This window comes from Motacilla alba, chromosome 20, assembly GCF_015832195.1.
Source record: "Motacilla alba alba isolate MOTALB_02 chromosome 20, Motacilla_alba_V1.0_pri, whole genome shotgun sequence".
Taxonomy (NCBI): Eukaryota; Metazoa; Chordata; class Aves; order Passeriformes; family Motacillidae; genus Motacilla; species Motacilla alba.
This window is the reverse complement of record NC_052035.1, coordinates 7,574,975-7,848,320: the sequence shown is the minus strand read 5'-3', so window position 1 is coordinate 7,848,320 and position 273,346 is coordinate 7,574,975. Positions and strand designations below refer to the sequence as shown.

General features: G+C 53.3%; 16 protein-coding genes across 22 annotated transcripts; 8 read left to right on the top strand and 8 right to left on the bottom strand.

Annotated features, from left to right (window-relative positions):
• Positions 1–8,797: 8,797 nt before the first annotated feature.
• Positions 8,798–14,391, bottom strand: COMMD7 (COMM domain containing 7). The gene is made up of 9 exons (XM_038159383.1): positions 14,197–14,391; positions 12,918–12,971; positions 12,730–12,832; positions 11,134–11,190; positions 11,017–11,054; positions 10,365–10,455; positions 10,192–10,241; positions 9,651–9,699; positions 8,798–9,119 (listed from the first exon to the last, which is right to left on the bottom strand). The coding sequence occupies exons 1-9, from the start codon at positions 14,353–14,355 to the stop codon at positions 9,043–9,045; spliced, it is 678 nt and encodes a 225-aa protein (XP_038015311.1). The 5' UTR covers positions 14,356–14,391; the 3' UTR covers positions 8,798–9,042.
• A 7,029-nt stretch (positions 14,392–21,420) lies between these two features.
• On the top strand, positions 21,421–41,039 carry DNMT3B (DNA methyltransferase 3 beta). Its single transcript, XM_038159122.1, has 21 exons — positions 21,421–21,531; positions 22,218–22,294; positions 22,711–22,993; positions 26,509–26,635; positions 27,324–27,427; positions 28,530–28,613; positions 29,096–29,296; positions 30,415–30,573; positions 31,329–31,436; positions 31,969–32,110; positions 32,458–32,586; positions 32,997–33,041; positions 33,581–33,660; positions 33,907–34,019; positions 34,399–34,582; positions 34,824–34,908; positions 35,473–35,618; positions 35,772–35,862; positions 36,069–36,217; positions 36,858–36,943; positions 38,081–41,039. The coding sequence occupies exons 3-21, from the start codon at positions 22,889–22,891 to the stop codon at positions 38,220–38,222; spliced, it is 2,280 nt and encodes a 759-aa protein (XP_038015050.1). The 5' UTR covers positions 21,421–21,531; positions 22,218–22,294; positions 22,711–22,888; the 3' UTR covers positions 38,223–41,039.
• Positions 41,040–41,895: 856 nt separating this feature from the next.
• MAPRE1 (microtubule associated protein RP/EB family member 1) lies at positions 41,896–51,944 on the top strand. Of its 3 annotated transcripts, none has more exons than XM_038159125.1 (7): positions 41,896–42,033; positions 42,671–42,794; positions 45,387–45,532; positions 46,850–47,039; positions 47,414–47,523; positions 48,209–48,361; positions 48,740–51,944. In XM_038159125.1, exons 2-7 carry the CDS (start codon positions 42,674–42,676, stop codon positions 48,794–48,796), a joined length of 777 nt encoding a protein of 258 aa, XP_038015053.1. In that variant the 5' UTR covers positions 41,896–42,033; positions 42,671–42,673; the 3' UTR covers positions 48,797–51,944. The 3 variants fall into 3 exon arrangements, with proteins under 3 accessions (XP_038015053.1, XP_038015051.1, XP_038015052.1); XM_038159123.1 differs by having other exon boundaries at positions 46,850–47,054; XM_038159124.1 differs by lacking the exon at positions 41,896–42,033 and adding an exon at positions 42,154–42,177 and having other exon boundaries at positions 46,850–47,054.
• Positions 51,945–83,277: 31,333 nt separating this feature from the next.
• Positions 83,278–93,695, top strand: LOC119710248 (BPI fold-containing family B member 4-like). The gene is made up of 15 exons (XM_038159073.1): positions 83,278–83,389; positions 84,159–84,273; positions 84,726–84,830; positions 85,147–85,302; positions 86,860–86,923; positions 87,268–87,331; positions 87,766–87,857; positions 88,868–89,041; positions 89,638–89,691; positions 90,286–90,453; positions 90,564–90,631; positions 91,688–91,730; positions 92,207–92,270; positions 92,631–92,707; positions 93,283–93,695. The coding sequence occupies exons 1-15, from the start codon at positions 83,278–83,280 to the stop codon at positions 93,304–93,306; spliced, it is 1,380 nt and encodes a 459-aa protein (XP_038015001.1). The 3' UTR covers positions 93,307–93,695.
• Positions 93,696–97,553: 3,858 nt separating this feature from the next.
• On the bottom strand, positions 97,554–102,290 carry BPIFB2 (BPI fold containing family B member 2). Its single transcript, XM_038158863.1, has 15 exons — positions 102,179–102,290; positions 101,860–101,953; positions 101,487–101,591; positions 101,211–101,348; positions 100,741–100,786; positions 100,429–100,489; positions 100,093–100,184; positions 99,796–99,972; positions 99,402–99,443; positions 99,116–99,280; positions 98,780–98,847; positions 98,433–98,478; positions 98,120–98,183; positions 97,945–98,021; positions 97,554–97,661 (listed from the first exon to the last, which is right to left on the bottom strand). The coding sequence occupies exons 1-15, from the start codon at positions 102,285–102,287 to the stop codon at positions 97,593–97,595; spliced, it is 1,353 nt and encodes a 450-aa protein (XP_038014791.1). The 5' UTR covers positions 102,288–102,290; the 3' UTR covers positions 97,554–97,592.
• Positions 102,291–112,296: 10,006 nt separating this feature from the next.
• On the top strand, positions 112,297–119,702 carry LOC119710234 (BPI fold-containing family B member 3-like). Its single transcript, XM_038159014.1, has 16 exons — positions 112,297–112,336; positions 113,400–113,511; positions 113,796–114,444; positions 114,784–114,885; positions 114,994–115,116; positions 115,492–115,555; positions 115,989–116,049; positions 116,414–116,493; positions 117,102–117,311; positions 117,410–117,463; positions 117,543–117,713; positions 118,103–118,170; positions 118,463–118,505; positions 118,889–118,952; positions 119,074–119,150; positions 119,390–119,702. The coding sequence occupies exons 2-16, from the start codon at positions 113,415–113,417 to the stop codon at positions 119,462–119,464; spliced, it is 1,938 nt and encodes a 645-aa protein (XP_038014942.1). The 5' UTR covers positions 112,297–112,336; positions 113,400–113,414; the 3' UTR covers positions 119,465–119,702.
• Positions 119,703–126,449: 6,747 nt separating this feature from the next.
• On the top strand, positions 126,450–134,016 carry LOC119710181 (BPI fold-containing family B member 4-like). Of its 2 annotated transcripts, XM_038158903.1 has the most exons (13): positions 126,450–126,498; positions 128,175–128,283; positions 128,535–128,720; positions 128,809–128,957; positions 128,988–129,244; positions 129,665–129,769; positions 130,234–130,380; positions 130,655–130,718; positions 131,357–131,417; positions 131,998–132,089; positions 132,186–132,228; positions 132,930–132,984; positions 133,151–134,016. In XM_038158903.1, exons 2-12 carry the CDS (start codon positions 128,190–128,192, stop codon positions 132,959–132,961), a joined length of 1,230 nt encoding a protein of 409 aa, XP_038014831.1. In that variant the 5' UTR covers positions 126,450–126,498; positions 128,175–128,189; the 3' UTR covers positions 132,962–132,984; positions 133,151–134,016. The 2 variants fall into 2 exon arrangements, with proteins under 2 accessions (XP_038014831.1, XP_038014830.1); XM_038158902.1 differs by having other exon boundaries at positions 128,809–129,244.
• A 7,004-nt stretch (positions 134,017–141,020) lies between these two features.
• CDK5RAP1 (CDK5 regulatory subunit associated protein 1) lies at positions 141,021–147,656 on the bottom strand. The gene is made up of 13 exons (XM_038159355.1): positions 147,308–147,656; positions 146,603–146,706; positions 146,102–146,136; positions 145,325–145,425; positions 144,985–145,195; positions 144,157–144,277; positions 143,649–143,879; positions 143,326–143,423; positions 143,158–143,213; positions 142,912–143,042; positions 141,918–142,067; positions 141,377–141,517; positions 141,021–141,253 (listed from the first exon to the last, which is right to left on the bottom strand). The coding sequence occupies exons 1-13, from the start codon at positions 147,546–147,548 to the stop codon at positions 141,173–141,175; spliced, it is 1,701 nt and encodes a 566-aa protein (XP_038015283.1). The 5' UTR covers positions 147,549–147,656; the 3' UTR covers positions 141,021–141,172.
• Positions 147,657–148,701: 1,045 nt separating this feature from the next.
• Positions 148,702–155,367, bottom strand: LOC119710364 (bactericidal permeability-increasing protein-like). Its single transcript, XM_038159356.1, has 15 exons — positions 155,245–155,367; positions 154,317–154,416; positions 153,572–153,700; positions 152,983–153,138; positions 152,541–152,604; positions 152,041–152,104; positions 151,510–151,601; positions 151,169–151,345; positions 150,904–150,963; positions 150,613–150,780; positions 150,259–150,326; positions 149,994–150,036; positions 149,581–149,644; positions 149,019–149,095; positions 148,702–148,764 (listed from the first exon to the last, which is right to left on the bottom strand). The coding sequence occupies exons 1-15, from the start codon at positions 155,357–155,359 to the stop codon at positions 148,717–148,719; spliced, it is 1,425 nt and encodes a 474-aa protein (XP_038015284.1). The 5' UTR covers positions 155,360–155,367; the 3' UTR covers positions 148,702–148,716.
• Positions 155,368–159,009: 3,642 nt separating this feature from the next.
• On the bottom strand, positions 159,010–166,253 carry LOC119710209 (bactericidal permeability-increasing protein-like). Its single transcript, XM_038158968.1, has 15 exons — positions 166,102–166,253; positions 165,175–165,274; positions 164,427–164,555; positions 163,836–163,991; positions 163,434–163,497; positions 162,934–162,997; positions 162,398–162,489; positions 162,057–162,233; positions 161,792–161,851; positions 161,500–161,667; positions 161,146–161,213; positions 160,881–160,923; positions 160,468–160,531; positions 159,898–159,974; positions 159,010–159,303 (listed from the first exon to the last, which is right to left on the bottom strand). The coding sequence occupies exons 1-15, from the start codon at positions 166,214–166,216 to the stop codon at positions 159,256–159,258; spliced, it is 1,425 nt and encodes a 474-aa protein (XP_038014896.1). The 5' UTR covers positions 166,217–166,253; the 3' UTR covers positions 159,010–159,255.
• Positions 166,254–170,396: 4,143 nt separating this feature from the next.
• On the bottom strand, positions 170,397–177,398 carry LOC119710398 (bactericidal permeability-increasing protein-like). Its single transcript, XM_038159393.1, has 15 exons — positions 177,247–177,398; positions 176,320–176,419; positions 175,572–175,700; positions 174,981–175,136; positions 174,579–174,642; positions 174,079–174,142; positions 173,540–173,631; positions 173,199–173,375; positions 172,934–172,993; positions 172,642–172,809; positions 172,288–172,355; positions 172,023–172,065; positions 171,610–171,673; positions 171,041–171,117; positions 170,397–170,444 (listed from the first exon to the last, which is right to left on the bottom strand). The coding sequence occupies exons 1-15, from the start codon at positions 177,359–177,361 to the stop codon at positions 170,397–170,399; spliced, it is 1,425 nt and encodes a 474-aa protein (XP_038015321.1). The 5' UTR covers positions 177,362–177,398.
• Positions 177,399–181,310: 3,912 nt separating this feature from the next.
• Positions 181,311–190,566, bottom strand: LOC119710392 (bactericidal permeability-increasing protein-like). Of its 2 annotated transcripts, none has more exons than XM_038159386.1 (15): positions 190,434–190,566; positions 189,366–189,480; positions 188,622–188,750; positions 188,035–188,193; positions 187,575–187,638; positions 185,623–185,686; positions 185,087–185,178; positions 184,746–184,922; positions 184,481–184,540; positions 184,189–184,356; positions 183,835–183,902; positions 183,570–183,612; positions 183,157–183,220; positions 182,187–182,263; positions 181,311–181,592 (listed from the first exon to the last, which is right to left on the bottom strand). In XM_038159386.1, the coding sequence occupies exons 1-15, from the start codon at positions 190,546–190,548 to the stop codon at positions 181,545–181,547; spliced, it is 1,443 nt and encodes a 480-aa protein (XP_038015314.1). In that variant the 5' UTR covers positions 190,549–190,566; the 3' UTR covers positions 181,311–181,544. The 2 variants fall into 2 exon arrangements, with proteins under 2 accessions (XP_038015314.1, XP_038015315.1); XM_038159387.1 differs by having other exon boundaries at positions 188,035–188,190.
• Positions 190,567–196,171: 5,605 nt separating this feature from the next.
• On the top strand, positions 196,172–209,242 carry KIAA1755 (KIAA1755 ortholog). Of its 2 annotated transcripts, XM_038159358.1 has the most exons (15): positions 196,172–196,345; positions 199,018–199,215; positions 199,692–200,615; positions 200,859–200,979; positions 201,077–201,241; positions 201,781–201,904; positions 202,219–202,345; positions 202,956–203,042; positions 203,127–203,243; positions 203,567–203,665; positions 203,906–204,054; positions 204,967–205,105; positions 205,375–205,497; positions 206,072–206,263; positions 206,343–209,242. In XM_038159358.1, the coding sequence occupies exons 1-15, from the start codon at positions 196,343–196,345 to the stop codon at positions 207,327–207,329; spliced, it is 3,555 nt and encodes a 1,184-aa protein (XP_038015286.1). In that variant the 5' UTR covers positions 196,172–196,342; the 3' UTR covers positions 207,330–209,242. The 2 variants fall into 2 exon arrangements, with proteins under 2 accessions (XP_038015286.1, XP_038015285.1); XM_038159357.1 differs by having other exon boundaries at positions 199,692–200,979.
• A 3,652-nt stretch (positions 209,243–212,894) lies between these two features.
• Positions 212,895–228,220, top strand: TGM2 (transglutaminase 2). The gene is made up of 14 exons (XM_038159392.1): positions 212,895–213,001; positions 214,920–215,203; positions 217,661–217,840; positions 219,994–220,236; positions 221,349–221,467; positions 222,250–222,378; positions 222,824–223,004; positions 223,954–224,089; positions 224,206–224,309; positions 224,432–224,671; positions 224,821–225,093; positions 226,645–226,805; positions 227,006–227,142; positions 227,440–228,220. The coding sequence occupies exons 1-14, from the start codon at positions 212,895–212,897 to the stop codon at positions 227,594–227,596; spliced, it is 2,451 nt and encodes an 816-aa protein (XP_038015320.1). The 3' UTR covers positions 227,597–228,220.
• Positions 228,221–232,596: 4,376 nt separating this feature from the next.
• RPRD1B (regulation of nuclear pre-mRNA domain containing 1B) lies at positions 232,597–258,326 on the bottom strand. 2 transcript variants are annotated; one of them, XM_038158645.1, is made up of 8 exons: positions 257,975–258,326; positions 256,365–256,494; positions 254,514–254,647; positions 248,422–248,534; positions 246,517–246,643; positions 245,277–245,452; positions 236,389–236,444; positions 232,597–235,075 (listed from the first exon to the last, which is right to left on the bottom strand). In XM_038158645.1, exons 1-7 carry the CDS (start codon positions 258,309–258,311, stop codon positions 236,412–236,414), a joined length of 1,050 nt encoding a protein of 349 aa, XP_038014573.1. In that variant the 5' UTR covers positions 258,312–258,326; the 3' UTR covers positions 232,597–235,075; positions 236,389–236,411. The 2 variants fall into 2 exon arrangements, with proteins under 2 accessions (XP_038014573.1, XP_038014572.1); XM_038158644.1 differs by lacking the exon at positions 236,389–236,444 and having other exon boundaries at positions 257,975–258,320.
• An 88-nt stretch (positions 258,327–258,414) lies between these two features.
• Positions 258,415–273,145, top strand: TTI1 (TELO2 interacting protein 1). The gene is made up of 7 exons (XM_038158643.1): positions 258,415–260,894; positions 261,374–261,571; positions 262,355–262,497; positions 263,327–263,467; positions 264,880–265,084; positions 265,755–265,842; positions 271,731–273,145. The coding sequence occupies exons 1-7, from the start codon at positions 258,614–258,616 to the stop codon at positions 271,963–271,965; spliced, it is 3,291 nt and encodes a 1,096-aa protein (XP_038014571.1). The 5' UTR covers positions 258,415–258,613; the 3' UTR covers positions 271,966–273,145.
• Positions 273,146–273,346: the final 201 nt, after the last annotated feature.

Here is a 273,346-nt window from a genome sequence, read left to right as displayed (position 1 = left end):
GGTGTGCCCCACCGGGGCTGCACCGAAGCGCGGTGTGCTCCCTGCCGCGGGGACCCTGCGCACGCACTCGGGGACAAGCGAGCAGCGGTTCCGCCGGGGGCGGGCAGCTCCCGTTCGCCCGGGGCGCGCTGGGTCGCTGTGCTGTGTGGGGTCGGGGCGCAGCGAGCCCTGGCAGTCCTGCAGTGCAGGAGAGGGTGTCATGGCCTCTGCGGTGCCACCAGGCTCCCGGGGCTCCCCGCTGCGCAGGCAGGATGCAGGCAGGGTGCCTCCGTGCTACCGATTACCATCTTGTTTGGAGCCGAGGCAGCGGCTGTAATCTGATGCTCTCAAAGTTGGTGTTTACAAGGGACATGGCAGCCATCAGAGGCTCTTCTTGTTCTCCTGGTGAAAGCATATTCCCGTCTCTGCCGCGTGTGGCTGCTCCGTGTGCCGAGCACTGCCCGGGTCACACCGAGCATCCTGCAGAAACACCTCAGAGGGTCAGAGCCTCCAGAGCTGCTGTGCTGTCCAGCCCGTGGGGTCGGGGCCCCATACTGGGGGCTTTGGTGGGACGCTGGGTTCAGACCCTCTGGTGCAGTCGGCACTCGGGGCCAGCCTGCTCCGGGTGCCTGCAATGGCCGTGTGCCGTCAGGAGCCCACCTGCTGGACAGGGCGTGCTGCGAGGAGGGCGAGCTGGCTGCCGCGGGACTCATCAGCTCCCTGTTGACAAATCCTTTCACTCTCTAGCAAGCAGAGCGGGACAGAGCCCAGCCCGAGGCTTCCCAATACCACTCCAGCCCTGCAAATACTGCGTCCTTGCTGGGAGCCCACAGGGCACCCATCTCCCCAGCTGGGGGGTGGTCTGGCGAGATGCCCCCCCCACCTGAGCCCTGGCACTCCCCCAAGCTGCCCCCTCAACCCGAGCACCCGCAGCCCCACCCGACAGGGCTCATCTCCAGAGCCAGGAAACGCCGCTGGCATCTGTGCCCTCATCTTTTCACCGGGGCTGCAAATCGCATCGGTCGCGGCACTCGGAGCCCGGTTCCAGCGCGGGTGCTCCAGCAGGGTCCGGGAGCTTTGGCACGGCTCCCACAGCACAGCGTGACACGGGACTGTGCCTGACGAACAGATGGCACCAGTGCAGCCACAGCCAGGTTTGGTGGCAGAGGATAACCTGCTGCCCTGTATCCGGGCTGCCTCGGGAGCGGGGACTGGCGCCCCAGCCCTGGGGAGGGCCCCGGGGATGCTGTTTGCAGAATGCTGGATGCAAGGGCAGGCTCTGCTCCAGGCAGGTCCGGGGGAGCCGGGCAGGATCAGCAGCAATAAAAGCTCCACGAGCCCTTTGTGTTGCACCGTGTCTGGGCAGCACTGCCTGTCACAGGGCAGCAGAGTCCCTGTTTGGGGGTTTTGTGTCCCTAGTCCGTGGGGGTCCTGCTGGGAGGAGAACACAGGTCAAAGCCAAACCGGCTGCAGTGGGGGAAGTGCTGATGGGAGCTTGTGGGTGGGTGTGGGGACTGCGGATACCTGGGCCAAGGCAGGAGGTTATAAGGCAGGTTGGAAACCAGGGCACGTCATGGCAGGGAACAGCCTTGGGAGGGGATGAGGCTGGAGCTGGAGCACACTGAGCTTGGAGGCCACAGTGAGTGAGCCGTGGTTATTCACGGCGCCATTATTACAGCCACCCATTTCCAACACCCTCGGCAAGGCGGGAGCGCAATGTGCTCCAAGGAAATGTGATTGTGGGTCCTGCCCCTTGGCCCGGTGCTCGCTGCACTGTGCAGATGGAGCTGGCAGCGCCTCGGCTCCGCTGCCTGGAGGGAGAGCGAGCGAGATGGTGGAGGGGAGGCAGGACTCGTCCTCACGGGCACAGGCAGAGCTCTGCGGGAGGGGGACAGAGCTGGCGCCATGGGGGACAGAGACGGTGACAGGGAGAGGAGAGGCGAGGCAGCCTCGGGCTGGCTGCGGTGGCCACTCTCCCTAATGATCCCTGCCCCAGCCAGGAGCGCTTTCTCCTTCTTCCTGGAGTGGAAGGAGTGATGGGCGCGTCACCTGCAGGGGCTGGATGTGTCACCTGCCAGCTGCTGTGGTTGACAGTGCTGCGCTTGCATCTCTGTGTCCCACAACTGTCCACGGCTGGCCTGGCTTTCCCCTCCGATCTCTCTGCTCCTGGCTCAGAGGTTGGTTTCTAGGCAGAGCCTTAAAAACCACATGCATACAAGTACTAAAAAAAGCATAATTTTATTCAATAACTGCATTGTGTGCTCGGAATTCGCTATATGTGAGATGGAGCAAGTAGAAAAACTGGTGGAAAGGTGGGTGCTCCCCCTCTCCTTCACCTGCTCTGTCGAGCGGCTCCACGCCCGCAGCCCAGGGAGGTGGGCTCTGGCTCCCCCCCAAGTCCCACCCCATGCAGCCGGGCCAGCACGTTGGGCTCTGCCTCCGCCTGAGACCGGGTTTTTCTGCACCCAGGGGGGCTCCAGAGAGCCCAACATCCCCTGCTCCTGCTGCCTCCCTGGAACCTGGCCCTGCTGAGGCCACCTGCAGTGGGACGGGCACCCTCCGGCATCCTCCGGGATGTGTGTGGGGGGAGGGGGGTGGGCTAACGTCGGTAAATGCATAAATACAGCTGATTCCTCGGTAGTGGAAGCTGAAAGTCCCAGCCTGCCTGGCTGGGAGCAGGCGCCGTGAGGTGCCCCCCAGAGAGGTGACGGGTCTCCTCGTTATTGTTATTATTATTTTTAATCTGCTCTTATCGCAGCCAGCCCGGCTGAAGAACTGCCTGACCCAGTGCAGCACAGGGCGTGTGCGGTGGGACGGGAGCTCACTCCAGGATGAGCCGCGGGTGATAGAACGGAACAGGGACGCTTGGGTTCAATTTTATTGCTTTTGAATAAGTCCGGGGGCTCCTGCCCCCAACCCGGAGCTGAGCCAGCGCGGGGGGCTCTGCCGGAGGCGGTGGGAGCCGGTGCTCGGGGCTGGGGCTGCTGCAGGGGTAGTCCGGGGGGGGCTGGGGTGGGATGATGGGGGTGAATCCCGGCTTTGGGGGGGTCGAGGAAAAGTGTGGCTCCGGGGCTCCCGGCTGGGAAAGCGCTTGTGGGAACTGCGGGGGAGATGGTGCTGCTGGCAGCGAGGGGCGGGGGGGTCGAGGTCGGGGGGCTGCCTGCCGGGTGCGGGGAGGGAGGGTCCGTGGGGCCAGGAGGAGGATTGGGGCTGAGGAAAGGATGAGGGAGAGGAATGCGTCGAGGAAAGGGGACAGGGGAGGGAGGGATGCTCGGGGATTGAGGATGCAGGGAGATATCCTGGAGGAGGGCGGGCAGGACGCCCCGGGGAGAGAGGGCGGGGGACGGGAGCGGTGGATGCAGGAGCGCAGCCCGGAGAATGGAGGGCGCGGGGCGGGGTGTCCGGAGGGTGGAACCGGGCGGGTGCGGGGGGCGATGGGGGTGTCCGGAGGGTGGGTCCGGGGGGCGATGGGGGTGTCCGGAGGGTGGGCCCGGGGGGCGATGGGGGTGTCCGGAGGGTGGAACCGGGGGCCGATGGGGGTGTCCGGAGGGTGGAACCGGGGGCCGATGGGGGTGTCCGGAGGGTGGGCCCGGGTGGGTGCGGGGGGCGATGGGGGTGTCCGGAGGGTGGGCCCGGGGGGCGATGGGGGTGTCCGGAGGGTGGGCCCGGGGGGCGATGGGGGTGTCCGGAGGGTGGGCCCGGGCGGGTGCGGGGGGCGATGGGGGAGCGCGGGGCGCTGCGCGGTGCTCTGGCGCCCTCTGCTGCCCCGCACCGCGCACCGCAGCGGGGGCGGGCCGGGGGCTCCGCCCGGCCGTGCCGTGAGTTTGTCGGGTCTCAGCAGCGCGGGTGGAAACGGAGGGGCCCTGCCTGGGGATCCCACCCCAATCCCCGCCCCGCGGGGGTTGCTGAGCCGGACGAACAGGGCTGCTCGCGTTGGTGGTCCCTGGGGAGCGCTGCCAGCACCCACCCGTGTCACAGCCAGCCCTGCAGATGAGGGGCGGTGGGGTGAGGGTGCAGGGACAGTCCCCAGCCCCGCGGGACGGCGGGTCGGGCCACCCGGGTGCTGGCGTGACGCCGAGTTCCAGCAAGCGAAGGGCTCTTGACCTTGCACGCAGCCTTCACATTTTCCCGCAGGAATGCGAGCCGTGCTGTGTCCCTGTGGGCAGCAGTGGCCTCGGCCCCCCAACGTCTCCTGCCTGCACCCTGGCTGCGCCCTGCTCCTTATCCACATCCCAGCTGTCGATGTGAAACAAAGCTGAGAGATGGGGACATGATGGGGGTCATGCATCGTCCTTTCTATGCTGCTGCCATGGACACCGGCTGCAAGGTGTAGCCTCAGGGCTTGGTGCTGCTGGGGCTGCTCCGAGCATGGATATGGGCTGCGGTGCTGGGGCTGGCGTGGGAATGGCACGGGAATCCTCCCCTGGTGTTCCACAGCTCCCCATCCCCACTGGGGCTTGTTAAAATCTCGTTTCCAAGCAAAGCTGCTCCCCAGCGCTGTGGGATGTGTCAGTGGCACAAGGGTTAACCCTGCTTTCCCTTTCTGTCGGTGCCTGGTCTGGGATAACCTCGTTAGCGGTGGCAGTGATGCCCCTGGGACAGAGCAGCCCTATAAACTGGGGCTGAGTGCTGGGAAATGGGCTGAGCTGCCTCAGCGGGGGGCTGGTGGGTGCTCCCCCCGCCAAGCACCAGCCCGGGGCTGCTCTGGGCGTCATGGAGAGGAGAAGCTGTATCAGGCTCTTGGGGACACGATGGATTTGTCACCGCAGGGCCTGGCATCCTTTGTGAAGCTGTGCCTGCAAGGGAGGAAATGCCATCAGCCCTGCAGAGGACACCCTGAAGGCACTGGGTGCTGAGAGGTGCTGGCCAAGCCCTGATCCCACAGCTTAGGGGCTCCTCTCTGTCCCCCAGGACTCAGCTCTTCCTCCTCAGCCACTTGCAGTGCAGGATCACACAGGGACCTTGTCACCATGGCTGTGCCAACCATGCCACCCGCACCCCACACGGGGCCTGGGGATGCCCAGCCACTCCCTCCCGTGGGGTTGTTCCTTGGATGGGCTGGGGAAACACCCACCCCCTTCCCGAGGCTGGCACTGGCGTGGCTGCCCGGGCATTGTTTCTGTCTGTGCTGTTGTGCCACAGGCTGGTTTCTGGTGGCCACCTCCCCTTGCTGAGGGAGAAGATGGGTTCCATATGCTGGAGCATTCATTCCCTCTGCTGATCGACAGCCTGCGGTCTGGCTGAGCAACCCCAATTGTTCCCAGTGTGCTTGGACAAAGAACTGCCTAGAGAGATGGCAAGGCTTAGGAGCAGACGACATGCTAGGAATATTTCCACTGCCTTGGACACCACCAGTCTCTTCCCCCTCCTCCTGCAAGAACGGGAGGCAGCAGCTCCGTTTGCAGGGAGGGTGGGATGCCTTCCCCCTGTTCCGAGCAGAGTGGGGGCAGAATCCTGTCCCAAGGCAGGCTGCGGACTTGTCCCTGGGAGCGTGTCCTGAGCTGCATGGTGCTGTGCCTCGCCTGTCTGCTCTGATGAGGAGACAGCAAGCACCATGGGAACCCCAGGGAGCCCCACGCAGCCCCTGAGGGTCCCTGTCCCCAAGGATCCATGTGGCACAGCAGGGTGGTGGTGTGCCCTGGGGCCCTCCAGCGTGCTCAGGGCTGCTGTTCCCAGGCAGACAGAGCAATTTGGGGAGGTGCAGTTCACAGCTGGTGTTTTTACTGGGTGCTGCATCACCCCAAAACCTGGAGGAACTGTGGAGGAGGAGAGCATAGAGTGAGGAAGGGCAGGATTGCCTTCAGCACGGGCTGAGCTCCAGCTGCCTTGGGGCCCTCACCTGCCATTTCTGCTCTCCTTGTCTCACCTGCTATGGCTCCCTCCCGGCTGTTGGTCAACCCTGAGATTTGTCACTCTATTTTGCAAATGGGAAGGTTGGGACAGGGATAATACCAAGCTGAAAGTCCTCAGTATGGAGCAGCTCCTGGTGAGGTCTGTGGAAATCAGGATGTCCCAGGGAATCTCTGTCAGTTCCCACATGACCTGCTCAAGGTCAGGCAGAGCCAGCAGAGAGGAACCCCAGCTCCTTCCTTCCCTGCCTGCCTGTGGGCTCACAGGCACGAGTGGAGCCCACATCTGCTCTGCTCCCTCAGAGCAGAGGCTTTTGTTCTCAGGGTTTGGAGGATTCCTTCACATATGAAAGGAGCAGCAGCACTGGCATTTTCAGTAGGGAGAAGATGCTTCATTTGAAAACATCCCAATTCCCTTGGCCATTAGCATCTGACACGGCTGAGAATCACAACAGCATCGAATCCACGCTGGGAACTGACAGAGCCCAGAGCGCAGCCCCTGTTCTGTGCTGCGTGCTGGCGCTGGCGGGGATGAGCAGGAGGATGCCTGGGAGCACAGGATCCCCAGTGCAGCCTGGCTGCTGGGGCCCCTCTGCCATCTCCCCTGCACCCAGGAGACACTGCCTGGCAGCCCGGGGCGTGCTGCGGTGGCCCGAGGCAGCAGAGAGGCTGCAGAGCTGCGAGGGGGGGGCACTCGCAGGGAGGTGACCGCGTGTGGCTCCGGCACGGCCGCGAGGGCCCAGGCGTGCCCCGCAGCAGGGACAGGGACGGGGGGCTGCGCCACGGCCACCCCGGAGGAAATGGGCCGGGAAAGGCCTCGGGGAGGCAAACGGCCGCGGGAGTACGGTTAGCTGCACCCCAGGCTGGCGAGAGGCCCCTGTTTCCCCCGCGCCCGCTGTCCCGCCGAGATTAGCTCTCGCCTGGCTGCGCTTGACGGGCAGGCGGAAGGGGCCGCGCACACGGGCGCGGCGGGGCCGCCCGGAAACACGGGCAGGACGGGCACGGGGCCGCTCCTTCCCTGCGGCTCAGCCCTGCCGGCGGCCGTGCCGGCTGTGCCCGCCGCCTGCCAGCTCCCGGCGCAGGGCTCTGGACGCCGGCCGTCACCCCCGTGCGGGTGGCGAGGCCGGGCCGCGCTGCGCAGGAAGGCCGCGGCTGCCACGCTGTCTCCCAGAGCCGTGCTCGTTCCCGGCCGGCCCCCTCGGGAGGGTGACCCGATTCCCTCACGGTTGGCGTCCCCCCGTGCCGGTGCTGCCGGAGCCGGCTCCCCCTGCGGCCCTTACCCACGGGGCTGCCAGCTCGGCTCATGCACAGCCAAGCGCGTGGGATGAAAGGCCGCCCGGCGGGGCCCCGGCAGCGCTGGTGGCAGCAGCGAGGTCACGCCGCCCGGCCGAGCTGCCCGTGGGGACCGCGGAGCACATGGAGGTGACCCCTGCACTCGGGGTCAGCGGGCTCGGCGTGCGTCAGCCCCGAGCGGCTTAATCCCCACCGGGCAGGGGGAGGAGCGCGGGGGGACGGCGGGTTCCTGACCCACGGCCGAGCCCCGCATCTCCTCCGCAGCGCCGTGGCCACTTCCCCGCATAACCGGATAGGGCCGAGTGGTGCCGCCCTGGCACGGGGAGGGTGAGGAGAAATAATGGGAGCAGGCGGCAGAAGATGTAAAGCAGAAAAATTGCTTTTGTCTTGAGAAAGCAGCAGCCATTTGGACTGCTTCTTCCTCCTTGAAATAGCTTTCTTTTCCTGCCACCCAAAAGGAGACTGAGTATTCTGTCGAACAGTATTTCAGAGGTTTTTTGGTTTTGTTTTTTCATTTTTACAGTAAGCACGTGACAAAGATTGAAATGCTTGTGACTGACCTGATATGTGGGAAAATAAATAAATCTGTTCCTGGGTTTGCCAGCGGGATTCCCCAGTTCCCAAATATATGGCTCAGCCTGTGCCTGCTGTCGTTCCCAGTCACGCCTGCAGCGCTGCAGGAAATGCAGTGCAGGGACACTCAGTGCTGGGTTTGCTGCAGCTGGGAACCCATGGCTGAAGCTGTGTGTTGCAGGGAGCTTTGTGGTGCTTTTCTCACAGAAATGATCTGTTTGGGACAGGTGTAACTGGAAGCAGCTGCTGCTGCAGGGAGCCCCACAGCAGACTGGCAGGATACCCGGGACAGTGAATCCCTTCAGGTGGAGGCTGGAAACAGTATCTTACTGGGATATTCCCTGGTAATGGGGTTTGTTCCCTTCACTGGAACTGCTGAGTGTGCCAGGGACACAGCGATGCTTTGGGACATGCCCTGTAAGAGGAGCTTCCTTCACCCCTGTGCTGTGGGAGAGGCTTCAGCCAGCTCAGGCTGCTGGACTGCTGAACAGTCTGGACATGAGAGGAACCTCAGTGACTGTAACATTGCCCCAGGTGGGTTGGAGCACCCCTCTGCTTCCTGATGAAGAGCTCATCCCCTCCCTCAGTCAACTGAAGAGTTGAGCTAATGGCACTTCATGGGGTTTGGACATATGTCCACACGGGCTGGGTCTGACTGTGCCATGTCACACAGGCTGCAGATTAAAGAGCAGCACATCCAAATGAGATTTATCTCGTCACCCCCTGAGATGTCCCCCCACCCCCATGCACAGAGACAGCTGTTTGGTTGTTTAAGATTTAAAATCACCTACCACTGAGATACTTTTCCATAATGAGGCACAATTGGGAAGAAGCTAATCAACATGTTTTTTAATACAAGAGAAGGGAGAGGCTTGAAGGGAGCACTAAGTGATTCCTCACACTGGATGCTTTCCTTGCTTTCGTCATCCTGTCTGCTTAATCCCTCCAAGTTTCAAAATGATTCTTTGCTCTTGTTTCTCTTTTCTCTCACAAAATCAGATTCTGATACAAATGGAGCAAGATGGGAATGGGTTTATTTCTTTGCTATTTTAGTAAAGGTATCCACATTACTTCTGACCACAGTTTCTCATAATAGTGTAGTAAAAAAAAAAAAAAAAAAAAAAAAAAGATGAGTGGACTTGTAGGTGCTTTGAAAAAGCTGAAACTTAGCCCAGGTTTCAGGTTCTAAAGGATTGATGGGTCCTGCTGGGCCATGACACCACTGCTCATTGCACAGCTTGTCTTCTCTTATCAGGGTGTGAAGAGTCAGCTGGGAAAGAGCAGATCTGCAGGCCCACGAGGAGAAATTAAACATCCCGGACAGATGTCGGCTCAGGTCTGTGCAGTTTCAGCTGAAGCTTTCCAGGCTGGTTTTGACCCGTTCCATTTCATGCAGAAAACTGTAGAACTGGGGCAAAGTTAACTCTGCAGGAAAAAGAAAAAAAAAAAAAAAAAAAAAGGGGAGGGGGCATAAAATCTTAGATTTCAGGTTACATTTCCAACATTGGCAAAGTTGTTCTGGTGCTACCATGGAGCAACTCATGTTCACCTAAGCTGGGCAGGATTAGCCACTGTGATTCCCAGCAGCTGGTTCCTTATGCTAGCCAGGCTGCCAGGGGGCCAGGCTGGGATCTCCCCCTGGAATGGGATCTCCCAACAGCACTCCATGCTTGGGAAAAATTCTTTTTCCTCCTCTGCCCTGCTGCTCTGACTGCTCAGTGTTTACTGAGGCACAGATGTGAAGGTGCCCAAAAGTCAGTGTTCCTAAACAGTCCTGGAGTGCCTGTGGGGCAGGAACCACTGTGATGGAGAGGCTGAGGCAGGAGTAACCACAGGGATGCTTTTGCAGTGACCCCACCCTGGTTCTGCCCCCAGACTCCCCCACCCCCAGCAACACCCCGAGTCCCAAACTGCAGCTTTCCCGTTCTTCCCTCTTGTCCAGAACTATTAACTCACCAACATACACGTTTTCCAGTTGGCTCCCTTTTTTAATCACCAGCTTCAGCTTGGGGAAAGGAAAAGCAGAAGTATTTTAGTTCAGAGACCTGTATCTGAGCACCAGGAGAGGACAGCAGAGCAGGAGTCTGCTGTGAGTTTGACTGCTGCACAGCACACACATCTTTGACAGGCTTTGCAAAAGTGTCACTGTAGGAACAGATACCCCGGGCATTGGGAAGATCTCTGGAAGTCCTTGATCCCACTTTCCCTCCCTCCCCAAGATGGTTGACCTTTGCTAAACTGAGCTTTTTGAACAGCTTTTCAGAATGGGCCAGGTTCCTGTGATACCTCATGTCTTCAGAGGAGAAACAAACAGCAGCGTGTCTGCTCTCTGCTGGCAGCAGCGCTTGGAGACTGAAGATGCAGCCACAGAGCCCGTTCCTGTGAGACCCACTGAGCTTCCCTCTCCTTCCCTCACAGCCAGTGCTTCCCACATGCCTGGCTGGAGCTTGTTCCTCAACTGCCCTACAAGCTGAACTCTGTGATGTGGGAGATTTACCTGTAAGAAGATACTTCCCACTTTTTCCAGCTCACTGCTCCCAGCAGTCACTGTGAGTCAGAAAGAAGAGAAGGCAGATAATCTGTTAGTTAAGCAGTGAAATAAAACGTTATTTAGCCAAGAGCTGCCGCTGGGTTTCCCAACTCCTCCAGTTTATGTTGTAGCTCTTTTACCTCCAAACTTCCACTCCATGTCTATCAGCTGGTTAATCATCAGTGTCTGACCCACAGCCAGGCGTGTTAGGGTGGGGGAATTCACCTTCCACTACAAGAGCAAAAGACACACCAGCAATTAATTCAGAGAGGCCTCTGTTTGTACCTGAAACTTAAACAAGAGTCAGAACGAAGGCAGAGGATGGCAGAAGCCCAGAGTAAAGAGAGAACTAATGTGGTCAGGAGGGCTTTCAGAGGTGTTTGAGTCCTGCTAGGATTTCCATCTGCCCTGTCACTTCTGTAAAGGAAACTCACTGGTTTTGTTTTAGCACTGGTTCAGTGTAACAATATCTGTGCAAAAAGCCATGTGTTCATGTAACTGCATGACCTCAGGGCTCAAAGCATGGGAAGCACAAAAACATCACATGAAAGCCACACAGCAGTGCAGGAACTGTGACACTGATGGGGGAGAGGCCCTGGCAAACCAGAGGTATCATCAGACAAAGTGCTCCTTATTAGTTCTCTGAGAATCTTCAGTTCAAAATCCCAAGCTGGTTTTGAAGAAAACACCCAACGTGCCGAGGCGTCTCAGGAGCACAGTGGGGTTTTCTGAGTTCCCCCTCACAGAACTGACGTTTTGTTAGCTTAGAAACAAGCAAAAATATATCAATACCTGTTCTGCAAAATAACTGGCCTTCTCTTCACTGAGGCCTGTGGGGGAAACCATATGAGATTACTATATGTGATAAATATTAATTATCTTTTATTTAGTGGAAATCATGTGACCTACCTAGAGCAATAAAATCTGCTCTGACTTGTTCAGAAGACAAATTCCTCTTCAGGGCACCTGAATAAACACCACAAAGAAGAAAAGAAATCACTTTTTAATGAATCAAACCGATTTTTATTGAGTCAAATAGAGGCAGGGACAGGACCGACGCTAGAAAGCCTCTGTTTCTGAGCTGTGTTTTGAAGCAAACCACAGCTCCTCGGAGATTGGAAACCCAGTCGTGCCTGCCAGTATCTCTGCAGATGCCCGGTGCTTTAAAAGTCCGGGCTCTGGGAGTGCCTGGGAGAGGGCGAGATCCCATTGCAGGTATCCATGGGAACAGCGACAGCGGTTATGTTTTGAAGCTGCTGCTTTCTCTCCTGTAGCCGCTTTGCTTGTTAAAGGAGAACTGTTAAGGCTGGCGGGCTGCTAATTTGACCTACCTGCTGTGTTTGGGATGATGGGTGTGAACGTGTGCATATAACACTTTCCCCCGCTGCGCCTTCCCCCTTTGTTCTGGGGCCCAGGCAGCACGGGGACCTTTACAAGGATTCTGCTCTCTGAAGCCAAGAGCAGGAATCTCATAAATTCAAGGAGACTGCCAGCCCCACGTGGCTTTCCGGCTGTGTAGCACAGAGGCAAAGTTATCTGCTGTGATCTGTTCTGATCCCTGATATCGTGGCATCCCAGAGCTGGGCAAAAGTTACAACGGGATTGAAGCCAGTGCGCACACACAAGAACGACAAGATGGGGGCACCAAGGCCTGAATCAGGACAGGGAAAAATGCAAATTCTGCATTAAATCTCCACAAGACGGTAGCAGGAAAGAAAGTTATTGCTACTTCAGGATAGGCAAAGTTACTTGAAGCAGTAGGACAAATTTAAAACAAATTCAGAAAACAGTTGTGCTCAGCATCAGGGCTTTGAAGGAAGCTACAGAGAACCCTGGGCTGAAGGGTAATAGCAAGGGACTATTAATAACAGGAGGGATCAATGGGATGAACGTGCCGTGGAGTGTTTGATGCATTCTCGTGTCAAACGGCAGCCACAACATCACAGTAATCCTGTAAAGTGCTGGAGTCTGGGGTATTCCAGTGGAATCCCCCCGAACCTCTTCGTCACTGTTTATGAAGGAGAAAGAGCTGGACACGGTAAGTGTTTCTCCAGAACTGCAAGGTCAGCTGTCTCCTTCACATGGCCTAGAACTGCAGCAGTCCCAGCCCGCTCCAAACGCCCGTGCACTGTCTTATTTGTCTCCAACAGCGCTTGGCCTTGGAGGAATTACAGCACTGGGTCACTTGGGTGGGAGATCCTGCAGAGACTCGGTGCCAACACGACGCTGCCCTGATCTGGCAAAAGGGATTTACCGGTACTGCTTAAACCAAGATGTTGTGCTGCATGTAATGCACAGATATTTAAGGGAGTTTACTTAAGCCCGTGAAATGTGCATGCAGGCAGGGTATAAAGAATACAAAGAGTCACCAAACAGGGGAACTTTTGATTCTTAAGTGCTAAGCGCTGTATTAGCTACCATTAGCACTTATTGTGCAAACCAAGCCCTGCGGGAATGGCTGGGACAGATTGGCCTCAGGGCAGGATATGCAAATACATCACTTACCGTTGGGTACCAGAAGAATACTTTTGACAATGTTTTTCAGGGGGCCCAAGCTGATTTTATTCATGGTGGCAAAGTCTGAGAGTTGTGTCAGAAATCTTTCTACCTGCTCAAGAGAAAGAGCAGTGACAAAATCTTTTCTCTGTTTCGGACCGGAGCTGCACTCACACATCTCTCCAGTTCTGCCTTACCTCCTTGGGCTCTGTCAGATAGCGGAAAAGCACTTCAGTCAGCGCTGAGAATTGCTGTGAAGAAACAGGAGAGTGTTAGACTCGGACATCAGCACCTCACCACCACAGCGGCACCACGATGAGGTGGTGATGTACCCCCCTGACCCAGCCCCACCTGCCTCCAGCACACTGGTCCCAGAGCTGGACCTGTGCTGGTGCCCTGTCCTTGGCTATGTGATGCCTGGGGATTTGCTCAGGATGCTTTTCAGAGCCTCCCAAGGGTCTGTGCAGCTGGTAGCTGGCACTGCACAGGGCTTTTGTGACTTGTGGCTAATCGGAAGCTGCTGTTCTATCTTGTGCAATCCAAAAACTGCGAGTGGGACAAGTTGTGAACATCCAGCCTCATGTTTCACAAACCCCATGGGGTAACCAGACTGACTCGGGAAAGGAAGAGAACTGGTTAAGGGTCTAGTTGCTGCTTTCAGTGTTTTGGGCGTGCAGCTGGCAGGCAGGGATGGAGAGGCTGCTGGCACCAGCACCAGCGCTGGCTGTGATCTTCTGGGTACGGCCAAAAGTGGTATTGGCTGCTTTGTGGCTGCGGATCCTGCCCTGCCCTTGGCCTCGGCCATGTAACAGAGATGGCACTGGGCTGTCACCAGGCTGTCACCAGGCTGATATCCTCAGTCCTGGCAAGCTGAGCTGGAAAAGCGTCAGCGTTTCCAGTACCTTCAGTCTAAGCTGCCCACCCGGTGTCGGTGACCTGGAGGCAGACAGTACCAATGACCAGAACCATTCAGCGTGAGGCAGGAAGCGCAGGGTGAGAATCTGGGGTGGGATCACAACCCCAACACTCTGTGGTCCCACCACAAACCCCAGCGCTTGACAGGACCCCATCGCCCACCAGGCACGATCTGAGCCCTCCACCGGGAGCTCCACCAGTGTCCCTGCCCATGGCAGGCGGGTGGAACTAGATGGGATTTAAGATCCTTTCCAGACGAAACCGTTCTGGGATTCCACGATTCCATAAACATCCTCCAAACAGCTCCGGCGTGCGCGGGGCTCGCCCGGCTGCATCGGGGCTGTACCGCCGGGCACCGGATACGCCGCCCGCCCTGCCTCGGGCACCGGGCCCAGCAGGGACCCGCCCACGCGGGGCTGGAGACGCGGCGGCACCGGCACACCGGGACTGCTCCGGGGCTGCGCTGCCGGCCGCTCCCGCTCCCGGTGCCGGCCCGCCCCGCCGCTTCCGTGTCCGGGGCTGCCCCCGCCGTCAACCGCGCCCGTCCCCGTCCCGGCGCACCTGGGCGCTGAGCTGGTTGAGGTTGTGCATGTCGGCGCTCACGGCCTCCGGCACCGGCTCGCGGGTGAAGTTGAGCAGCCCCATGGCGGCGGCGGCGGCGGCTCCGCCCGCCGGGCCCAGCCCCGGCCCGGCCCGGCCCTGCCGCCTCAGCCTGAGCATTGGCGGCCGCACTTTCCGCACCGCCGCGGCCGCTCCGCGCTCCGGCCATCCGCGGGGCCCGGCCGGCCCCGGCAGCGCCCGGGCTGCCCCTTGGCCCGGGCTGGTCCTTGGCCCGGGCTGGTCCCCTTGGCCCGGGCTGGCCCCCTTGGCCCGGGCTGGTCCTTTGGCCCGGGCTGGTCCTTTGGCCCGGGCTGTCCCCTTGGCCCCCGCAGCGGGACCGGGGGTCGGTGGAGCCGGGGGCTGGAGAGCTGGCTGGCAGCTGAGTGCTGTAGGATTTTTTACTGTATAAAAACCTTAAAAAAAAAAAAAAAAGCTTAAAGCCGTGGTTTATAAGGTGAATAATGGGGTTATTACTTTTTTTTTTTTTGGGGGGGGGTGGTTTATTTGGGGTTATTTTAGGTTTTTTCCTCCAAAAATTCCACTTGGGAACTGAAACTTCGGCGTGCTTTCCCCTCTCTGGTGTTCCCAGCACTGCTCTCTGCCTAACTCGGGGTGATGAGTGGCCCAGGGACAAGCAGCCCACATCCCAGGACTGGGCTCTGTGGAATGAACAGATGTTGCTCAATGAAGCAGCAGCCATGGGATGAGCCAGCCCATGGGCAGAAAGTGCCCAGATATCCATGGGTCAGGGTTCCATAGGGAGATTTCAGCTCAATTCTCGACATAATCCGTATGCAGGAGGTCTCCTTGACTCACAGATGTGTTGTAGGAAGGCAGAGGAATTGCCTTCTCATGCCCTGTTACACAGTCTTGTTTCTGCTCAGTCTTGGGAGGAAGGCCTTGGTCCAAGAATATTGAAACTTGATTTATTCCCGCAGAGGACAATGGAACTGATTCCATCCTGAAGGACTCCTTTGCCTAAAATTGCTATTTCACAGCTTCCCTTGAGCAGGAGCAGGAGCTCAACAGGATCCCAGTATCAGTGTGAACGTGTCTGATTCATTTTATCAGGGAAGGTGTTCCCTGTCTGTCGGGCCAGAGGACAGTGTGTAAAAACCTTTGGGGAAGGTAAAACCTCGACAGCCCACAGGTCTTCTGGTTCATTACTGACACTTGCAATTGCAAATGAGAATATAGGAAATTTTATAGTGTTTTCATTGTGAGACTATCCCAGCAGTGGTTTATAAACAAGGAGATAAGCAGCTAAGTACCACTAATGATGGGGAGTTAAGAGATATTTCCTGGTTGTCTGGCTGGAAATAGCTTCCAACTTCCTTTTCTTCCCCCTCTACCTCTCAGACCAGCTGGCAAAGTTTCTGTTTCATAGATCCAAGGTGGGACTGTGCACCTCCTCGATTTTTGGGGTGAAAAAATTTGATCCTAATTATTTAGGACACCTTTAAACAAGGTAGATTTTTCATATTGGAACAATATATTCTGTATTAATTTCTGTGGTGAACCGTCCAAGTCAGCATGTTTAAACCATGGGAAATCTTTGCATCTAAAAATGAGTTAATCTGAACTAAAACTCCTCCACGGAATGGGATGCAGGGGGTAGCACTGGATACCAGTACGTGTGAACACAGAACTCCTCTCTGGCTTTAAAATGCTGCATACAGCCCCATGCAATTTTTCCCAAGTGTAAATTAGTAGTTGCAGTTAATTATCGCACATTTTCACAGCTACCTCATTTCCCCCTTTACCCTGTGTCCCAAAACTTGAAACCAGGCAAGAGTCAGTCAGCCTTCTGCCTGGTTTGCAGCCGAGGTCAGCCGTGCAGGAGCAGTGTGAGGTGGACCTTTCGGGGGTGATGCTTTAGGGGCTCATTGAGGCAGGAGCAGTGTGAGGTGGACCTTTCGGGGGTGATGCTTCAGGGGCTCGTTGAGGCAGGAGCAGTGTGTGGTGAACCTTTGGGGGGTGATGCTTTAGGGGCTTATTGAGGCAGGAGCAGTGTGTGGTGGACCTTTCCTTCCCCGTGCCTTTCGGGGGTGATGCTTTAGGGGCTTATTGAGGCAGGAGCAGTGTGTGGTGGACCTTTCCTTCCCCGTGCCTTTCGGGGGTGATGCTTTAGGGGCTTATTGAGGCAGGAGCAGTGTGTGGTGGACCTTTCCTTCCCCGTGCCTTTCGGGGGTGATGCTTTAGGGGCTCATTGAGGGCGGTCTGGGTGCGAGCGTGTGCGAGCACGCCGCAGGTTCGGCAGGACGGAGACGCCAGCGCTGCTAAACGATTTCGCAGGCAGCGAACCAAATTCTTGAGGAAAGTTGAGTGACGGGATCCAAGAAGAAGAGTCTCGGCTGACGTACGTGATCACAACATCCTGTTCAAACAATCACCAGGAAATTCGGTGGTCCTTCCTCCTGGGCTATGAGCTGACGGCAGTGTGGCATGCGAGCGCCATGAACCCAGCTATGGCACGGGCGGCTCCGCGCTGCCAGAACTGACTCAGTTCTCAAACCAAGAAGGATTTACTCGAATAAAAGAGCAGGTTGCAGGGTGATGACCGTAGTTATGGGGGTGTCTGGCGGGGGATGGTGCTCAGCGTGCCGGGCAGAGCCCCAGGGCTGCCGTAGGGGTGCAGGCAGCCATCAGCCCATGGGTGCTCCTGCCAGGCCATTCTCATGCAGAGCGCGTTGCTGATGGACTCATCAGAGCTGAGGACAGGCCAAGGGCAGCGGTTTGGAGTTGCAGGTATGTGTCCTTGTTCACCATGAATACCAAAGTAAAACCACAGCCAAAAAGCAATAGGGACACACACACACACACACACAGAGAGGAAAAGTCTGAAAATGGTGCTCTCCAAACGGAGCAGAAGATGCGTGCGCCCTACTTGAGATGCATTTTCCAGCTTCATTTCACACGTCAGACTTGAAAAGCTTCCTCAGCACTTGGAGAGTGTTACCCCGGGAAGGGTCCTAATTATGTGTGCCCTAGAGATCACATCCTGGGGTGTCTCCATCCTGTTCTCTGATGCCATTATCCATGCCAAGGTATCCCAGCCCTTTACAGTTGCTCCCATGTCAGCCTTGCAGCTGAAGTGGGGAACGTTGCCTGCATTTGCCAGCCTGAGAAAGGCCCGGAGAAGGCGAGAGTGTGAAGAAGCCAGGTGGGCTTTCATCCAGCTGGTCAGAGCCCACCTGCTCTCTGGGTGTTCTGACCACCTGCAGTGTCTGCCTTGGGCTGGAAGCCCAAGAGAACTAACAGAACATCTCTAGACACAGTCTGAGGGAGGCTGTGACTCCTCCCAGCTGCCCAGCTGAAACTTCCAAGGAGTAAGTTCTGTTCCCCAGGATAAATGAGATCTTTGAGCCCAGGATTTCAGGTTTTTTTCAGCAGTTTAATGCCCCATCACTCTCCTCAGCCTTTGGTCCCAGGCAGACACTGCTGCAGGAACAGCTAGCTGCCAGCCTTTCCTGCAGAGGTGGAGCAGGGCTGGGAGCTCCACTGCTGGGCTCTGGCACACTCCTGCCTTGCAGCCGCAGGCAAAACACTCCCTGTCTCCACCAGCTCCTCTGCTCCTGAGCAGGGACCATAATCCCTGACCCGGGCAGGCAAGAGCAGCTCTGGACCTGGCATGGAGGGAGGGGGCTCTGCCGGCAGCCACCCCCTGGGAGCAGCGTTCCTCTTGATAAAAGTATATGTGCTGAGGAGGGTGGTTTGGGGAGGCCTCGTCACTTCAGATTAGGCTGTAGCAGGCGTATCCTGTTTTCTAGGAAAAAGAGGATTTTGTGGCCAGCTTTGTTAGAGAGGCATTGAAGATTTTTCTTTGTGTGCCTTGGCGTTTGAAGTTTGCAGGCAGTAGCTGCAGACTTTCTAGATGTTCTGGTTATACGGATGACACTTATTTTTAACCTTATTTTTATTAGAGGTTTGTATCATGTGGGCCTGGCCAGCCCACAGGAAGGGCTAGAAACTTCTTGTAGGAGGGATAACATTTCCTATCTCTGTGAAAACAGCAATTCCCCCCAGATGTGAAAAGCTAGCCCAGCTGTAAGGCAGGCTGGGGCTGTATTCCCACATGTGGCAGCAGGATGAGGCTTTCCCACAACAGGAACAGACCTTGCTTCCAGCAGCCAGAGCCCTGCTGAGTGGCACAGCTCTCCCTGGACTCAGGAGAGGTGCCAGGAACAGATCTGCTCTGGGGAGCCGTGGTGAGGAGTGGCTGGCTGCTGAGAGCTGTGATGGAGCAGCACTGGTGGAGCTGGCGGGGAGGCAGGCGGCCAGCGCAGGGCTGGGGTGAGGGCTCAGACAATGAAGATACTCATGGAAGAGGAGGAGACATCCCGTGGGACGTGCTCTGATGGGGCCTTGCAGTGAAGAATGCTGTGCAGTGAGAATGATATTGCTGTGGGCTGGGAAGGAGCCTCTGAGCTGTGCGTTCAGCAACATGGGAACCCCAAAGCCTGAACGCAGCAGGAGCATCGCTGCCGACCTCGGTGGAAAGAGAAGTTCCTCCTGCTCTCAGCCCCAGCGTGCAACTGTCCAAGCTGATTTAGTGGTGCTGGTGCTCCTCCTTGCCTGCAAGAAGACTAAGCAAGTGCTCAGCCATTACTGGGACATGGGAATCTGGGACCCACAAGATCCAGGGGTGACGAGGTTACACTGCTGACACCTGTAGGTAATGACACGTATTTATTTATTTATTTATTTATTTGTGCAGGATCTCCTGCAGGAACACTGCTGTGATACATGGAGTAGGTCCCAACTCACCCTTGAGTGCAAAGCAAAAGATGGGAGGTGGTGGCAGCCAGAGCAGAGCTCTGGGCGGGGGGTGGCATTAGTTTGCCTGGCCAGGGTGACAAAGGAGAATTTTAGGAAGAAATTAGAAGTGGGAGAACTGGGTGGACAGAGAGGAGCTGGGCCTGGTGCTGTACCCCAGGTGTATTTTAGAGAAGGCACTGGCTGATCGGCCTTCAGTGAAGAGAAGAATTCAGGGTGTGAAGAGTGAAGAGTTATGTGTGGAAGAGCTGGCATGGTTGCTGGGAAGCATGTGAAAAATGAGGAGTCACTTCCAGTGTGAATGGATGTTGAAAGTCCTGACTGTGTGACAGTGACAGGGAATGGTTCCTTCAGCTGGTCAGTCACTGGCTCCATGAATTTGAGATGCCAGCCAGCCAAAGGAGCACAGCCAGATGGAGGAATGGTTCTTGCTGGAATGACATTTTGCAGAAGCTGGGCAGCCCAGCCTTGCTGCAGATGGGAGTTCCTCCGTCATGGGCGGGGATGTGTCTGTGGCACAGTGTGCAGAGGACATGCTGCTTGTGCCCAGGGGTGCTGAGGGACCCCACAGTTCTCCCTCCCTGCTCACATGAGCCCTGGCCATGCTGCTGCTGCTCCAGCTCTGGAGTGGAGGAGCTTTGCCCACACAGCCGTGTCCCATCACTGGTCTATGCTGGAAAGCCACGGGGCTGCTGGGAAGCAGTGAGGGAGCTGCTTTGGTACTCTCCTGACAGAGGCTGCTGATGCCAGCCCTGGGTCAACAGGAGAGCTTGGTGCAGGTACCTGGAATGTGTGGCAGGAGCCTGGGTATAAAATCCTCTGTAAAGGTACCTTGTTTCCCATTAAATGACATACACATTCTCTTGATTGTTATGAAATAAATTCTCAGCATCTCTCTGTGGTGTGTGTAGCAGAGACAGAAAAAGGATCAGGCTTTGGCTCACTGTCTGCCAGAGCTGCTTTGTCTGGTACCAGACCTTTCCCACAAGCAGTTTGCAGAGCCTTGCTCTCCTGAATTAAATGATAACTGAGGGGCAGAGAGGGAAAGAGGGCGTTTCGGCTGGCGGGAGATTGATGGCAGGTCAGTGAGGCCAACAGCAGCAGGAAGGTTTCCGTAGAAAGGGAGAGGAACCCGTGGATGCTGGAAGGGCTGATTCCACCCTCACAGTGCCCTGGAAACTCTCACGAGCACAGCTCTCAAAAGCATTTCCCTTTCCTTAATCTGGAGAAACAAATGGGAGTAAAATTATTTGTTTGTTTTAATCTACTCACCCGAGCTGCAAATTGGCTTTCGGTTTATGTGGTACATGTTTGTTTGAATGGTGATGTTTAGTATCCCCAGGGGCTTATTCAGAGTGGGTTTCTCAGCTCCTCCTGTTCACTTGCAGAGCATTTTTTACATTTGCTGCCAAATTTTTCATGCTTGTGTTCTGCAGGGGTGGAGGTGTGGTTTGGGGGAACGTGCTGTACAGGCCTGGGGCTGGTCCTGCAGATTTCAGACACTGTGGCTAACTAAGATTTCCTCCTGACCTTGAAAGCTCATTTCTATCACACCAGGATAATCATATTCCTTTTCTTACTGTTATACCCTTTTCTGCTGAATCTAGAAGTAGTAACAGGCAAGCAGGGAAGATTATACCCCACGTGGACTCCGGATGCTTTGTCTGGGGCAGGAGAGGCGCGGGCTGTGTCCCTGGCCCCGGGACAGCCCTGCAAGTGTCTTGCCTCTGGACGGGAAAGGGAAAGCACAAACAAAAACCGAATGTAAAACTTGTGAGGCTTTGTCTGCGGGGTTGTGCTGCGTGGGGCTGTGCAGGGCGCGGTGCTGCTGGAAACCGGTGGGCAGAGTGGTGGCTCGGTGGGCCAGGGCTCTGCCCGGCCCTGGGGTGCCGAGGGAGTCTCCTCTGCCTCGGGGATTGAGCTGCGTGGGGCTCCGAGGGCCGAGCCCCGGAGAAATGATGAACCCTGGGGGATGCTGGACAGTGGAGGTGATACCAGGACGCCGGCGGGTACCAGGGGGTGGGGAGCCCCGGTAGGGTGTGAGACTCCGGAGGAACGTGGAGCCTCCGGAGAGGGATGCTGAGCCCCGCGGGGGTGATGCAGAGCACCGGGGAGGGTATGCGGGGAGCCGAGGCAAGGGGAACGTGGGGCGCCAGGCGGTGGTCCCAGGCGATGCGGGGCAGTGGATGGGACACATTGGGGCACCGGGGGGTGTGGAGTCGCGGCGGGGGAGGATGTGGCGCCCCGGGGGATGCGGGCCCTGGGGGAATGCGGGACCCCGAGGGCTGCGCGCCCGATGGGCTTGGGGGGCCTGGCGGGTGCGTGGTGCTGCGGGCCCCGCGCTCCCCTCCCCCGCCATGGGGCGGCGAAGGAGGAGGAGGAGGAGGAGGGGCTGCCCAGCACGGGCAGGGTTAAAGCGCCATGTAACTGGAGCGCGGGGCTGTCGGGGGCCGGCCGGGGCGCGGGCAGCGGCGAGCGGCGGCGCGGCCCCGCTGGACGGCGCGTCCCGCCGCGGCGCAGGTGAGCGCTGGACCGGGGGCACCGGAGGGTCCGAGCCGGAGCCGTGGCACATCCTCGTGGGCGGCTTTGTTGTCCGCGGCGGTGGCGGGGGACAATGAGGCGGGAGGGGAAGGCGGCACCGGGCGCACCGGAGCGCCGCGGCGGGAGCGCCCCGGCCGGTCTGGCGGCCCCGGTGCCCGGTAACCGGGGACTCGCGGCTTCGCCCCGGGGGCTGGGACAGGGGACAGGGGGTGGGCCCGATCGCCACTTGTTGCCGGCATTCGTCTCTGGGTCGTGTTGTAGGGATCGTTGCTCCCAGAGCTTCGGGCACGGTCGCCTAACTCCCCCTGGTCCCGCCCACCCCTCCGGTCCCGTTGCAACTTTGGGAGTTTCCCGCGGAAGCCCCGGGGGCGCGTCCCGGGACTGTCACGGCGGGGCCGGTGCGGGACCCCCCGCGACCCGCGGGGCCGGGCCGGGGCTGAGCCAGAGACTGGCGAGTGGTGGCTGCGGGGCGGGGGTGGTTCGGGGGGGCCGGGGTCTCCCTGCCCGGCCCGGTCGTCCCGGGCAGCGCCGCCTCCAGGCCGGGGGCACCGTGGGGAGCTGCCGGGGGTACCGGGACACGGTGGCGCTGCTGCCCCGGGCCGAACACCTTTGTTTTCCGTTCTCGGTCGGGGATCTGACAGCGCATCTTCCCTCTCTGTTGGCAGGAAAAGAGGTTCCCGGCGGCGCCTCGAGCGCGAAGCCTCCCCGGGACCGATCCGGAGGGACGGGGTGGCCGGAGCAGGTATCGACCGGAGGGCTGTGCTGGCATCCGCCTCCTGCCGAGCCCGCGGGGAGCCTCCGGGGAGGGGAGATCATCGGAGAAGCAGGAATGAACTCTTCCGAGTGGCCCCAGCGTGGGGCACGAGTCCCGGGAAGCCTGGAGAGGGGAGCGGCGGGGGGACTCCTGGGCGATGGGGCAAGAGGTGGTCCTGCACCGACCTCCCTCGGACCGGGAGAGGGCAAGGAGAGGGTGGCTGGAGCGTGCTGCCCTGAGCAGTACTAGTATTCTCCTGCCTCAGTTTCCAGTTTCCAAATTTTTAATCAGCCGAGGAGGAGTGAAGCCGGGTATCCCAGTCCCGCCTCTGGGACTGCTCGGGGCTGGACGGGCGGCCATGGGGACAGCGAGGTGTCATTTTCATCTTTGCTTCTCTTGTTCAGGAGGAGAATGAAGCGGTGACGACTCCGGACAGAAGACTGGCCACCTCTGAGCGGGCCGGGCCTCACCTGTGCGCCAGAGCTCCCAGAGCCGCCGGAGCCCCCCGCCCTGCCCGCAGCACCGCCCGCCGGCAGCCCCTGCCCCACGCCGCGGGGCTCGGCCCGGCGGGATCCCAGCGGGATGAACATGGTAAAGAGCCCGGAGCCGCTGGAGCAGCGGTTGGCGGGGATGGTGGCTGTCCGGGAGACGTCTCCAGCCTGGTCTGCGCTGGGAGAGGAGGGGCCGGTTTGTGTTTTGTTTCTTTTCTTTAACCCAGCTTTGCCGAGAGGCAGCGGGGAGAGCCGGGGTGGGCGCCGAGGGCTGCGGGGGGAGCGGAGCGGGGCAGGAGGAAACCGGGGGAAATGGAGGGAAGTGCCGGAGCGGGAGAGCAGAGAGGCCAGGCACAGGAAGCGGGCAGGGGGAGCCTGCCCTTCGCCCCCTGCCCTTCCCAACGAGCACATCTGCGAAATCGGCGGCTTTCTTACGGAACTGCCAACCCAGCAACTCCTTTCTTCCCAGGATTAGAGGGAAATGTTCGGTTTGGGGAGACTTAAAGGCCATTAGTGTGCACCACAGCCCAGAGCCAGCCCGGCCATTAGGGTCCTTTATTTCTTTTTGTTATTCAAACAGGGCTTGGGCGATGGCTCCATCCCAGCCATGGGTAAAGCTTCCCTCCAGCCTTTTGATATGCATTCCCCTGTCTGGAGGCAAAGTCCGAAACCTCCCCACCTCCTGGGGACATGCACCTGATAACAGGGCGGCCTCTTTTCCCAGCAAGGAAAACTGAAGCCAGCCTGGGCCAGGCTGGAGGAGCAGCCCCGGGAGCAGGGGCAGGGGTCCAGTCCAGAGCATGGCCCGGCCAGGTGAGCCCTGCCCTCTCTGCCAGGTGAGCCCAGCCATCCTGCCCGCTCTGCCCGCTCTGCCCGCGCCACGGTGGCCAGCAGTCGTGGCCAGGCAGGGACCAGAATTCTCTCGAAGCAGTTAATACTGTGGCATGGTCTTTAACCAGTTTGGCAAATCTTAAAGAAACTGGTATTGCAAAATGAGGGCGGGCTGTGGAATCAGCGGGTTCATTGTCTTCTCGGGTGGGATTTGGCTGCAGGGCACGTCCTGGTCACCAGGCAGTGCCGGCGCTGCCGCTGGTGCCGGGCTCTTGGGGAGCTTTCGGCAATGGAGCTGGAATTGTGCATTATTTGCCTAAAAATTATCATGGATTCCCGTCTGGAGTGCATGACTGTGGAGCACCCGGTGTGTTTGCAGGGCGCTGGGCAATGCAAACACTGCAGGGTTGGTCTCCCATGAGCCAGCCCATGTGAGGGCAGTGCTCTGTTTCTTATTATTAATGCCCTGAGTGCACATGTTGGTGTGTTTTTGTGAGGGGAAGTGAGGACAAAGAACCAAGCCTTCCTCCCGAGCAGGAGGGGGTGAGCTCACAAGGATGTGGCTCCTGCAGGGGACCCTGGGTGGTCAGTAGGCAGCAGGATGGGCTCGTGTGGCTTCAGCACTTGGTGCAAACAGCAGGAGAAGGGGTGGGAATTGCAGTCGTGCTGCATAGGTTTAGGATTTTGGGAGAGGCACTTTTAATGAGCAGTTTATGCCGTGGTCTGCTGTTCCCTTTCCCGTCAGAGGATCGTGATGAGATGTCCTCAAGTGATCCTGGCAGTGCAGCTGGAGAAGGGCACGGACCGAGCAGGGAGCTGACGTGCCTGTGCTCACGGCAGGGCCTGTGGCCCGTGCCATGGACCCACAGAGCTGTGAGCTGCGGGGCTCTGCTCTGCCAGCGAGCAGTTCCTTCCAAAGGGATAACCCTTTTCCCCCCACTTTATAACTGGAATAAAGGCCATGTGGGAGCTCCCTAAGCACGTGGCAAAGCTGAGCTTGGGGCATCAGGTGTTCAGTCCTGGCTGTGTCCCTGGCGAGACCTGGCCACTGTGTCACCTTAGGCCTTCACCTCCCCGGTGCTGGGCTGACAGGACACCCTTGCCTGGTGTGCTGGACATGAGGCAGTCCTGGGGCTGAGGAAGGAAAAGCCTTTTTCAAGTGCAAGTTTGAACTTCCTGGACTCAGGTTCCTGACAAAGGAATGAATGCAGAGGTCGTCTGAGAGTCCCAGTGGAGTTTTGTGGGTGCAGATGTTTAGGAGGGCTGGGACATATCCATGCCTGCTTCTGTCCTCTCTGAATCTTACCTGCCTCGTGCAGCTCCATCTCCTTGTACCCTCTGGCTCAGATCACCCTCATGCTGGGAGAGCAGCCTCCCTGTGGGGATTCCCAAGGGAGATTCACTGGTTGGTGAGTTTTGCTGGTTTTGGTGGCAGCACTGCTGCCAGTCCTGGCTGCTGCTGCTCTGCAGCACTGTGGGCTGGGGAGGGGAAGCAGACCAGGAGGAGCTGACCCTGACCTGGCTGTGCTGTGCTGTGGTGGATTCTGCATCCTGGAGCATCTGGGGCCATGTGGGACCATCCGCCTGGGCCGGGGGCAGGCGGCGAGTCTGGGCAGCTCCCAGGAATTGTTTGCCGGGTCTGGGAGCAGATGTGCTGCAGCAGAGGGATTTCTGCACACACAGCTGTGGGGGGCTATGCAGCGTCTGATGCCATTCCTCTCCTCCTCCCTTTGTCCAGGGGGGAGGCAGTATGTGCACCGAGGTTTCTGCCTGTGGAGGTGGGCGCTGGACACCTGTTTTCCTTTGTGTTTCAGTGTTAACAGGTTTTTAACTCTGCCCTCTTCATCCAAAACATCAAACTCCAACTGGTCTTTGTTTGTCGGAGGTGCTGACAGATGATTTCAAAGCAGAAATCTCAATTGTTAGGGCAGTGGTTGGAGGCGACGCAGAACGAGAGTGACACAGAAAGAGTGGTGGGCTGGAGTTGGGGTCTCTCTGGGCCTGAGGGGGGTGTTGCTTTGGCTTCCTAACAGGGCTGTAGGTGGGCAAAGCCCTGCGAGCTTCTCAGCTCTTGAATTACGTGCTGCTGAAATGACTGTGCTGCTGACGAGGCAAGTTGCAGCACAGACCCGTAGCCCGGCAGTGAGGCAGCACAGTTCGTGGCATCCGGGTGCCTCTGGGAGAGCTGGGAGCTTCCACTCCAGAAAACAGGAGCCAGGGAGGGCACCCGAGGGAAGGCAGCAAGCAAGGCAGAGCCCCCTGCTCTGCCCCTTCACCCTGGGACAGGCCAGCTGAGGCCAAGAGCAGGGGGCAGGAGGAGTTTTCTCCCTCGGAGAGAGTTTAATGCAGGCTCCAGGACTTTGCCCCCCATGGCAGGCCGCCTGCCTGTCCTGCTGCTGCAGGAACAGCCCACCCACCTCTGGGCGTGCTGGGCAGCTGGAATACAGGGAGGCTGGTGGCCCAGGGGTGGGCTCTCCCCAGGGGTGGGCTGGCCCCAGGGGTGGGCTGGTCCCTGCTTTCTACAGGGTGGCCGGGAAGTGCAACTCCCCTCCAGACAGGGTCTGTCAGAGCGAGCTGGGGCTCGGCAGCTCCGAGCCAGCATGCAGATGTTGGGGGAAAACCTGCTGTTCCCTAGGGATAAGTGGGTTGCATCTGGGACCTTTTTCAGATGAAGCTGGTTGACCTTTAGGGCCACCACATTTGTGTGGAGGTTATGTGCAAGTGCTGTTTATTTCCCAGGACCTTTAGTTGCATCTCCAGTCAGACCCCTCTGCTAAGGGCACAAAGTTAAAGCTGGCTCAAGGACCTCACTCTGTCTGCTCTGCCCTTCCCGGGGCTTCCTTGCACGGCTGAATTTCCTTTCCATTCTGGCTTCTACAGGCGACCATGAAAAAGGACAAGAGCCACGGGCAGGATGAGGCAGACTGTAGGGCAAAGCTGATCCTCCTCAATGGGGACAATGCACCTGGCGTAGTCCTGGAGGCGAACGGGAAGCCCAGCACTCCAGGTGAGGGTCACCACGCTGAGCCCAGAGTGCTCCCAGGATGCAGAGGGCTGGGGATGTCACAGCCTCTGTCCCAGGCCTTGCTGGAGATGAAGTGCTGTGGCTGTGGCCAGAGTGCCCCCACTACCCCACTGGATTTCTGTGATCCAGGAGCACACCCAGGCCATGCTGTGGTTGTGGGAATGGGTGCCACACTGGGATGCTGGCTCTGCCCCCAATAGTTTAACCCCCGTGGAGTGAGGAAAGCAGGGGAGTCCCTCCAGCCTGAAGGGTGCCATTGACCTGAGGGGCTGCATTGCTGCTCCTTGGATTCTCCAGTCAGGGTTCCCAAATCCCACCTCTTGGATTTCACAAGGTCCTGCTTTAAATGACCTAGTGACAAGCCTAGAAGAGCTGGCATGTGGCCTCCTTGTGCCTCTGAGCTTTCAGGAACAAGGGAGTAGATAAGAATGTCCCCCTGCTTGCTGTTATTCCCTCCCAGTTTTAGGGACAGGTGGGTGATCTGGGGCTGTGGTGCCACAGTGGGGAGCCCTGGGGACACCACTTGTCGCTGCCTCCAGCCACGATTCTCCGAGATGAGGTTTTGGTGTCTCCAAATTGTGATGTGGGAGCAGTGGGAGGCTGGGGCATGCAAGGACGTGGCCAGGTGGGCTCGCAGAGCCTGAGGCTGCTCTGTCCTGTCCCTGCACAGATTCCAGGGGCCTGGGGCTGCTGCCCCTGAAGAAGGAGAAGGACAGCAATGGAGACCTCTCCAAGGAGGATCTGGCCTGGCCACTCGATCTGCCAGTGCAGAGGGTAAGTGAACACCTAGGGTGCTTTTTGGGGGCTGTCTGTGGGTGGCGTCTGGTGCCAGGATCCTCGTCTCTGTCCCTCTGGGCTTGTCTTGTGTTCAGTGCCAGAGGAACAGTCCAGTGATGAGTGCAATACTCACAGTAATGTTTTGATTTTTAAATTTCTGCTTCTCATGATACAGCAGTGGGAAGGGGTGGTGTTGGATGCAGCAATGCCCTTCACATGTTGCAGCAGCCTAATAAAATATGCTGTTATTTTCTTTAAAGTCTTGGCTGTATTGATACACTGAAGCATCTCATGCCTCCCACTGTTGGGGTGAGCTGCTTTTAGCTGCTCTGGGGCTGGACCCCAATTTCACCCACCCTCTTTTGTTGACTAGGTTGACAAACCTCCAGGGTCTGGAAGCGTTTTTGTCTTCTGGCTTTATTGTTTTGAATTAGAATTAATATCCAAGGTTGGAGATCTGCCTGAGATGAGGCAGCTTCCAAAAGAAAGAGCCAGAAATCCAGTGGGTGAAAATTGATCTTTCCCACTGTTTAGTTTGGGGGCTCTTCACTGCAAAATCTCATTTAATTTTGAACCTCTGTTATGCTGGGTGCAGGCAACAAGTCTGGGCTGGACTGTAGCTCTGACCACCAGGGAAAGGCTGCCCTGGGTGCAGCTGCAGGGCTGCTGTGGGAGAGAGCACCCATGGGGGTGTGAGAGCATGCAGGGTGTGTAAGTGGGTCCGTGCCTGGGATGGGTGCTCTGCCGTGGTGTGGTTCTCCTGACATCCCCATCCTCACAGCTGTGGCTCCTGCTCTCTCTCTCATTCTGGGCTGCAGCAATGGGGCTCCTGAGCCTTGCAGAGATGCTGTGGAGCAGAAAGTTGCCCAAAGGGGCTCAGCACAAGGCGCCTCCAGCATCCATCTGTCTCCTCTCACTTTCCCCAGGGCACTGCCTGTGGTGCTCAGCCCCATGAGGCACAGACTGTCCGTGTCCCCATGTGAGGAGGGCACCCATGCTGTGGCCCCCCTCTGTCCTGGTAGCAGGTGCAACCCTGGGGCAGGGCTGGCTGGGAGAGCAGCCTCAGGCAGAAGCCCCCACCCTCTGCCTCGTGTTTCAGGCAGGGCGGACGCGGCAGGAGATGCAGCTCAAGGACCCAGCACGCAGTGTGGAGCCTCTCAGGGACCTGCCAACTCCTGTGCGGGTGAGGGTCTGGCAGGGCCAGGGCTTCCCTGGGGCTTCCCTTGGGCTCCAGGGACTTGCACTGCTGCTGTGCCCTGGTCAAGTGTCTTCAGAGATGGTGCAGCCTCCCCGTGCCTCAGTTTCCCCTGTGAAGGGGTGTGTTTGTGATGTATTTTGCCCCTGCTATGAAATGGGTTTGTTGAGCACCCTGAGGTGGATTTGGGACAGGAAAATGGGAGGGGGCAGTGGTGCTCCATTTGCTCTGGGTCTGGCAGGTAGAAGCAGAGCAGTTCTCCTGCTGATGCCCCCATTAAGGGCTCTCCTCTATTCATGGCTGCAGTGGTGCCCTCACTCCCTGGCTGCCCCTCTCTGATCCCAGCTGCAGGGCTGGGGGATGACACGGGGCTGGGTGTGATGTGGGGAATGGGGGTGATGGGGGGCAGGTCTCTGCTCCCCCTGTCCCTGTCCCTGCTGCACTCACGCTCCTCTGCCTCTGCCATGCAGAGCTCCAGGCGTCGCTCTGCCGTGCCCACACCCGTGCCCACACCCGTGACCATCGACCTGACAGAGGAGGACTCGCAGGACTCATCCCAGAGCAGCAGCACACTCTCGGGTAGCAGCTCCCAGGAGGGGCAGAACGGCTCTGCTGACCTGGGGGCCGAGGAGGCAGAGAGCAGGGACATGGGCATGGCGCTGGAATACCAGGTACGGAGGGGCTGAGCTCTGCTCCTGCACCCAGGATGGTGCAAGGCAAGGATGAACCTCTGTGACTTGTCCCAAAGCAAACTTGCAAACCTCAGTGCTGTTTCTCCTGCCCACCCTTCCCTGCGTGCCTAAGGGTGCCAGGCTGTCTCCATCTATCAGGCTTGGATGCTTTGGGGACCAGCCCTGCCAAGCTGCCACTGGTGCCACACGTGGGCCCCCCGAGACACACATGAGTGTGCTGTGTGCCGTGCCCTGCTCAGACAGGCAGTTGCATGTGCAGAAAACATTTCTGTCGGGGATGCTGGAGAGAACCAAAGCTGCTGGGGCTGCAGAGCAGGATTTGGCGCCTGCGGGCTGCAGGGCAGGGCCCCAGACTTGCAGGAATTGGGCAATTGCATCTTGCTGCATAATTAAGTACGTAATTGCAGAACAAATCTGGGAAGGAGGGCTCTGCAGGCAGAGAGGTGACTTTTCTCCGTGTGAGGTTCCTTGCTGTGCACAGCACCCAGCGTGGCCTGTAACAGGTCACACCAAAATTCTTGGCTCTTTTTTCTTCTCTGTTTTCGCTCTGCCACATTTCCTGCTCTCCCCAGCAGGAACAAGAGGAGGGTGGGTGGATGTCCTCTCCCTGGGGTGCAGCCACACAACACTGAGCTGTGAGCCCTGTGAAGGGGCTGCTCTGTGCCAAGGAGGAGCCTCATCTGCTGAGGGCACCCAGGGAACAGCCTGGGTGCAAGGCTCCCCGTGTTTGCAGAGACCCTGGCAGGGCAGGCAGGAGTGGACACGCTCGGGGCCCGGTGCCAGGTGGGCTGTGCAGGACGGAGCATGCACCACGCTGTGTGCCAGGCACGGGCTCAGCATGGGGCTGGCACACACAGAGCTCCCCACCAAGCTTCAGCATGGATCAGGGCTGGGATACAGCCCTGCCAGGGGGCAATGGCCTGGCCCTGTGCTTGAGGGAGGGGTGTTGCAGTTTTTGGAGATCACTGCACTGAGGTTCTCCATGTGTGACACTCATGGCGACACAACAGGGCTGTCCCCTGTGCTCCAGGGCTCTCCTGCACAGCTGCCCAGACAAAATGGGGAGTTTTGGCTAATCTGTTGTGTTGTGCTTTCAGGATGGGAAGGAATTTGGAATTGGGGAGCTTGTCTGGGGAAAGATCAAAGGTTTTTCCTGGTGGCCTGCGATCGTCGTCTCCCACAGAGCCACGGCCAAGCGCCAGGCCGTCTCGGGCATGCGGTGGGTGCAGTGGTTTGGAGACGGGAAGTTCTCCGAGGTAAGAGAGAACTTAGACTCTGTTTTGGCCCAGCCCAAAACACCCTTCCCCTCACGTTCCTGCCCCACTCCTGAGGCTGGCTGTGGGGGGTGGATGTGCTCCTGCAGCCTCCCAGGCGTCCCCTCCCAGTGTTAAACATGGCCAGGCCCTGGCAGGTACTCATGGCTCTTGTGCCTGTAACTCATCACTGGTAGGTTGGTGACAGCATCCAGACATGGGGACATCTGCCTGGCCACTTCACAGGGTTTCATCCATGCTCCAGAGCGTCCCCTGTCACTGCCTGCCTGGGGAGGGGTGTCCCCTCAGAGCCCCTCACAGAATCAGTATCCTGAGTTGGAAGGGACCCACAAGGATCTTTAAATTGCACTCCTTCCCTGCACAGGACAGCCCTAAAATCCCACTATATGCCCGGGAGTGTCATCCAAGCACTCCTTGAGCTCTGTCAGGCCCCTGCCATGACCACTTCCCTGGGGAGTGTGTTCTAGTGCCCAACCCTGAACCTTTTCCTATCTCCAGTGGGGATACCAACCCCTCCCACGCTGCAGGCAGGGGGAAGTGCTGTGCTGGTGTCACGCCAGCAGTGCCGGCAGAGGGTGCAACCCACCCGTCCTTGTCACGCTGCTGCTCTTGGCAAAGCTGCCACTGGCCTTCCTCCTGTGGCCACAGTGCTGGAGCTGGGACTGCACGGTGCTGGGGGGATGTGGCCCATCAGGGCATTCCCATCTCACAGGTGAGACCTTGGTGCTCTCTCCCAGGTTTCTGCAGACAAGCTGGTGGGACTGATGGCCTTTAGGCAACACTTCAATTCCTCAACATTCAACAAGCTGGTGTCCTACCGCCGTGCCATTTACCACGCTCTGGAGGTAACCACGAGGGATGGGTGGGTGGGTGAGGAGGTGTCAGCTGAACCAGCTGGGCTGGGGGGCCAGTGAGACGGGATGCAGTAAAACCCTTCTTTCACTGCTGAGATTATTTCCAAGGGCAGCGGCATGCTGGCCAAAGGTGTCCCAGGTCAGTGCAGGAGGCTCTTTGAAATGCAGACCCTCTTCTGCCTTTTCTTCCTGCCACTTGCCATGGAGCAGAATCTGGGCAAGAGCTTTGGCTGGCCTGTCCCTGCTTCTGGCTCCATTGGGGCTGGTGGAGGACAGATGGGCTCATTGCAGGGATGGAGGCACTGGGCTGTGGCCAAGGGCACACCCAGAGTGGGAATCCATCAGCTGTCACCATCCTGGGGCCACCAAGCCCTGTGTGTGTGTGTGTGTGTGTGTGTGTGTGTGTGTGTGTGTGTGTGTGTGTGTGTGGAGGGGGCCTGGGGCTGTGGCCCTGGCAGGCTGTGGCTGCTCCCCTGACAGAGATCACCTTGTCACCCTGTCACCTGCTGCCCATCCTCATCAGGTGGCCCGGAGCCGGTCGGGGAAGACGTTTACAACTGGCCCCAGGGAGTCACTGGAGGAGCAGCTGAAGCCCATGATCGACTGGGCAATCACTGGCTTCAAACCCCTGGGGCTCAAGGGACTGCGGCCACCCAAAGGCTCAGGTGAGGTGGTGGCATCAGCTGGCTGGGGGCCGGTGAGGGGCTGGCAGGGGCAGTGGCCACTGGGGGCTGGCCCCACCTGAGCCTGCTCACCCTGTGCTGTGGCCATGCCAGTGCCAGTCCAGTCCCAAGGGGATCCTGGGGCTTCTCACTGGGACCTCGGTGGCATTGCAAAAAGCTGGAGCAAAGCACCCTCCAAGCCCCATGGAAATCACACCTGGCAGAGCCTTGTGCCATGTGTGAAGACCTGGGTGGCCAGGAAGGGTCCTGCTGTGAGACCTGGCAGGTGGTGCCCTGGGCCAGTCCTGAGGCTGGAGGTTTGTCCTTAAGGAGGTTCCTTTTCCTTGCAGAGAACGGGGTGCTGAGGAATGGGACAGAGGAGGTGGTGTCCCTTGAACAGTGTCCCCCCACCAAGAGGCTGAAGACCTACCCCTGCAACAGCAGCAAGGAGCAGCGTGTGGAAGAGGACCAGACCCGAGGTAACCAAGAGAGAGAGCTGGGGAGTGGCTTGGCCTGGGCTGTGCACCCCAAGAGCACTGGGAAACCATTCTGGCAAAGGGCCTGGCTCTTTCCAGGAGCCATGAGCCTGGTTTCTGAAGGCAAAAGCTTTTGTGGTCTGGTGGTGCTGACTTGTGCCTTACAAGGCACCAGCAAACCCAACTGCAAGCCATGGGCTGGGCCCCACCAGTGGCTCAGCTTCGAGCATGACTGTGAGCTCTAATATCTCCATCAGTGGAAGGATGTGGGCTTTGCACCAAAATCTCTCAGTAGAGCTGGAGTAGTTCTAATGCAAGAAATAAGGCACCTGTAAGCAGAGTGAATTTAGAGTTTGTAACATAAGGAATGATAATGTCTTTTTTTTTTTCTTTTCCTTTTCAAATTTATAAAGAGCAAATGGTTTCTGAAGTTACGAACAACAGCGGGAAGCTGGAAGGTAAATGCTGGCCCTGTCTCTCCTTGGAAGAGCTGTGAGGTGCTGGGGGTGCCCAGCAAGGGTCATGGGTCCCTTTTTAACTGCACCATGTAGGATGGGGGAAAGTGCTGTGAGTGCAGGGTGCTGAGTGGGACAAGACAGGGTGCTGAGGGGCACAGGGTGCTGAGGGGGACAGGGTGCTGAGTAGGACAGGGTGCTCAGGGGGACGGGGTGCTGAGGGGCACAGGGTGCTGAGGGGGACAGGGTGCTCAGGGGCACAGGGTGCTGAGAGGGAGAGGGTGCTGAGGGGCACAGGGTGCTGAGGGGGACGGGGTGCTCAGGGGGTACAGGGTGCTGAGCAGATCCTCCATGGGAGCCACAGACACATCTGGATGCGGTTCCAAGGGCAGGCCCCATTTGGGTGCAGTTCTGAGGGCAGGTTTTATCCAGACATGGCTCCAAGGCAAGGCTCCAGCCTCTGCAGCCTGTGGTGGGGCACAAGGGGGCCCTGCTCTGGGTGCTTCCTGCCCTGGGTGAGAGCAGCTCTGTCTGTCCCACAGAGAGCTGTTTGTCCTGCGGGAGGAGGAACCCGGCCACCTTCCACCCACTGTTCAAGGGGGGCCTCTGCCAGACATGCAGGGTAAGTGCTGCTGTGCTGGGGCTGAGCCTGGGCCCAGAGGATGGGGCTGAGGCTGTGCCAGGTCCTGGCCATGCTGTGTCCCCCACACTGAGGGGCTGTCCCTCAGCATGTCCTCACCATCTTGGAACACTTTTGGATGTGCATCTCCAAAATCTGTACTGGGAATGGAGCAAAGCTGTGTTCTCTACTGTCTGAGCACAGCTCCTGATCCTCTGTCCTTCTCTGCTCCTGATGTCCTTTTGCTAGGATAGATTCCTGGAGTACTTCTACATGTATGATGAAGATGGGTACCAATCCTACTGCACCGTGTGCTGCGCAGGCAAGGAGCTGCTGCTCTGCAGCAATGCCAGCTGCTGCAGGTGAGCCCCGTGTCTCTGCTCCTGGGGCTGAGGGCCTGGCATCATTCCCAGGGAGCTGCAGGAAGCAGGGTCCTCCATGAGCCTGGGCAGGGGCTTTGCTTCTCCCCAGTTGGCTGCCATGCAGCATATCCCAACACAGCCTACTTGCCCTTACTGAGCCAGGTATCACCTGAATAAGCCCTGTGGAGGTTGGCAGGAGACTTACCATGCCTTGGTCACCAGTTTGTGTTAGCAGCCCTAAAAACCAGGGTAATGCCTGGAAAAATATCCTGTAAAATGGTGGGGACTCTGGTCCGTGGCAGGGGAGACTCCAGGAGAAGTTGGGATGACCCAAAGGGGTTGATGGGGTGACAAGCACAAGCTGTTGTGGTTTGGGCAGGTGCTTCTGTGTGGAGTGTCTGGACGTGCTGGTGGGGCGAGGGACGTCGGCCAAAGTGAAAGAGCAGGAGCCCTGGAACTGCTACATGTGCCAGCCCCAGCAGAGCCGCGGCGTGCTGCAGCGCCGGCAGGACTGGAACACTCGCCTGCAGGACTTCTTCACCAGTGACAAGGGACAGGAATATGTAAGGGCTGGGGGCAGGGAGCCTCATGTGCTGGGATGTGGGGAAGAGGGTCACTAAGGGCAGGGCGAGCTACCTGGATTCCCTCTTCCCTCTGCCTTGGTGTTGTTCACCCACCCTTTCCAAGGGTGCCAGGCTCTTGGTCCCGCAGATGCTCTCCTGAAGGTGGGGGTGCTGCATTCGGAGCCTCATGGGACAATGCAGCACTGCCAGGGCTGGGGCTTCATGGCTGTCTCCATTGCAGGCTGCACCCAAAATCTACCCAACAGTTCCTCCAGCGAAGAGGAGACCAATTCGAGTGCTCTCGTTGTTTGATGGGGTGACAACAGGTGAGGCAGTAGGGAAGCACTGCTGGGCAGGTCTTAGCACTGGGCATTGGGCATGAATCAATCCGTGGGCTCAAACCTGTCTCTAAAAGCTTGGTGGGGAAGAGGGAGAAAGCGGGGAGATCCCCCTCAGAAGAGGGATGAGGGATGGGTCTCCCTTTCCTGCTGGACAGGGTTGTAGACGAGGGGAGGATGGAGGAAGGGCATGGAAAGGGAAGGGATGGAGGGAAGGGCATGTGTGGGCACCTCACAGGTGTTCCTGCTGTGCCAAGTGTGATCTGGGGTGGCTGGTTCCCTTGAGAAGTCAGAACTGTGGGGACACCAGTAACCTGTACTCTGAAGTGCCTGAGGGCAACTGTTTGACTCAGTTCCCTCAGCGCTGGCATTCTGCTTTCTGGGAGCAGGCCTGCCTGGAAGAATGGGTCAAATAAAAGTTTACTCACCCCAAAGTGCTGTTTGACTACACCCACCTAGGACATCCAGGAGCAGCCACATCGAGCGGTGCTGACGAAGGAGACTTGGAGGCTAAAGAAAGCAGTGCCACCTCAGACCTCTGTCCGTTGGCAGGGTACACGGTGCTGAAGGACTTGGGCATCCAGGTGGAGAAGTACATTGCCTCAGAGATCTGTGAGAACCCCATCGCCGCGGGCAAAGTGCGGCCCGAGGGCAACATCACCTACGTGCACGATGTCAGGAACATAACCAAGAGAAATGTGAGCTTCTGTGGGAGCCTGAGGGACGTGGCACCACGGGGGCATGGGTGTCACCCCATCAGCTCTGGCACAAGCTTGTGCCCTGCCCCATCAGGGAGGAGAGACCTGTTTCTGTGGCATCCCCTAACGGTCTGGATTGTCCTTTCTCTGCAGATTGAGGAGTGGGGTCCTTTTGACCTGGTGATCGGTGGAAGCCCCTGTGATGATGTCTCCCTTGTCAATCCAACCAGGAAGGCGCTGTTTGGTAAGGCTGCTTGGCCTCTAATGGGCTGCATGCCTTAGGATGTTTCTGGGCCGTGGAGCCACCTTATGGGGGGCGGTTCAGCCCCAGGCTGTACTGGTGATGGGTTGTCTCCATACCCATCTTGGTGGGGAGGGCAGCCAGGCCCCCCAGCCCCACAGCCCGTGCCCCAGCTGGTCCCAACCTACTGCTTGGCTTTTTCCTCACAGAAGGAACCGGGAGGCTGTTCTTCGAGTTCTACCACCTGCTCAACTACGCTCGTCCCAAGGCAGGCGAGGAGCGGCCCTTCTTCTGGATGTTTGAGAACGTGGTGGCCATGAGGATCAACGACAAGAGGGACATTTCCCGGTTTCTGGAGGTAGGGATTGCTGACAGCTGTGGGAAAGGCATTGGAGCAGGTGACATTTGCTGGTCTGTGCAGGGTGTGCCGGGTGTGAGGGTCTGGCTGTGGTTTCCTGTGGCCCTGATGCTGGAAAACCCCCTGGCTGGTGCACATGCCAAGGAATCAAGTTTAGTCTTGGCTGTGGATCCTCCCCTCTGGCTTTCATCAGGTCAAACCCAAGCGCAAGTCCTCTGGGGGAGGGGTTTTGCCAGCATTGCAGAAAGCATCTGTTCCCAGCAATGCCTGTTATTTCTAGGGAGAGCGGGGTCAGGGACTGGGAAGGAGTTTTAACTCTGTGGTAGCCAGGATGGGTTGTGCATCAGCAGGGACCACTGGTGTGAAATCACCATTGAAAGCTGACAGTCCTGGTCCTGGTCCATGGGAACCAGCACTGAGCACCCTGTGATCGTCAACAGCTGCTGGTCGTGGCCTGGGAGCTCATGTGGCCACCCAGGCCATTCTCTGGTGTGAAACAGAGTTTGTGGGAGCTACATAATTTTCAGGATTTGCTGATGACTTTTAAGTCCCTGCAGGGCAGTGGGTAGGGCTGTCCATGCAGGAGAGAATCAAGCCAACATTTCCTCTAACTTTTATTTCCCCTCTTTTTGCCCCACAGTGTAACCCAGTTATGATTGATGCAATCAAGATATCAGCTGCCCACCGAGCTCGTTACTTCTGGGGCAACCTCCCCGGGATGGACAGGTAATCAGTCAGTCTGCTGTCCTTGGATCTCTCACGGTAGTTTTGGTTTGTTTTGTAGTGCCCATTCGGGTCTCCCTGGCTCTAAGCCCAGTTCCTGGGAGCAAGAAGCCACAGTTCCTGCATGGGGCAGCTTCCCTGCAGTGATGTGCACATGATAATTAATGCTCTTACTAATAAGCAATGATGAGACTGCGGGGGGAGAAGTGTAGCAGCATCCCTGCCTTGGCCCTGAAGGTTTTGGAGGGAGAAGCAATGGGGCTTGCTCAGGTATTGTGTGGTGGATCTGGCTGGGGATGCACACGTGGACTGCTTACTTTGGGGTAAGACCCAGGTTGATGTGGGGGTGCTGTATGGCAGCCCTGTGCCCCAGTCAGTGCCATGGTTGTGGGTTTATGGAGGGGAACTGAGTGGCTGCTGTGGCTGTGGTGGGTGGTGTGAGGGAGCTCACACCACAGCCAGCAGCTGCTGTGGCAAAGCATGAGTGCACCCTGCTTTACACTCCACACCCTGAATTCATGGCAAAACACAACAGAAGGACTGGGAGCAGATAAATCCAGTTACAAGCAGTCCATTAAACCAAGTATGTGTGACAGAACCTGAAGGTTTTTGCACCCTGGGTGCTTCTGGCCAGTAAACACAAGACTGAGGTTAAATACTTTTGCTTGCTTATATTTAAATTGCCAGTATTTGTTGGAGTTAACACTGAGCTAAAGGCATTTGAAAGTAAAATAACAATTCCAAGCCTTTGTCATGTGTAATGGCTGTTGGACTTTCATCTGTCTGATTGTAAGGGAAGTGCCCAGCCCATGACTCAGAGCTACTCAGTCCTGTCTCTGTGGAGTAGCCCTGGGGCAATGCTTGCAGAGGTGCTACTGAGCAGAGGCAGGCTGGATGCCCAGGCACAGGAGCCTTGCCAGGAAATCCTACGAGGTGCAGGGCACTGGGGATGGTGGGAAGCCACGGCCCGGTCCCATCCAGAACTGCTCGGGTGGCGTGGGGCTGGAGAGCCGGACCTCCTCCCCACAGCAGACTCCCGATGCTCATTGCCTTTGGGTGGCCTGGGAGCAGTGCTGCCCAGGGAAAGGGATTCCTGCTCCTGCTCTGCCTCACCTGCCCTCTCCTGCCTCTGCTCCTCAGGATCTTTGGCTTCCCCCTCCCCTACACGGATGTCTCCAACATCAGCCGCGGGACTCGTCAGAAGCTGCTGGGGGGATCGTGGAGCGTCCCTGTCATCCGGCACCTCTTCTCCCCACTCAAGGATTACTTTGCCTGTGAATAGCAAACGGAGCGTCCCTCGTCTCTCTGGTAACGAGGCACAGCACCGCTGCTGTGGCGGGAGAGGGACGGGCACGGCCACCGGGCTGCCAGGACCCCATCCCTCCCCGGGGACGGCAGCCTGGCCCCGCGGGAGAGCCGAGGAATGTCTGTAACCAAAGAACCTGGCAGGGCAACTTCTTTAAAGGGACTAACAGTGATACGTAGTATGAAATGATGGACGAAGCTTTAATTACCCAGCACACGAAGCTCTATGCATCACTGATGAGATGGGAGTCTCATCCTCCAGAGCATTAACTATTCCTGTTTAGCCTGGAGCTGGGAAGTCACCACTTGCTGAGCAGCCAGTGTGCGGGCAGCTGCTGGGGAGCTGCAGGCAAACCTGAACTACAGTGAATTGGTGCTTTTCCTAAACAAACAAAACCTCTGGAAGTAACTGCCAAAAAACCCCAAACCGTAGCAGCAGGTGTAAGGGACCCTGCTCAGGTTACACACTGAACACAGGATCAAGAAACCAAATCTTTTTTGTTTTTGTTTTTTTTTTTTTGATAAAATTTAATTTTGTTCTTTTAATGTCTGTTGCTGCTTTAAGGCATTACATAAGAATGTGGAGATTCCTAGACCTGAATGTAGCTGAAACTGAACTGTGAGGTGATAGAATTACTTTTCTAGCTAGAACTAAAGAAATATTGTTTTATATGTTTGGTTGTAGTTTACAAATATTCACTACTTCCTTTTTAAAGCATCTAAAACCTCTCCTTACATTTTAAAATCCTGCTGAATGGTTTGAAAGCTTACACAGTAACTGGAGCAGGGAGGATTTGGGCTCCAGGGTCTGTAAAGAAAAATATTCTTGGAGCATCCATTTCCCAAATGAATGTGGTATGTCAGCAGGAAGGACAGTGTAATGGTCAATGGCACCCTCAAATCTCAGCACCCCCATCATGTAGGATGTCATGAACCCAAGCAGTGGTGGCAGGGCATTCCTTCCAGGGAAAATCCCACCCAACCCTTGTGGAGTGCAGGGACCAGGAGTGCAGCACTGCTCTTGCCTGTGCCCATCTCATGGTGTGCACAGGGAACGGGACAGTGAGGCAGGAAAGCACTGCCACTGCTGGGGGCTCCGGGGCTGTACCTCTCCTCCCTGTGCATCCCTGTGCACACAGGTGGGATTGTGTGCCCAGCCCCAGCCTGGCAGCGCCCTGGGGGCTCTTGGGGCTGTACCCCCAAACTGGGAGCTCCTGTGGCCACCACTGTGCTCACTTTTGATTGCCTTCCTCTACTCCCCAGCTTTGCCAGAGTGATTGTCCTGCTTTCCATGAAGTCCTGGGCACGCTGAACCTGTGGCCAGCCGGAAGGTGCCGGTGCCTGTGGCCATTTCTGCCAGGTTTTCTGTAGCCACCAGGCTACTGTTCCAGCAGGCATCTCTGGGGATTCTGAATTCCAATGCACATTTCAATGCACTGAAACGACCCCCACCTTGGTCCCTCTGTCCTCCCGTACCTTTGCTGTTTTCCTGTCACCTGGCTCTGGATGAGCCCTTGGGTGCCTTCTCAAAATCATTCGGGTTCAAACCGTGGGCCAGCCCTCCACCCAATCAATGCCAGGCTGCCTTGCTCTCTTGCAGGGTGCTGTACAGCATCACTGGGGAGAACTTCTCTCCCAGCTCCTTCTACCTCTCCGGCACCCCTGTCCTTGTGGTGGAGGACAGCAGCCTCCCATTTTCCACCCTTGTGTGCAGTTTTCCATCCCAGATCCGAAAACCATCTTCTCTTGGTCTCCAATCCAAGGCTGTGCTTGGGAAGCAAGGGAACAGCAAGGGAAACCCAGGTTGTTTAAAGGCTTTTTCCCCCTGTTTTAAGTTGGAGGTTACTCTTAAGAGAGAACTCCTTGGGGGTTCATTCTCTGTGACTTGTTCAAGCCACATGCCTTAGTTAAGAAAACTGAGGGAAGCCAAGCAGGCTGGTCCAAGTCACTGCTGGCAGCTCCAGTGCTTGACAAGAGCTTGGGGACACGTAGCACCCTCTTGCCACCAGCCCCTGGGCTGGGAAGATGGCAGGGTGGGTTCTGTGCATGCTGGAGGTGTTTGGGAAGCCTTGGCATTGCCAGCGCTGCACCAGCTGCTTTTGGACTCTGCCAATCTGTGATCCTTACGTCCAGCTGGACCCCAGCCACAACACTAATTCCTCATCCCAGGTCCCTGCAGTCCCCGTTGGGAGCCCAGCGTGGGGCCTAGGGACAAACAACCATGCAGTGCAGGGCTCAGGGTGACAGCCACCCTCTGCTCTGATGGGCGTGATTTTTCCAGACTGGGTCAACACGTGCCCTCCACTCCATGGCATCCCTGATCCTACATACTCCAGATCTCACATCCTTTCCTATCTGATCAAAAGGAAAACAAATAAGATGAGGGAAAAAAAGGACTTGGGGAGAGTAAACAAAGATAAAAGAGGAATGAGAATTGTCTTGGCATTAAGCTCTCTTGATGAGAATTGTAGTAGACATGTCTTCCTTGAAATGTTTTTCCCTGTAAGAGCTGCCTTTTATTTTGAGTTTATAAAATGTTAAGGGAGGGGGATCTCAGAAATTCCTTTTTAATACTTTTTAAAGGTTTTTAACTCTCCCTGGTGCTATTTTTTTAGGGTAAGAATTTCTAACGTTGAACATGCTGCGGGTTTTTATACAATCTTTTAAAAATGAGAGAAATGTATCATTTTTAACACATTTCACAGTTTTTGTATCCTGGAGTGTGGAAACTCACAACTCTGCCTTGTCCACATGATTTCACTGGTTTCCATGTGGGAAAAAAAATGTCGACAGTTTACCATTTATCATGCCTGATTAAAAACGAGTATTTCTGTATGGCTGGACAGTCTTATTGGGTAAATAAGGGGGGTTCACAGTGGGAGGAGGGGCACATCCAGGGACCCAAGCTGCCCCTCTCCTGCTGCCGCTGAGGTGACACCAGTGACACCAAGGTGGCCGGTGCTGGTGTGCCAGGAGTGCTGAAGCCGTGTTGGGCTGTGCCGCTGGGTTTGGGGTCGGTTTGTACCACTAGGTTTGGGGCCAGGCTGTGCCATGGGTTCGGGACCAGGGTTTGGGGTTGGGCTGTGTTGGGGTTCAGGGCCGGGCTGTGCCGGGGGCTCAGGGCCGGGCTGTGTGGGGGTTCAGGGCCGGGCTGTGCCGGGGCTCAGGGCCGGGCTGTGCCCGGGTTCAGGTCCGGGTTGTGCCGGGGGCTCGGGGCCAGGTTGTGTCGGGGTTCAGGGCCGGGCTGTGCCGGGGTCCAGGGCCGGGTTGTGTCGGGGCTGAGGGGCGGGCTGTGTGGGGGTTCAGGGCCGGGCTGTGCCGGGGTCCAGGGCCGGGTTGTGCCGGGGTCCAGGGCCGGGCTGTGTCGGGGCTGAGGGCCGGGTTGTGCCGGGGTCCAGGGCCGGGCTGTGCCGGGGTCCAGGGCCGGGCCGTGCCCGGGTTCAGGGCCGGGCCGTGCCGGTGCTCGCGGCCGCAGCGGCTCCGTCGCACCCTCAGTCCCGAGCCCTGCGCGACCTTCGGGCACGCGGGACCCCCGGTGTGGGCGGGGCCAGCGGTTCGGCCAATGGCAGACGAGCCCCCGGGTGGAGTGGGCGTGGCATCTCCATAGCAACGCAGCAGCTCGCCCCGCCCCCTGACAACCGTCCCCCGCCCCGTGGCGGCGCGCGGCGCTCCCCGCGCGGGCCGTGACGTGCGCGTGACGCAGGCGCGCAGCGAGCGCGTGACGCGGTCCCGGTCAGGGCGGGCGGGGCCGGTTTGAACGCGGGGCCGACCGGGCGAGCGCGGCGCAGGTACCGGGCCGGGGCCGCGGCGGGGCCGCCGGGCGGCTGCGGGGAGGGCCCCGGGCTCCGGGAGCGGCCGGGCGGGGCGTCGCCGCCCTGAGGGCCCCGGCGCGAGGCCTGCAGGGCCGGGCCGCGCCCCTCGGCGGGGCGGAGGTGCTGCGGGGACCGGGGGTGGCGGCGCGGAGGGACCGGCGGGGGGTGGTGAGGGGTAGGAGCGGGCAGAGCTCGGGCCGCGCCCCGCCCGCAGCGCGCGTGGCCCTGCCCGGCGGCAGCTGCACCGGCGGCTCCGCTTTGTGCCGGCGGGGCTGGGCGGGGAGCGGCCGCTCGGTATCGATCCCCGGGGAGATACCGTGGCCGCGGAGGAAGTGCTTCGGCCGTTCCCGGTGGCGCGGCGGAGGGGGATGAGTGACTTGCCGCAGCCGCGATTCCTTTCCGCGGTTCCCACGTGAGCGCCTCGGTGCCCGGTTTTGGTCAGAAACGCCGACGCCGAGCCCTCTGCAGGGTGCTGCGGGAGCGTCCTCCCGGCCGCTGGCAGCCCGCGGCTGCGCCGCGACTCTCTCGCTGATGGCTCGGGAGGGCTCCAAAGGAAGCGGCTCCACCGCAGCCCGGCGTCTGCGGCGCTCACACCTCTGGTTGTGTCTTTCAGAAAATGGCAGTGAATGTGTATTCTACTTCAGTGACCAGCGATAACTTGAGCCGACATGACATGCTGGCGTGGATCAATGAGTCTCTGCAGCTGACGCTGACCAAGATCGAACAGCTGTGCTCAGGTAAAGGGGTTCACCCCGAGGGCACTTCCACGTGGGATGTGCGCCCTGGTTCTGTGGAGGTGCGGCTGCACCCTCTGTGCTGCCCTGCTGCAGCTGTGCCCCTGGCTTAGTTCCTGGTGTGAGCAGATTCGTGGTCAGTGTTACGATCCAGTTATGGTTGGAGTGTTCTTGAAGTGGCTGTTAATGTCAGTGTAATGAAAAGGCACGTTCTCGTGACTCACTACAGCATAGATGCTATAAGCAATGGGTGTTAATGTGAAGACTCTGAGGAAGAGAGTGTTTTCCCATGAGGAATTAAGCATTTAGTATTCATGGATAGCGTAAGTCTTACAAGTGTAACTGGCAGAAACAATTGTGATTTGTTCTGGAAGAGTACTGGAGTGTGAGGAGGACAGAGCAGTGACTCGTGGGGTCATCTGCAGGGCTTTAAAACTCCTCTTGATCCTGGAGCACATCCAGTCTGTGTCAGCCCAGCTTACCTGGGCTTGAACTAACTTCAGCACAGCTGAATCTCATATATAGTAGTAGGCAGGAAAGGGGAAGTGTCTGTGGTACAGAAATGGAGTCAAGTGTCATCGTAGGGAGGGGTGTGTGGGAGGAGGAGGCTTGTAAGAACAAATAAAAGATAATAGTCTGTGGAATAAGAGCTGACAAAAACCCAAGGCTAAGAAAGCAGCCTGGGTACAAGATAATTTGGATAACTACAACAGGCAGTCAGTGAAAAGTGGAAGTTTGGCTTATGCAGCGACTTTAAGATAAGGTGTTGCTCATGGAAGGAGAGATGTGGAAATTGGAGGTGGAATAAAAGGAGGAATTAATTAAAAGTGAGTTTTTGGACTGTCAGTACAGGCTGTGGTTGAGTCCATGGAAGAAACAATCTCAAAGATTACAGAGAAGTAAGGGACACACAACAGGCGTTTGACAGGTATTTATAGTGGCTTTTATCTAGTGAGATGATGGACAAGAACTGTAAGGGTGAGGGAACTCAAGACCTAAGACACAGGAGGAGGGGAAGTGATAAGCACTGTCTGCTTTGAGATAGGCAGGTTAAACCCTGTGGTGTGCAGAGCTGATTTGCATGGGATTGGTGTGAGCCTTGAATGCTGTGAGAGCTCTGAGTTGAAGTGAGGATAATTAGTACTGGCTCTGCAGAATTCCAGCTCACCTGTTTTTGTGAAAAGCCTGAGAGCTGTTGTTGTGGTATGTCCCGAGCAACGTCCCTTTTCTGCATCTGCAATAATGCTTCGTGCCTTGGCAGGGATGAAGTGGCTTTTGCTGTCACAGTCTGTGGAATCTGGAGTTCCCAAGCTTGTTTTGCTGTCTTTGGCAAGGGCAGCAGTGACAGCAGCAGTTTGAGGTTGCATAAATGCACAAAACCTGCCCTTTGACTTAGGCTGTGATCCCTCTGTTTTCATCACGCTTATCGCTCCGCTGCCAGCAGTGAGCAAACCCCTGGTTTCTGGCAAGTCCTCTGTGTTTGAGTTGGGATTGGAGCTCTGCAGCAAGTGAGCTGAGACACAGTGGAGAGCAAACAGCACGAGCTGGTTTGTTGTTTTTATTTTTAATTTGCACCAGTGGATGACATCAGTCTTCGGGGAGCAGGTGAAAGTGGGAGCGCCTGCAAAGTATCTTGATAAGAGAATGAACAGTTGTAGGATGTGGTTGAGATGAACAGAGTAGTTGAGGTCAATGCTCTTCTGTATTCCTTCTTGGTCTTCTGATAGCTCCCAGCAGCTTGTTGTGTAGCTGTTGGATGGCTTAGGTTAGGGTTCCTATTATTCCTTGATTCATTGGTGTTGGTATGGGAATAATGCTCTGAATGTTCTGCTTGTGCTTTTCATGGTTGTCTATCATCACTGCAGAGTGAGGATCTAGTTTAAAACCACTTTTTTTTTTTTTTTTACTGTGTATATTCTGCAGATATAGAGGTGGTTGTCCACTCTTTGTGGCTGGACTGAATCTCTCTTCCTCTTCCTTCAGCTAGTGCTGAATTGGAGGACATGAAGGATTTAAATTAATAGGAAGAAACACGTATCTTATTTTGGTTCTTTAATTAAGGCCTGCTTTAAATATAATTCAGCTTCATTAGCCTCTTATCTTGGAGAGCACCTTGAATTGTTTATAGGTTCTGTTTGTAGGAGGTAGATGTATTAGAATTTCAATAATGGTTAAGTACAGTTTTTAGAATAATGCTTTTTCTGATTTAGTTCTATTAGTGTTGTTAAGAGAAGATTACATGCCTGTTAGACCATGTAACCTCTCAGTTCTGTGCTGCTGTCCATGAAGTCAAGTTATTAAGTAGATTTTTTTCCCTTTGAATTCTGGAGGCAGGTTTGTTCTTATTCATAAGAGTTCATGTCATGAGCCCAAAAGTTTGGTTCTCCAGCTCCTTTAAGCTTATTTATGGCCATGTTGCACCAAAAAGGAGACTGAAGGTTCCTGTTTTCTTGCCTTTGTTGCCTTTAAAGGGCTTGTGTGACTGAGGAGTGAGTCAGGTCAGTTTGCTGACTTGACTGGAAAGAAACTCACAAAGGTTAGTGAGCTGAGCTGACTTAATTCATCCCAGGATTTGTGTTCTTTTCCTTTTGGCAGGTGCTGCATACTGTCAGTTCATGGACATGCTCTTCCCAGGTTCGGTAGCACTCAAGAAAGTGAAGTTTCAAGCAAAATTGGAACATGAGTACATTCAAAACTTCAAGGTTCTACAAGCAGGTTTTAAACGAATGGGTGTTGACAAAGTAAGCTGGGCTATAACTGACTCTGCTTTTAATGTTTGTGTAGATGGGATGAACTTTCAGATTTAAAACTGAATAAATCTGGGAACAGAGTTTGATTTTGGTTAGTAAATCCCAAAACCTTTTGTTTTGGCTTGCCTTGGGCACCTCACATCAGTTAGGACACATTTTGCTTTGCTCCAGCCAAGGTCAGGTTTCCAATTCTTAATGATGAGATTAATGCTACCCTTTTAATTCTGGGAAACTTCTGTGGCATAGAGTAATACTGGAATTTCTATGAGATGAGGTTTGCCTGAGCTTCTTCTTTGGACCATCTTTGTAGGAGGTATGTTCTATAACCTTCTGCTGTGATAGTCCTAAGGATTGATTCCAGATTTCTCTTAAGAAGTGTATAGTTTTACATTTACATTTTACATTTTACATTTACAATTACATAGTTGTTAAGGTTGGAAAATCTGTCTGAGACCATCAAATCCAACTGTTCCCAGGCAGTTGGCCATTGCCAAGGCCACCCCTGAACCATGTCCCCAAGTGCCACATCTACATGGCTTTTAAATGCCTCCAGATATTAAAATCCGTGATTTTTAGTAGTGAAAATGAAACTATAAAAAAGCTTGTTCAGATGGAATGACAGTTGTGCTGATGGAGGGGGGATTTATTCAGGTGATAGTTACAGACAGTGTGTTTGGTAGGATGCAGAACATCCAGGGTTGAAGTTTTTTCCTTCTTTAGGAAGATGTCTCATTCCATGGCTGGCAGCTCCAGCGCAGAGTCAGTCTCTGCTTGGGGACAGTGGCTTGTGCAGTCTGTGCACACAACTCATCTGAGCAACCAGCCTGGCTTCCAAATGCCTTATGAAAAGAAATTTTCTCTACAAACAAAAATTCACTATTTTCTGCATTTTTTAATAGTCTTTAGTTATACACCTCATCCCAGAGAAGCTGGAGTCTGCTGTGACAGAGATGTTTAGCTCTCGTAGCAGTTCTGGACTCAGTCAGTTCAGATTCATCAGAGTCAGCTTCATGTGGACAGGAAGAAGTTTTGTCTGTAAACTTGGTCTAGCAGAAACTTTGCTGCAGAATTATTTGGACCTTCAAAGGCAAAGCATGATTGTTTTTTCATTCCAATGATTACAAAAATCCCATTATTTGATATAGTTGTGGTCAAGAGGGAATTTCCCTAGACTGGACAAGAATTAAATTTGCATATCTTTTGAGTGCATTAACTTTAAAACTTTATATAAAAACACAGAGAGGTTCTTTACCCTTAATATGAGTGTGACTATTCTTTTTTTTTTTTTTCCTTTTTCCCCCTCTTCAGATAATTCCTGTGGACAAACTAGTGAAAGGAAAATTTCAGGACAACTTTGAATTTGTTCAGTGGTTCAAAAAATTTTTTGATGCAAACTATGACGGGAAGGAGTATGATCCTGTTGCTGCTCGACAAGGCCAAGACACAATAGCACCAAACCTTGTTACTCCAGTTGTGAACAAAACCAGGAAATCTCTCGGTACTGGCAGTGCAGGTAGAGAAAATAGTTAAAAGATGATCTAGATCCTGAAAAACTCTGGGGAAATGAAGACTGGGTTGTGATTTAAAATAAGTGTGTGGGATTCTAGTGTTTTGCATCTTGTTTCGGAGATTCCAGGCTCAAAGACTGAGGCTGCTGTAGTACCCAGCTGTCTGGAGGCTACAGAAAGAACAGTCTTCTATAAAAGAGAGTGGCAAGGGTTGGTGCCAGGTGTGCCAAAAAGAAAGGACGTGTTACATGGAATTAAGGAAGGAACATATCTTCAATCTCTTTCGTGCCTAAGCATGTTTGGAGGGGGGATAGTACCTTTGTGGGAGGGAGAATTTGAATTAATTGGTGAATTGATCTTGCAGCCCCGCAGAGGCCCATTGTTGCACAGAGGACCCCAGCAGGTCCCAGAGCTGGGCCTGGGATGGGCAAAAAGGGTGGAGGAGACGATGAATCGGCAGGATTGATCGAGCAGGTGTGTAAGGACAGCCCTGTGACTGACCTCTGCTTGATAGAGTTATGTGCAGGTTTGTTTTTCCAATACCATGGAATGTCTGGGTCAGGCAGATGGAAGAAATTTATCTGAATCAGCTCATTTAAAATCACTTAATTGGAACCCTTCTTTAAAATGATCTTGCTCTCCTGATGGAAGCAAAACCCCTCCTGTAGCACACGAGTGGCCAGACATTTCACCCCAGTGTGGGCTGTGTCACACATAGCAGGGTTTGTAAGTATTCCCACAGCTGTGTTGCAGCTCTCCCAGCATTCCAACGGAGCTATGAGCAGCTGCTCCTTCACTGAAATCCGGAGCGCAACGCAACCGAACCTGCTGTCAGCAGGAGACTTGTGGTGAAAGAATGTGTTAGCAGAGAGAACTGCAGGCAGTCAGTGCTTTGCCTATTTCATGGAATCAGCCTTTAGTCTTTCCACGTGGATTTGTGTGTGTTGGACTGGATGTTTGTTGTGGCAGTGATAGTAAAATTTGAGAAATGGCCCTTTTCCTCCTCTCACAGTCCCCCCTCCCTCCCTCATATCTCGGTTACTGCTGAAGTGCTTTGCATATCAACGCCCTTCTGAGAACTTGTGGGACACCCCTTTTGCACAGATCCTGCTGAATTCTGTCTCTGGTGGATGTAATTATTATTGATGCCCTTTGGCAGATCAACGCATTGAAACTTACTGTTGAAGATCTGGAGAAGGAGAGAGACTTCTACTTTGGCAAACTGAGGAACATTGAATTGATCTGCCAGGAGAATGAAGGGGAGAATGATCCAGTGTTGCAGAGGATTGTGGAAATTCTTTATGCCACAGATGTAAGTAATCTGTTATAGACTGGGTTGCACAGTTCTTCCTGCCCTTGTAATTGGAAGCTGGTTTGGTTTCCAGGCCTCCCTCTAGTTCTACCTTTTGTTTTTTATGCTGTGAGGTTTATGGCCTGGCTTTTTCCTGTAATAAAGCATCAGATAATTTAATTATAGTCAGGCAGCAAACAAGGTAGACCTTTCATGAGTAGTATGTAACAAATAGATCAAAGATGAGGAAAATACTTCTGGTAATACATCTTGACACTGTAAACAGTGACTGAAGGGTGTTTTACCTGAAGTAAGAATAAGAAAAAGGTACCTACAGAGTAGCCAGGAACTGGTTTGACATCAGATTTTCATTAAAGCACTTGTTTTCTTCCCCTTCAGGAAGGCTTTGTGATACCTGACGAAGGAGCACCGCAGGAGGAACAAGAAGAGTATTAACAGACCACATACTGTACCAGCAGAGCAGCAACATCAGAATTCTTTGCCCCAGATCATGTGCTTAACTGTAAAATACTCCACTTTATTCTTAGAGGACTCACTGGTTTCTTTTCATAAGCAAAAAGTACCTCTTCTTAAAGTGCACTTTGCGGAAGTTTCACTTTTACAGTGGGTTTGAGTTAGGAGCTCTTTCTCACGCTGTAGCAGAGCAGTATTCACATCGAGGTGGTATATTTAGGGAGCAAGAGGCTGAATATTTGGAACTTGTTGCAGAATGGTTTGCTGGTAAAACACTGGTTTGTGGGAAGACTCTTTTTGTATCTAAGGCGGTGTGCAGTAGAGAAATTAAAGACTGACTCACAGAAAGATTGAGTTAATGTGAAATTGCAGAACAGAAATTATAATAAATGCCTTAAGAGTATTTAAAATATGCTTCCATATGCCAAATTGAAGTAATGTGATGGGAGATTTTATGTGCTTCATATTGGGGTAGACGTTTGTTTAACTCCATTCACTGCTGTCCGAGAGGCCTTGCGTGGCAGTCTCACTGTGTCAGCAAGTGCTCAAAAGGGGCTATTAAAACAAAACTCCATTCCTATGTAAAGCTGCTTACTAAGTGATTAGTTCTCGATGAAATGGGCCTTAACGTTGCCTGTCACAAGATTAGAGGGAGTATGAACAGCTGAGACACATAAATTACCTTGAAGAGTGCTGAAGCCTTTTTCTGTGGCATTGTGGCTTTGCCAAAACGTACTGTGTTTTCTGTAAGAAAAGCAAAACAAAGCAAAGCAAAGGGCACACAGTCTTACTGCCTAAAATGTCCTTCAGAAGTGACTTTTCTTCCTGGCTCTTGTTTTTATTTGTTCTGTTTATTTTCATTTCTGTTGGAATCCCTTCTGTTCTCTCACTTTTCCCTTTCCCATCCCAAGGAATGCTGAACACGCCCAGTAGTTGTAACAGGACTTGCACTGTGCAACTGGCTTTGAATGAAAGTGAATTGAGCACATGAGGAGGATATTTTTCTTTTTTTTTTTTCCCTTTGAACCAGGGCATATTAGTAATAACACTTGCCAGTTCAGTAGTCTTCTGGGGTAAAAACTAAAAGATGCTGGCTAACAGAGCTAATGTTATTGCAGAAAATACAGTACTGAGACTAACTTAAATATTAATATTTAAAATCCTTTCCTTAACTGTCCTTTTTTTCTATCATGCCCCTCATTACCGTTGTGTTTGGCAAGATCCTGCAAGACTTCTGACCCCCTTTCACTACTGAGATTGATCAGTCCTGTTGTGCTTGTATTCATTTGTTTCTGGTGGTAGCTTGTCCTAAAATGTGTGTAGGAGAGCATTTTATGGTAATTGTGTAGTGCATGAATCTTTGTGAAGTTCAGAGAAAAACCCAAATTCAGTGAATGCCAAAAATGCAAGTATCTAGCCATTGTTTAAAATTGCAGTGGTGCTATTTCTCTTGTGGCCTTTTAGACTTCTGTTGCCCTAAAACTCCATTTTACTGAGAAACCATATTTGACTTGGATTTTTCTTGACAGGGTTTTTCTATTTTAAGCAGTTTCTAAATAAAGTTCTGTATTTCAAGAGTGTCATGTCTGCTGGAGTCTCTCATGCTTTCAGATACGATTAGGCAGAGCTGAAGCCCGTGGTAGTTTCATGATGAAGCTTGCAGGACCTGGAATTTCAGCTTCCATTCCCCAGCCCCAGGCATTGCTAACCTCAGTAGCAGTAGTCTTGGAACTTTGTTTGGACTGTGCTGGCACAAATGGTTGTTTTATTTTCTGGTTTTTTTTTTTCTTTGTGTGTTTTCCCTCTCATAAGTCAATGGGATGTGAGTGAGGTGTTGACTTCCTCCTCCTCTTGGTGTGGGACTAGGGATGTGTTACAGGAATGCTGTCACCTGACTTTACATGTGTTAAATGTGTTTTGAAACTGCTAAAACACTGGTTATGAGTTACAGACAAACGAGATGTTAATTGTTTCTGTCACCAGGCTCTGTGAACAGACTGTAAACTGAGTTGATTTGTTTGACTTGAATTCTGTTTCTTAGATGAGCTTAAATGTTCCTGTCACAGCTGTGTGCACAGACCAGCATCTGCAGAGACGTGCTCATGGAATGGGAAGTGATCCCTGCAGGGCTGCTGCTGTGCTGGGGAGCACCTTCCCTGCCCCTGAGGGCTCTGTGGGTGCCTTACTGAGGGGAACAGGCACTGCTGGCACTGCCTGCTGGTGTGGCACAGCTGGGGCTGGACACAGACCCAGGGTTTGATGCACATAAAATCTTCTTTCCCATTACTTCCTCACTTTGAAGTCGGAAGCATATTTTTTTTTTCGACTCTAAATATTCCATTATTCCAGCAACTCAAAGCAAAAGGTGGCAGCAGGATGTGGCTGAAGGTGAAGATGACTTTTGGGAGGTCAGAAGTTGTGCACTGGGACCTGGTTGCTTCAAGTCTCTTTCCAAGAGGATTGCATGTGTGGAACTGGGAAGCAGCAGGTCATCAGATGGGTTGATTTTGGTCAAAGCAGGTAAATGGCCTTTCCTGCTAAGAGAAGGCTGAGTCAGAATTGCTGCTGGTGTGCCTTGGGAGGCCCATGGATGTGCATTATAAAGCTGAATTGCAGTGGCAGTCTGGTCAGCCACACACTGCTCAGATTTCCAGTTGCTTACATCACTCCTTTGCTACCAAGTTGAGTCATAAATAGAATGGGACAAACTCATGTAGCCAACTTATGGCTCCATTAGAACATCTTGGCATAATCTGGTTTTTAATGTCCTTTTTGGGAAGCAAATTACAATAAGCTCAACTCAAACCCATAGACTTAACATAGCTACTCTGTTACCCTGGTACAGTATATGCTGTTGAATGCTCACCTGCTGGAATGATTTGGATAGCATCCAACCTTTCCTAGTATCTTAGTTCTATCGGTTCTTTGAAAAACAAACAGAATGGAAGAGGCAAAAGCTCATGTCTCCTTTCTGTACCAACATGTCTTACTTGCAGGTGGACTCGTGGATGTTTTTTTTTAACTTTTATTATTCATTTTTTAAAAAATTCCTGGTTTGCAATGACAATTCTTACTGTAACTGGTAAAAAGCCTTCAAATAAAGGCCAGAAACTTTCTTGTTGTCATATCATATCACAGTTTAATGTGGCTGCTCGAGCACTCAGTCCTCTTGTAGGCTGTCTGGTGGAATGTCCTTTGACAGGAACAGGCTCAGGGGTGGGAGTTGAGGGCATCTTGTCAAGGATAAGGCTGGAATCTGCTGCTCAGAAGGGAGAAGTATTTTTTGCAAGATGGAGTGTAAACTCTCAGGACTGTACCATAGATTTTGGGCCAGTCTGATGGTGCACAGCCTGTGCCTCTGATCCTGTACTAGAACCAGGAAAAGGGGATAATAATGTGGGCTGTTACTGCAGGTTACTGGCAGAGGAGAGGGAATTTGTGTCGGGACAGCTGAGGAATTACTGATCTTCTGATATGGAGAAAGTGAGGTGAGATGGAGCCATGGCTGATTTATAGTAACCACTTCTGGCTGATGGCAGTGGGAGATGGCAGCGGGCGTGGAGGGAGAGCAGCTCTGCTCTGCTGGTGCTCTGAATGCAGGCAGCAAACCCAAGCATCACCTGCACGAAGGAGACCTGAGAGATCTCTTGGGGTCAGAGGTGTCTGGGCCTCTTGGTCCCTCACAGAAACTCCGTTTGGAGAGTTAATGGGCCTGGAGTGAGTGGAAGGAGGGATGTTAAATGAGCACTGAGAACGTCGTGGGTGGGTATGGGAGGAGAAATTCGAGAAGGTTGCAGTGATAATGGAAGAGGATAAATGCATGGGAACAAAATGGTGCCATGGAGTGGTACAGGGACAACTGCAAAGGTGTCTGGTGTGGGAAAACAGCCCTCGGGAAAGGAGGGAACAGTGCATTGTGGTGTGGCTGGAGAGGAGGGATGGGTGCCCGAGCACTGGGCAGGGACAGAGTGGTCCTGCTGTGCTGCAGGAAGGGAGCTGGGTTTGATCTGGGCAAAGTCCAGCCAAAGAAAGGCAAAACAAATGGGGTTTCTCTTTTGAGTAACACCTGTTAAGCTTATGAATCAGACTCTCTGGAGGAAAATGGCCTTTTTGAGGCTGTGCAGATGTAAACTGTCAATAGGCAATCTTTATCTTCCAATTAATCTTTTCCTTTTAATAGAGAAGGAACAAAGTTAAACTAAACTGAAACTTCTAAGGCCAAAAAGGAAGTTTTCAGAAGGTAACCTCGGCTTTGAGGAGGCAAAGGCCACTCTGTAAAAATGACTTCTCTTTTTCAACACAGCTGGCTGGCTTTGTGAACTGTGACCTTTAAATAATATATCTTTAACTTTGATACATATTATTATAGATATAAATATTTATTTAAACAATATTTAAACATTGAGACAGTATGACAACATACAATAATATTAAACATTATATATAGCTATGTTATATACACGTCTATTATTTATATATAAATATATATATATAAAAATTCTTTTGTCTGACCTGTCAGAGCTGTAGGACACAGGAACTGGTGCAATTTTTGTTTCTAAGTCCAACAGATGTTTTGCAGACATTTTCCTCTTGAAAATATTTCATAAAATGGTTGCCTGTCAATCTTCTCTGACTCTGGTTTTGTCCCCAGGGTATGCATAAGGATGAATGGACATTCAGGAGGCATTAAATCTCAGGGGACAGCATGGATATAAATCTTAACATGTCCAAAGCTCTGCAGGTTGATATTTATGGAGTGATGAGCAGATGAGATTAAAATGAGGGATGGTGGAGGTGGGTCCGTTTCCAAGACCTGAATATAAACCTGTGTTTAATCTTGGCTTTTCTCTCAAGGCAGGGCGTTCTGGGAGAGTGGGGAGGAAATGGCAGGAGAGGTTTGTGACAGTGGCTGTCAGGAGCGGGGGAAGCCCCACAGCAGAGGTGGGGCAGCCACCCTGGAGCCTCTCCCTGGGAGCTGTGGATGCACAGGGAGGTGGGAACAGATGGAATGTGCTGCTGCGAGGGTGAGTGGCACCACAGCCAGTGACAGCCATCTCCTGCTGACACAGTGCTGCACCGTGGGACACGAAGAGCTGGTGGTAACTGGTTTCCCTCTGTGTGAAGCATCTTCAGGCTGGCAGGAGCTCTGAGGGGTTACCTGGGGTGGGAAAGCTTTGCAAGCAGAGAGGCCTTTCCTCAGGGAGAGGGGCAGAAAGAGTGACCTTGGAAAAATCACTGAATTGTTTGGGTTGAAAAAGCCCTCCAGGATTATTGAGTCCCATTGTCCCCCGGCACTGCCAAGGCCACCATGTCCCCAGGTGCTGCATCCATACAGCTTTTAAGATCCTCCAAGGATGGGGACTCCACCACTGCCCTGGGCCATCTGTGTCAGTGCCTGGCCATCCTGCCAGGGAAGAAATTTCCCCTAATATCCAACCTAAACCTCCCCTGGCACAATTAGAAGCCATTTTCAGCACATTTACTGCACTGCCTCTGTTCCTGCTTTCTGCAGGATATAGTGATGAGATTCCCTGTGCTGTCAAACTCCAAGCAATCCGTTCAGGACTCAGACTGGTTTTTAGTCAAGGAAACCCTCAGACAGGGGTCAATGACTGCCTTTCACAGATACCTCTCATGCTCAACAAGAGGAAAATACTCTTTCTGATCATTTACAGTAAATAACAAACTGGCTGGGAAACATCTCTGGAAATACTTGAGGAAATGAATTTCCTCTCCTAATTTATGATCTGCTTCTTATGAAAAATGCTCCTTTGCTTCCTCCTTCAAACATTCAATATTTAAAGGCAGTAGCATTAATGCTTGAGGCTTCCAGTAGTAAGGCAAGATAACAGCTGCAACCTGTGATTCCCTTTTGACCAATTTAGGAAAGTTTATATTAGTGAGCAGTAATCACAATGCAAGTTTAATACTTCAGAGTTCCGTAGTGGTTTGTTCTATGTGCAAAATGACTGCAGATATGTGTGCAAACTGGAAAGCAGCATGTCCAAATAGCCAATTTAAAAATAACTGTTTGTCATACCTGTCTGGGTGTGTAATGGCCATGAACTGCACCATTCAGGCTCCTAATAAATGGTTTGGAAGCTCTGGGAGTGTGCCGCAGGGCTCTTTTGGGGTTCACTTTTGATTCATCTATTACAGCCTGCCATGTCTATGATCTTTTTTTCTCAGTTATGAATTACCTGGTTAAGTCTAGGTGTGAATTCACAACGCTTGTTTTCACAGGTTTGAATGGGTTCTGCAGGCAATGAAAGAAATTATAGATAATATTGACGATAGAGACATCGATGGCACTTTCTGAGGGCTGACATTGACTGTGATGCTTCACAGCCTGGCTAATGACACTGTCCTCTGGAATGAAAGATGAAGCTGAAGGAGTAGCAGTTGCAAAAGTAATTTCCTGATGTATTAAAAAAAAAAAAAGAAAAAGAGAAAAAAAAAAGAAAAAAGTATGAAAAGGAGCACCATTTGTTACCAGTGGTAGGCAGTGTTTCTTTTCATGGCCATCTTCTGCAGTTCCTCCTGCCAGCACAACAGAGCCTCAGTAATTAATTCTGCTGCCTTTGGTGCTGTGCACATGATGTCAGTGTCTGTCCTGCAGGAAGGGTCTGGACTATGTGCAACCCAAATGCAGAAGCAGGGGTCCCATGCTGGAAAGCCATTCTGACTCTAGGGTATTTCTGAGGCCCAACCCCACATCCAGAGCTGCTGGGATTTGTCTTCCACTTTAACTGGTTCCTTTGTGCTGCCAGGAAATGTGTCTGCTCCTTAGGCATTCATTTCTCCATCAAACAGAAAACATGAGCATCCTCCCTGATGGAATTGGCTTAATAAACCAGTTCCTCATTTAAGAATGTCTCTTGTAAAGTAATGGATTTGGTGATAAATGACTCCTTCAAATGGGTTCTCTTTTGGGTTTCACCAGTCTGGTTAGGCTATTGTGTATGAGACCATGAATGCAGAAGCTTGTGCCTGTTACAAAGGCAAATCAGGATATAAGTTATGACAGCTATTCTCCTTCATGGGGCCTGGATTTAGAGGTAAAATGGCCTATTCAGGAAGATTGAAAGAACTGAGGTTAATCCAGCCTGGAGAGAGACTGCACTGGGGCTGGAGGAGGAGACCAAAGGTGTAAGAGCCTCTTGCAAAAACAGTCTGTGTGCATGGTGAAATGAACTCATGGCATTAAATTCCACATTGAACACTTCTTTTCCCTTTCTAATACTAAAGGCAGGGCAGGACTAGAGCATGAATTTCTAAGGAAAAGTGGAAAAGTTTGGTAGACATTTAGCAGAAGGATAAAGATTCCAGCTCCACCCTAAGTAGGTGTTGGATTGCATCCCCCCTCCATTTCCATTCTTTATTCTGTGCTTCAAAATCCAAACATTTGTGATTCTTTAGGGATTAGAAAGGTTTTCAGTGAGATGAAAGATGATGACATATCCCCTCTCCTACTTCATCCCACCCCCAGCTTTTTCCTTAGCCTTTTACCTCTCTCTTCTTCATCCAGAGTGGAACCCTTTGAGTTTTCAGGGTTTGCAGACCTGGGTGCTGAGATAGCAGGGACAGGGCAGTGGCATAAGGTGGGAGTGTGCATGGATTGATGGTTGAACTTGTCTGAGAGAAATACTTTTTGTTTGTATTGCTGCCTTTTAGGAACTGAGATGGAGAACAAACAATTTTTCATCAATTTCCTAGGAGGGTCTGTTTAAACAGGATCATCTCATCCCAGGTTCCTGCTGGCTGACTGAAGCGTTCTAGGCTGAGCACAAGGTCACAAGGTTGGATTTTGGAGAGGTGCAGTTGGACCCTTTATTCCTGTTTCTCTCCTTTTTGGCATCAGCTAAACATGAGCTGCAAGCTCACATTGTTCATGGGGTTTTTCCTGAACTTTTAATTTGTCTCTAAAGGTTATTGTGGCTGAGAAACATTTGACTTACAGCTCTTTTGGGACAGAGCTCATCCAAGAGCAGAGGCACGAGGAAATCTGTTTGTCACTTCAGGTGACAGTGAAGTCTAGGGAGGCAGATGGTGGCAGCCTTTGCCTGAAGTCTGAAAACAACCTACTTCTTCTCTGCAGCCTGGGGACAATAATCAAGGGCTACATCAAAAAATGGGGATCTGAGCAATGTCAGTTTGCTGGCTGGAGCTGTTGCCCAGAGAAGCTGTGGCTGCCCCATTCCTGGAAGTGCACAAGGCCGGCTTGGATGGGGTTTGGAGGAACCTGGGACAGTGGAAGGTGTCCCTGCCCAGTTGAGGTTTAAGGTTCCTTCCAACCCAAACCAGACAGTGATTCTGTGATATTTACAAAAATTTCTGCCTCTTCTGGGGCCCTGCAGAGTGCTTTTCTTGGAAGTCGAAGGAATGTTGCCTTTGTCAGCTGGTTTGTGATTCAGGGATGTTACCAGCACAGCCAATACCCTGCACGCTCTGGAAATGGCTGGGGGTGCCTGAGGTAAAAAGTGTGTGAAGCCACCATGGTGTCACTCCTGCGTCATGGGATCTCTGCAGACCTGGCACCAAATTCTTTGATATCTGTGATGACAACTGTGTCAGGATGTCCTCCCTCACTGTGGGACAGCTGTGCCATGGCCTGGCATTGCAGGTGGATGCTGCTCCGAGGGGGTAAATGCCTCCTTTACCCCAGGACTTTGGGAGTCTGTGCCTCCCTTCGGGGAAAGGGTCCCCAGGAGTGCCCTGAGCATTCCTTGGTGTAAATCAATTCTGGCAGCTCCCGGGAACTCTGCAAATTTCTTACTCATGGAGTACTTCAGGTCACCACTCATTGCTCATCTGTGCTTTGCAGGTTATAAGCTTATTTAATTTTTAACTATTTTCTGCAAAATGATATGTGGAGACAATGAAATAGACCTAAAATACATGTATTTTGTGCAGAGATTGTGTTTTTCAACCTCTTGTGGCTTTCTTCCAGGCTTACAGCCATGCATTTATCTCTGGCCAGGAGACATTCATTCACAGATTCTCTCAAAGAGCCATGGACTCTGAATGCCTCATGTAAGACAGTGCAGCAAACTGTTATTGTGGCTGTGTCTCAAACGGGCTGTGAATCTGGTCTATAAAATTGTCCTTGGATATTTTTATTGCTCATAAGGCACTGGCACATTATACATATGGATAGCAGTGGATCAGTGGGACTCCTACTGCTCTCCTTGCCCTGTGCCTCCCCATATCAAAAGGGGAATTGTACTTTGCTGCTGCTGCTCCTGCACCTTCCGTGTCCCTGGGAGATGGTGGCTGCACCCCAGGACAGCAGGGACAGCAGGGCCTTGGCCATGATCCTTCTGCAGCTCCGGGCTCTACCAGACCTGGCACTGCCCCTGCATCCTCACACAGCCTGTGCTCTCTGGGCTGTACTGGGGAATCCTGGGGGAATGTTGCTGCTCCAATGGCCTTTCTTCAGTGCCAGGGATGCACCTTCAGCTTCTGTCAGTCCCAAACCTCTGTATGCACAGAAATGCTGTAGCTCCTCTATTCCCCTTTGGCTTTTTATTCTGCTTTTCCTTTCTCCACCTTCAGTGGTCAGTGCTCTCCACTCCCTCCTGTTTCTGCTTTCCCTCAGACTCCCCCTGCACTGTTTATGTCCCACTGGACTCTCCTGAGGAAGCAGAAGCAGTGGATTAAACCAAATGGCCTCCCCTGCCACATCCTCCCCTGAAAACAAGGCATTCCCAGGCCCTGAGGCTCCCAGAACAGCATCCTCCTGTGGGCTCTTCCTCTTTTCCAGGCGTTCCCTGGGCCTGGCACTGCCGGATAAAGTTCATTCCTCAGCTCTGCCTTGTCTGCTGCTCAGCCACTGATAAGATCCACGGTGCTTCCTTTGCTCCCATCAAAATCTCACAGGCAGGCTCCTGCAGGACAGGTCTGTGCCTCAGATCTGGGATTTCTCCACTGCACAATGGGATCAGGCCATGCTGCTGGGATTTTAACATTATCCTCCTTCTAGGTCCAACATTCTCATACCAAACTTTCCCACTATTTGAACTTCTCTTTTTTCTTTTTTTCTTTTTTTTTTTTTTTTTTTTTTTCCAATTCACACTCTTTGATTGTGTCTCTCTTTATTTGCATCTCATTCCTATTTCTTACTTCTTCCCTCTCTGGCTCTGCATTCTCCCACCCCCCCTTCTGTGCTGTTTTCAGCCATCCAGCAGCTCCCAAACACTGATGAGATCCAGCAAGGATCCAGCCCCATGGCTGCTGGTTAAAGTGCTGGAAACCACCCAGACAGGGCTCTGAGTCTGGGCTGCCATAAAGTTGGGAGATGTCTGACTGGGTTTTTGTATCCACAGCTGTATTGTTTGTGCTGTTTTCCTTGCTGTTTCCTCCCTGCTCTCCCTCTTTGGGCTGTGCTCTGCTGCTCAGCAGCACAGCCTGAACAATGTGTGCCTGGGAACTGGGGGTGTCTGCAACAGGGGGCTCTCCTGTCCAAACAATTTTGCAGTAACAAAGGATCTTAATGTTAAATCACTGCTCCCAAGAGTCCAAAATCCTGATTGCTGGCACCTGGGCTCCTAAATGGCTGGGTTTGAAGCTGGTGGAGAGGGTAATGTTGAGTCTTCTGCGGCTGTCATGATTTATCTACCTGTAAATTTTGTGTTATCTTACTAAAAAAAATCCTCCTTGTGCATCTTCTCTGGCGTGTATAGGTGGACTCAAGGGAAATGGGCACATGGAGGCAGCTTTGCATGTGGGCTTGTTGCCTTTCTCTCTGAAAAAGTAATTTTTCTGTGCTGCCAAACTTGTGTTTTTTAAACCCACAGCCCCTGGTGGGCCCTTGGTGTGCAGGACTGAGCTCAACATTGGTGAGACACTGCCACTGTCTAAACCCAGCTTCTTGGGCTCTGCAAAGTGAATTTAAAGATTTTTCTGCTCGTGGCTGTAGCAGAAGAGGATTTCCACCAGGTGGTAATGTTGGGCTTTGCTTTGTGCTCTGACCAGCCTGGGGTTTGTGCAAGGCTTTCAGGGAAGGAGCTGGGAAATGGGATTATACGGTGGGATTAACCTGGGGCATCTCTGCGGAATTTTTTGAGTTTGTTTTGTTATTTGCACATGAGCTTTGCATATGGGGGAATTTCAGCCCATGAGTGGCGTGCAAATTCTTGACTGCTCGCAAATATTTAGAATGTGGCTGTTTAAATTGTTTCTTTGGGCCCCCTTTGCTGCTGTTAATGTGTATTCCTGGATCCTTTCAAACCACAGGTCCTTTTGGGCTTTCTAGGAGCTGAGCAAACCTGGGAGGGTGCTGCAGGCCAGAGCTGCTCCTCAGCCACCCCCACTTTGTGCTCCATGGAAAGGGAATGGAGGAAATGTCAGAAGAGGTTCCTTTCAGAGATGCCTTTCTTGTTTGCAAAGCAGTTTTCTCTAGTACAGGGAGGCACCAATTTCCAGGTATTTTGGTACATGGCTAAGGTGTGAGCTTCTTGCCTGGGCCCCTTTTCAAAGCCAAAATTTGATCTTGGTTTTTAATCAGTTGTCCCCGTGCTTCCTTCTCCACCTGTGCTTACAGCATTCACCTCATTTTTCACTGATATTCTTGTTTTTAGCAGGAGCTGTGTTTCTTCCATTAGAGTACCAGGTGCTGATCTCAGGAGCACTGCTGGGTGTCTGAGCATCCTGCTCAGGGGGTTGTCCAGGACCTGTAAACCAGAGAAATCCCCATCCCTCCAGGCAGAACAGCCTGTTTTCTGCTGGTCATTCCCATTCCTTGGCAGGTCGTGGTGAGCAGCTGCTCCAGGAGGCTGGCAGGCCCCTGCAAGCACCATCACTTACACTGACAGGCTGTTATTTTTCTATTAGGACTCTCTGATTTTAGGCTGTAAATCACTGACTTGCCAGAGCCCAGGCCTGGCTGCTCTCCTGTCCAAGGGATTCTGTGAAGAGCAGCTGCATTTGACTTCTGCTTCCCAGACTTTCCTGCTTGCAGGAAGAGCACATCCTTCTCCTGAGCGACCCTTTCCAAATCTTGTTTCTCTGCTGCCTTTTCTGTATGGATCATGGGATCGTGCATCATTGTCTTTCCTTCTCCTTGCAGTTCTTAACAGCTCCCAAAATTCTACTGCCTCCCACTGCAAAAGGAGATTTCCTCTCCCTCCCATATTCCTCAGCAAAGAGTGCCAGCTCTGTGCCAGGATCCTCTGGTTTTCCTTCTGGAAGCAGAGTGGAGGCTTTGCACAGCACCTGTGTGTAGCACTGCCTTGGCAGGGAAGGGAGGCCAGGACTGGCCCTTGCTCTTCTGAAATCTTGTTTAACCTGCATGTGGATCCAATTGATTGAGTTTCACCACCTAAATCTGTTTAGATCAGGAATTTGTCTGTGACCACTGCAGAGGTTCAAAGTCTGGATATTCTTATAAACTCCTCTCTTCTGATCCTTTCTTTGCCTTGCCTTTTTAAAATCTAACCTCTCTCCTTTAATATTCTCTGATTTTCTACAACTTTCCTTCCTCTGCCCTCTTTATTTGCCCTGGAATTCCTCTCCTCCATGCAGCCTGTCAGGCACGGGGACCTGTCCCACTCAGGCTTGGCTGAGGATCTGCTCCCTGGCTCCTGCCCTGCTGTCATTGTCATGCAGAGCTGGAGATTTTCTCTGCTCACAGGCCATCAGTGATTGCTTTACAGAAAGGCATCCTCTGTTTTGATGGCTCCCCAGAGATGAATTTATTGGCAAGACACCATAAAAGTTCTTTTTTCTCCATTCTGCAGCTGAAACTGAACATGCTCATAGTGCCTATTATTTCTGGCACTTGCTGTTTTATTAGTAATATTGAGATTTGTGTCTTAATCAGTCAGTTGATGCTGGTCAGCATTCATGGCTGTACTGCTCTAGTAGGAGGGCAGAATTGTGATAAGATTGATAGAAATTTCTGCAATGCCTGCTGTATTGAGCCCATATTCTGTCAGGCTTCTCTTGTAACCTTAAAAATAATTAAGCAGCCTTCAGGCAATTAGTTTTTCTGCCTCCTGATTCCTTGTCTTCTTGGCCTCATGATGTTTGTTGCATGTTAATGGGTTTTTCCTGGGCTGTACTTGATGGATCACATTTGTTTGCAAATAATTCCTGGCAGGAATATGCTGGATCACCGTCCTGTTGTTGATGCAGGTTCCAGTACAGTGAGCAACTTCATGTGCCACACCTTCCCAGTGGGCGAGAGGAGAAATCCTTTTCAGTTTGCCTGCAAGGAGATGATTTCTACTCTGCATGGCCAGGATTTCAGTATATGCTGGGCTTTGAGGGTCTTTTCCTCCTCACAGGCACTACAGATGGCCTTGGGGCATTGTTCTTTCTCCTTTAAAATTGGTACAGAGCTCCCAGTCCCAACAAGCTGCATTTAGGGCTCTCCTAACCCAGCTATCATCATGCCCTGCCCCTGTCTGATGGCCATCACAGCCTGTCCCCAGCAAGAGCCACCAATGGGTTTGCTCCTTTTGCACATTTGTCTGATGAATGGTTCTGAAGTTGCACCTTATGAAGAGTTGGTGTGCAGCTGATGGGATCTGGATGTGCTCCCTCCTCCTGGGGATGGCTCCCCTGAGCCCCAGCCACATGATCTGCCAGGGATGCCCAGGCATCCTCTGTTAACCCTGGGTGAGCTGTGCAAGGGGCAGGTTTTCCAGCACTGGGAGCATGAGCTGATCTCCTGGTGGGATCAGGTCTGTGGTGACAGGCACAGGTACCTGCTCCCTCCCTCCCTGGGCTGGGACACCACCAGCTCTGCTGGAAGTTTTGCTTGGTTCAGACCCCCCAGTTACACATTGTCCAGCTCACCAAAGTACACTGAAGGGATTTGAAAAATGTTAAATTTGTTTTTCATCAGTGCTGATTAGCACATGCAGATGAACTTTGCTACATTAGGCTTTATCACTGTTTTGCAGTCCAGGCTGTCTCTGGCCTTCTCTGGGCTGAGACCACAGGGAATATTTGTAGAATCACAGAATATTTGGACCCAAAAGGATCATGGAGCCCGGCTCTTAAGTGAATTGCCCATATGGGGGATTATGGTTTTGGAGAAGTGCCCACTAAAAATGAGTTGAGGAGTGATAGGAAGGTATCCAAATAAAAGCAGTGTGCATGATAATAGTGTTCCAGCAGCAAAAAACAAGCAGAATTAAATGGGCCACGTTTCTAAGAAATATTTTGACTTCTAGAAGAGTGAAACAGGAGCTAAATCTACTCACTTGCACATCAAAACATAAACAACTTGGTGTGGAACAAATCTCCTGCCACATCAATGGAACAAATTTAGATTAAAGCTCTGATCATGACTCAATGCTCTGATGTACATGTTCAGAATCTCTTCCAGCTTCCAGAGGCATTGCCAGCACCTGAGCGGGGCTGTTATTTGCAAATGCATCATGCTGTTTGCCATACATTTCCCCAAACAATTGATTTGCAGGAAGGGGGGGGGGGGGGGGGAAGTCAGTATTCTTGGTATTTTAATGAATATTGCTTGGATGTGGAGCCTGTGCTGAGCTGATGGCTCTGTTCTGTTCCCTGTGGAGCCATCAGAAGCTGACTCCAATGGAAATGCTGCAGCCATCCTGCCACACATGCCCCTAAACAAGGGATTCAACTTTTCTGAGTGCTTTTAGCAGTGGATTCTGTTTCTCTCAGTGCTCTTGGAGCCATTGGGTGGTATTAAATGCAGCATGCTGAAAAACAGTAGAAAAAAACAATAGAGGCTTTCATGATGAAACACGACTTGTTTCCAGTGCTCAGACAGTTACTGAGAATCCAGAGGAATCCATGAGAGTTATTCAAAAGAAACAGAAAGTTTTTGTGTGAGCTGCAAGCGCTCTGGGATGAACGTGTGCCGGGGGGGCTCTCACAGCCAGACTCCCATTTCCTGTTTTCCTGCTGCAGAGACTTGGCTTTCCCTGCCATGAAAAGCCCAAAGGAGGGCACTGCCCAGGCCAGAAGGAATTGCCCAGTGTGGCTCTGGGCTTTGGGTAAGAGCTGGAGCCAAGAGAGGCTCAGTCCAAACCCATCTCACTGTCCCAGCACTATTAGTGCTTCTCCATGAATGCTGCTCCAAGGCAACAAACCCTTCCAGAAGTGAGGAAGCATCACCTCCTGGTGTCCTTGCTTCTCCCTGTGCCTTGTCTTGGACAGCAGTATAACTTTCTAATTCTGGTTATTTTATATCCCTGTAAAGTTGCTGCAGAATCTGTTCTTTGCATGACATTCTCTTGTGCTTAATCTTGAAAAGAAGTAATGCCCCTCAAGAAGTGCTGTCAGACTTCAAACACGTTGAATGTACTTCAGATAAAAGCAGGACCGTGATGGTCCATGGGGTGTGATTTGAAGTGTAGGAGCTTCAGGAATGTGATGATGCTTCTGACATTTGCAGACAACCCCACCAGCAGAAGGTGAAAAAGTCAAGATAAGAGCTGATTCTCTCAAGACCCAGAGAACTGCTGCTAAAATTTTAAGTTGTAACAAAAACAAAATGAGCAAAACTGGCAGAAAAGTCTGAGGAGTGAAGTAGCAGCTGTACAAAAGGTGGGAAGGGTTGGTCCTGTGCTTCAGCCCACCCGCTGGGCACAGAGGAAGGAGAGCAGACAGCACATGAGTCACTGTGTCCTCCCTTCCAGGTGATTTTACAAAAGACATGAGAGCAAAATCCTGGCATGACCATCCTCATCGTCGGCACTGAGGAAGGCTGTGGTCTGCTCCATCAGTGGAGAAGGAAGGAGGAGATCTAATATTTTTGGTCTAATATTTGCTGTGAGCTACAATCATTTGATATTGCTGTCCACTACTGAAGTGATCAAAGTCCTCATTTTTATTTTAATTTTTTTTTTCTCCCTGCAGATCACTTTCTTGCTGTTTCTTAAAGTTGCAAAGGCTAAAGTGTCAAGAACCCCCATAAATCACTGAGCTTGTCCTTAGAGAAAATCTTAATGAATTAATTTTATTTTATCTGTTCAGCAGATTGCCAGTGGTTGGATTTCATCCCTTCAGAGCTCCTGAGATCCTGGAGAGTCACTTGAAGAACATATCACACATTTTGTATATAAAAAGTCTCAGGCTTATCATTATTTTAGCAGCAACTGTGATGTCAGGGGGTGGAAGCTTCTGGTCCAGCCCCATGGAAAACTCACCTGTCAATAGGAGCTGGCCCTTTGTGGAATAGGACATTAGCAGAATTATCTCACCTGAGCAGATATTTACCTTCCAGTGTTTTCTGAGCTGCTATGACCAGGTTTATAATTAACTTGTGATTTGTTTGTACTCTGTATATTCTTATTTGAAAGTGTGTGAGGAGCCTGGGTCCTCAACAGACCTTACAGTAGGTTAAAAAAACCAAAAAAGCCATAAATATTTATCTCTGCTTACTTTTAGTTGCCCTGTCCCCAAAGAGTTAGCAAAGAGTTCCCCAAAGCTGTTTTGGCCTCTAGCTTTTGATCTCCTAAGACGTTGCAAGATCTGTGCTCGTGAGCTAGCAAATCTGGGCTCAGCCCCAGCTTAGAGGCAGACACATTTTGGAGTCATAGCAAATAAAAAAATAACTTCAGACTGGTCAAAATACAATTAAAATCAGTGTGAAAATGCTGCAATTCTTATCAGCTCACACTATAATTTTTAACCAGGAGTGCTTACAGCCAATCTTGATGTTTACAGTAGCTGCAGCTGTTGGTGAAGGCACCCTGACCTGGCTGCTGAGCCCAGGCTGCAGGTGGGGCACTCCCTGGAGCCCCCAGCACCAGCAGAGCATTCCCAGATTGCACCATCGGGCAGGAGCCACTGCAGCCTTGCCCACTCCTGGCAGGGTTTTTGGGAGCCTGGCGTGGGTGCTCCCTCCTCCCCGTGAAAGCAGAGACATTTCTCAAAATAGATGATTTAAAACCAGAACTCACTGAGAACTGGCTGAGCAGGTTGCTCAGAGCTGTGCAGGCATGACTCTGCCTCTTGTCTGAGAAGGAATTGTGTGGAGGGCAGGCACAGGATGGCTGGGAAGAGCAGAGATCTGACAGTAGGAGAAGGACCCACGAGCTTTGTTACTTTTATCAGCGGCTAAAACATCTCTGTAGTCCTCTCTGGCTTTGTGCCCTCCTTCATTTTGGTGCTGTGGCTGTTGAAGGTGGTTGTCTGCCACAGCTCCATCTCATGGCACTGGCTCTGGAGCAGGATGGGGCCGCAGGATCTGAGGGGTGAGACCCCCCAGGTGAAAGGGCAGTGGGGAACAGACCTGGCCAGACACATTTGTGCAGGGGAGCAGCTGGCGTGAAGTGCAGATAAACCATTTGCACAGGCTCATCATCCTTCCTCTGAGCACCTGATCCTCACAATGCTGGCACTTTGTTATTTTTATGGCCGAAAATCCCGAGCAGCTGCTCTGGTTGGAGGAAGCTGGGATGTTGGGTGCTGTTCTGCCAGTGCCTGTGGGATGCTGAGGCTTTGGGAGGAGGTGGCTGGCCAGGGACCCGCAGCAGGAGATGCTGGGAGGGCTGGTGGCCCTCCTGTGCCATCACCCTAATTGCCAAGGATGCAGTCGTGCTCCCAGGCATTATTTGGTAATTATACTTAGTAGGCCGTAGGGGATAATTAGGAAAGCTTAAACGTGTGTCAGCTTCCACTTCATCATTTCTGCCAGCACCAGCACGGCTCGGATTGCAGCTTCCAAAGGGGCAGAGCAGGGGAAGGGGAGCAGCTCCCTCAGCCAGGCACAGAGGGGCAGCTTTTGGGGGGCAGGTGGTCACCCCAGGAGCCTGAATTGTCTGTATGGTTGTAAGGAAATAAATAAAGGGATGCCCGTAACTGCTTTTAACAAGAAATTCATGTTGCTTTTTCTAAGCCTGAGCTTTACTGAGCTTTACTTGTGTTGGACACAAAGGTAAACACCAGTGGTGGAACAATGCTGTGTAGTGTGCCTTGGTTTTTTATTATTTCATGTTTATTGGCTCACTGTAGTGGGAGAGGGCAGGACTTTGGCTTGGTGGTGCAGCTGGGGAGGTTTGCAGGTGACCTTGGCCTTTGCCTGGAGGAAGGGGGGCCCCAGAGCTGCCTCTGGGAAGGTGCACTAGCTCATGGGCCTTGCATTCTACTCTTCCTAACATTTTAGGGCACTTTTCTGACCTTTTTATATTCCTCATTGCACTGTGGGGCTGTTTGTATCTAGACCTTATCACTCATCTTCCCAGCACTAAACACATTTTTCTCATCCTTAGAGGTAAGGATAAAGCACCAGGGTGAGGTCTGCAGTACCCTGTGATGGTAACTGTATTATTATTAATGCTTTGTACATAATGATCTTCCCTCCATGATTTGGGGAGCTGAGAATCATGGCAGCACATGATGGGCCAGCTGCACAGAGCAGCATGGTGGGGTGGGTTTTACACCCTGGGTGTCAGCTGGGTGGCTGCTCTGTGACAGCTCCTGCCAGAGCTGGATTTTGGAGTTGGTGTGTCAGGGAAGGGCCTCTGGCTTTCTCCCTCCAAAAGGGAGTGTTCCCTGTACAGACTGGAGCGTGTTAAGTAAAAATAGAGACTTAAACGTGCGCCTCAAATAGCAGCTCAGGGCGGCCCTGTCAACTATTTCAGTCCCTGCAATCACAGGTGTTGGGTGGGTTATTGTAGAGGAAAGCTGGGATCCAGCTGTGGCACAGCACCTTAGGGAACACACCCTGGCAGCGCTGGTGGTGAGGCTGGACCCAGACCCTGGGCTTGCAGCAGGCTCTGGGCAAGGATTTGGACCAGACTTTTTGGCTGTGACCTTGGCTGGCCACGAGGGCCCAGAAACACAGCCTGGTGTGCTTTGTGTGCCCCCTGCTCGGGGAGAGGAGCAGCCCCTCTGCTTGCTGAGACTGCCCTTCCAAACACTGAATTGGGTCCCAATGTCTCCTGTCTGCTAATGATTTGTTTTGTTCCACAGAAGTTTCGCTTCCTGCAGCAGTGTTGATGCAAGTGTGGCAGCACCAACATCCCGCGTGAGCTCCAAAGCAAGGCACAGCTGGTTCTGATGGCATTCCCTGGCCCAAGAGCAGGAGAAGCGTTTCTGATGGCATTCCCCGGGCCAAGAGCAGGAGAAGAGGGATTTTTCTCACTCAGCTCCGTGATGCAGCCATGCAGTGCGTGCTCCTGAGCCACCTTTTACAAAGCCTCCACTGAAGCAGGGCAGGACCTGGTTTGCCTCCCTGGCCGTGGCAATGTCACAAGCCAGGCTGCATCAGGAGGGCCCCTGTGGGAGCTGTAGGTGTGTCACAGCCTGAACCCTCCTGGGCAGCAGTGTTTGAGCAGTGTGTCACCCTCTGTGCCCCAGCTCTGCAGCAGGAGGAGATCTCTGCTCTGCCTGCACTGCTAATGAATAACAGCCTCTCTGAAACCGTGTGTGACAGCACGGGTGACACCCTGCCACCTCTGGAAGGAAAACAATTAGGCCTGGGTTTCTCCCTGACTTAGCTTAATCTCTGAGCCTGAAATGCAATAACATGCTCATGTTTCCAGCTGCTTCTCCTTTGGACACAGGAGCTGCTGTACCATAGAAATTGTAAATGATGCCTCTGCTCAGGTGTCCCTGTGTCGCTGGTGATGCTGGTGGGGAGGTGCCCTGGTGCTTTCCTGACCTGCTGGGTGTTTGTTTGGGCTGCAGTGGTGTGGGCACCCCATCTGCAATGTGCCTGTTCCAGCTGCACTCACACCTGTCACCAGCTTCAGGACAGAGTGTACCACGGCGGAGTGTTCACTAATTGTTTAGACAAGTTACTGTGTTTTGAAATGCTGCCCTAATGTGAAAAACTTATGGAAAAGGAGGAAGGAGGGCATGGACTAAGTTAATTTTTTTTATATATATATATATATATATATATATATATATATATATATATATATATATGCACATTTATACATACATACATAAATTTATAAATATATATACATATATTACAATTATAAAATATACATATACGTGTATATTCATATACATATATTAAAAATATAAAATATATATACATATAGAAACACATATATACATATACATAAATACATATATAAATACACACACACACACACACACACACATATATATATATATATATATATAAAAATGTCTTCCAAAGTGGCTGTCACCATCCAGACACATGAATAGCTAATTGTGGCAGTACTTAAGCATAGGCATGTAAAGGTTAGCTTTCATCCTAGACTGCCTCCTTATTTTCCCTTGAATCAGTTGGCTGATATTTCTGATTTGAATTTGTCTGTGAATTGCTGAATGCCTGTTATCTAAATATAACTTTGAGAGGAGCTATAAAACGTCAGGGTCTCATGGTACATGGAGTCTTTAAAAGCTGATTGGAGGAGCTATGTTGATTGAGAGCCGAGCCTGCTTTTTTAAACTGAACTGAGAGGCTTTTTAAACAAATATCTCTTATACATCAAGTAAACATGTTTTGACACGTAATTAAGTTAATTTAGGTGCTTTAGTGTAGTTCAGCAGCAGCTCAAAATCATGGTCTTCCACCTGGGCTGATGTATTGATTCTTCGGGTGCTCCCTCCATAAATCTCCTCCTGTTTCTCCGCAGCTGTAATTGCGTTTCAGAGAGGGGAAAGCATGTGTGTGCCCAAGCCACGCGTAATTACTGCTCTGAAGTGCCTGGGGAGGCGAGTGTGAGCTCAGTGTCTGTCTGAGGCTGAAGTTTCCCCACAGTTTGCTGCCATTTTCTGTGTGTGAGAGCCGCTCCCAGAGGCTGGGACAGGCAGGGGACAGAGCAGTGACAATGCCAGAGCCGCTTTCACACCAGCTCCTGCTAACGGCGGTGATGGGAAAGCCTGTCCCCACAGCTCTCCTTCCTGCTGGATGAGAGGGGAGGATTGCAGCCATGTGCTCTTGTGACTGGCCTCGAAGGTCATCTTTTGTTTTTCAGATCAACCTCCTTCAAGATCCCTCGGGAGCTTTTGTTCTGGAAATCAATTGCAAGTCCACAGGGCTGTTTTCTTCCCTGACTGCTCCTTATACAAAATTGAAATTATACAAGCCAGGAGGGTGTGGTTTTTTCTGGTGGTTTTTTTTTTCTTTTTGGTTGGTTTTGGTTGTTTTTCTTTTTTGAATTCCCCTTTTGGAGCAGTCCAAGGGCCTGTTCTTTGCTGGAGCAATTGCATATTGTATTTCTGTTGATTCCTAAAAGTCAAGCTGGGCATTAGGAACCTTGCATATACATAACCACCAGTTTGGCTCTTAGGCTGTGCTGTTCATGTGCCAAAACAATGTTTATGTATATTGTATGAAAATGTAGTTGTCTGGGGGAGTGAGCAGTAAAATTCCAAAGCTCTGATGTGTGCTTCTGCCTACACCTGACCCGGCTCTGTTTATCTCCAGATGATGCACCAAATCCATCTGTTTCTCCACATTGAAATAAAATCATTTTACTAAGAATTGACTCAAGGCAGTCTGTTGTCACTGGGGTTAGAGTTCTGTGTCGTATCTGCACATCTGCTTTAGCAAATACTGAAGAGTTTAGTTAAATATCTTCGGTGAACCTTTCTGGCTCTTCCCTTCACCCGGTGCACTTGTTCTCATGAAACCCTTGGGGAGGCCAAATGAGTGATGTCTTTGTGTTTGTTAATTCTCAGGGTCTCAAAGGTGGACAGATCCCAGCACTCAGGATCTGAGGGCATGTGCTGCCTCCCTGGCACAGGCAATCCTCTGGGATGGAGGGTGAATCTCCTCTCATTCTCTCTCCCAGGGGAAACGGTATTCTGGGAAAGCTCATTTCCTACAGACTGTAAATCAAGAGATGGGTGATGGAACTCCAGGATTTCAGTGCTCTCCACCTCTGGGGTATCTGGCAAGTCCATGCTTCCAGCATCTGTGTGCCCAGCCGGTGCAGGACCAGCCAGACTTGGGAGTGCTTACTTGCATTTATGTGGGCCTTGAAAGGCTTCTTAAATTGTGTGGAGTTAATACAATGGGAAATGGATTTTTCCTGCCCACCTAAGCAAGCCTTTAGTGATTAATGCTGTAAAATAAAAACAACAGCAACAAATTCAGTTTTATAATGCGCTGTGGATTTCAGGTCTGTGAAAAATGTGTTTCATAAAGGAAATTTTTCCTCTTCCTGTACTGTTTCAAAAGCACCTTATCTCCAGAAAAACCCCTTGCCTCCACAGCTGCATTTGGATGCTAATGGGATACATGGCTTCATAATTCTTTGTCTCCTTTCTTGTGTTTGTGCAAAGCTAAACTCTATTGCAGTGCAGAAGTGTTCTGCTGGAGAAAAGCTGAGCAGAGGAGCAGCTCTGCTCTCTGGTTGTGAAATGAGTTGGGTTTTTCTCGTCTGTTTTTCTCAGAGAGGTGCATTGTGTGCCATAGCTACAGCCAGAAAGGGAATCCTGAGGTGGAGTGTGAGTTGCCACAACCTGCCAGAGGCAGCTCTGTGTCACTGCTGTGGGCACAGCAGGATCCAGGGGCTCTCCCACCCCGGGAGCCATCAGTGACATCAGTGCTCCCTAAGTGACAAATGTCCAAAAAGCCCAGCCAGGTGGGTCCCTGCCCTGCCCTGCTCAGCCCTGCCCGAGCTGGGGGCTTGGCTCAGCCTTCCCGGGGTTTATCCCTAATCCACTGGGCTGGATGTTAGCCAGGGCTTTGTCTGAGAGGTTTCAGAGGCTCTGTTCCAAGCTGGAGCCAAGCACGCTCCTACTTGGAAATAATGGCACGCTGTGAGTCGGGATATTCTTGCTGCTCATGGAGCCATCCAGGAATGGCAGGCATGGATTATATGACTTGAATGCTGCACTATTTATGATGTGTGTTCAGCCACCTGAATCACGTTGGCAGTGTTTGAGCTTTGCCTGGATAATTGATTCAAATGTAAATTGAATGAATAAATCCTGAACAGCTAAAATATGCCCTCTCTTTATCTTGATTCTTTTTTCTTCTTTGTGCTGAATGGCATAGAAAATAGGGAGTTAGAATCTCATAAATAGATATTTGACTTCCTTTGTTGGAGGCAGGTAGAGTGAGGTTTGTATGGTCTGTTTGGAAATGCTTCACAGTTCTGTTTATTGAATTACGAACCTGTTTATAACTTGGCTTCTGTATTTCTGGTCAATAATCTGCTTGTGGCAATGTTTGTGCTGCTCTTCAATGGCAAGACCAGGTGGTTATTTATTTCAGTAAGTGCACATTAGTCAAGGGCAAAGTATCAGAGAAATTATTTTTGTTGTTGTTTTTACAGCCTTTGAGTGGAATATTGTGGGGAATGTGTGCCCAGCTGGCATCAAAGGCTGCTTTGGTTTGGGAATCTGCTGACAGGGACTTGAACTGGCATCGGGACAAGCCTTTGTGAGCTTTTTGTGAAGGTTTTAGGCTGTTTTCCCTTAAGGCTTCCCTGTTTCATCAGACAGGGCTGATGTGCTGACTAACACCGACAAAGCAGTGCTCTGGCGCTTTCTCCCAGCCTGGGTGTGTTTAATCAGCACTTCCACAGATGGGAGCTCCTGGGACTGGCGTCCTCCCAGAATGGTCTGAGGCCCTTGACTCCCTGATCCCTGGAGACTGCTGGCCCTGGTTCTGCTCCTGGAGCAAACATTCAGCCGGTGTGTGGAATGAAGTGCTTGGCATTCCTCAGGCTATAAATATTGGGGCATTTTTCCTCTCTCAGGGCAGGAATCCCAGCAGTGCCCACTCCAGGCACTTGCCGCTGCCTGGTCAGGGTTTTGCTCTGCCCTCATCAGCTTTCCCTTTGCTCTGGCATTAAAAGAATGAAAACACCCTGAATGGATCATCTCTGTCCCTCGGGACTGTCGCTCCTCACTGGCAGCTCTGGCTCTCAGGCCCTTCAGAGGCACCGGCACTTTGCAGCACGTGTTAGAACACCCCCTGCCCCCCCTCCCTGCTCTGCTGCTGGAGTCCCTGGGAGCAGAGCCCACTGAGGTGTGACCTCCATGAAATGTGCTGCTGCTCCTGCAATGCTTCCCTGTGTCTTTAGTGTCCGTGTGAATGTCCAGACCTGTTTTGCATCTCATCAACTTCTTGGCTTAGGAGATGTCCTCTGGCAGAATATCCCCCGTTTTAATCGCTGCTGTGAACATCCATTTCCTCCAAATCCCACCTCAGCTGTGGCTGCCACAGTCCTGTTTGCTGGAGGGCTGGTGCCTCTGTGGTTGTTTGATTTTGCTTCTCTTCCTGCTCCCCTCACCGTGGTGCTGCTCTGGGGTGATGGCTGCAGGGACCCACTGCACCCTGGGGTGTCTGCAGTGCTGGGATGTGCTGCCTGAGACAAAGACATTCCAAGTTCCATCTTTCCATGGCCCCTCCACCCTTTCCTTTCCCCCGTGCCAGTCTCCTGGCAGCACCCAGAGCACCCAAAGCTCCCCTGACTGTGCTGGACTCTGTTGTTTCTGCAGCTGTACAGGAAGAGCTTTGCCTGTGCCCTGTGTCTGCTGCCAGCTGTTGAGCATCAATATTTATAGAAATTTTTTTAAAATACAACTTCTTGTTTGTCCATTTTGTTTATAGGGGGAAAATTACAAATAAAAGAGTTCATGTCCAAACTTGCCACTATCTAGAACTTGAACGTCCCTCTCCTCTCTCTGCTGGGCTGTTAGGAATGGGAGATTTGGTGGCTGGCTTCAGAGAGCAGCTTTGGCTATTTAGAAAACATCAATTCAATAAATCATAAGGGGAGCAGCTGCCGCTCTCTGCTGAGCCAAAGCACATCAGATAAAATATTGCTCATTTATTTGGTTTGGTAGAAATAAAGTTGCTGTAGTGGAACATCATTACAGACTGTTCTTAATTCACCTCAGGGCTATTTCTAATAGCAGCACACAACTCTCCTGTGACAGCCTGAGTGAATGAGATGGGTGTTTTGATGTCAAGCTGAATGTAAGAAAGGTTTTAGGAATCAAAGCTTTGAGAGAGAAATAACTACTGTTTGTGCTGTGATACTGGAAGAGGTTCCTGTTTTATTATTAGCACTATAGCTATTGAAAGCCCTGACACTTGTTCCTGGGGGATTTGAAGCAATTCAAGCCGTGAAATACTGTTTCAGCTCAGCCTTTTACAAGTCACTTCGTGGCGGTGAAGCCGAAGGTGGCTTTGATCGCTGGTGGAGGCACCCAGGGCTGGCATTAACTTAATAATATTAGTTTGATTTTCTCAGCTGTGTGGCAGCTGGGAGCCCTGCAAACACCCAGCCGTGGTGCACAGCAGAAATCTGCTGCTGGCCAAGCAGGAGGGCTGGGGAGAGGCTGCCCAAAGCCTCTGAATTCAGACCTGCTGCTTTGCACAAAGGCAATCGGTGTCATGCTCAGTAATGGGGCCACGACATCTGTAGGGATGATTCCTACTGGTCTGAAAAGATGCTGGAGACTGTTACTTAAAAAAAAAAAAACATTTAAGTCTCATGATGTCTTATCTCCTTGCATCAGGGCTTGGCAAAAACAAGTGAGAATGTTGTAGCTCTGCAATTGCCACTGTACTGCAGCGGGACAAACGGCCCCTGCCATGGTGTTTGCTGTGTTGTGTCCCTAATGCCCACTCACCTGGTGAGGCAGCGGGTGTTTCACCTTTGTTTGGTGTGGAATGCTGCAGAGGGGAGCCTTGGATCGTGCTCTGCCAGGGGGTGCTGCTTTGCCCTTGCTTGCCTTACCTATTCTCTAAAAAAAATAGAGGCAACTGGAAGGAAATGTGTATTTGCTCCAGCTCCCAGACAAACAGCTTGTGTTTCTGCGAGTGTTCCAGCCCACAGTGCAGCAGCAGGGCTGGATTCCTGTGTGTGAGCTGTGTTTGGCTGCCAAACCCGTGTCCCTCGCTGGGATGGGGGTGCAGTGCTGCTGTCGCTGACGCTTGGTCAAGGCAGCACCATCAGCCTCACTCCTGGGGTTTCCTCACAGCCTCCTCAGCAGTGGCTCTGTTGAGCCCTGTGTCAGAGGCACGTGGGGAATCCCGTGCGAGTGACAGGATGCTCGTGGTTCCTGGGAAGAAATGGACAACAGGAGGGAAGGATTTGCAGGCCGCTGGAGGGTTTTTGCAGGGTGCTGGCGTTACCAGGGTTTCACACACAGCACATTTCACGTGCAGCAGCAACGCTCCTGCTGCCCATGGCCATGTTGGACACACCCCTCCTCTGACAGCCCAGCCTGCCCCTGCTTACAATAACTTCTGCTGGGAGAGAAAAACCAATTGCATCCTGAAATAGCAAAGCTGAAGGAGCAGAGCTCTCCAGCTGACTGCTGCCAATGACCTTGATTCCGTGTGCGAGGCCTGCAAAGTGCCATAATTCAATGAGAATATTTATACTGAGCTGCACGGCACAAGCTCAAAGATTCCCAGATCCTCATTTCCATCTGACTAATTTCACATGGCCAATAGGGGAGTCAGGTTTTTTTATTCAGACTCTCTGCTCCGAGTAAACCTCCAGAGTGCTCATCTCCTGTACATAAAAGTTGCTCAAAATAGTGGTGATGGAGCTGTTTAGTTCAGCTGTATTTCCATGCTATCGGTGACTTTGTTAACAGCAGGCCCCTGCAGATGCTGTCCCTTTGATGCTGGGTGCTGTATGGCACATTAAAAATCCTTAACTTGCTTCTAAAGCCTCACTAAAAAACCCTACTGGGACTTAGAAGTTGAGAAGATTCCACTCAAAGCACCCAAACCCTGTGAAGCTCCCCAGCCTTATCTCGGAGGCAGGACAGCGAGTGGCTGCCTCGGGCGAGAAAATATCAGTGGCAGCAAAAACGTGTAGTGATTATTTACAGTCTGAGCATCTGCAGTCAGGAGAGGCTCTTGGAAATTTCCAGACCCTGGTGGTGCTGTGAAAAATCCCGTTCTTCATTTTGAAGACAGTTTGGAGGGCTGCGCGCTGTGGTTCAGGGTTTGGGTATCAGGGGGGTCCAGCTGAAACACCTTGGTGGAGCACGTGGTGATTTCACACACAAATTCCAGCACGTCTGCCCCCAAATGGTTAGAAAAGGTGTTTCTTGCTCAGTGATGGGATGCTAAAAGCAATTGTAGAAGCTTATTTAGGTTTTAATTAGTCTTGCAGTGGGTTTTGAACCAGGACACCTTCCTTGCTGCTGTGCAGGTGAGGGACACGTGGTTCTTTCCACAGAATGTGGGGTGGCTGGGGCCTTTGGCATGGCTGTGCCAGTGAGTCCCTTTGTGCATGTGAGCAGCTCTGCTGTGGAGCTTCTTAACGGATGTTCTTAACAGATCAATCTGTGCTATCAAAGTTTTGTTTTACTGTGTGAGCGAAATCATCCTCGAGCCACATTGCTTTTTTGTAACTTAGAATCATAGAACGGTTTGGGTTGAAAGGGGCCTTCCAAAATGATCTAGTCCAGCCCCTCTGCCGTGAGCAGGGACATCTTCCACTACACCAGGTTGCTCCAGCCTGACCTTGAGCACCTCCAGGGATGTGGCAGCCACGGCTTCTCTGGCCAAGCTGTGCCAGTAACCACCCTCATGGTAAAAAAATCTTCCTCCTTATCTCTAGTCTAAATGTTCCCTCTTTTAGGGAACAGGCTCTGCTAAAATGTCTGTTCCCATCACTCTGAGTGTCTGTGATGCTGTAGTGTGAGTTACCTGGCCCTGGTGCGCGCCCCAAGCCCCTGGGCTGTGTCCATGCTCAGGGCTGGCATTGCACTCCTTACCATGTGTCAGGTCGATATCAAATAGCTCTTCTTAGTGAAAGGGGAATTAAATGGTCTCTCTCCATTTTGTCTTTATTGCATTTGGTGCACAGGAATCGATCTGCCCGCACCGGGAGCCGCTTTAAGCAGCTTTATCCCCGTCAAGCACCTTTTCCTGTGGACCCTTCCCACCCAGTGCATTTTCCGTTCCAGCTGCAGACCCGCAGCGTTCCACCGGCGCCCTGCCGCCGCCCCTCTCTGCCGGTGTCCGGTTCCCGGGGGGCTCCCGGGGTCCCTGCCCGGGCCGGGCTCCGCGCCCCGGGGCCAAGCGCCGCCGGCAGGGGGCGCCGCAGCCCAAGGGAGCCGCCCTGAGCCCCGGGGGCCGCGGGTTCGAGTCCCGCGGTTCGAGTCCCGCGCTTCCAGCCCCGCTCCCTGCTCTCCCTGCTCCCGAGCGTGCCCCGCGGCCTCTCCCTGGCGCTCCTCTGCGCTGCGCGGGTGTATTTCACCAGAAACCCTCCGGGCCTGTCCCCACATTAGCTCTGGGCCCGTGCATCCCCCGCCCTGCGCGGCTGCTCCCCATTCCCGTCTCTGCTTCTTTCCCTCCCCACCCTTTGCACTGGAAAGGCTCTTCCGTGTGGAGGCGTGGGGACCCAGGGAGGATGGGTGAGAAATGTGGCATCTCCTCTGTGCACAGGACACCGGGGGCGCTCACAAATACCGGCACCAGCTGCAGGTGTGAACTGGGATGCTGAGCCCTGCGGGGTCAGAGGCAGGACAGCTGCTACCTGTGTGGTGTGACCCTGTTCTTTGCCCTCCAGCCTGCTCGGGATTTTAATACCTCTTTGTCCTTCAATGCCTTTCTGTCTCCTTCTATCAGAATCACATTGGTTGTTTTGATGTTTCTGCCCCAAGACAGAATCGACACACCATCACCAAACTGATGGAAGGGAAATGGCACCTGGGTGAGTTAGACCTCATCTGTGCTCGTCAGGCTAATTAACTCATCAGCAAGGTTTGTTTAACATGAACTCACTCTCCGGTTTCAGCTGCAATTTCTTTAGAGCAGTCGGTGTCTTCCTGGATATAAGCATTTATTTCCATAACGCTGACTCCAAACCCTGCCTGCCTGCAGGGCTGTAATTTATCCCCCGAGGAGCATCTGGACAAAGCAGGGTACTAATTCTGCCACCTGTGCTGATGATGTGTCCGAAGAGACCCTGTCAAGTCTCTATTAAAAGCTGTGAATAAGACAGAAAGCCTGAAATCTTTGCTTCTAGAAGATGTATGAATGTAATATAAAGCCGCTGCTAATTCTTCCCAGGGATTAATGGAGACTATCAAGGACAATTTCACTCAATACTGCTTTTCTTTTTGTAAAGTAAAGCTTCCCCAAACCTCAGGCAAGGCAGAAACATGACTTTGAGTCTGTGTCGCTATCCTTCAGTCAAATAGAATTAGCTGTCTTTATTTAAAAAGTCTTCACTGGCACCACAGTGCCAACACTTTCTGAGACAACAAAATGGACAGAAATCCATTTTCCAGCCTGAGAGGAAGGCAAAAAATAAATTGGAAGAATGAAGAGTGAGGAGGAATTGAGGCGTTCACAGCACTCGCAGTGAGAGTGATTGGAAGTGATGGGAAGAAAGCAGGAGAGGGATTCATTTGCTTAAAACATAGAACTGGAATTGACTTTGAGGTGCACATTGCATCACTGAAGAACCCAGGCTACCGTGGCTCTGCTGGGGCAGTGCTGGGCAGCAGCAGGGAGGGAGGGAGGGAGGGATAGAGAGAGGCTGGTGTAGATCAGCTACTGCAGAAGCCAGGGATGGCTCTGGCCATGCAGCCCAAACACAGGGCAGACAGCTGGTGTGTGCCCTGTGGTCCATCACTGGAGGCTCCTGGCAGTCCTTCAGGAAGGTCACAACCTCTTCTGCTCACCAAGTGTGCCTTGTGTGGGGCCAGCTGAGAAAGGATGCCCCAGGGAAACCCAGAATGGGCCAAACCTGAAAGTCCAGATGCAAAACGCCCACCCAGAAAGGTGCTCAGGGCAGCACTTTGGCTGCACTTGGTCTTTGCAGTGATAAAGAATGACAAAATATTGCAAAACTTGGTGAAGCCAGTGCCTGCCCAAAGCAGCTGGGAAGGGATTTGCAAGGCTGCCTGGGCTTTCCTGGGTGTCCCTGTGAGCCCTCCAGCCTGAGCTGCTGTCGGTGTTGTGTTGGGGAGCTCTGGGCAAGGTCTGAACACCCGTCTGCAGAAGTGCCTCCAGTTTTGCTCTGCAGAGTGTCCAGCGAGTGACGCTTTTCTGTGCATTTCTTTTCCATCTCCCTGCAGCTGCCTGATGAAGTTTGTCCCTTTTTGCAGGCTGATAACATTATGCTCCTTCTGCTTCCGTTGGCGTCTCAGAAGAAGAAAATTTCCTGTCTATAAAATTCCTGGAGACATCGATTTGTGCTTATCTCATGGCAGTGATTTTACTCGGCTTTGCTGTTTATGCTCAGCATTGCGGATGCTTCCAGAAATCAATGCTGCTGCTCTGCCTCCTCCTGACAGGCGGCTCCTGGCAGCTGCTGCCCGTGCCTCTGTGTCCTTCTCCCTGTTTTCCCTGCCTGGGCTCTCTGTGTGGCCCTTGCCTGAGATTATGTTCCTGCTTCTCGAGTTGCCCGTGTAGGAAACTGCAGGGCTGAGTGATCAGACACGGGTACAGCTGCAAAGGAGGGCTCTGACGTCTGCCCACGCACGCCCTGCCACGGCTCTGGGGTTTGTGTGCCAAGCAGCAGCCCCAGGTCAGCCTGAGCTTGGCAAGGCTGCCTGTGCTGCAGGAGTGTGATGGGTATTAATCAAGGTGCTCTGCCCTCCTGGGCTGCTGACAATGGGAGCTGCTAAACCAGCAACTGCAAATCTGGCCCTGGGGATTGTGGGTTTCTGTCAATCCTGGGCTCAAGTCAAGTCCCAACACTTGAGGAGGGTTTGAGTCCTTCAGTTCCTACTAAAACCTTCCAGGTTCTTTCTAGGAGACTCTAGTTTAAGTTTTGGCAAATCCTATTGCTCAAAATTAGTTTTGGAGCCTGGCTCTGGGAAGATTAATCCATCCCAAACCAACCAGAACACAGGTGACTCCACAGAGACAGTGCTGCACTAACGCCGTGTTTCTGGTGCTGAATTCAGCGTTTTACACTGCATCGGGGAGCTCAGAGACAGCTCCTTCCTTCCACTTCCCTGAGCAATTTCATTAACAGGAGTGGGAAAAAATCTCCCCTGAACAAGCCGGCTCGCAGTGAGGCAGAAGAATCAGAGCAGTGAGTGACACTTTTCCATGTGCCAGTTTTTTCCATGTGCCTCTGGACTGAGCCGCCCCTGACCGAGGTGCCTGACTCCTGCCAGGGCAGATCTGGTATGTTGCCACATTCCCCAGTGAGATCCTGGATGGGGAAAACAATTCAAACTTCAGCATTTCAGAGACCAGGCTGCGAGTTCACTGCCCAGCTGCAGTCAGCACTTAAAACTTATTTTATTCCCCCCGCCCTTTCCCAGTTTCTGCTCCAGCACAGCAGTTTGCTGTGTCATTTTCCTCCCCAAGTGCTTTCTCCTTCCCCTTGGGCTGCTGCCTTCTTGTTGGCATCAGGGAGTTACTGTCACTGACATCTGGGCTGAGCAGTTCATTAATGCTCACAGCCTCCGTTTGGAAGCAGTCATGGACTCCTAGGAGGTGTCCCTGAGAGGGAAAAGGCTCAACAGCTGTACAAAGCAGCTCCATCACAGGCTGCAAGTCCTGCCACCAGATTTAGGCTTTTTACCTCAAGAGAAAGGATTCAGTTTATGTATACTCTAAACAAGGAGTTACTATTTGCCCCTTAAAGAATTTTAACACTCTGAGGTTACTCCTTTTAGTTTTAGTTTTTATTTGTCACATAGCAGTGAAGGAAAGCTGTGCTCCTCTAGCCTGCAAACCTCTGTAATGTCTCAAAACCACCATCTGTCATTAAAATGTAGTGCAAAAATTCTGATTTTATTTCATCTTCAGCATTTCTCAGCATTTTAATTTGACTTGTATGGTGCAATTCTCCTAAGTTTTCCCTAGGCTTCCATGGTTCTAAATAGTAGAGAAAAAAAATCAGTTAATTTAATAATATTTAATAAATTATTACATTTAATTACTTTAATATTAATCTTCTAAAGATCCTGTTGCTTTTTAACCTGCCTTCTTGCAGAACCCCAAGCCTGGGGCAGTGCAGGATGCCAGAGGCTGCTTTGGAGCATTTCTTCTCTGTGGGTGTTGGTCTTTCCTTGAGCCCTTCTGCTTTCCAGCAGTTTTGTTGAGACAATCTCTTCTACCATTTCTTGCAATGCTTTATTTTAATATATCTTCCCTTGTCACTGCAGGACTGAATCCAGCCTCCTGGTAAGTGATATCTAAATCACTGCTGCAAGGAGAGGATGAAATATGGATGCACGAGAGGGGAGAGAAGGGATGTGACTGAGGAGGAAAAAGTCACAGAGCAAGAAGAAATATGGACAGGGTGTGTAAAATGGGCCGTGTTCCTCACAGCTGCTGTCAGTGCTGTGGTTCAGGTGTGGTGCAGGATGTGAGGGTATGGGCATGGATCCCATGGAACAGCGAGTGGATCCGATGGGAACGCCTGGCTCTGCTGGGCATGTGCATATACACAGCAACTCAGGTGCTTATTGCACACACAGGGACACTGAAACCAGCTGGGAATCCACATTTGTTCATGCTCAGCTGCTGGCTTTTGCCAGCAGTGATATTCCTGCACACACCTGGAGCACACCACTTCACTGCGGGTGTGTCATGGTGACTGCTCCGCCTGGTGCATTTGGATCTTTGAGAGGGGACAAAAAGGAGCAGCACGGATAGGTTGCCTGTTAAGATCATCTAGTTCATCCCCTGGTTTTGGGATCAGACTGCCACCAGCACATCAAAAGCAGTGCTGGTTGAGTGTTAAATAAAACAAGTTTCTGTGACAAGCAAAAGTTTGCTTCACTGAGCCTGAGCCCAGGGCAGCACATGCTGAGGGACTCAGTGCAAGCACTTTGCTGCTGCTGTAAGAGCAATACTTCAATACTCCTCATGGAGTATTGAAGAGAATCCTGAGTACATTTTTCTGCCTCCTGTATTCCCAGGGGACAACTAGCCCTAAACTCACTGTGGTGGTAGCAGCTTTCTCCTAACTTCAGCTCGATTCATCAGCTTTGTTTGTTCCTGTGCCAGCCTTGTCCCGGAGCCCAGGCAGCTCTCGTCCCTCTCTCCTCTCCTTCTCCTCTCCCATGTTTGTGGAGAATGATTGTATCTCTGCTGCTCCCTGTTCCATGAGGCTGAGCACAGCAGCCCCTCTGCAGCTCCCCAGCTCTCTCAGCAGCCCTTTGCTGCCCAGCTTCCCCCCGCGTCCATCCCAGCTGAACACGGGTGACCAGACCCAAACAAAGTGCCCAGATAAGATCTTCCCGGGCCCTGCACAATGGAAACTTCTTCTAAGCCCAGCCAAGGCATCTGCTGAGGGTTGAGAGTCTTATTCCAGCAGGATGAGACTTTCCTTTGAAATCCATGTTGTTGCTACCAGTGTTCAGCTACCATAAGTGTTGCTTATTCAAAACTGTGTTAATCGTTGGCTTTGTGCATTTCAATACAACTTCATTTTTTACATTTTTTACAGACCCATCTGAAATCAATCTAAATGCCAATCTTCATCAGATCTCTGCAACTCTCAGCATTGCTGTTTGAAAATCTTTTCCCAGTACTGCACTTGAAACGGGAATGAGTCTTTTACACCTTGCCAAAAATAGATATTCTAAACCTAAGTTCCTATGGTTTGTCTGCTGCCTTCCTGCACAGGCAACCCCATCAGAGGCCAAGTCACCCTGGGACTGACTTGCAGGTTGCCAAAAATAGATATTCTTGCCAGGTTGCCAAAAAATAGATGTTCTAAACCTAAGTTCCTATGGTTTGTGTGCTGCCTTCCTGCACGGGCAACCCCGTCAGAGGCCAAGCCAGCTGTGACTCGGGGGTGAAGTTGCCTTGTGCCAGACAAGAGAGCTGGCAGCTGGGTTCTGCTTGCAAGGAGCAGGAGCCAAGGGATGGCTGCTCATGGCCCAGAGAGGCTGAGCAGAAGGGGTGTGTCTGCTCGGCTGCAGATTTTATATAAGGGCCATGCTTTAATCTCAGCTGTGGGGAACAAAGGGACATCGCAGAGTCCAGAGGAGTCCAGAGGAGCCTGAGTGGAGCCAAGAGCCCATCCCAGCTGGCTGCACCTGAGTCAGGTAACATCCTCTGGGTGCTGGTTGTGTGGTGGCAGGGTCCTCACTCTGGAAGTGCTTGACTGCTTTGGTTGGAGATTGTGCTGGGTGCCAAGCTCTGGATCACCTCCCTATGTCTGCTATGTCATAATTAAATTTATGTTAGTAGTTATTAAGTTATAACTTCTAGCTGGCTTATTTTTATCACTTGTGCTTTAGTTTATTGCTTTTGAAAGGTAGAAGGAGCACAGATAATCCTCAGATGTTTCCCTTGGCAAAGCCCCTCACCAAAAGACTGTATCGCAGGGATACAGAAACAGCTTAAACATCAAGTTTGGCTTCTTTTGTGTGAACATTTTGGGCCAGTCACAAGGGATGAGGAAAGGGCTTTTACTGACCCACACGTGGAGCCTCTCCATGTGTGTGGACATGAAGAAGGTTCTGTTGCTCTGGGCTTGAACAGAGTCTCCTTTGATCCAGATAAAGCGTAAAGGAGGGATTCCTTTCTCGACTTCTTTCCTCATAAAGACACTGGGGTCACTTCCGAGAGTTTTTGTCCTCACTGTCCCCTCTGATGTCTCCCTCGCCAGCAGGGGAATCTCCTGGAGATGACGGTTTTGAAGCTTTTTGGAATCATTTTCTTCTGCGGCCTCCTCTCCCCATCGCAGGAAGTCTTGTCTGGCCTGTCCTGTGCTGTCAGCCCGCGGGCGATGCAGAACGGTAACTACAAAAAACACCTCAAAGTTGTGTTTGCTTTGAAAGCTCTGTGGGACTCTGATGGGGGGTAAAACTTCCTGAGTTTTATTCCCCATCATTATTTCATCATTCCTCAGGGCTGCAGACTTTGCTCAGAGCCCCTGAGAGCCATCACCAGATTCATGGGTCAGGGAAATCTCTGCTCCAGAACTGGGGCACGTTTCAGCTCCAAGCAGCCACACAGAATTTCAGGGCTAGATCTGGGTTATTTCCTCCTTTTTTTTTTCTCAGTGTCTCATTTCCATATTGGAGCAGCTGATATTTGACAAACAGCTGCTGTGAAGTAGCAGACATAACAATATTTGCAATGTTCAGGCCTGTTTCAAGTTGTTTCTACTAAAAAAAAAACTCCAAAAGCCGAAAGCAAAAATAAACAGGCAAAAATCAACAAGTAAAAACCTCTTTGACAAAGGGGAAATGAGTTGTGAGTGGAAGCCCAGCCTCTGAGTGGGCTCACGTGCTCCTGGCAGTGCACAGCCAAGCTGTGATGTTTGGAGTCTGGGATGCTTTCCACTGCTGCTCCTCCTGTTTGCTTCACTAAGGGCAGCTTTGGTTTATTGCACCAAAGTTGTAAAATACCATCCCTGTGTTATTTTACTGCATGGAGACAGCTGATGTCTCTCCCTGAGGAGTTCTGGGGAGTGCAGGGGCTTTGCTGTGCCAGGATGGATCTGCCTGAGGGGGAAGAGGTCACTGCTGCCCGTGCTGGTGCTCACACACAGATGTTTTCCAGTTCTCTCAGATGCCATAATTCATAGCGGGCTCATCCACCAGCACCTGCAGGGTCTCGTGGTTCCCAACATCATGGGTGAAGGGAGTCAGCTGAACTCCCCCACCAGCATCACGGAGTAAGTGCTTCACTGTGAGTGCCCCTTCAGCATCAGCTCTGAGCAAGACGAGCTGAGCTGTCCCTGCCATGGTTGGCCCGGGCTGTTATCCTTGTTTCATTGTGGTACTGGAATTCTGACCCAATAATGCTGTCAGTGTGGTGGCAGCGTGGGTGGCTGGGGACACTGCAGGTTGCAGGTGCAGAATGAGAGCTCTGGTGGTGCTGTTAATGCCTGGCAGCACCGAGAGAGGGAAAAGGCACCACAGAGGGAAAAAGCTGACAGCTCTCCAAAGTCAGCTTCCACCCCAGTCTGGTTCTAGGCTGCCTTCTTGTAGTCAGCTGTCTCTTCTCCTTGCACCTCCTGCTGGAGGTGGCTGGGGTGCTGTGGGTGCCGTAGGTCCTCCCTAGGTGCAGCTGCTCAGCTGCTGGAAGGTGATTTTAATTGGTGCCAGCCTTTGCTGTCGTTCACAGCCTGCACCTCATCAAGGTCCGGGTGCCCAGGCTGTCGGTGGTGCTGCTGCCAGGGATCGGGGTCCAGCTGACCATCGGGGCAAAGCTGCAGCTCAGAGGCAACTGGTGAGTGGGGGATTCCGGGAGGGAACCCCTACCCTGACATATTTTATTTTATTTTATTTTATTTTATTTTATTTTATTTTATTTTATTTTATTTTATTTTATTTTATTTTATTTTATTTTATTTATATTTATTATATCTCTTAAGGATTTTGAAGGTGTTTGTTACCTATAATAAAGTCACAGAACAAAACAGACACCAGAAGATGACCTGTGGCATTGGCAATAGCCTGCAGGAAATGGAGAAGTCTGTTTCTCCTGGCTTTGGTGCGTTTCTGTGTGTAGAGGCTGAGAGATAATCCCATTTGCTTTTTTGCAGCTTGGTTGGCCTGCTCTCAGAACTCATTGATATCTTAGTGGAGGTGAACATTACTGCAAACATTAAATGCACGAATTTTGAATCTGGCACGTTCCAGGTTGTCACTGAAGACTGCCTCTGCATTCTTGGGGCCGTAAAGATCAAGGTCCTTTCTGGGTAAGTGCCCGTGGATTTATGTTTTCCTTATGTGCAATCCTCTCCTCTTTATTAATATGGACAGTCTGCCAGGACACAGAAGTGCTCACTGATACAGAGCCAGGCCTCAGGGATGGAATTTCTTCCCTATTGCCAATGCCAATTGCATCAGTGGAATGAGGGTTAATTTGCCCTGTTTGCCTGTGGAAATTTTAAGATCTGAAGCATGAGGTTTGGTACTTTCCCAACACACTTTCTCTAGACTTAGCTAGAGAATTGATAATGGGAGTAATGGGGCTGGGAGAATTCCAGGGACACAGGACCATTACTTTCCCTGGTTCTGTACTCTGCCTTTGGCTGCTGTCCCAGGAGTATGCCTGGCATGTGGAGTTTCCCTCTGACTGCTGTGCTCGTGTGTAATTCCATGCAAATGTCCCATCTCTTGCTCAGTCTTATTAAATTCCTGACAGCAAGGATTTGCTGACTTCATGTATTGATGAACTCAGCAGTAAATTGATAACGGGAAAAATTTTCTTCTATTGCTTTTGAATTACTCACTTTTCAGGCTCATCGAAATTCTCCTAATTAATTTTTGCATTATGCATTATATTTCAATCAGTGCAGCAGCTGCTCTGAAAAATGCTGTGTGAGTGAACAGAGGAACACGATTCACCTGCTCTGGGGGTCATGGTTTAGTTTTTAGCAGGATTAAAGTGATGGTTTGCAGGAAGTGAACTCCTAGGGGGGCAAGGGAAGTGTAGATATACACAAATGACTTCCTGGCAGCTCCTCAGATCCATTTGTAGGCAGAATTTGGGCATAAATAACAGGTGCTCTATGAATTCCTGTTGTCTGTCTGCCAACTCAACAGTCCAGAAATATATTGATTATCAGACAAAACTGCCTCTGTGCTGCTGCAGGCATCACAGGTCCTGAGTGAGTTGTTCAGCAGCAGTGTGGAAATGTCACACAGCAGATTTCTCCTCTTGTTATTCCAGATGCAAATTGTTTGTTCCCAGTAACTAACATGAAGATATCTCCTAACAGCTCCCTCTTCCCTTAACTACAGCACTGATTTAAATACCTGAGGGAGATACCAAGCACAAGGTTAGAATGTGAGAGGCTCACTCTTTTCATGCAGTGAAAGCTTCCTGAGAGCTGAAGGAAAAATTTTCCTCACAGAAAGGATTGTCAAGCACTGGAACAGGCTGCCCAGGGAAGTGGTAGAGACACCACCCCTGGAAGTGCTAAAAAAATGTGGCTATGGCCCTTGAGGATGTGGTTTAGTAGGGCACATGGTAGTGGTGCAGAGCTGACAGTTGGACTTGATAATTTTGGATGTGTTTTCCAACCCTAATGATTCTGTGATTGTCAGCAATGAGTGAAATTCTCTCCTCAGTGGGGTAGGTGGCTCTTTTTATCTCCAGCCCCTGCTCTGGTGAGCGTCAGCCACAGCACTGGCCCTGAAGGGATGGCTGAGGGTGTAGGAGAACGCAAAATGAAGGCTGGATATCTTTTTGTCCCCTGTCCTGGAGCTTTGTTTGTGCTGATTTGGAGGATTTTTTCTTTCTTTTCCAGCCTGCTCACCCTGTCAGTGAATGAGCTGGTGCTTCGCCAGCTGACAGCGACTCTGCCCGCTTTGGTATGGCTGAGGACTGTCCCCCTCTCACAGAAATACTGGGAAAAACTGGTTACAGCAAGATCCACTGTCTCTCTGTGCTGCTCTCCCACATCACTGCCACGGGCCATGGGGCTGGGGTGTGCACAGGGCTGCTGCCTGCAGGGCACTGCCTCAGATCAAACCATTTCCCTTCAGCGTGGTCCCACAGCTCCAGGGATGCTCCGCTGCCCCAAGTCTTTCACAGCACCCCAGCTGTGTCTGCTGCCCTGCAGCTTTCTCCCTGGTGGGGAAGGAGGGCCTCTGGGCAGGCTGTGGGTGATGGTGGTGAGGGGGTTGAGCGGTCCCGTCTGTGCTCTGTGTTGCAGCTCTGTCCCGTGGTGGATATCGTGATGAACCTTGTGAACATCCATCTCCTGAGCACTCTCAATGGTGCGTTGCTTGTGGAGGGTGAGGCGCTGCTGCCCCGTGTTTCCCACAGTGGGAACAAGACCCATTTCCCACATCAAGTCCCTCAGTGCATCAGCAGAAGTCCAGCACTTCTGCAGGGCTGTGGCTGAGCCTGGGATTCACACCCCAGCACTCCAATGAACTGCTCCCACCTAAGCCTCCCTTATTCCATTTTTATGCATCGCCTTTGGATTTTTCTTATTGTCTTTGATGCTCTTTGGGTGCTATATCCTAAAGGCAGATCCCACCAAGCTGAATTTGGGGATGTTCTGGCCCTTTGGAGTAGCAGCAAGCACCCCTCAGCCCTGAATGCTGGGGCCTGATTGTGGGTGTGGGGGCTGGTGGCCCTTGGGGTCAGGGGAGGTTGTGTTGCTGCTGATTTCCTGGGGCTGTAACGATCCTTTTCTCGTGGGCAGCGGTGATCCCGGTCGGCACAGCAGGAACAATCCACTACCAGCTGGCCAGCATCCCCTACACCTCTGGCAAGTTCCTGGGGCTGGATTTAGACGTAAGTTCATGCTGGGCAGCAGGACCCTGGGAGCGTGGCCGTGCCTTGCTCATCCCATGGGAGCTGTAGAATCCCAGGAGAAGCTGGGCTAATGATTTATCCAGGAAATGCAGCTCCTAAGTGCTTAGATCTCTATCCAAATCACCACTAAGTGATTGGCTGGGCTTTTCTTACTGTGCTCTGTATGCCAGCCTACCCTGAGTCTGCCCGAGGCTGTGTCTGTTGGGTGTAGCTGCTGGGATGAGCAGTTCTTCTCATGGGATGAGCAGTTCTCCTTCTCATGGGATGAGCAGTTCTCCTTCTCATGGGATGAGCAGTTCTCTCATCTCCCTTGCCCTGCAGACCCGGTGTTGGTGCTTTTTGCCTTTGCTGTTCAGTCTCTGCGATGGGTGAATGCTAAACCAGGCTAACGGGTGCATTTTTTACTTCTGCGTCACTGTGAGGGAGAAGAAGAACAGCAAAAAGCAAATGACTTGCTAGCAGAAGAGCTTAGAAAAGCAGCTGGGCAAAAGCCAGTGGGACATGAGCAGGGGTTTATAGCAAACCCTGCAGCCTGTGAAACCCATGCTGCTGAACTGACTTTGGTGCAATGCCTTCATTGGGAGGAGCCTTTGCCCCTGCCCCCCCGATGGTCAGAATCAGTCTCCTTAGCAAAGTCGGTGTCAGTGTGGGTGTCTGGGGAGCTGGAGGGCGGCTGGGGGAGGTCTGGGATCGCCGTGTGCAGCACCATCACCCCTCGGTGCTTGCAGTGAGACCTCAGGGATGAAGCGAGGCAGTGATTTGTGATTTGGACAGTGTGCTATTAGCTAATAGCACCTCAGTTAGCAGGCTGGCCTTTATCAGCTCCCGCCATCCATGAAACAGAGGGATCTGCCTGAGTCCGGTGCTTTCCCGAAGCTCCGAGGAGAGGAGGAAGGGAAGGATGTTCAGCTGGCACCGCTGCCCTCCTGTGAGATCTGAGCGTGCCTCGAGGCTTTGAGGGCTGATGTCTGTGCCACCTGTCTTTGCAGGGCGTGGTGAAGCAGGTGGGAGGCAGCACCATCCCCCACGACTCATCCCCCTCTGCTCTGCCTCCTCTGCTGGACCGGCTCCTGCTCTTGGTGATGCGCCAGAGCTTCCTCAATGCAGTCCTGTCCCTCCTGCTCCAGTTGCCACCACAGACCTTCCCCTGCACGCCAGACGCTGTGAGTACAGCTGGGCTGTGTTTCACGCCGGAGCGAGTGACAAGGGACAGACGCCAGCATCGGGGAGGGCTGCTTGTGCCTGTCCCTGGCTGTGCACTGTGTGTGTGCTCGCTGCCCCAGCTCTGCCTCCCTCCTGCCCTTCTCAGAGAGCTGTCACAGCACCTGCAGTGCCCAGCTGTGCACACAGCTGTGAGGACACCCCTGGGGACACCGACAGAGAGCAGTTGTGTCCTGGCCGTGCCACGGACTCCTGCAGGCTGTGAGCCTTTCGAGGAGTCTGCAAAGTGATGCAGAGAAGACATTGCATGTCTGCAGTGCCATTCCCTGGGTGTTTGCATTTCCCGTGCCTCTGATCTCTACTTCCCATGGGAAGTGTTGGGGGCCCTCACATGGCAGGTGGTGAAGGCCTCTGGGGGACATCACCTTCCACAGCTGGGTGCCACCACCCTAAAAACTACCAGGAGTCACCCAGATAGCTGGGGAACAGTGGAGAGAGGGGGGGCTCAGGGTGCTGTGACGGGGGGGCCTGGCAGGATGGGTGTTGTTGGGATCAGCTGGGGGGCTCACTGGGGCTGCTGGTGCTTCTGTTCCCCCAGTTCTCCGGTGCCAGCCGCCTGCGCGAGGCCGTGTGGACCATCGCTCCTGCTGGGGTGAGCAGCTTCTTCTGGCACAAGGCTTTGTGTAAAGCTCTCCAGGATGCACCTGGATGAGCCATCACGCCCCTGCCAAAGGTCCCCAGTCTTCTGCTCCCCTTCTCTTCCACCAGCATGGCCTGAGCCTGTCCTGCTGCCTGAGGAACTGATGGGAGTGGGACAAGGAGCTCGGGCTTTGCACAGCCCTGCCCAGTACCTGCTCTCCTGTCTGCCATTGTCTGTTCCAGCCTTCTCCTGCTCCCTGAACAGGGGAAAGATTTCTCTCAGCCTGTAGCCATTGACTTAGAAAGCTGCTAAATATTTCCTGTTTCCTTGTCTGGTGTATCCCCTTTCTTGGGCACCCTCTGACACCCACAGCCCCCTCTGTGTCCACCTTGCCTTCCTCATCCCTTCTGCCCTCAGCATGGAGAGCTGATCCGTGCTGCTGGACCTATTTGCTCTGTAAATTTGGCTTGTCCAGGGTGTGTGTGACCTTGGGGAGGCCCTGAGGAGCTATGGGGCTGTGAGAGTCTGCCTGGGGAGTGCCAGTCCCCTGCCTGGCTGGCGTGTGGGGTGCCAGAAGCCACCTCCATGTGTCCCCAATTCCCACAGTGCTCCGCCTGCAGTGGGACCAGTCCTCTGAACATCAAACTGGTGTTGAGAGGGAACCCGCTCATCCTCTTGGAAGAAAACAAAGCCAGTGTCAAGCTTTCAGTCCTGATTCAGCTGTTCAGTAACCACTTAGATGGCTCCATCCTCAACTTCCTGCTGCTGAAGGCTGTAAGTGTGGATGGAGCTGCCTGGGAGGGGTGCAGCGTGCAGCCAGCTGGGTGAGTGGTGGCTGGGATGGGGATGTTCCACCTGCTGATCCTCTCCCTCTCTGCCTGCAGGACCTTGCTCTAAACGTCCGCGTGTCGATTGTTGGGGGCAGGCTGGTGCTGCAGCTGGCCTTGGGCAGGTGAGCTGTCCCCTCACACAGGTGGGGACATTCTCTGTGCTGCGATGCTAGCTCTGGGGCTCCTGCCTTGAAATGTTTTCCGTGCCTGTAAACCAGACATTTCTTCTGAATGTGAGAATTTCATACCTGACTGATGGCATAAGGTGGATGGGGCAGTTCAGGAAGGATTGCAGCAGTTGGAAAGTTTTAAGAGGCTGGAGGAAAAGTGTGTCAGTTTTATAACAAGGAGGAATGAGGTAACCTGAATAATTGTAAGACTGTCAGCTTGACTTTGATCCTGGGCACTGGTTCGAAATGCCTGATATTGGACATGAATGATAAAGCAGTAAAGGAAAGTGCTGTCATTAATGCCAGTCAAGGCATGATTAAAGATTGGAGAGCATTCCTTATAGCGGGAGGTTTGAGGATTTGGGGCCATTTAGCTTGTCAAAGAGCTGGATTTAGAAGCAAAATTGGCATAGCTTGTATGCAGTGATATAGGGAATAGAAATGCGTCAGAAGGCTTTTAATTCAATAGACAAGGGTATAACAAGATTCAATAGAAGTAGAAAAGAGAAATTGAAAGTGGAAATAAAGCATCCATTTTAGGTTTGGATAGTCGTGTGATTGCAGTGATAGATGAGGAGCTGTAGCAAATTCACCAGGCTGGGTGCTTTTACATAGAATCACAGAATGGTTTGGGTTGGAAGGGATCTTAAAGATCATCCAGTTCCAGCCCCCCTGCCACGGGGTTCCAGAAGCTCTGCTCCCAGCTGGCCAGGAGCTGTCTCCTTCCTGCAAGTGAAGGGAGGGAGAGGGAAGGTGCAGCCAGGAGCTGTGTCTGCCCTGCTGCACTGCTGCATCACTGACAAGCAAATTAAAATTAAGCTTTTATTTTTCTATTTTCTTTTCTCTCTCTTGCAAGTGTTCCAGCCCCTGTTTCTCATGTCACAATGCAGGTGTCCCTTTGTGAATCTCTGCCCAGGGGCTGAGTGTGCTTGGAGGTGGCCAGGCCTGGCTGTGAGCTCTGGCTGGTGCCTTGTGTCTGACCTGCTGTTTGCTCTCCTTTCCCTGCAGCACTTCCCTCTCCTTGGAGTCTTCTGATGTTGGCATCAGTAATGTAAGTCTCTAACACTAGTCTGGGCTTTACTGGGCAGGGAGAGCAGCCAAGCATGATGCCCTGTGGCTCCTGGGGAGGGAGGGAGCCAGGCAGTGGCTGTGGGACGCTGTGATGGATTACCCCTGCTGATGGTCAGAGCTGCTCTGTGGTGTAGGTTGTAGCAATTCCTCTGTTGCTGGGGTTTCTTTTTCCCTTCTGCCTTTTCTAATAAAGAAAATGTAAAGCTGAAATCTGTTTGTTTATTCACCTCTGCTTGGGCAAAGCTCACACTGAGCTGCAGCAGAAGTGTCACGAGGCAGAAGTTTTTCTAAAGGAAGGACTGAATACAAATTGAAGAAGAAAAGTAGATTCACTTCAAAGAGAACAGGGACTGCTCTTTTTCTGTGTCAGGGGGCAGTGGTTTACAGTCCCAAGGGTCCTGCTTGCTGCTGGCATGGGCCAGGCAGTGCTGCTCACATGTTCCTCCTCTGATTCAGATCTCCACCCTGAAGCCCCACTGCAGCAGTTTGCTTGTGGAAACATTCATGCCTGCCATCAATGGTAAGGTGGCCGGGATGGCTGTAATGCTGGGAGCACTTGGAGTTCTGGGCAAGGAGGGAAGAGAGCTCATGTGTGTGTGGGGGTGGGGGGGGGAATGGGTGGGGTTTGGAAGATGTACAAGGAGTGCTGGAGCCATTAAAACCCTGAAATCCCAATTTTGAGGATGTACTTGAAAGTCCAACCTTATATTTGCACCATCTCACCCCAGCATCAGTTCTGGCAACAGTCAGTGATGGAGAGCTAAGGAAAGCCAAGCACACAGTGATGGCCCCGAGAAGCTCTGCTCCCTGTGCCCTCCCTGGAGCAGCTCTGTCTGGGCTGGGCTGGCTCAGCAGGTGAGGACCTGTCTGTCCCCTGCAGGTGCCCTGAGCATCGGGATCCCCCTGCCGAAGGTGCTGCGCATTCCCTTGGTGAATGTGGATTTTCAGATAAAAGCGGTGAGTGTTCAGTGGGCTGTTCCCTCCTCTAAGGCTCCAGGGCTGTTCACAGGACCCTGCCAGTGCTGGCTGTGTGTGCAAGGGCTGTAGAATTCAATCCCTGAAAGACTGAAAGGGCTGCTCTGCCTGACCTCCCTGGTCAGGGAATGATCCTGAGAATGTGATGCCCACACAAGGTGTGGACCCAGCTGCATCATGAGCAGTGCTCAGGCACTGGGGCAGGTCCCAGTTCCCTGCCCAGGCCCTGTTTTCCTTCTGAAGAACTCAGGGGGAGCAGCTCTGATGTGGATCCAGGCATTCAGGCAAGCCCTCTCCAGTGGCACCATTCAAAGAATCTTTTTAGTTCACCCTGGTCCAGCCCTGTTCATCCTGGAGGTGTCCTGGAGTAGCTGGAATATTCCCCAACAGCTCCCAAAGAGTTCTGTGCCCAACACCTCCAAAAGAGTTCTGTGCCCTCCTTATTACAAACTGGACACGAGGACTTTTGCAGGAGGGTTCTGTCTTTGCTGTGTGTTGTGAACCAACATCCCCTGACAGGAGATAATGTGTTTGTGTTTCTCCCTGCTCTCCTCCAGGGCCTGATTGTGTTTCTGGTGTGAGCTGTGCAGCCTGAGGCATGGAGAGGACTATGGGGGCAGAGAGAGGAAGAGAGCAGTGAGAATGGAATGCCAGGACCAGCATTATCTGCTTTTCTTTACTAAACTTGATTCAAGATTCTTGATAATATTTAAGACACTTTAAAGTGAATTGGCTTGTGTGAGTACAGTTTGACACTTGCACGCCTGACTGGCAGCTCTGTGTGCAAGCATTTATTTAGAGAAGCTGGTGTGGTTTTGGGGTCACAGTCACAGCAGTTGAATATGGTGCTGCAGTGGAATTGGGAAATTTCTTCTGAGGTAAAATTTTTCCTGAGAGAATGAAAAAGTGAATTTGTTGCATGTGGCTTCTGAAGTGACTCTCCCCATCCTTGTCCAGGAGGATGTGAAGTGCTGAGTGGGAGCTCAGCATATGTTTGTCATGTAACTCTTTTAATAAATGTTCCTACTTTTTTAGTGCTTGGAATGAAGTTCTGGCTTCTGATGCTTCTCAGGGTGAGCTTCTGTCCTGCCTCCACTCTGGGATCTTGTTCCTTTGTGACAATCATTATTGTGAGTTTGGGTTTGAAAAGTCTTCTCACTTGAACTTCCTGAGGAAAAAAATTGAGCTTTCAGTGGCTCCTCCTGGCCTGATAACCTGCTGACCAAATGCTAATCCACAAGCAGAAATCAAAATTAAATCGAATTTCCAAAGGTCATGAAGCATTTCCTCATAGAATGTGGAGGGAAAACTTCCTTAGCAGAGGCCTGAGAGGTCTGATAGCCCTGGAGAACACCCATCTGCCTGCCAGAGCCATGCCTGCTTAGGCTGCTGTCACAGCCTGTTGGTCTCTGCATGTCACAGAGACAAGAATCCCAGCATTTTGGATTTTAAAAAGCCCAAATTATTCTGTGTTAAAAAAATTACACATCTCAGGTTTCAAATGGGCTCTCCAACACCATTTTTTTCCCAGCACTGGATGATATCACAAGTGTGTGACTTACTCCTTGTGTCCCCAGAGGTTGTGGCAGTCTGGCACTGAGCAGGTGAGGGACGGGGCAATGTTCCACCTGCATTTCTGCCTGAAGGTAGGAACAGCTCAGTTTCTGTGGGGCCAAACCTGTGGCTGCTGCCTGAGCTCCCAGCATCGCTGTGAGATGCTGCAGAGGAGTCACTGAGCACGGCAGAGGAGGTGCTGGTCCCTCTTTGTGTGAACTGGCCAGCACTCCTGAGCTGTGCCAAACACAAACCTGGTGTCACACACTGTCACCACATGGGCTGGCCTGCCTCGTGTCCAGCAGAAAGGCTTTGGGTGGCTTGAAGACCATGCTGACATTGAAGATGCGTGTCCTGGGGAGTATAAACAGCTCTTTTGGTTCCCAGCAAGGTGCAGGCTGATGCTGCCCGTGGGACTGTGCTCTCCAGAGACTGTTCAGCTGCTGGTGACACTAGCCTTGTCCTGTCCCTGGGCAGAAGTGGCACTCCTGTTGGTGACAGGGTGCTGCACTGAAGCACTGGGCTGGGTACAGCCCCATCACCAGCTGAACCCCTGTGGAGTGAGGTGCCAGCAAGAGTGAAGGCTGTGGAGCTTTGGAACCTGCTCAGGAGTGGGGAGCAGGGAGCTCAGATCCCATTGCTCTTGTTCTGTGACACCCGCATGCCCTTGGAGCTGGCAGAGCAGGCTCTGGGTGTCTGTGGGACCCTGTTACCTGGAGGATGGGATGAGTGACAACTCCCCAGCAACCTGCGCTGGCATCTGCTCTGTGCCACTTCAGGGCTCCTGCACTGCTGGGACTTGGTGTTTCCATCCATCCTTTTTGCCCACAGGTGGCAGAACAGGCTGTGTTGATACAAGGTTTTGTTCTGGTTCCTGAGCAAACACCTTCTGGACAGTGAGTAAAGTTTAGGGCCTCTTTTCATTCCCGTTTGGCCATCACTTCTGTGTGTACTCTGCTCTACTGGGAGGCATTCATTTCTCTGGCACAATACAGAGGGCTCTGTGATCTGGCACTGTCCCAGGCCTCTGCTTGTCTTGAGAAAGAAAACAGTGTGGCAAGAACTTGTGCTGAGAGGCTGCTGCTGCATGGAGCGCTGGCACAGCAAGCCCAGGGTCACAGAGGAGTGGAAAAGTCATCTTGTGCCCCTGGAAAAGGCTTTTCCTCTCGGGGTCTGGCCTCCGTCATGCTGCTCATCACATGGGACTGAGGAGGAAGCAGCAGAGGAGACTTTTCCAAAGGGAAAGGCAGCATCTTCTCAGTGTTACTTGTCACTCCTGCAACTTGTACATCTAATGCTCTGAATTTCTAGCGGCTTCAGGACTATATCCAGAGCATGAAACTGCAATGCAGAACCCTTAAGAGCTGGGATAATCCCTTTCAGGAAAGTTTCTTTAACACTGGAACCATGACAGGCTGGAAAATCTTTTGCTGGGTGAGCAGCAGGAGGGGCTGCCAGGGACTGGCTGTGCTGCTGGTGGCCTGGGGGTTTGTTGGAGCTCTCTGACTCTTGCCCCTGGCAAAAGCTTCATCCGTCTGCTGTTGAGTGGGGGCTGGAGAAGGGGCTTGTTCCCCCTGCTGTGGGGTTTGAACCATCTGGCTGGTGCATGTTGCTCCATGTGCCAGTAGAGAGGGAAGCTGGGGGTCACCAGGCAGCTCCTCCTGCAGGACTGCCCAGGAAAGTGATGGATTTTGTGTTTGCCAAGGGAGCTAATGCAAACACTTTTTTCAGCATTCCTTTTCCCTGGCTGTGCTGGGGGTCTCAGTCAATGGGGTTGCTGGAGGGAGAAGCAGAAGACCCTCATTCTCCAGCATGAGGGAGCTCTAAGCTGTGGCTGTTCCCAGGTGGGGCTGAGAGCTGTGGGTGCAGCTCCTGAGAGTCCAGCCCTGCGCTGGAGAGGCAGAGTCGTGCAGTGAAGCTTGGAGCCAGAATATTCCCTGCCAAAGAAATGCATCTTTTCACTACTGTATCTTATTCCTTTTGGGAAACTGGTTTAACATATATTAGTCAAAGAATAATGGTTGCAGCTCTACCAAGAAGCTTTTATTAGGAGCTGTTTCTGCTATGGCCCACCTCAGGCATTAACATCATTAGTCAGGTCCCCACTCCGGGCGTATAAACCTTCAGGGTTCTTTACTCCTCGCAGTAAATCAACCTGGCTTGTTTTGTTTGCTTTTCCTATTTCTGAGCCTTTGAAATAGAAGGTTTTGAAGTGTTTTCCAGCAGCTTCAGAGGCTAGAAATGATGGGTATAGTTGTAGCAAGTGAAAGCAGGTGTAGATGTAATTAATAAGGTTTTGTGGTTATGTGAAGCATCACCATGGGAGAGCTCTGGTGGGAGCTGCATGATCAGGGAGAAGGATTCTCCTCCTGGGCTGCACAGTCAGGGATGAGGATGCTTCTCCTGGGCTGCATGGTCAGGGACAAGGATTCCTCTCCTGGGCATCAGCACAGGCTCATGCTCTGCCTGTCTGGGGTAGACGCCAACAGCACCCAGTGATTGAGTGACTGGGGCAGCTTTTGAAGCTCTGTTACCACTCACCCTCCCCTTTTGGATGCCTGTGTCTGCTGTGGGTGTTTTTTCCCCCCTTTATGTTCCTCAACAACCGTGAGATGTGTTTGGTCAGTAGGAAAGAGCATCCCAATGCCAGCGACCACGGCGCCGGCGCAGTCTGACGCCTGCAGTCACCTCTCATTCAGCATCTTCTCTGTGACGAGCTTTCTCAGAAGCAAAGTGTTGAAAATATGACTGCCTTCAGGTCTAAAATTAGAAACCATTCTGCAGACTGATTTCCTCCCCCTCCTCTTCTTTCTGACCCAGGAAACTCACCAGCTGTAATGTTCCCATAGTAACACGAGACATGGAGGAAAAGCAGATGAAAGATCTCTCCTTGCAGGGACTATGTTGTTCTGCAGCTGAGAGGCACAAGTCAGTTCCGCATCCTTGTAAATGAGTGGAATTAATTAAATGTAGGGTCTGGACATGATGGGCAAATTTTATCTGTTCATAGCTACAAATTGTTGAGGGGGGAAAAATGTCAATAGTCACACCAGCAAATGCAGAATTAAAGAGAATGTTTAATTAAAGCACGAAACGTTGTTACAATCCATTCTCTGTGCAACAAAACTACCAGGAGCAGGGCTGGAAGAGAAATCTGCTAGTCCAACACCATTATTATCCAGAATATAAAACCATGATGTTTTAGTAAGTCAAGAAAGAAGATTTTCAACATTTCAAGCAGTGGCAAACCACGGAGCACGATGTGAGAGTCAGCTGAAAGATTCTGCCACTGTTCTACTCCAGACACCGGGCTTCACTCCCAGGCTCTTGCCTCTCCAGCCCTTGCCTCCAGCTGGAGGTTGCAGGGGATCAAGACATAATCCTGAGCAAGGAAGGAAGGAAGGAAGGAGGACTGAGCATGGTGCCTGTGTGGCTCCATCAGCCCACACGGGGCTCCACCATCACCCCCACGGCCCCAGGCACTGCCTGTGTCCACAGGGCTGAAGAGGGGCTGGGCCCATTGAAGGCAGTGGAACTTGGTCCTGCACGTTGCCAGGCTGGACGATCAGGCTCTGATTTATCCTGGAGCTGGGAGGTTAGCATTGTTCCCAGGCTTCCTTTAAATCAAGCACAGCAGGGAGCAATTTAAATGCCTTATTTCTTACCTTGTGAATGGTGATGTTGACATCGGTGTAAGTGAAACTGGCGATGTGGGGCAGGAAAACCCCTTGTCTCAGGACCTCTGAGAGAAAGAAAGAGGGAAAGTGTCCAGCTGGGTGCTGCCTGGGTCCATGATGAACTTCCCACACGGCAGCACCCACAGAGCTCCCATCTCCTCACTGTTTATCTGGGCTGGCACCTCCTCACGAATCGTGGGCAGGAACAGCTCCTCCAGCAAGGCAGCCTGTGTGGGAAGGTCAGGGTCAGCTCATGGTGTGGGGCTAAAGCAGGAGGAGAGGGGCAGAAAGGGTCCAGCTGCTCACTGCACCTCTTCCCCCCCCACAGGTCCCTCCCATCAGGTGCAGCAAGCACCCAAAGTCAGCATTTCCATATTTCCCTGCTGGCACCCACTGCCCAGGATGGCTGGGAAAGCTGAGGGGGACCAGGCTCTTAGAGGATGGTGCCAGGAGTGGCCACAGCTGGAGGTACCTACCAGTATAGGACCCACATCAGAGGTGGCCAGGCTGAGCTCGATATCCCTGGAAAACAAAGAGCAGCAGAGGAGCTGCTGGTGCTGAGCTGTACTAAGCAGTTTCCTGTTTCCCCAAACTCCTCATCTGGGCTTTTGTGGGAGTGTGGAAGCTGCAGTTACCACTTTTCTCCCTAGCCATGTTTCTGGAATTTCAGAAAATTCAGAAACTGTCTCCCTGGGGAAGAAGCTACATCTGCAATGCCCAAACTCTAAAATCTAAAACCCTCCCCAGCCCACTTTGCCTCTCCTTTCCCTGCCGTGGGTGGAACTGTCCCCCTGGGGCTCCTGCAGGGCAGATGGGTCATTACTCTACGGCTGCCACAGAGATGATCATCCTCGTGTCGGCCACGCTGAGGTGGAGCCTGGCAGTCACGTCCTGTGAGAGGAACAGAGGGCAGGATCAGTGAGGAAACAACCCCACTGGGGCTTGGTGGGGTGTGAGGAACCCATCCACGTGCTGCCCCTGCAGTGTGCTCCCTGCATCCTGCACGATGCCCCACAGCAAACACGGCAGGACACCGGGAGCACAGTGATGGAGAAGGCTGAGTCAGCCCTGCCGTGGCTGCAATGGGGCTCAGAGGAAGGGACAGTGCCTGTGGCAGCAGGGACACACTCAGCACATGCTCCCCAAGCTCCACACCCACCACGTTGACGCTCAGGAAGCTCTGGAAAAGGGATGATCCTGCTCCGATCTGGGCAGTGAGGAAAAGCTGCACAGTTGCTTTGTCTTCCTCCAGCACCACGTGAGGTGAGCTCCGGGTCACAGCTTGAAGCACCACTGGGAGGTCCTCTTGGAAGAGGGAACCCATCTGCCGAGGGAGTGGGGTTGTTTCTGGGCATGGCAGCCACTCCTGCTCCCCCAGGGTGGCAGCTGGGGACACTGCCTGAGCTGGGCTTGTGCCTCTCGGGGTTACAGGGACAGCAACACACCTGAGTGATCCTCTCAGCCAAGGTGGCCGTGGTCAGCGAGCTCTGAAACACAAAGCACAGCTCATGATCAGACCCACGGGGCTGCTCCAGGGCTCGTGGCCGTGCAGCCCCTTTGATGAGCCCATCCCACCCCTGGGTACGTGCAGGAGCCCTCCTCACACCAGCCCATGCCAGGAGCAGCCTGCAGGTTACTCCTCATGGCAAACTCTCCCTGCTCCATTAGACCAGGAATATTTTTAGGAGCATGGGTGTGAGGGGCTGGGACTCCTGCTCGTGCTTGGACACACTCTAATTTCTATGTAGGGCTTGTGGTTCCTCCAAGATGTTCCCGGGGCAGGGCTGTCCCTCCAAGTGGGTATCTCCCACTCCTTCCTTCCTCCCTTGTTCCACTCACCAGGAGACTCACGTTGAGGGCTCCAGACTCTTCCAAGGCAGAGAATAAGCTGGTGTAGAAGTGCTCAGAGAAGGCCAGCATGAGGTGGGAAGGGCTGGAGCTCGCTGGCTCAGGCATGCTGAAAGGCACAGGGCTGACTGGCAGGGGGATCGCTGTCCCTGCCACTTGGAAAGTTGTCTGCAGGGACACAGGCAAAGAGAAAATGAATTTCAAGCGTCTCAGGGCTGTAGCACTCGCTGGAAGCAGCTCTTCCAAGAACTGGAGCTGGGCTGTAGGAGCTGAAAAGTGAGGACTTACTTGCAAAGAGATAATGATTCCCTGCTCGGAGTACATGGGGGCAGCCAGGGGCAGGTACTGGACTTGGCAGTTTGGTGTGATGGGGAATGGAGCTGCAAATGGAGCAGAGAGATGCTCAGGAAGAGGAGGGAAGGAGTGACAGGCTCTGGGAAGTGTCAGGGTTTCCAGAGTAAAAAAGATAGGGAAAGAGCTGGGCAGAGGGAGCCGGTCCCCAGGGAGATGATGGCAGCAGAGCCTCTGCTGCTGCAGGGTAGGAATTTGTCCCACCTCATAATCTGCTCCAAAATGCTCCTTGAAACCCTCAGTCCATAATGGGACTGAAAGCCAACTGCCCACCTGCCAGTGACATCAGCCGTTCATTTGGGAAAAGCAGCAATTTGGAGACTTCCAGGCAAATCTATGGAGTAAAGAACAAAAAGAGAAGACGGGTGATAGATGAACATGGGGTCTGTTGGCACTGGGTGTCCCCAGAAAGCCTCTGGGGTGGGTGTTGCCACTGGCTGGCAGCAGGAGCCAGGGGACAGTGGCAGTGTCCAGTGAGCACAGAGCTGTGGGGGAAATCTGGAAAAGCACCAGGCAGACATGAAGTGCTCTAATTCTCACAGACCTCTACAATGCTGTCTTATGCCTTTACAAACTTCATCTTACTTTTTCAACGTTGATCTGCTTGTCCACGTCCGAGCCCGAGGACTTGCTGGGTAAAAACAACAGAACAGACGTTAGGAGAAAACCAGATCAGCCAAAGGTGGGTGAGTGTCTTTCATCTGACCCAAAAGGCATCCAGAGACAGAATTACCACTGTTTTCTATTAAGCTATGATTACAGTTGAGAATCACAAACCACTGGAGAATTGCCACTGGACCTACATTGAAAGCATTCCAGCTGCACAACTCTAAAAGTGCCACTCCCTTGTGACAGACTGAAACTCTCTTAAAATGGGGAAACCACCCCAAAAGTAGATCAAAGCTCCTCCCATGAAGATAAAGTTTTAGTGTTGGCCTTTGTTAGCTTTGAGGGCAGTGAGCAAGTCTCAATCCAATGCCTAGAAACGTTTGTGCTTCAGTTTCTTGTTTTACCCATTACCTGAATCCCACAAGGAGGAAAACTGTGGGGCTGACCTGTCTGTCTCCTCAGTGCTCTGCACCTCCTCCAGGGTGGGTTTGCAGTCAGAGGTCACCAGCTCCAGGTTGCCTTCAGGGTTCATGTCCACGTGGAGGTCTGCCAGGATGGACAGCCTCATCTCCCTGGTAGCTGAGCTGTGGAAGAGAGGAGAAGGCTGGAGCTGGGGGGTGCTCCTGGCCACACTCCCCTCAGGCCACCCTTGCTCCTGCAGGTGCCTTGTGGCTTCAGGCAGGAGCTTGGGCTGGTTCCAGCCCGGCAGCCCCGGCACTCACGGGGCAGATGTGACGCCAAGGTCCACCTCGATGCTCAGCCGCATCCCGGTGTCGGGGACCAGGGTCAGGGAAAACTTGTCAACTTTGACAGAGATAATTTGGTTCCTGCTGGAGCAGAAAGGAAGGTGTTGGGAGACCAGCACAGACCCTGAGAAACCCCTGAAGTTCACGAGATCTGCACAGATAAATCCAGGCCCTGAGAGCAGCATGGGTTCTGCTGCTGCTGGACACCAACAAAGGAGCCAGGACCTCATTTCTAAACCTCCTGGTCTACAGGAGGATTTTTGTTCTCACTGGCAAAGTGCCTTTTGTGACAATATTCAAACACCAGTGTGAGCTAGGGGTATGGCAGGAGCAAGAGAGGGCAACTCACCTACTTGGGGAGGCTGGAGATGGGGCTGGGGCTGGCGGGGCCATGAGGTCCCTCCTGAGGACCGACTCTGCATGTGGCTTTGAAACTTCAGCAACTGTGAAACAGAGCAGATGTTTTATGAGAGCCTCTGGAGCCTGTGTCCTGATGGACAGGCTAAAACCCATTTCCATCCCTTACTAACCCCCTGCTGCTAGCAATGGGCAGCAGGGTACGCTGAGTAGTGGCATGAGATTCTGCTGCCAGCGTTTGGTGTTTCACCAGCAGAGTGGAAGATGTCACTGCTGCTGCTGCTGGATGGGAGGTGTGGGTCTGCACTTACGGTATCTCAGTCCGGAGGGGGTGAGGATGCCTCCACAGTCGGGTGACCTGCTGGTGTGAGCTGGCACCAGGAGGCTCAGAAGGATGCTCAGGGTGCAGAGCATCGCCATGCAGGCACCTGGAGAACGAGGAGGAGAAAGAAGAGGAAGAGGAGGAGGGGGAGGAAGAGGGCACCCACAGCAGCCTGGTCAGAACAACGTGGCCCTTGCCTGGCCACTGAGATAAGGAGCCACAGATCTGCTCCTTGACTGGGGTTGTGATGTGGAGCTTGTCAGCTGTGGTGCAATAACAGCCCACAGCTCTCGTGTGGTGTCTCAAAAGCACTGACAGAAGGTTCAGCCTTGAAGAACCTCTGCAATCTTGTGGGCTAGAACAGTGCCTGCAGTGATATCTCACTTACTGAGGAGCACAGAATGGCCACAACTGGTATAAAAATAGCAAATAAATAGAAGCTAAAATTAATAGAGGAAGGAATGGAAGTTATGGAGGAGTTATAAAGTCAAATGAAAAGGTGAAAGTGTTATCTGTCTCTGAAAAACATTTGGGAATCATTTATAATGTCTGTAATGCTCTTACAATGTTATGAAAACAAGTAATTCAGAAAGTTTAACCTGCAGAAAACATACATATTTATCCCAGTCTCTGCAGAAAGCATCACTTCTGGTGAATGCTGACCCTTATGGAGACACACAAAAGTAGGAGCAATGCCTGTATCAAGTTATTCAGTTTGCAAAAGCATCTTTACCTCTTGTGGCTGGTCTTCCCATTCTTCTGACTCAGTCTGATCTTGCCGTGGCCACACGGAGAGATTCTGCTGGTTTTATATATTCTCCCAACCAAAGCTGATGGGGCAGGAATTGGCAAAGAGGGCTGGGAACAAGGACACTGGGGGGACACTTTGTTTTGTTGTCCCATTTTTATTGTTTCTCCACAGAATTGATTACTTTGGCCGTTGACCCGGCGAGGTGAAGGATTGAACAGCAGGTGCTGGGGCAGCTTGTCTTCACTGTGGTGTTCCTGAGGAGCACAAAGAAAGGCCTCTGGGTGGAGGGTGCCAAGAAATCAAACATTGTTAGAAAGCAAACGTGGATTTCTTTGCTCTGCAGCCACCCTTTCTTCTGAACACCACAGGGACAGCAGCTCCGTGTCCCCCTCTGCTATGGACACGCAGAGGAAGCTCGGGTTGTTCAGCCTGGAGAAGAGAAGGCTCCAGGGAGACCTTTGAGCCCCTTCCAGTGCCTAAAGGGGCTCCAAGAGAGCTGCAGAAGGATTTGTGACTAGGCCATGGAATGAGGACAAGTGGCAATGGCTGTAAACTGACAGAGTGCAGGGTTATGTCAGAGATTAGGAAGAAATTCTTCCCTGTGAGGGTGGTGAGGCCCTGGCACAGGGTGCCCAGAGAAGCTGTTGCTGCTCCATCCCTGGAAGTGTTCAAGGCCAGGCTGGATGGGACTTGGAAAAGTCTAGAGGAAGGTGTCCCTGCCCATGGCAGGGGTTTGGAACTGGATGAGCTTTGAGGTCCCTCACAACCCAGGCTGTTCCAGGATTCTATGAGAGGCTGCTGGGGTTTGTGTCACTCTCCTGACGGGGGAGCTCAGACCAGAAGGGATGAGGCTTGAACATGACCTGAGGGAGATCCTGGCAATTTATTAAGAATATTCTCTGGTTCCATCAGGGCTGGGTAAGTCTTTTGAAGGTAACAGAAGTGTTTCTATTGGGTTCAGCAAGTTTTAGACCAGACAGATCTGGAATGGCCCATGTGCAATTATCCCTTCCTCTCTCAAACCCATTCCCTATCAAAAGCCACTGGCAATATTTATTACAATTGGCTAAGAATATAATCAGTGGCATCCACTCTCTTTGATAATATCTCCACAAACAGTGAAGCCCTTCATGGGAGGGAATAAAACCCTCTCCTTCCTGTGCTTGATGTCCATCATGTTCTTCTGGCTTCCTTTTGGCCTGGAGGACAGAGCATGGACCACCTGCAAACACACATCCACACACCCTGCATGGCCTTATCAGCTCCCCTTCGTGTTCTGACTTCCCCCCATCCTTCCCCACGAGCTCAGCATGACCAGTTTCCCGCAGAGGGTTGAGCTGCCCATGTTGGTCTGACTGCCTTGGCAGTGGGGTGAGGTGTTCAGGGCTTGTTGAAACACCTGCAGCCTGGGCAGCAGCCATTGTCCTTTGTGCCTCGGTGACGTGAGGTACCGGGCTCTGCTTCCAGGTGCATCTTGACACGTTCAGAGCCCTTGGCTCTCCCCAGCACGGTGTTATTTTCCTGCTCAGCATGGCAGGGAAATGCCAAGAAAAGCAGCATTCCAGCCACGCTGTGCATTTCCATCCAAGGCATCCTGGAGCAGTGTCAGGAGAAAAGATGAAGATCGAGCAGCCTGCCAAGGGAGAGCAGGATTTACACTCCACGCTGGTGAAGGCAGCCCATTGAGAGGCAAGAAATGTGCTCAGAAAAGTAAATCCATCGAGAAGGTTGTAACCCTCAGACGAGTCCCCTGCGGCCATGGGAGGTGTTTTGTGGGATCTGACTTTGGCAGGGACATGGACACAGCTAGGAAAGCCTCTGAGAAATGGGTGTTTGCTGTGGTTTAGAGCAGCAGTTGGGAATTTGCCCCTGTGGTTCTTGTTCCAGTGCAGGTGATATTCCAGCTCTCCCTGAGATTGGGGATTTTCTGGGGAGCGTTGTTATCTGTTCCAGCAGTGCAAGGGTTGGGGATAAGCTGCCACCACGGTGCTTAGAGGTGGATTTTCTCCTCCTGAAGAGCTGTTCTGGACCTGATGATGCCTGTGGAGGCTTAATTAGATGTCAACTCACAGCATAATGACTGATCAAGTTACTAGCACAAAAGTGTCTTTCTGGCATGATGTGCTCCTTGTCGGGAGTTATCCATAAATCTTACACTCCTGTTAGATAAGATGTAAATCTCCTTGTCTGGGCTTAGCAGCGGGCCACCGAGCACAGCTCTGGGAGGGAGGTAATGACGGATTAAACCTCATGACAAGTTTTATACAGAAATGAAGAGAGGAAATAAATTACTTTGTGCTGGTGCATTACCTCACCAGGCTGAGCTCCCAGAGCTGGGTCCTGCTGGGTGGAGTACCCAGGAGGGGATGGGGGAGGGCACAGTGGTGGCCAAAGGGACAGCAGCAGGCTGGAGGAGGGTTCTGTGCAGCCTGTTTTCAGCCTGGTGGGATGTGTGAGTGTCCTGTGGTGGAATTAGGACACGGTTGGGGCTGAGGAGCCCATTCTCTGGGCAGGTGGAAGTTCTTCTCATCCTCACTCTAATCCTGCCTGAAATCAGTGAGAATATTATTGAGGTTGCCACCCTTTTCACTGGGTTATCCCCCAGCTGAGCCCATGTCCTCCTCCAGTGTTTGCACAGCCCCATGAACCTTTGGGGAGCTGCTTCTCCTAGAGTCACAATTACATGTGTGTCTCCAGGAGCAGAATTTACCACTGCCCATCTTAGGTTTCCTCTTGCTCCCACTTCTGTCTGTACCACGTAATTAAGCAGATGAGGTTTTTCCTTCAGACTTGGTGCACAAGTCTCTGTTGGCTGGGAGCTTTCATCTGGGACCCAAGACTGAGAGCTTACCCAGACTTTCAGATTTTATCAGTGAAATTATTTATATTGGCAGATGTTGGAAACCCTCAGGGATCCGCTCACACAACAGCTTCCCCTTTAATTCTTTTGGTTCTCTTCTTTCTCAGTCAGGTTTTATAGGCTGACTGTTCCTTACCTCTCTGCAGAAGATCAGCAGGGGTCCTGGGTGTGTTGGGATGGGATATGTTCATGGAGATGTTTGATATGATTCACTGCAACCCCTCACCCTCCAGCACCGGCTGCCCCCGGGGCTTTGTGCTGAACTCCTCAAATTCTGCAAATCCTCCAGCAGTCTCAGCTGCTTTAAATGGGAGTGATGTTCTGCAGAAAATGGCAGAGGAAGCTGGGAAATAAAAGCCCAAGACCAAGCCCAGGAAAGGCATCTGGGGGTGAGTGATGAGCCGCAGCCTCGCGCTGCCAGCCTGGAGCCGGGACAGGCCAATAAAAGTGGGAGGTTGGGAAGTGTCAGCCTGGAGGCAGCCACGAATCACTCCCCGCTAACAAGTGGGATATTAAAGCTGGTGATTTTCTGCATGGTTGTGTCTACAAACACACAAAGAAACTGTAACTTAAAGGCAACAAAGCGCCTCCGCTCCTGCCTCAGCACCGTCCGGGGCAGGTGTCGTAGCTCTGCAGTGTCCCAGCTTTTGTCCACGATGTCTCAGTGCAGCCCCCGAATTTCTGGGGGATCAGAGTCAGTCCTCCATGCCCCAGATCCATGCTGGATGGGGGCATGGGGATGTTTTGAAAGCCAAAACAATTTTTTTCCTGATTTTTTTCAAAATTAGACCAGGTGATTTTTCATGGGGAAGAAACATGTTTCTAAATTTAAAAGTAGATTTAAATGGAAAGTTTGAGCAAGAAGGGGAAGAAAAAGTTAATGAGAATATCAGCAAGAGGTGACTTTGCTGTAAGCAAAAATATGGGCATCAGGCTCTGACTGTTCCCCCTTGCCCAGCTCTTTTCCTCTGTCTTTCCTTCAGGCTGAGGGTGAAAAGTTTCTGTGTCCTGGTGATCTTTGTGTTGCTCTCCCCCGGCTCAGGGCTCTTCATGCCTTAGTTCAAATGAGAATCCCTGGGAAAAGGTTAATGGGAGCCAGTGCCCACGGGGAGCATGGCTGGGGGATCTGGAGGCTCACTCATCCCTGGGGTTTATCCCGTGCTGACCAGACTTTGCTCTGAGCAGCTTTACAGGAGGAACATGGAAATCACTCTGGTTGCAAACCTGATGGTCAGAGGGTGGCTGGGGCAGGACACCACGGGCACCCCAAGGTTCAGCCCCAGGAGCTCCCACATCCCCTTTGTCAGTGTTAGAACAACCCCCCCAGCAGGTAAGCCCCAAAGGACACACTGCTGGTTTGCCAGGATGGGAAATTCCTCAGGGGCAGGTCACAGCACTCTTAGAGGTCTCAGTCTTCAGGTTTGGATTTCTGCAGCACACAAACAGTTTTTGCAGTTCTTTTTCCCACTAAACAAAGATTTTATGGACAAATTCAGACCAGCTCCAGTTGTGTTATTCCGTGCAATGTTCATATTTGTCTGCTTCATATTCCCGACTGTCAGAGCTTCTTTTAGGGATGTAAGCTTTCAGCTTCATTTAAAACCAGAAGATGGCATTCTTGAGAAAAGGTTTGCAAAGAAAGAAAACACATTTTATTAGACACGAGGAAAATGTTGCTCTCATCCATACCAGATCAATTTCTTTAGCGAGTGACTTTCCCACCTTTTGATCTTCAATAAATAATTATTGCTGGGTGCACGAGGGCTCTGAGGGTGATGTCTTCTCCCTGCCCAGCGTGCAACCCAAGTCGTCAGCAAGGTCCTTCACAGCACCCTTCACAAAGTGCTGCCAGCTCTGGTAAGTCCCATCCTCCTCCCATCCCTGTTTCCCAGAGATCATCTCCTCCTCCCTCTCCTTCTCCTCTTCCACCTCCTCCGCCTCCTCCTTCTTCTCCGTGCACTGTAACAGATTTCACAGTTTTGCCACACAATGGGGCTTTCAGACTGGTGAAAAGCAGCATTTCCAGCCACTCCTGGGTCTATACAGCAAATGCACTGGTGCTGCTGGAGGCCTCCTTGTCCCAGCCTGGTGGGCAGGGATGTGATGCTCAGACAGAGCTGCCCTTGGGGTTGAGCACCTGATTCCCAAAGGCTTGTCAAAGGGCAGACTTGCACCCCCCCAACGTGTCACAAAGTCAGTCCATTTTAGTCAGGTACCTGTGGGGATCTGGCCCTGCTCTTTGCTCAGCTTAAGGCAGGTTTAATCCAGAATAACCCAGTTCAGCCAGGGACAGAGGAAACTGAGGCAAGCCCTGGTTTGTGTAACCAGCAGTGGAGGCTCCTCATGTTTGTGGTCCGACAGCCCCAAAGCTCTGCTCCCACCAGAAGTGTATCCTCGAAAATGAAAATGTTATTTCAAGGAATAAAAAATGATAAATCAGCCTCCTAAACTCCTTTTTCTCCAGGCACAAATGCTCAGAAGTGATCCCTGCTCCAAATGTGCATTTGTGGGAGAGTTTTGGCCACCAGTAGCTCACCTGTGGGGTGGGAATGTGGCACATTCCTCCAGTCCCCAGAACTGCCAGGGGTTCTGCCAGGACAGTCACTTGCCAGCCCTTCCATTGCAGTGGACCTGGAGGGGGAAGTGTTGGGCAGTGCCTGCAGTGTCTGCCCAGTCCTTCAGAGGCAGGAGGGATCTGCCTGCATGGACAGAGCCACGGCAAAGGATGCAGAGAGCTTCTCTGAGGCCTCTTGGAGCATTGCTCCTGTCCTCAGAATCAAAGCCCCTTGCTATCACAGTTCTTTGCCTTTCTGAAATCTCCAAAAATTAACACATCTCCCTTAACCAGCCTAAACCCAGCTGAAATGGCAGTAAAATTCCCCACCTTGCAGCACCCATTTACTACTGAACTCCGTGTGGGAAGTATGCCAAAAGCAGAGACTAAACTAATATACACAAACCCAAGAATTCCCACTCTGCTGATTTGCCCTCTGAGTATTCCCAAAATCCTTTGGTAGGCAGGGAAAAGCTGGAGATGCTGGCAGGGCCCAGCACGGCCGAGGTGCCTCTGACAGTGTCTCCTACTCATTTCAGGGGTGCTGTGTGCAGGGATCCTGTCTGACCTGCTGGGCAGCACCTACAACATCCATGGGGACAAGGCAGGGACACGGCTGTGGTGGCTTTGCCATACCCTGGGCCACCCCTGGACTTGGTGCCATTAGTCCATCACACACAAACTCAGAATCAGCTGTTAAATCCCACCCAGGTGCTGTTTGCTGTTAAATCCACAGAACATGCTGGTGCTGGACGTGCCTGTCACTGAGACCTGAGGGGTGGGGACTCTGTGGCTGCAGTCCCCAATCCCCACTGTGGCCAGGACTCATGGGAATGGATGGGGAGGGAGCAGCAGGCTGCTGGTGTTCCTGGGGTGTCTTTTCCTTTCTTTGGCGTTCCAAGAGTTTGACTGCACAAACTGAAATAAAAAGACCTCATGACCCCCTAGTGAGACTGTCCTGTGCACTGACAGATCCAGCTGGGCATGGCTGGGCAGAGGCTGTGTCCTGAAGGAGCTGAACCCTAAATAAATCATATTGGCATTGTCAGGATCATCACACATACCTCCCCAAGAAAGGGCTGCAAGAAAGTGACCCCCTGCTCCCAGGGTGCACATGCTGTGAGGGGTGGGGAGTGTGCCCAGGGATTAGGGCCCCAGCAGGAGTTAGGTTTGGGCTGGTGTTGGTATTTATCAGCTGCTTCACTGATATTGATCCTGAGTGTGTAACTCACTGACTCCCAGATAATTTCTTGTCATTAGTGAGTCAATAAACAGCTTTGATCCTGATTTCATCGAGCTGACGTGATTTGAACATCTTTTCCTGGTGACAGGAAGCTGGCACTGAATCGAGGATATCTTTGGGAAGACTGTTGTGTTTCTAGGAAATTACTCCCAGGAAAACCTGCTGGGGAGGCAGGCTCTGAGAACCCCATCTGCTCTCCACAGGGATTTATTCTGCTTCATGTGTAAGGAATCATTCTCCTTGGGAGGCCTCAACAGTGAGGAAGGAGCTGTAAAACCAGCTCCCCACAAAAACCGGAGTTTGTGATGCCTCTCTTCATGCCACTGCAAGCATGGGCCTGATTTCCCTTATTGTTCTTGTGTTAGCTAACAAACAAATCAAGCAGTTTGAGTCTCAATCCTTTGAGCAGAGGAAAAAAAAAATCCAAGAATTTGAGGCTGGGAATCTCAGGGAGTACCTAAGTTAATTTTTCATGAGGCAGCTCTGCTGCTGAGCCACGCTGTCATGTCCCTGGTACTGGTGACCTGGGGTGGATGTGCAGCCTTGTCCAGCGCTGTTCCCTGGAGCCCTACACAGAGCCAGAAGCCCTGATCCCTCAGCAGCAGGGATGTGCCAGTGTCTCAGTGGTCCCAGAGGGATGGCAGGGCAAACCTTGGTTTCCTCTGGCAGACAGGCCATGTCTGAATGATGCCATCAAAGGGAGAGCAGAGCAGATCCACCTCATTTTCCAACCATAGCTAGGACGTTTCCCCCAGCCTGCTCTGACTGGAGCCTGCTGATGTCAAGGTCTCAGACTCTTCTTGGGAGTGCGTGCCCCTTACTGTTTGCCTGACAGCTTCATTTCAGGTGATCCAAGCACAGAGAACTGAGGCAAACACGTCTGTTCACACCAGTCCTGTTCTTCTCCCTCTGACCAAATCCGTTCTGGTTTCTGTCCTCACTCAGTAATTTGGCTCTGTGCTCTTGGGGCTTTGAAAGTCACTTTAGCGAGACCTGGACACCACCATGTCATTGTCTTTATGGGAATCTGCTTCGGTTTTTCCAAAATATCCAATGGTCAGAGACCTCTGCATTCAGCAGCCACTGGGGAGAGGCCAAGTTACTGTCATGCCTGAAAGGTCACTGAGCAGGAGCTGTTCCCAGAGCTGCCACCCTGCCCCTTCCCTGTGCACTGACCAGTGTCGGGGCTGTCTTCGTGGTAATTCAGGTTTTGGACAGTGGCTCCTGGACCATGAAGCGATTCAGGATAAATGATAACTTAATACCATCTTGTTAACACCCTCGTCCATCTTATCAAAGGTCATGATCTCACCATGACAGCTGGGCTTTGTGCTCCAGAGGTCCTGGCTGATCAGGTTGCAAAGAGAGTGACAACTCCTTCAGTGCTTTGATATCTTTGCCACCCCTTCCTTGGCCTTGAACTAAGGTATTTTTTTCAAAGCTGGAAATAATGTGTGTCCAAAGCTGGCTAATCTGCTGGAAATATTTATTTCCAAGTCTACAGAAAGTATTAACACTGAGCAAGCAATTTTTGTGGATTGTTTTTCATCAGAGCTGGGGAGCAGCCATTGCCATCCACTCCTGTTGTCATCAGGGAGTGAAGAGTTCACCCCAGTCCCCTCAGCTGGTGCATGCTCCCTTCAGCACAGACAGCTTTTGCTGTGCTTGTCGGGATGTGCCCCATGCAGGGGGATCACGTTTGCTCTGGGGCCATGGAGGGAGGTTTCTTTTCCCTGCCCCAAAGAGCTGCTGCAGTGTCTCTGTGTCTCCTGGGCAGCAGTCAGGGCAGGAGCCTGGAGAGAGCTGCAAGGAGGAGGCAGAAGAACCTGGGCAGCTGCAGCACATCTGTTGCATGGGGTGGTGTGCCCACAATGGGATCAACAATCCTTCAGAAAGACCCCAAACCAGCAAGTTCTGGCCTGGGAGTTTCCAGGTCAATGGCATCAGCCTCTCAAGAGTGCCTTCCTGTTAAAGCACATCCCACCTCCAGCCCTCTGGAGCACTCCAAGCAGAGGTGATGGACTTGGAAGCAATTCCATGCCAGTTAGATAAGGGCAGCATTTCCCAGTCAGGTGGTGTCTTTCCAAAGAGTCTGTCAGCCCAGGGTATCTGTTAGGCTGTGACATCTGATCAGGCTGCAGGCAAGTTGGATGGGAATGCTGGGCATGTCCTGGTGGCCTGGACAGGGAACACCTGGCTATCACTGTCTCCACAGTCTGTCTTTGCACTGGAAAAGGTGCTGCCTGGTCCTTCATTTTTCATAACATGGCACATCCCCACACAGGGGCTTGCTGCTCAGCACTGCAGCCCTGAGAACTGCAGAAGCAAGAGCAGCCAGGGGTGGCCAGTGTTTTGACACATTTTTCAGTCAGAACATCAATTTTATTTAGAAGGAAAAAAGAAAGAAAGGTATTTTATCAGGGCATGACATCTCAGCCACGTCCGCATCTAGGCAGGATGAAAGGATGATGTACCACACCAGGCACCCAGGGCTGGCTGAGTCTGCACCCACAGGTCGTTGCTCAATGATTTACCTAACTCCTAATATCTCCAAGGAAATATTTGCAGTGGAAGTCACCAGAAACAAGACCTTGTTTGTTTTGCTCCCCACCAATTATTCTGGATGTCCCAAATGACATCAGCTGCCTTTTTCCTGCTGTGAAGCTCTATATATGAAGATCCTGGATCCCCTTGATCTTCAGAAGACAGGGACATTGGCTGGAGAGAGAGCTTGGTCAGGTAAGAGCAAACTTATTCCTCAAAAAGTGTGCTCCTTGCTTCTGCCTCTGCAAACCCTCAGTGTTCCTTTGGGAGTGTTGGCCTTTTAACAAAAATTGTTGTTCTTGCCTGCTGCCTGCCTGAATTATGCTCTGAGAAGTAAATGGTGCCTTTCAGAGCAAGTTTCTCCAGACGAGATGTGCACGTTCATTGGATTTGCAGTCCTTGCAGAAGAAAGGGTATTTCAGGGTTTTCATAAACAATTATCACTTCAATAATCTTTGCTATAACTCGATTATCTGCCATAGATTTCTAGCTAAGGTGAATTAGACCTCTCACACTTGTTTTGATCCCTTTTTGATGAGTTATTTACATTTAAATAGATTTGGAGCAACGAAGTTCATTTTGGCTCTTTAAAAAAGAAAAGTAAGCTACTTCAAGTTGTAGGTCCCACAGAAATATTTCAATGACACTGAAATGTTAACGTTTACTTTCTCCTTCTTACAATTCTATCAGGCGTTTCCATGCCGAGGGAAGCCTCAGAATCTGATGTTTGTGCAGAAATCATGACATTCTCCCTGGAGGTTCTCTCCTTGCTCGACATGTTCGTGTATTTGTACTCTGTAGATGTTGTTGCTTTTCTTCTAGAGACAATCATGTTGTCAGAAATGTCTTCTTTTCCCATTCTGTGGCATGCAGGATTTGTTTCTTGGAGAAATCCCCATCCAGGATGGATGAGTCCCAAATCACACAGCTCAGTCACGCCATTGCTCACCAGCACTGGGGGGTCACAGCAGGAAGATCCCAACAACCCTGTGCTCTCCCCTGGACTGCTCTGGCCATCGGTCTTTGGAGTAACTGGTGTTGACACTCTGGTTCCTCCTGCAGGAAAGAGCCACCAGGAGGGTTACTGTCCATCATCATCAGTGTGATGAGGAGGCAGAAGAGATGCCAGCAGCCTCCTCCCTGATTTTGTCTTCCCTGACAGGCATTCCTCCTTTCTCCTCCCTCCCTTCTCTTTCCTCCTTCCATGGGCCGGTGCTCGCTCTCCCAGCACTGCACTCATGGCTATCACTTCCCACAGTTATCAGGACCGAAGATGTCGGTGTTGTGGACTGTTGTCCTGCTCAACAGCCTGCTGATCCCTTCACAAGGATTTGTAATCCCGTTCCCAGTTGCCAGACCAGATATGAATGGTAAGTATACGTAAGAGACAGGGTTTATCCTTCTTTGGAGACCAGTTCCGCTCTTTTTGTCTCTTGACCATACTCAGAAAATCAGAAGCTGGTGCAGATCTGCCCAGCAGTAGTGGCAATGCAGATAATTTGCATTTATAAAGCACTTTGGAGATGGTACTTCAGTTACTTTACAGAGGCTGGTGCCACCACCTCTTTTGTGTGAAGAGGGAGAGGGGAGGGGAGGGAAGAGCCAGAAGGCACACCTTGTGTAGCTCACAGTGACCTCTGATCCTCTTCTTCAGGTTTTAAAGGTTCACCAGCCAACGATGTTCCCCAGAGAGCTCCAGGCGGTCTCCTTGGTGGCAATCTGCTTGGAGGTCTCCTTGGAAAAAATGGTCCTGTAGGAAGTCTCCTCGGCGAAAATGGTCCTGTAGGCAGTCTCCTTGGCAAAAATGGCCCTGTAGGAAGTCTCCTCGGCAAAAGTGGTCCTGTAGGCAGTCTCCTTGGCAAAAATGGTCCCGTAGGCAGTCTCCTCGGCGAAAATGGTCCTGTAGGCAGTCTCCTCGGCAAAAATGGACCTGTTAGTGGTCTCCTTGGTGAAGATGGTGTCCTTGGTGGCCTCCTTGGAGAAAATGGTGCTGTTGGAGGTCTCCTTGGTGGAAATGGTCTCCTAGGTGGTCTCCTTGGTGCAGATGGTCTTCTTGGTGGAGATGGTCTCCTAGGTGGTCTCCTTGGCGAAGATGGTGTAGTTGGTGGTCTCCTTGACCAAGATGGCATCCTCGGTGGTCTCCTTGGCAAAGGTGGTGTCGTTGATGGTCTCCTTGGCAAAGATGGCCTTGTTGATACTCTCCTTGACACCGTCCTTGAGCTTCTCATTGGCAAAAACGGTCTCCTTGGCAAGAACGGCCTCGTTGGCAGCCTTCTTGGTAGAAATGGTGAAGAACTCATGGGGTGAGTGCGAGTGGGAGATGGTGACTCTGAGCAGCCTGGTGTGTCTGAGCCATGCTGGGGAAAGGAGGTCCTGTTCTGGAGCCTGCACACACAGGGCTCCCTCCCCCCCTCCTCTCCTGGGGTGAGTTCATAAATGGGGGTTCATCTGTTGGGAGTTTCTGCCTCTGCCTGGCATCCCAGGGTGCCTTGTATTTGCCACAAGCTGCTCCTGGTTGGTGGGGATGCCTGATGACCCAGGGGGAAGAGGACCCCAAGAGCACAGCTGCAGTGCTAGGGGCTGAGGGGACGGGGCTGTGCAAATGTGCTGTTCACTACTTTTTCCTTGTTGCAACCATCCAGACTGAGAATTGTGAACAACACCCTCCCCAAAATCAGTCTGCGCTCCCTGCCGGGCTTTGGGCACCAGGTGGACTTCAACACGCAGCTGCTGGTAGAGAGCAGGTAGGGCATGTCCATCAGGGGATGGCTTGGGGTAGGGGGGCACCATCTCCTTGGAAAGAAGATGGTCAGCAAGTGTCCTGAGCTGCCTGCTGTGCTTCCCCCGGGCAGCGTGCCGGGCCAGCCGCTCTGCCAGCAGGTGGAGGTGGACGCGACCATGCTGGTCCAGGACACGTGGATGGCTCACCAGAACGCTCTGAACTGCAAGACTGTTGACATAAACACCCATGTGAGGTATGAATCAGGTGTGAAGGGACATCTGTGTGAGGGGGTGGCCCATGGCCAGCCCATGGCTCTTGTGGCACTGGGACATCTTGGTGCTGTTGGTCATTGATGGCAGCACCTGTCTGCTTGGTGCCTTGAAGGTGATCCAGCTGTCAGGCTCCGAGGGGAACTGTTGACCTTTTTCTAAAATTTTGGCTAAGCAAAGAACATTTCTGGGTGTGGGGAACCTGGCACTGGGCAGGATTCAGAGGGCTTGGGAATGGTAATATTTCAGCACTGAGTAAGGACAATGCAAGCAGGCCCTCACGTTTCTCTTGTGTGAAGTCCCCTTACATCCCAGCATTAATCTTTGTCACTTGCTATTTCCTATTTTCCTGTAACCAGACCCAGAGTGCCAGTTCTGGAAAAGCCTTTGAAACGCCTGCTCAGCAATGCCCTGCAGGATCTGGTGAGTCTGCAGAGCCACCTTCATGCACAGTGCCGGGTGGGCAGGCAGCGCGTTGGGCAGGGCAGGCAGAAGGCCAGGCTGCCCCATGGATGTGGATATTTGCACAGCTGTGAGCTCAGTGGGGCGGTCAGCCTCTCCTCCTGCTGAAAGGCACCAGCACCATCACCTGTGCCAGGCTCTGCTGGCAAACAGATTTCTGAGCCAGGTGCTGGTTTAGCAGCCACTAACCCAGGTGAGACCCACGCTGGCTCAGGGGGGCCACTCAGCCACGCGATGCTGAGTCCTGTGTGATGGGATGTGCCCCCAGCACTGCCTGCAGCAGCTCTGCCCACGTGTGCAGCCCAGCAGAGCCCGCTGTCACTGGCTGTGTTGGTGCCATGTCACCCCACTGCAGCGGGTCCCAGGACCCTCTCACTCCCCTCTGCTTCCCCAGGGCTGCAACATCATCAACGCCAAGCTCAAGGTGTTGAGCTCCCTGCTGGGCTCCAGGAACCGTAAGTTGACACCTCCTGTTCCCCTCCTCCCTGTGACATCCTGCCCTTAGCATTGCTTGGCTTTTTACATTGGGTAAATACAAATATGTTAGTAATTTTCTAAAGCCACAGCTCCCAGCTCAAACCTAGCATTCAGTTTCCCTGCCCCAGCAGTGGCAGCCAGCTCTTCCGGCAGAAACCCACCACAGGAATGGCTGCTCTTAAAAACAACATGTTTGCTGCAAACTATTGTTTTCTAGTGGCTTTTCTAGCTGGGAATCCTGTGAATGGGAGCTGCTGATGGTTCCAGTAACTCCTGGGACCACGGGATTTGGGAGAATCCTCTGCCATTGCAGCTGAAGAGCTTTCTTCCCTCTGTTCACAGAGGTGCTCCCACTCGGGGCTTTGGGGGACCTGCCCTCCTTCTCCATCCTCAGCGGTGACGCCATCCAGATGGATCTGAATGTAAGTGACACAGTGCTCCCTGGCCCCAAAAGCTTGGACTTTGATTAATTGGAACATGGTGGATGTTTATCAAAGGCTACTCACATTGCAGGTGCCTTCAGGTATTTGCTCACAGGAAGGTTCTGATGAGTCTGCTCCAGCCACAACCCTGCTATTGCCACTGCTGGGTCTTGTCTTTATTTTTTGCCTGTTAATTCTTGATGGTGGCATGATCAAGAGTGGCTTGATGCTACTTAATTAAGCATAATTGTAGCACTCTCATAGTTTTTAATCAGAAAAGTTTAATTTCATACAGGAGCAGCAGTCACTGCTCGCAGGCATGTTCTGTTTATAAGTGGTTTGTCAAAGTTTGGTAATTGACAGGGACCAGAATCATGCATAAAATATCAGCAATGTGTCTTTCCAATCAGGATACGTGGCAGTGTTTCAGTGGGGAAGGTGTAGCAGATGCAGCCCTTGCCTGTGCCAGAGCAGCCTGGAGCAGCCCTGTCATCATTTAATGCTGACAAACCCCGTGAGAGCCTCTGCACGAGGCCCACGGGCAGGCAGGGTGCCCAGCGCCATCCTCCGAGCCCCACCAACGCCCCTCCCTGCTCTGTCTCCTGTAGCTCCTCTCTGAGAATGCCGGGGATGGCATGATGACCCCCAGGCAGGGACTGCCACTCTCTGCCAGCCTGCAGCTGGCCACCGGCCGCCCGCCCCGGCTCAGCCTCTCCCAGGACACCCTCAGCGCCCTGCTGGAGCAGGTCCAGGGGCAGGGAGCCCTCAACCTCAGCATCACCAGCTTGATGGGTGGCAATTCCCCTCTGCAAGGCCAGGTCGGTGTCCTGCTTGTGTTTGTGGGGTCCAGCTGAGGCCAGTGTGGGCTCTGCCCAAGCCCTCCCGGGCAGCGATGTCACCAGGGCTGTTCCCACAGGTTCCCCAGAGCAGCTCGCTGACCGTGTCTGCCCTTTTCCCGTTCATCCCCCAGGTCAGTCACCTTCTCCATGTGCATTGATTCCAACCCCTCACTCACCCCACCCTTGCCCTGACCTGCTCTGTCCCTGCAGCTCAGCCGGGCCCTCCCTGGCTCTCTGCCCCTGGAGCTGCGTGTCCGAGTCAGCAAGGAGCCAGTGGTGACTGTGAGGGATGGAAGAGCCACTGTCACCCTCAAAGCCACTATCGACGTCACCAGCCCTGCCCTGCAGACCCCCCAGGGGCTCCTGTTCTCCGTCGATGTGGTGAGTGAGCTCCTGGGGGATGAGATGCCTGTAACAGGGCACTTACTGAGGCTGGATCCCTGCTGGCATTCCCTTGGCTTGCCCTACCCTTGGCCCTGCAGCGTTTGTACTTTTGTATTTACTGCATCATCAAAGCGGTGGTGCCCAGTCCTTTAAACAAGCTCATAACCAAGCATAAAGTGTAAGTGAAATGTTTCAGGAATAACACAAAATAAAGACAGGAAGGCAAACCCTGGGGAGAGAGATACATTATGCCATCTGTCACAAAAATGTGGCTTCTCGGCACAGACAAGTGTTTTTTCTCAGAATGGGTAATTTACAAATACACTTTTCAGTCTTGGGAGCTGTGCAGGGGAATAACCTCATTTCTTTCATTGTTCCATTTCCAGGACATCGTTCTGAGCATCACCCCATCAGTCTCTGATGGCAAACTGCAAACCTCCCTGGCTCTTGACAGGTAGAGCCCAGCTCTGCGGGTGGGGGGGCTCTGCCTGGGGACAAATGGGGCTGTGGGGGACAGTGATGCCGACATGGTAAAGATGTCAAGGGCTGCTGGAGCCTTCCTGCCTCCTCCCAGCCCCGACCTCAGACCAACTGCGTGGTTGACGTGATGAGAGAATTGTAAAAAAGTTGCTCTAATTTTAAAATCCTGCATCTTTATGAGGGTGAGAAAACTTCCAGAGCAAAAAAGGGCCTGGAGGAGGCTGCACCAACACTCCCCAACCCTTCCTTGTTTTTGTCTTTTGTAGCATCAACCTGACACGGTTCCCCTCAAGCCTTGATGCTCCCAGCGTAAGTGCAGGCGCTGGATTGAGGTGCTGCAGTGGGTGATGCAATGGCCAGAGGCTCTGTGTGGGGGAGGAAATCCACAAGCTAATTCCTCAGCTTTCATCCTTCTGCTTCTCTTGGCAGAGGGCAATTTCCCTCTGCCCTGCAGATCCCCCGTGCTCTACAGCAGTGACACTTGGGTGTATCTCCTCACTTGGGGGGCTGGAAATGGGGGAGGAATAATTAAAAATAAATTACCCAAAGAGCATATCCACCCTCAGTCCTGGGAGTGTTCCACTGAAGGAAGCTTCCTAGTTCTTGTATTTGACAGCCAACTGAGTAGAACTCAACTGATCACCCTGACATGGCCCAATAACCACTGCTCTGACACATCCCCTTCCCTGCAGGCCTCCTCGCTGGCAGAATGGATCAAGAAGGTCCTCACAGCTGTATATGTACCTTCTGTTCAAGGTATGGGGGTCAGGGTGCCCTCTCATCTCAGATTCCCTGGATTTGGGGCTCCCACCCTCCCCTTGCTGCCCTCATTCGGGGTTTCATGCCTGTGATGAGATTCTTACACCTGTTTTTGCAGATGCCTTCCGTGTGTCAGTCCCACTGCCCAACGTCCTCAACACCAACCTCAGGAACGCTGAAGTTGACATCACTGATGTAAGGATTGAGTTTTCCCACTGTGCTGTGTCTTGGGAGCGGGAATGTGCCCACCCAGGGCTGGGACGTGCAGATCCCACAGCCCCACGCCACCCTGGGATCCACAGCTCATTTCCCATGGGCTGCTCTCAGTTTCCCTCTGCTGGTTTTCCACAGGAAAGCCTCACCTGGGATACGGCAAAAAAGCTGCTGAAAGTCTGAAAGAGAAAACTGAGTCGTTTTTGTTCTGCTTCTTCCAGGTGGATGAGTTTTCTGGCCAGAGCACTCTGGGAGGATCCTGCTCGGGAGGAACCTCGATGCTGCTCCCTTTCTGAGGCAGCACGTGCCCCCCAAGCCCTGCTCTGCTTCACTCTCCCCTCTTCCTTTCTCTCCAGTGCTGCTCTGTGCCGTGGCTGTGGCCTGAGCAGGACAGGCAGCAGCCTCTGCCCAGCGTCATGCGGGAAAGCTGCTTGGCTGGTGGATGTTTGGGGGTTCCTGTGCCCACTTTTAACATCCATAGCCAGGAGGCAGAGCTCTTAGGCACAAAGGCTGCTCTCGCATTGCTCTTTCAATAAAATCTCTCACTGTCACAGTATTCCAGTATTTTCCTCGTTGGGTATTTATTTATAAGAGTTTCTGGCTCTCCACAGCTGTTCACCTGCTCCACGCCCCTGTGCCACAAGGCACACAGGTGGGTGGCGAGGCTGTGCCTTCAGAGGACAAACTGGGACCTAAAGAGAGCATTTCTGGAGCTCAGCCTGTGTCACCAGGAGTGAAACAGCCTCTCAGAGGGGCACTGGGTTGGGTGCACGTGGGTGCTCTGCTGCAGCCCATCTCTCATGCCTGACTGGTGGGGGCAGAGGAGAGCTTGTGATGCAGCGCTGGCACAGCTCTTGCCGATCTCTCCCTCTCCTTTGGAGCCCTTTGGAGCAGCTCCTGCTGGCAGCAGGTCCCACGTGGAGCCTGCTGGTGCTGGTTGTGCAAGGCTCTGCACAGATAACATGAGCACACACTCCACGGGGATTTATTCAGGTGTGTATTGTCCCCTTGTTGTGCAAGACACACCAGGTTGTCAAAAAAAGCCCATTTCATCTTACAAAGGTATTAAGTGTTGAGGACACCAGAACAAAGGTGCCCTTATGGCCAGGAGTGGCCACGGAGGTGTCCCAGCACAGGGTTTTTTTGGAGGAAACACCATCTGCTGGGAAGGAGCTGGCGGCTGCAGGATGGGTGGGACAAGCCTCAGGAACCACTTCTCGAGGTTCCTCGAGCAGTAAAGGAGACAAAAATCTCCTGGTACTATTCCAAAACCTCCCCACACACTTGCTGGAAACTTCAAAAATTCCCCTGATGTGGTAACCTGTGTGTGCCAGCCTGGGCAGGTGCCAGCAGGGATTTCTGTGGAAGAAGCTGATTTCCCAGCACGGCTCTTTCTGGTCAGTGCAGCCTCACGTGCTGCAGCCACAGAGTCTCACACACCTTTTCCTTCCCTTTTGCCCTGGGCTCTTGGGAACAGGGCTGCCTGATACTGCCTGTCCAGTCACCTGCTGCTCAATGCTTTTCCCTGGTTTACAAGTCATTATTTATAGTGAAATATAGGAAACTCGCAAATGGTGCTTTACACCCTCAATCCACTAGCCAGCTTTGGAAATTCAAGCACCTTTCCACTTTTCCTGCAGCACCTTCACTACAGAAGGATCTGCTCTCTGTGTTAAAGCAGAGGTGCCCAGGGACAAGCATAAGTCTCACTTTAGGAGGGGCTGAGCAAAGCCAGGCTTGAAATTCAGGATAAGGTCAGGTAAAGAAAAACAGTTCAAAAAGTGGTACAAGGTACTGTGAGCTTTGTTTTACCCCCAAACCTTATGATATACTCCAGTGAGCCAAGAAAAAACATGGGAATAAATACAACCATAGTAGGAATGAAGTGAGTAATTCCAGTTTATATTTAGTGACTAGTCTGAAAAATCAGAAAATAGGTAATTATAGCAAAATGAAAACCCTTTTCTGAAAATCCATTCATTTAACATGAAAGTTTAAGGAGGTTTTGTGTAGTGATATCCTTTTGAGGTTCTGGTTATTTTTATCATTACAAGGTTAAAACCAGGCCATTTTAATAAGAAAGGCCAGTGTGAGTCACTGATACATTTTCAGCCTTAATTTGCACAACTCACCTGAGGGTGAGGTGGGCTCAGGCTGGGCTGTAAAGGAGTAAAGAAAAGGAGTAAAGTGAAGGAGTTTTGAGTGATGGTGGGTCACCAGTGCCACTCTGGAAGACAGGGACTGTAGGAATGTGCCCCCTATGGACAGAGTGACAGAACCTTCCTCTGTCCCCCAAAAAGGAAAGAGCCAGAACTTTCTCCCAGTGATCAGGTAGAAAAGTCACTGATAGGACCTTGGGGCTTCACCTCAAGTTTGGGGACAGCTAATTGGCCATGAGCCAAAAGGTCCCGCCTGGGCCATTGAGTAGAAAAGGGCAGAACAAAGAAACCAAATCGCTGTTGTGAGGTGTCTTTACCAGGAGCACAAGCCTGTGGCACCTGGATCGGTTTGAGTTTGTTATTTTGCCTTTATTAAACCTTTTTTGTTCCTGACGCTGCCACATCAGCCTCCTGCTCCTTTAATGCCTCCCGATGAAAGCTGAGCTATTCTGGGGTGTAATGTTGGTGTGTTGAGAGCTTATCAGATCAGCTCGAAACCCACGGGCAAAAACGGAACAAGGGACCACTGGGGGTCCTTTGGGATGGACACCCTCATACCAGCACCACGACCAGCCAGGAAAGGGAGAGGAATTGCGTAGGGAAGGGGAAGAGCACGATGCTTGCGAGCAAACCTCCCCCTCCAAACGGAGCCGGCAGTAGTTTCGTTCATGTAATTAAAATTTCAGCTGAGAGCAGAAGGCTCTGGAAGTGGCGGAGGCTGGCGGGGCAGAGGAGGCTCCGGGGGCTGTGGCCGGGAGGGGCAGAGCGGGCGGCGGGGCCGGGGCTTTGCCCGCAGAGGGGGCGCAGAGTGCGCGCTGCCGAGCCGCCGCTGCCGCCGCTGCCGCCGCTGCCGCCGCTGCCGCCGCTGCCGCCGCTGCCGCCGCTGCCGCCGCTGCCGCCGCTGCCGCCCCTCGGTGCGCCCTGCAGGAGCGGGAGAAAAAACAAGGCAAAAGATCCAAACCTCTGATAAAACTGGAAAGTAACTTAAACAGGAAAATAAAGGAGAAAATTCGCGTCTTTTGGCATTTCTGGTCTGACTGGACTGTGAGTGCCCCACCCCCTGAGCGTGGCTGTGTGCCAGCGGTGGAGCCCAGCTGTGCTAGAGCTGTCACTCGCAGTGTCCCTCTTGCTGACGCTCCCCAGGGTGTCCCTGCAGCTCCTGCCTGGCACGGGTGCTCACCTCAACCCCTACACTCGAGTGCCCTCAAAGGCAAGAGGTAGGTGGGGCTGGGGCTGCTGCCGTGGCTGTTTGGTGGCAGCAAAATCAGACTCCTGAGAGGGTGAGTGATGGAGGTGTCCCCTGCTGGCGTGAGCCACCTCGCCATCACGCTCTGCCAGCCCCAACCCACACCCTGCGAGTGGCAAATGTACCGGGGCATTTACCTGTTACACCCCTCCCTCCCTCCCACCGTGCTGGAGGTGACAGCCACTCCCTAACCATGTCACAGGGCCCGTGGTGCTGGTCCCTGTCCACCCCTCACACAGCCACAGCGAGTGTGTGCTGCTGCAGAGATTTCAGGGCACAATTCTGTCCCATGTGCCACGTTCAGAGGTTATTTTAATGGACATGGCATGAGGGTCTTCTGAGACCTGAGCACGTAGTGGAGGAACCACTCAGCCTGAGATTTTCTCTGCTCATTTGAGGAGACTATACACTAGCAGATAAAAGGCAGCAATAAATTTCCCATCGGCTATTTTGGGATGCAAATTACAGTTATCTCATGCAAAATCCAAGCAGAAACGATTCACTCTGCTGCTGCAATTGCCTTGCTCCGGGAGGTCTGTGCTCCACGCTATTCACAGGGAATTGTTTAACAAGACCCATTTACTTTGCAGCAGGTTGTTTTCATGGTGCTCCTTTATTTTTCCACAGCCTGCTCCCAATTGTGGATAATTTATTGGCAAGTGTCCTGAACAGACTTCTTCCTAATCTGGTAAGTCGGAAAAATAAAACATTCTGGGAAGGAGCAATGAGTCTAAAAAGATGTGGTGCAGCTCCCTATGGCATCACTGGTGCCTGGATCAGGAGCAGAGCCACTGTCCCACGGCTGCTGCACCCACCCAGTACCTTGGGATCAGTGGGACACACATTCCATGTCTCCATCAGCTTGGGACAAGCTTTTCCTTCCTTCCTACTGCGAGGTCTGCTCAAAGGCTGAGAGTTCCTAATGATGTCCTGGACTGTGCTATGGACTCATGGAATCTCCTCCTCCTGAAAGCCCCAGGGTGTTTCTAGCCATCCCCCTTGGGCTCCTGGTTCTCCTCTCTTCTTTGAGGAAGGTGCCCAGGGCCAGACCCAGAGCAGGGCTACCATTCCAGGGAAAGCCTGGCAGAGCCAAGCAGGGCTGTGTGTCCTTCTCTGGCTCTGAATGTGGTTCTCACTGACCTTCCCCACCTCTTGCAGCTCTGCCCAGTGCTCGGCATTGCCCTGGGACTCCTCAGTGACCAGCTGGGACTCCTGAACTGTGAGCACATGGTGGCTCCCACGCCTTGTCCTGCCTTGTGCCATGTGTCACCCACTCCAGCTGATGGAGGACTGGGACACCTTTCCCTCCTCTGCTCCACCCTGGCCCCAGATCTGCCAGGAGCGGGGGTCCACAGGAGCTCCCTGCCCAGAGCCCACTTGAAAGCCAGGCTCTTCTGGAGGAAAAGGAAATTCAGGTAGGGGAGGGGGATTTGCAGCCAAGCCCAACAAGGAATCGCTGATCCCTTCCTCTCCCCCCAGCACTGGTGCCCCTGGATTTGCTGGGCAGTATCCTGATCTCCATGTCCAGCCTTCCCCTGGTAACTGACCAGTTCTCCAGGTGAACTTGAATGTGAGTCCTGCATCTTCACCTTCCATCTGTGCACAGGGCTTGGGACGTTCCCCTTAGCTTCACCAAGGTCTCCTTCAGCCATGTGCAGCTGGGCAGGGGGCTGTGGAAGCTGGCAGAGATCCTGGCTTCATGCCTTGCTCTCACCTCTGTCATGGGAGAGCACAGCAGGGTTTGGGTTTCACACACTTTTGGAGAAGGAAGTGTCACGGGCCCTGACTCGGCGAGGCCGTGCGTGCAGCCCTTCCACAGCGAGTGAAGCTGACCGTAAAGGCAAACATTGCAAACATTTGGGCCTGTGTTTCCTTCTCCTGTGACTCCAGACTGTCGTTGGCTGTGTGGCTGGAGGCCTGGTGGACTATCCACTGGAAAGCCAGAGACTGTCCCCAGACCCCCACGGGCCCCCATGCCACCCCTGCTGCCCACAGTGGACACCAGCTCCTCCCCCTGGGCCTCCTGATGAGCTTCTGCAGCTGAGAGACAGCTGTGCTGGGTTGCAGGAATTCAGGATCAGGTCCTGGAGAGCAGCACTGTGCAATTGCTGCATCAGTGGGCAACCTGCTCTGCAGCTCCTGGTCCCTGTTTGTGCTCCCACCAGCAAAAACATTTCATTTTTGGGTGTTGCCAGATTCTCAAGGCATACCCTGAGCCACATGAATTGCTGATGGAAATTGCAGTCCCCACAGCACCAGTGTTGACCTTAAAGAAAAATACAGCTGTGACCCAGCTCCCAGCTGCAGCAGAGGTGATGGTGATCCACCCAGATGATGGTAATGCACGCAGGTGATGTCCCTCTGGATAACATGAGTATGAAGGAGCAACCCATGCAGAAATTCCTCCCGTAGTTTCCCCTCACCACGGGGCAGTTTCCCCACAGATGGAAAGCCCAGTTTCCCTGGGCTGCAGCCTGGTGAGAGGCTGGAGGAGCCACCCCAGCCCTGACCTCTTTGTTTGACCACAGGACACCTTGAGGAGACAGGGGCTGCCCATAGAGGGGATGGAGTTTGGGGCTGATACCTGGGGAGAAGTTCAGCAGTGACCCCCCTCCAGTGGCACTGTGCTGGGCTGGTTTGTGTCACACAGGTGTGCTGGGAGAGGGGGTTCCCCTCCCCAGGATGCTGGAAATTGACTTCACTTGCCTGAGGATCCTGAGTGTCTCTCTACGCCCAACATGGCACAGCAGCAGCTTGGTGTTATCCCTGTAAATGTTACATCCTGCCTGCATTCTTGAGCAGAAGGAAGACACGTGTGTTTTTCCATGGAACACCGTGTTTGGAACTCTTTTGTGGGTGCTCAGAAGGGTGTGGGTGTACTTTGCATTCTTGTGCTCAGGTTCAATAAAGTCCAGCCCTCTCTGTAGCCACAGCAGGTGCTCAAGCCCGTGGGGGGGCAGCTCTGGTGAAACCCCTGGGCTCAGGGCAGACCTCAGGTGGGAGGGCTGCAGTCCCCTTTGTCCACCCCCGGCTCAGGGGGTGCAGAGCTCTGCCAGCAAATGCTGTGTCAGACCCAAACGTGTCAGACTCTTCAGGGCCTGGGCCCGAAGCTGTTGGGCTTTGTCCTGGGAGCACTTAGGGACCTGGGGGGGAAATCACGCAGCAATGCCCATGAACTCCGCATGAACCTCATGAAACTTCTGCAAATTTAAGCCTCTAAAGCCACCAGTTCCTCCTGGGGTGAGAGGGAGTAGCTGGGACAGCTGCAGCATCACTGCTTGTGAGACTGTCCTGCCCTGGTCCAGGCCAGATCCACCCTGAAACACAGCTGGAACATCAGAATCAGATTTTTCTGTCATCTTTGATGATCCTTTTCCTTTCCTCTCTATTTATTTCCCTGTTTTCTTTTATCTGGTGTCTCTCAAACCTCCTTTGAACTGTGGAGCTCTTTGTTGGACGCAGAGCCAGCCCCTGCTTGCCTCTGGGGCACAGGCAGTTTTCTCAGAGTAGATGGTGCAGCACAAAGCCACACTCTCTTTCATTTCTTTTGCAATTTGTGAGGTTTCTGTATGTAATTAACTCGTTGGGAGGTAATTGCTCACCTCTCACTGTCCTTGGACTCATTCTGCTCCATGTGATGGTGCAGAGCTGTCCTGAAGCAGCCCTGGGACACTGCCCAGAGCAGGTGGGCACCACAGCCAGGGTGAGGGGCGAGCTGCTGGGCTGGCTGGATGCTGCTGGCCACAGCAAGGTGTGGTGTTCAGGGGCAGGCTGCTGCAGGGGTCACACTTCACAGCCAGCAAAAGGGAACTGTCCCTGCTCCATCCTTTCCTTGGCTTTCCTCATTCCTGCAGCTCGGGTATATAAAAGCAGCTGCCAGCAGCCGTGACCATGGGCAGCTCCACCTCGACATCAAAGGGTCCAGGTAAGTGGCACTGAAGGACCGTGGCCACCGTGCCAGCTCCATCAGGCGACCTACAGCACAGAATAACTCAGCTTGAGAAGCAGGAATTTTAATGATGCTTTCCTTTGATTTCTGTAGCAGCATTTAATCATTTATGAAAATTAATTTTTAAAGCTAGCAGAGCTCTTGCTTGTTAAATTCCGCGTTTATTCCTGTTGTTGTTAAGTTTGTGATAATGACTAAGCTGGCAGAAAGGACTGGGAGTTTTTTCATGGTCTTGGTGACCAGAATTCAGAGCAATTTTCAGCTCTCCAGACCTCATCTCAGCTGGTGTAAAATAAGTGTTTATCTGCAAAGCCAGACGTGCCTTTTGCATGTGCAAGATGCTTGGCTCACTGAAATGTGCATGACCGAGGAGCAGCACCCTGGCAGATATTGTTAATAACTGCAGAGATAGGTGCCTGCATGGTCACGTATTCTCTAAGAGCTCTTCTAAGAGCCCTGACATCCATTCTGGTACCCTTTTGCAATGCTGCACACGTCTTTCGGAGCCCCTCCAACAAATCCCACTGATTTTATTTGACACGATTTTCAATAGAAGCTGCTCGAGCCTCTCTCCTTCTCCCCTGTTCAATAATCACAGCTACAGGAGCTGTGCATCATTACGTGCTGATCAAAGGGAAAATGTAAAAGACAGTCGAGTGAATTAAAGTCTAATTTAATTGTGCCGAAAACTGTCATAGAGGGATTTTTTTTAAAGTATCTGGAAGAGATAAAGAAGTTGTTCAGTCTGACCTAAATAATGTTATTTCTCAGTGCTGAACCCCTGCAATCTGCACCCTGTACATTGTTTTTCTCGGAAGGGACAAGCTGAGGTGTCTGTTCAGGACACGGGCTGTCCAGGAAAATGCTCCTGGAGCTGGGACCCCTGCTAGTGCTGCAGAGAGACCATTTTCTCATTTCTTTGCAAACACCTTTCCATGCATAAACAAACACTCCCCAGCCTGCGCTGTCACCCTGAGAAGCCCAGCTCGGGCAGGAACAGAAGGTCCTTGAAGGTACTTTCTTTTGGCTGGGGGTAGATCAAACACAGGGAAAACAGACTCTTTTCACAGCTTGAGTGGAACAAGATGAGAAAAACAAACAACCTGCCCACGGGAAAGTGAGTCTGATTCTGACCATGCTTTGAGCTTTAATAACACAGGGTGCCCTTCACAGCGGGCAGAAGGACACGACTGTGACACTCGTCATTTTTTATTTGGCTGTGCCCCTGTGAGTGTTCCTCTTTCAGGGCCATTTCAGAGTGGTTGGAAGCCATCCGTCTCTCTCAGTACAAGGTCCTCCTGCCTCATCTCCATCCCTCTTCCTCTCTTAAAATGGCATTTTCACTTCCCTGCAGTGTCAGGCACCCAGCTCTGCAGGGGGGAGCACAGTCAAGCACAGAGACATTGATGGCTCTGGAGCAGTGTGGCACTGGGCCTCCGCAGCTCCCTGATAACCAGGAGAGGGAAAAGGGGGCTGCAGGTCTGGGCTGACCTCCTGGGATGAGGGGCATGGTGTCTGGAGGCTGTATGTCCAGGAGGAAGCTCTCCACCAGCCCAGGGCAGTGCCTCTGAAGGATGGAGAGTTGCACCAGTGCCCAGGCTGTCAATACCCATGTGAAACTGGTGCTTGGGCTGATGGAGGTCTTCCCACAGGTGCTGTGCCAGGACATGACACCCTTCTGGTGTCTCATCTTTCTCGGGGGCCTCCTGCCCCCCTCCCAGGGCCTCCTCAACCTGCTGAACCCAGCACAACTCAGCAGTGGTGAGTTCAGATGTTTTCTGTATTTCCAGGGGAGAGTCACGGCACAGTCCTGTGCCATTTCAGGCTCATGGCATGTCCCTCTGCTCATCAGGGAGCTGCCTCCTGCCAGGCACATCTCCACAAGGATGCTCAGGGCTCCCTGTGAGAGCTCACCAGCAGAGCACCCTGGGGTGGCAAAACCGGCCTTCCCTGCCCATGAAATCCTCCCGAGAGTGGAAGTCCAGTCAGTAACTGGGACTCTCTTGGTGCAGGCCTGCTCGGCACTGGTCTCCTCGGTGGAAAAAGCGGGTTGCCTGGCACAGGTGTTCTTGGTGAAGGAGGGCTGCTTGGCACTGGCCTCCTGGGCAAAGGGAGTCCAAGTGGAGCAGAAAGTGGAGGTGCCCTTGGTGCAGGAAATGAACCCAGCGGAGCTGGAGTCCTTGGCACAGGCCTCCTAGGTGAGGAAGCTTGGCACAGGGAGGGGTTGGGAGAGGAGGGTTTCTGGGTGGTAAAGACAGGAGAGTAAGGAAGTTCTGGCTGTTGCAGGGGGACAGCCTGGCAGCAATGGGCTGCTTGGCACAGGCATCCTTGGTGGGAAAGGACTTGGAGCAGGCCTCCTTGGTGAAGGACTTGGCACAGAAATCCTTGGTGGAGAAGGACTTGGCGCAGGAATCCTTGGTGGAGAAGGAGTTGGCGCAGGAATCCTTGGTGGGAAAGGCCTTGCAACAGGCCTCCTTGGTGGGGAAGGACTTGGCAATGGTCTCCTCAACAATGGGCTCCTTGGCAATGGCCTCCTTGGCAATAACAGCCTCCTTGGAGAGACAGGTCTGCTTGGAACAGGTCTGATTGGAAAAGGAGGTCTCCTGGGCAATGGAAGTCTGCTTGGACTTGATGGTCTTCTGGGTGAACCAGGAGGACTGCTGGGTGCAGCAGGAGGACTGCTGGGTGGTGGAGCCTCCCAGAAGATGACACGCTACGCCTGGTGAGTCAGAAGCCCCATGGTGGGGCTCACTGCAGGGTGGTCCATGATATCCAGGGGATCAGACCCTCCCTCTCATACAAACCACCAGTCCTGGGCTCGCAGCTCACATGAGGATCTGTGACAGGGGAAATTCCAACCAGAAATGGGAAAAGTCTTACCTGTGGGAGTGGTGTGACACTGCCATGGGCAGCACAGCAGATGGGGGAATCTCCACCCGTGGAGATGGCTGAGACTCAGGAGGACATAGCCTTGAGAAACCTGACCATGCTTTGAGATTGGCTGTTTGCAGAGTGGGAATTGGTCCTTCCCCACCTTCACTATTCACTGGGAATACGATGAGCAGGAAGAGATGGGACTGTAGGATCTGCTCCTGCTGATCCTGCCATCTCAAGGTGGGTTTGCCTTGGTGTCAACCCCCAGGCTGAAGGTGCTGAACCTCGAGAATGCCCGAGTGTCATGGAAGGTCCTTCGTGGGACTGAGCTTGTGCTGAACCTGTACTCGAAGCTGGTGCTCCGCTTTCCAGGGTGAGTGAGGCTAGAGAGTGAGACCATGGGGACCTGAGGGTGCTGGGGAGGATGGGGCGATCCTGAGTGCTGGACAAACATCCCCAAACACCAAGCAAGAGGCTGGTGGGGAAAGCTGTGCTGCTGACTCTCTCTGGAACCATTTCCAGCTGTCCTCACTCCACAGACACTCACCATCCATGGAAGTGTTCAAAAAACATGTGGATATGGCTCTTGAGGACATGGTTTAGTGAACATGGCGGTGGTGCTGGGTTGATAATTGGGCTTCTTGATCTTAGAGGGAAATTCCAACCTGAACAATTCTATGGTTCTGTGATCTGCTACAGGACAAGGAGGCTGAGAGAAGTCCCCAAACTGAAGCACTGTCCCAGCCGAGGCTGTGCTTGCAGCTCTGCCACAGGCACCGGTCTCTGGTGCTGCTTTGGCTTCCTCCATAACCTTCCACACCACTTCCTCTTTTCCAGGATTTTTCAGTTTCTGAGTGGATCCTCAGTAGAAGCAAACATCACATCACACATTGCCCTGACCCAGGACTCCCCCGGTGACCTCAAGTTGGTGCTTAAGGATTGCAGCAACCTTCTTGGTGGCTTCAGTGTCAGCCTGCGGAAGGGGTGAGCGTGGGGTCAGTGGGGGCAGTGGGGCAGAACTCCAGTCTCAAATCTGGGCATGGATCAACAGCATAACAAGCAGATTTTGGGATTCAGATAACAAAGTCCTGAGCATCTGTAATTCCTGCTGAAGCCTGGGGGAGCTCTGGGCTTGCAGCATCTCTTATCAGAGAAGAGGAGGGGGCTCCTCTAGAGAGGAGCTCAGTTTTTTCTTGATGTCAAGTCCTGGGTTTTGACAACTTCCCTGGTAATTTTTGTCTGTCTTTTCTCTCCCCAGCCTCCTCACCAATTTGGTGAGCAGCTTGCTGAACAAGTCTCTTAAGTCCCTTGTCCCTGCGCTGGTGAGTGTCTGAATATTCTTTGCTGTGAAGCTGCATTTCAGCTGCAGTCAGTGCTCCTGCCAGAACTGCCTGGTAGATTTACACACACACACAGAATCACAGAACAGTTTGGATTGGAAAGGACCTCAAAGGTTAGTTAGTTCCAATCCCCCTGCCCTTGGCAGAGACAATATCTATTATATATATAAAAATACATGTATGCACATACATACACAATATATATTTGTGCATGCACAGATACATGCCTGCAACCCATAAGTGAGTCACACAAAATGGCTTGAACTTCCATACAGTCAGAATTTATTTGTTAGGAGTAATTTCAATTTCATTATGTGATGTTATAAGGTAATTTATACTCAGGTGCTCCCTGTGGGGGTGAAAAGAAACAACAGCCCTGTTTAGAGCAAAGTGGCTTTTTAGGGTATCTTTTACCTTGTTCAGTAGAATCTGTGCCATTTTGAGAAGGGGGCTGAACAAATCATTTAGCTCTTTTTTCCATGGGAGAACTATGCTCTAGGATGAAATCAGGACATTGGTCCCATCCTGATTTAAATCTGTGAAACTCAAGTGGTGCTGGGGAGCACGCTGCTGCCCCCACAGTGCTCTCACCAAGACTATACCACTTGTTGCCATTGCAGCTCTGCCCATTAGTGAACATGTGGGTCAGCATCATCAACATTAATCTGCAATTCCTCAACCGTAAGTCATTACATTTTCTTTCCTATATTAACCTCGGGGTTTGTGTGTCTGGCCACCTCCACGGGCAGCAGGTGTCCTCAGGAGAGCTGGAGCTGTGCAAGCAGGGGTCAGCTTTTCTCTACTAGCAAAGTCCTGGCTCACCACCACTGCCAGCCACCACAATCCTGCTCTTCTTACAGTGTTTTTCTAACCAGGGCTAGACCCAAGCTGTTGCCAAGAGCTGGCTATGCCAGGACTGCCAGGTGCAGCCCCACAGAGCCAGAGGGTTTCCCCTCCTCAGCTCTGTTCATGTCAAACCTCACACACAATTGCTGCTTCACTGAAAGCAGAACTGCTCCTCCCAACATTTCCCTTGTGATGGGATCTGCACCTGCGAGCTCCAGGGTAGCAGCTTTCATGGGAACCTTTGAACCCCAGGGAGCTTGAGATCCATTGGAAGGACAAGGAGTTTTTCCTCCTCGCTGGGCAGGACAGTGCTCTCCCAGCCTCTGCCAGATGCTCTGGGTGGGCACAGCCTCCAGCAGGCTCCGTGACCCACAGACAGCTCTGCCCAGCCCTGATGGCCTCTCCCTCTCCCCAGGTGTCATCTCCTTTGGGCTTTTGGGGAAAATCTACTCTGCCCTCTCCAAACTGCCAGTGACATCTGGGCACTATGTGGAGCTGGATCTTCAGGTAGAGCCATGTCCCATCCTATTTTCCATCCCATGTCCCCACACTGCTGCCCTCCCTCCACATTCACATGCTCTAACACCCCCTTGTTCTTTGCAGAATTCCCCATTCCCAAGCACTTTCATCGACTGGCTCCTTCAGAGTAAGTCCAGCCCCAGTGCTGCCACGGGGATCCCCACTGGTGTCTGTGAGCCAGAACGGGGCAGCTGAAATGGGGGACACAGTCCTGGGTAGTGGCCAAGAGTGGGGAGGGTTCTCATGGCTCTGGGGTGCAGCCAGAGCTGCCAGGTGCTGTGCATCTCCAAACAGTCCCAAGAGCACTCGTAACTCACAGGGCACGGCAGGGCTGGGGGTGGTTGTGGTCCCTGCTCCTCAGAGATGGCCCCCAGCTCAGATGTGAGCAGCTTTGCCCCTGTGCAGTGGCAGGTCTGGAATACAGTAGCAAGAGTCCGTGCATTCCTACTTGTGCCTCGCACAGCCCTGGAAAAGTCACTTCACCTCTTATAAAAGGATTTAATAATATTTGCTTAATAAGAGTGAATAATGGTCCTCAGGATGCTGTGAGGATTAATTAATATTTGCAGAGGTGATTGGAAGAGCTTTCAGCTTCATATGCATGGAAAGTTAATATATAGGGAAGGAAGAGTTGGAAGTCTTCCCAGCTTCCCCAGAGCCGTATTCCTGAGGGCACTAAATCATCTCTGCCCATAAAGCTGGAGCCTCTCAGGCCACTGGTACATCAGGCACTGCCGAGCCTGTTCCCATGGCGGGGGACACCAGGGGACTGTCAGGCTTTGGGCGCCTGCAGGAGGGAGTGCACTGACCCGGGTGTGTCTCCCCCAGCTGCAGGTGTCCATCCCCGGATCAATCCGTAGCTGCAGGACTGGCAGACCCTGGGGTAAGGAGGATTGGCTGGCTGGGACCTGGCTCAGAGCTCTGCTGCCAGTTGTGCTGGTGCCAGCACCCGGGCTGGGCGAGAAGAGTCCTGACCCTGCTACCTGGCAGTGGGAGGTGACAGGGCTAGCACAGGGGTGCCTAAAATCCCAACTCTGGTATCCCTCCAGGTCCCCCTGCAGGCGATTCCCCAGGAGGAGGAGGGAAGGGAGGAAAACGATTCAGTAGGTGGAGAATAGACATGAAAATGGAGAAACCCAACCAAGAAAAGACTCTTTCTTCTGTTCTACATTTCAGCCTTCTCAGATTTTGGTGTCTCTGTCCAGCCTAGAGTTATCTGTGCCAATGATAATCTGTGCCAATAGTGATATGATGATAATTAGCCATATTGATAATTAGGTATGTCAATGATCAGCCATGTTGATGACACTGTGACTGCAGAGGCAGGAGCCCCAGGTCCTGCTTGTGTCCCTCCTGGCTGTCATGGCCACAAACCACTTGTTATGGCACTCACTGATGAAGGGATGACCTTGATCCCCTCACACTCATCCCAGCTTCACTTGGGCTGGGTTTAGGCCAGGTAATGGCTCAGCACAGAGGGGGCATTCCAGGTGCTGGATGCAGACAGTCAGGCAGGGGTTTGGCCCCCCCAGGAATTTCATGAGACTGCACCAACTGCCGAAATCCTTCTGAGAAAGGAAGAAAGAAAAGGGACGAATTCAATGAGCTGTAAACACTTTGTCTTTGCTCTCCTTCTGCTTCTTGATTGGCTTACCATTTCAAAAGGGATTTTTGCTGTTTCCAGTGATTTCATACTGTTAAAAAGAGGCAAAAAAAGCCCCCAGCCTAATCCAGGCGCAAACTCAGCCTACTTGTTCCCAAACAGCAAGGCTTTGAACTGATCAGAGTGAATGCTATCCTGCCTTGTAATCTCCAAGTGGATTTGGACGTGCTGCATTGTGGGTGAGGTGGATTTGAGGCAGATTCACACCCTTCTGTTACTCCTTACAATAAAAATGATTTTTCTTCATCTGCATTCAGCACGTGACTTGGTTCCTTTCCAAACTGCCAAAGGATTTTTGCATTTGCAAGGGTTTTGTTATTTATCTCTCCCATCAGCTACAGGAGTAACTCACATGTGAGGAATATTGAATAGGTGAGTCTGCTGGAAAGGTGGGGAACCACAGGGGCTGCAGCTCCAGAGCCAGGCCTGAGTGAAGCCCAAACCCTGCCCAGGCTGCCAGACCCCCACTCTCACAGCTTAAAGTAGCTACAGAAACATGGTCAATGTACCAAATAAATATTCCCCTCATTGGTATTTATGCAGATTTATTCTGCCCCTGTCCCTGAGCTGCTGTGTTCTTTTAGTGTGTATTCCTGCTCCCGCCTTTGCCAGCCAGCTGGGGGCTGTTTGACATGAACAAACATATCCCTGGGGCCCCAGGGAGACAGCTCCCCCCTAGGCTGGGGCTGGGACCCCCAGGACCCCAGGGAGGGCAGTGGCAGTAGCCAGCAAGCTCTTGGGCACAGGAGCTTGCTCCTGGCTGCACTGGCATCAAACCTCATGCTGGGGCTGGCTGTGCCACAGCCCTGGAGCTGAATGGCTGCACGGTGAGAAGGGCCAGGGACAGATGCCCAAGCCCTGCGGCCTCCAGATCCCCTGGCACAGCACCATGTGCCACCAACCATTTCCAAGTGTCCCCATTGGCTCTGCTGGGCATTCCTGGTGGGCAGCACCTACACCCTTCTCTGCCTCTGCCTGGCGTGGGTCCCTCTGGTCCTGCCCAGGGTCTCAGAGCCCCGTCCAACAGGCACAGGGGAGGTCTGGTGCTGTTAGCTGAGAGTTTGCAGCCAGCATCCTCCTGGTACCACTCTGCCAGGGCCAGGGCTCCTGCTCACACCTTCTGAGTGGCTAAATGTTCCCCTGAAAACCGTGGAGGTTCTCGCTGCTCTTTCCCGAGGTAATGGTGTGGCTGACGTGTCACCAGTGCCACAGGACCACAGCCCAGCCTCTCCTGCTGCTCCTTCACTCCCTTTACCTCACCACTGTGAGCGAGCCGTACCCTGAGCAGCCAATGCCACCCCTGCCCTGCCAATTAATGGCAGAGGTAACAATGCTAATGAGAGTGGGTACTGGGAATGTCTGGGCTGCAGCCAGAGCACCTCGCTCTGGCTGCAGTAACACCCACACCTGGGGGCTGAGGGAATGGATCTTGGAGCTGATGATCTGTGTGTGCTCAGAGCGCAAAGATGAAGGGCAGATGCCAGGTGCCCTTTGATGACAGTGGCAGAGCTCTGTCACACGAGGACAGGATGGGTGCCAGTGTTTGGCCCAAGCTACTGAATCTGTAACGCCTCATTGGGCACCTTCAGTTTCCAGTTCCTAAGGAAACAGAAGGAGGAGGATGAAGGAACGTGCCAAGCCCCGTTCTAGGCTCACTTGCTGCGAATGATTGCAAAAAGAGGTGTAAATATTTCCTCAGTAACCCTAGAGCCAAAATGCCAAACCCCAAACCTCTCCAAGTGGCATGGTGCCATCAGACTGGGTCCCACCTCTGCTGCCACAGAGGGAGGAGGGGTGGCAGCCACTGGCCACTGTGAGCCCTGTGGGGACAGCAGCAGCACCTGCACTGCTCTGACCCACCAGTATTATTAACAATGGTGACATAGGGGATGTCCCTGCTGCTGCTGGGACAGGACAGGTCACTCTGGAACAGCTCAGATCTTTGCCACCTCTGGCTGCAAGGGCACTGATGGGGTTTTTCCTGAGGTTCCTCTCACCCTACTGGGTTTCCCTGTGGAGTCTGGTCTGAGCCTCTCCCAGGTGTCTGCACCCAATGACACCTGTCTGCTGTGCAGAGCATCCCAGGGGTACTGTCAGCATTGCCACTGCTCCTGCCAGGCTCTGCTGTACTGGCTGCTGAGCATGGGATATGGAAAGCTTTGCCAACAACAGTATAAGGGCTTTTCAAAATGGAGTTTGGGTAAGAAACTGTGGGAAGAATCTTCCCTTTAATGAAATGTCAGAATGTTTCCCATTTTTAAAGGAAAGCTGGTTGTGGAATTGCCTCCTGTTTGGTTCTGATAGCTTCAACCAAAACCTTCTACTATTCTTTTTTAAGCTTCCTGTAGTTAAATTACAGAAAGATGACTTAAAAAAAAAGGAAAAGAAAAAGAGAAGGAACAGATTAAAAGACACTAAATAACCCAAAGAGAAGGGAGCAACTTGTTTAGTCTCAAAACCCCATAATCAGCCTGACCAAAAGTGAATCTCATTTCTGTTCCCATCACTGTCCTTATGGATGCAGGAAGGGGAGGAGGACAATCATTTCTGGCTGTTCATTTTCACAGCAGCGTGCTGAATATTAATCACTCTCAAACCCTCTGCTGGAGGCACTGCTGCAAATTGCCCGTCCTGCAGCCACTCTGTAATTCCTACATGGGAGCCACAGCCAGGGCGGGCAAGGGATCCCACGATGACCTTGCTCTGTAAGTGGCAAACACACCCCCAGCAGTGTCCCCGAACACCCTGACAGCTCCATTAGACATGCCACTGTGCATCAGGCTCTTGCCATCCCTGGGTTTGCTCTCCAGGAATTAGACACCTTTCTCCTCCTCCTTAATGCAAGAAGTAAATGTAGGGCAGTGAGGTTGAGATTTGGGTGTTTTTAACACTGATGGACTTTGCTTTTGACACCCTTGGAGACATAACGAGAAAGCCCTGCCTTGTCCTTGTGCTGACAGCCCTGCCTGTCCTCAGGCTGGCCACCCTGCCTGTCCCCAGGCTGGCAGTACTTCCAGCTCCACGTTCCTGGTGGCAGTGGCAGCTGCCCCAGACTGGCTGCTGGGGAAGGTGGCTCGGACCCAGCAGAAACAGGGACCCTGGGCAGAGGCCCCCTTGAAATAATGTGAAATAATTCCCTTTCACATTTCCCGGTGGAAGTTCTGCTGAAGGGGAAGAGCCCCTGCCAGGCACACAAAGCACAGAAAGCAGTCCTGTTTTTCACAGACACAGCTGTCCAAAGGAATTGCAGCACCTTCGCCTCACGGGAGGCATTTTAATTACTCTATTGACTCGTGCTCCTGAGAGCCCCAGGCGTGTCAGAGCTCAGGCTGGGATCAGAAGGATGCAGAGAGACAGGGAGGGAACGCATGACCATCCCTGACAGCCCAATGCAGCCCCACTGCTGTCCCATCAGAGTCCCAGTGCCCTGCACACCAAGTGGTGCTGGGCAATTCCCCGCTGTCTCTGACCAGCATCAGACCATTTTCATGTCTCTGATTTGTGTCTGACTGTTAAATAACTCAGCAGCAGGGAAAAAAAAAATACTTGAAAAAATATCTGGAAGATATAGAGCCATTAATGAAAAACATCAGAAAATAGATATCAAGTAATGACACTGCGATGAGAGCTTATTAATAGGAAAGGCTAAAGATAAAACTAATTTAAACCTGATGAGACAAGACATCTCATCTTCAGGAGAATGAGAAGTCAATAGTTGTCTGTCAGTAAAGGAAATAAATTGCTCACAAGGGAGGAGGGAAAGCCACAGGACTGCTGGGCCCCAGAGAGCAGCAGTGCCTGTGACAGACTGTGAGATACCCTCTGAATTCACAAACCCCCAGCTCGGAGCTGCCACCCACCACCTCTGTCATTGCCATGCAGGTCACAGCCCAGCAGCGCTCCAGGGAGGTGCACAGACGTGGAGGGAGGCTGGGGACAGACAATGCCAACCTGGGGGGGCTGCAGAGCAGATTGGGGCTGGTTTTGGGGTGCACCAAGCAATGGCAATGGAGAGCTCGTGGCATTTCCAGCACAGCACGGAGTTCACCGTCGGCTGCAGAGCAGCCTGCAGGAGCAGCTGTACCTGCCCTGCCAGAACCCAACCACTGCCAGTTTCAGAAAGGAGTCAACTGTAGAACTGGTTTTAGAAGTGGAAAACAGTTTTGAAAGCTCTTTTTGTTGCATTAAATCCCAAAGCTCCGTGCAAAAAGCTGGCTTCAGAAATGGTGATGAAAAACTGCTGAAGGAAAACTCCCTGGACCCCCAGCCCACAGCAGTCCCAGAGCAGGGAGGAGGAGGAGGCCTGGGGGAATGGGCTGGCAGGCACATGGAGCCTGTCTGCTGAAATGAAAAGCCATGAGAAAAGAGGAGGAAAGCACTTCCCCTGGCACAGCCTGGCAGGCTGCTGGCATCACTCAGAGGCAATGCCTTGTCACCTGCCACCCCCTCAGCAGAGTGAGGCTCCAGCTGACCTAAAACAAACTGTGCTTACAGGCTTCCATCAGGGAAAACATCCATCCTTCCCTCCACCAGCACCACGACATGCAGAGAGAGCACACACTGCAGAGCTCAAGGCGTTCTGGGGGAGGACATGATAGACCACGGCCAGCTCTGGCACTGGGAAAAGCCTGACTGCTCTGCCCAAGCTGCTTCAAAAGTCTTGGAGAAGGGAGCAAATTTGGGCAGGCGAGTGTAGGCAGTGATGGGAATCAATTTTGAGGCTGTCCTTAGGCCAATAAAAGCCAGCGCTGAGCAGGGAACAGGGGCTGTGAGCACCTGCTGCTCTGTCCCTCCACTCCCTGAGCACAGCCAAGACCCGAGGACAAACAAGTTTGTTCTCTGATGGGGGCCAGGGGAACAAACAGGCTCTTGTTCTCCCTGACAGCGACCTTTCAGCCAGGTGAAGCTATTTGTGAGTGCGGGTGATGTCCAGCCTCGCCCACACACCCTGCCAGCAGAGAGGAAAGTGCGGGCTGTGATTTACGAAATTCCGGTGTCAGGAGACACCCTCAGGGCACGGCTGCTGTTGGAAAGTAAATGTCATCCCAGCACTTCAGGTCTCTACGGGGAAACCTGATCTGCCAAACGCTCCTTAGGTGTTTGTCCATGGGCGTAACTGGGGCAGGACTGACCGTAAGGGCACAACTTTCACCTGCAGAAGGCACAGCTGTACATCAGGGAGATGGGAGCTCTGGGAGGGTTCAGGGCTCTCGTCCCTGCTCAGGGTGGGAACAGAAACGTGCAAGAACACAAGGCAGGAGTCCAGCTTTCCCAACAGCTGGATTTAGGCAGCAAACCTGACAAGTGACACAGAACCCACATCCCACCTCCAGGCCTCAAGAAAAACAACATATTCCTTCTTCCACGCAGTGCCAAAGGACTGACTCAGCCTCCAAGGTCACCGTAAGCACTTCCTAATGGATGCTTTGCTGCCTTAAAACCTCGGTCTTCATTCTGAGGCCTATAAAAACTAAGGAGCCGAAGCAAATGGTGAGTGCTATGGCTCCCCGGGGAGCCCGTGCACTGAGCATTATCACCTCCTCATCAAAATGTAAAACCCAGCTCTCCTCCTCATTAGTCTCCCGCTCTTAAAATAATGATTGTAAAACGGCCACAGCTGGCCTCAAAGCAGGATGGAGGGGGGAGGGCACACTGTGGTCTGCATTTCCTACTTGGAACAGATGCTCCTGGGGAGGTCAAGATGAACGGAGAAAGGTGGGCGTCAGCCCTTTTTCCAGGGTACTGGCTTGGGCCCTAGTCCCAAAATGCCTGGGAATTATAAGCTGAAAGATTTGCCACAGGGCAGTTAAATTTGGCCACTGCTCAGTGGGCTTGATGAGCCAAGCATCTCGGCCTCAGTGCCCATCACCTCTGAGGGCTGTTGCTTATACATGCTGCTGCTTCCTTTGGGATTTCATCCCAAACTGCTGCCTCTTCCTGAAGCCCCCCTGGACCACAGGCTCACCCTCCCTGAGCAGCACAGGTTCAGGCCCTGGTTTGTGAACTTGGGCCAAATACCCATTCCCATGTGGAAGCAGGAGGGCAGATCAGCCCTGTGTGCCTGTCAGACCCTCAGAGCCCACACACTGACTGTACAGGTTCACTTCTAGGAGAAGGGACTCAGCTCTGACAATAAACAAAATGTATTTGTTTCTTGAAGCCTAATGAATATTCAGTGAACCATGCTGTTTTCAAAGAGAAACAATTATAGCCCAGAAAGAGCTGAGCAGGAGAGGCGGCTTCCCAGCAAAACCCTTTCACATCTATTTTAAAATTCTGCAAATTCATGTTGTGACTGCCCTGCTACCAGCTGTTCCTTCAAAACTGGTCACTGGCTTGAGCCTTTTACAAGGATTTATTCTAATGACATGATTATCTGTATGAAAAGGGGTGATCCTTTCTCACATCTCAGTTTACTCACAAGTGCAGGTCACAGGTCCTTGTTTGAATTTCACAGAGCAGGCTGGAATCTGACACCGTGCAGCCAGGGTCAGCTGCAGGCTGATGAAAACAAGGAACTGTCAGATGCACTTGAAGAACTTACTGGCCATTTAAATCAATACAACCACTTCTCTTGGTAAGCAAAGGGGAGGACATCCATAGAAGTTTGGATTACAAAACTGCACCCCAGGTTTTAAGAGGCCAGAGATGACACTCAACTAGCAGCCATCTCTTCCCATGCATTCCCCAGGCCTGGAAACAAGGAAATTTTCTCAGATTGGATCAGACAAGATCCAATCCTCCCCAGTACCAGGGCAAGGCTGCATTCCTTCAGCCCCAGACATAACAAATTCACTGGTGCACGTTAAACACCATTTTTCATTCCACGCTGCAGTGCCACATTCCAACACACAAGTCTAGTGTGGGTTCTTGCATCCCCTTTCCAAGCATTTTGCCAATATTTGGAAAGAATTAATTAATCTTCTGTTATTTCAGGTCTTTCTACCCTTTGACAGTACTCCTGCCATTCTCCAGCAGCTACTGGGGCTGTGTTTTGTAGGCATTACCAGCTTTTGCAGCTCCTAAATTCAGCTGAGCTCGCAGGAAGGAACTTCTCTGCACATCCATCTCAGGCTGGGCTGTGCCAGAGGACGTGATCACAGTCAGAGGACAGACCTGCAGCACTCTGAGGGTGGGACAAGCCTCAGGGCAAGTCAAAATACACAATCTTACAGTACTTGGATTTTGCAAGTTCACACACAGTTTCTACCCCTTTGAACCTGCACACATCTATGAGGAGTAACTAGGCACCAAAGCAGAAATATATATGTATTTTATTATTTCATAAATAAATTTTAATATACATATATATATCTCCCTGGTTCTACCATATCTCTCCACGTAACCACACTTCCTTGTTTCTTCATGGAGAACATGTGCTGCTTCCATCCAGGGCAGCAGGGATCCCTCAGTGAGAAGCAGCAGCACGGGACAGGGTGGTCCGGCAGAGCGGAACTCCCCGCAGGGTCTGCGAGCTGGCAGAGGTTACCTGAAAGAAACAGCGCAGGCCCTCAGGCACTGGGGAGGATCCATTCTAATTTTAGGCTCTTCTGGCAGCAGCTGCCCTAGAGAAGAGCACTGTGCAAGGAAGTGAGCACTGCAGGTAGGTCACCTTCACCATCACGTAGTCCCCAGGCTGGGCTCTGCCTGGAGCCCCACACTCGGCAGCATCCTCCAGCTCAGCATCGGGGAAGATCACCTTGATGTTGCCGTCGTTCCTCCCACACAGCTCCGAGGCAGAGCGTTTGCTGGGCTGGAAAGAGGACAGGGAACATTACCTGCATGGCAATTGCTCTGATTCACTGCTGGGCTTTATTGCCTCAGGAATTAATTGAGCACTATTGATGGTATTATACCCACATTAACCAAGCCCTGGAACAGAGCACTGTGTCCAGAGCTGCTGGGTGACACTCACACACCAAAGCACAAATTCTGTGCTTGGCCAGAGATGCATCCCTAACTGATCCCATTCCCTGTGCTCAGCTCAGTGCTCTGGCAAAGTCAGGCTGTCTGCTTAAGTGTGAAGAAACGGTCTTGGGAGTCCTGGGATTACAAGGGGAAAGTGACACAGGAAGGCAGAAGTGGTGACTGCTGTGCACAGCCGCAGATCCAGCAAGAAAGGAGGAGGACAATTCCATTCCAGGCTCACTCACCCCTTCCACCAGCACCAGCTGGGCCTGTCCCACCAGTGCTGCGTTGGCCCTGGCAGCCTCCTCCCGGAAGGTGGCAATGAGCTGCTCCAGCCGCCGCTTCTTCACATCCGTGGGGACATCGTCCTGCAGCCGGTGATGCGCCCGCGTCTTCTGCACACACAGAGCCAGAGCAGCCCCTCAGCACCCACCTGACCCCAGAGCCTTGTCTGACCCCAGCCAGCTCCACTGCTCTTCCAGCAACAGCTTCCCACATTCCAACAGCATTTCAGTTTGTATCACAAAGGAGCTATTCCAGTGCCAGTCACGTCCTTGTGCTCCTCACATCTTTCTTCTCCACCTTTCAGGCAGGTCTGATGCAGGGCACTGAGTATCAGTGGCTGTGAAACACTTCTGCAGCTCCTGTGTGGGATGTGCCCGTGCCTGTCTGTCCATAGACAGGCAACAGAATCTACTACTTCTAATCTATGTACTGAAAGGTGATCCAAATCCCTTTCCTTCCTTAAGTTTCCCAACCTTCTGTCCTCTTCCTCAACAGTATCATACACTCTGGAGAGAATTCTAATGGAGACTTACAACTACCCACACTTCTCATGGAAATACCTTCTCAAAAATTCACCACTTCCCTCCAGACTTGACTGACAGACCCTCATAGCTGGGCTCCAGCCCAGCTCCATATCAGCAAATAATGTATTTGCAGCCTCTGTTACTTCCCTGCAATGACCCTGGAGCACCTGCAGATCCGGGTCACCAAGCAGTTACCAACCCTGACACTCCTACAGAGAAGCTGGAAGCCTCCCAGGCACAACAACAGCCCTTGCAGAACCACATACCCTACAAGTGTTGCCTAGGAAAAACAACATCTACCAGTATACCAAGTCATTGGGTATGATTTTCATCAGCTTTTTAAAAAACCTGTTATAGTGAGAAACAGCACTGAGGAGTTCAGGGGACACAGGCAGAAATAACAGCCTTGTCCACCAGGGCCTGCACTCACCTGTCTCATGCTGTAGGCAAACAGGAAGCCGACGTTGTAGCGGACTTCCCGCAGCAAGGACACCGTCTGCAGGTGATCCTCCTCTGTCTCTCCACAGAACCCAGCAATGAAATCACTGCTCAAGCTCACCCCTGTAACAGACACACAGCTGTACCCTCCCCTCATGGAAGACAGGAATGCTGCACTCGGGAAAGAACAGCGAGATGCAGCCGTGCCGAGTTCAGACCGAGCCAAAGGAACACGCACCTGGAATAGAGTCACGCACGTGGTGCACGAGCTCTAAATACGCTTCTCTTGTGTATCTGCAATGAACAGCACATGGATTTGCTGACTGGAAACCCACAACATCAGTGAGGAGAAACCAGCAGCCCAAAACAGAGGGCAGGACACAGGGCTCCGCATGGGGTGACTCACCCTCGCCGCATGGCCTCCAGGACTCGTGTGCTCCCACTCTGGGCTGGGAGGTGCAGCTGTTTGCAGATGTTGTGTCGCTCCTGGATGAGCTGCAGAACCTGTGGTAAGTGATCAGGAGATGTCTCAGACAGCTTAACTGTACCTGGGTGCCAAGGGAAGAATCTTCCCTGGCAAAAAGCCAGCATACTGCAAACCTGCCAGCTTTAGCCCCAACATCCAACTGCCACGCATTCTCTTTGGGAAGGGAGCACAGCCCATGCCTCACATTTCAGAGCTGCCTTGCTGCCTGCAAGCAGAGGCCAAGGTGTTTATTTTATACTCGCCTCATCAGGAAAATCCTTGGGGTGTGGGGAGGTGAAACGGATCCTCATTTCTGGATCAATCCTAGAGACCTGGTCCAGCAGGTGCGAGAAGCGCAAACCTCCTGGTTTGGCTTTGTAGACTGTGCTAAAGCCACGGCTGAGGCCCGGGGCAGCCACTGACTGAAACTGCACCTCAGACAGGTCTCGAAAGCTGTTGACATTCTGACCCAAGAGGGTCACTTCTTTCACTCCCTACAAAATAAACAGAGAGGAAGAAATAAAACCTGGACAGGATGGCTGAGCTGCAAAAGGGCAGCCATGGTTTTACTCCAAGGAGTTTCCAACAGAAGCCCTTCCACCCCTGTCTATCATGGAGTATTACAAAGGGAATCCAAAAGCCACTGGTGGAGCCTCACCACAACCTCATCTCTGCAGATAAAGGCAGTGACACTGGTTACAAGTACTACTGAAAACACTGTAACCAGGATCCACCCTTCCTCCCATGGCTTGGGAGAAGGCTCTGCCTCACCTGATCCGAGAGCATCTTCACCTCCCGCAGGATGGAGGCGATGGGGCGGCTCCTTTCCCGGCCTCGGGTGAAGGGCACGATGCAGTAACTGCACATGTTGTCGCAGCCCCGCATGATGGACCTGCCAAGAGGTAAAGCACAGGTCACACCCTCTCCTCCAGAACCAGCCATGCTGCATCCTGCCCAGATGAGCCCAGCACTGCTGCCTGCAGCCAGCTCCACACACAGACCATCCACACTGGATTCAGCTTGCCCTGAGTTAACACCTCCTGATTTTTCATGCAAGAAAGCTGGAAAGAGCTAATGAGGCACAGACTGCCACTGCAGCCTGGCAGGGATCAAAGATCCTTCTACATCCCACTCCTGCAGAGTGTTACTGTCCTTCCATACACTACGGCCACACCTAGCACAGTCTGATTTCATGTCTGACAATGCTACCACCAAAACAAAACCATCAGAAGTTATAATGTGTGGAGCATTAGAAGAAGGAATAGCAGAACCTGGGGCAGGGCGCCACAGAAGGCAGGGGATGAGAGAGGCATGGACTTCAGGAAGGGACAGTGGCACAAAAATCACTCAATGCAGCATCAGGCTGAGTCCACATTCCCAAAGGAGAAGGAGAGAAGTCCACAACAGCCAGAGCTCAGGGCATGCTCTCCAGGGCTCAGTCACACAGCAAAGCAACAGCAAAAACTCACACACACATCCTGGGAGACTCAGTGCAGCCAGACACTGCATCTCCTGGGCAGCTGCGGTCACTGACACATCTACTCTGCACAGATTTCCAAACAGGAGCCACGGAAACAAGCACTGGGAAAAGGTACTCACACAAATGCTGTTGTGCCACCTGCACTAGTCTGGACAGGCAGAATGTCAGCATAGGTCTCATCTAGGGACAGCAGGACATTGGCAGCTTGCTGGCCAGACTCTGCCACTGCCAGCAGCCGGGGAAGGTCACGGTAGGCATCAGGGCCTGCCACGACATCGACCAGCTTCTCCCTGTGCAGAATCTCCTCCTTAAGCCTCTCGGCCATGCATCCTGCCAGCAAAGGAGAAGGCTCTCGTGAGGCAGTGCCTCCCTTACTCCCCCGCAGCCCTTGCAGCTGCTCTCAGCCCAGGCAAAGGCGGCTGCTGCCAGTGGCACTCAGGCGATGCAGCCCGGCCGTACCCAGGATCCCGACGCGCAGCGGAGCACGAGCCTGGCGCCGCCGGCCCTTCAGCGCCTTGAGGTGCTGCAGACGCTTCCAGATGGCCTGCTCTGCCTTCTCCCTGCGGAGCCAGCACAGCGGCCTATTCCAGCTGCTGCTCCTGCACACAGCCCCAGCCTAAGCGGCCCAAGTGCTCTGTGAGGACAATTCAGCTAAAGGCACGGATTCGAACGGCACCTGAGAGTGCCCTTTGTGGCGGGGGGATTATGTCTCGCCTCTGTCTTATCTGCTATCACTTTGCATGACTGACAGCATCTCCACTGCACAAACACTTTAGGGACTGAGCTCTCGGGGACAACAAGTGCCTTGGCCACACTACAAGGTACAAGAGATAATGAGCATTTGGTTTCTTCTGCACTCAGAAAAAACAAGGAAAGTTCCCCTTATATTAAGTTGCCCCTAAACATATTTCTCACATTTTTTAAGTACAGACATTGTACTAGAGTCACTTCAAGAGAAGACAGAATATATAAAAATAAAATCATTAATTGTGCAGGTGTCTCACTGCCCATGGCATATACACAGAGATTACACTATCAAAGAACTTCTCACTACCCAGAGAAGCAATTCATAGCCCAAATAATGTTGTAAATCATTGCACCAGCCAGCCCTACCCTCAACTAATAGCCAATTTCACACCTGCACACTCCTTTCCTCATGCAACACCTTTATTGCTGTGGTTTTCAAATGGTAATTCCTTAAAAACTGTCCCAAACCAGTAACAAACATCTCCTTACCTCACAGAACAGGTGACAAGAAGAATCACATCTGCCTAAATCAAAAGCAACAAAAAGAGAAGAATCTATAAAAAGCAAACAATAAGTTCTCATGCCCTGCCCAGGTAACCTGAAGAGGTAGACTATAAAACTCACTTAACTCAGGGAAAAAGACCTACCTGAGTACACAGCAGGTTTCAACAAAAAGAGTTCCGAGAAAGAAAGAAACAGAAGACAAGCAGAGTCTTCAATAAATGGTAAAAGTAAACCCAAAGATGAGACAGGAGGATCCCGCTGTGTCCAATTCCTCTCCAGCTGAGATGGAGCCCAGTAGTTTAAAGCAAAAAGACAACCCACAGCTTTCTAGCACACTTGTTAAGCAGTTTCCCTCACTTCACAGAACTCAGACCACAAAACTCATAACATCCCCCAGGGCTGCACTCCAGAAAAAAGCTGGGACTTGCACGCACAGCCAGGGCATGAGGGCTGCGCTCCAGGAGAGCTGCCAAGGTGCTGCCTTACCTCATTCAGCTCCTTTGTCCTGGCATAGCCATTCTTCTGCAGGATGGCCCAGACAATCTCGGTGTCACTGACGTTCATCTGGCAGCCATAGGTCTCCAGGTACACTGCAACAAAGGCCACGTGACGCAGGAGCCTGCTCAGCTCCCATCCACAACCCATCCTATCCCCTGGTCTGTGGGAACAAGTCCTCAACCCCACCACTGGAGTCATGGAAGCAGCACAAAAGCTGCCTGCACCTGCAGCCCACAAGGGATAAACTGAAGGGCAGGCTCTGGGAAACCTGTGTGCTCTGCAACATGGAAGGGCCAGGCCGTGACTGCAGGGAGGCAGCAGCTGTGTCCTTACTGAGATACAACATCAGGACAATGAGCACCATCCCCGCCAGGGCACCACACCCCACAGGGGCTGCACAGCCCCACGGACAGCCCAGCACACACTGCGGGAAGGTACCAGAGCAATCTGCTCGCTGCCCAGCTCCGAGGTGGAAGAACACACACAACTCTGCAGCCAAGAACTCAAGTCCTTCTACCGTCAAAACCCCCTCAGGGCCCCAAAAGCAATCAAACGACCCATTTTCCCCACTCTGCTCCGATTGTGAAGCACCATTGTCTCCACCCGCCTTACGGCTGCCCTTGACCCGGCAGCGAGGCCACAGTAGGGGGGTTCGCCTGACTCCAACAGCTCCGACCCCGAAGACCCACAGACCTTTCGGGGCCCCGGGGATAGAGCCCGGCTCAGGCGGCAGCTCCGGCGACGGCCCCGGCTGCCCCGCGGCAGCTGCCCTCAGGAAGTGCCGCAGGTCGGGCCCCGCGGGCAGCGCGAAGCCGCGCCTCACCGGACGCAGTCCCGGCCCGCAGCGCGCCCTGAGGGCGGCCCCGGTGCTTGGAGCGGCCCCGGGCGGGCGGAGCAGCCCCGCCGCCCGCAGCGCTCGGGCCCCGGGCAGCATGGCCGCGGCCGGGGGGGCGCTTTGGGGGACGGACCGACCGGTTAGGGACGGACCGGCCCCGCCGTGCGCCGACAACGCGGATCCGCCGCCGCCTCCGCCCCTCAGCGCCGCGTTCCGCCCCGCCGCCATTCCGGGCCCGCCCCGCTGCTGGGCGGTGCCGCCGCGGGAATCGCAAAATCATGGAATTAATTAGGCTGGAAAGGACCTCCGAGGTCATCGAGTTCAGCCTGTGACCCAGAAGCACCATTTCCACTAAAGCAGGGCACTGAGCACCATGTCCAGTCTTCCCTTAAACACCTCCAGGGACGGGGACTCCATCACCTCCCTGGGCTGCCCATTCCCAAGGTCTGATGACCCTTTCTGTGAAAGAATTTCCCTAATATCCAACGTAGATGTCCCCTGGTGCAGCTTAAGACCACGTCCTCTTATCCTGTCCCTTGTTCCCTGGGAGCAGAGCCTGACCCCCGCCTGGCTGCTCCCTCCTGTCAGGGAGCTGAGAGGGTGAGAAGGTCACCCCTGAGCCTCCCTTCTTCCAGGCTGAGCCCACTCAGCCTCTCCTGGGGCTCCAGCTTCTTCCCTGGCTCCCATGCCCTTCTCTGGACATGATCCAGCACCCCCATGTCCTTCGTGGAGGAAGGGACCCAGAACTGGACAAAGGTCTTGAGGTGTGGGCCTCACCCATGCCAGCAGGACAATCCCCTCCCTGGTCTGGCTGCCCCACGGGTTACAGGTCATATTGATAGAGGCCAGGATGTCCTTGACATTCTTGGCTACCTGGTGCTCATGTTCAGCTGCTGTTGACAGCACCCCCAGGGCCTTTTCCACTGTGCTCTTTCCAGCTGATGTGCCCCAAGGCTGGAGTGAAGGCACGGAACACAGGTGTCCCATGGTGCCTCGCCATGGCCATGGAAACAGCCCAGCGAAGGGGTCCCAATCCAGCTCCCACCTGGCTCTGTGTGACCCGAGGTGCAGACAGTGACACCAACAGCACAGCCCCAGCACCAATGCCTTTATTGCTGCTCAGACGGAGGAGGGGAAGGGGTGGACCAAGGCAGCAGGGCAGGACAGTGGCAGGAGCAGTGATCTTCAGCGCTGGGACTGGGAGCAGGGAAGGGCAAAGTGGTGAATGGAGCATATTTAGTGCTGAAGGGCTCTCATCGCCTCACCTTCATCCCCGGGGCTGGAAGCGAACGTCTGCTCCAATCAGCAGGAAATTCTGGGAGAAAGAGAGAAAGGGCTGGGCTGCTACAGCCCCTGGCAGCTGCACTTCCCAGCACCCACCACATCCCTGAAGGGAGAATGGATAGAGACGTGGCTCTGGTTTGCCACTAGGCCATTTGGATCTCAGTGAAGAGCACCCTCCAATTCGTCACTTTCCAGCACACCTGGGGGAACTGGATTTGGAGGCTGTGCTGGCAAGCAGGGCTTTGTGGGCAGCAGCATGGTCCCCAGCTGCTCCCTCTCACTCACCTGGTGGAACCTCACAAGGATATTGGAGAGCTGGATCCTGTTTGGTATTGGCAGAGGGAAACACTCACCTAAGCGGGCTGGAAAAGACAACACATGTGTCTGCATTGGGATGGGAATGGGAGTCAAGGGAGCACAGAGCACTCAGAGAAGATGGCCACCTCCTTCCCCCAGCCCTTTCCTCTTCTCCTATGGCAGGCAGAAGCAACTCCTCCCAAGCACCACTAAAGGGCTGCATGTTGTGCCATGACAGCTCCCCTGGCCACTCCTGCCACCAGCCCCACTCTGGTCTGAGCTGCTGGCGAGGCAGGAGATGCAGGGATTCGGGGAGAGGGTCTGGAAAGCATTAGGATCTGCATAGGGCTCATTTTTTCCATTGCGTTTGCTGCTGGGAGCCTGTCAGAGCAGCAAGAGGCTCCCACCGCTTCACTGCCGCCTCCTGCACGCACTTTTCCCTGCATCAGCCTTGGCAATGAGGATTTAATTAGTGAGCTGAGACCACTTGGATGGAGCAACGTGAGTGGAGGGTGCTCCAGAAACCCCCTTCCCCCCAGTAGGTTCTCACCATTAAGATGTGGGAGGAGAACACTGGAAGTCAGGATGTTCATTATGGTCTGCAGAAATTGCACCTGGGGAGTGGGGAGAGGGGTAGGAAAAGTTTTAGTCTGCAGGACTGGAGACATGCAGGTACTTGAGGATAATTAGAAAAAGGAGATGAAGAGTGGGATGGGCACACACTTTGCCAGAGCCCAGCAGCTTTGTCTGTTCACACTGGCAGTGCAGGAAATGTTGGGGTGAGAGCAGCAAGGGATCAGGCTCCGCATCCTTTCCCAGCCTTGCAGGCTGAGGCAGGAGTTGGCTGCAGGGTCAGTCTGGGGTCCCATATTGGGAGGCAGCGGGGAATGACTCCCTGTCCTGGCCCCCAGCAGGCTGCCAGCTCCATGCTGGGGGCTGTGGTCATGGTCAAGGACAGCTCACCTGGAAATTGCCGACAGCTGAATCCTGCAGAGAGAGCCTGATCCTGCACAGGGACAGAAGTGGTGCTGTGGAGGATGGGCCAAGGGAGGGAGCGATTGCACCCATCGATGGCCATGCAGATCCCACTCCCTCCAGCCCCAGCTCCTTCTCTCCACAGCAAGCCCACATCCCAGGGACCTCCCCATGCCCTCTCTGTCCCTGGGCACCCAAAACAGAAAGACCCCCAGCCACCCCCTGCCCAGTCAGTGGCTGCTCCCCTCTGTACCTGCCCACATCCAGGCTCCCAACTATGCGGCCGGATCTCACGTTGATGACAGCAGACACGTTCCCTGTCTGGGGAGAGAGCACAGAGCTCTGGCAGTGCTCACCCCACCTCACCCCAAAGCAGACACCCAGGGCAATGGCTCTGACCAGCTGAAACACACCACTGCCCATCCAGGGGCGTGTCTGCATCGAGTATTAAACCTGGCATTTGTCGGCTCAGGAATTGATCACATGGGGACACCCTCACTGTGCCTGGACAGCACCTGGCAGCTCCCCTGGCAGGATCTGGGCAACAGGACAGGCCACAGCTCAAACTCCCTTCTGCCCCATCACCACAGGCCGTGTCTGAACTCACCAGGCTGAGGAGGAAGAGAGGAGCCAGGCTGGAGTTGGGAAGGATGGCATAAGCCTGGGCATCCACAATGGGCTGGAACGAGATTCCTCCTGGTCCAATAGTCAGGAATGGAGCAGTGGGAGTGGACAGCCTGAACTTCATTGGCATGTTTGGGTACTTCTCCTCCAGCTGTGTGGGAGTAGGGAGAGGATGGGAATGATGGCACAAACCCCCAGGCCTGAGGGAGAGCACCTGGCACAGAGCAAAGCCTGTGTGTGCAAGAGCTCTGGCAGGCAGGGCCAGACTGCTCACCTGGGGAATGAAGGCTGAGAAGACTGAGGTGTTCAAGTGGAATCCTGCATCCTTTGGGATCTGCAGGAAGAGGACTGGGTCACACTGGGGCAATGAGGCACAGAGGAGCCCATGGCATCTACAGATGCTGCCATGTCTGAGAGCCCAGCCCCATCCCACAGCCCCCAGCTCTCTCACTGGGGCTTCTCCAGGATTGCTGGCTGCTCCCGGAGCACCTCAGCAAATGGAACCTCTTTCCCAGCCCTGTCCCACTCGTGCCACTCACCATGGCCTCTGTGATTTCAAAGACCAGTGCCCCAGCCTTGTGGTAGGCAATGCCGGCTGTGTTGAAGAAGTAGCTGGAGGCTCCAAAGTAAACCATGCGCTCGTGATCCGAGGGGAAGGCCAGTGGCAGCGGTGAGAAGGGGACGGTGGAGCGGTGGGCCAGGGAGTAGAATTCACCCTGGGAGGAGGGAGAGATGTGGAGAAGGGGTGCATATAGCAGTGGGGCTCACCTGCTGACTCAGGCTGGCAAACAGCATTTGCAGCAGGTACTAAAACCTTGGTTCCCACCTGCCTTTGGCAATGGCATTGGCCAAATCAAGTGTTCCCAGGGCTGCCTCTTACCTTCATATCCAGGTCCAGGGACTGGGCAGTAGCTCTTGGGGATGCCACCAAGGAGTAATCGATCCCAATCTTGTCATCTATCCTGATTGTGACTGTAAACACAACGAGGAGATATGAGTAAGGAGATGGTCAGGCAAGCTGGGAGCAGATGGCCTCCACTGGCATCTGGGCATTGCCATAATTTGGCTTCTTGGTGCATTGGCTTCTACCTATCATCTGCATGCCTGCTTCTGCTAGCAAGCAACCCCCCCTACTTTTCTCCTGACTTTTTCACAGCCATCTCCTGGACCTCAGGAGTGGCCTGGGTCTCCCAGCTAAAGCAGCTGAAGCCCCTGACAGTGCTTGAGCACAGATTCTGTAGGAATTTCCACAGCCAGACAGGACACACAGTGATTTGTCTCTGCTGAGGAGGTGCTCCCCAGCTCCCAGCTTGGGTGCTCGAACACCAAGAGATGAGGAGTGGACACAGAGTAAAACGTTCCTCATGGCTAGGAACAGCTGTTCTCAAACCCACTTACAGCCCCCCAGTACCTGGCAGTGCCCGGACCTGCTTCTGGAGCTTGTTTTGTACAGACTTTGCCACATTGTCACACACCTGTGGGACAGAAAGGCCACAGAGCTGAGCAGGGCCAGCCGGGTCACAGCCACACTCCCAGCTCCATGACAAAGCCTGCTTAAGTGAATGAGCACACAGTGATGATTGCCTCCATTCATCAGGCAGCACATTGAGTGTCCAAGACACAAGCAGGGTCTATAGCTACAAGCATCTGCTTGCAGCAATTTCCCCTTGGTCCAGTTCAGCTCTGGGGAGACCCTTGGAAGGAATCTCATGTGGCCCACGCAGCAATGAACCGTGCTGAGCAGCCAGGACATGGCCGAAAAAGAGCAACTGAAAGAATTCACCCAGCCCATGGGGCGTGTGCTCTGACCCTAGTTACATCCCTACTTCTGAGCCTTTGAGGACATTGTCTACAAGTAGAGACTAAAGACAGCCAGAAAACACAGGACTCAGCCTTCCACTTCTCACATACCATGGTCTCTAAATTCTTCTGCAACTGGGATTTAACAGCCTTCTGGAACAGGTTGTAAAGCCACCTGCAGAGAAACACAGAGAGAAGCCCTGTCCAGCTCAGATCCATACTGCCGAAGTATGTGCCCAGGAAAGGGAGACGATAGAGCACATCATTCTCAAGCAAGACCCTGGGAACATCATTCCCACACCAATCTGGCATGTGGCTTTGCCCCAGGGTTTACATTTGCAAACGGACTTACTGGTAAACCACACTCAAACCCTTAAATCTCCAGCCAGAGTTGGAGAAATTCAGGCCAGATTTAAGATCAGGCAAACCTCAGATTTGCCAACAACCTACTCCTCACACCAGGGCCACATTCCAATGGCAGAACACCATTCCCATGGCGTTCCCATATGGCCTAAGACACAGGGTTTCCAGACCTTCCAGTGGAGTCACATACTTAGGCTTGCCTGAAAAGCGCACCCCGACTTTAGAGGCGCGGGCACTGCAGCCAGAGGTGCTGATGGTGGACCTCCCAGTGGTGTCAATGCCCAGCCTCAGGATGATTTTCATGTCGACATTTTCTACCTTCAGGTTGAAAGATCCGGGCCCCCCGCTGCATGGAGAAGGGGGATAAGAAAGAGATGTTTGTAAATGCCAGTATATGGTGAAGAGACCTCAAATCTGCTTCAGGATGCATCAGTCTGGATCAGTCTCCCCCTTGTATGCTGCATCCAGAGGAGATTGGGAAAAAAACTCAGGGGAACCAAATTTCACTGGCTCATAAACTAGGAGAGGTAACCTTTAAACAGAGAGGTGTGAGAGCCAGTAGGGGTGGTGGAAGACAGACCTGAGGGTCCATGTATAGCTGCCCTTTCATGTGCCTTGTTCCTGCCTCCCACCCTGTTTTATCCATCATATCTGGGGGAGCAAAGTGACAGCTGCCCAAAACACAAGGGAGAGGGAGAGGAGGAAAAAACCTGTCCAGATCCAGAGTGGGAGACACAGAGTGGGTGCCTGAATAGGGAGAGGAAGAACTGGGCACTCACATAAAGAGAAACTTCACCCAGCAGTTCCCATTTATCTCAACAGAGGCATTGGAGATGGAGACCTGCAGGCCCACGTTGGAGATCGGGGTAATCCGTGAGTGTGGCAAGTGGAAACTGGGAATGCGCAGTCTAAAAATATACAAATAAAAAGTCATGTTACAGTGGTTCCTCACTCCCAAGCACAAGGCTAGGGAGGGAAGGGGGGAAGGGAGACAGTCAGGGAGGGAAGGAGGAAGTGCAGGATGGAGTCCCTGCACTGGCAGCATCTCCAGCTGCAGTTCTGCTGCTGCAAAGCTACGCCAGGCAGGAACACAGAGCAGAGCGGCACCTTTGGGAATGTGGCCCTTGCAGCCACCCAAGGCAGCTCCAAATGCTGCACTGCAGGAGCACAGAGGCACTAGGGCAGCAGGGAGCTAGCAGTTCCACAGGGACTGGGCTCCTGCTTCATGTAGGAACGTGTGTCCTGGTCCCACGGGCAAAGCCATCTCCACTACCCAGGCTGTGATTGCACACAGTGCACCCATGCCCAGAGTGCCATGACCCTGGTTCCCTTTTTCCCCTTGGCCAAGGAGTGAAACAGGAACATGCACCAAGAACAAGGCCAACATCTGAGGGAGCTGTGGAGGGGACAGGATGGTCCTCACTGCTCCAGGGAGCCCCCTAACCTCCCCTCTCCTCAAGACCCTCACTGGGGTTGGGGGACAGTGAGTGCCCCTAAGGCACTGGCAGGGGTAACAGGGCTTACCTGGAGAATGAATAGCGCACATTCCCTGATTTACCCGAGAAGTCTGGCAGCTTCAATTCGGCCAGCTCCTTCTCCAGGATGGCGATCCCCTGCTGCTGGGCTGCAGGGACACAGGGACAGCATGACTCCTCCGCTCCACTACTCCACCATTCCAGCCACAGGAGCTGGAGCACACAGTGGGCGTGCAGCAGAAGGATCAGAGGAGAGATCCCGGTGATGCTGCCTCCCAGGCTGGCTTTAAAGCAAACCTCCATGCACAGAGCCCTGTGAGCACACAGGCAATGCTGCCTGGTGCCCTGCTTGCAGCCCCAGGGGAAGGCGGTGTTCAGAGAAAGGAGAGAGGTGTCCCAGGCCTCACTTTCCAGGCAGTGCACTGGGTGAGATCTGCATGGGTCCAAGGGCCCTGGGATGCTGTGTGTTTCTCACACAGTGTATTTCAATCCATAACTGCGCTCTGCTGGAGCCGGGGCTCTGCCTGCCTCGATAAAACCAGCACGGGGCCAATCCATCTCTGTCACTGCCCCTCCCTAAACTCCCCAACTCCTCTCTCCTCTGCAGCTCCCTCCTCCAGGGCTCACGGCTTGGCTGCCTGGATGTGCTCTGGGATCAGCCCCCTCCTGCTGTGCCAGCCTCCCACACTGCCTGGCTGCAGCTCCCCGAGACCCCACAGGGCTGGTCCCCTCTGCAGGGGCTCCATCAAGCTGTGGAGTGGTGGGCAGGCAGGTGCAGCAGGGGAAGCCCCGGCCAAGGGTGCATTTGGCACTCCTGTCCAAGGATTTCCCCACCCTGTCCCTGTGCTCCTCACATGGACACCCATGGCCAACAACCCCCATCCTGCTCCAGGACCCTGCACTTCTCACAGGGGACCTGGCTCCACACCTCTGTCACCAGCACATCTGTGAGGAGAGAAATCAGAAGCAGAACCCACCGTAGTCCAAGCCTGCCTGGGTGATCCTCACCACGAAGCCAGGGTTGGTGGCTGTGGTGAGTGCCAGGCACAAGGTCAGTGCCCCACAAGCCACAGCCACGCTCTGCATTCCCATCCTGGCTTCCCACAGTGCCACGTTGTGCAGGGCTCTCCCTGCCCACACCACTTTTATATCCCTGCCAAAACAGGAACCTTGGGCAAAGGTGGTGTGAGGAGCCATGGGGGCCTCTCTGGGACTTCCTGCTTGGCCACCACCCTGCTCCGCTGTGCTGCTGGCACCATGACCTGGCCGAGCACAGAGGCACACCTGGGGCCTCTCACCAAAAGCAGGGAAGGAGCAGTGGAAACTGGGAACCAAGAGCTCAGTTTCAGCTCTCTGTCACTGCCAGCAGTCCCTGCCTGTGGCATCCCCAGTGGAGCAGAGCTGGGTTTGCCACTGGCAGCTGAGCCTGACAGAGCCACATTCCTGCAGCCTGCAGCCAGCAAAAGCAGGGAACAGCCTGGGCTGCCCAGGAGCAATGTCCCAGCCCTGCTGCTCTCCATCTCTGTCCCTGTCCCATGGCTCTCCTGGCTGCTCTGTGAGCTGCTTCTGTCTCACCAAGGACCTGCCAAAGGCACCAGAGCATCCGTGGGGCGCCAGAGCAGCCTCAGGGCACAGCAGTGGCTGAAGAAGGCAGGTGACAGCTTCTCACCTCATGTGAGCACATCCCAGGGACCCCCACAGCCAGCAGGGCTGGCAAAGGAGCACCTGCCTGGGCTGGGCAGCTGCACCACGGTCACCACCTCAGTGCAGTGCCCTGCACCTCCAGACCCTGTCACAGGGCTCCTGCACAGAGCAGCCACACACAGGAGGAGACATCCATCACCCCAGGGTCAAGCTCCAAAGACAACACTTCTGAGGCCGGATCTGTCCCAGCTCTTGTCATGATGGCTGGAGACAGGGGCAGGAGCTGGGTGCAGCCAGGCAGGTGTGAGAGGGGAACACCCCTGTGCCCCCACAGCCAGGAGAGCTGGGCTGGCTGGTCTCTCATTGCAAGCTGAAGGTGAGGGAGGAAGAAATATTTCAGTCAATTTCGTTTCCTGTGCCTGGAGTCCAGGCAAAGGAAACCCATGGCTGCTGATGCAGGCAGATCTCATGCTGGATTCAGGGAAGCCCTGGCTGCCAGAGGCAACATCCTTGAGCCTGGATCCCATGGGCAGAGCTCCTTTTGCCCAGAGCTCCTTTTGCCAGAAAGAAACATGCAAGAACAGGGGAGAAAGGCAAAAGGCCAAATCCCCGCTCACAGCCTCCTTGGCATCGTGACCCTCCCTGTCACCCATCATCAGCTCTTAGCTGAGTCTTGCTCAGTTCAGAGCAGGAGCTCCCAAACCTGCCATGGTGACAACCCCATCTCACTGAAGGGCTGTGTCAAAACAACATTCAAGATGTTCAGGACGAGCATGGAGGAACAAGCTCTTCTTCCATAAGGAGAAATTTTATAAGGAGTAGAATAGAGAGGACACAAAACCAGGAAGTCTTCCCCTGGCTTTGAGCAAATTTTGAAGTTGAACAGAAAAAAAAAGCCTTCAAAGAGCCGAACTCTGACCAAACACTGCTGTGTTTGGCCAGGAACAGCCAAAACAAATCTAAAGCTCAACATATGTGCCGGTCCCAGTAATGCTTCCTGCAAGTGGTGACAGAGGGAATGGCACATGAAATCCTGCCCTGCTGGCCCCAACCCTTTGGACAGGTAAAGGCTTCTCCTGCTGAGCTGCTTTGCCTGTTCTGGGAGTGTGGGGTCAGCTCCACTGGGGAAAGGCTGGCTCCCCCAGGCTGCTGGAGAAGGAATGGGAATGGTCAGATGGGAACCAGGAGCCCAGGAGGACAGGGACTTGCAAGGGTCCTGTGCTGCTGCTGTCCTTTGCCCAGGACTGCAGGTCAACACCCCTCTCTCCACTGTCCATAGTCCCCCCGCTGCTCCCCAGCTCAGGAGTCCCTCTGGCCCCACAGGTTCCTCAGCACGTGTGGGCAGTTCCCCATCCTGTCCCAGCTCTTTCCACATTTCTCTCATGATGCCATGGCTCAAGCCCCCCTGCAGCCACGTGCTGGGGCTACCAGGTACTACAGAGATGAGGCTCGGGCAGTTCTGCTCCTTGGGCTGTGAGCAGTGCAGGCACATTTGCCACTGGCAAGAAAATCTGAATACATCTTTGTTCTGTGGTGCCATAACCTGCCCGTTTGCCATCTGCAAGGAAATCCGGACACATCTGTGTTCCCTGGTGCCCTTGCCGGCCCGGGAATTCCCCTGGCAGCTTGTACCAGTGCCAGAGGCAGGACTGCTGCTGCTCTCCAGCCTTCCACTGGCAGGTGTATGGAGCCTGGGGAACCACGATGCAAAACCCGTGGGCACAGCACAAAAAGTGAGAGCAGCCTGCCTGCGTTTGGAGAGAACATGGAAAGAGAAGTCATCAGCCCAGAATAAAACCTTCCATACCCATTTCCAGACAGGACTGGGCAGTGGTCAGAACCGGTGGCAACTGAGGTTGCGCCTTGAGGTGCTGCAGACGCTTCCAGATGGCCTGCTCTGCCTTCTCCCTGCGGAGCCAGCACAGCGCCCTATTCCAGCTGCTGCTCCTGCACACAGCCCCAGCCTAAGCGGCCCAAGTGCTCTGTGAGGACAATTCAGCTAAAGGCACGGATTCGAATGGCACCTGAGAGTGCCCTTTGTGGCGGGGGGATTATGTCTCGCCTCTGTCTTATCTGCTATCACTTTGCATGCCCGACAGCATCTCCACTGCACAAACACTTTAGGGACTAAGCTCTCGGGGACAACAAGTGCCCTGGCCACAGCACCCAGGGCTGCTCCAGGCACGGAGCAGCCGCAGCCTCGGGCCAGGGACGGCGAGGCCCCGCCGCCGCCTCCGCCCCTCAGCGCCGCGTTCCGCCCCGCCGCCATTCCGGGCCCGCCCCGCTGCTGGGCGGTGCCGCCGCGGGAATCGCAAAATCACGGAATTAATTAGGCTGGAAAGGACCTCCGAGGTCATCGAGTTCAGCCTGTGACCCAGAAGCACCATTTCCACTAAAGCAGGGCACTGAGCGCCATGTCCAGTCTTCCCTTAAACACCTCCAGGGACGGGGACTCCATCACCTCCCTGGGCTGCCCATTTCCAATGTCTAATGACCCTTTCTGTGAAAGAATTTTCCCTAATATCCAACGTAGATGTCCCCTGGTGCAGCTTAAGACCACGTCCTCTTATCCTGTCCCTTGTTCCCTGGGAGCAGAGCCTGACCCCCGCCTGGCTGCTCCCTCCTGTCAGGGAGCTGAGAGGGTGAGAAGGTCGCCCCTGAGCCTCCCTTCTTCCAGGCTGAGCCCCCTCAGCCTCTCCTGGTGCTCCAGCTTCTTCCCTGGCTCCCATGCCCTTCTCTGGACATGATCCAGCACCCCCATGTCCTTCGTGGAGGGAGGGACCCAGAACTGGACAAAGCACAAACCCTTCCCTGGTCCTGTTTCCCCACTGTGGCTGATACAGGCCAGGATGACCCTGGCCTTGTTGGCCACCTGGTGCTCATGTTCAGCTGCTGTTGACAGCACCCCCAGGGCCTTTTCCACTGTGCTCTTTCCAGCTACTCTGCCCCAAGGCTGGAGTGAAGGCACAGGACAGCAGGACACAGGTGTTCCGTGGTGCCTCGCCATGGCCATGGAAACAGCCCAGCAAAGTGGTCCTGATCCAGCTCCCATCTGGCCCAGTGCAGCCCCAAGCACAGACAGTGACACCAACAGCACAGCCCCAGCACCAACGCCTTTATTGCTGCTCAGACGGAGGAGGGGAGGGGGTGGCCCAGGACAGGGGACCCCCAGCTCATGGTAGCACCAGGTGAGACCCCAGCAGGGGGGATGGAGGGTCTGGGCCAAGGCAGCAGTGCAGGACAGTGGCAGGACTTGTGGTCTTTGGCTCAGGCAGGGAAGGGCATGAATGGCAAAGTGGCTAATGGAGCATATTTAGTGCCGAAGGGCTCTCATCACCTTATCTTCATCCCCGGGGCTGGAAGCGAACGTCTGCTCCAAGCAGCAGGAAATTCTGGGAGAAAGAGAGAACGGGCTGGGCTGCTACAGCCCCTGGCAGCTGCACTGCCCAGCACCCACCACATCCCTGAAGGGAGAATGGACTGGGACATGTGGCTCTGCGAACACCTGTGCCTGTTTTTCCCCCATAGGCTCTGGAGGCATTTCAGTGCCACATCTCACTACAGCTTTTCAGTATCCCCACGGTGACCCTGCTTTGGGGTTTCGCCAAGGCACCCCACAATAGGGGCTCTCTCTGCTCCCCTGGATCTGTTACAGCTGCTCACAGCTGAGCAAGCAGGGGCTGCATCCTACCAGGCATCACAGCATCCATCCAGGCACTGCCAGTCAGGGAGAGTGGGGATTTGGGGCTGACACTGCTATAAAAAGCATCATTGCAAACTCAGACCCCAGGCTTAAAACTGAAGAACGATGTGGTGCCATCCCAGACAACCAAAATGCAGCCAGGAATAGCAGGGAACTGGTTTGCTGCTGAGAGCTGCCATCCATCACATCCTAGCACAGCTGAGGGAACTGGATTTGGAGGCTGTGCTGGCAAGCAGGGCTTTGTGGGCAGCAGCATGGTCCCCAGCTGCTCCCTCTCACTCACCTGGTGGAACCTCACAAGGATATTGGAGAGCTGGATCCTGTCTGGCATCGGCAGACGGAAACCCTCATTTAAGCGGGCTGGAAAAGACAACACATGTGTCTTCATTGGGATGGGAATGGGAGTCAAGGGAGCACGGAGCACTCAGAGAAGATGGCCACCTCCTTCCCCCAGCCCTTTCCTCTCCTCCACTGCTCCTGGGGCAGGCAGAAGCAACTCCTCCCAAGCTCCACTAAAGGGCTGCATGTTGTGCCATGACAGCTCCCCTGGCCACTCCTGCCACCAGCCCCACTCTGGTCTGAGCTGCTGGCAAGGCAGGAGATGCAGGGATTCGGGGAGAGGGTCTGGAAAGCATTAGGATCTGCATAGGGCTCATTTTTTCCATTGCGTTTGCTGCTGGGAGCCTGTCAGAGCAGCAAGAGGCTCCCACCGCTTCACTGCCGCCTCCTGCACACACTTTTCCCTGCATCAGCCTTGGCAATGAGGATTTAATTAATGAGCTGAGACCACTGGGATGGAGCAACCTGAGTGGAGGGTGCTCCAGAAACCCCCTTCCCCCCAGTAGGTTCTCACCATTAAGACGTGGGAGCAGGGTATGGGAAGTCAAGTAGTTCAGTATGGTCTGCAGAAATTGCACCTGGGGAGTGGGGAGAGGGGTAGGAAAAGTTTTAGTCTGCAGGACTGGAGACATGCAGGTACTTGAGGATAATTAGAAAAAGGAGATGAAGAGTGGGATGGGCACACACTTTGCCAGAGCCCAGCAGCTTTGTCTGTTCACACTGGCAGTGCAGGAAATGTTGGGGTGAGAGCAGCAAGGGATCAGGCTCCGCATCCTTTCCCAGCCTTGCAGGCTGAGGCAGGAGTTGGCTGCAGGGTCAGTGTGGGGTCCCATATTGGGAGGCAGCGGGGAATGACTCCCTGTCCTGGCCCCCAGCAGGCTGCCAGCTCCATGCTGGGGGCTGTGGTCATGGTCAAGGACAGCTCACCTGGAAATTGCCGACAGCTGAATTCTTCAGAGAGAGCCTGATCCTGCACAGGGACAGAAGTGGTGCTGTGGAGGATGGGCCAAGGGAGGGAGCGATTGCACCCATCGATGGCCATGCAGATCCCACTCGCTCCAGCCCCAGCTCCTTCTCTCCACAGCAAGCCCACATCCCAGGGACCTCCCCATGCCCTCTCTGTCCCTGCGCACCCAAAACAGAAAGACCCCCAGCCACCCCCTGCCCAGTCAGTGGCTGCTCCCCTCTGTACCTGCCCACATCCAGGCTCCCAACTATGCGGCCGGATCTCACGTTGATGACAGCAGACACGTTCCCTGTCTGGGGAGAGAGCACAGAGCTCTGGCAGTGCTCACCCCACCTCACCCCAAAGCAGACACCCAGGGCAATGGCTCTGACCAGCTGAAACACACCACTGCCCATCCAGGGGCGTGTCTGCATCGAGTATTAAACCTGGCATTTGTCGGCTCAGGAATTGATCACATGGGGACACCCTCACTGTGCCTGGACAGCACCTGGCAGCTCCCCTGGCAGGATCTGGGCAACAGGACAGGCCACAGCTCAAACTCCCTTCTGCCCCATCACCACAGGCCGTGTCTGAACTCACCAGGCTGAGGAGGAAGAGAGGAGCCAGTTTGGAGTTGGGAAGGATGGCATAAGCCTGGACATCCACAATGGGCTGGAACGAGATTCCTCCTGGTCCAATAGTCAGAAATGGAGCAGTGGGAGTGGACAGCCTGAACTTCATTGGCATGTTTGGGTACTTCTCCTCCAGCTGTGTGGGAGTAGGGAGAGGATGGGAATGATGGCACAAACCCCCAGGCCTGAGGGAGAGCACCTGGCACAGAGCAAAGCCTGTGTGTGCAAGAGCTCTGGGCAGGCAGGGCCAGACTGCTCACCTGGGGAATGAAGGCTGAGAAGACTGAGGTGTCCAAGCGGAATCCTGCATCCTTTGGGATCTGCAGGAAGAGGACTGGGTCACACTGGGGCAATGTGGCACAGAGGAGCCCATGGCATCTCCAAGTGCTGCCATATCTGAGAGCCCAGCCCCATCCCACAGCTCCCAGCTCTCTCACTGGGGCTTCTCCAGGATTGCTGGCTGCTCCCGGAGCACCTCAGCAAATGGAACCTCTTTCCCAGCCCTGTCCCACTGGTGCCACTCACCATGGCCTCTGTGATTTCAAAGACCAGTGCCCCGGCCTTGTGGTAGGCAATGCCGGCTGTGTTGAAGAAGTAGCTGGAGGCTCCAAAGTAAACCATGCGCTCGTGATCCGAGGGGAAGGCCAGTGGCAGCGGTGAGAAGGGGACGGTGGAGCGGTGGGCCAGGGAGTAGAATTCACCCTGGGAGGAGGGAGAGATGTGGAGAAGGGGTGCAAATAGCAGTGGGGCTCACCTGCTGACTCAGGCTGGCAAACAGCATTTGCAGCAGGTACTAAAACCTTGGTTCCCACCTGCCTTTGGCAATGGCATTGGCCAAATCAAGTGTTCCCAGGGCTGCCTCTCACCTTCAGGTCTGCATCCAGGGACTGGGCAGTAGCTCTTGGGGATGCCACCAAGGAGTAATCGATCCCAATCTTGTCATCTATCCTGGCTGTGACTGTAAACACAACGAGGAGATATGAGTAAGGAGATGGTCAGGCAAGCTGGGAGCAGATGGCCTCCACTGGCATCTGGGCATTGCCATGACTTGGCTTCCTGGTGCATCAACTCACTACCAACTGCTGTTCTGCTTGCTTCTGCTAGGAAGCAAACCCCCCCACTTTTCTCCTGACTTTTTCACAGCCATCTCCTGGACCTCAGGAGTGGCCTGGGTCTCCCAGCTAAAGCAGCTGAAGCCCCTGACAGTGCTTGAGCACAGATTCTGTAGGAATTTCCACAGCCAGACAGGACACACAGTGATTTGTCTCTGCTGAGGAGGTGCTCCCCAGCTCCCAGCTTGGGTGCTCGAACACCAAGAGATGGGACACAAAGTAAAACGTTCCTCATGCCTGGGAAAAAGCTAGGAACAGCTGTTCCCAAACCCACTTACAGACCCCAGTACCTGGCAATGTCCGGATGTACGTCTGGAGCTCATTGTGCACAGACTTGGCCACAATGTCACACACCTGTGGGACAGAAAGGCCACAGAGCTGAGCAGGGCCAGCCGGGTCACAGCCACACTCCCAGCTCCATGACAAAGCCTGCTTAAGTGAATGAGCACACAGTGATGATTGCCTCCATTCATCAGGCAGCACATTGAGTGTCCAAGACACAAGCAGGGTCTATAGCTACAAGCATCTGCTTGCAGCAATTTCCCCTTGGTCCAGTTCAGCTCTGGGGAGACCCTTGGAAGGAATCTCATGTGGCCCACGCAGCAATGAACCGTGCTGAGCAGCCAGGACATGGCCGAAAAATAGTAATTGAAAGAATTCACCCAGCCCATGGGGCGTGTGCTCTGACCCTAGTTACATCCCTACTTCTGAGCCTTCGAGGACATTGTCTACAAGTAGAGACTAAAGACAACCAGAAAACACAGGACTCAGCCTCCCACTGCTCACATACCTTACTCTCTAAATTCTTTCGCAACTTGGACTCAATAACACGGTGGAACAGGTTGTAAAGCCACCTGCAGAGAAACAGAGACAGAAGACCTGTCCAGCTCAGATCCATCCTGCAGAAATATGTGCCCAGGAAAGAGACATACTAGAGATGCAAGACCCTGGGAACACCATTCCCACATCAATTTGGCATCTGGATTTGCCCAGGGTTTACATTTGCAAACAGACTCACTGGTTTACCACACACACCCCGTTAAATGCCCAGCCAGAGCAGGAGAAATTCAGGCCAGATTTAAGACCAGGCAAACCTCATATGCCAACAAGCTACACCTCGCAACAGGGCCACATTCCCATGGCAGGTGGACTAACACACAGTGTTTCCAGACCTTCCAGTGGAGTCACATACCCAAGCTTGCCTGAAAAGCGCACACGGACTTTGGAGATGTGGGCACTGCAGCCCGCAGTGCTGATGGTGGGCCTCCCAGTGGTGTCACTGCCCAGCCTCAGGATGATTTTCATGTCGACATTTTCTACCTTCAGGTTGAAAGATCCATGTCCCCGGCTACAGGGAGAAAGGGGATGATAAAGGGACGTTTGTAAATGCCAGTGCCTGGTGAAAAGACCTCAAATCTGCTTCAGGATGCATCAGTCTGGATCAGTCTCCCCCTTGTATGGGGCATACAAAGGAGATTGAGAAAGTGCTTATATTCAGGGGAACCAAATTTCATTGGCACATAAACTAGGAGAGGTAACCTTTAAACAGAGAGGTGTGAGAGCCAGTAGGGGTGGTGGAAGAGAGACCTGAGGGTCCATGTACAGCTGCCCTTTCATGTGCCTTGTTCCTGCCTCCCACCCTGTTTTATCCATCATATCTGGGGGAGCAAAGTGACAGCTGCCCAAAACACAAGGGAGAGGGAGAGGAGAAAAAACCTGTCCAGATCCAGAGTGGGAGACAGAGTGGGTGCCTGAATAGGGAGAGGAAGAGCTGGGCACTCACATAAAGCGATACTTCACCCGCCAGTCCCCATTCAGCTCGGCAAAGGCGTTGGAGATGGAGACCTGCAGGCCCACGTTGGAGATCGGGGTAATCCGTGAGTGTGGCAAGCGGAAACTGGGAATGCGCAGTCTAAAATATACAAATAAAAAGTCATGTTACAGAGGTTCCTCACTCCCAAGCACAAGGCTAGGGAGGGTGGGAGGAAGGGAGGGAGACAATCAGGGAGGGAAGGAGGAAGCGCAGGATGGAGTCCCTGCACTGGCAGCATCTCCAGCTGCAGTTCTGCTGCTGCAAAGCTACGCCAGGCAGGAACACAGAGCAGAGCGGCACCTTTGGGAATGTGGCCCTTGCAGCCACCCAAGGCAGCTCCAAATGCTGCACTGCAGGAGCACAGAGGCACTAGGGCAGCAGGGAGCTGGCAGTTCCACAGGGACTGGGCTCCTGCTTCACGTAGGAACGTGTGTCCTGGTCCCACGGGCAAAGCCATCTCCACTACCCAGGCTGTGATTGCACACAGTGCACCCATGCCCAGAGTGCCATGACCCTGGTTCCCTTTTTCCCCTTGGCCAAGGAGTGAAACAGGAACATGCACCAAGAACAAGGCCAACATCTGAGGGAGCTGTGGAGGGGACAGGATGGTCCTCACTGCTCCAGGGGGCTCCCCACCATCCCCACTCCTTCTGCCCCTCACTGGGGTCAGGGGAGCAGTGGATGGCTCCAGGCCACTGGCAGGGCTCACAGGGCTTACCTGGAGAATGAATAGCGCACTTTCCCTGATTTACCCGAGAAGTCTGGCAGCTTCAGCTGGGCCAGCTCCTTCTCCAGGATGGCGATCCCCTGCTGCTGAGCTGCAGGGACACAGGGACAGCATGACTCCTCCGCTCCACTACTCCACCATTCCAGCCACAGGAGCTGGAGCACACAGTGGGCGTGCAGCAGAAGGATCAGAGGAGAGATCCCGGTGATGCTGCCTCCCAGGCTGGCTTTAAAGCAAACCTCCATGCACAGAGCCCTGTGAACACACAGGCAATGCTGCCTGGTGCCCTGCTTGCAGCCCCAGGGGAAGGCGGTGTTCAGAGAAAGGAGAGAGGTGTCCCAGGCCTCACTTTCCAGGCAGTGCACTGGGTGAGATCTGCACGTGGTCCAAGGCCCTGGGATGCTGTGTGTTTCTCACACAGTGTATTTCAATCCATAACTGCGCTCTGCTGGAGCCGGGGCTCTGCCTGCCTCGATAAAACCAGCACGGGGCCAATCCATCTCTGTCACTGCCCCTCCCTAAACTCCCCAACTCCTCTCTCCTCTGCAGCTCCCCCCTCCAGGGCTCACGGCTCGGCTGCCTGGATGTGCTCTGGGATCAGCCCCCTCCTGCTGTGCCAGCCTCCCACACTGCCTGGCTGCAGCTCCCCGAGACCCCACAGGGCTGGTCCCTCTGCAGGGTCTCCATCAAGCTGTGGAGTGGTGGGCAGGCAGGTGCAGCAGGGGGAGCCCCGGCCAAGGGTGCATTTGGCACTCCTGTCCAAGGATTTCCCCACCCTGTCCCTGTGCTCCTCACATGGACACCCATGGCCAACGACCCCCATCCTGCTCCAGGACCCTGCACTTCTCACAGGGGACCTGGCTCCACACCTCTGTCACCAGCACATCTGTGAGGAGAGAAATCAGAAGCAGAACCCACCGTAGTCCAAGCCTGCCTGGGTGATCCTCACCACGAAGCCAGGGTTGGTGGCTGTGGTGAGTGCCAGGCACAAGGTCAGTGCCCCACAAGCCACAGCCACGCTCTGCATTCCCATCCTGGCTTCCCGCAATGCTGTGCTATGCAGGGCTCTCCCTGCCCACACCACCTTTATATCCCTGCCAAAACAGGAACCTTGGGCAAAGGTGGTGTGAGGAGCCACGGGGGGCGTCCCCAGGACTTCCTGCTTGGCCACCACCCTGCTCCGCTGTGCTGCTGGCACCATGGGCACATAGCCCAGCACAGAGGCACACCTGGTGCCTCTCACCAAATCAGGGAAGGAGCAGTGGAAACTGGGAACCAAGAGCTCAGTTTCAGCTCTCTGTCACTGCCAGCAGTCCCTGCCTGTGGCATCCCCAGTGGAGCAGAGCTGGGTTTGGCACTGGCAGCTGAGCCTGACAGAGCCACATTCCTGCAGCCTGCAGCCAGCAAAAGCGGGGAACAGCCTGGGCTGCCCAGGAGCAGGGTCCCAGCCCTGCGGCTCTCCATCTCTGTCCCATGACTCTCCCGGCTACTCTGTGAGCTGCTTCTGTCTCACCAAGGACCTGCCAAAGGCACCAGAGCAGCCGTGGGGCGCCAGAGCAGCCTCGGGGCACAGCAGTGGCTGAAGAAGGCAGGTGACAGCTTCTCACCTCATGTGAGCACATCCCAGGGACCCCCACAGCCAGCAGGGCTGGCAAAGGAGCACCTGCCTGGGCTGGGCAGCTGCACCACGGTCACCACCTCAGTGCAGTGCCCTGCACCTCCAGACCCTGTCACAGGGCTCCTGCACAGAGCAGCCACACACAGGAGGAGACATCCATCACCCCAGGGTCAAGCTCCAAAGACAACACTTCTGAGGCCGGATCTGTCCCAGCTCTTGTCATGATGGCTGGAGACAGGGGCAGGAGCTGGGTGCAGCCAGGCAGGTGTGAGAGGGGAACACCCCTGTGCCCCCCCAGCCAGGAGAGCTGGGCTGGCTGGTCTCTCATTGCAAGATGAAGGTGAGGGAGGAAGAAATATTTCAGTCAATTTCATTTCCTGTGCCTGGAGTCCAGGCAAAGGAAACCCATGGCTGCTGATGCAGGCAGATCTCATGCTGGATTCAGGGAAGCCCTGGCTGCCAGAGGCAACATCCTTGAGCCTGGATCCCATGGGCAGAGCTCCTTTTGCCCAGAGCTCCTTTTGCCAGAAAGAAACATGCAAGAACAGGGGAGAAAGGCAAAAGGCCAAATCCCCGCTCACAGCCTCCTTGGCATCGTGACCCTCCCTGTCACCCATCATCAGCTCTTAGCTGAGTCTTGCTCAGTTCAGAGCAGGAGCTCCCAAACCTGCCATGGTGACAACCCCATCTCACTGAAGGGCTGTGTCAAAACAACATTCAAGATGTTCAGGACGAGCATGGAGGAACAAGCTCTTCTTCCATAAGGAGAAATTTTATAAGGAGTAGAATAGAGAGGACACAAAACCAGGAAGTCTTCCCCTGGCTTTGAGCAAATTTTGAAGTTGAACAGAAAAAAAAAGCCTTCAAAGAGCCGAACTCTGACCAAACACTGCTGTGTTTGGCCAGGAACAGCCAAAACAAATGTAAAGCTCAACATATGTGCCGGTCCCGGTAATGCTTCCTGCAAGTGGTGACAGAGGGAATGGCACATGAAATCCTGCCCTGCTGGCCCCAACCCTTTGGACAGGTAAAGGCTTCTCCTGCTGAGCTGCTTTGCCTGTTCTGGGAGTGTGGGGTCAGCTCCACTGGGGAAAGGCTGGCTCCCCCAGGCTGCTGGAGAAGGAATGGGAATGGTCAGATGGGAACCAGGAGCCCAGGAGGACAGGGACTTGCAAGGGTCCTGTGCTGCTGCTGTCCTTTGCCCAGGACTGCAGGTCAACACCCCTCTCTCCACTGTCCATAGCCCACCCCCTGCTCCCCCGCTCAGGAGTCCCTCTGGCCCCACAGGCTCCTCAGCACGTGTGGGCAGTTCCCCATCCTGTCCCAGCTCTTTCCACATTTCTCTCATGATGCCATGGCTCAAGCCCCCCTGCAGCCACGTGCTGGGGCTACCAGGTACTACAGAGATGAGGCTCGGGCAGTTCTGCTCCTTGGGCTGTGAGCAGTGCAGGCACATTTGCCACTGGCAAGAAAATCTGAATACATCTTTGTTCTCTGGTGCCATAACCTGCCCGTTTGCCATCTGCAAGGAAATCCGGACACATCTGTGTTCCCTGGTGCCCTTGCCGGCCCGGGAATTCCCCTGGCAGCTTGTACCAGTGCCAGAGGCAGGACTGCTGCTGCTCTCCAGCCTTCCACTGGCAGGTGTATGGAGCCTGGGGAACCATGATGCAAAACCCGTGGGCACAGCACAAAAAGTGAGAGCAGCCTGCCTGCGTTTGGAGAGAACATGGAAAGAGAAGTCATCAGCCCAGAATAAAACCTTCCATACCCATTTCCAGACAGGACTGGGCAGTGGTCAGAACCGGTGGCAACTGAGGTTGTCCCTACACCAACAGGGACATCAGCACAGAGAGGTCACGGTAGGCATCAGGGCCTGCCACGACATCGACCAGCTTCTCCCTGTGCAGAATCTCCTCCTTAAGCCTCTTGGCCATGCATCCTGCCAGCAAAGGAGAAGGCTCTCGTGAGGCAGTGCCTCCCTTACTCCCCCGCAGCCCTTGCCTGCTCTCAGCCCAGGCAAAGGCGGCTGCTGCCAGTGGCACTCCGATGCAGCCCGGCCGTACCCAGGATCCCGACGCGCAGCGGAGCGAGCCTGGCGCCGCCGGCCCTTCAGCGCCTTGAGGTGCTGCAGACGCTTCCATGGCCTGCTCTGCCTTCTCCCTGCGGAGCCAGCACAGCGCCCCCAGCTGCTGCTCCTGCACACAGCCCCAGCCTAAGTGGCCCAAGTGCCCTGTGAGGACAATTCAGCTAAAGGCACGGATTCGAATGGCACCTGAGAGTGCCCTTTGTGGCGGGGGGATTATGTCTCGCCTCTGTCTTATCTGCTATCACTTTGCTTGCCCGACAGCATCTCCACTGCACAAACACTTTAGGGACTAAGCTCTTGGGGACAACAAATGCCCTGGCCACAGCACCCAGGGCTGCTCCAGGCACGGAGCAGCCGCAGCCTCGGGCCAGGGACGGCGAGGCCCCGCCGCCGCCTCCGCCCCTCAGCGCCGCGTTCCGCCCCGCCGCCATTCCGGGCCCGCCCCGCTGCTGGGCGGTGCCGCCGCGGGAATCGCAAAATCACGGAATTAATTAGGCTGGAAAGGACCTCCGAGGTCATCGAGTTCAGCCTGTGACCCAGAAGCACCATTTCCACTAAAGCAGGGCACTGAGCGCCATGTCCAGTCTTCCCTTAAACACCTCCAGGGACGGGGACTCCATCACCTCCCTGGGCTGCCCATTTCCAATGCCTAATGACCCTTTCTGTGAAAGAATTTTCCCTAATATCCAACGTAGATGTCCCCTGGTGCAGCTTAAGACCACGTCCTCTTATCCTGTCCCTTGTTCCCTGGGAGCAGAGCCTGACCCCCACCTGGCTGCTCCCTCCTGTCAGGGAGCTGAGAGGGTGAGAAGGTCGCCCCTGAGCCTCCCTTCTTCCAGGCTGAGCCCCCTCAGCCTCTCCTGGTGCTCCAGCTTCTTCCCTGGCTCCCATGCCCTTCTCTGGACATGATCCAGCACCCCCATGTCCTTCGTGGAGGGAGGGACCCAGAACTGGACAAAGCACAAACCCTTCCCTGGTCCTGTTTCCCCACTGTGGCTGATACAGGCCAGGATGACCCTGGCCTTGTTGGCCACCTGGTGCTCATGTTCAGCTGCTGTTGACAGCACCCCCAGGGCCTTTTCCACTGTGCTCTTTCCAGCTACTCTGCCCCAAGGCTGGAGTGAAGGCACAGGACAGCAGGACACAGGTGTTCCGTGGTGCCTCGCCATGGCCATGGAAACAGCCCAGCAAAGTGGTCCTGATCCAGCTCCCATCTGGCCCAGTGCAGCCCCAAGCACAGACAGTGACACCAACAGCACAGCCCCAGCACCAACGCCTTTATTGCTGCTCAGACGGAGGAGGGGAGGGGGTGGCCCAGGACAGGGGACCCCCAGCTCATGGTAGCACCAGGTGAGACCCCAGCAGGGGGGATGGAGGGTCTGGGCCAAGGCAGCAGTGCAGGACAGTGGCAGGACTTGTGGTCTTTGGCTCAGGCAGGGAAGGGCATGAATGGCAAAGTGGCTAATGGAGCATATTTAGTGCCGAAGGGCTCTCATCACCTCATCTTCATCCCCGGGGCTGGAAGCGAACGTCTGCTCCAAGCAGCAGGAAATTCTGGGAGAAAGAGAGAAAGGGCTGGGCTGCTACAGCCCCTGGCAGCTGCACTGCCCAGCACCCACCACATCCCTGAAGGGAGAATGGACTGGGACATGTGGCACTGTCAACACCTGTGCCTGTTTTTCCCCCCATAGGCTCTGGAGGCATTTCAGTGCCACATCTCACTACAGCTTTTCAGTATCCCCACGGTGACCCTGCTTTGGGGTTTCGCCAAGGCACCCCACAATAGGGGCTCTCTCTGCTCCCCTGGATCTGTTACAGCTGCTCACAGCTGAGCAAGCAGGGGCTGCATCCTACCAGGCATCACCAGCATCCATCCAGGCACTGCCAGTCAGGGAGAGTGGGGATTTGGGGCTGACACTGCTATAAAAAGCATCATTGCAAACTCAGACCCCAGGCTTAAAACTGAAGAACGATGTGGTGCCATCCCAGACAACCAAAATGCAGCCAGGAATAGCAGGGAACTGGTTTGCTGCTGAGAGCTGCCATCCATCACATCCTAGCACAGCTGAGGGAACTGGATTTGGAGGCTGTGCTGGCAAGCAGGGCTTTGTGGGCAGCAGCATGGTCCCCAGCTGCTCCCTCTCACTCACCTGGTGGAACCTCACAAGGATATTGGAGAGCTGGATCCGGTCTGGCAGTGGCAGACGGAAACCCTCATTTAAGCGGGCTGGAAAAGACAACACATGTGTCTTCATTGGGATGGGAATGGGAGTCAAGGGAGCACGGAGCACTCAGAGAAGATGGCCACCTCCTTCCCCCAGCCCTTTCCTCTCCTCCACTGCTCCTGGGGCAGGCAGAAGCAACTCCTCCCAAGCTCCACTAAAGGGCTGCATGTTGTGCCATGACAGCTCCCTGGCCACTCCTGCCACCAGCCCCACTCTGGTCTGAGCTGCTGGCAAGGCAGGAGATGCAGGGATTCGGGGAGAGGGTCTGGAAAGCATTAGGATCTGCATAGGGCTCATTTTTTCCATTGCGTTTGCTGCTGGGAGCCTGTCAGAGCAGCAAGAGGCTCCCACCGCTTCACTACCGCCTCCTGCACACACTTTTCCCTGCATCAGCCTTGGCAATGAGGATTTAATTAATGAGCTGAGACCACTGGGATGGAGCAACCTGAGTGGAGGGTGCTCCAGAAACCCCCTTCCCCCCAGTAGGTTCTCACCATTAAGACGTGGGAGCAGGGTATGGGAAGTCAAGTAGTTCAGTATGGTCTGCAGAAATTGCACCTGGGGAGTGGGGAGAGGGGTAGGAAAAGTTTTAGTCTGCAGGACTGGAGACATGCAGGTACTTGAGGATAATTAGAAAAAGGAGATGAAGAGTGGGATGGGCACACACTTTGCCAGAGCCCAGCAGCTTTGTCTGTTCACACTGGCAGTGCAGGAAATGTTGGGGTGAGAGCAGCAAGGGATCAGGCTCCGCATCCTTTCCCAGCCTTGCAGGCTGAGGCAGGAGTTGGCTGCAGGGTCAGTGTGGGGTCCCATATTGGGAGGCAGGGGGGAATGACTCCCTGTCCTGGCCCCCAGCAGGCTGCCAGCTCCATGCTGGGGGCTGTGGTCATGGTCAAGGACAGCTCACCTGGAAATTGCCGACAGCTGAATTCTTCAGAGAGAGCCTGATCCTGCACAGGGACAGAAGTGGTGCTGTGGAGGATGGGCCAAGGGAGGGAGCGATTGCACCCATCGATGGCCATGCAGATCCCACTCCCTCCAGCCCCAGCTCCTTCCCTCCACAGCAAGCCCACATCCCAGGGATCTCCCCATGCCCTCTCTGTCCCTGGGCACCCAAAACAGAAAGACCCCCAGCCACCCCCTGCCCAGTCAGTGGCTGCTCCCCTCTGTACCTGCCCACATCCAGGCTCCCAACTATGCGGCCGGATCTCACGTTGATGACAGCAGACACGTTCCCTGTCTGGGGAGAGAGCACAGAGCTCTGGCAGTGCTCACCCCACCTCACCCCAAAGCAGACACCCAGGGCAATGGCTCTGACCAGCTGAAACACACCACTGCCCATCCAGGGGCGTGTCTGCATCCAGTATTAAACCTGGCATTTGTCGGCTCAGGAATTGATCACATGGGGACACCCTCACTGTGCCTGGACAGCACTTGGCAGCTCCCCTGGCAGGATCTGGGCAACAGGACAGGCCACAGCTCAAACTCCCTTCTGCCCCATCACCACAGGCCGTGTCTGAACTCACCAGGCTGAGGAGGAAGAGAGGAGCCAGTTTGGAGTTGGGAAGGATGGCATAAGCCTGGACATCCACAATGGGCTGGAACGAGATTCCTCCTGGTCCAATAGTCAGGAATGGAGCAGTGGGAGTGGACAGCCTGAACTTCATTGGCATGTTTGGGTACTTCTCCTCCAGCTGTGTGGGAGTAGGGAGAGGATGGGAATGATGGCACAAACCCCCAGGCCTGAGGGAGAGCACCTGGCACAGAGCAAAGCCTGTGTGTGCAAGAGCTCTGGGCAGGCAGGGCCAGACTGCTCACCTGGGGAATGAAGGCTGAGAAGACTGAGGTGTCCAAGCGGAATCCTGCATCCTTTGGGATCTGCAGGAAGAGGACTGGGTCACACTGGGGCAATGTGGCACAGAGGAGCCCATGGCATCTCCAAGTGCTGCCATATCTGAGAGCCCAGCCCCATCCCACAGCTCCCAGCTCTCTCACTGGGGCTTCTCCAGGATTGCTGGCTGCTCCCGGAGCACCTCAGCAAATGGAACCTCTTTCCCAGCCCTGTCCCACTGGTGCCACTCACCATGGCCTCTGTGATTTCAAAGACCAGTGCCCCGGCCTTGTGGTAGGCAATGCCGGCTGTGTTGAAGAAGTAGCTGGAGGCTCCAAAGTAAACCATGCGCTCGTGATCCGAGGGGAAGGCCAGTGGCAGCGGTGAGAAGGGGACGGTGGAGCGGTGGGCCAGGGAGTAGAATTCACCCTGGGAGGAGGGAGAGATGTGGAGAAGGGGTGCAAATAGCAGTGGGGCTCACCTGCTGACTCAGGCTGGCAAACAGCATTTGCAGCAGGTACTAAAACCTTGGTTCCCACCTGCCTTTGGCAATGGCATTGGCCAAATCAAGTGTTCCCAGGGCTGCCTCTCACCTTCAGGTCTGCATCCAGGGACTGGGCAGTAGCTCTTGGGGATGCCACCAAGGAGTAATCGATCCCAATCTTGTCATCTATCCTGGCTGTGACTGTAAACACAAGGAGGAGATATGAGTAAGAAGGAGATGGTCAGGCAAGCTGGGAGCAGATGGCCTCCACTGGCATCTGGGCATTGCCATGACTTGGCTTCCTGGTGCATCAACTCACTACCAACTGCTGTTCTGCTTGCTTCTGCTAGGAAGCAAACCCCCCCACTTTTCTCCTGACTTTTTCACAGTCATCTCCTGGACCTCAGGAGTGGCCTGGGTCCCCCAGCTAAAGCAGCTGAAGCCCCTGACAGTGCTTGAGCACAGATTCTGTAGGAATTTCCACAGCCAGACAGGACACACAGTGATTTGTCTCTGCTGAGGAGGTGCTCCCCAGCTCCCAGCTTGGGTGCTCGAACACCAAGAGATGGGACACAAAGTAAAACGTTCCTCATGCCTGGGAAAAAGCTAGGAACAGCTGTTCCCAAACCCACTTACAGATCCCAGTACCTGGCAATGTCCGGATGTACGTCTGGAGCTCATTGTGCACAGACTTGGCCACAATGTCACACACCTGTGGGACAGAAAGGCCACAGAGCTGAGCAGGGCCAGCCGGGTCACAGCCACACTCCCAGCTCCATGACAAAGCCTGCTTAAGTGAATGAGCACACAGTGATGATTGCCTCCATTCATCAGGCAGCACATTGAGTGTCCAAGACACAAGCAGGGTCTATAGCTACAAGCATCTGCTTGCAGCAATTTCCCCTTGGTCCAGTTCAGCTCTGGGGAGACCCTTGGAAGGAATCTCATGTGGCCCACGCAGCAATGAACCGTGCTGAGCAGCCAGGACATGGCCGAAAAATAGTAACTGAAAGAATTAACCCAGCCCATAGGGGGTGTGCTCTGACCCTAGTTACATCCCTACTTCTGAGCCTTCGAGGACATTGTCTACAAGTAGAGACTAAAGACAACCAGAAAACACAGGACTCAGCCTCCCACTGCTCACATACCTTACTCTCTAAATTCTTTCGCAACTTGGACTCAATAACACGGTGGAACAGGTTGTAAAGCCACCTGCAGAGAAACAGAGACAGAAGACCTGTCCAGCTCAGATCCATCCTGCAGAAATATGTGCCCAGGAAAGAGACATACTAGAGATGCAAGACCCTGGGAACACCATTCCCACATCAATTTGGCATCTGGATTTGCCCAGGGTTTACATTTGCAAACAGACTCACTGGTTTACCACACACACCCCGTTAAATGCCCAGCCAGAGCAGGAGAAATTCAGGCCAGATTTAAGACCAGGCAAACCTCATATGCCAACAAGCTACACCTCGCAACAGGGCCACATTCCCATGGCAGGTGGACTAACACACAGTGTTTCCAGACCTTCCAGTGGAGTCACATACCCAAGCTTGCCTGAAAAGCGCACACGGACTTTGGAGATGTGGGCACTGCAGCCCGCAGTGCTGATGGTGGGCCTCCCAGTGGTGTCACTGCCCAGCCTCAGGATGATTTTCATGTCGACATTTTCTACCTTCAGGTTGAAAGATCCATGTCCCCGGCTACAGGGAGAAAGGGGATGATAAAGGGACGTTTGTAAATGCCAGTGCCTGGTGAAAAGACCTCAAATCTGCTTCAGGATGCATCAGTCTGGATCAGTCTCCCCCTTGTATGGGGCATACAAAGGAGATTGAGAAAGTGCTTATATTCAGGGGAACCAAATTTCATTGGCACATAAACTAGGAGAGGTAACCTTTAAACAGAGAGGTGTGAGAGCCAGTAGGGGTGGTGGAAGAGAGACCTGAGGGTCCATGTACAGCTGCCCTTTCATGTGCCTTGTTCCTGCCTCCCACCCTGTTTTATCCATCATATCTGGGGGAGCAAAGTGACAGCTGCCCAAAACACAAGGGAGAGGGAGAGGAGAAAAAACCTGTCCAGATCCAGAGTGGGAGACAGAGTGGGTGCCTGAATAGGGAGAGGAAGAGCTGGGCACTCACATAAAGCGATACTTCACCCGCCAGTCCCCATTCAGCTCGGCAAAGGCGTTGGAGATGGAGACCTGCAGGCCCACGTTGGAGATCGGGGTAATCCGTGAGTGTGGCAAGCGGAAACTGGGAATGCGCAGTCTAAAATATACAAATAAAAAGTCATGTTACAGAGGTTCCTCACTCCCAAGCACAAGGCTAGGGAGGGTGGGAGGAAGGGAGGGAGACAATCAGGGAGGGAAGGAGGAAGCGCAGGATGGAGTCCCTGCACTGGCAGCATCTCCAGCTGCAGTTCTGCTGCTGCAAAGCTACGCCAGGCAGGAACACAGAGCAGAGCGGCACCTTTGGGAATGTGGCCCTTGCAGCCACCCAAGGCAGCTCCAAATGCTGCACTGCAGGAGCACAGAGGCACTAGGGCAGCAGGGAGCTGGCAGTTCCACAGGGACTGGGCTCCTGCTTCACGTAGGAACGTGTGTCCTGGTCCCACGGGCAAAGCCATCTCCACTACCCAGGCTGTGATTGCACACAGTGCACCCATGCCCAGAGTGCCATGACCCTGGTTCCCTTTTTCCCCTTGGCCAAGGAGTGAAACAGGAACATGCACCAAGAACAAGGCCAACATCTGAGGGAGCTGTGGAGGGGACAGGATGGTCCTCACTGCTCCAGGGGGCTCCCCACCATCCCCACTCCTTCTGCCCCTCACTGGGGTCAGGGGAGCAGTGGATGGCTCCAGGCCACTGGCAGGGCTCACAGGGCTTACCTGGAGAATGAATAGCGCACTTTCCCTGATTTACCCGAGAAGTCTGGCAGCTTCAGCTGGGCCAGCTCCTTCTCCAGGATGGCGATCCCCTGCTGCTGAGCTGCAGGGACACAGGGACAGCATGACTCCTCCGCTCCACTACTCCACCATTCCAGCCACAGGAGCTGGAGCACACAGTGGGCGTGCAGCAGAAGGATCAGAGGAGAGATCCCGGTGATGCTGCCTCCCAGGCTGGCTTTAAAGCAAACCTCCATGCACAGAGCCCTGTGAACACACAGGCAATGCTGCCTGGTGCCCTGCTTGCAGCCCCAGGGGAAGGCGGTGTTCAGAGAAAGGAGAGAGGTGTCCCAGGCCTCACTTTCCAGGCAGTGCACTGGGTGAGATCTGCACGTGGTCCAAGGCCCTGGGATGCTGTGTGTTTCTCACACAGTGTATTTCAATCCATAACTGCGCTCTGCTGGAGCCGGGGCTCTGCCTGCCTCGATAAAACCAGCACGGGGCCAATCCATCTCTGTCACTGCCCCTCCCTAAACTCCCCAACTCCTCTCTCCTCTGCAGCTCCCCCCTCCAGGGCTCACGGCTCGGCTGCCTGGATGTGCTCTGGGATCAGCCCCCTCCTGCTGTGCCAGCCTCCCACACTGCCTGGCTGCAGCTCCCCGAGACCCCACAGGGCTGGTCCCTCTGCAGGGTCTCCATCAAGCTGTGGAGTGGTGGGCAGGCAGGTGCAGCAGGGGGAGCCCCGGCCAAGGGTGCATTTGGCACTCCTGTCCAAGGATTTCCCCACCCTGTCCCTGTGCTCCTCACATGGACACCCATGGCCAACGACCCCCATCCTGCTCCAGGACCCTGCACTTCTCACAGGGGACCTGGCTCCACACCTCTGTCACCAGCACATCTGTGAGGAGAGAAATCAGAAGCAGAACCCACCGTAGTCCAAGCCTGCCTGGGTGATCCTCACCACGAAGCCAGGGTTGGTGGCTGTGGTGAGTGCCAGGCACAAGGTCAGTGCCCCACAAGCCACAGCCACGCTCTGCATTCCCATCCTGGCTTCCCGCAATGCTGTGCTATGCAGGGCTCTCCCTGCCCACACCACCTTTATATCCCTGCCAAAACAGGAACCTTGGGCAAAGGTGGTGTGAGGAGCCACGGGGGGCGTCCCCAGGACTTCCTGCTTGGCCACCACCCTGCTCCGCTGTGCTGCTGGCACCATGGGCACATAGCCCAGCACAGAGGCACACCTGGTGCCTCTCACCAAATCAGGGAAGGAGCAGTGGAAACTGGGAACCAAGAGCTCAGTTTCAGCTCTCTGTCACTGCCAGCAGTCCCTGCCTGTGGCATCCCCAGTGGAGCAGAGCTGGGTTTGGCACTGGCAGCTGAGCCTGACAGAGCCACATTCCTGCAGCCTGCAGCCAGCAAAAGCGGGGAACAGCCTGGGCTGCCCAGGAGCAGGGTCCCAGCCCTGCGGCTCTCCATCTCTGTCCCATGACTCTCCCGGCTACTCTGTGAGCTGCTTCTGTCTCACCAAGGACCTGCCAAAGGCACCAGAGCAGCCGTGGGGCGCCAGAGCAGCCTCGGGGCACAGCAGTGGCTGAAGAAGGCAGGTGACAGCTTCTCACCTCATGTGAGCACATCCCAGGGACCCCCACAGCCAGCAGGGCTGGCAAAGGAGCACCTGCCTGGGCTGGGCAGCTGCACCACGGTCACCACCTCAGTGCAGTGCCCTGCACCTCCAGACCCTGTCACAGGGCTCCTGCACAGAGCAGCCACACACAGGAGGAGACATCCATCACCCCAGGGTCAAGCTCCAAAGACAACACTTCTGAGGCCGGATCTGTCCCAGCTCTTGTCATGATGGCTGGAGACAGGGGCAGGAGCTGGGTGCAGCCAGGCAGGTGTGAGAGGGGAACACCCCTGTGCCCCCCCAGCCAGGAGAGCTGGGCTGGCTGGTCTCTCATTGCAAGATGAAGGTGAGGGAGGAAGAAATATTTCAGTCAATTTCATTTCCTGTGCCTGGAGTCCAGGCAAAGGAAACCCATGGCTGCTGATGCAGGCAGATCTCATGCTGGATTCAGGGAAGCCCTGGCTGCCAGAGGCAACATCCTTGAGCCTGGATCCCATGGGCAGAGCTCCTTTTGCCCAGAGCTCCTTTTGCCAGAAAGAAACATGCAAGAACAGGGGAGAAAGGCAAAAGGCCAAATCCCCGCTCACAGCCTCCTTGGCATCGTGACCCTCCCTGTCACCCATCATCAGCTCTTAGCTGAGTCTTGCTCAGTTCAGAGCAGGAGCTCCCAAACCTGCCATGGTGACAACCCCATCTCACTGAAGGGCTGTGTCAAAACAACATTCAAGATGTTCAGGACGAGCATGGAGGAACAAGCTCTTCTTCCATAAGGAGAAATTTTATAAGGAGTAGAATAGAGAGGACACAAAACCAGGAAGTCTTCCCCTGGCTTTGAGCAAATTTTGAAGTTGAACAGAAAAAAAAAGCCTTCAAAGAGCCGAACTCTGACCAAACACTGCTGTGTTTGGCCAGGAACAGCCAAAACAAATGTAAAGCTCAACATATGTGCCGGTCCCGGTAATGCTTCCTGCAAGTGGTGACAGAGGGAATGGCACATGAAATCCTGCCCTGCTGGCCCCAACCCTTTGGACAGGTAAAGGCTTCTCCTGCTGAGCTGCTTTGCCTGTTCTGGGAGTGTGGGGTCAGCTCCACTGGGGAAAGGCTGGCTCCCCCAGGCTGCTGGAGAAGGAATGGGAATGGTCAGATGGGAACCAGGAGCCCAGGAGGACAGGGACTTGCAAGGGTCCTGTGCTGCTGCTGTCCTTTGCCCAGGACTGCAGGTCAACACCCCTCTCTCCACTGTCCATAGCCCACCCCCTGCTCCCCCGCTCAGGAGTCCCTCTGGCCCCACAGGCTCCTCAGCACGTGTGGGCAGTTCCCCATCCTGTCCCAGCTCTTTCCACATTTCTCTCATGATGCCATGGCTCAAGCCCCCCTGCAGCCACGTGCTGGGGCTACCAGGTACTACAGGGATGAGGCTCGGGCAGTTCTGCTCCTTGGGCTGTGAGCAGTGCAGGCACATTTGCCACTGGCAAGAAAATCTGAATACATCTTTGTTCTCTGGTGCCATAACCTGCCCGTTTGCCATCTGCAAGGAAATCCGGACACATCTGTGTTCCCTGGTGCCCTTGCCGGCCCGGGAATTCCCCTGGCAGCTTGTACCAGTGCCAGAGGCAGGACTGCTGCTGCTCTCCAGCCTTCCACTGGCAGGTGTATGGAGCCTGGGGAACCATGATGCAAAACCCGTGGGCACAGCACAAAAAGTGAGAGCAGCCTGCCTGCGTTTGGAGAGAACATGGAAAGAGAAGTCATCAGCCCAGAATAAAACCTTCCATACCCATTTCCAGACAGGACTGGGCAGTGGTCAGAACCGGTGGCAACTGAGGTTGTCCCTACACCAACAGGGACATCAGCACAGAGAGGTCACGGTAGGCATCAGGGCCTGCCACGACATCGACCAGCTTCTCCCTGTGCAGAATCTCCTCCTTAAGCCTCTTGGCCATGCATCCTGCCAGCAAAGGAGAAGGCTCTCGTGAGGCAGTGCCTCCCTTACTCCCCCGCAGCCCTTGCAGCTGCTCTCAGCCCAGGCAAAGGCGGCTGCTGCCAGTGGCACTCAGGCGATGCAGCCCGGCCGTACCCAGGATCCCGACGCGCAGCGGAGCACGAGCCTGGCGCCGCCGGCCCTTCAGCGCCTTGAGGTGCTGCAGACGCTTCCAGATGGCCTGCTCTGCCTTCTCCCTGCGGAGCCAGCACAGCGCCCTATTCCAGCTGCTGCTCCTGCACACAGCCCCAGCCTAAGTGGCCCAAGTGCCCTGTGAGGACAATTCAGCTAAAGGCACGGATTCGAATGGCACCTGAGAGTGCCCTTTGTGGCGGGGGGATTATGTCTCGCCTCTGTCTTATCTGCTATCACTTTGCTTGCCCGACAGCATCTCCACTGCACAAACACTTTAGGGACTAAGCTCTTGGGGACAACAAATGCCCTGGCCACAGCACCCAGGGCTGCTCCAGGCACGGAGCAGCCGCAGCCTCGGGCCAGGGACGGCGAGGCCCCGCCGCCGCCTCCGCCCCTCAGCGCCGCGTTCCGCCCCGCCGCCATTCCGGGCCCGCCCCGCTGCTGGGCGGTGCCGCCGCGGGAATCGCAAAATCACGGAATTAATTAGGCTGGAAAGGACCTCCGAGGTCATCGAGTTCAGCCTGTGACCCAGAAGCACCATTTCCACTAAAGCAGGGCACTGAGCGCTATGTCCAGTCTTCCCTTAAACACCTCCAGGGACGGGGACTCCATCACCTCCCTGGGCTGCCCATTTCCAATGCCTAATGACCCTTTCTGTGAAAGAATTTTCCCTAATATCCAACGTAGATGTCCCCTGGTGCAGCTTAAGACCACGTCCTCTTATCCTGTCCCTTGTTCCCTGGGAGCAGAGCCTGACCCCCACCTGGCTGCTCCCTCCTGTCAGGGAGCTGAGAGGGTGAGAAGGTCGCCCCTGAGCCTCCCTTCTTCCAGGCTGAGCCCCCTCAGCCTCTCCTGGTGCTCCAGCTTCTTCCCTGGCTCCCATGCCCTTCTCTGGACATGATCCAGCACCCCCATGTCCTTCGTGGAGGGAGGGACCCAGAACTGGACAAAGCACAAACCCTTCCCTGGTCCTGTTTCCCCACTGTGGCTGATACAGGCCAGGATGACCCTGGCCTTGTTGGCCACCTGGTGCTCATGTTCAGCTGCTGTTGACAGCACCCCCAGGGCCTTTTCCACTGTGCTCTTTCCAGCTACTCTGCCCCAAGGCTGGAGTGAAGGCACAGGACAGCAGGACACAGGTGTTCCGTGGTGCCTCGCCATGGCCATGGAAACAGCCCAGCAAAGTGGTCCTGATCCAGCTCCCATCTGGCCCAGTGCAGCCCCAAGCACAGACAGTGACACCAACAGCACAGCCCCAGCACCAACGCCTTTATTGCTGCTCAGACGGAGGAGGGGAGGGGGTGGCCCAGGACAGGGGACCCCCAGCTCATGGTAGCACCAGGTGAGACCCCAGCAGGGAGGATGGAGGGTCTGGGCCAAGGCAGCAGTGCAGGACAGTGGCAGGACTTGTGGTCTTTGGCTCAGGCAGGGAAGGGAACGTGGTAAATGGAGTATATTTAGTGCCGAAGGGCTCTCATCACCTCATCTTCATCCCCGGCGCTGGAAGCGAACGTCTGCTCCAAGCAGCAGGAAATTCTGGGAGAAAGAGAGAAAGGGCTGGGCTGCTACAGCCCCTGGCAGCTGCACTGCCCAGCACCCACCACATCCCTGAAGGGAGAATGGACTGGGACATGTGGCACTGTCAACACCTGTGCCTGTTTTTCCCCCATAGGCTCTGGAGGCATTTCAGTGCCACATCTCACTACAGCTTTTCAGCATCCCCACGGTGACCCTGCTTTGGGGTTTCGCCAAGGCACCCCACAATAGGGGCTTTCTCTGCTCCCCTGGATCTGTTACAGCTGCTCACAGCTGAGCAAGCAGGGGCTGCATCCTACCAGGCATCACAGCATCCATCCAGGCACTGCCAGTCAGGGAGAGTGGGGATTTGGGGCTGACACTGCTATAAAAAGCATCATTGCAAACTCGGACCCCAGGCTTAAAACTGAAGAACGATGTGGTGCCATCCCAGACAACCAAAATGCAGCCAGGAATAGCAGGGAACTGGTTTGCTGCTGAGAGCTGCCATCCATCACATCCTAGCACAGCTGAGGGAACTGGATTTGGAGGCTGTGCTGGCAAGCAGGGCTTTGTGGGCAGTAGCATGGTCCCCAGCTGCTCCCTCTCACTCACCTGGTGGAACCTCACAAGGATATTGGAGAGCTGGATCCTCTCCAGAAGTGGCAGAGGGAAACCCTCATCTAAGCGAGCTGGAAGAGACAACACATGTGTCTGCATTGGGATGGGAATGGGAGTCAGGTATGGAGGGGCTTGACTGCTGGCCAACAAGCAAAGCTGAGTTAATAGAAGAAATAACAATTGATGATTTTTAAGAGTATCCATAGCAAGGAAGAAGACAAGGCCATCAGCACACAAACAACTTTAAAAAGATACATGAAAATCTTTGTAAGCTAGACTACGTGCGTAAGTAACTGTATATACGTGCCTTATTAAATTTCTCTAAAACTTTTGCTAATTATAATATGTTAATTGCTTTATACCAATGAATATGATAATTAATTGTAATGTAATTAGTAACTTAAAATCACGCTTTGTTAAAAATATATAAGCTGGAGAACAGGCAAACTAAAAAACTTTTTTCTTCTTAAGCCCTAATCACGTATGTACATGTCACATCCAACCTAACAATAACAGTCAAGGGAGCATGGAGCACTCAGAGAAGATGGCCACCTCCTTCCCCCAGCCCTTTCCTCTCCTCCACTGCTCCTGGGGCAGGCAGAAGCAACTCCTCCCAAGCTCCACTAAAGGGCTGCATGTTGTGCCATGACAGCTCCCCTGGCCACTCCTGCCACCAGCCCCACTCTGGTCTGAGCTGCTGGCGAGGCAGGAGATGCAGGGATTCGGGGAGAGGGTCTGGAAAGCATTAGGATCTGCATAGGGCTCATTTTTTCCATTGCGTTTGCTGCTGGGAGCCTGTCAGAGCAGCAAGAGGCTCCCACCGCTTCACTGCCGCCTCCTGCACGCACTTTTCCCTGCATCAGCCTTGGCAATGAGGATTTAATTAGTGAGCTGAGACCACTTGGATGGAGCAACGTGAGTGGAGGGTGCTCCAGAAACCCCCTTCCCCCCAGTAGGTTCTCACCATTAAGACGTGGGAGCAGGGTATGGGAAGTCAGGATGTTCATTAAGGACTGCATCATTCGCACCTGGGGAGTGGGGAGAGGGGTAGGAAAAGTTTTAGTCTGCAGGACTGGAGACATGCAGGTACTTGAGGATAATTAGAAAAAGGAGATGAAGAGTGGGATGGGCACACACTTTGCCAGAGCCCAGCAGCTTTGTCTGTTCACACTGGCAGTGCAGGAAATGTTGGGGTGAGAGCAGCAAGGGATCAAGCTCCGCATCCTTTCCCAGCCTTGCAGGCTGAGGCAGGAGGTGGCTGCAGGGTCAGTGTGGGGTCCCATATTGGGAGGCAGCGGGGAATGACTCCCTGTCCTGGCCCCCAGCAGGCTGCCAGCTCCATGCTGGGGGCTGTGGTCATGGTCAAGGACAGCTCACCTGGAAACTGCCGACAGCTGAATCCTTCAGAGAGAGCCTGATCCTGCACAGGGACAGAAGTGGTGCTGTGGAGGATGGGCCAAGGGAGGGAGCGATTGCACCCATCGATGGCCATGCAGATCCCACTCCCTCCAGCCCCAGCTCCTTCTCTCCACAGCAAGCCCACATCCCAGGGACCTCCCCATGCCCTCTCTGTCCCTGGGCACCCAAAAGAGAAAGACCCCCAGCCACCCCCTGCCCAGTCGGTGGCTGCTCCCCTCTGTACCTGCCCACATCCAGGCTCCCAACTATGCGGCCGGATCTCACGTTGATGACAGCGGACACGTTCCCTGTCTGGGGAGAGAGCACAGAGCTCTGGCAGTGCTCACCCCACCTCACCCCAAAGCAGACACCCAGGGCAACGGCTCTGACCAGCTGAAACACACCACTGCCCATCCAGGGGCGTGTCTGCATCCAGTATTAAACCTGGCATTTGTCGGCTCAGGAATTGATCACATGGGGACACCCTCACTGTGCCTTGACAGCACCTGGCAGCTCCCCTGGCAGGATCTGGGCAACAGGACAGGCCACAGCTCAAACTCCCTTCTGCCCCATCACCACAGGCTGTGTCTGAACTCACCAGGCTGAGGAGGAAGAGAGGAGCCAGGCTGGAGTTGGGAAGGATGGCATAAGCCTGGACATCCACAATGGGCTGGAACGAGATTCCTCCTGGTCCAATAGTCAGGAATGGAGCAGTGGGAGTTGACAGCCTGAACTTCATTGGCATGTTTGGGTACTTCTCCTCCAGCTGTGTGGGAGTAGGGAGAGGATGGGAATGATGGCACAAACCCCCAGGCCTGAGGGAGAGCACCTGGCACAGAGCAAAGCCTGTGTGTGCAAGAGCTCTGGGCAGGCAGGGCCAGACTGCTCACCTGGGGAATGAAGGCTGAGAAGACTGAGGTGTTCAAGTGGAATCCTGCATCCTTTGGGATCTGCAGGGAGAGGACTGGGTCACACTTGGCCAATGTGGCACAGAGGAGCCCATGGCATCTCCAAGTGCTGCCATATCTGAGAGCCCAGCCCCATCCCACAGCCCCCAGCTCTCTCACTGGGGCTTCTCCAGGATTGCTGGCTGCTCCCGGAGCACCTCAGCAAATGGAACCTCTTTCCCAGCCCTGTCCCACTGGTGCCACTCACCATGGCCTCTGTGATTTCAAAGACCAGTGCCCCGGCCTTGTGGTAGGCAATGCCAGCTGTGTTGAAGAAGTAGCTGGAGGCTCCAAAGTAAACCATGCGCTCGTGATCCGAGGGGAAGGCCAGCGGCAGCGGTGAGAAGGGGACGGTGGAGCGGTGGGCCAGGGAGTAGAATTCACCCTGGGAGGAGGGAGAGATGTGGAGAAGGGGTGCAAATAGCTGTGGGGCTCACCTGCTGACTCAGGCTGGCAAACAGCATTTGCAGCAGGTACCAAAACCTTGGTTCCCACCTGCCTTTGGCAATGGCATTGGCCAAATCAAGTGTTCCCAGGGCTGCCTCTCACCTTCAGGTCTGCATCCAGGGACTGGGCAGTAGTTCTTGGGGGTGCCACCAAGGAATAATCGATCCCAATCTTGTCAGCTATCCTGCTTGTGACTGCAAACACAACGAGGAGATATGAGTAAGGAGATGGTCAGGCAAGCTGGGAGCAGATGGCCTCCACTGGCATCTGGGCATTGCCATAATTTGGCTTCCTGTTGCATCAACTCACTACCAACTGCTGTTCTGCTTGCTTCTGCTAGGAAGCAAAACCCCCCACTTTTCTCCTGACTTTTTCACAGCCATCTCCTGGACCTCAGGAGTGGCCTGGTTCCCCCAGCTAAAGCAGCCTGAGCCCCTGACAGTGCTTGGGCACAGATTCTGTAGGAATTTCCACAGCCAGACAGGACACACAGTGATTTGTCTCTGCTGAGGAGGTGCTCCCCAGCTCCCAGCTTGGGTGCTTGAACACCAAGAGATGGGACACAAAGTAAAACGTTCCTCATGCCTGGGAAAAAGCTAGGAACAGCTGTTCCCAAACCCACTTACAGATCCCAGTACCTGGCAATGTCCGGATGTACGTCTGGAGCTCATTGTGCACAGACTTGGCCACAATGTCACACACCTGTGGGACAGAAAGGCCACAGAGCTGAGCAGGGCCAGCCGGGTCACAGCCACACTCCCAGCTCCATGACAAAGCCTGCTTAAGTGAATGAGCACACAGTGATGATTGCCTCCATTCATCAGGCAGCACATTGAGTGTCCAAGACACAAGCAGGGTCTATAGCTACAAGCATCTGCTTGCAGCAATTTCCCCTTGGTCCAGTTCAGCTCTGGGGAGACCCTTGGAAGGAATCTCATGTGGCCCACGCAGCAATGAACCGTTCTGAGCAGCCAGGGCCTGGCCGAAAAAGAGCATCAGAGAGGATTAACCCACCCCGCAGGGGCAGGAGCACTGACTGCCCTGAAGCTGAGCTTTGCTGAGCTCCTACAACTCTGTGTGCCAGGACAGGAGAGTGCATCCCTCTGCCTCTGTCATCCACAAGTAAAGCCCTGGCATTTGTGGGGATTTTATTGCTGGCTTATCACTACCCTGGGAAATATACTGTGGGGCACTGTCCTGCAGATGGCTGAGGAAATCTGCACAAGCTCCTTTCAATGTTTTCACTGTAACATCACAGCAACCGCGGGCAGGATCTGTCTGTCATCTGTCTGACTGGGCATGCAGCCTATAGAGCTGGTGGTGAGATGCAGCACTGCAGAGGGGCAGCGACCACACTGACAGAGATGAGGAGGAGGAGGCACCACAGCCTTGGGCATGGCCTTAGTGACAGCAGGTTACAGCTCTTCCCTGTCCCCAGTGATATTTTTCTGTCTGTGCTGGAAATGCTCCATTTGCTGCCTGTGAGGATGTTGCTGAAGGCAGAAGAATGCAGTCCCAGTGACTGGGATTTCCCCATGACCGGCATTTCCCTGTGACCTGGATTTCCCTGTAAAGGGGATCTCCCTGGGAATGGAGTCCCAGAACTGGGGGTTCTGGAACTGCCAAAGCATTGCAGCAACGGCTGGAGGCAGACACAGGCTGCCTGGCCTGGGCTGAGGCCCTGCTGTGCCCAGGGTGCAGCTCAGTCCCTGCCCCTGCCCTCTCCTGCCCTTTGCCCCTCACACCATGACTCCACAAAGACAATGGAGAATGTGTGTGGGGCACAGGGGGTTTGGAGAAGGAGAGGACAGTGGGGTCCCTTTGCAGTCCCAGAGCTGTCCTCCTTCCAGGGGACAAAACAGCAGAAAAGGCCTCTGAGCCCTGGTGTTGCTGCTGCTGCCAGACCATCTGCTGCCACGGGGGACTTGGGAACGGTGTTGCATGGAATTGGGAATAGTGCCTGGGCAGGATGGGATCTGCTGCAGGAATGGGATTTGTCTGTTCTCCAACTGCCTCCTTCCCAAGCAAGGTTTGCATCCAGAGAGGCTGTAACTCATGCCAGTTATCCTTGTAGTAATTACTGCTAACAGCTTGTTTCCATGTCTTCTTGCAGGTCTCCTGCATGTCAGTGTCTGTAGTAGGCAGCGGTACCAGTGCTCCCTGACCTCCCTCAGTAAAACAAAACACCAAATGTCTGAAATCCAGGAATGAGAGTTTTCCCCCAAGTGCTCCCCAAAGCCCTCCAGAATATGGCTGGTTAAAGGACAGCTCTGATCAGGTTACAATGAGTTTGGCTGAGATATAAGATCTAATTAACTGACCACATGGAAAGAAAAGTCTTTGTTAATTAGGAACCAATTATGCTGGGCTTTGGCAAAGGCTTCAGGTTTCAAATTCAAATGGTGAAACTGAGTCACTCTATGCTATGGAGCCTGAGATGCCCTGCCTTTGGTTTTACTAAATTGGAAACACAGTCATGTGCTCTGGCCATAGTTACACCCCTACTTCTGATTCTTCCAGGACATCAACCACAAGTGAGGGCTAAAGACCACCAGAAAACGCAGGGCCCTGCCCTCCACTGCTCACATACCTTGTCTTCCAAAATCTTTCGCAACTTGGACTCAATAGCGCTGTGGAACAGGTTGTAAAGCCACCTGCAGAGAAACAGAGACAGAAGCCCTGTCTAGGTCAGATCCATGCCGCAGAAGTATGTGCCCAGGAAAGGGAGAACCTAGAAATGCAAGACCCTGGGAATATCATTCTCACACCAATTTGGCATCTGGCTTTGCCTCAGGGTTTACATTTGCAAACGGACTTACTGGTAAACCACAGAAGTCTGGTATCTGCCTTAACCACACCCACGCCCTTAAATGTGCAGCCACAGCAGGAGAAATTCAAGCCAGATTTAAGACCAGGCATTTGTTGGCAAACCTCAGATTTGCCAACAACCTACTCCTCACACCAGGGCCCCATTCCAATGGCAGAACAACATTCGCATAGCAGGTGGGCTAACACACAGTGTTTCCAGACCTTCCAGTGAAGTCACATACCCAAGCTTGCCCGAAAAGAGCACCCGGACTTTGGAGATGTCGGCACTGCAGCCCGCGGTGCTGATGGTGGGCCTCCCAGTGGTGTCACTGCCCAGCCTCAGGATGATTTTCATGTAGATATTTTCCACCTTCAGGTCAAAAGATCCATGGTCTCGACTGCTGGTAGAGGGAGACGAGAAAGGAAAGTTTGTCAATGCCAAGGTCTAGTGAAGAGACCTCAAATCTGCTTCAGGATGCATCAGTCTGGATCAGTCTCCCCCTTGTATGCTGCATCCAGAGGAGATTGGGAAAAAAACTCAGGGAAACCAAATTTCACTGGCTCATAAACTAGGAGAGGTAACCTTTAAACAGAGAGGTGTGAGAGCCAGTAGGGGTGGTGGAAGACAGACCTGAGGGTCCATGTATAGCTGCCCGTTCATGTGCCTTGTTCCTGCCTCCCACCCTGTTTTATCCATCATATCTGGGGGAGCAAAGTGACAGCTGCCCAAAACACAAGGGAGAGGGAGAGGAGAAAAAACCTGTCCAGATCCAGAGTGGGAGACACAGAGTGGGTGCCTGAATAGGGAGAGGAAGAGCTGGGCACTCACATAAAGAGAAACTTCACCCGCCAATCTCCATCCAGCTCGGCAAAGGCATTGGAGATGGAGACCTGCAGGCCCACGTTGGAGATCGGGGTAATCCGTGAGTATGGTAAGTGGAAATCACGAAGGCGCAGTCTAAAAATATACAAATAAAAAGTCATGTTACAGTGGTTCCTCACTCCCAAGCACAAGGCTAGGGAGGGAAGGGGGGAAGGGAGACAGTCAGGGAGGGAAGGAGGACGCGCAGGATGGAGTCCCTGCACTGGCAGCATCTCCAGCTGCAGTTCTGCTGCTGCAAAGCTACGCCAGGCAGGAACACAGAGCAGAGCGGCACCTTTGGGAATGTGGCCCTTGCAGCCACCCAAGGCAGCTCCAAATGCTGCACTGCAGGAGCACAGAGGCACCTGGGCAGCAGGGAGCTGCCATTTCCACAGGGACTGGGCTCCTGCTTCATGTAGGAATGTGTGCCCTGGTCCCACGGGCAAAGCCATCTCCACTACCCAGGCTGTGATTGCACACAGTGCACCCATGCCCAGAGTGCCATGACCCTGGTTCCCTTTTTCCCCTTGGCCAAGGAGTGAAACAGGAACATGCACCAAGGACAGGACCAACAACCCAGGGGTATGTGGAGGGGACGGAGGGGACAGGATGGTCCTCACTGCTCCAGGGGGCCCCAACCTCCCGCACTCCTCATGCCCGTCATCTGGATTGGGGGGCAGTGGGTGGCTTCAGGTCACTGGCAGGGCTTACCTGGACAGCTCATAGTGTACCTTCCCGACACGCAAGACACGAGAGTCCCCCGAGAAGTCTGGCAGCTTCAGCTGGGCCAGCTTCTTCTCCAGGATGGTGATCCCCTGCTGTTGGGCTGCAGGGACACAGGGACAGCATGACTCCACCACTGCTACAGGAGCTGGAGCACACAGTGGGCATGCAGCAGAAGGATCAGAGGAGAGATCCCGGTGATGCTGCCTCCCAGGCTGGCTTTAAAGCAAACCTCCATGCACAGAGCCCTGTGAGCACACAGGCAATGCTGCCTGGTGCCCTGCTTGCAGCCCCAGGGCAAGGCGGTGTTCAGAGAAAGGAGAGAGGTGTCCCAGGCCTCACTTTCCAGGCTGCCAACCAGGCGAGGTGTGTGGGAGGTCCAAGGCACTGGGCTGTTCCATGCCCATTGCCAGCAGGCGAAGATGGATGAAATTTATGTCCAGGGAGCAGCACAGCATCAGTGGGTGCTGCACCCCAGCCTCTGTCTGAGAAAGGGAGTCACGTTCTCTCCCACACGGCTGGCAGAACTGCCTGGTAAATGAGCTGTTTCTCACACAGTGTATTTCAATCCATAACTGCGCTCTGCTGGAGCCGGGGCTCTGCCTGCCTCGATAAAACCAGCACGGGGCCAATCCATCTCTGTCACTGCCCCTCCCTAAACTCCCCAACTCCTCTCTCCTCTGCAGCTCCCTCCTCCAGGGCTCACGGCTCGGCTGCCTGGATGTGCTCTGGGATCAGCCCCCTCCTGCTGTGCCAGCCTCCCACACTGCCTGGCTGCAGCTCCCCGAGACCCCACAGGGCTGGTCCCCTCTGCAGGGTCTCCATCAAGCTGTGGAGTGGTGGGCAGGCAGGTGCAGCAGGGGAAGCCCCGGCCAAGGGTGCATTTGGCACTCCTGTCCAAGGATTTCCCCACCCTGGACCTGTGCGCCTCACATGGACACCCATGGCCAACGACCCCCATCCTGCTCCAGGACCCTGCACTTCTCACAGGGGACCTGGCTCCACACCTCTGCCACCAGCACATCTGTGAAGAGAGAAATCAGAAGCAGAACCCACCGTAGTCCAAGCCTGCCTGGGTGATCCTCACCACGAAGCCAGGGTTGGTGGCTGTGGTGAGTGCCAGGCACAAGGTCAGTGCCCCACAAGCCACAGCCACGCTCTGCATTCCCATCCTGGCTTCCCGTAATGCTGTGCTATGCAGGGCTCTCCCTGCCCACACCACCTTTATATCCCTGCCAAAAAGGGAACTGCTAGTCAGGGTGGGGTGAGGAGCCACGGGGGGCGTCCCCAGGACTTCCTGCTTGGCCACCACCCTGCTCCGCTGTGCTGCTGGCACCATGACCTGGCCGAGCACAGAGGCACACCTGGTGCCTCTCACCAAAAGCAGGGAAGGAGCAGTGGAAACTGGGAACCAAGAGCTCAGTTTCAGCTCTCTGTCACTGCCAGCAGTCCCTGCCTGTGGCATCCCCAGTGGACCAGAGCTGGGTTTGGCACTGGCAGCTGAGCCTGACAGAGCCACATTCCTGCAGCCTGCAGCCAGCAAAAGCAGGGAACAGCCTGGGCTGCCCAGGAGCAATGTCCCAGCCCTGCTGCTCTCCATCTCTGACCCTGTCCCATGGCTCTCCCGGCTACTCTGTGAGCTGCTTCTGTCTCACCAAGGACCTGCCAAAGGCACCAGAGCAGCCGTGGGGCGCCAGAGCAGCCTCGGGGCACAGCAGTGGCTGAAGAAGGCAGGTGACAGCTTCTCACCTCATGTGAGCACATCCCAGGGACCCCCACAGCCAGCAGGGCTGGCAAAGGAGCACCTGCCTGGGCTGGGCAGCTGCACCACGGTCACCACCTCAGTGCAGTGCCCTGCACCTCCAGACCCTGTCACAGGGCTCCTGCACAGAGCAGCCACACACAGGAGGAGACATCCATCACCCCAGGGTCAAGCTCCAAAGACAACACTTCTGAGGCCGGATCTGTCCCAGCTCTTGTCATGATGGCTGGAGATAGGAATGAAGCTGGGTGCAGCCAGGCAGGTGTGAGAGGGGAACACCCCTGTGCCCCTCCAGCCAGGAGAGCTGGGCTGGCTGGTCTCTCATTGCAGGACAAAAGTGAGGGAAGTAGAAATGATTCAGTTACTTTCATTTCCTGTTGGGGTCCAGGCAAAGGAAACCCATGGCTGCTGATGCAGGCAGATCTCATGCTGGATCCAAGGAAGTCCTGGCTGCCAGAGGCAACATCCTTGAGCCAATAAGGATGTTGTGAAATGCAGCTGTTGCTCAAGCACAGCAATCCCTTGGTGATGCAGGCTCAGGAGACAACAAGGGATGAGGCCATGTAGTGTGTGCTAGAGGAACTCGGCACGTGGAGATCGAGGATAGAGAGACCGAGGCATTCTGTTCCCCTTTGCCTTTTGTCCCACAAGTTTTCAGCAGGGTCATTTACAGGCTGCCTGGCAGACAACCAGTAAATGCCCACCAGGCTTGTATGAGTGGCTACGGCTTTTGAACAGGGCATTGCAGTCAATGTCAGCTCTAGGACCTGGGAAACAGGCACGTGGCAAGGATGGTGCCTGCAGAGAGAGACAAACCACCCAGGGAAGAGCTGTGTCCCACAGGCACCCACCATCACCACTCACAGGCTGTGACTCTCCATCAGTGCCAGCCCGATCCATCGCTGGGAGCCAGGAGCCTGTGGGCAGAGCTCCTTTTGCCCAGAGCTCCTTTTGCCGGAAAGAAACATGCAAGAACAGAGGAGAAAGGCAAAAGGCCAAATCCCCGCTCACAGCCGCCTTGGCATCGTGACCCTCCCTGTCACCCATCATCAGCTCTTAGCTGAGTCTTGCTCAGTTCAGAGCAGGAGCTCCCAAACCTGCCATGGTGACAACCCCATCTCACTGAAGGGCTGTGTGAAAACAACATTCAAGATGTTCAGGAAGAGCATGGAGGAACAAGAACTTCTCCATAAGGAGAAATGAAATTTTATAAGGAATAGAATAGAGAGGAAGCAAAACCAGGAAGTCTTCCCCACAGCTTTGAGCAAATTTTGAAGTTGAACAGAAAAAAAAGCCTTCAAAGAGCCGAACTCTGACCAAACACTGCTGTGTTTGGCCAGGAGCAGCCAAAACAAATGTAAAGCTCAACATATGTGCCGGTCCCAGTAATGCTTCCTGCAAGTGGTGACAGAGGGAATGGCACATGAAATCCTGCCCTGCTGGCCCCAACCCTTTGGACAGGTAAAGGCTTCTCCTGCTGAGCTGCTTTGCCTGTTCTGGGAGTGTGGGGTCAGCTCCACTGGGGAAAGGCTGGCTCCCCCAGGCTGCTGGAGAAGGAATGGGAATGGTCAGATGGGAACCAGGAGCCCAGGAGGACAGGGACTTGCAGGAGTCCTGTGCTGCTGCTGTCCTTTGCCCAGGACTGCAGGTCAACACCCCTCTCTCCACTGTCCATAGCCCACCCCCTGCTCCCCAGCTCAGGAGTCCCTCTGGCCCCACAGGCTCCTCAGCACGTGTGGGCAGTTCCCCATCCTGTCCCAGCTCTTTCCACATTTCTCTCATGATGCCATGGCTCAAGCCCCCCTGCAGCCACGTGCTGGGGCTACTCAGGGACGACAGGAGCTGGGTTGTGGCTGTGAGCAAGGACACCAGCCATTTCTGCCATCTGCAAGGAAATCCGGACACATCTGTATTGCCCCGTGCCCTTGCCAGCCCGGGAATTCCCCGGGCAGCTTGTACCAGTGCCAGAGGCAGGACTGCTGCTGCTGCTCTCCAGCCTTCCACTGGCCGGTGTATGTGGCCTGGGGAAGCACCAGGGAAAACCCGTGGGCACAGCACAAAAAGTGAGAGCAGCCTGCCTGCGTTTGGAGAGAACTTGGAAAGAGAAGTTGTCAGCCCAAAATAAAACCTCTCTTATGCATTTCCAGCCAGAACAAGTTCATTGTCACCCACAGAAGTGGGCTGTGGTCAGGACATGTGGCAACTGTGGTTGTCCCTGGACCAACAGGGACTTCACCAGAGCTCGGAGAAACCCTGTCATCAAGGTGTGGGGAGCTGCGGCTCCTGCCCACTGCACCGCCTGTGTGGTGTCAAAGTCTGATGCTGTCCACTGTCACCTGCACACCTCTGACAGCCTCTGACCCAGCAGCAACTAAAAATACAGCTGAGGAACATGTGGGAGCTCCTCCACAGTTGTTTTCCCAGCTGCAGGCTCAGCATGACCCAGCCTCAGCTGTTCTTGGAGCTGGGAGGGCTCTGGGCCAGCGTGGGGTCGCTGCTGACGCCAGCCCTGACCACTTCACCCAACACAGACAGTGGGGACACCCAGAGGCCCCAGAGCTCACAGAGTCAGAGCCCCACGGGGCACAGCCAGCAGCAGATGTGGGCATGGCCCCTGGATGTGGGGATGTGGGCAGGAGCCACCAGGGTCCCACTGGCAGCCAGCCCCAGAGACCAGCCCTGATGCTGGGCTCAGCACTCTCACCCTCCCTCCACCCCGACATCCCAGTGACAGCCCAGGGGACCCTCGGGACCAGCACTCAGTGTGTCTCCCCCTGCCAAGGGCTGCATTCCCCCAGACAGGCGGGCTCCTCTCGCAGCACGCCAGCTTGTCACACAGTCTGAGAGCCTCATGGGAGACAAAAGGGGACACAGAGAACCAAAGGGGTTGATTTTGCAGAAAAATAAAAATAAAAATGCAAGAATGGTGACCTCGAGCAGAGCCTAGGGGGATCTGAATGGTGGCTCTGTGCCGGCAGAGGGGCAGGGCAAGAGGCCACATGCAGCCTGTCCCAGCAGCTGCTCGGGACAAACAGGACATGGAGAACAGGAGCAGCAGAGGAGGGTGAGCTCACGGGGTGAGGGGCCCCAGGGGCACCCGGGTGGCCCCCAGAAGCTCTGCTTTTTGCTGGACTTGCTGCCCAGCACCCTGACTCAGCCTTGCTGTCTGAGGCTGGCCAGAGGGCATGGGGAACTGCTTTGGGAGATGTGGGGATGCAAAGCTGGACCCGCTGGTTGCAGCTGCAGGTTGGCCCAGCTGAGCACAGGTGGCAAGAGACACCTCCAGGTGCAGGTGGGGAGCTGCTGCTCTGGGTGCAGGGTGGTGAGGTCTCTCTGGGCTCAGCTCCACATCTCTCTCTTCCTGCTTACCAGTACCACACAGGAATAGATCCGTTGTGCTGGTCCAGGGCACAGTCACGCTGCCCTCCTCCCTGCCCTCAACGCCCTCTCCTGGCCCTGCTATCCATTAAGAGATGCAAGAGCCACAGCCCTTGGGTCCATTTCAGAGGTGACCATGCAATTAAAAAATGTCACAGCCTTGAGTTCACCTTCCCCTGCACTCCGAGGAACTATGAAAAACTTGAAGCTGGTAAGTGAACTAGCACAATTACAGGAGCAATTGGCTGCTGGTGGGGATGGGGAGCTGCCCAGCTGGTCCCAGCTGGCACTGGGGATGCTGGCTTGGAGCCAAGGGCCAGTCCTGCAGTGGGCTCAGCTGGGCACCCCAGCCTGGTACCCATGGCCAAGCCTCTGCCCACCCGCAGGACCAGCATTCGTGATCCACATGGGCAGCGAGAGGCTCTCACCAGCTCCCAAGGAAATGGGAAGCAAAGCGAAGGCCTCACTGGCGCCGTCCTCCCTCCCACACGCCAGCAGCCCAGCTGCACCTCCTCCCGTCTCGGCTTGTTTTCACAGCGTGTCCTTTGGCCGCTCGCTGATCCCTGGACAAATGTTCACTAGCGAGACAGCCCCGGCAGCCTGCAGCCCACGCTGTGGCCGTCCCACCCGCCCTGCTGCTTTCCCAGCCCCAGTCCCGGCCTTGAGCCCATTCCCACGAATGCAACAGTGGAAATGACTGCAGCCTGAGCAAGGCGCAGAGAGGCTGGGAGTGCTGCACGTTGTGCAGGGCTGGCAGAGCTGGGGATGCTGTGCCCACAGCACCTGGGGTAGGGAGAGTTGTGCCCAGCATGCCTGGGATTGGGAGAGGTGTCTGTGCCTAGGATTGGCAGGACTGTGTGAAGCGGCATTTTGACTTAGGAGAGAACAAATCTGTGGCTTTGGCTCTTATGCTGGTTGTTTTTGCACAGTTCTGGTTGCTGAATCCCATCCATGATCCTGCCCTTCGGTAGGTCCTTCCCATCCCTGGAACAGTTCAGTCCCCAGAGAGGCACTCACTGTCCTGTGCTACGCTTTTGGGGCAACTCAGGAACAGGAACTGGGAGCCACGGGATCTGTCCAGGACATAGACCACTGACTCTGGGTGGATTGGAAAAGAGGGGCACCCCCGCACCAAACGCCTGTGTGAGCACATCTGCACACGTATACGAACACATGTGTACACACATGCACACATACACACACATGCAGATACAGCTCTGCGTGATCCCGGTGTGTTCCAGGACCCTTCGCCTGGAGCTGCCCGGGGGGGCCTGGGGGAGGACCCCCGGTACAGTCCCCTCCTGCACCCGCTCGGGGTCTCTTTCTCCCTCCACTCCACTCCCATCCCATCCCGCCGGGGGCCGCTCCCCCCGCCCGCGGGGACACGCAGGGGGACTGTCCCGGGGGGCCGCATCTCGGGAGCCTCCAGGGGACTCCCGCCGGCGGGCACAGGAAAGCGGCCCGCCGCCCCCCCGCTCTGTCCGGGCCACCCCCGCCAGCCCCCTCCCTCCCCTCCCCCGCCCCGCCCCGCTCCCGCTTTCTTCGCCTTGTCTTTCTTTTCCTTCTTTTTCTTTTTTTTTTTTTTTTTTTTTTTTTTTTTTTAGTTTCTTATTTTCCCCCAGAAAAGGCGCGGCGGGCGGAGGGGGCCGGGGGGGCCGGGGCTGCCCGCCCCCGCCCGCGGCTCCGGAGGCGCCGGCGCCGGGAAGAGCCGCCGGCGGAACGGGGACCGGCCGGGAGCCCCGGGCCGGGGAGAGCCGGCGAGGAGGAGGAGGGACGGGACGGTCTGTGCCGCGGGCCCCGGCCCCTCTGCCACTTCCTGGGAAACATGGTAATTCCTGGGGCATCCCTCTCCCTGCCGCTGCCCCTCCCCGTGGCTGCCGATCCCGCGGGCACCGGGTGGGCACCGGGTGGGCAGCGGGAGCGACAGCAGAGGGAGGTCGGGAGCGAAGGGGGAAGGAAGTGCAAAGGCAGAAGTGGGTGTGGAGGTGGGTGTCGGGGCAGAGGTGGGTGGGAAGACAGAGACAGATGCGAAGGTGGAGGTTGGGTGTGCAAGGTTGGGGATCGGGTGTGGAGGAGGACGTGGCCGCGGCCGCTTGGGCAGGTGTGCGCGGGGCTGCATCCTGCGATGCTTAAACTTCCCTGCGAAGTTTGTGAGGGGGGTGGCGTGCAGCGGCTGGGAGCTGCTGTGCGAGCCGTGCCAGCGCCGGGGATGCTCGCAGCCCGCTTGGGTCGCTCGTGCCGTTGCCCCGGGCTCGCTGAGCGCGGCCCCGCTCTGGGCCAGGCTGAGCTTCCAGCGGGCCCTGCCAACGCTGCTGACAGCAAGGGCTGCGGAGAGGCAGAGCAATTGGTATTCAGGACTGGTCCCAGGCTCAAACCTCTCCTTCCTGAGCAGCGGGGAGAAAGGAGCTGGAGCTGAGTCACCCTGTGGCTTCTGGCACGGGTTAAACACTTTACCACACCAAAACCCCAAAGCCCGGCCCGTCTTGTTGATGTAAACCAGTTTAAAAATATGGGTATTTGGGGAGAAATATCAATCTCTATTTAACAGCACTTTGGCTTATTAAAATGGAAATAGCTTTGCAAATGTAAATCTCCTTATGCTCCCTAATGCCTTTGTTCCAGCTCCCTCCCAGCGGGTGGAGGGGCTGCTTTTGGATTCCTATGGGCTTCTGGCCGGCCCGGATGCGGCTTCGCCAACGAACTCAGAGCCGCTGCACCATGGTTACCCCAAAAAAGCCTCCCCCAGTGATGAAGTGCTTTGTGAGACTCCATGAAAACATTTTTAGTCAGTCATTCCAGGCCAAAATATTCCCCAGCACAACTCAGGCTGTGTCTGGTGCCTCCATCAGTCCCTGGTTCCCTCCTGACACTGGCTCACACAGTCCCTGCCACTGGATGAAGTCCTGGGTGATAGGACAACAGGAAACAGCCTCAAGTGGTGCCAAGGGAGGGTTAGACTGGATACTAGAGAAAAATTTCTTCACTGAATGACTTGTCAAGCCCTGGCACAGGCTGCCCAGGCAGTGGTGGAGTCACCACCCATGAAGGAGGATTTAAAAGACTGTTGGAGGCAAGGCAGGCAGTTCTGGCTCATCTCTCATGGCAGCATTCAGAGCTGGATGGATCCTCCTGTGCTGTTGTGGCTCCTCGCCTCGGTGTTGGGACGGGGACAAAGTCCAGCTAGGCAGTGCTGGGCATGGAGGTGGTGGGCACCCAGCTGGGCTCAGCACTGGGGACCAGGTGACTGCACCAGGGCCCCACTGGAGCAACATGGAATGGGGTGCTGGACTTTGCCCTTCATCAGGGGTTTTCCAGAGAAAGGTCTCCAGTCCATTCTAGGAACTGTACACAATAAGACAAAGCTGGAGGAGAAAGGTCCAAGGGCAGAAAGCCTGGACAGGAAACACAGGGGCAGATCAGGGCCCTGAGAAGGGACTGGCTTGCCTCCTCTTCCGCCCAGCTCTCTGGCTTCTCCTGTCAGGTGCAGGAGCAGGAGATTCCTGTGCCGAGACATGGAAAAAAAGTCATGAAGAATAAACCAAAGCATGACTGCAAAGGGCTTTAGCTAAAGCGCGTTAAAATTAATTAAGCTGAATTAACCGTGGCCCCTTTGTCTCTGTATGGGCTTCTGGACCAGGGATTAGCTGCCTGAAAGTAATGCTCACCTTGAGCTAATCCCACCAGACTTCCTGGGTGCTCTGATGGGAGCAGGACCTGGCTGCTTGGAGGATGCTTCTCTTCCCCACTCGCTGATGGGGTCCCCTTGACAGGTGTGCCAGACTCGTCCCTGTGCTGCCTGGAGCACAGCCCAGGCATCACGGGAGCCGTGGGATGGCTTCTCTCCATCTACAAACTGTGCCACAGAGCGGCCAGCTCCTGCAGCACTGAGAGAATGAACTGGGAGCTGCTGGCCCACAGGTGGCACAGCCCCAGTGTCCTCACCCTGTTCTGGGGCAGTGCAGGGGGATGCAACGCAGCAGAACACTTCTCAGAAAACACAGGAATAATTTTGAGTTTGGCGAATTCAGCAATGAGTCTGGACCAAAACACCCTATCCATCTTCAGATGTTTGTCCTTCCTCCCATCTGCTGCATTCCTGCAGCGAGCTGCGGAGCCCGGCACAGCCCCACGATCTGTCTGGTCTGACTCCTCTTAACCCCTCGGCTGCTGCGGCTCCCCCGCCTCCGCATGGCTGGCGGCCGAGCGAGGCGGCTGCTGCCTGGGGTTTATCCCAGGCTCCTCACCCACAGCCCGGCGCTGGGAACCGGACCCGCCCCGCCTGCGCCGTGCTCGCTGTGCCGCACTCCCGGCTCCTCCCGATTCCAGCCCAGGAGGGTTTGGAGCCCCTGATCTCAGCAGCGTTGCCAGTGTGGGGGTCCCAGGGCCCCGACAGCGGCGCAGTACGGCGTGGGATGGTGGGCAGAGACACCGGGTCGGGCGGGACGGTGTCCCCGCTGCGGGGCCACGCTCCCACCAGCGACACTTGCCTCTCTCCCGCAGGATGCCGGGTCGCTGGATGCGGCGGTGCAAAGCGCTCTCCAGGCCCTCTACCCGCCCTTCGAAGCCACGGCTCCCACCGTCCTGAGCCAGGTGTTTCGGCTGCTGGAGACCAGCTACCAGGGGGACGGGCTCTGCTGCCTGCTCCAGTTCCTCATCCCCGCCAAGCGGCTCTTCGAGCGCCTGCGGCAGGCGGCCTGTGTAAGCCCCCGTGCCCCACAGCGCTGCCCCCATGAGCCGGTCACAGACACGGGGACTGTGCCCGAAGGAGTCCTGCCTGCGTGGGCACACTGCCCTGTGGGCTCCCTCCCTGCACATCCGCTCATTGTTCCATCTGCTCCCCGCAGAGGGGACCGTGGCACACCCAGATATGTGGTCCCTGCAATAAGAGCGAGGGGACTCGGGGTCATCTTGTCTTGGTCCTACAAAGGTTTAAGCTGGGGTTTTCCCTCTGTGAGCACACGGGTGGACTCCACACTGTGGGAATAGCCATGGCTCAGGGTGGGCTTGCAGGGCTGTGCTGCAGAGGCTTGGCTCCGGGACGTGCACTGGGTCACCAGGCTCTTTCATCCTCATCATGGGAAGCACAGGGCCGGGCAGCAAGAGCGTGTGGGGGTGGCTGGGAGGCACAGAGCTGGCAGGGCTCTCTCATGCGCTGTGTTCTTCCTCCTTCCCAGGCTCCCTACTTTAATCGCATCTTTCTCCACGAAGGCTGGCCCTTATGTCTGCACGAGAAGGTGGTTGTGCACCTCGCGCCGCTCAACCCCCTCCTGCTGCGCCCCGGGGACTTCTACCTGCAAGCAGAGCCCTGTGAGGAGCACACAGCGCGTGTCACCATCAAGCACCTCTCCCTGGACCTGCGCTCCGTGGAGGAGACACCTGTCCCCGAGGCCACCCACGCTCTGCTCTTCACCAACGCGTGGCTGGAGGAGGTGAACAGCAGCTGGGCCGGAGCTCCCCTGCACACCTGCCTGGTGGCCACCGAGAACGGTGTCACCCCAATGCCGTGGAGCCGGATTGCCACGCCTGAGTTCACCGACAAGCCCAGGGCTGGAGCTGACGGTGTGCCTGCTGGTGCCTGGCATGGACCTGCTCCTGAGACTGCATCCGACACACCTGTGCCCCATGGCACAGCAAATGTCCCCACGCCCTACGGCAACACTGCGGGCACCATCCCAGGCTGCAAGGCCACCTCTCGGAAGTCAAGCCAGGGACGATACCCGGGACTGATCAAGGTGGAGCAGGCAGGTCTGCGAAAGAAGCCGGCCACGCTGGCTGTGCCCAGCCTCAGTGAAATCATCAGCCAGAACCTGGAGGGGGAGTATGTGGACCTGCTGGAGCAATCCCAGGAGGACTTGGATGTCCTGACCAGATCCCTGTTGCTGACCTGCCCTCCAGGGAGAATAAGGGCTGGGGCTGAGGACATGCTCCCCTGGGCAAATGGGGGATCAGGAGCAGACGCCTGGCCCTGTGGGGAAGCACTGAGCTCAGAGGAGAGTCCCTGCAGCCCGGGCCTGGGGAGGAAGATAAGCCAGGAGCCAGGGCCACATGGCCCAAAGTGCCGCCAGCGTGACTCCTACATGGCCGCGCTGCAGAACCCGGTGAGCTTCGGCTCTGGGCTGATGGCAGCCATCCTGGAGGAGCCGGACAGCCCTGGCTCCGAGCTGCCCCCTGCCACCCCCCGTGAGACCCCCGCACAGCACAGGAAGGGGGCTGGCAGCCCCATGCTCCTCACCCGCCAGTCCCGCCGAGCGACTCCTGGGGTGCCGGGGCGAGGGGGGCTGGTGCAGCGGGGCAGCCCCCGGCTCCCCCCAGGTTCCGGCCACAAGTTCTCCTTCCTGAAGGGCACGCGGCTCGGGGCAGCCCCCGAGGATGAAAGAGTCAGCAGCCAGCACGAGGGGGCCTGGAAGAAGATGTCAGCCATCTACTCGCCCAGGATGGGCAGAGCCAGGGCAGCAGGGAAAGGTACCATCCTGTGGGGCTGTGGCACCTGACCAGGCTCTGCTGGGGCTTTGCTTCTTTGAGTGTCACCAGCTTCCCTCTCCTCTATCCCTGTGCACAGGTACGAATGCAGCCACTGCTGCTCCTGTAGAGGAACGGTCTCTGGAAAGTTCCAGCTGCAAGAATGGTCCCTCTGTGCCCAGCACTGGCACTGCGGGTCGGGAGCCTCCAGCCTGGCAGGACCTGCACGCTGGGCTGCTGCGCTCGGGCATCATCTGCCTGCCAGGTACTGCTGGCACCATGAGCCTGGGGAATGGGAGGGAGGGGCCTCTGGATGGAAACACAGGCTGCTGCAGAGAGTGTTTTGGAGGAAGGTTTCAGGGCTTTGCTGAAGGCCAGAAATACTCCAAGCGGAAAAATTTTTTTCAGCTGGGCAATAACATTAAAAACATAAATGCAGGCAGCCTGTGAAGAGCAGCTGCCCCAGTCCCAGCCGCCCCAAGCCCTCCCACACCATTCCTCTCCAGTGAAGCTGTTCAGCTTTAGCTGCCAAACACTAAACATTTGGCTCCTTCTTTTTCCCAAGAACCACCAAGCAGTAACAAAACCCATCTTCTTCTCAGGAAAAACGTCCCCAGCAGCTCTGGAATTCCAGACATTCATGCCAAGAGCATCCCTGGGCTGGCTCTCCCCCTCCCAAAGGGCCTGAGGGGCTGCACCATGGCAGGCTGAGCTGGGGCAGCACTGATGGTTACCCCAGCCCCTTGTGGGGTGCTCAGGTCTGGCAGGTGGCTGCCAGAGGAGTCACTCGCCCTTTCTCCACAGGGAGCTCGGACAGGCTGGGCAGGGCTCTCCTCCTGGTGACCACCAGTGGCAGTGCCTGGCGGGCTGCGTGGTGCTCAGCTGCCGAGCTGGCAAGGCTCATCCTCTGCCTCTGCTCCCTCCCCAGGTAAGAGCCAGCAGGACCTGCCAGTGACCCCCAGCTGCTGCCTGGCTCAGGGCTCCCAGGCTAAGTTGGGATGGATTCCCAGCATCCCACACTGGCTATCCAAACTCTGGTTTGGGCACATCCCCGAGGTGCCTGGACCATGTCCCTGCCAGAGGCACGTGCTCTGAGCCCTTGGCAGGGACATCCCACAGGGATGAGGCCACTGCCTGTGGCCGAGTTCCTGCCTGCCTGGGAGTGCACAATGTGGGAGGGGGCTTTGAGAGGGTCCTGCCTCAGGGAAGGACCCCCACTCCTGCTGTGTTTCCCCTCGCTAGGCAAGAAGTGAAGAATGGTGAGAGGCGAGAAGCCAAGGATGCCAAGGATGTTGGGCTGACAGTTGTGGTGGATGCCAGGAAGAAGCCGCCCGCTCCCGTCCTATTCTCAGCCCTCCGTTCCGTCCAGGTATGCCAGGCTCTGTGTGCCTGTGCCATAGGCATGCCAGGGGTGTCCCTGTCTGGGAGGGAGTGCTGCCACCCTTTGGGGGTCCCTCAGGGCCTTCCCTGTGCCCGCTCTCCATGCGATCCTCAAAGGTGCCTTCTGAGCCCTGCCATCAGCATCCTAATATGTGAATTCATCAGGAAATGCACTCCAAAGTGACAATCCACTATTGCGGCAGAGTCCTTGTGCCAGTGCCCAGGTAGTGCCACAGGAGTGCCCTGTGCTGTCCAGGGGCTATGGGGTCCCCCCCACCACAGCACCTTTTGCCCTTGTATGCCCGATAAAACCCATGTTGGCCCTGATGTTCCTCACGTGGAGAAGTGTCACTGGTGTCAGAGAAGGGGTTCACTCATGAGGCTCTTCCCATGGTCCTTTGCCAGGGAGGCAAGGTGGCTGGGACAAGGTCATGGCCTGAGGGCCGTGTTTCCATCTCCCACACCAGTGAGAGTGGGAGGCTTTTCTTTTGCAATGAGCTCACCAGCCTCAGCTGACCCAGGAAGGTCCCACACTGCCGTGGGTGACCGGAGGGCTTTGTGTGGGGTTTGCCCTGGTGATTCTCCCCTGCCTCCCACAGAGTGTGTCTCCAGGCTGCATTCACAGCATGCTGCTTCTGGCCGAGAAGGAGCTGGTCTCCCACCGTGAGAAGCTGGCTGGGGTGCAGGTGAGCCTGTCCCTGTCCCCTGAGCTGGTGCAATAGGGGGTTATTTCCTGCTCCAGACAGCCTTACAAGCCCTGTGCCCTGCAGGTGGAGACCCTGACATCGCTGAAGGCTCTGGGCCGCCACATCGACAGCTCCCAGCTGCCCCCAGAGCTGGACGGTGCCTTCCCCTACTGCCACGGCGAGTGGGTTCAATTCTTCCAGGTGTCTGTTACCACGCCATGAGCCATTGCCTCACCTCCCCCGTGTCCCTCTGTCCCCACTGCTTCTTATGTGTCCCACACACATGCCTGGAAAAGCAACAGGAAGGGCTGGGAGAGGGGAATGAACAAGAGAGCTCTGAGCACAGGAGGGTCAAGCTCCTTCCTACCTGCTCCTGCCTGCAGCTGCCCATCCACCTCCTCACTCCCTTCCTCATCAGCTTTAACCCAGTGCCTCACAGTATTTCCTGCTCTGTCCTGGTACTCCTCCTCCTCCTCCTCATGGGCAGACTGCCCCCACTGACCCACGGTGTGTGTCCCCCACAGAAGCTGCAGCCCTTCACAGCCAGCCTCAGGCAGGCATCGGAGCTGCTGCAGCGCTGCATCCAGGAGCTGCGGAACACCGACGCACTGGCTGGGACACAGGTAACAGGGGTGGAAGCACCACAGGCTGGGGACATTCCCAAAGGGCCCATCTGCAGTGCAGCCACAGCAACATTTCCCTCCAGTTCCCCAAAACTTGGCATAACTGTCCCCAGACTGGCTGCTCCTGGCCATGGGGAGCATGTCCCCTCTGCTCCTGCCTGGGGTACCCATCCTGTGCTGGCTGAGACCTCAGGTGAGGCCCCAGGTAAGACACTTGTCTGACCCTCCCTTCCTGCACAGGATGCAGCTGCAGGCATCAGGAGGCACCAGCAGCTGATGCAGAAGGTGCTGAGTGACCCTCAGCTGGTGCGGGTGCAGCGCGAGGGGGGGTTCCTGCTGGCCAGGCTGCGCAGGGAGGCCGCCCGCCTCTGCGCCTCCGAGCACATCAGGTAGGACGGGGCAGTTCCACTGTCAGGAGGTGCCAAAGCCAGAGACCCCTGCTCCTGCTGGCTGACAGAGCCACCTCCCCATGGACAGCCCGGTCCCCATGAGCCCAAGCTACTGCCATGATCAGTCCTGCTCTGGAAGCATGGACCACATGTCTGAAACAGCCCATTGTAGGGGTCCCCTTATCGTCGCTGGTGCCAGATCCCTGAGAGGGTCTCCTGCCCCGGGCCCGGCCAGATCTGTCACTGCTCTGCAGTGCCGGCAGCAGTGCCTTGGGCTGGGCTCGGGAAAAGCCACTAGATGGGGCCACGTCCCGGCCATGCCGCGCCCAGCCAGCTGGGCTGTGCTGTGCTCCTCTGGCCATGCCGTGATCGTCCGGTGATGCACACTTGTCTGGCCGTGCCACACTCATCCAGTGATGTCACAATCTGGCCATGCACAGCTCCTCTGGCCATGCTGTAGTCATCCAGTAATGTCACCCCCACCTGGACGTGCCATACTCATCCAGTGGTGCCGTAATCTGGCCATGCTGTTACTCCTCCAGCCGTGCTGTAACCGGGCCGTTCCGTGCTCACCCGGCGATGTCGCTGTCGGCCGGGAATGCTGCACCCATCTGCTGATACCGCACTGCTCCAGCCATGCCACGCTGCCCCGCAGTCATGCACTGAGGCAGCGCTAAGCCACTGCTCCCTGCTGCTCCCTTCTCTCAGTGGGGCTGGGCTGCACTGATAGACGGGGCTTTCCCGTCCCGCGGTCCCTGCTATCCATTTGCTCCATGAGTTGGGAAGATGTCCAGGTGCCTGCAAGGCTTGGGTCGGGAGCTGAGCAAGAGACCTGCTCCCTTCCACTTTGTGCATCTGTGAGCTCACCTGGCAGCCCCTGGCACTGATGGCCCCTCTCCTCCCACCCCCCAGGACCGGTATGGAGTTGGCTGAGGGGCTGTATAGTCAGCTGGAGGAAGAACTTCACAACCTCGTGTCCCAGTCCAACAGCTGCCTGGAGCGCCTGGAGTTCCTCCGCAAGGTCCGGGAGCTTGAGACTGAGTTTGGCAAGGTGAGCTGGGTGTCCCTGGGGTGCCACAAGTTGAAGTTGCCCTCTGTGGTGTTCCATGGTTGAGTGTTTTGGCCACATTTCCTTTATTTCTGATGATGCTAGAAGCCTGGAGAATGGCCGGATTGCCTGAGCTTTGATTTTCATTATGGGTGACTGTGTGTGACTGAGCTGGGCTGGGATGCCGGGCCGGGGCAGGAAGGGGAGGTGCTGTGGACATGCTGCTGCTGCCCTGGCCTGAACCTCCTGACCCCTGTTCTGCTCTCTCACAGCTGGGCTCCTGGCTGGATGGGGAGGCAGCAGCTCGGCTGCAGGAGATGGGCACCGAGGATTGGAGTCCCGAGAGCTGCCAGGGCTCTGCCGAGCACTTCAAGGAGTTCCTCACCCAGGCCACAGTATGTCTGGAGGGGCTTTTCTGTAACAGACATCCCCTGGGTTTGGAAAGAGGCTTCTGGGCAGAACTGGGTGTCCCCGAGCTGTTGAGTCACACTACAGTTGTCAAGCTCAGCATTGTGGGGGACTCTGGGCAGTCCTGCTCCTGTGTGGGGGTGGCTGTGCTGTTCCTTGATGTGTGCTGGGCTGGGGCTGCTGTCCCCAACCCCTGCTGTACTCCATCCTTTTTCCTACAAAGCCTGGGCATCCATCAGACAACAAATAACATTGTGATGAGGATCTTCTGGTTCCCCTGGATGTGTAGGCCCTTTAGTCACACGCGCTGCAGGGAGGGTGAGGCATGGTGACCCCACTCGGGACAGGAGGTGCATGGGGTGCATTTTGAACCAGGCCAGGGCAGAGCAGGGATTTGGAGAATCCCATTGCTTTGCTTGTTCTCACTTGCCCAGAAGTGTTTCCCATCCATCTCTGGTGATGGATGGGCTAATGGTGATGTCAAGGGCTACCTGCAGTGTGCGTATCCCAGGTCAGCACCATTCCCAAGTGTGGAGCTGTTCCTTCCTCCTGTCCCTGCAGGCTCGATACCAGCATGGCCTGACCCTGTGCCAGGAGGCAGCTGAGGTCCGAGACTCGACGTTCCCTGAGGCAGATGCCCTCCAAGCATCTGCAGCCCTTTTCCAGACAAAGCTGATGAGCTTCTCCCAGCAGCTGGAGCGGCGGCAGGCAGAACGGGAGCTGCTGCAGGAGCTCGTGCGGTTCTCCAACAAGGTGGGTGCAGGGCATCTCCCCCTGCAGGACATGGTGCTGCTGGTGGCCACGAAAGCAGCCAGTGTCACCTCTTTTGCAGGTGGCAGGGCTGAAGCTGGACTGCCGGCAGTGCTCGGCCCGGGCACAGCGTGGGGAGGGCCAGGCCCTGCGGTGCCTGCAGAGATCCTTCCAGAAGCTCTCGGTGGAGTTTGCCCTGGAGAAGCTGAAGGAGATGAAAGCTCAGGTGCGCAGGATGCAGAGCAGCCAAGGATTGGCAGCCTGGACAGAGGCACAGCACAGGTACCAGGAGACCCGGCAGATCCTGGAGGAGATGCTGGCAGAACTGCAGGAGGCCTGGGGAGCACAAGCTGACGGGCAGGGAGACTCCTCCAGCCCCCCCAGCCCGGGGTCTGCAGCTCCTCACATGGAAGTCCCAGTGTGCAGAGCAGCCCCCTGCCCTGAGCCAGCAGTGCTGGGGGGCAGGGGGTTGGCAGAGCAGCCAGAGACCAGCACTGAGGGGCCAGGACAGCCCCAGGGGCCAGGACAGTCCCAGCCCAGCAGCAGTCCTGGCTCCACGCTGGGTGTGGAGCAGAGCTCTCTGCAGCCCCACTGCCGGCTGGGACCTCAGGGTGCCCACAGCTCTCACTGCCACATCCCAGCTGACACCCCCCATCCCAAACCCAAGAGCAAAGCAGGCCTGGGAGTGACAGGACACCTCACCCAGGAGCGCAACCAGCCCCGTCGGAGGCGTCCCTTGACCCTGCCTCCCTGGACACGCTTCCCAGGTGCTGACCCACCATGTCCTACTGCTGTGCCCCATGGGACTGCCTCAGATCCCAGCACAGCTGGTGCACCAGCGGGGCCACGGGCAGAAGCTGCCCAGTACTTCCAGATTTCCAGCCAGAGCAGTTTCTCCTCTGAAGACTCAGATTCACAGAACTCCACGGAAGAAGTCCCAGCAGCAAGCCTGGCTTTGCCCAGGGACCTCCAGAGTCCCAGACCACCCTGCCCATCTGAAAAGGCCCACCAGATCATTTACCTGGAGAACCACCACACTGAAAGTTCAGCTAAAGCAAATGCCAAGTAACCAGTTCCTCCAGCTGGGGCTGTTTCTGTCCAGCTGCATGAGTCTCGATCACAGACTGGATGAGACTTCCCATGCTCAGAGGTGGGATGCTGGAACTTCTCACCCCACCCTCAGTCCCAGACTGTTTGGTTCCCTGTTCTTAGTGTTCTGCCTGCCATGGATCAGCAGTAATTCCATCACCAGCTCACAGGATTCATTCACAATCTACCAGATGTGTAGCAATCCTCCCATAAAGTGCCTTTATCCCTACCAGTGCCAGCCTTGTCTCAGGCAGTGGGGAGGGTTCCCACATTGAAAGCTGTGCTTGGAGCATCTCAGGGGAGTGCAGACCTGTGAGATGTTCCTGTCACTCACTGTGCTCCCTGCTCCACTGGATGATTTTACCATCCCTGTGCTGCTGCTGCAGCCCTGGCTGAGCCCCAGCAGTGGGCCCTGGGTTTGTGTGTGCTCATTAACACGGGACTAACTCCATTAACATTAATAAACCTGAAGAGAAACACCTGGATGGTCCTCATGGAGGAGAGTGAGAAGTTGTGTCCTACTGAGAGCCAGCTCCTGGGGTTCACACCCAAGTTCCAGCTGCTCCTACCACCCCAGCATAGTCAAGAATGGCCCCGTGCCCCCTACGTGGGCACAGCCTGGCTCTCCTGCTTGCTGCCAGCACCTTGGCCCTGCTCAAAGGACCCTTTTGTAAGGGTTAAGTGCCTCAGTCTCCTGTTGTCCCTCCCAGTACATGAGCAGAGTGGTGTCATCCTGCCCAGCCTCCCCACTCTGTTTTGGGAACGCGCTGTCCTGGAGCCTTTGGGACCCGTTTGGGTGGGGGTGCGACCCTGCCGATCCCGGTCCAAAGCAGCCCGCGGTCCCCAGAGACCCTGTCCCCGCAGGCTCGGCCTGTTCGGGCATCCGGGAGGGGATGATGGCAGGCGGGACCCCGACTGGCGGGGCCAGGCACTGGCCGGCCGCCCCCCTGGGCAGCCACAGCATGAGCTAATCAAGAGACATCAGAGGAGAAGCGATCTCTGCCCTGGAGGCCGTTCCAGAAAAACACACTCCTCCTCCCAGCCCAGCACGGTCATGGCTCGCACCCTGCGGGATGCTGAGCCTCGGCAAAGGGCACTCGCCCATCCCAGTCTGGCTGAGCGTCACTCATACCCCCCTCAGCCTTGTTTTTGCCAGATCCCGAAGCCAAGCCCCGCTGAGCTCCTCACGGCCCCCGCTGCCCCCCGCGGGGCCACGCTCCTCCTGTCTGGGTCATTACTGAACACCAACGGGACCGACCCCGGCCCTGCCCTGTCTCAGGACCTCTGCCTGTCACCACTCCTGGTCCTACCCAATTGTCTGCTCCTTACTTCTCCCGACAATTTTTTTAGACTCCATCTTCCCCAGCTCATCACGGATTCTTCTACTGACCATTCTGTCCCTGCTCCACTGAAATCCTGGTCGCTGAGTCCATCCCATTCCTTTTGGTCTGAAAGTTGTCCTAGAGAACCTGGACACATCTGCACAGCCTGTCCTGTGTGAGCCTAGAGTTCGTTCCATTCTCCAATAATGCCACGTCCTGAGTGGCACCAAGGTCACCAAGCCAGGACATTTCTACCTCTCCCTGATATGTCCCTGTGTCCCATCCCCATGCCCTACAGCTGAGTGTGCCCCTGTGGCCAGTGCAAGCCGGGCCCACCTGGATGGACCCAGCTCACTGCCAGAGCCAAAAATCTTTCCTCCCTCCAGCATCATTCCAAGCCAAGCCTGACAGTTCCCTTGCTCAGTTTTCCACTCTGTTGAGAGCTGATCTGCTGTATCCCCTCCATTACAGCTTTTAGGTTGCAGAAATAGCACTTTCCAGCGAGAGGGAGAGTCATTTTTCAAACCAGATGGAATTATGATTCTTCTGAATAAAGCAAACAATGACTTTCCTGTTGTTTTCTTTTTCCATAAGTAAAATTTTAAAAAAGGATATTTTGCAAATCCTGAGTTAACTGATAACAAAAAGAGGAATTTCCGGCCTGTGACTGGAGGGTGAATCGTTTCCCTGGAAGGGTCCTGTGCACTCAAGAGCTGTCAGCCCCCACAGCTGGATGGGCATACCCAGATCCCTCCTTCCCTCCTACCAAAAAGTGTTTTGCAACATTCTGGCAAAAATTTTCTTATCTCTGCTGATCCTTCAGCACATTATTTATGACTCCCAAGTTTGACCAATTAAGCCATAACCTTTCCAGAAAGGCAAGTACAGGAGTTAATCAATGTCTCCTTTCCCTTGTGAAATGGCAAAATCATTTGTCAGGGGCTGGCAGGGATCCAGCAGTGTGGGCTGGTCAGGGTCTGGCAGTGCCAGGGTGCAGAGCACCCTCCAAAATGGGAGGGAAGCTCCCACAAAGCCCCAGGAAAGACTTTTATCCAAAGGAAAAAAGGTCCAAAATGTTGGATGCAGCAGACGACAAAACCAGCTCAGAGAAGAGGAGGGCCCATGGATCAGGCACAGATCCCAGCCCCAGGGAATGACCTTCTCTTCCCCATGGCAGCTCCTGGCTCAGCCATTCCCCCTGTGGCTCCTGAGCCCTGCCCCAGCAGAGCAGACAGTACAGGGGCTGGCACCAGAGACAGCCACGGCACTCTTCTTCCTCCTCCTTCTCCTCCTCACCACCAGATTCCCATCGAGCTCTGCCCTACAAACTGCAGGGGCTGCAGGGTCACTGGGTTCAATTGTGACAAGACAGAGCAAAGAGGAAAAACGGAAGGGGAAGAGCAAGAGGCACTGGGGTTCCCACACTCCCAGCCACTGCCACAGCTGTGCCCTGTCCCAGTCAAGGAGGAAGTGGGGAAATGGGTGACAAGGCAGAGACGCAGTGACAATAGCATGTGGGAAAATTCAGAGCCACTCACATGGGCCCCCCCAGCCGTTCTGGTGCCAGCAGAGCCACCACAGGCCCATTCCTGTCCTGGCAGCCCCTGGACTGCGGTTCAGCAACAAAGAGCCACGGAGTTCAGAAGCACAAGCTGGGGGCTTGTTCCGTGCCACGGTGGGAACTGTCTTGCCTGGATTTGTTCTCCTGGGTGACAGCCAGGGCAGTGGGTCTGGTTTCAGCAGGTAAACAGAGGCAGCTCTGGGTTCAAGAGGGAGCTGAGCGGTGGGACAAGGACACCCAAGCCAGGACAAGCTCAGTCCTGGCTTTGGGACGTGGCTGCAAGCACAGGTGTCCCAGAGAAGCTTCATTGTCTCCAAGTGCCTGCTGTGGCAGAGCAAACAGAGGTCTTGCCTGTCACTGAGCTGGTGCTCCGGGGAGCTGCAGGATAGCCATAAGAAATGGAAAACCAAAGAAACCAGTGATACCAGAGGAAAACAGGAAGGGTGAGGGGTAACGCCAAAGGGTAGAGCTCCAAGGGCTGGACATAACTCAATCTGATCTGAGCTGGCCAGGGAAAGGCCAACCCAGCTGCATTCCAAAATCCCAGCTGTGCTGCATTCCGAGGGATGGATGGAAAATGCTTTTGCCAGTGCTTGCTCAGGGGCCCTGCAGACAGCCACCTTGGGAAGATGATGACAGGACACAGGTGACCTGCATGGGGGACACAGGCATGGAGGACACACAGCTCATGTGTTAGCCCTGGGGGAACCACCCAGCTTCAGGCATTTGATCTGGATATGTGAACTCACAGAGGAGCACAAACACTCCAGGCACCATCTGGGGAGCACAGACCCTTCTTGTTTCCCCCTGCAGACCCGTTGGAGCCTGCAAGCTATGAAGGTGGAGAGGGATTACCGGGGAGCGGTGCCCTGGGGGAACAGGCGCCCTGGGGAGGGAGGACTGGGGGGGTTCCAACAAACTGCTGGGAAATGACAGCCAGAGGCTGGAATTCAGTTTGCACCAGGTACGGCCAGATCACTTTGCAAAACGTTGTGTTTGGCTCATGACTGTCCTGGCAGTGGACGTGAGCCCATCCTGCAGCACTGCAGCCCGCTCTCGAGGGCTGTGGGACCCTGCCACAGTGGGACTGGCCTTGTGGCCGTCCTGGGGCCACCAGCAAGGACAGGTTTGGCACAGCTGGAGAATCCACTGCCCTGCATGCATTGCTGCTGTCCAACACAGGACCCACCTCCCGTGGGCTTGCTTGGGACCCTGCCAGGGAAGCCCCCAGCTCTCCTGCCCCCACCGTGCTTGCAGACCAAATAAACCCGGACACTTTTGAGAGGTTTTTTCTTTTAAATAAAAATAGAGACTCCACCTAAAAACGAAGACAGTTACACAATTAATCCCTCCTGAGCCCCCCCCCACCCCCCCCTCCCAGGAGCGGGAGGGGGTGCCTTGCACCAGGACTCCCCAGAGAAGCTGGCTGTCAGCTGCTGGCCGATCCCTCCAGGCCGTGCTGGTTCAGTCTCCACATTTTTCGGGAACAGCCTCTGGCTCAGCCCGTGCCGTGAGCCGGCAGCCAGAGCCCCGGGCTGCGTCTGGCACCACCGCACATCCACATCCCTGCCCCTGCCCGGGGACGCCTCAGCTCCACGGGCCGGATCTGCCCCGCGGCTGCCTCACCGGAGCACACCGCGCCTGCCTAGGGGGCAGGTGGAAGAACAACCTGCCTTCCCTTAAAAAGCCACTTCTCCTCCCAAAGGACAGGCTGCAGTGCTTGGCCGGGCACAGCTGGGAACAAGCCCCGCTTCATGCCGGCTCTGAGCCCCCCCGCCCCGGGAGCCCCGCGCTGCACCGAGACCGTCTTGCTCAGCGCCAGGGCTGCCAGTGGCAGGCAGAGCCCCAAAGCAAGCGTGGTGCCATCACCAGCCCCAGCCTGCATGCCCTTAGGGACCCTTGGCTGCGGCTGCCGCCGAGCCCCCCGGCTCTGCCCGCCGCCTATGGAGCCGCCACAGGACTTTGATCCCAGCCTTGGGAAGCACTTTCCCATGCTCGCAGATCAGGGGTGTGAGAGGGGTGGTTGCTGCGTCTTGCATGCCAGGATGCCCCCACAGCCCCCAGAGCCCCTCGCTGGTCTTGTCACCGTGGGCATAAAACGTTTTGTCCTGAAGTCACATCCCTGCCGGGCCCCTCACGGTGCCTCACCCCGGGACGATGCCGGGGCCCCGCCGAGGAGCACACGGGTGCCCCGGCTTCGGGGGGCTGCAGGAGCAGCGGCCGGGCTGAGGCTGAGTTTGGGGAATACCCGGGGCGGGGAAGCAGCGAGGAGATGGGCAGAGCTCCTGAAGTCGGTTGACGACTTAACAGGGCGACTCAGAGCAGACACTGCCCCTTTTCAGGGGTTGTTTATCTGCCTGCACAAGGGACTGAGTCAGGATGTGCGGGCACTGGAGGGGCTGCAGCCGCCCCGGCACACGCCCAGCACAGCAAACAGCGGCTCTGTCTGTGCAGGACGCGGCGGGGACCGGCACTGCGGGGACCGGCACGCTTTGAAGCAGCTCCAGGAGAGGGGCGGGGGCGAGGAAAGTCGCAATCCTGCGCTGAACACCTTGAGCAAATGAGGAGTTATTCTGGGCTTCAGCAGTGCAAACACCCTCTTAATGCAACCCTGTCTTAGTAAGAAGAGTAAAAATAACACCGGCAGTGTGGCTGGCCTGCCATGGGCGGCATTTTCCAGTGCCTGGGCAGACAGATGCCTCCGCAGTACAAGGTGGTGAGTGAAGTGGGCACTAAAGCTGCAAACAAGGGAGGTTTCCTCTTGGTGAGGTGCTGGGACCAAGCCCAGAGCTCCCTGGATAGCCCCTAAGGGACAGAGCCAGAGGGACAGCCCTGGGAGACAGCCCCAGGGGACAGCCAGGCACTTGTCTCCTGCCGCTTCTGCCCGAGGTGCCAGAGCAGGGACAGGTACCGTGGGTGGTTCCCACTCTGTGCTTGGCAGGAAACCAGGCAGAAGATAATCCAACAGCCTGCCCAGCAGCAGACACCCCAGCTTGCCCAGTCCCACACATCCCACACACCCCTACACCCCTCACGGCAACAAACTGCTCGTGCTTCCAAGCAGAGTGAGAAATGGCTGCTTCCAATTCCTCCCCTGCCGGCGGTGCTCTTCTGGCTGTTTGTCACACATTAACTCAAGTGTGCACCTCCGCTGCAGAGTGCATCCAGAGTTCACACTGGTACAGGAGGAAGAGAGGGCTTGTGCAGGCAGAGCCGAACCCAGCAGCACCAGCCCAGACAGACTGGCACTCATCAGCGCCAGTGGCAGAGGTTCCTGTGCCCAGGGAGCAGCCTTGGGAGCAAGGCCAGCTCGGGGCAGGTGACACCAGCTGTGAGCTCCCGTGGCCACCAGCCCTCCCCAGGCGTCACAGTGGCCTGGCAGGGGACAGCAATTCCTGTGGCCGTGATGCTGAGAGAGAGGGGCAGCCCCTGGGACCCTTACCCCTCCTGACCCCTCCCTGCATCCGTGGGAACTCAGCCCAATATTGCCCACGAGGACCAAGGGGTCTGGGAAGAGGGAGAGGGTTTCATTTTCAGTGTCTCTTCTCAAATCTGAGCAAGGAGGGCCCTGCTGGCAGCAGTTGTGCACCTGGCAAAGCCCCCCCCCATGACCTGCACACCCCCAGCCCACGCAGATACATGGTGGAGTAGTACATTAATTGTTTCCATTAAAGCCAGCTGTCCCAAGCTTTCTCTCAGCAAGGATTTGCTGCTTCTGCTCCCACGTCCCTCCCCACCTCCCTTAAAGAAGGTGATGGAGGATGGGACTCCCCCAGGCATGGCTGCATTGTGGGGCAGTGCTTCTGTAAAGCCAGCCATGCGCCCCAGAGCAGCACACACCAGGAGCCCCTCCACATGCGGCTTCTGGACCCTGCCCCTCGCATGCTAGACCTTACCCACCCTGTCAGTGCCAAAAATCCCTTGGTAGAGCTTGAGGGGTAGTCCAACTCCCTGCAAACCCTCCCAGTGCTGTGTCCTGACGTGCCTGAGCAGAGCACTGGCCGCAGCTGGGGGTCCCTGACCGGGACCACCCCAAATGTGGGGAGGGCAGAGCTCCCCAAGAGCCCATGGAGGTGTGGGATGTCAGCTCTCTGTCCCTGATAGGTGGTCTCTGGTGTGTTGGGTGACCCTTAGGACACACAGGGAGGGCTGGGACATGCCCAGGTGGCACCACTGGCAAGACCCTGAGGCAGGGACCCGCAGGCAGGAGAGGGATGGCCGGTGCGTGCGGCAGGGACTTCCAGGGAATGCGGTGGTCACTGCTGTGTGCACACTTCCACGTCCCAGAGCGACCAGCGCTGATTCCAACACATCTGCTGTCCAGCAGCAAAGTTTTCACCTCGTTTTCCCTTCAGACTCCATCTCTCAGGGATGCAGCTACGGGAAGGGGATGCAATTCCCGACAAGCGCATCCCCCCACGACTGGCCAGGACGGGGACGCTGCCAGAGGAGGGAAAGAACTTTATATGGAGAAAACAGTCCCGAGTCCTGGCACTTCACCGACAGCTGCGCAGCCCCTCTCCGCCCCTTTGTTCTTCCTTCTTTTGACCGGCAGCGGGGCCGTCTCCTACCCGAGGGCTTTGGGGTCCCGGGAGACTCTGCTGGTGCCAAGCCGGGGGGCTCCGAGCTTGCTGCTTTGCTTTTTTTTTTTTTTTGGGTGGTTGCTTTCAATAGGTGGGACCTAAAGCCGCCCGTTTCCTGGAAACTTTGTGTTTTCCCTTTCTTCCCTCCGGCGGCCCGGCCGCGGGGGGGGTGCGCGGGGGGCGGGCGGGATAAATGGGACGGGCGATGGGGCCGGACAGCGGGTGGTGAGGGGCAGCTCCCCCGGCATCCGGACCGCCAGCGGGACCGACACCGGCACCGACAGCACTGCCAGCGGCACCGGGACAACAGCACCGGGACAGCACCGGGACAGGCACCGGGACAGCAGCGGCAGCTCCCGACCCGCAGCGCCCGGCACCATGGCCGAAGGTAGGAGCGGGCGCGAAGCCCCGCAGGTGCCGGGCTCGCTCCCGTCCGCGGGCAGTCCCGACGGCCGCAGCCCCGCTCGGTGCCCCCGCTCCGCTCCCTGCTCGCCCGGGGCTGCCGCCGCTCCCTGACCGCCAGCCTGAGCCAGGGGCGGTGGGGAACGGAAAGACGAAAGCGGGACGGCGATCACAGCCTAGCAGGGTCCGTGCGGGGTCCACGCCGGTCCGTGCCCTTCCCTCCCTCCCGGCTCTCCCCGGGCCCGGCGTCGCTGGGACCCGCAGAATGAAGTTTGGAGCTATTTAAAGCTTTCCCGGTAGAGCAGGGAGGACAGCTGGGCCGGGAGCGTGTGCCTGACACGGTGAGGTCGTTTCAGGGGGCTCAGGCAGGAAATGAGCTTCTGGGCTTCGGGAATCCTGCACGCTTGGCTCTTCAGGGTAGAGACACCCCCAGCTCCCACACAGCCCCCGAAGTCCCAGGAAGCGGGTCGGTGTGATTCCCGCGGGCACACAGCCCGCTGGGTGAGACGGCATCACTCTGCTCTGCTGTGCCACAGTGCCGCAGGCTGCCCTGGCTCCCAGCACTGCTGTAGCAATACCAACACGGGTCCCTCGGGTCAGACAGTCACAGACACACAGCTGAGCAGCTACAGAATCACAGAATTAACTAGGTTGGAAAAGACCTTTAAGAGCCTCAAGTCCTACCTGTGACCTAACACCACCTTATCAACTAGACCCCGGCACTAAGTGCTACATTCAGTCTTTTTTAAAATACCTTCAGGGACAGAGGCTCCACCATCTCCCTGGGCAGCACATTCTAAAGCCCAATCATTCTTTCTGTGAAATTTTTTTTCCTAACATCCAGCCTAAATTTCCCCTGGCACAGCTTAACACTGCGTCCTCTTGTCCTGAACACATTGGGCAGCTCCTGCTCCTGAGTGCCCAGGGTGCTGCTACCACTTGCAGCACTGCAGGCCCCTTCCCACCCATCTCTTGGCACCCATTGCTTTGATTAGAGGCACCTGTGCTTTGAGAAATTTGATTTTTGCTGTATCTGCTGAGGATGAAAACCCCAGGGTGACTGGGACAAGGAGGAGCCCTGATCCTGTTCTCTGAGCACGCTTACTGTTTGCTTTCTTATTGTCAGCAAGTTTAACCATGCAGCCAAGCTCCGTGTCAGCCATGAGATTGCACTCGTACAGTCTGTGTTCCACAGCACGGGGCTGTGCTGCTCACAGAGGGGCAGGCAGGGAGGGAGGGGGTTTGTGTGTGCTCTGTCCCCGCTTCACAGTTCCCGTGGACTGGCTGTGGGGACGTTGCCCTTAGTTAGGGACCGCTCAAGCGGCGCTCACATTGTGCTGGGGACAGTGACAGGCCCACTGCCCCCCACCGGGCCCATACTGCAGAGTCACCCTGCCCAGAGAGCCAGGAGCAGTGTTTTCATTTAGCTCTGGGAATGGTGAGCTCATGGGCTGCTCTTTCCATCGGGCACTGGTCCAAGGAGGGCTTGGTGGCTGCCAGAGCTGGTACTGGGAAGGGCACGGCCGAGGAGAGCCATGGCACGGGGCAGCGAGCCTCAGCTTGCCCACTGCTTGCCCACTGGTCTGGCCGGTCCCTGGCTGGCGCTGAGCTTGCCGCGTGCTCTCTGCGGAGAATGCTTTCGCTTATTCTGGTGATGAATATGTCGCTGCAGAGCAGTCAGGGGTCAGTGGCCTCAGGGGATGATGGACGATATCTCATGGCTCCAGCACAGTGCCCAGGGTGACAGGGACGTGGCTGCTGGTGCTCTGGCACACAGCCCTGCCTGGGCTGCGAGCAGAGCAGAGCAGCCTGCATATGGCTGGGGCATCAGACACCCTCTGTCACCCAATCTACACTTGCTCTCACCAATTTGTCAGCAGCTGCAGCACAGTAAAGCTGCTGGAGGCCTGGCTGAGGCACAGGAACGTCCTGGGCATTCCTGGGCTCACTCAGCAGCACATGCTTGGGGTGGGGGCACACAGACAGCAGCTCCAGTGAAAGGCCCCCTGAGAGCAGAGCAGAGGGCTGGGCTTTACCCAGTGCTGGGTGCTGTGAGACACAGGCCAGGCACAGCTCTGGCAGTGCAGTGACACCACGGAGGCAGCTCCACGGCACAGCGTAGAGCTGGATCAGGAGGGCAAAAAGTCTCCGTGAGCTTGGCTGCCAAAGCTGTGCCCCTCTCGCAGCACACAACGGGAGCCCAGCCCTCAGAGTGCTCCTGGAAGGATGCTCAGGGTGTGGCACGGTCACTGCGCCCTCCTGGAGGGATGCTGGGCCCGGCACACCCGGGCGCACAGGGCAGTGAGGGTGCGGGAGGCTCAGACCCCTCGCCAAGGTCCCAGCGCGGGGCTCGGGATGGGCACAGCCACCCGTCCTGCCCAAGCGCCGGGGCTGTGTGACACCGTGTCCCGGGGTCAGAGCTGTACCTGCGCTGCCTCCGCAGATCTGGTGCTGGAGACGTGGGACCTGCACTGCGACCGCAACGGGCGGGAGCACCGCACGGCGGCCATGGGCTGCGAGCAGCTGGTGCTGCGGCGGGGACAGCCCTTCACCGTCACCCTGCGCTTCTCGGGCCGCGGCTACCAGGAGGGCGTGGACAAACTCTCCTTCAACGTCGAGACCGGTGAGTGCCGCCACATCTGTGTCGCGAGGGTGTCACCACACTCTGCCCCTGCCCCAAAGCTCGCCTGTGCTCCCGCGGGGGCTGTGCCGCTGCACCTGCCCCGTGTCACACAGTCCCTGCTCCTCGCCTGGCAGAGGCTGGCGCTGTGCACAGCTTTTATATCACAAAAGAAAAAAAGGTAGAAACTCATCTCCTTAATGAGAGAGGAAGAGAAGTGATAAATAAAGCAAAAAACCACTAGCATCATCACCTCATCCCCCCCTCCTCCTCCTCCCAGGGCCGAGCCAGACTGAGAGCATGACAGGGCTGCCAGCTCACCAGCGAGTGCCTTGGCTGCGGCCAGGATCCTGCCCAGCCCTCCTGCCCCTCTCAGAAACATCAGCACAGTGCATCTTTTCAGCCAGAGGCATCGCAGCATTTCTGCTGATGGGATTTACACCCAGCCCTGCTGTCCTCTCAGACATCCCAGAGCGGGGTTTGCTCAGGAAACACAAGCACTGGAGAAAGGAAATGTTCCCACGGAGCCCCCCCAGCGCTGCCCCCAGGCCGGGGCTGGGCTGGGCTCTTGCTCTCACAGCCAGGGCTGGGTGCAGCCGCCGGGCAGGGGCTCAGCCCCGCCAGCTCAGAGCAAAAGGAGAGGAAACTATTTCTCAAGCAGGAGTTATTTTGGGGCTGAAGCACCATGCTGAGTCAACCCAGCCAGAATTCAAAGTAAAACTGCACCCAAGTTTCCTCGCAGAGTAAAACTCTCATTTTTCCATCCCAAAAGCTCTGGTGACAAAACAAAACCCAGCACCTCCCAGCTTCCCCCTACACCAGCAGCTCCCATGGGTTTCTCCAGGCAGTGCCAGGCTGGTTTTGCAGGGGGAGCAGCCACAGGCACAGCCACAGGCACAGCCTCCCGGGCCAGGCACAGGCTGGCAGAGGCTCCTCTGGGCTGGAGGCCAGCCCCAGCGCTGCAGAAAGAGGGCAAAGGTGCTCTGGTGCTCGCAGAGGCACGGGGCACTGCCACCCCAGCGGCCCCAGCACATTCCTCCCTGGGGCTGGACCTGGCAAGGCAAGGACTGCCAGAGCTGTGCCTCCATTTGGGACGGCGGAGCCACCGAGGCCATGTGCTGCCTCCCCCAAGAAAGAGGGAAGGGAGAGTAGAGTGAAAACAGTTTTTGCAGTAGCCGTGCTGGCAGAGCCCCGCTCAGGTGCTGGAGTCCAGGGGGATGTTGTGGGCTGTGGGGGCAGCAGCAGCAGGAGGAGGAGGAGGAGGAGGAGGAGGAGGAGGAGGAGGAGGAGGAGGAGGAGGAGGAGGCAGGCTCCTGTGTCTGCCCAGCCCACGGCAGCCTGGGCTGGCTCTTGCCCAAAGGACGCCGTGAACTCAGCGCAGGCTGCCCGAGAGGAGAAACTGTGTCACTGCCATGAGTTCACGAGTATTTTTGGTGACAGGCCCGTGGGCGAGGGCTGGCAGGGGACCAGCCCGGGCTGTGCTCCGGCGGGGAGAGGGGACAGCAGTGGCACCGCTGCCTCGGCTGCCGGCCAGGCGCTGCATGGCCCGGGAGCGGCGGGGCCGGGCTGGGCGTCGCCGCTCCGGGGAGCGCTCTGGGGCTGGCTCGGCGCAGGTGGCTTGGCCACGGCTGCAGCTCGGAGGGGCCAGCGAGGAGGATCACACTGTCCCGGGCTCGGCGCTTTGGCCACTGAGGTCATCCCTGATCCCGGGATGTTTGCAGCAACGCCTGAGGCTGCGCACCCCTCCTGGGGCAGCCGGGGACGGGCCGGGGCTCACGCCGGGCTCTGCCAGCCCCGGGCCGTGGCTGCGGGGACACAACGGCGCTGCTCGGAGAGAGGCAGGAGCGGCTGCATCTGAGAACGGAGACCTGGCCCCGGGGGGAGCACCAGGGAGAGCACCCCTGTGCTCTGCTGGCCCCCCCCAGGGCGAGTCTGTCCCTTCCCAAACTTGCCTGAGCTCCCCTCAGCTGGGCTGCCCTGTGCCCTCAGTACCTGACAAACTACGTGGTGAATGTTCCCAGACTGTGACAGCCAAGATCCAGGCAGCTGCCACAGGGCAGGGGGCTTGGAGCAGGTGCCCCTGGTGCAGCCTCCACGGCACGGGGCTCCTGGGGGCTCTGGAGCACTGGGAGAACTGATCAACTCCTTCTTGACAGGGCCCTGCCCCAGTGAGACATCGGGAACCAGCTCCCACTTTGTCATGACTGACTGCCCAGAGGAGTCATGCTGGAGTGCTGTGGTCCAGGAGCAGGACGGGGAGTCCCTCTCTGTGTCACTCTGCTCCCCACCCAACGCGCGCATCGGCCGCTACAGCCTGACCCTGGAGACCTGCACCGACTACCAGGGCTCCAGCTACCAAATCGGGGACTTCATCCTGCTCTTCAACCCCTGGCACCCAGGTGAGGCTTTCACCTCTCTGAGTCCAGGGGTTCCAGGGCTCATGCAAGCACAAGATGCTCACCAAGCACCCCCTGCCCCCCACAGGGCTCATCCCAGCGCAGATCCCAGGTGTCCCAAGCCCTGGGCTGAAGGCAGGTTTAAGCAGAAAGCCTCACTTGGCTTCCATCTCCACACAATCCCTGCAGTAGGTCGGGGCCAGGAGCGCCATCCCCACCCTACAACACCCACAGCCCCTTTGCCACCACCCAAACACCCAATGGCCTGTCCAGGCTGCCCCAGCCACATGGTGGGAGCTCTCCACTGTGCTGCTGGTGTGAAGCCCTGGGCAGTCCTTGGCACCAGCTCCTGGCAAGCAGGGCACAAGGGAAAAGCCTCTAAATGTCCTTAATTGCCCCCAGTCGTCCCCACTTGTCCCCAGTTGTCCTTAATTGCCCCCACCAGGCCCATTCTCACCTATCCTCACCCATCTGCGGACTCAGTGACATGGATATCACTGTCCTGGTGAAATTTGGGCAGCCAGACCCAGAGGAGAGGTTCGACTCAGTGCTGTAAGCTTCAACAGCCCTGGGATTTTCCTCTCTCCACATCCTTCCCCTGCCCCTGGACTGGCTGATTTCCTGGACCTCAAGCGTCCCACGCTGGATCTGCAGAGATAAGGGGCCATAGGAAGCTCTGCTCAGCCAGGGCTGTGCTGAGCACTGCGGGTGGACATGTGGGGTTTCCTTCTGCAAACATTTCCAGTAAATGTTGATTTCCACAGCAGTAGCTGCTGTCAGTGAAATGGCTTTGGCTGTGCTGAGCCAGCACACCCACTCCCACTGCTCACTGCACCCCCAGGGAGGTCTCCCCTGCTGAGAAAATATCCATCTCCATTAAACAAAAGGGAGGAAAGACAGAGACATGAGAAAGAATGAAAAGCAAACCACAAACCCGCTGAAATTTTCCCATCGCTTTAAATCAACCTGGGCTGAAATTCCCCAGCAGCTGTTTAAGGCATGAGCAGTTCCAGCCCCTGGTGCCTCATTTCCCACTGGATCCATCCACAGGGAGGGGGTCAGGAAGCTGGTTGTGCAGGGCAGAGCCCTGTCCCCATCACTTGCTGTCCCCACAGAGGACACGGTTTTCATGCGTGACGAGAACGAGCGCCGTGAGTACGTCCTGTCCCAGGACGGGCTTATCTACCAGGGCACCTGTGATTACATCTTCTCCATCCCCTGGAACTTCGGCCAGGTGAGCAGGCAAGGCCCCCTGGGACCCTTGGGACCTCTGGCCATGCAGCACTGGTGCTGCAGGACACAGGGACTGGTGCCACGTGTGCGCCCCTCACAAACCTGCCCCCCTAATGCTGTCAGCACCTTGGAGTCCAGCCAAGGGTCAAAGAAACCGGAGTTTCATTTCCAAGAGGAAATGCGCTGACTTCAAAGCATGGCAAGGCAAGGGGAGTGTTTCCCCCTGGCTCCTGGGGGCCCCATGGCCATGTGTCCCTAATCGGGATGGCCCTGCCGTGCTGGGAGCTGGTGCCTGATAAGGCGTTCTTGGGCACTGTGCCAGGGGTGCTGATAAGGCAGTGCTCACACCCGAGCTGCGCCCCGGGGCACAGGGCTTGCTCAGCCACCCTCCCTGAGCAAAGGGCTGGGGGCCCACAGCAGTGGGGGTGCCCATAGCCTGCACAGGATCCACACCTCAATTCGAGGAAGGGCTGTGACTCAGCCCTGATGGGAAATAGATTTTCCAGGAGGTCAGGTCCATGCCCTGACCCCTGGGCGGTCGCAGGAAACCAGATCCAGCCCCAGTACGTCGGCAGGAGGTCACCCACAGGCTTCACGGCCGAGTGGGGACGGTGGGGACATCACTCAGCAGATGCTGGCTGGGGAGGGGACCCTGAGGAGGTGTGACCCCTGTACCCAGCAGTTCTGCTGGCAGGGGCATCACAGTGAGCCAGAGAGGGAGGACAGAGGTGGCAGAGCCCCTGTGGGGACCTCACCCAACCTTTTCTCCCTGCTCTCCACCAGTTCGAGGATGAAATCTTATCCATCTGCCTCAACATGCTGGACATAAACCCCAAACACCTGAGGGACCAGAACCGGGACTGCTCCCGCCGCAATGACCCCGTGTACATTGGCAGGGTGGTGAGCGCCATGGTGAGTCCAGGCTGCAGCCAGCACCGTGTCCCCAGCACCCCACGTTCCCTGGGCTGCAAACACCCCCCAGCTACAGCTGGGGCAGACAGCATTTGCCATCCCCCCCAGTTTCACACCATTTTCCTTCTCTAGGGTGTTTCCTCTCTCTTTAACACCCTTTCCCTGTTACTGCTCCTATATGTGCAAGAGCTTTTTTGGAGGAAACAAAAAGCAGGGATGGGCACAGGTCATTCCAGGGATAATCACTCCCAAATTCCCAGGCAGAAGGATGTGTTTCTAAAATTCATCCCTAATTAGCACCATGTCCACCTGCATCCCAGTGAGCTCTTGCATGGATAGAGGATATTAATGTGGGTGACAGTGCACATGAATGGGGCAAAGGGTTTTTCCCTCCCTTCCCAGCCTGTTCCTGCCCCTCCATCCTTCCCCTTTTCTCCTGCCACAGGTGAACTGTAATGACGAGGACCGGGGGGTGCTGTTTGGGCGGTGGGATGACCGCTACGAGGATGGGATGAGCCCCATGGCCTGGATTGGGAGCGTGGATATTCTCAAGAGGTGGAAGAAGTTTGGGTGCCAGCCAGTCAAGTATGGCCAGTGCTGGGTCTTTGCTGCTGTGGCTTGCACTGGTGAGAGCAGATTCCTCTGGTCTCTCCTCCTCCACAGGACAGGGTCACCCTTCTCCCCCCATCTCCCACCCTGGCTCCTTCCCCCCATCCATTCCGGTGCTGCATCCAGAGGGAAGGGCTGCAATCGGCCTGCAATGATTCCTTTGCAATTAGCTCTCTATTACTCTAGTTTGTCATGAAGTAGAGGGAAAAAATTATAAAAAAGGGCTCTGGTTTTTCAGTCAGCACTGTCTCCCAGGCCAGGCAGCAAGGGAGGAACTGAGGCAGGCCCGGGTGAGGGAAGTGGCTTTAAGGCCAAGTTTGCAATAAAGTCACGAATCCACTGAGATCAAAATAATGTCATGGACACCAGGGCAGTCAGACTGGGGAAAAACAAGAGAACAATCCCAGACTTGCTGCTGCTGGGAAACACTCACATATGCTCGTGCAGCTTCGCCCCCAGAAAAACGCTGCCTGTGGGAGCACTGATGTGTCACAGACAGACGAGACCCTTTTTAGAGGAGAGAAATAGCAAAAAACTAAAGTGGATTTTCAGCGACTCGCAGAGGTTTATAGCCTTCCTTTGAAGCACTCTAACTGCCTCCCTGCTCCCTGGGGAGCTCCCTGTGCAGTGAAAGACAGCTGGGAGATGAAATCCGGGGTTCAGCACGGCTGCCCACACTCTACCTCCAAAGCTCTCACAGACGCTTTTTGTGCCTTTTCTGCTGCAATATCAAACCTGTCAGGCTGCCAGAGGAGGTGCCACCCAGCCAGCTTGCCTGTGCACTGTGGCTGCGGGAGCTGGCTTCTCCTGGGATCAGTCCCCAGGCAGCCCTTTCACAGGCAGAGGGAAGGGCAGCAGTTGTTCAAACCTGGGGCTCCACGGGACATGAGCTGTGCAAACCTGGGGCTCTGTGGGATGGGAGCGGAGCAAACCTGGCCCTGTCTCACCTTGCCCTGCTCCCCACAGTCATGCGGTGCCTGGGAATCCCCAGCCGGGTGGTGACCAACTACAACTCAGCCCATGACACAAACGCCAACCTGACCATTGACCGCTACATCAACGAGAGGGGGGAGCAGGAGAGGCAATCCTGGGACAAGATCTGGTGAGCAGCACAGCAGGACCTCAGCCTGGCCACCCCTGGGCTACTTCTGCCCCTTCCCCAGAGCCTGGCAGGTGCTGGGGGAGCCTGAGGCTCCTACACACTGGTTTCCCTCGCAGGAACTTCCACTGCTGGGTGGAGTCGTGGATGGCCCGTCCAGACCTGGGAGCTGGCTATGACGGGTGGCAGGTGCTGGACCCGACGCCTCAGGAGAAGAGTGAAGGTACAACGTGCTCCACACAGAAGCTCCATCCACCTCACAGCCCGGCACGGCTGGGTCACCCCACCACAGCCACGCCTTGTGGCTGAGCCCTGGAGTGCTGACTGTGGCTCTGCTCCGTGCAGGAGTTTACTGCTGCGGGCCGGCCCCCGTCAAAGCCATCAAAGAGGGTGACATGCTGCTCAAGTACGACATCCCCTTCATCTTCGCCGAGGTGAACGCCGACGTGGTGTACTGGGTGGTGCAGGGCGACGGGATGCAGAAGCAGAGCATCCGATCCTCAGACGTGGGGAAGTTCATCAGCACCAAGAGCGTAGGCAGGGACAGCCGGGAGGACATCACCCACAACTACAAATACCCGGAGGGTATGGGGGATTTCAGGGCCAGAGGCTCCAGGGGGGGATGATGCTGCTGGGAAGCAGCTGCAGCGGGAGGGCTGCAGGGCCCAGGGCAGAGCAGCCCAGCCAGGCCCTCCCTGTTCTCCAGGGAATCACAGGGATTTTGTGCACCGCAGGGTCTGAGGAGGAGCGGGCGGTGTTTGAGAAGGCAGAGCATCAGAAGAAGTCCATCGGGGAGGAGGATGAGGGGCTGCACCTCAGGATCAAGGTGTCAGAGGGTGCAAACAAGGGCAGCGACTTTGATGTCTTTGCTGTCGTCAACAACAACACAGACGAGGAGCGTGTCTGCAGGGTGACCCTGTGTGCCCGTGCCTCCAGCCACAACGGCATCCTCGGGCCCCAGTGCGGCCTCACCGACCCGGTGGACATCGACATAGAGCCCAGGGCAGGTAAGGGACCCACTGGTGGTGAAGGAGATGCTTCACCAGGGCTGGGGTCAGGTCAGCCTGTGTTCTGCTGCTCGGTAGGCAATGCCACTTTGGGGCATCCTCATTAGTTAACTACCACTGTGCATTTATAGTCTTAGTGAGAGGATGAGGAAATTGCTCAGGCAGAGGCTGGAAAAGCATTTGGGGCTGGACAAGCCACTGCTGCTGTCGCTGTTATGCCAAGGGAGCCGGCTGGGCACACCCAGGCACATCCCTAGGCACGCTGTGGCATTTGTCTGCATCCCTCCTGCTTTCCCTCAGACTCTGGGCTAGGCTGGGCTCTCTGGTGGGATCTTCCCACACCAGAGAGAGCGGAACTGGCCCAGCTCAGCCCTGAGTGCGTGGTCCCAGGCTGGAGGAAGTGAGAAGCCCTGGGTTTCCTGGCCAGCAGCGCTGAAGCTCTCGGTGTCTCCGTGGGTGGGCATTGGGCTGCAGAGCTGTCCTGGCACGGCCCCCGAACTTCCCTCGCCCTTGTCACACGTGAACATCACCATCTGGTCGTTAAACACGAGTTTGGGCTTACGTGAGTTTGCAGAGACCCTTCAGGACTTGGAAAGGCCACACATCTGCTGTCCTGGAACAGCCAAATGTTTACCCTGCGCCGAGCCCTGCTCCTCACCAGCCCTCTTGCAAACGCAGCGCTCGGCGCTCTGCCAGGTGTTGAGCTGCTTTACAGGAATGAGGAAGGTGCTGGCCCTTGCCACCATGGAGGGAGAGGGATGTGCCTCTGCTCATGCTGGCAGAAGCACCAGCTGGTTCTTGGAGCCTTTTGCAGGGCTGGATGGGGAAGTGGGGAGACGTGCTGTGGCCTTTGGGGTACTTAACATTCCTGTGCAAAAGTTAACTCAACACCATTTTTTCTGAAACATCAATTATGAGCTCCTGAAACTTCTACCCTCAGCTCCTGCCTCAGAATATAGACCCCAGGCCTTCCCAGACTGCATTCTTTAGGGCACCCCAGCACTTTGTGCCAGTATGGGAAGCCAGGCTTGTTCCTCTCCCCACAGACTCAGCTGATGCTACGGCACTTCAGATCTTGCCTCATGAATGTCAGGCTCTATTTCTCATGGTCACAGCCACTCTGGGCTCCTTGTTCCAGGCAGTTCTGCAGCTGGTTGCTTTCAGCCTCCTTCCCTGTCCTTCCCCCGGCCAGCCCCATCCCTGAAGGACTTTCAGATAAACAAGGCTGAGGGCTGAGTGAGGGCAGCTGCCAGGGAGCAGGCTGCCTCCCAGTGCCCACGCTGGCTGCCAGGGGCTGGCACTCTGCACCCCTGGCGCAGGCATCACCCTGGGCATGGCTCCTTCCCATCTCCACACCCTGAACATCCCTTCTGGCACTCAGTACTGGAACCCCAGCCCTGCAGGAACCCCAGCTCCCCCATCCTCACAAGGCACCTGCAGAAGGTCTTGGAATGCCCAAACCATGCCAGCAGCAGCTGGGTGCCAGCGCAGGACTGTGGGTTCTGGGCTGGAGATGCCATGGGTGCTGACCCCTCTCTGCTGCCCTTCCAGAGAAGAGGGTTCCCATGCGCATCCTGTACGAGGAGTACAGGGACAAACTGACCCAGGACAACCTCATCAAGGTGGTGGCTCTCCTGAACGATCACCAGACTGGCGACATCATCGTAGCTGTCAGGGACATTTATATTGAGAATCCACCGATCAAGATCAGGGTAAGGGTCCAATGTCCCCTCCCAGGCAGGTTTGAGGGGAATGAGTGGCTGTGATCATCTGGGGGCTACCCTGGGGCTTAGACAGCAGGTCCTGCTTCCCTGAGCAGGGCTGCATTCCCTGGGACCTGCATCCCTCAGGTCCTGCCTGCCTCAGCCCCCAGGATCAGTGGTGCTTGGGGTCCAACCTCTCCTACTTGCAGATTTTAGGAGAGCCAATGCAGAATCGGAAGCTGGTGGCCGAGATCAGCCTGGTGAACCCTCTCGCCGTGCCCCTGAACGGCTGCGTGTTCGTGGTGGAGGGCACCGGCCTCACCGAGGGGCAGCTGGTCAAGGAGCTGTAAGAGCTTTTCCCCCTTCACCTGGCTGGGATGTTGGGAGTGGTGTGGGGGTGGCTTCCTGTGTGTGGAGCCCCCAGGGAGGGCAGCCATGGGGCACAGCAGGAGCCAGGGCTATGCTGGTCCCTGTGGACCCCGGTCCTGACCCTACACCTCGCTGGGGAAGGGGCTCGGCCACCCTACAGAGCTCTTTGCTTGCCAAAGTCCCAGCACTGTCCTATGGCACCACCTCCACCCCTGGGAAGGTGACAAGGGGCTCTGAGGGTGACGGGCCGCAGTGACTCCCTGCCCTCCCGCAGTGAGGAGCCGGTGGAGCCGCAGGCAGAGGCCAAATTCCGGATGGATCTGATGCCGCGGCTGTCGGGGCTGCAGAAGCTGATGGTGGACTTTGAGAGCGACCAGCTGACGGGGGTCAAGGGCTACCGCAACGTCATCATCGCACCCCAGCCCCTGTGAGCAGCAGCCCATGGCCCCAGCTGCAGCAGCCCTGCCTCGCTGGCCCCACCCGCTTCAGCCCAAGATGGTCCCAGAAGGGCGACTGCAGAGCCCAGCCTGAGCCCGGAGCATGGCAGCGATGCCACCCACGCTCCTCCCCGGGAGCACAGGCAGGACAAAGGGCTGGGGAGGTCTGGGAGCTGCTGTGGCAGTCGCTCACTTCCCCGCTGTTCTCTCAGTCTGCGGGGTGCAAACGTCCCCGTGCTGTCTGTGCCCCAGCACTGGGCACACCGGGACCCCCGTGCCAGCCCCTCCTCTGTGCAGCGCTGGCAGCCCCGGCCCACAGAGCCACTTCCAGAGAGGCAGCAGCAGAACGACCCCTCCAGCCCCTGCCATCATCATCCTCTGACTGCAGCTCCATAGAGAGAGATTTTATACTGTGAGCACAAAGCTGTTTATGCACCATATACCTATAAAACAAATCTATAAATACTTACTGCAAATAACCTGCTTGGGTACAGCCGGGCGTTGGCTTTGATAACCACCCTGCCACTGCAGACACTGCAGGAGGGATGGGACATTACCTTGATATGAATCAACTATGCAAACACTGAATAAAAACTTTATTTTTCACTTTAAAAGCCAGACATGGCTCTTCCTGCCCTTCCTCTCCCCACAGCAGGATCCATGTGGGTGGGGGGTGAGTTCCCCCAGCCCAGCACTCAGGTGGGGGGTCATTGCCATGGCTGGCACTGCAGCCACAATGGCCTCATATTGGCCACCCCCCTGCCCCAAATCAGCCTGGTCTGGTGTTCTCAGGTGCTCTACACTCAGCCCCCAAGACACTCTCCCAGGTCATTTCTCCTCTCTCAGGAATGGTTCCGTACCGCGCTCAGAGGACTGGAGAGAAAACACTACAAGTAATCAAACCAACAGCTCCTGCACACTGGGCCAGGCTCTGGGCAGGGCTGCCCACCCAGGCTGGGGCAGGTGAAGGGCAGCTGGATCCTGCACAGGGATTTGGGAGGAGAGTGGGGATTTGTCTCACACCTGGAACCGGGGTCAAGGCTCTGCTGTAGATAAACACTTTCCAAGCCAGAATGGCCCACCCACGTGCTCCCCACAAACAGGGTGGGAGCCTCCCTGCTCCTATAAACAAACACCAGGGAAACCATTATAGAGCTGGTGGCGTCTGACTGAGGGTCCCACAGTCACCACAGCCCCAGCAGAAGGGACAGTCAGTGGGACAGGAGAATCTCACTCACGCTGGCTGGTCCCAGTCACCCTGACATTGTGGGCTCTCCCATCCCAGCTGTGCCTCAGGCTGGATGGGCAGCTGGGAGCTCTTCCCATCAAGGACTGCCCATTCTCCAGCTTTTCTTTCTGTTTATCTTTAGGATGAGATAAAATCTCCATGTGCAGTGCTCCACACACAGCTGCTGCTTCCCCAGGCCAGGCTGGGGTTCATGGCCAGAACTCCCCAAACCCTGGCTCTGCTTCCCCCCCGGGAGGCCAAGGACCCATCTCAGCTCCAGCCCCAGCCCCAGCTCCTGCTCCCAGCAGGGAACTGGAGTGGGCACAGCAGAGCCCAGGCCCCACGTGCAGCAGCAGATTGTTTGGCTAATAAAAAAGCCTCTCAAGAAACCCCCCCAGGAGAACCACACACTCCATCTCCCCTTACCCTTTGGAACTTTAACCACCACACCTCCCTGTCCTGCTTTGCTCAAACACAACCCAAAAAGGCAGCTGGAGGCTGGGACCCCTGTGGGGTAGAGTGGGGACAGAGGGGGGCCTGGCACAGGGAGGGATAAGGATTTGTACAAGCAGCTCTCCCAAGGGACAGAGAGCGCCCACCCTGTGGCACGGGGACAGGGCAAGAGCTCCAGGAGGGAGAGGGATGGGGGTTCTCACCTGCATTCAGGGCAGGGGGCGGGGGCCATGCCAGCCCCCAACTCTGGCAGCACCAACCCCCCAGACACCAGTACCAAGAGCACACGGAGCCCCAAAGAACCCTGAAGGAGTTAACGGCACGAAGCAGCGCTGCCTTCCCTGTCAGGAACATTCCTCAGCCCAGCAATGATGCACGGCCCCTCTTTAGAGCATTTGTTACTGGGCCCTGCTGAGCCAGGCCTCCAGCTGCTCAGCGCCTGGGTTAAAAATAACCAGCAGCTCTGCTGCTTCAGAGCCGGGTCCTGATAAAATAAACATTAGAACAGCTATTGCTGAAGGTCACTCCCATCCATCTGAGCCTCGGCAGAGCAAGGCTGCTCCGATGAGAAGGGAGCAGACTCCAAACGCTGCAGTTACGGTTTAGGGGCAGTGGTTGGCTCTCAGGGCTGGGCTTTCTTCCATCGTCCAGAGCTGAGGTCGACTTCCCTGCACCCAATCCAGATCACCAACATGGTACCACAGTGCATCCACCTCCCTGTGCCTCATCCAGATCACCAACATGGTACCACAGTGCATCCACCTCCCTGTGCCTCATCCAGATCACCAACGTGGTACACAGTGCATCCACCTCCCTGTGCCTAATCCAGATCACCAACGTGGTACACAGTGCATCCACCTCCCTGTGCCCATCCTGGGTCACTGGCACAGTTCTGGGCTGCATCCATCAGACTCTTTGGCACTCTGACTGTGCAAGCAATAAATTATAAATCAAGTATTTCCAGTATCCATCCTGTGGGAGGGGTTCTAATTCAGTGCTAGTCCAAGTGCCAAAGCCAGGCGGGAGCATTCTTGGGGAGGAGAGGTTCTGGATCTATCTTGGCTTGCTGGAGATGCTGACTTGCCAAGAATTGATTGTAAACTCATTTTAGACTTGATGACCTTTAACTTACCTTCATTGATGGATCGAAACTAGAACAAACTCCCATAAATCAGAGCTTTCACAAGACCAAATCTGTAAGATTTCCAAACGGGACTGCCTCTCCAAAGGTCTCCTTCCTCCTCTACAAGCATTGAACATATTTGTACTCTCCTTGGTGCAACGAGACAACTGAAGCACCATCAAACAGCAAAAGAGACAATAAATCTCCAATGCAGGAGGTTCCTCACAGGAAACCATCTCCTCTTCCACAGAAGGTACAGAAGACACTGTGGAGAGATGCCTCTTCCAGCATGGCCAACTCCAACAGCCTCTCTGTGCCTGCCTGATCCCTGATGCAGCTTCCCCTGTCCATGCCCTGGGAGGTCCCTGTCCTGCCTCTCTTGGTGGGCTCTGTTGGCACACAAACCAGTAAGGAATGGACAGCTGAGCACTGTCAGCAGAGGGATGTGCTGACTGTCAGCTCCATGTCCCTTCCCAGAACAAGGCAAGCCTTGTCTTTTCCCAGAAAGACGAAACAAGACTTGTGTCTTCCCAGAAAAAAGTGACAAGACCCTAAATCTGTGAATGATTTACTACTATTAGTTGTCACACACATTTGCTCTGTCAGCAGCAGTGCAGTGCTTGGCCACCATGCCCCAGCCAAGCTGCAAACCATCACCTCCTTGCACCAAGGGAAAACACTGGGACATGGACTTGCAACCCCTGTCCAGAATCCATCCCTCAGGCTGCTCTGCACCCAGGGGACATTTCTGTACCCAAAGTGTTCGTTTTCCTTAAACATCCCCTCCCACGCTGGCTGATCCTGGGGTTTCCTGGGTTTTGCCTCAAAACCTGTACATGACCAGCATGACCACGATTCCACCTGCTCCAGCACACGTGAACACCTGTGAGGCCCTCGGCCTTTTATTAAGCTTCTTCCTTAATGTCATTACATGAAGTCATTACTGAAAATAAAAATAAATAACATGTTTTCCACCTACTGCTGCCTTCCAGCAGGTAAGAGGCAAAAGATGCCCGTGGCACATCCCCAAAGCCAGTGACATCACTGGCAAATGTGTCCCAGCCTCACTCCAACAGACTGGAGCCAAGTCTGCTGTGAAATTTCATCCAAGTGTTTTACCAGGTCATTTTTTTTTCCAGAGCATTAGGGACAGCTTATACTTTTTCTAACTAATCCTTGAGATAAATATACATAAAAGCTTGGAACCGACCAGGGAACATATCAAAACTTGGTCTAAAAAACCAAAGCCCACAGCAGCGTGCCCTGGGTCAAAATTCTGGCAGCACAACTACCCACCCTCCCCCCACAGGATGCCTCCACCACCCCAAGGCTCTGCCAGCCCTTCCTCATCACCATCACAACCTGGGATCTCACAGTTAACCCGTTTGTTAGCCAGGAATGAGTTCCTCACCTCACACAGGTGCATAGGCCCCCATTCCTTGGGTACACAGTAGGGAATGCACACCAGGTACTGAACGGCAAGGGCAGCTGCCCAACAGTCAAGTATTTTTGGAGGCGTTTGTTCCAGCTCTTAAAAAAACAACAAAAACCTGATTTGCAAAGGCAAGGAAGGACAGCCAGTACCTTGTCACATGTATGTCTTTGAAAACCCCACCTTCGTTCCTGCAACACCACGCCAAGGTGGTTTTCACTAGGAGGACCCGCACCAGCTCCTTCCTGCTCCCACAAGACTGCCCAGCCTCTGCAAGGCTTTGTGGAAGCAGTGCTAAATGTAGTCCCTTTAAGGGAAGATTTGTAAATCAGAATCAAACATAATCCGCTTTGCAGATCCTCTCCAGGGCGTTTGAAACAATCACTGTTTGCCCACAGAGGCTGTTGCAGACTGGTTAATTGAAGAACCCCTAAGCCTCCCCAAAACCTCCAGAATGAACTCCCAGGGAAACGTGAAGACCCCAAAGCTGAGGGGCTTTGATCACACTGACCTTCTGGAACAGCAGCTCCTGGTGCTCATGCAGGGAGGCACCTTCCTCCCATTCCAGGTTTGCCTTAGGTTGTATTTTTCTCAGAGCAATAACTGACGTGGCCTACGGAAATCTCCCATTTCCACTCTGCATGCAAAACTGACACAAGGATCTCCCCAAGTCACTGCCTGGGCTTTAGAAAGGTAAAAAACCCAAACAAAACCCACAGGGTGCCAGAGCATTGAGGAAAGAAGTAAGGACACTACTGTTCAATGACACCCTCTTTATTCAAAAATAGATATCTATGAGACATTTCAGAATATACTGCTGTCAAATGGCAGCCTATATGTCTAAATTAATTCCTAAGTCAATTAATATACAGATTTAAGCTTTTGTTAAAAAAGACACACTGTGGGTAAATCTGTTTAACCTTCAGAAAATGTCACCCAGTTCACCAGATGCCCTTTGCCCAAAAAGTAAAACAAATAAAATTAAAAACTACAAGACTTAATTTAAATTAAGCAAAATAGAACACACGCATATATTCAGAAAAAAAAAAATCAAAACATTTCAATTAAAAAATAAAAAACCAGACAGACAACTCTCTCACAGATCTGCCCAAAACACAAACGTGAGATGCCAACACATTTGTCTACATCAGTTTTTGACAGTTTTTGTCCTATAATGGATACACATTCAATCAATGCTCAAAATAAGTTGGTTTAACAGCCTCAGGGTAACTCTGTGAGCTGAATCAGGATGGAAAAGTCTTTTGGTTTGGGTTCTTGAAGTTTGGTGTTGGGTTTGTTTGTTTGTTTTTCATTTTTGGCAAAAGCAGAGAGAATGTACAGTGCTTAATCTAAAGTATGGACCATAAAAGGCTGCGCAGTCAAAGTGACTCAGGGAACACAGAGTTCTGCCACTGGAAAAATTCCTGTAAACTAAAGAGAAAGAAACATCTGTAGGCTGGGCAGCGAGGGTGCAAGGAGCGTTAAAAAAGGACAAAAGGAAGTGTCAGTAGGAAAAGGACGTGAGCTTCTGAACAGCTGAATGATCAAAAGATGCTGTGGTGGTGTTTGCTGTAACTGAATGCTGACCGGGCTACTGAACAGCCTGAAAAATAAATTAATGTGGAGCAGAACGAGCTTTGCATTTCTGCATTTTCTTCTCCTGGCTTTGACAGCAGCTCAAAAACCACAGGGAGGCACAGAGAGAGCATCTCAGCTCACTTCGTCCTCTGTCTTACAAAACCTGTGTTACCAGATCAAGTGTCTCCAGAAACAGAACCTGTTTTATAGTGAGAGGTGCTAAATTTAAACAAATTGTATCCAGATTGGAATGGTTCAGTGATCAGAGTCCAGCTTGTCACACCTAACACACAAACTGAAATGTAACTACACCCCTGGCAGCTAAAACACTAGCCAGCAACATAATGGAATTAAGAGCTTTTTAAATTTACTTTTTTTTTTTGTTTTTTACACTTTTCCTGATTATAAAAATCAACTCACAATCTGTGACACAAAATTAAGTACATCCTTCTAATATCTACATGCATGGACAGGGTACATGTGCATACAGGATATATGCATATATATGGGTCTATTTTCTATATAAATAAATATTTATACCACATTTAACATCTGTGCATCAGACAACTTCACTAAAGCTACGGAGAGAGTCGATATCATTGGATTTTCAATGAAACCATCCTGAGAGCAGACCTAACAGTGCCTGTGACAGGGACACCAGCAGCTGCCACACACCATTCCAGCCTCTCAGGTCATTAAATCAAAGCTTCCATTACCATCTGATTTCATATAACGAAGAGGAAAAATGTGGTATAAATCTAAGGTAGCTAGAACAAAATTTACTTCCACTCCCACTTAGGTAACATCCAGTTCTGCTTTGCTCAGCACAGTGTAACTTATGAGTCTACCTCTAATTTCACAAAGAAAAGCTGCTTATTTTTATTGCCTGTGACTTCAATTTACATCCATGCCAAATGGGAACTACCTTCACATCAGGCCACAGCATTATGAGGAACTGCAGGTTTAGGAACAAATCTTTCTCTGTACCATTGCTGAGCAGATGCTCCCCCTGACGTGGCCCAGGACTGGCATGCACACACATCCCTACAAGGCCCACGAGCCATTCCACTGCTCCCAGAGATGGGGCTCAGAAACCCAACCAAAACAGATGAGACTTATTCAGAAATAATACAATATCTGTACAGAGGGAAGATGCTGCATAGTCAACCTTCCTCTGGAAGCTTCCCAGGTATGTGTGTACATGATTCGTGATCTTTGTGGGGGTAACAAGTGCTAAGGGCAAACAGCAACTAAAGAGTACAGGAAAAGATGAGAGAAGTTTGCCTAAACAGACCACCCCCACTCCCTTTAGAGCTCACAAAACTCACTCCTCTTCCTCCCCTCACGTGAGCCAGTGCACACAGAGAGGGTGAGTACGAGCAGCCAAGAGGTTCAAAGCAGGGTCTGCAAGTTCCTTCCTACTGCAGATCTTGGAAGACTGGACCTCCAGCCAACGTCAGTCTTCTTACTTCTGCTGGTAATAATGAAAACTGGGGCACATGGTTTGTTCTAGTCTGTTGAAAACAGGTCCCCAGCAGATGGCAGAGGTGCCAGACCTCCTGTGACATTGGGCAGCAGTGACAGGTCTGGAAGGCTCTGGATGTGAGATTTCAGCTCCTTGCGCACTTGGGTTACCCGAGCAAGCTTCTGTTTATATTCCTGAGGGAAAGAGACAAGAGAACAAAGATTAAGCACGGGTTAATTAACAGTGCTGTTAGTCAAGCCAGGAGTCTCTTCCAGGTGAGGACTCACAGAAGGTGGCCAGGCCCTGGTGCTCTGAGCAACTGCTCAGATGCAGACCCTGCCATCTGCCCCAACTTCACAGCCTGCCCACAGGCTCTGGCATCCCTAAACTAATAACCCTACCCTGCCTTACTAATTTTACATGCAAAATGTCCCAAACCAGCACACACTAGGGCCTGATAGAGCATTTGAGAGCAATGTCAGTGCAGAGTTGCTTTATCCTTGTGTTCTTCCCCAAATGACTCCCAGCTGTTGCCAGAATGTTCCTGACACCCCTCCACTGCCAGAAGCCACAGGCTGAGGCACACCACAGGTATTACTATGCTGCCAAAATGCTCATTGCTTTCCAACATGATCAACTCTGAACACTTAATTAATCCAATTTCCCCCTTTCAAGCTATTAAATCAAACCCAAGTTTTGGTTGTCAAACAGGGCCTCCTTTATGAGCTCACATTGCAACCCTGGCATGGCAGGGACGCCACGGAAACACGTGTAGGACCACAATGTAAACCAGGGAAAGGCACATCCACACCAGATACAGACATTAACATCTTCGGGGTTTTATTGCAGAGGGAAAAAAGAGCAAGCTAAAAATCTCCAAAGAGGAAACTTGCAAGTGGTTTTTCCACAAATGAGGCGTGGATTGAGTAGTAAAAGTGCAGTAAGGAACCCCTATCCATGTGCAGAAATTCCCCCAGGTCTCAGAGACACCAGTGACTTGTGTTCATAATGAGGAGAGAGAGGAGTCTGGACCCTGAAAATGGAAGAAAGAACTGGACCGTGGTCAATTCTGGTGAGAGGCCACTTATGAGCAGCCCAGCACACAACCAAATTATCCAACACAGAAGATTTTAATTAAAGAGTGTTTATGCAATTTTCAAAGTTTTGTGATTGTATACATTCACATAACAGTCAGAGGAGACAGCAACTGAAGAAATAAAACTCCAGTAGCACATTTTTTTTTTAATGTGCCAGTCTTTACTCAACTACATGTGGCCTACTTTTCATGGCACCTCCAGAATGCAGGAAACAATGAGCTTAGTGAAAAAAAAACATACACAGAACAGACTGCCACCCAGCCAGCCAGAATATCAATTTACTTTTCATTTCTTAATTACTTGGCAAAGAGAACAGAAGTTTATATCTCTGAAGATCAAATGAAACTAGGCACATGTTTAATCAAAACATCTTTCTGAAGAGTTTACAACTTTAATCCAGACTTTCTAACCTTCTCAGTGATGGAAATTCTCTTCACCTTCTCCAAACATCAAAGCACAGCAGTTCCTGTGGGGTTACACAAGCAAGGAGTTTACACTCTCTGTGTTTCATTGTTTTGAATTAGAACAGTGAGAGCAGCCGTCAATCGCAACAACTCCCGATACCCCTGCAATGGCTGTGTACGTACATCCCATAAATTTCCTGCCAGCACCAAGCAGGAATGTCTTTTAACAGCCTATTTCAAACTTCAATCCTTTACGAGGCTCAGTGAGTTAATATAACCAAACGCTTCTGTTAACATACACAGGATATACGGTGAAATAATCAAGTCCAAACAAAGCCCTCCCAGCTCCATGAACTGCAGGGTGTTGCTCTCATGCCTAGAGAACAGTAACAAAAAAAAAAAACACCTCAAGGTGCACACATTAATTTTGTGAGGATTTGTCTTGTTTTAATGAAAGACAGAGAATCGGGAAAAAAGAAAGTACCCACAGCCCTAATCACACTCTTTCAGGAATTTTTAAAGAGAGAAACAAGTCGAGAAACTCATGAGATGAAGACAGAGAAGAAAAACAAACCCCCAGATTCCTTGGCATTAATAGAGAGCAGCAGCAGATAAAGAGGGATGCCATGGAGGCACAGCATTCCAACACTTGGGATTCTTCTCCAAAGGAAAGTGGGAGCCAACCCTGGGGATAGGGAGAGAGTGCCCAGAGTGCTCAGCTCAGGGCTGGCACACCCCCAGGGCTGGAGATGGAGACAGCAGCACACCAGCTCCTGCACACACAGCAGAGACTGCAGGAACATCTCCCGAGCTCCAAATGCTGCCAGAAGGAAGGTGGAAGAGGCTGGACTTGGAGATTCACAGAAAAGCATCTTAAAAATACTTTAAAAACCATAATTCACACCGTTGTCAGGAAGTGATGGATATCAAGCCAGGAAAGAATTAACAGCACGTCCTCCTCAAGAATGCCAAACTGTCAAGAGTGAGTATCAGCAGGTGTTTCTTTCTTCTGTAGTAATTCCCACTAAAGATAGGAACAAAAAAAAAAAAGAAGGGCAAGGCAGCTGGCAAGTCCTCCAGGTCTGATAAATGGGCAATGAAGATGAAAAGAAGTTGCAAATTCCAGGCGTAAGCCAAGAAAATACCTCAAATATGGCTTGAATTGCCAAGATCCACACAAAACAATTATGGATTTATAGATCCAATTATAGATCCACAAAAAAACAATTACGTAAAACCAGGTACAACCTCCACAGAAAGACTAATGTCCTGCCATTTTCAGGGCAAAACTGACAAGCTGACCAGGATCCATCACTTCTCATGGACAGTCAGGACTAGGATGTGATGGTTTTTGAGCTGAAGATGATTTGCGTGACCATTAGAGTTCTATTAGATGCAAATAACATTCCTTTCCCAAGAGAGCTACTTAGGGGAGGGAGAATCTTGCCAATGCCTTGCCTGACAGCCCAGTTCTCACAAAACACACTGACAAATTAAGAACCACCAAGATGTGTCCAAACCACACTGCTGCTGGCAAACACACAGACTTAGGAGCAATTCTTATTAACAGCACCAACCTGCTTCCAAACTCATAGTTAACAGCTTCAAGTGTTTAGGAAAATATTGCTCTTAGCATGTCCTTATTTTCAGGGATACTCTAAATTGAGGGCTACATGGAACACTGAGTTATCAGAAACATCCTCCCAATTTGAAGAGAGACTTTTGTATGCACATGATGACAAAAAATAAACATCAAGTCACCTTGTGAACCATATTCCTTTCAATTCTAAGTAATTCCACCTTACTAATAAGTAAATGCAAGCATTATCTGGTCAACACCAAAGGCCTAAATCCTACCTGCTAAAAACCAAACTAAAAAATAAGACAGAAAAACTTCTCACAAGGAAGAGGCAGCCACAGCCCCCAAACCAAAACTGGCTCAGATAAACATCACTAAATTCAGGAATGGAAACTAAGGGAATAATCCAGAAACCAAGATTTCCTAGAATAGATAAATACATACTGGACAGATTGGATACACATCACAGAGTGTGGCAGGAAACTGTCTGCTCTTTGCTTAACCCTCTCCATCCCTCTGGGCCTGAGATGCTGTGCTGACTCCTGGCAGAGCTGGCCAGGAGTGCAGACACCATGAGCCAGAGCTGGGACAAGAAATGCTGGCTGCTCCTCTCAAGAATACACAGCAGCAGAGACACTGAACCCCCTTCCAGCTTGAGGGCTTCGCTTTTTCCACAAGTTCTGGCCATATTCTGCAACACAGGACTCTGGAAGCAGGTTTTATGGGAAACCATGTTTTTCGTGTAGCCCATGACATGCTTGGAAACTGCATCTTGCAGATTTTTCCACAAGATCCTTCCATTCCATGAGACTCAACAATACAAAGTCCAGTTAAAAAGCTGCTGCTTTCTGAGGCTTTCATTTGTACTCTGTGTCGAGCTAATTGTCTCACCGCTCAGTAGGCTTATATTAAGATAAATAGTATTTGGATGCTATTTGCTTTTTTTAGACAAAATAATGAGACCTCTGCTGTAAGCAGGAGTTTCAGGATGATAGAGGAAAAAACTGGCACCGTGCCACACGGATGCTTTTGCTAATCAATGTTTCCTTTCAGTGCATGGCGTTCTACATCCTCAGTGGCCAAGAGAATTAGATACGGAGTCCTTGAAACAAATGCAAAATCAGAATTAGCTACTGCTGAATGAAGCTGACAGAGTGTTTCATTCCAAAGCAGCCGTGCTTGAACATTATAGAACTGACTGTAATCAACATGACAGGAAATTCATCCTGAGCACTGCTGCGTGGCCTGGTTCACCTTGTCACGTTCCACAGCAGAGATTTCAGCTTATTTTGGCTCAGAGTGTGTACTGGACACGTCCTCCCCTGCGCAGGGTCGAGCAGGAACATGCTGTAAGTCATCACAGCAATTGCATCTGCTGAAAAAAATCTAGCTAAGCATTAATGAGAACTTGGAAAGTGAATAACAAGAGCAGCCGGTCAGGCGCAGTTTTGATACGATGCAGCTTGAGCCAGCTGTAGGAAAGCAGAAGACCACAAGCCAGAGGAAAAATGCATCAGAGGCTCAGCAGGAATTTGGAGAGTATGTAGTGAAGGGAGAGGTCTGACAGCCATGTGATTATATGTTCAGGTAAAACATTAAACATACCACAGTACTGCAGCAGGCTGATTGGGTATTCCTTACCTTCTGCTCCTTGCCACTTCACCTATGCAAAGTACTTTTAAAACACAGTCACAAGAACAGAAAAGAAAACTTCTGCCATTCCAGAAGCTCATTGCATCAGTACCCTCCTCAACAGCAAAGTGAAACCAAATGCCAGGGTGAAACCAGGTTTCCTCATTCTGCAGCAGCACTGAACCAGTAAATCTGAGGTTTTATCTGAAAGATGCAGTCCAGGAATCAGAGCTTGAATGATGTATTTCCTTACGGAGTCTTCAGTTCATTTTCAACCCTAAATTTGTTCAGTCTTGCTCTTTTAAATTTGACAAGGCTTCTTTCTTCTGTGGCATCATCCATCACACTTCAGCAGAGATGGTGTTTCTGCTTGTGGCAGAATTACAGGCTCTCAAACCATAACTCGTTTCCTTGCTCTCCTCTTTGTTCAGGACAACAGAAGAGGCAGCAGTGGATGCCTCCACAGAGCATTTCTCCAGCTGCTGGGAATGTCTCAACCTCTGCAATGTTCACAGGCTCTCAGAAAAAGCCCAGGCTGCTGCCAGTGTATGATAGACACAAATCATCATTTCATTTGCCAAATACCCTTCCAGAAATAAACATTTAATATTCACCATAAAAATCAACATCCAGGGCACAAGCCAACCAGATATTCATCATAAAAATCAACATCCAGGACACAAGCCCACCACTACATTCACCTCTCCAAGCATCTTAATGCTTTTCTAGCTAAGCAAGAGAGTGGTCAACACTCATTCACTTCCGTAAAATGCATAAAAGCATTGTATGTTAATAGTGTATTATTTTTATTCACTTTTATTGTTTAGTATTATTCTATTTGCAGCCCTACTGTAATTATAAATATCTACAAACACCTTCAAAGTGAAGGAACTGTATCTTTCTATTGTGCAAAGAAACACAGCTGTTGCCTCAAGCCATACATGGGCCAACAAACCCACATTCCCTGCAGCTGTCAGCTCACATCCCTACAGAGCAGCCTGTGCTCTTGCCCCACACCCAGAGGCACCCGTGGCTCACAGCTGGCAGGACTGGGGCACAGCCCAGCATTTCTTGCCCCATCAGTCACCAGTTTGGTCCTACGGACCCAGGTCTGGCACTGCCTCTGTGCTCCAAGCTCAGGATCTCCCTGCCAGGGTGGCAGAGCTGACCCCACTCTGCTGCTGATTCCCACAGCCGCTCCTGCTACTTCACACGTGTCAAATACTGACAATTTTGATTCCTGGCAGGAGCACTAAAATTTAATCTCCTATTTCACTGTCTAAACCACTGAAATGAATACACCACAGAACCCAAGAATTCCTGTCTGAGGGAAGCAGCAGCCACAAAGCCGTGCCAATGGTGACACACTACAGAGACCCAGGCAGTGGAAGCAGCACAGCAATAAATTGCCTATTAACCCACTGAACTAAATTGTATTTCAAGAAAATGTGCAGTGCTGGGCAGTCCGGAAAACCTCAAGTGAGAATGTACTTCATCCCTCAGAGATGCATTATCAAAGGGGGTTTGCAAATTTGTGCGGGCACGGCATTAACACCTTATTAAAGGTGCCTTGAAGCCATGAATATTAAAACTCACAAACATCTAAAAACCCCCAGAGCTCTCAGCAGGACTCTAAGTGACAATTTTTCAGCTGCAGCCAAGAATCAGAATATTTCCCCTACACTGGATCTTAACCACAGTATGTTCTTTATATTCGTAGCTGCAGACATGTAAGCACACACTTGTTTGAGCACATACACTGCTCCATCCACACTGCCTGTGTGACACTGTTCCTCATGTCACCTTTCACCAACACAAATACAGAAAGTATGTGGAATAATTGCCCTCACTGACTGCACATCAAACCAAAAATTCTGAATGCACAATCTTCTATTTTTTCTGCCTCTTCTCCCCATCAGATCAAAAAAAATCCTCCCTCCACTCACTCCAGGTTTCCTACTGACAGTAGTTATTTCAGGTTCCCATGAGGCTTCTACACAATTTGCCATCTCCTTGCACTTTTCCTTGGTTCTTCCAGTCTCATCTGTTTATCTGACTTCACTTTACAGCTGCCTGGTACACCAATATGGGATGTTCTCCCCACTACATTTCCATTTTACACAAACTAATTCCCTGGATTTTTTTCTCCTTGCCTGCCATGCATTCCAGAAGAGTGCTCTGACTTCAAAAGACAATTCTCCTTGAAGTTCTGCAGGCTCAGGTGCTCGAGGACAAAAAACCTCCCCAGCTGATTGTGCTCAGTAATTGTAATGGTGCAGCAATGGCCAAAAATAACACAAATCAGGAAACTTCCACTGGAAGTTCAATACTACTGTGAGATACAAGGACACATTTAATTCTTATAGAAACAACAGTTCCTGCTTCTACACCTGTCTGAAAGTGGATTTTATTTCCTGTCATCTGCTATTGTGAATGTCCAGGCCACCTCTGATCTATCCCTGTCATGGAAGATCAAACTGCAGCTGCAGTATCAAGCCCACAATTGCTGGGCAAGATGAAGCACCATTTTAAAAGAAATTCAGTGTTCAGCTGTTGAATGACAGTATCCTCCACACCTTTCAGGAAGTTAACACGAGGAATACTTACCTTTGAAGATATATGCCTTGTTATAGGCTCCTTAGTATCAGTTTGGGGCCAGCTGATTTTAGTGACTGACAGAATTAAAGAAAATCTACCTTCTTAAGTGCTTTTAGACTACAGTCAAAATACCACAATACCATTCCCAGAATAAAGATATTAGGATAAAGAAATCCTAATTATTACACTCTGATTTTTTTTCCATTGCTACCCTAAAACCAGAGTTTGTCCATATGTCATGATCTCCAGGCTCTGTTGCAGCTTTGTCCCTTCAAATCACCAGTGCTGCTTCTCTGCCCCTCCCTGGTTCAATCCTGACTCATGCCAGCCGTGTCCCTGCTGATGTGTAATTCCTTTCCGAAGCCTCAGCGTGTTCTTCAGCAGTGTCCCTCAGTTAAACAGCCTCACTGCAGCTGATGACAAGAGCTGTGTCACAGGGGCTTGATGTGCAGAGTATTCTGAGCATTGGCCCCCAAGACACAAACACACTGAGTTTATGTATGTTTTGTGCTGTCTCATGAGGGACAGCATTAACAGGATTAGTAAACAACTGCAGCTCTTTAGACCATAAAAGCTGCTTTTCAAAAAGACACAGATTAGCTACTTTCTTTGCTATCACAGTGAAAGACTTTGTGAGTAAATAAAATACAAAAAACATCCAGAGTAATTTCCAAATTAGGCATTTCCATCTCTTAAAATATAACCCTGGCTTTTTTCTATCAGAAGCCCCTCTCCCCAACCAACAGCCTTGGCTAGATGAAGATGGTGAAATAAACAACCCATCTTCCATCCAAACACATCCTCTCATCTAAGTCAGGAAACTTAGAGGAAACTTCCTCAGCACAAGAGGAAAAATTCAAAGTACCAAAGATTCTGGAAAAGATACCTCAAGAGAGCAAAGCCTACAATGAGTAGATATGTAAAATTAGATTGTTTTAAGTTATTTTCTCATTTCAGACCTTGCCTGAGTAAATGTTTTGGCTTTTTAATACATTTTTAATTGTTACAAGCCTCAGATCCTTCTAGTAAAATGCTTATTAGCACTACAAAGAAAAATACAGGCTTATCAATACCGTGAGAACATCAAAGACTCAAATAAAACTGATAAGCAGATCTGGCCTGCCTTATCTGTAACCAGCATCTTCCACTGTTTATTAACCCTCTACAAGGGCAGAACAATGGAACGCTGTAATCAGGCAACATCCCTCACTGAGGTTTGAGAGCTGACACGAATATCAATCGTGCCTCATGTTCACTGCTGGAGTGGCACTTCCTGCAACTCTCTTCAGACTGCTACAGCACTGAGGCCTTGTCTGGCAGAATGACAAGGATGCCAACCTAAACAGATACTTAATAAGATCCTAATATTTAAATAGGATCATTCTTTATTTTCTAATGTAGTGAAGAACTGCATTTACACCTAATAGTGTGCAAGCAGCCTGTCCCATTGCCATCAGCAGGATTACTATCATTAACAAAGCAACTCAACCAGCAAAACACTTAATTTTCAGGGTTACATTTCTGCCTCTGCCAGAGTTACAATTTTCAAGTAACATTCTTTAGCAAAAGGATATTTTCCAAACAAAAAACCTCCACGATTGTCACAACATTTCAGCTAATGCATTAGAAGTTTTAATTTCATGTTGTCATTACGGATTTCTGCGTTTCAAAGTCTCAAACTGAAATTATTAATTGTTCTGAGCCTTTTAAAATACTATTGTGCAGCATTTTGCAACCTATTTACTGCAAACAGCATGCATCTACCATTTAGGTATTTTTTTTACATACACAAGGGTCCTTCTTTAAGCAAGAAAAAACCCCAAAACGTGACCCAAGACTTTCACAGAAAATAAATCAGTTGCCAAACAACATTTGGTTTCATGGCATCATCTGTATCCATGTCTAAAAGTGTTTTTTCTGACTCAGTCATAAGACTGATGGTATGCTTGAAGAAATTCAGTCACAAGGCATTGAGAAACTCCAATATAAACACAAGCAAAGAAAACACTCAAAATGAATTTTATCTGGGAACAATGTTGCCGAGCTGTCAGAGGAGGAGGTTTGCCATGAGAGTAAACAGAGACTGCAATTGCTGCAGCTCAGTCTCCTTCCAGGAGATTCTGTCCTCCACATCCCCTCCCATCCCAGCCCGCAGCAGCTGCTCATCACCAGCACCGCGGTGCAGAGGAGCCCTTAATGTGCCGCCAAGGGGCAGTTTAGCAGATGGCAGAGTGACATACAACCACAGCCATTAATTAAACTTCTCGCTAGTCCCACAACGTGCTGCCGAAAGAACTTGCACGGAGAAGGCACGTTTTGGATAAACAGTTGTAAACAGCTGGCTGCACAGCCTGAGCAGGGGGGCTCAGCTCAGCCCCAGGCTGTTTTAGGGTCCTGCCCTCCCTGTTCAGAGGAGCTGTACAGGAAACACAAGTCACTGTCTTTCACTACCAGCCCCATTTATACTGCACCACAGAAGCTGTGGGTAAGGGGCTGTTAAAGGATGCAGAGCAGAAGATCTGGCTTAAACTGCTTCCCCTAAACAAGCAGGGGCTCAAGGAAGCAGATGAAGGACACCTAACCATGAGGAAAATAACAAAAAACCCAAGCAGTATAAAAAAAACCTCAGCTAATTATGGCAAAGGGAGGTTAATTTTTTGAAAAAGGTTAAATTTTTGAAATTTTGTCATAAGGTATGCATTAGGCAAGTCTATTTTTCTTTAAGAAGTCTAGAACTCTGGGCTTTCCAGGTGCATTGAAACATCTAGACTGAACATCAGAACAGATTTGCACTCCGCAGATGTGACACTACTTTCTTACTCGTTTTACTCCATGTGTGAAGACAACTAGAACCTAGATAACCTAGAACCAAAGGTAAAGGTAACACCGGGAACCAAACGTAAAGGTAACACCGGGAACCAAACGTAAAGAAAGGTAAGATCTGGAACCATGTAAAGGTAGGACCCGGAATCATGTAAAGGTAACACCGGGAATCATCTCCCTCAGGAGAAATCCCTAGAGTAGGAGTCCAGAGTGAGCATTTGGTGAGCCAATTGTTCTGCCAGCCCCAGTAACAAGCACTCACCTCCAGCTTCTTCTCCTTCTCCGTGAGCACATCCTTCTGGTTCTGGGTGTACTCGATGAGCATCCGTGCCAGCTGGCGCCGGTCCTCCAGCTCGGCCGCCAGCCGCCCGTTGTACTCGGCCAGCAGCAGACACGCCTCGTCCACCGTCTTCGACAGCCGCTCCGCAGCCTCTTTGTCTGCGTGCAAAAGCGTCGGGTGATTTAGAGGACAAAGTTTAAAACTTCCAATTGTTGACAGAAGGGCTGCGATTCACGAGCCGCAAGCACAATAGCATCTTGTTCGTAAATATACTCCTGGCTTGACAGGAAAATAAGGGCTGTTATCACAGGGATAACAGGAAACAGGACATACACACTTTGTGGGCTGTATTTTAGACGCTGACATAGCTGACTGCATTTAATCCTCGCAGAGATGGCAGTGAAAGCAGGGAGATAAATCCATGAATAGTAAGCCTCTATGAACAGGTTAATTAAGATGTTAGAAGTATCTTCAGGTAAACAAATCAGGTGGCTTCTACATTTAAACACGGTGTGCACTTGTTAATTCCTCTTATATAGGAGAAATTTCAAATGTATTGACACAAATCTAAGAATTGCACACAGTCCAGTTGGACACGGTAAGAATACATTATGAATGGCCAAATAAGTGATAATTCATAATGAGTTCTAAATTAAAACTACCTCCAGGAACAAGAGTCAAATCAGTTCAACCTCTAAATGCTTCTATTAAAATTACTTTTCAAATGCAATTGCAGAAGTTAATTTAAACAAAGACTGACAGATTAACGGGGGTAGCAATTTGCCTTTCCCATAGCAATCAAGGAGTATGTGTGTACTCAGCAGTCTGGTAGAACTCGAAAATATATCAATCAAGGACTATGTGTGTACTCAGCAGACTCTGATAAAACTTCAAGATATCTTAACAGCTGAGGTGTTTAAGAGCAAACACATCCACTTGAGAACTCTGGCTCAATTTCCTTTATATTCTTGCAAAATGTTGATGATGCTCTCAAAGTACAAAAGCCTCAGTCCAAGCCAAAAGAAGGAAGCAGCTATGTAAGTTTAATCTTCAGTGTTTCTTCACAGGATTGCTATCTGTTAATTACCCCAGAACTACAAAGCCAGGACACAAAAGCAGGAACTCACTCCACCATACACTGTGATTATTAAAAAGAAACCCCCACACTTTGATTTCTAAGTTATTCTTTGGACCCATGTCCATTCATCTTCCAGTCTCATACCTGTAATTTTCTCCAGTAAAGAAACATCTTGAACTTCCTGAGGCAGGGAAGCAATTTTTTGCCGCACTGTCGCATCTCCTGATGCTGCATTTTCCAGGTCTTGTAGGGCTTTGATCAAATCCTCGGTCTACAAGTGAGCCAACAGTAAAACCAGGTAAGCTTAACCACATCCACTTCCCAGGGATGTGGTCACTGCAGAGGAGCTCAGCCACCTCTGAAAGGCACCATTTGGGGAACATTTTCTTCAAGTAATTTGAAAACCTAACACAAGGAGTATTCATTGAGTTTACACTATGCCACTGTTTAGCTCCCCCTGCATAATTACAGCAGGGCCATCCTTTTCAAGGTTCTGCAGTGGGAAACTTCTCAGTCCAATTAAGAAAAGTGATGATTTAAGACATAGCTGAGAAGGACATGACCACACCAGCCTGAGAGAACCACCAGCACTGTGTGCTGCCTCAAGCTGGGGCTGAATCTTCCACCCAAGCATCCCTGACAGCCTCTCTGCCTCCCTGGAGTGTACAGGCACCTTTTTGTTCTGTTCTAAAGCTGCATTCTGACAGAGCAAAACCACTCAACACCAAATTTCCATCAGCCCAAACAAAACTATACTAAATTTCCATCATGACAAGGTTTAGAATTCTGTAACTTGCTACCAACTATAAACTCCAGTGATGACAGAAGCTCCTCCCATAAATCAAACTTTGTAATCTCCTGATTTTGCAAAGCCATGGCTGTCCTCACCCAGCTCCCTGCAAGCACACAGCTTTCTGCAACTCAGCTGGGCTCCTCGGTGTGCCCTCAGCTCATCGCTCAGCTGGCTTTAGTGCACTGAGCAAAGATGTGTCAGTTTGAATTAATTCACTCAAAATGCATCCAAACTTTAAAAGGACATGGATGAGGAGAGCTCTAGGAGGACCATCCCTGACATGCTGTATTTCCTCCTTGCTCAAAAAAATTTAAGCAGAGAAACTCCCTGAACAGGAAGGACAAAGTGTTGCTTTTTTGTTTTAAAAATTCTGAAGTAGGGGAGGTTTTTGAAACAGAACACTAGGACTATAAACACAAGCCTTGGTTTTTAAACTAGGTTCAATAGTTTGAAAGCTAATGAAAACACTAACAAATTTTAAATAAATATTTTCTTAATCTGAAAAACAAAGAGGTCCATTACCTAATATTTACTACTTCCTTGCAAACTGCAAATGATTTCCAACAGTGACAATGTTTATAATCAAGAGAAACCATAAGCTGCAAGGCATCTGGAGGTAAAAACAACAACAAAATTTTCACTTATTTCCTTGACAACTGTTATTTATTTTTATTTTTCAATGTTTACAGTTTACCAGATGGATGGTGTAATTTTTTATCCCCTTCAAATAGGCTCTGGGTTAACATATGTTCATTCTGCAGCCTCAAATGGCCGCAATGATTTTCTATTTCATTCCAAATATTTCCACACCAGTAACATGGAGCCTCTAAAGTGCTGGTTTTCCTACCAGCCCCATACAAATATAACAAATGTTATGCTTTTAAATAACTTAGGAAAAGATATGGCCTACAAATAAAATTGTGTATTAACTGTTCACAGCTTTAGGTTTTAGAGGCTACACACTGATTTTGAGAAGAATTTAAAATATGGCCTGTTCTTCTAGCAGTCCTTTGAGATTCTTTCCTGGCAGCACTACTCAGACCTTGGGTTAGACTACCTGGAATTGCTCAGAAGTGACACACTACTGCAGTAGGAAAAAGGAATCTGTTGCATTTTGCATGGACCTCTCAACCCCAGACTGCATCTCGCCACTAAACCCATTTCACTTGTTGTCAGCTCCACCTTGTGGCTGTGACACAGGGGAGGTGGCCCTATGGCTTCCAGAGCTCCTCCCAGGCTCAACCCATTCCACATACCAGCAGTGGCCCAGCACTGGGGTCTTGGGGTGAGTAGCTCCCAGGGTAATCATCATCTTCCTCCTCCTGGATTTGCTGGAAAGTTCGCTTTAAAGATTTCTTCTCCTCTGCAACTGAAGACATAGAAACAACTCATTTGGATGCCAGATCTGCCCACCTTAACTCTCTCTACTTCAAAGAATTACACCAGATGGATGCTCTGATGATTAAGCCCTCTAGGGGATGACCACAGCTGGACTTTAATGTTGGAATCATATTCCAAACACTCAAATGCAAAACAGTAATAAAAGATTGATTTCTTCCTCCCATGTATCTCCGTACATGCCAGCCTGAGGATACACGAGCAGTGTGCACTTCATATGCGTTTGTGCCTCTCACAAGGAAAGCAGGAAAGACAAATAAATGTGCTATTTGTCAATGAATCACAGATTTCAACCCTCAGATGCTCTGGCTAACACCGAGTGTACAGGTGAGGATTTCTACCAGTAGAAATGAAGCACTGATGTGAAGGTACCCAAGGACAGAAGAATTTCAAGTTATCTTTCTGCATGAATTATATGCTCCTTGTGGTCCCACAAACAACACAGTAACTGCTGGTTATTCAACCTTCCACTCTTTCATCAAAATAAGGGCTTCAGGACAGTTCTGTGAAACTGCAACTCCAAGATGCGACAGCAGCAACACCAATGGGCAAAGCATGATCTCCAAGCAGGTAACCCACAATACTTCAGAAACAGGGATGTCATAAAGCAAGACAGCACTGGTTAAATGAACCTCAGCATGGCAAACATTAGCTTGAAAGGGAAGAGACAGTTTATTTAGATGAGTCAGAAGTCTTAATGAAGCCTTTGATCCAGCCACAGAACCTTCAAAAGAAGGCAGCTCATTTTTCAGACTTGCCCCCAAAGATAACAAGATACAGGGTAATTTGTAAGAAATCTTTGGACAGTCTTAAGAACATCTATTCAATGGAATCAAGACTTGCCAAGATACATACTTTGATTCACAGGAGAAACTAAGATCACTCAATTTAAAACGAAACCAGACTGTCCCATTCTAATGGGAACCAAACAGAAAGGTCAGTCCCTAAATGCAGAGTTTTGCCTGCCTCGTCAGGTGAGACATATGAAAAAACTTCATTCTAAAGGAGAGAAATCGGAGGAGCTGTTACATCCTGCTCGTTGGGTAAAGAGCTGAACAGCTTCCCAAGGCAGACACAAACACATCTGTCAGAAGACAGACTCACTCAATGGAAGGCAAAGCAGCACTCAAAAGTTACCCTAAACCAAAGGAAGTGGTAACGTTTGATAGAACAAAGCTACCTAGGCTAGAAAAAGGACAGCAAATTATCACATGTATCCAACTGATGCATGAGGGCTTGACAATCTGACTGACAAGGCAGGGAGGCACCAGATCAACAAGGAAAACAGCTGCTGCCCACTGAGGTCTGCGAGAAACACGAGTTGGGCTGAACAGGAGATGAGCAGATGAGAAAGTGGGCAAAGAGAGCATTTAAAATTACCCAGCTCAACACAAGAGGTCATCAGTATTTATCACTTGTATGTACTTATCATAAAATAATTAACCAACAGAGGATAAACACGAGCCAACAACAGAAAATGCATGACCACAGCGATCACACGAGTGAAATTAAATTGAGAGCTGGGATTCAAATTGCTGAAGAGTTATTCCTGCTGTGTTGCCAACTGGTCTACCACAAGACACAGCATTACACTTGCTCACCACTCTGACACAGAGGATTCAGAATTCATTGAATATTCCATCTGAACAAGTGAGTCTCTGAAATCAGTGATGCTGAGCACCTGCAAACCTAAGCAAAAGTCACTGGAGAATTCTAGAAACTCTATTTCAATTTCATCAAGATAGGAAAAAAACCCCTTTGCTTATCTACAAACCCAAGAGCATATGGAGCAAAAGGATCCCTGAAAGAGAACAGAAGCACAGCACAAATACACCCTGCCTGGGTAACTTACAAAATCTGCCAGCCGGGAGGAATTTAACCATCACAGTCTACACTAGCAGAAAAGCGTGTCAAATCCAGTCAGAGAAGGGGAAAACAAGCACTGAGAACATCCAGAACTGATCAGAATGTAACACATATCCAAAACAATCAAGATACCCTTGTAGAATACAGACAGCTTCTTCCATGAATATCAAGAGCCCACCTTGACACAGACATAAAGAAGCCAGAGAAACCCCAATGAAGTCAGCTCTCCTGCCTTGCTGTGCTCTTCATGAAATGGAACTACTCCCAAAAAGCCTCCAAAGGGCAAAGCACTCTCCATTTCTCCCAAACAACAGACAACTGCTCTCCTAACAGCTGTGCAGTGACACTCCTGGCTGTTGCTACCTTGCAGTTACAGAGTCCACAGACACCTGCAAAAGCATTTCTGCACCAACTTTTATGCTACAAACCATCTCAGCTGGCTTGAGGAAGGCTACAGTGTCCAAGGCCCTGCTGACAATTATAAGCTTTTCCTGTCAGCTGGACACCTGAGGGATCTTCCCAGCTCAGGTGCTCACTTTTTTGTTCTCAGCTCTTAATGCTTGTTCACAGGTAAACAGGCTTCTAATGAGCCAGCACCCCTTCCAACCATTCCAAACTCTTCTCTCTTTGGGGGTAGATTACTTGTGGCTGCTGAAGCTCTCATTACAATATATATTTGTTGGCAGCCTCCCCTAGGGTAAGCCAAACTGGAGCTGAGCTGCTCCAAAACCATACCTAGCCCTGTGTCCAGGTGCTTTCATTTCAGCTACCCTCAGAAGCCTCCCTGCCTGCTCTTTTCTCTGTTCTTCTCTACATTTTAATACAAGTCTGACTTTCTGTGCCAGAATTTGCAACATAAACACAATGAAAGCAGTTGGGGAGCATCTGAGTTCCGTGTTAAGAGTGACACACTCCTACATCACAGCGCATTCAAGGACCTTCTTCAACTGCTTGTTACAAAGACAACAAAAAGAAAACACATCAGCTATATCGGTTGTATTGCCTGAAGGGTTTCACATCAAACCTTTAAGACCTACTTTTTCCAATCTTTGAGAGAAATGGGTGGTTTTTCTCTTCCCTATTGCTTGTGAAAAGAAACATTCTAATAAAAATGAGATTAATGAGAAAGCAAATGCAAGCTTAATGAATAACATCTAGAGATAAAACAATGTATCAATATTCAAAAGCTCATTTCCATGCATATGCATATTCCTTAAGGAGCCCGAAAGACTAAAATCTGGTTGTCAGCTGCACCACTGAGCAGTCAAACCAGGGAATACAATGCTTAGAAAGGGCTGGTTGTCTTACTCCTCTGTCTCTCTGAAGGGAAATCAGCTCTGCTCCTCAGCAGGAACTCAGCATGTGCAGACAACTGAATTGCTGTGCATTACCCAAGCCTCGCTACTCACACAACAAGAAACAAACTGTACCACTGGAACACTGACTGATGAGCATTACAGATATATTTCTTCACTGATACTGGACTCCACTGCACTTTGGCAAGTCACACAACTTTAAGTGGTGCTCTCAAGACAAGCAGAGTCATCCTTCTCAGAGAGAAGCACCCACCAGCCCAGGAATTTAAGACACTGCAGTATGAAAAAATAACTGAGAACTACCTGCACTGACCTGTTGCCATACCTCGGGCTGAAGAAAAGAAGAGTTGTTATCACAGCACCAAGTGTTATCAACAGCACCAGATGCCCTTTAAGGAGCTCCAACATTTTAACAGCACAGTTTGCACCAATCTACAGACACTAACACTGCCTATTTCTCAGCTGTGTCTCCCTTGGGAGTCCACAAACCCAGCAAGCCAGAATGGCTTTGGAGGAGCACTGGACTATGGTTTTCCACATTTACAGCAACTGTTCTATCTGTAAACCAGGACACCTTAATCTCCATCTTGCTTATGTTCACCTGTTTGAAAATGGAATACAGTAACCACACAAAAGCCTTCTGCAACTCACCAGAAACTCAAACACCAATTTATGTCAGAAATCCATGAAGCCCCCAGGTGAAACTAGCTCTTGCCATCAAGAAGCTAATTTGCACACATGACAGTCAAAGCAAGGATAAAACCCACAGGATAACTCTGCTGAATCTTTCAAATTTCTTTTTGACCATGAATTGACAAGGCAGAAACATTCACACTCATGCAAAGGCTTGAACCTTCCTTCAAACAAAAGATACTTCATTAATATCTCTAATTACCCAGGAAAAAACTAAGTTTCTTGCCAAGTGAAGCTGTGCACACAGCAGTTCTGCAAGGGTTTGTATTCCTCCACTCTGCTTCCCACAGACAAAGATCTGTTACTCTTAGGAAGTTTAATTTTGTACAAATGTTTTTAAGTAGAGAAGACAACAGTAGCAGAAGTGGTTGATACCATCAGCCAAAGGGAGAGGACACTGAGGGACAGCTGGTTGCCCAAAGCCCAGGAAATAACACATGGTATCAATTATCAATGCCTTTAGATTCAAAGTTAAACACTTGTGAAACACCTACCCAAGTAGGCTAAATTAAAGTTTCTAATCCTCAATTACTCAGGTCAGGATTATCAGGAGGGTAAATTCTGGCCTTTGATAACACACAGGTGCCTCATTCACTGCACCCAGACGAGAAGAACCCCAACATGAGCCAGTTCATGCAGAGACTGCTCACCTTCACCCCCAGAGCACAGGCTCCCTGTGTCTCCATAGAGATGGGATAACCCCTTTGGTCAGGGCAGCTGGCTCACAACGTTTGGGGAAAAAATTGCAAAAGTCATCTTCCAAAAGGTACACCTCAATCAGGGGCAGGTGGAAGGGCACTGGCGGGAGCTGCTAGAGCATCCATCCAGCAGTTCTGCCCAAAGGACTATGTGAAAAAGCACAAAGCTACAGCCAGAGATGTCTTCACATACAGATCTCATTTGTGCTCATATCTTCATATTAATTCTACATTAAATACCAACTCAATCAGACCTTGTTTTCACCACCTAAGAATGGCACAAGAGTCTTTTACTAATCACCAAAGCAACTCTCTCACACCATCAGAACTCTGTGGGAAATAGGAAAAAATACAACCAGAGCAGCAACGTCACTCCAGCTCATTTGAAGACACTGATGCTTTGCAGAATCATAGAATGGCTTAGCAGAAGGGACCTTAAAGGCCACCTCATTCCAACTCCCCTGCCATGGGCAAGAACACCTGCCACAAGACCAGCTTGCTCAGGGCCCCATCCAACCCAGACTTGAACACTTCCAGGAATGGAGCATCCATTTCCTCCAGCTGTAAGGTGGACAAGTATTCCTTTAACCAGAACACTCTCAATTTTTAATGACCCTCACCACCTTCCATAGCTGAGGCATCCCACTGCTCCCCTCTTTCCACTGGAGAACTACCAGTGAAACACCTCCAAGCGTGACAGAAGAGGCAAGATCTGCCAAAGCAGTAAATCAAAGCACAGTAAACACAAGCTTATGCTCAGTTTCTCACAGGTCTCATGCAGTAATAAGGTTATACCTGTGATGTTATAATGATATTAAATTATGCAAAGTTAGGGTTTTCTTCAAATGACATCAGCTGGTGTAAGAAAATAAAGAGAGCAGACAAGCTTCTGGGGCATATATTCCAGACTTCAATTACTCAAATAACTCCTTTCTATATCATAATAAAATACAGTAACTGTGGAAAATGAAACAATTAATATGAGAATGAAAGCACTAACATATTGAAGAAGACACTCTAATAACCCAGCTGAGCAGTCGCAGAGATGCAGAGTGGGACACTTGACTTGAGGTGGACACAACAGTTCCCTGCATGACTGACTTGCTTTCACCCCAGAAGGCAGCCCTGGAGCCCTGTATCTGCACAAGCAGCACCAGACATCACACCCGGTTAAGCTCACTGCCAGCCCCAAGACAGCACACCTGCAAACCAGAACTGAGGGTTTACTGAAAATCACACGTCTCAACACAGTCCTGAAGAATCTCCACGACCACAGCTCTGGCAACAACTCAACCCTGAGCTCAACTCCTCACAGTAATTCCAGTGTAACATGCACCAATTTAAAAACAAAACACATGGCAAGCAATATGCATTTACCTTTTGTTTGGGGGCTGTTGGAGTCTTCCATAGACAGTTTGAGCTGCTGGATGAACTCGCTGCCATACACGCTCCTCTCCTGCCAGATGTTCAGCAATCGTTCCAAGGGCTTCTTGCAGCCCTCGTCTGCTTCTCTGTTCAAAGATTGGGAAATCATTACACTTCAGCTGATCAACACTCCTTATGTTTTCAGAGAACATCTTCCAAACTGGCAGCTGCACCCATTGCAATATGTGAACATTTGGAGAGAATCTTGCTCGTGTTGTCCGAGACAAACTGTGCAAAACACACTTGTGGCCAGTTTTCTCCTTTATTTGACCTAAAGATTGCCTGGAAGTCTCTCACCATTCCCACCTCAAAGTAAGGGCAGGAAAGTTGTGAAAGAAGAAACTTGCTATCATTCAGAATTTGCAATAAGAATTTATAAAAAACCCCCAAAGCTGACAAGTTTACAACTCTGAGTATTAACTTTAAACAGCTGTTTCAGCCAATAACATCCCAATTAAAAGCAGGTTGATTGGATCATTAAATGCACTTAAATGCACTCGGAGCACGCTCTGACAGTCAGACAGCCCTCCAGAACAGACAAAAACCCAGAGCATTAATGCTGTTTAGCTGAGGTAACAGGACTCATTATGCCATTTAGACACAATCTTAACTAAACAACAGTGCATTTTCGGTAAGGTGGTGGCTGCATCACTTCTTCCCTTTTAACTATGAAATTCTTCCTTCCTCCAGCAAGGATATTACTGATCAGGTAACACACAAAGAAACTGCTCAAACCAGGAGGCTGGTGAGAACCCAGTGACCCAAAACATCAGCTCTTTTCAAGTGATTTGACAATGGGGCAGAGCCATTCATTATGTGGCTTTAATAAACACACCCAACTGCTCAATTCCACTGCCCATTAACCAATCTGCCAGATCTTTAGGTAACAACTGAAATAAAGTCCATAGGAGCTTCACAAACATGTAAAGCTATGAAGGACTGGTTCACACACAAAGTTACCCATTTACACTAAACAGCCCCTAACCACAAAGCAGTCAGGATCCAGTCTCTACTACAGAGAGGGAACAAGCACACCCAAGACCTAAAAAAACAACAAAATCCTGTTGGGTCTCCCCTGGATTGGAGTGACCCTGAAAGATGGAAAAGTCTCTCCTCCAACCCGTGCCTTCAAAGAAGGACTCAGTAGTCATCTGCTGTCTGTTCTCAAGGTTGTTTATTGTTGGTTATCTAAAAGATTCCTTTCCTGAGCTGCTGTGGCCCGTTCAGCAGGTCAGACAAAGGCACTCAGCCCTCCCAGGGGCTGGTGCCATCTTTTATCTCATATATTACATATTACATGTTTATACTTTTTCCCCCAATGCCTGCTATCTATATTGAATGGTGACTTTCTACTCTAAGCCAATCTGTGAGTGCCAACATCACCAAAGACATGGAGGCTAAGAAGGAGAAAGGAGGAGGACAGGGCACACCCAAATCCCTCCATCTTAGAACTCCTGACCCCATGTACAAAACTTGGACCCCTGCGTACAAGGCTTAAAACCCCCCTGTACAGCACTCAAAAATCCTTCCTTTCACTTTGTGATTATCTCTACTATGCAATCTAAACTTGTGTGGCTTGTAATTCTTCATACAGAGTTGGTAATTTGCTCCACGGGCCAAGATCTAAACCCCACGTGTATCTTTGGCTGCTGCCAGGGTCTCAGAGCCCCCTGCCAGCAGCTCTGGCCATCCAGGGCACCCAGAGGGATGTCCTGGGTTCCCACAAAATCCAACTGAATTAAGCTTTGAATAACAAGAACGCAAATCCCTAGAGAGGAAAGCTGAAGAAATACAGCAACATACCTGGCAACGTGAGAAAATGCATCCACGAGAACAGATTCAAATTCCCTGGTAAACTCAGGGCCTTTCCTCTTACTGTTCTGGATGACATCGTTTGCTAAATACAGGAAAGTAAGTTTCCTACTTGATTTTGCTGAGAAAGGGAAAAAAAAAGGAAAAAACAAAAGGAGAGTTTGCATTTATTTCTCATTTCTTTCACCTGGAATCATTAACAGGGCTTTCAAAGTTGTTTATAGCTTTGCAGTCTAAAAGCAAAGTTCAAAATATTTCCATGTTACCAAAGGAAACCAGGGGCTTTCAAGTCAAGTAGTTCTCAGTGTCCTCACTTCTGCTCTTTTCTAATTAATTCATAAAACAAACAAGAGTTTAATGCTTTTTGTGCACAGTGACACCTCAACTCTGAGAAACCAATAAATTTTGAACACAATTTTAAAAAGCTGTTCTAACTCATCAGCAAATTAATAAACCAATTAGTTTCTTTTTTATTAACTTCAGGAAAAATACTCAAATAAAACAGCGTAACTCAGAATGAGTGAAACTGTAGGAGAAAGCTATTGTGGAGACTCAAAATATTTCCCAACAATGCTCCTAACATCAAATTTCTTCAATACACTTTAAATTTTCCTATTTTGACACCACCAGTTTCTGTATCAATATGGCCAGAATTGCTGAGTTTCACTGTTCCCCCAACAAAAACAACCACAAACACACAGAAGGCAGAAAACAAACACGCTCATTTCCACAACAGGGCAAAGGCAGATCCTCAAAAACTCATTCATGAACTACGACTGGCAAAAACCAGCAACCACACAGAAGATAGCCCAGCTGCTCAAGGGGCTCACAGTGCTGGTGCCCGCAGGGGAATGGTGACACTGGCTGCACCTGGGGACAGGGCATCCACACAGAATCCCAGAATGGTCTGGGCTGGAAGGGACCTTTAAGATCACCTCGTTCCTACCCCCTGCCAGCGGCAGGAACACCTTCCACTAGGCACTGGCAGTCTCCCTCCACTTCGGGATGAAGCCACCTGGGAAATTACCTTTTGTTAATCTGCAAGGAAAACACGCACAAAATGCTTCTGGCTGATAGCACCAAAGAGTTTTACAGACTTCTACAGCTACTTTTTCTTCGCTTATCTCCTCTCACTAATTCTGTAACGGGCGAGCTGTATGAATCCAAACTCAACATTTAAAAACGGAGCCAAACAGCCACAGCACTTCCGAGTTTGCCTGAGCACAATCAGGGGAATGTAAATCGTACATCTCTTGTTTTACACCCGAGCACAATCAGGGGAATGTAATTCGTACATCTCTTGTTTTACACCCGCCCAGAGCTGAGCATCCCCTCCCTCTCAACCCACGCCTGGCTGTGCCTCCGTCCTCTGCCTTCCCAAACGCGCCGCCTGCACCCCGGAATAGTCTCCTCACACGTGGTGTTCCCCTCAAAGTTTAGTAAACAACAACACCGCTAAACAGCGCCCAGGCTCCCACGAGCTCCCGGGACACCAACTTCCCCCGGAGCCGGCCCGCGGAGCTCCGCCAAGAGGAACCGGCCCCGGCAGCTCGGGGCAGGGGCTGCCAGAGCGGCCCCCGCCGGACAAACCCCCCGCGCACCTTTGCGGAGCTCCCGGTGCCACACGGCGACGATGGGCCCCGCGTGCTTGCGGTGGTGGATGAGCCACAGCGAGAGCGTCTGCACGCTCTGCTGGGAGTTGCTCAGCTCCGACAGCTTCTTCTCCAGCGCCGACTCCGAGAAGGAGGACATGGGGCCGGCGCTGCTCCGCCCGCGGGGGGGGCGCGGCGCGGCCTCACCGACAACAACCCGCCGGGGCCGCCGCCACAAGATGGCCGCCCGCGCCCTGACCCCGCCGCGGGGCGAGGGGCGGCATCGTACGGAGCGCCGGAGGGAGCCGGGCCGCGCGGCGGGCGGGCTCGGCGCATGCGCAACCATCCTCGGCGCCTGCGCACCGCGAGCGCCCGCGATTTTTCTCACAGCGCCCGCCCAGGCCCGCGGGAGCTTTGTGGCGCTGTCGGCCCCGCTATTTCAGGGTCGGGCCATCGGCGCATGCGCGTGGCGAACACCCGAGACTTTTCTCACCGTGCCCGCCCCGCTCCTGGGGAGCTTTGTGGCGCTGGGACCGGGGCGTCACTTCCGGCACCCTCCGGGCTGCCCGGCCTGGCCCCAGCGCGGCCCCGGGCCCGGGTGGGACCCCCCCGGCGCCGGGCAGGCCCCGCGGCCCCCGGTCCCCCGGCATGGCCGTGTTCGACACCCCGCAGGCGGCGTTCGGGGCGCTGCGCCCCGCCTGCGTGCAGCTGACGCGGGCGCAGACGGTGGAGAACGTGCGGCAGCTGCAGGCGCACCTGGCCGGGGTGAGCGGCGCGGCCCTGCAGGAGCTGCAGGAGTACGTGCTGTTCCCGCTGCGCTTCGCCCTCAGGGTGCCGGGGCCCAAGCAGGAGCGGCTGGTGCAGAGCCTGGTGCAGTGCATCTCCTCCGTGCTTGCCGCGACGTGCGTGAAGAAGCAGGAGCTGCTGCAGGAGCTCTTCTCTGAGCTCTGTACCTGCCTCGCTCCCCCTCCCAGCTCGGGCAAAGTCGCCCCGCTGTCCGAGGAGCTGAAGCTGGCTGTGATCCAGGCACTCCACACCCTGATGCATTCGGCTTATGGGGATGTTATCTTGTCTCTGTACCAACCTTCCACCCTTCCGCTCTTAGGATTTGCTGTGTCTTTGCTTCTGACGCTCGCAGAGCAAGAAAAAGCAAAGCAAATCAAGATCTCTGCTTTGGAGTGCTTGCAGGTCCTGGTTCTGCAGTGTGACTGCCAGGAGCACCGACATCTGGATGAAGATGAGGCGCAGCAATGTGGGGATTTGTTTGCTTCTTTTCTGCCTGGGATTTCTATTACACTGTCTCGAGTCATTGCTGGAGACATCAAACAAGGTCACAAAATCACCGTTTCTGCCATCAGACTCTTTTATCTGATTGTTGGCTTGGTCATGGCTGACAAACAGCTAGCCAGAATCCCAAAGAGTAAGGAAAAGTTGCTAGTGGAACACAGCAGAATATCAGAGCTATTGATCCACAGAGGACCTGACTGGACTAAAAGTACTGCTGAAAAACTCTCCCTTCTCTTGCATAAAGTGGTTGAATCTTCTTCTGTTCACCCCCACTGGAAGGTGAGGCTGGAGCTGGTGGAGCTGGTCCACCACTTACTGAGGAACTGCAGTCAGTCACTGGTGGACTCATTCAGTCACCTCTTAAAGGCCTTGGTTGGGCTGGTTAATGATGAAAACAGCGAGGTCCAGAGCAGGTGTAACAAAGTTCTGCAAGGGATTGCAGAGCAGAGGATTGTGGCACAGAGCAGGGCTCTTGCTGATGTCCTCTCTGAGAACCTCCATTCCCTTGCCACAGCTCTTCCCCGCCTGATGAACTCTCAGGATGACGTGGGCAAGGTTTCCACGCTGAGCTTATTGCTGGGCTACCTGAAGCTGCTGGGCCCCAAGATTAACATTGTCCTCAACTCCGTGTCCCACCTGCAGCGCCTGTCCAAGGCCCTGGTGCAGGTTCTGGAGCTGGATGTGACGGATGTGAAGATAGTGGAGGCCCGGCGCTCTGGGCCGCCGGGCCCCTTGCAGCAGGGTGTGCAGAAGGGCAGGTGCCAGAAGAAATATTTCCGCTTCTTCACAGAGGAGAAGGTTTTCCAGCTCCTTCAGCAAGTGTGTCGTGTTCTTGGCTATTATGGGAACCTCTACCTGCTTGTGGATCACTTCATGGGGCTGTACAGCGAGTCCAGCCTGTACAGAAAGCAGGCAGCTATGATCCTCAACGAGCTGGTCACGGGAGCTGCTGGAGTGGGAGTGGATTTCCTGCAGGAGAGGGAAGTTCCACTGAGCACGGATGATCTCAGAGGGTCCATAACATCCATTCTGGATGAGTACATGGACCAGGCGAACTGGTATTTGGTCACTAGCATTGACACAGAGGAAAGCAGCCCTGAGCAGGCAGTGCAGCACCTGGGACTCGCTGTCCGTGCAGGAGGAACATCCAGCAGCGTTCTCCATCTGTCCCCGGAGCCCCCGGTCACAACCCGCACCATGAACAGCAACATCTGGCAGATCTGCATCCAGCTGGAGGGCGTTGGCTGCTTTGCCGCCGTCCTCGGGAAGGAGTTCCGGCTGCTGCTGCTGTCAGCTCTGTACCCTGTGCTGGAAAAGGCTGGTGACAGCACCTTGCTCATCAGCGAGACAGCACTGGGGACACTGGTAGACATATGTGAGGCCTGTGGTTACGACTCGGTGCGGCGTTTGATTAATGAGAACTCTGACTACCTGGTGAACGGGATTTCCCTGAATTTGCGCCAGCTGGCCTGTCAGCCCCGTGCATCCCAGGTCCTGGACACGATGCTGAGGCATTCGGATGCCAGCTTGCTGCCCCTGGTAGAAGATGTAATCCAAGATGTCCTGTCTGCGCTAGATCAGACTTACAATAGCCAGGCTTCCACCTTCCTCAGGGTCCTCCACTCAGTCATGACTGCTCTAGGTACCACAGCAATGTTTACTTTGTGTAACTGAGCCTTGCTGTCACTAAGGGTACTTGTCTTGGACCTTTCCACTTGCCATGGGAGGTTCCAGGTAGCCAAGGCATTGCAGTGTGGTGGCAACTGTGCTTTGCCTGCTGGGGCAGTGCTCAAGCAAAGATCACCAGTAGCTTTCCCTCTCCAGTTTGCCTGGCCTGCAGCCTTTCACAGGAACATGGCCTTTAGTGGCTGAGAAAGGATGAATTCACTGCTCCCATGAGCATTCTGTAGGAGCCCGTGGCGTGTATTTCTTTTTCCTTTTACCGTGTATTCCTTTTTAACTTTCCCGTACTGTCAAGGAGGTGGCTGGGGTGTGACAGCAGGTGCCTGAGTCAGGTGCAATCCCATGAGGTGTGAGAACCATCTCATCTCTCATGGAATCCATGGCACCTTGCTGACTTGCAGGAGGGGATCGTGGTTCATGTCAGTTCCTTTTTTGCAGTGCAGTGGTTTGGAATGCCCAGCGCTGAGGAGCACCAGCAAAGACAGACTGACAAGGGGCCGAGCAGGGCTCTGTCCCAGGGACAGCAGGAGGTGACATTGACAAGTCAAGAAGTGGAAAGATTCTTCCTTGACTATGTCAGCCAGAAGCAGATGGCAGAGGGTGATCTTCCTGACCTGGAGGAGGAGGAGGAGGCAGGTCAGTGCTGTGCATGGCTGGAGAGGAGCATGGTCAGCTTGCAGAGAGACTGTGACCTCTGAGGTGTCCTTTTGTCACATGGGGGCCTTGGGACCAGGCTGACAGTCTCAGGTCTTCTTTGGGCTGGCCTTGCTTCATGTAAAGTGCTGTTGGGTGTTCTCACTTTGTTCTCTTTCAGTGAGGGAGCCGAATGTTTGCAGGTCAAGGCTTCTCTAGCTCTGAGACACAAGCACACTGTGTTTTTTCTTACCTTGTAACAGTTCATTTGGGTTCAGGACCTGAAGTTTCTTCTTTCCAGGATCCTGTGTGGTTTCCTCGTGTTCCCTTGGGAATCTCTGTACTGTTTTCTCCTGGCTAATGATGCCACTGCTCCCTTCTCACTTGGCTGTGGCAGGCACTGCAGACATTCATATAGAGAACTTTTTAGTCTTCACTGGGCTGTGCTGCAATCCTGACCTTTAAATACTTCGTCTTTAAATACCCAGGCTTTTCATTTTTAATAAAAATCAATGGGAAATAAGTCCATGGTGAGAAGAGACTGCAAATGTCAGAGCAGCTGCATTGTCCCGTAAAGAAAGCGAATGTTCCCTGGCCCCACACTCCTAACTGAACCTGACACTGACTCACAGAACTCATAGGCTTAACTGCATCTAAGCACATTAAAAAATGCCAAAGGCCTTACTCAGGAATTTGCAGAGTCGTTGTGGGTGGGTGATCTGTGACTGTGATCTCCCAGAGCTCCCAAGTCATTTTCATGGCTTCAGTAATGGTTTTGTCTTCCAGATGAGGTTCCCCTTGCTAAGCCAGAGCCCAGCTCTGACATGGAAGGAGAGGCTCCAATGCCAAGCCACGCTCAGCTGGCCAGGGATGTGATGGAGAGGTGCATCCACTTGCTGTCTGACGGGAGCCTCCGAGTGCGGCTGAAGGTCGGTAATGGCTGGCTCTGAGGGGACAGATGGTGCCCACGAAGGGGCTGGTAGCTCGTCAGCATGTGTGCCATGCACATTGGGCTCCCTGCCATCCCCAGGTTTGTGCTACCATATGCTCCAGCAGGACAGATCCTCCAAACCTGGCAAGAGAAAGGGAGATAGTTTTTTGGGAGTGCTCTGGATTAGGAAAGGCAGCCAGGCAGAACAGAATCTTAAGGGTGGCTTTGTACTGGACACTTTCCCTTGATGCTCATGACAGTTAAGTCTTGTGCTTTGTCTTTTGGTGTAGGAAACAGAAGCATCTTTCTCCCATCTGTGCCTCCCATCCCCCTTCCTCAGGCTGCAGTGCACAGGCTGATGAATGTTTTTGAAGTAGCTGGGGTGATGATAAGCAGGGCTAAAAGCCTGGCTTTTTTCTAATTATGAAAACCCTTTGAAGGTGGCCTCCTTTTAAAGTGCAAAGTGAGACAGAAAAATGAGGCATAACCCAGATTCTCATCCCAGCAGCCCCAGCTCTGCCAGGTGATCCTGCTGCCACAGCCGCAGTGAGGTCCAAGTGTGCAGCTCAGCCTGTGGGATCAGGGCAGGAATCCTGCCCTGCTCCCAGCCCAACTCTGTACCCAGCACGGGTTGTGTCACTGCAGTGCTTGTCCCTTTCCAAGCAGGCCTGATTTCTAGCTCTGTTCACTTGTCCCCGTTCCTGCTGCGGTAAAACCGCACCCTTTGCTGTTCAACCCCTCCTCCCAGCTTGCTGCCGTGATGCTGGGATCCACCGGAATGCCTGGCACTGCAGCGCTCAGAGTCTGTTCCCTCCCCTCCTGCCCAGGTCCTGGACGTGCTGGAGCTCTGTGTAACCATGCTGCATCCTCATGGAAACCATCTGCTTCCCATGGCTCACCGTGTCTGGCCAGCTCTCGTCACCCGGCTGATTAACGACGACCCTCTGGCAGTGCTCAGAGCCTTCAAGGTATGGCGGTGACTGCCAGCAGCATTTCCAGCTGGGGCTTGGGCAGGAAGTGGCTCAGGCAGTGCTGCAGCTCAGGAGAGAGCACCAAGCTCCTGCAGTGATTTTTAAATGTGGTTTGGAGCATGGGGTCGCCGTGCTCTGCTGTGGGTGGGTTTGTACCACTCTCACTGCAGCTTGTGCACAGGTATAGCCTTGATGCTGCTCCTGGGGGAAGCAGCAATGTTGGTGGTTATTGCAGGGATGAGAAAAACAGCTCTACAGCTTCAGCAGCTGTTAGGGGCACCATACAGTGCAGCTTGGCCATGCTGGAGACACAGTCCCAGCACCCTCTTTGGAAGTCTCAGATTGAAGACAGGGGAACATTTCATGGTTGAGGCATTGGCAAGGTAGGGGAGAGGTTGAATAAACACTTGGCCCTATAATGACATTATTAAAGAGCTCCTGACCTTGTCAGCTGGCTCCTTTCTCCTCTTGACTCACAGGCTGGCCAGTAAAGCATGTTTCCAGAGGTTGTCAGCCCCAGCATTGCAGAGGAATTTGTCTGCTGGGCAGAGTGAGATTCATTTTAGAATCCTTTAGTGTGAATAAAGAGAGTTTTGATTCCTGAAATTCCAGCAGCCATGCACTACAGTCTCAGAATAGCCATACCTATCATGTGCCTGCCCTAAAAGGAGGTAGAGATTGCTGTACAAAAACTAATTTACTCTTGAAAAAGTCAAGTAATCATTACAATTTGCGCCCAACTTGGGTTTTGCTGTATAAATTCCCCCCAAAGTGCCTTCCTGCCTGAATTCCAGGACCAGAAGTGTCATATCAGTGTAAAGCAAACACAACATAACCAGCATCTCAGTCCTGCACACTAAGACCATGAGCTCAGTGAAGTTCCAAAAGAGAGATCAGTGTTCTGGCCACATGGATCCCCCTTTGTTTTTACATGCATTTAGGGCCATTCTCTACCCACTTTGAGTTTGATCCTGTGCAGACACCAGTAGTGCAGGGTGCCCTTTTTCTGTGGCCACTTGGCCTTTCTGCTTGCTGACGTGCTTGGAAAGATGGGTTGTCTGCACCTCAAAAGAGATTTAAGGATATAATCATATTTAATGGCATTTTCCATCAGAGACTCCTCCACTAATTCTGAGTAAGAATGCACAGCTGCTCTTCCCTTTACTGTGCTAATGAGGGACAGGCAGCCCAGGAGGTCAGCCAGGTGACACTGCAGAGCTCACTCAGCCTCTCAAACATTTACCTTCTGCTCATTATGGGGAAACTGGGGCAGGTGTGGTCACAATGCTCTCACCTGCAAAAACAATTCTGCAGGAGAGTGAATGTCAGAATCCCCAGGCTGGTGGGGATCACTGAGCTCCTCCCAGGCCAGTGTGGGCACTATCCCCTGTAACTGATGTCTCTCTTAGGTGCTGTGTACCCTGGGTCAGACGTGTGGGGACTTCCTGAGGCAGAGGTTCTCCAAAGATGTCCTGCCCAAGCTGACCAGCTCCCTCCTCAGCCAGGCCCCAGTGAGTGCCAGAGCTGGGCCTGTGTACAGCCACACGCTGGCCTTCAAGCTGCAGCTGGCTGTGCTGCAGGGCCTGGGCTCTCTCTGTGAGAAGCTGGACATGGGTGAGTACCAGAGGAAGCACAGGCTGTATGGATCTCTGCCAGACTTTACTGTCTCCTTTCAACTTGCTGCTTCTCCTCCTGCTGCCCAGAATTGATTTCCTGATCTTCTCTAGCCTGAATCTGTTCTCTTTGGGAGCTCTGTGAAGAGGTGCTGAGCACTTTTCTCCCTAGGAGACAAACGGGAGAGAAGGTTCCCACCACATGCAAAATGTGACTGCTCATCCCACTTGTGGATGAGAAGAGGGTACAGAGCAGAGTCCCTGCATTGCTGTTGGGCCACACTTTGTTCTTACTGGACAAACTGGAGCCCAGATAAGACTTCTGGCTAGTTTGACTGGTTCCATTGTGGGCTTATCTCTGGGGGACCCTTTAAATCCAGCACATCACAGTCTTCTGTTGAATGAAACTCTGAAATTCTCCCCAAGTGAAGTTTCTGGAACTGGCTTTGATGAGGGAGAAGGTTTGCTGGCTAGTTGCTCTTTTCCTCTCAGTGCCCTTGATTGCTTTCCTGGCTTTGCAGCAAGATGCTTAAAAGGCAAGGTCAGAAGAGCTCTGGGTCAGACAGCTCAAAGGCTCTGAAGCCTCTGCTGCCAATTTGGAGCTGATTCCATTAGGCAGCAGCTGCTGAGGAGGTCACCTCCTACCCCTCTTTCCTGTTCCATTTCTGCAGGCGAGAGTGACCTGAATAAAGTGGCAGATGCCTGCCTGATTTACCTCAGTGCCAAGCAACCTGTGAAGCTGCAAGAAGCTGCCCAGAGGTAATGTCTCTCAAATGCACATCTGTTGGGTGTACAAATACTGGGGGACAGAGGGAGCATGGTGATCCCATTCCTTTTGCACCTTTCCTCTTCCACCTTCCAGCACGTTCAAGTCCTGTACAACAGGGTTTGTCACATTACAGGTGACCTTGCAGTGCGTTTGGGGATAGAGGGGAAGATGTGCTACTTGCTGTTTCCTCACCAAATACTTGAGGCTTTTGGCCCACTAGTGGCATCAAACTGCAGAGGGAAGACAACTATGGAAGAAGATGTGCCAGGCATTCCCTTGTATTTTATCACTTAATACCTTCTGCAGGCTGGGGGATCTACTTCTGTTATCCTTTCATTTTCCCTGGGCTCCAACCCAGGCTCTGCCAGGTGGGCCAGAGTTTGTTTGGGAAGCTGTCAGTCTTGGCACCAGCGTTGCTCTGAGAAGGCTGGGAGAGTCAAAAGAGCAAAGACAGTTTAGGTGAGCACACTCCAGCTCTAGGAAGTGTTGACAGACACTTTGCTGCTTGGTGTACAAAATCCAGCTCAGCATGTTCTGCTGTCAGGATAAGAAATCACTGTTGTCATATGTTGTCACCTGGATCCAAGGCTGGAGATTTCAGGAGACAAAACGAGTCCAGGTACAGAACATGGGACATAAATCAGGAAGCCCTTCTGCCGAAGGATGGGGGTTAAAAGCAGCCAGCCCCCCCTTCCTGTGTGGCCAGCCCTGCCCTCCGCCGAGGGGAGGGGAAAGCAGCAGGTTCTGCAGGCTCTGCGGTTTCGGATTTCCAGGGCAGGCTGCTGGAAGGGAAGCAAAGGGAAGTGCAGCCCATCCGTTCCCTTTCACAAAGCACAGGCTCCCGGGGGTGCGGGGTGTGAAGGGCTTTGTGTGGCTGCGCAGCAGTTCAGAGGCAGCGCTCTCCCGAGCTGGAGCATTCCTTTGTTTGTATCTCTGCACGGATGGGAGCAGGTTTATTTTTACCTTGGAGGCTTTCACAGCAGCACAGCAGGCTCCAGCAGCATTTGTTCTGCAGAGGGGCTCTATGCTGTGGGAGTGCATCCCCTTAATGCAATAATGCCTCGGTCTGTGCAAGCAATGCTGGATGAAAAGCAGAACACCAGGATTTATCTAGACATTTGGAATCTGAAGCTTTTAAATCATTAACCAAGCAGCTTGAGAAGCTGTGCAATTTCCCCCCAACAGCAGGGATAGGGGGAATATGAAATGAGCCCTGTTGGAAGCTGTATGCTGAAGTGAGCTCACTTGTTAGAGCAAAAGGGCAGCAAAGTTCAGGGCAAGTCACATTTTTCTCCTGTGTGTTACTTTTATTATATTTTAAGGGGGAAATGCCATATGTTTTGCTCCTCCCCCATGCTTTTGATGCACCGTACATCACATATGTGAACTGAGCTGCTCCTGGAAGCCCTTGTTGTGTCCTGTTTAACTCCATTGACCAGACACATGTATGCACTGAGGCGTGCATCATGCCTGGCCTGACACTACAGACATGGCAGCATTTGCAGGTTTCTTTTGGGTTTAATTTTTTTCAGTTTAGCCCTGTGTGATCCCTGGTATTGGAGCCTGGATGGATCAGAGTTCATCATATCACGCTCACTTTTAACTGTATTTCCCTGATATGAGGTTTCAGTCTGGAAAAGTCAAAATTAGTTTGGACCATAACAATCAGCTCTGTATCAGGATAAGAATCACTTCTCAGCCACCCTTCCATTTCTGTTCTCCAGCTGCTGAACCACCACATTCCTCTAAGTTCTGGCTCTTCTTGCTCTCCATGTACCTGAAAGTAATCCTGCAAACTGACACAGGCTGTCACACATAAGGGCCTTTCCATCTAAGCAAGGGCAGTGTTATCAGCCTGATACATGAGAAATTCTGCATTTTAAATGCTTCTAAAAACAGATAGACCAGAACTAATCTTAGCCCCAGCCTGAGCGCCAGCGTACGTCACATAACTCAGCTTTATCACTGCAGAAATCATAGGAGGTAAAAGGATGTTTGGAATCAGCTTGCCATGGTGATTTACACTAACTGGCCTTTGCTCAGCTCTTAGGGTTCTTATTCAACTGATGGGTTGTGACCTGTCAAGAGCAAGGTCAGGACTTGCAAAGTCAGCTGTAGCTCCAAAAATCATACACTGACTATGTGAGGATTCTTTAGGCATGCAAAGGGCTGAGCAGGAAGTTTTGGCCAAGGAGCTTGAGCCACACAAAAAAAAAAAAAAAAAAAAAAAAAAGAAAAGGAAAAAGGGAGTTTGGCTATCATCCAGGGATGTTATCATGCCCCAAGGAGTCTGCTTAATCCCATTTATGGGACCCTGTAGCTTTATTAGATGAAGCAGTGGGAGTAAGTGATTTTTGTAACTGCAGCTTCATGCAATACTCAACAGGCAAAAATAGATGCCGGGAAAAAAAGAACTCCAGCACATCTGAGGAAGAGAAAATGGGACAATAACAATAGGTTTTACTAGAAGATGACTGCTGAGAGTATTCCAGGAGGGTTTTATCCAAAGCTTTTTAAAAAACCAAACAACAAAAACCAAATGCAAAATCACCAAAGGGACCAAACCTACTGAAGAAGAGTTTGGGGGTGTCAAGGAGCACTAGAAAAGTGTTTGCCATCATTGAAGAAGATGAGCCCGTGCAAGGGTGGGGAAGTGCCCAGAAAGACTCGAGCAGGGGAGGGTGTGTGGGGCCCCACCTCTGGGAGCAAGGCCAGGGGAGATGGTGGAAACTGAAAGTCACAGTATGTAAATCTGAGCTTCTCGTCAATTTATGAAGTTGGGTCATCCCTGACAAGCTTTTCACTTCAGGGAATAAAACCTCGAAGGAAAAGAGATTAGGAAATTGTCAGTGGCCCTTGTCAAAACTGACAAGTAGTTTTCCATTCTTTCCGTTTCAAGTGATTGTTTTGAAATTTACACTTAATTCCTACTAAATGTTTGCAGCCCATGACCTTTCAGTCAGCAGTCTGGATAGGAATGATTTTTTTTTTCTCCCTAAGATGCTGAAATAATTTCCTCAGTTCTTACCAAAGCCTGTGGTGGGCTGTATCCAGTTAAACATTCAGCAGGGATGGAAAGGCAGGAAGCCTTGTCCTTCTGCCAGTCTGCTCACTGTGCCATGGCTTTGCTTGGAGTTTGGGAAAAGACAAGGCAACAGAATAGCCAAATTGCTCTGTGCTAGTAGAATAAGTTTAGCACACTTGGGACAAATATGAGCTATTTTGGGACCTTTTTTCATACCAAGGTTGATTATGCAGCTTACCTCTTCTGGTTTGCTTGTGTGCTTTGTTGGGTATTTGTTGTCAGCTGTCACTCCCAGGCTGGATTGAAGCATGCCAGAACAGCCACCTGCTCAAGGCAAAATTCAATAAAGTGATATTTAAGAAAAAAAAAAAAGAAAAAGAAAAAGGCAACAACAGAAAACAAACTTGGATTAACCCCAGGATTCTTTGCTATGGAAACAGGTTGCTTGGAAACTACCCCAGAGTTAGTTTGAAAATGTAAAAGTCAAGTTGTTCTTTAAGCTGCAGAGCACTCCAGGCTATCAGGAATAATCACAGCCTCGAACCATTATGGGCACCAGAGGCAGTGAGTTCTCCAGGGTCTGGGTAATCTCTGAGGGTCGCTCTCCCTGGAGCAGCTGATTGGGAAGAGGTTGGAGAGCAGAGTGTCTGTGCTGTGAGTGTAAGAGCTACAGCTGTGTGTGTGCCGGGGATCAGCACCCTGCTGCACAATATTCCTCATTCCCATGTTCGCTTCACAGCAACTCATTGTCCTTGCCTGCTCCCATCCCAGCCATAAGGAGCAAGGATTATCCCTGCAGCTGCCCATTGAAAACTGGGTGGAAGCACTGGGAGCTGGTGTTTGCTGGCACACGGAGCTGTGTGCTCCTGCTGGCACTGCCAAGCTGAGGGCACGGGCAGGGCAGTGTCTGCAGAGCTGGAGCCAGCATGGCAGCAGTGAGAGTTCCCTACCCTGCCCCTGCCAGCCCCTCACTTGGGCTGCACTGAGTGGGCCAGTCCTCCCCTTCCAGTCAGCAGAGGTGCAGGAACAAAGCCAGGGGAATGAGGAGTCCTGTGAGCTCACCTGCGTTTGGCCAATCCACAGAAAAAGGTGGTGTTGCTGAGGCAGCTGTTGCCAGGCCCAGCTATCACTGTGGAGCAGTGATATTCCCAGTGGTTTCTCTGGAGCAGGCAGATAGGCACTGCCAGCACCTTTGGGAGGGGACACTGCCAGCAGCTTCAGTGGTGACATCTCCCCTCTTGCTGTTCAGAGACCTGCACTGAGGGACAGGTGAGGTGTTAATGGCAGAGAGGCAAAAGCAACAGCTTTGGCTGTGCACGAGTAACGAGTCACATCCACAGGGTGATTGTGAAGAGGAGAGGGAGCTCTCTCCTGCCTTCATCTCATTTCTGTGCTCTTTTGCTTTACCCATGGCATTACACTCCCTTTTCAGAGGAGAGCTTCTCAAAGGGATTTCTTCCTGCTTTACATTGGAAGCAACCTCACTTTAGGGATGAAAGCTCTTCCAGGAGAAATTTGGACAGCAATCAGATCTGGATTTTGTGTGGCTTTTGTAGCAAGTGATCTTTGCTTTTAGAGAGAGAGTTCAGTCCTGTACTTCTTGGGGGAGCAGAGACAGACCTACTTGATTTCTCTTCCTGTTACCTGACCTGGCAGCTGTTCTCCTCACTGAAAACTACAGACCTGAAGACTCATGGCTGGGCTTTACTGGGATCTTGGAAAACTGTACCATAGGTGTGCTGAGTGCCTTTGGTGCTCACAGAGCCCTCAGCACCATTCAGGAAAAGGCCTTGGAAATTCCAGTCCAATTTTGTTCATGGCACAGCCAGAGAGTTTAATACCAGTTAAGCCTAGTACAGCTCCTGTGCATTAAACCCTGACACAGACCTAGCTAAGCCCAAAGGTTGCTGCAGGGAGAGCTGGCAGGAGGGGGTGGGTAAGTGTAGGTCACACAAATCAGCATTTGCTCTTTCACTCCTTGAGCTTCCTGCTCTTCAGCAGCAGCTGTGTCCCAGCAGCTCACAGCTGGAGCCCTGTGTGAAGGGCATGCTGGAAAGGCAAATCCCATCTTACTGAGGTATGGAAATGCAAAGTGAAAACCATCAACACAGCAGTAAATCTGCAGAGGAAGTTGTGATTCCTCTTTTCCTTCATTCTGTTGTTAATGAAGATTGTGTTTGGTTTAGGTTTAAAATCCTGCTCTGTGAAAGATGACAAAATTTTGGAGGCAGCTAATAAGGACGTGGGATGGTGGGAGATCTCACTTGAGCAAAAAGCCCTCAAATACGGCGTTGAGCTTCCCTTGAGGCCCAGCCTGGGCAGCTGTCCCCAAACACTCTTGGGTTTGCCACCTCTGGAAAGGCAGAGAAGCCCAGATGGGTTAAATCCTTCACTCCTAAAAACCAGAGAGGGTGGTGAATAACACAGACAGCTTCTCCCAAGATCTCTGCAGGAGCTGCTGTCCTAAAGATCCCAGATATGTGTAGGACATGCAGTCACCCACAGTCACCTCCCCAGCACGTGGGACAGGCAGGTTTATGCTTGTGCCAGCAGCAGCTCACAGTGCCAGCACCAAGCCTGGGTCAGTGCTGCACCAGCTGCTTGTTTGATATCTGTAAGTGACTATGTGTTATCAGAAATATTTTTCTCCCACATGCCAGTAGCTGTGAGACACAGCTGCTTTCTTGGGCACAGGGGCCACTGCACTGCCCTCTGTAAAGAGCCAGACTTGTGCAGCTGCCAGAGGTTGCCAACAGCATCAAAGCTTTCCTTAGCTCTTAATCACCCTGTTGGGTGCCAACCACAAGGCTTTGTCCTTACTCTTCTTTCCTCTCTTCCTACTGTTTTCCACAGTGTTTTCCTGCACCTGATGCGCGTGGACCCTGACAGCACCTGGCTGCTCCTGAGTGAGGTGTGCTGCCCCGAGGGCTACGAGCCCCCCCACGCCAGCCTGCAGCCGGTGAAGCTCCGCGGGATGGGGCAGCCACGGAATGAGCTCACAGACAACGTGCTGCTCCTGCTCCAGAGGCTGCAGCAGCAGGAGGGCACAGCTCTCAGCACCAGCACACGGGAGGCATCTCCTTCCTGACAGACCCACACAGCAGCTGGGATGGAAAAAAGGAACCACCAGGATAGAGCTCACCTGGGAAAACACCATAACTAAATACCCAAATGGTTCAGGGGCAGAGGAAGGGCTGCCCAGTCTAGGGCACTGGCTGAGACACTGTCCCTGTGGCAGAGGGTTTATTTTTTGAAGGGGTGTTTGAGGATGAGGTGGGTACACGACCCTAACTCCTCCTGACTTGTGCCTGGCCAGCACCATATGCAGAGAAAATGGCACATCTGTTCCAAATTCTTCAGTATGAAGAGTTATCTTCCAGAAATTACTTCCTAACCCTTGATCCTTGGGGGTTGCCCCTTTAGCACCCCCCACACCTCTCTGATCTCTTCACAGCTGTGATGATCCCTCCCATTCTCAGCTGGACAGTGACTGACAACTCAAAGCAAAAGCTTTTTCTGGCCTTTACCCTTCCCAGGAAGAGAGTCTTGTTTGGGGTGCACTATAAACCTGTTCTCTTTAAAAGCAGTTAATCTCAGAAGTTAAAGTGCATTTCCAATAAATTCCTCACCTCTGTTACTGTGGAGAGCAGCGTGTCCTCTCAGAGGCAGCAGGGCTGCTCCTCACAGCTGCAGTTTGCTGAGACCAGATGGAGGCGGCCAAACGTGCTCTGTTCTCTACCTCACTCCCTGTGAGGTTCTGCAGAGAATCAGCCAGCCCTGATTTACACCTGGGAGGGATTTACGACTTCTCCCATGTCCAGATCATGGTCCTCAGGCCGTTTCTAACACCCACCCCAAGGAGAACTGCATGAAGCAGCTGCCTGCGCCCCAGTACAGCCTCTGTGTCTGTCCGTGGTCAGGCAGTGCCAGCCCCAGCAGTGCCATGGTTTGTCAGAGCAGGGACAGTGTAGTACAGTGAGCAGAGGATGACTCGTCTTTGGGGTCAGCTCACTCCCCCTGCTGAGGGGCCTCTCCCCTGATCTCCAGCTCCCACATCCCCAGGCTCTTGCTGCAGAGGTTGTCCACAGGCACTGCTTTGCTCAGCTGCTCCCAGATCCCTCAGCTTCACCCGAGCGGCTCCTGGCAGCAGGCTGCCTCCTGCCACCTGGGGAACATCTATGCAAGTGAAGCAAAAGGGCAGATCTTGACTAAATTTGGAAGCAAGCTCAGAAATACAAAAACCAAAGCAATAAATAGATTGTTACATGGAGCAGGCTTTGTGCATCACTGTTGGGATCCTGGGTGGACATCCAAAACAAGTCTCTGTTGGTGGGCCCAAGGGCACTGCCTCTGCTGCCACATCCCTCAGCTGAGTTACCTCCCCTTGTGTCCCTGGTTTTATTCAGGCTTTCCTCCTGTTTGCTTCTCCAGGGAAAACACAAGTCAGTGGCTTTTTATCTGCTAGGACA

Coding starts and splice junctions, on each gene's coding strand:
- COMMD7 (XM_038159383.1), bottom strand. CDS start 14,355: ATGCTCAGGCTGAGGCGGCAGGGCCGGGCCGGGCCGGGGCTGGGCCCG. Junction 12,972..14,196: donor TCAACCAGCTCAGCGCCCAG/GTGCGCCGGGAC, acceptor GTTTCTTCACAG/CAATTCTCAGCGCTGACTGA. Junction 9,120..9,650: donor ACTGGAAAACGTGTATGTTG/GTGAGTTAATAG, acceptor TTTTTCCTGCAG/AGTTAACTTTGCCCCAGTTC.
- DNMT3B (XM_038159122.1), top strand. CDS start 22,889: ATGAACATGGTAAAGAGCCCGGAGCCGCTGGAGCAGCGGTTGGCGGGG. Junction 22,994..26,508: donor CGCTGGGAGAGGAGGGGCCG/GTTTGTGTTTTG, acceptor TGGCTTCTACAG/GCGACCATGAAAAAGGACAA. Junction 27,428..28,529: donor TCGATCTGCCAGTGCAGAGG/GTAAGTGAACAC, acceptor CTCGTGTTTCAG/GCAGGGCGGACGCGGCAGGA.
- MAPRE1 (XM_038159123.1), top strand. CDS start 42,674: ATGGCAGTGAATGTGTATTCTACTTCAGTGACCAGCGATAACTTGAGC. Junction 45,533..46,849: donor AACGAATGGGTGTTGACAAA/GTAAGCTGGGCT, acceptor CCCCCTCTTCAG/ATAATTCCTGTGGACAAACT. Junction 47,524..48,208: donor CGGCAGGATTGATCGAGCAG/GTGTGTAAGGAC, acceptor GCCCTTTGGCAG/ATCAACGCATTGAAACTTAC.
- LOC119710248 (XM_038159073.1), top strand. CDS start 83,278: ATGACGGTTTTGAAGCTTTTTGGAATCATTTTCTTCTGCGGCCTCCTC. Junction 83,390..84,158: donor CCCGCGGGCGATGCAGAACG/GTAACTACAAAA, acceptor GATGTTTTCCAG/TTCTCTCAGATGCCATAATT. Junction 92,271..92,630: donor ATTCATGCCTGCCATCAATG/GTAAGGTGGCCG, acceptor TGTCCCCTGCAG/GTGCCCTGAGCATCGGGATC.
- BPIFB2 (XM_038158863.1), bottom strand. CDS start 102,287: ATGGCGATGCTCTGCACCCTGAGCATCCTTCTGAGCCTCCTGGTGCCA. Junction 100,490..100,740: donor AGCAGATCAACGTTGAAAAA/GTAAGATGAAGT, acceptor TTTACTCCATAG/ATTTGCCTGGAAGTCTCCAA. Junction 98,848..99,115: donor GCTTCCTGAGCGTCAACGTG/GTGGGTGTGGAG, acceptor TTCCTCTCACAG/GACGTGACTGCCAGGCTCCA.
- LOC119710234 (XM_038159014.1), top strand. CDS start 113,415: ATGTCGGTGTTGTGGACTGTTGTCCTGCTCAACAGCCTGCTGATCCCT. Junction 114,886..114,993: donor CAGCTGCTGGTAGAGAGCAG/GTAGGGCATGTC, acceptor TCCCCCGGGCAG/CGTGCCGGGCCAGCCGCTCT. Junction 117,312..117,409: donor ATTCCCCTCTGCAAGGCCAG/GTCGGTGTCCTG, acceptor CTGTTCCCACAG/GTTCCCCAGAGCAGCTCGCT.
- LOC119710181 (XM_038158902.1), top strand. CDS start 128,190: ATGACACCCTTCTGGTGTCTCATCTTTCTCGGGGGCCTCCTGCCCCCC. Junction 128,721..128,808: donor CCTTGGCACAGGCCTCCTAG/GTGAGGAAGCTT, acceptor TGGCTGTTGCAG/GGGGACAGCCTGGCAGCAAT. Junction 132,090..132,185: donor ATGTGGAGCTGGATCTTCAG/GTAGAGCCATGT, acceptor TGTTCTTTGCAG/AATTCCCCATTCCCAAGCAC.
- CDK5RAP1 (XM_038159355.1), bottom strand. CDS start 147,548: ATGCTGCCCGGGGCCCGAGCGCTGCGGGCGGCGGGGCTGCTCCGCCCG. Junction 146,137..146,602: donor GGACAAAGGAGCTGAATGAG/GTAAGGCAGCAC, acceptor CTTTTGATTTAG/GCAGATGTGATTCTTCTTGT. Junction 144,278..144,984: donor GGTGGCACAACAGCATTTGT/GTGAGTACCTTT, acceptor ACCTCTTGGCAG/GTCCATCATGCGGGGCTGCG.
- LOC119710364 (XM_038159356.1), bottom strand. CDS start 155,359: ATGGGAATGCAGAGCGTGGCTGTGGCTTGTGGGGCACTGACCTTGTGC. Junction 151,346..151,509: donor CCCTGGACCTGGATATGAAG/GTAAGAGGCAGC, acceptor CCCTCCTCCCAG/GGTGAATTCTACTCCCTGGC. Junction 149,096..149,580: donor TCTCCTCCCACATCTTAATG/GTGAGAACCTAC, acceptor TGTCTTTTCCAG/CCCGCTTAGGTGAGTGTTTC.
- LOC119710209 (XM_038158968.1), bottom strand. CDS start 166,216: ATGGGAATGCAGAGCGTGGCTGTGGCTTGTGGGGCACTGACCTTGTGC. Junction 163,992..164,426: donor CGGGTGAAGTATCGCTTTAT/GTGAGTGCCCAG, acceptor TTCTCCCTGTAG/CCGGGGACATGGATCTTTCA. Junction 161,668..161,791: donor TCTCAGCCTTCATTCCCCAG/GTGAGCAGTCTG, acceptor ACTCCCACACAG/CTGGAGGAGAAGTACCCAAA.
- LOC119710398 (XM_038159393.1), bottom strand. CDS start 177,361: ATGGGAATGCAGAGCGTGGCTGTGGCTTGTGGGGCACTGACCTTGTGC. Junction 174,643..174,980: donor CGCTTTTCAGGCAAGCTTGG/GTATGTGACTCC, acceptor GTTTCTCTGCAG/GTGGCTTTACAACCTGTTCC. Junction 172,810..172,933: donor TCTCAGCCTTCATTCCCCAG/GTGAGCAGTCTG, acceptor ACTCCCACACAG/CTGGAGGAGAAGTACCCAAA.
- LOC119710392 (XM_038159386.1), bottom strand. CDS start 190,548: ATGGGAATGCAGAGCGTGGCTGTGGCTTGTGGGGCACTGACCTTGTGC. Junction 189,481..190,433: donor CCAGGCAGGCTTGGACTACG/GTGGGTTCTGCT, acceptor GTGTCCCTGCAG/CCCAACAGCAGGGGATCACC. Junction 183,903..184,188: donor CTCTCTTCCTCCTCAGCCTG/GTGAGTTCAGAC, acceptor CTCTCTCCCCAG/ACAGGGAACGTGTCCGCTGT.
- KIAA1755 (XM_038159357.1), top strand. Junction 201,905..202,218: donor TGCCTCTGCTCCCTCCCCAG/GTAAGAGCCAGC, acceptor TCCCCTCGCTAG/GCAAGAAGTGAAGAATGGTG. Junction 205,106..205,374: donor TTGAGACTGAGTTTGGCAAG/GTGAGCTGGGTG, acceptor GCTCTCTCACAG/CTGGGCTCCTGGCTGGATGG.
- TGM2 (XM_038159392.1), top strand. CDS start 212,895: ATGGGCGGCATTTTCCAGTGCCTGGGCAGACAGATGCCTCCGCAGTAC. Junction 221,468..222,249: donor TCCCCTGGAACTTCGGCCAG/GTGAGCAGGCAA, acceptor GCTCTCCACCAG/TTCGAGGATGAAATCTTATC. Junction 222,379..222,823: donor GCAGGGTGGTGAGCGCCATG/GTGAGTCCAGGC, acceptor CTCCTGCCACAG/GTGAACTGTAATGACGAGGA.
- RPRD1B (XM_038158644.1), bottom strand. CDS start 258,311: ATGGTTGCGCATGCGCCGAGCCCGCCCGCCGCGCGGCCCGGCTCCCTC. Junction 245,453..246,516: donor TTTACTGGAGAAAATTACAG/GTATGAGACTGG, acceptor TTTTGCACGCAG/ACAAAGAGGCTGCGGAGCGG. Junction 235,076..245,276: donor AGAAGGAGAAGAAGCTGGAG/GTGAGTGCTTGT, acceptor TCTTTCCCTCAG/GAATATAAACAGAAGCTTGC.
- TTI1 (XM_038158643.1), top strand. CDS start 258,614: ATGGCCGTGTTCGACACCCCGCAGGCGGCGTTCGGGGCGCTGCGCCCC. Junction 263,468..264,879: donor CAGTGCTCAGAGCCTTCAAG/GTATGGCGGTGA, acceptor TGTCTCTCTTAG/GTGCTGTGTACCCTGGGTCA. Junction 265,085..265,754: donor CTGTGAGAAGCTGGACATGG/GTGAGTACCAGA, acceptor CCATTTCTGCAG/GCGAGAGTGACCTGAATAAA.